This window comes from Rhinoderma darwinii, chromosome 1 (genome assembly GCF_050947455.1).
Source record: "Rhinoderma darwinii isolate aRhiDar2 chromosome 1, aRhiDar2.hap1, whole genome shotgun sequence".
NCBI classification, from domain to species: domain Eukaryota; kingdom Metazoa; phylum Chordata; class Amphibia; order Anura; family Rhinodermatidae; genus Rhinoderma; species Rhinoderma darwinii.
In genome coordinates, this window is record NC_134687.1 from 343,640,051 (window position 1) to 343,928,408 (window position 288,358).

The window sequence follows — 288,358 nt, forward strand, 5'->3', positions numbered from 1 at the left end:
AGCCCTCTTTCCCGCTGGACAACAGGAGAAAATAATTGTCCTGTTACTATAACTGTTTAAAAAACAAAACAAAAAAACTGTTTTACACTTACCTGTTATGGATGCGGCGATGGAGCTCACGATGGCCAGGATCCGGGATGCAGCGATGCAGCACGGTGCTGGCTGGCTTGATCAGCTGTTTGCCGGGGCTCTTCCTCCGGTTCCAGCGGCTGGAGTGGAGAGCGGGCGTTCCAGGCCTCCGGAGAGGCCTTCCTCAGAGGTAACGCCTCAGTCTCGTCGGCGCCGAGGGAGCCCCTCCAGGGACCCTCCTCCTCCTTCAGGTCCGGAGCTGCACCCTGGCGACGGTCTGTGGAGGTCTGGGATGAATCCCATTAGGCGGGCGAGACTGGAGAAGACAGGAGGGGGGGGGGCCGCGGCGGCCATCTTCCTCCCTCCTGTCTTCAACTACAAGACCGGAAGTGGAGGCGGGACCAGATGCGTGCGCAGGACCGGAAGTGATGGCTTTCTCCGGCGCCGAGGTTCCAGGTGCCGGAGGAGCTCTGCAAAAAGACATACGGACACCAGGCCCGACCCGCAGGAAGAGGCGGGCGGGCTCCAGATGGGGAGCGAGATCGCCTCCTGCTGGAGTAGGGAGGCGTGCGGCAGTAGCGACCGGAAGTACCCGGGCAGCATATGGGAGTGACGCCGGGCCCCATCCGGACGGGGGGGGGGGCAACGGTCAGCTGTCCATTCAGCACCAGGAGAGAGGTTCGTTTATGACAGCCCTGCAGTCAGACTGGGAAGACAGGGCTGTCATTCCGATTATGCCACGCCAGCAGCGGGTGGCAGGACCATGGACGGGCGGCGTTCCGCTGGGCCTGGGACGTCAGCTACCGGAAGGTCGGGGAGCTACGGGGAGCGTGGGGTGCAGGAGCACCACTCCCCAGGACCGTCAAGATCGATGCCATGCTCATCCGGAGTGGTGGACGCGTCCGCTGGGAGGTCACCTCAGGGACGACCGGGTGAGTCTACCATGGATGTGGTGCCGGGGATGTATGGGGGGGATGTGGGGGGAATGTTGTCTATGTCACAAATGCATTTGTTGTTTAGAGGGATGCAGGAATATTTTGCGAGAGTTTTGCCAGGTGTAGAGCAGTCGCCAGCGAGGGTAGGGGGCGCTGCTAGCGAGGCGAGTGCTGGTGCGGCAGGGAGTGCGGTTGCTAGCGAGGCGAGTTCTAGTGCGGCTGCGGCAGGGGTTGCGGTTGCTAGTGAAGTGGCGCCGGTTGCGGGTGCTGTAGTGGCGGTGGAAAAAGCGGTTGATGCGGCGGCTAGTACGTCTAAGAAAGTGGTGGAGGATGTGCGTTTGGCTGACGCTGCTAAAGGGGAAGTATATGTGTGTTTTGAGGGCCCGCTGGGGGCGCATTTGAAGGTTGAGATTAGGGAAAAAATCTGGAAAGATGAATATGTGGAGATTTTTTCTTTATTGCCTTTGGAGAAGTTTAATTTGGACCGGTGGAAACCGGATGAAAGTAAGAAGGAGGAGGAGGAGCGGCGGCGTTATCGCTTGATTCCTCGGACTTTCGCGAATTGGCTGCAGGCCTTCGCTATTTTGGCTAGTGTGGTGGGTGAGAAGGTGCCGGAGAACTGTTCAGCGTTGTTTTGTTATATGGATTCAGTAGGGGACGCATATCGTGTATACGGTGTTAATGCGTGGTTGCGTTTTGGCGAACAGTTTAGTCAGCGGAAGTCGGTGCGCCCGTCGTTGCGATGGGATCACAAGGATATCAGTTTGTGGATGCGTCTGATGTCTGCTCCAAAACAGGGGCATCAGCCCTTTCGGGATGCGGCCGGCGGGCAGGGGTCAGAAGCGGGTCGGTCAGCTTCCTCAGGAAAGTGGTGTTGCTGGCAGTACAACGAGGGGCATTGCAAGTTTGGCCCAGACTGCAGGTATAAGCACGAGTGCTCTGGTTGCGGAGGCGTCCATGCTTTGTCCAGATGCTTCAAGAATCATAAGGGCAGGCAGGGAGATGCTGAGCAGAAGAGGGGCGACGCCGGCGAGGGTGGAAAGGATGCTCCCGTTTTTAAGGGAGTATCCAAATAAGAAAGTGGCAGAGTTGATGTTTTTCAGATGGTTTTCGGATTCCTTGTACGTCGACTGGACGTGATGGGGTGGTCCGTAATTTGTTGTCTGCTTTGGCGCGGCCTGATCTGGTTACGGATAAGCTGCTGAAGGAGGTGGCTTTGGGCCGCATGGCTGGTCCGTTTTCCTCCCCGCCTGTTCCTAGTTTGCGGGTTTCCCCGTTAGGTTTGGTTCCTAAAAAGGAGGTGAATAAATTCCGCCTTATTCATCACTTCTCTTATCCGGAAGGCGAGTCGGTAAATGACGCCATTGATCCGGCCCTGTGCGCGGTCAGTTACACTTCCTTTGATGCGGCGGTAGTTTGGGTTCGCAAGTACGGAAAGGGCTCACTGCTAGCGAAAACTGACATTGAGGCCACTTTTCGTTTATTGCCGGTGCATCCGGATAGTTTTTGTTTGCTGGGATGTTATTGGCAGGAGGAATATTTTGTAGATTGTTGCCTCCTGATGGGCTGCTCCATTTCATGCGCTTATTTTGAGATGTTTAGCACGTTTTTGGAGTGGGTGGTTCGTCGGGAGGCGCAGGTGCAATCTGCCCTGCATTATCTGGATGATTTCCTGTTTATCGGGCCGCCGGGTACCTATATGTGTGCAGGATTGCTACATACTATGGAGCGAGTGGCAAAGGATTTTGGGGTACTTCTGGCGCCTGACAAAACTCAGGGACCCACGACGGTCATCAAGTTTTTGGGGATCATGATTGATTCAGATAACATGGAGTGTCGCTGGCCTGATGATAAGTTGCTGGAGTTGAGAGAGTTGGTGGCGAGTGCGCTGCGCAGGAAGAAGATCCAGTTGCGGGACTTGCAGTCGTTGTTGGGTCATTTGAATTTCGCTTGTAGGATTATGCCCATCGGGCGGGTGTTTTGCAGGCGATTGGCAAGTGCTACCGCAGTGGTGCATTCTCATCATCATTTTATTAGGTTGTCGGCGGAATTGAAAGCTGATTTGTTGGGGTGGGGGGAGTTTTTGCAGAGCTACAATGGGTGGTCGGTGCTCATGTATCAGCCAGTGTCATGTGTGGATTTGGAGCTGTATACTGATGCATCAGGTGCATGTGGATTTGGGGCTTATTTCCAGGGGCAGTGGTGTGCAGGAGTTTGGCCAAATGCACGGCATGAATGCGGTTTCGTCAGAAATTTGGCTCTGCTGGAACTGTTCCCGATTGTGGTGGCTGCGGAGTTGTGGGGGGATTGTCTGCGGGACCAGAGAGTTCGTTTTGTATGTGACAATCTGGGTGTGGTTCAGGCAGTTAATGCGCAGACAGCTAATTCTCCGCCAGTCGTGCGACTATTGCGACATTTAGTTTTGAGAGGTTTGATGTTGAATGCACATTTTATGGCAGTGCATATTCCTGGGGTGCTTAATTCTGTGGCTGATTCCCTTTCTCGTCAACAGTGGGACAGGTTTCGTCTGCTGGCGCCAGGGGCGGAGTCTCATGGCCTGCCTTGTCCAGAGCATCTGTGGAAGGTGGTGTGACAATGGCGATGTTGCTCGTGGAAAGGTCTGTTAGTGCGGTTACGTGGCAGAGGTACAGTGCGGTATGGCAGGTATGGGAGACTTTGTTGGAAAATGCGCAGGCAGGTATATTAGATCGGTCGGCGTGTTTGTTGTATTATATAGGAAATGCATACAGTGAGGGGGCGTCTGCAGCAGCGGTTGCTCGGAGTTTGTTGACATTGGCGTTTTGGTTCAAGAAAAAAGGTGAAGAGGACGTGACTAAGTCCTTTTTGGTTCGGCAGGCAATGAAGGGTTTCAGGAGGGGTTCCGCAGTTAGGGACCATAGGAAGCCGGTGTCATTTGAGATTTTGGTAGCAATTTGTGATTTATTGCGGGATGTTTGTGTTTCAGCGTTTGAAGCGCGGTTATTTACACTGGCCTTTTCTTTGGCGTTCTTTGGGGCGTTCCGGATATCGGAGTTGGTGTCGGCTAGTAAGAGTGTGGCAGGGGGTTTATTGTACGTGGATGTTGAATTGGATGGCTCCTGCTTATCTTGTTTGCTTCGTAGATCAAAGACAGATCAGGAGGGGAGAGGTTTTGTGGTGCATTTGTATGAGTTACCAGGGTCGCAGGTGTGCCCGGTTCACTGTTTTCGGGAGTTTGTTGCAGTGAGGCCTGGGGGGCCGACATCCTTGTTGGTTCATGCAGATGGTTTGTCTTTGTCAAAATTCCAGTTTTCACAGGTGTTCAAAAAATTTATCCTGTTGTCTGGCAGAGGTGGAGCAGGTTTTAGCTCTCACTCTTTTAGAATTGGCGCAGCTACGGAAGCAGCTCGGTGGGGTTTATCCCCAGTGATGGTTAAGAAGATCGTTAGGTGGGAGTCAGACCGATATAGATTGTATGTGCGGCCTCACTTGCTTTGAGGCAGTGGTGATAAATTGTGCTGGAGGAGGATATGGAGTTGTTACATTGCTGTCTTGTGTTGTTTTAGGTGCAGGTCCCTGCTTGATATGGATCATTGGGCACTCCTACGTGCACTGGGGAGGTGTGCGTGCTGATGTTTGTCCGGCTGGACGGCAGTTGGGCCTGGATCATTCAGAAGTTCAGGTCAGATGGTTGGGTCTGCGGGGCATGCTGTGGTGCAGGTTGTTGCCAGAGCTCCAGTTTTATGCAGGTTTGGACAGGGCGCCTGATATTCTGGTAGTGCACCTTGGTGGCAACGACTTAGGTATACGGTCGTCCAGGGATTTGGTGAAGATTGATCTGTTGCGGTTGTGGTCGTCTTTTCCTGGATTTCTGATCGTCTGGTCGGATATTGTGGCTCGCAAGGTGTGGCGTCAGGCCCGTTCAGTCCACAGTCTAAATAAAGCAAGAGCGAAGGTGAATACCCATTTGTAAGAATGCTCGCTTCCGATCATTGTCTCATTTACACATGGCAGCGATCATTCGACAAATAATTGGATTTTTTATGTAACCTAAAAAATAATTGTCGTTAACAGCACATCTTACCATGTAAACAGGGGATGTGCTGCCGATCATGATGCAATAGAATGGGGACCAAATGATCTTGAACATCAAGGCAAAACCAACAAGTGGCCAAACAATAACAAGATATAACCAGGGCGAATGAAGAGGAAAAAAAGGGGGGGGGGGCATAAAAGTGGGATAGAAGAAAGGGAACCATCCTAGCGGAATCCAATCAGAGATATAAGGAGAGGAGGAAAAATACATTTGAGGAAATGTTGGAGAGATGAGTCACAGTTGTGAATCGGTATAAACCAACCAGGGTCGTCAGACCTTCTCAAATTTGATTTTTCATTAATAATAAACTTGCCAGTTCCAGCTTTAGCTGCATTTATCAAAATGGTAGGTGTTTACCAGCCATGGGTTATGGTCTGTTTAGCCACAAGTGTACTTTATCTTTTAAGGTGATGTAGCTAAAGGAAGAGAGCATATTTAGTCATAACCTGGAAAGACCTTGTCACGGACACAGGGTATGTGTCACGGACACAGGGTATGTGGACCCACTAGGCCGCTCCGCCGTGACCAGGTCACAGTCTATACGAAAGTCAATGGCAGACAGTAACGCTTGGGTACCTGAAATAGTCCGGACGGTGGCTGTGGCTTCAGCACGGATGGAGGCTGGTGCGGCAGGTCGCGCCAGACGTGGCGGGCAATATCCGATGAAGCAGAAGACACTGGACGTGGCAGAAGACACTGGATGTGGCAGAAGACACTGGACGTGGCAGAAGTCACTGGACGTGGCAAACGACACTGGACGTGGCAAACCACACTGGACGTGGCAAACGACACTGGACGTGGCAGACGACACTGGACGTGGCAGACAACACTGGACGTGGCAGAAGACACTACTCCAATGCAGGTAGGCACAGGAACTAGAACAATACGGAATACAGGAACGGGTAACAGGGCACGGGTAACAGCTGGAACGGGAAACACTAAGGGACCATTTGCGAGACAGACTGGGATAGACTAACAATGCTCAGGCAAGGATCAGAAGGCCTGGGGCCTTCTTATAGACCAGGAAATCAGGGCAGCAGGACACAGCAGGACGGAGCGGAAGTGAGCGGAAGTGAGCGCTGGCGTCTCCTAGGAAGGAGACAGGGACCAGCGCTCACGGATCCATCGCCGCGGGCGTCGGGGGGTGAGTAGACCCGACGACCCACGGCCATGGACGTTACAGACCTCTTTAACAAGGTGCGTACCACTTTTCAAGCTAGAGTCTAAATCGCTTCGAATGTTTCCAACTTTTTTCGTTTTAATTCATCATTCTCAATTGTTTAAGTTTCCAACACATACATAGGCCACTACTTAAAGACTTGAAGAGTTTAGTCACGAATAAAACCTTTTTTATTGTCTCCCTTCTGTTATAAAACGTTATATAGCCAATGAGGTACTAGTATTTTAATTGGTGGTTGCCTGTACTTTGTTTAACAAAAGATTCAATCAGGACCAGTCACTTTATTGTTCTTGAGCGCTACCTTTCTCGAGGAATAACCATCTGTGCTTTAATCTTTTTCGTGTACCGTTGTGCGACATCAGAAGAATGGAACCTATTATTTAGAAATCCTTTACTCAGCTTGGGTCATGTTTTTAACAGCAAATACATTGTTCTATAAGTAACACAAGCTAAAGATTTGAATTGAGCTTTGATTCTGTAGTTGATTTTTCTAAGCAAGTCTTTATGGCCGTCTCTAAAGTAAAAGGTTTCTAAGGCAACCTTTTTAAATGCTTTCTTTATGTCTTAGGGACCCAACAGTTTGAGTTAACATTCGGATAGTTTGTTTCTTTTTTGCTGGTGACAAATCAATGACTATTTTGCATAATGTATCTAGCCTATTCATTGCAAACACATACATTTTTAAATGTCTGGTAAGCTCTATAATGGCTTCCACCACCAATCACTATAGCACCTTTTTATTTTATACAATGACTATGAAAACATGGCCAAAATGCATGACTGTGAATAAGCCAATCTAATGGAAGAGATCTATCTATCTGTCACATTGGGTTCGTGGACCCACTTGGTCGTACCGCCTTGACGGTATAGCAGCTGGCCAACAGGGCGCAGGTCACAGTCTATAGTTCGTATAGGGTACCTGTGGCAACTCGAACAGTAGCAAGGCAGGCTTGGCTGAGACTAGGCAGCAGGCAGACGTCAGGCGTGGTGTAGCAGGACAGGCGTGGTATGCAGCACAGCACAGCTACAGCTCAGCATGGCACTTGACCAGGATAGCACGGGATACAGGATACAGGTACAGGAAACACTGGGAACTGGAAGACACTAGGAGACCATTTGCGTTGACAAACTTTGGGTATGACAACAATGCTCAGGCATGGGGGGAAGGGGCTGGGTCCTTCTTATAGTCCAGGGTACTCATGGGCTAATTATACATTAAAGTCCAGTGCACGCGCTGCCCCTTTAAGAGCGGGAATGAGCGTGCGCGCGCACCCTACGGGACCCAGTCGAGGTGAGCGGAAGTGAGCGCTGGCGTCTCCTGAGGAGGAGACTGGGGCCAGCGCTTGCAGACTCATGGCTGCGGCTGTCAGGTGGTGAGTCAACCTGATGGCCCACGGCCATGGACATGACACTATCTATCTATCTATCTATCTATCTATCTATCTATCTATCTATCTATCTATCTATCTATCTATCTATCTATCTATCTATCTATCTATCTATGTATATCATCTATTTATTGTTAGATATGTACATTTTTGGCAGTTCTGTCTATACACAATTATAAAACAGTTTCATGAGCTACAAGGTACAATGTATGGGTAACGTCTGTGGTCGCTGACCACGAACTCCTTCAATCCGGACGACGCCCTTCTCTCCAGAGATGTCTGCACATGCGGCCGTCCTGTTCCATAGTGACCCCCAGGGTGCACTCACGAGCTCAGTCCAGACTAGGAGCCAGGTTGCACACAGGTGAGAGATTGAGCTGATTGCTCCCAGAGCACCCTGGCCTATAAGAAGGGCTGTGCCCATCCCTCCAATGTCTGAGCCTTGTTGTCATTATCCTAGTATGTCTATGCAAATGGTCTCCTAAGTGTTTTTTCAGTTCCCAGTGTTCCCCGTTCCTGCTACCTGTAACCTGAATCCCGTGCTATCCTGGTCAAGTGCCGTGTTGAGCCGAAGTCGTGCTGTGCTGTGTACCACACCTGTCCTGCTGTGCCACGCCTGGCGCCTGCCTGCTGCTTAGTCCCAGCCGAGCCTGTCTTGCTACTGTCTGAGCTACCAGAGGTACACAATATGAACTATAGACTGTGACCTGTGTCCTATTGGCCAGCTGCCATAACGTCTAGGCGGTATGGCCCAGTGGGTCCACATACCCAAGGTGACAGTATGTACTGAATGACAAAACCTTTTTACCTTTTTTTTAATTATAATCATAGTAGTATAGATTATTTAAAGGGCCCCTAGAAAACAAGTAGACAACCTATATGTGAACAAAAAAGGGGACATGGTAGCCAAAGAATCATATGCAAAAAAAAAAGGAAATTATTTATTAAATTTAAGTTACAATGCATAATGTCACAATACAAGACTGTTAATAAGAAGAACCATACACAGAGAGATTACAAGACTAGGTAAGATGGTAAATACCTGGTGGTCTACGGAAACAACCCACTATCAGTCGCCAATTAAATATCCCTACAAGAAACTAGACACTATAAGAGGGTAATACCAGTTATAACATACCCAAAAATAATGTAGTAAAGAAAAGTTATAAATATATATGGGTGTGTCAAAATTCTAAAATAGTAAGCTAAATACCTACTACATCTAAATAGGCAAACACCAGATAAATATAGTAAATACAAAAAATATATTTGTCTACAGACCATGCAAACACCTGCACAAAATGATAGTGAGATGGCATGCAGGAAGCACAAGCAGACAACCACAAGGTACTATGCAAGAATACAAACTGAAAAAAGTATAAGCATAACCTGAGACATGGTGGGGAGTGGAACTGGCAACATAAGGTGTTGGCAAGAAAAACGGCTCGATGCACGCTTCGCCCTACAGACCGGCTTCAACAGGAGGCTAACTAAGAATAAAAATCTAGGGGTTATATAGAAATGTATGTAATGGCTCCCACCTGTGGTAAACACACAAATCGGCACTCAGCACACATGTTGGAGAACACCCACATCCCAGTGTGGCGACGTCGTGACGCAATGTAATGATGTTGGACTTGAGTCACCAAGGAAACACTGACGCCAAGTGGCACTTCGGGACGCGATGCCTACAGCGCATGTGAACCGCTGGTCAGATGCCAACTATCAAAAAGAATGTATATGAGAGGCAACCAAGTGTGGGCTGCCATAGAGACACCGCATGTTGGAGATGACAACAAAATATTAACCCCTTAGTGACCAGCCCATTTTAGGCCCTAATGACCAAGCTATTTTATTCGTTTTTCTATAGTCGCATTCAAAGAGCTATAACGTTTTTATTTTTTCGTCTACATAGCTGTATGAGGACTTGTTTGTTGCGGGATTAGTTGTGCTTTTTAATAGCACCATTTTTGGGTACATATAATTTTTATATTAACTTTTATTAACCTTTTTGGGGGGGATTATAAAAAAAAACTGAAATTCCGCCATTGTTCTATGCGTTTTTAAATTGACGCCGTTCACTATGCGACGTAAATAACATGTTACCTTTATGGGTCGGTACGATTACGGCGATACCACATATGTAGAGGTTTTTTTATGTTTTACGACTTTTGCACAATAAAAACACTTTTGAACTAAAATTATTTGCTTTTGCATTGTTGCTTTCCAAGAGCCGTAATTTTTTTATTTTTCCATCAATGTAGTGATTTTTTGGGCTTGTTTTCTGCGGGACAAGACGTAGTTTTGAATGGTACTGTTTTGGGGTGCATCGTACTTATTGATTCATTTTTATTATGACTTTTTGGGGGGGCAATGGAAAAAAATTGCAATTTCGCCATGGTTTTTTGCGTTTTTTTTTCGGTGTTCACTTTGCGGTTTAAATTACATATTAACTTTATTAATGGAGTCATTATGGTCGCGGCGATACCACATATGTGTTCTTTTTTTTTTTTTTTTACACTTTTACTAAATAAAACCACTTTGTATGGAAAAAAATGGTTTTATTTATTTTTTTACTGTACTTTTTAGTAATAATCTTTATTTCACTTTGATGACTTATTTTATTAGTCCCACTAGGGGACTTTACTGTGCGATATTCCGATCACTGCTATAATGCTCTGGTATACTTCGTATACCAGAGCATTATTGCCTGTCAGTGTAAATCTGACAGGCAATCTGTTAAGACGTGCCTCCGGCGCGTCCTAACAGGCATATGTCCAAGGCAGACCTGGGGGCTTTTATCAGGCCCCCGGCTGCCATGACACCCCATCGGAGACCCGCGATTGCATTCGCGGGCCGCCGATGGGTGACAGAGGGAGCTCACTCCCTCTGTAAACAAAGTTAAATGCCGCGGTCGCTATTGACGGCGGCATTTAACGGGTTAAACGGCCGCGATCGAAGTAAACTTCGATCGCGGGCGTTGGAGCAGGAGCTCAGCTGTTATCAGACAGCAGAGCCCCGGCTCCTGCCTGCACGGGAGACCCGTGCAGGACTTAGACTAGGCTGACGTGAAAAGGCGTCAGCCTAGCCTAAAGCCCATTAGTGACCGACGTAAAAAGGCGTATTAGTGGTCACTAAGGGGTTAAACTAATATAAGGAAGACCTAAGTGTTAGGGGGTACACATAATAATAATAATAATAATTATATATATATATATATATATATCTATATATATCTAAGTGCTAATGAAATCTAGCACATCATCAGTTAGAACAAATCATGATAAATACGTGACTAAAAATAATAACATTTTTTAATAAAAAATAAATAATATTCCTTCAAGCCTTTTGAAAAAATTTAATTGAAAGAAAGATAAAAACATAATCATTGTACTAAACATCAACAAATCGTAGTATAGTCAAATTAGATGTAATAAATACATAAAAAGAAAAATCTGAAAAACATCAAAATACATTGCAATATAAAAGGTGAAGAATAAAGATAAAAAACAAGCGATAGTGAAGGGTCAATACATGTGAAACCACGGATAAGCAGTGTACCCAAAATGGACCATAAGGCTCTGTTCACATCTGCTTCCAGCAAAACGACAGGTCCGGTGCACAAAAGAGACAAACGGAAACCATGGGCACCGGATCCGTCACCATTGTAATCAATGGTGATGGGAAACTGTGTCAGTTTGTGTCTGTTCAGGGTTCCGGTCTGACGGAAAGCTCAGACAGAACATCAGAACGGGACCCCAACACAGATGTCAACAAAGTCTAAAAGGAGTGAAAAAAAAGTAAAAAAAAAAGTCTAAACACAAAACAAACAGACAAAAATGTGTGAAAGTGCTAAGAAGTTTTTTTTTATTGATCATAAAATGTTTGTGCTATAAGTATGTGTATAGTGTATGTGCTTTATTAATACTAATAAATAAATAAATAAAATTTGCACTAAATCTACAAAGTCTGTATGTAGTATATAATCACTACAATAATACAAAGTAAGGCTATGTTCACACGGGGTCTTTTGCCGAGTTTATTGACGCGGAAACCGCGTCGCAAAACTCGGCAGAAACGGCCCGAGAACGCCTCCCATTGATTTCAATGGGAGGCGTCGGCGTCTTTTTCCCGCGAGCAGTAAAACTGCCTCGCGGGAAAAAGAAGCGACATGCCCTATCTTCGGGCGCTTCCGCCTCCGACCTCCCATTGACTTCAATGGGAGGCAGGAGAAAGCGTGTTTTCTGCCCGCGGCGCTCAATGGCCGCGGGCGAAAAACGGCGCGATCATTGCTATTCACACGGAGTATTTTGGGGGAGGAATATCTGCCTCAAAATTCCGTTTGGAGCTTTGAGGCAGATATTCCTCCCCCAAAATACTCCGTGTGAACATAGCCTAAATTAGACTAACCCTCACCTAAATATCAAGTGATCACAGAAAGTTCATGACAATATATGCAATACACAATATGACCTCATAGCATATATAATAATTACAATAATAAGGGACAAAGAATAAGCTAACAAAATATCCAGACTAACACATGTTTTTTTTAGACCATTTCACTCAAAAATATTACCCCAAACACATAAGAGAGAGAACAATACTAAGAAATAATCCAATGTGACTATACCCCCTTATCGGAGGGAACAAAAAAGTCCATCGAGACATTACAAGATGATCCTCCCATCATTAAGTCCAGTCATTGAACTAGACAATGCGGAACTAGTATGTTCATCCAATCGTGGATCTCACCAGAACAATCCAGCATGTAAAATAAAGACCACTCAAACTCTAAAAAAAATAAGAAAATATATATAATTAATTAGAAAACACAAAAAACAAAAATAACCCCTTAGATAAATAAAATTTGCGCTAGTTGTATGTGACAGAAAGAGCTTGACCCTAGTAGCCTCAGTGGTGCCACTGTATTGAGCAAAGTAATGCATTTAATTTCCTTCCTCAACAAACGTCTTCTCCCCTCCAACCCAGGTTGACTATCTATCCCGCGTACCCTAAAACCCCTAGAGTTACAGGAGTGATATTCACGGAAATGGCGGGGAATAGGCTGCAACCTGTCCACCTCTTGTATTTTGCTGACATGTTCAACACTTATACCTTAAGAGGCCTACTGGTCATCCTGATGTAAATCATGTCGCATAGACAGGTTGCAAAATATACCACCGCCTCCGTGTTACATGCGATATTATACACAATCTTGTAGTCCCTATCTTTTCTAGAATTATAGAAGTTGAAGGAACGCGGGATATAGCTACAGGAGGCACAATTGTCACAGTTAAATGAACCGCATGGGGGACCCTGACTCCCGAAGCGGTTCGGAAGGGTACTAGGGACATAATGACTAGATGTAAGTAAATATCTTAGGTTTATATACCTCCTCTTCCTGTAATGGGGGTATCCGGGCAAAACTCCAGCCAGATCATGATCCATGAGCAGCACACGCCAATGTTTTTGTAGAATGTTACAGACTTTCATCCACTGAGGGTTGAAAGTAGTAATAAACCTCACATTCTGATCTGGGATGCTTATACCCTCTTTTAATGTCTCTCTGGCTGTAGCCACGATTACAAAACCGCGCTGTAATGTCGGATGCTTGACGTTCAAAATTACTGTCATTGGAGAAGATGCGCTGTGCCCTCAAAAATTGACCAACTTTTTAATCTTTGGATAATGTGAGGAACTGGCATAGAGGAGGGCAATTGTCAAAGTGTTGTTCCTAAAAATGTCAGTGGAGATGACACCCTGACCATTGTGAAAGTGATTAGAATATGTTTATAAAATTACATTTTGCGTGGACTCCATCTTGTATGGCGGCATCCATTTTGGATATGTGGAATCCATCTTGTGGCCTGTAGGAGCCATTTTGAGATTAATAAGTCATGGTTGCTTTAAAGCTAATATATCTATGTCAGTATTTGCAACGACTTGGTGGTGATGGGGTAGTGCGAGGCGGTATAGGGAAACTGTGGCTGGGCCTTCAAGCACTCCCTGCGGAGACGTTACAGGGAAATGGAGGGGGTCTGCACTGTAAAGTGAATGTTGATGGCAGTAGTTGTAGTTTCCCCCTGGGGCACACCCTGTTGTACAGCCTCCCGGTCTGATGGTATTTGAGGTGCCCTTGTTGGTAATGTGGGTGCAGATTGAATACACGGGAGACGGTTGAATAACTTGTAAATAGTAACTTACGGTCCTTTACTTCAGGTTTGGTAGGGTACAGATGCAATGCCTGCAGACTGGCAGACAAGGCAGGATTCCTTCTGAATTTCCTCCTTTGACACTCTCATGAGCTGGATTCGCTCTCTGTGGTAATTACACATCTGGTTTAGGGTATGTGCACACACACTAATTACGTCCGTAATTGACGGACGTATTTCGGCCGCAAGTCCCGGACCGAACACAGTGCAAGGAGCCGGGCTCCTAGCATCATACTTATGTACGACGCTAGGAGTCCCTGCCTTGCTGCAGGACAACTGTCCCGTAGTATAATCATGTTTACAGTACGGGACAGTTGTCCTGCAGCGAGGCAGGGACTCCTAGCATCATACATAAGTATGATGCTAGGAGCCCGGCTCCCTGCACTGTGTTCGGTCCGGGACTTGCGGCCGAAATACGTCCGTCAATTACGGACGTAATTAGTGTGTGTGCACATACCCTTAGTTGTGTGTGTTGCTGCAGGTTTGATCCAAAATTCCTAAACTGGATTTTCTCCTCAGAGCTGCAGGGTTTCTTCCTACACAGGATCTACAACTCACTCCAACCATTTTTCGGTTCTCTCCCAACTAACTAATTTAAAAAAAACAGGGATACGCCTTGACTCCTTTTCTGTAGCCCAGCCTTAACCCCTTCCCGCCACAGCCCTTTTTCCGATTTTCATTTTAGTTTTTTCCTCCCCACATTCCAAAAGCCATAACGTCTTTATTTTTCCGTCGATATAGTACTATATGGGCTTGATTTTTGCGGGACAAGTTGTAGTTTTTCGTAGCACCATTTATTTTGCCATATAATGTACTAGGAAACGGGAAAAAAATTATTTGTGTGGTAGAAAATGAAAAAAACAGCGATTCCTCCATGTTTTTTTGCGCGCCGTTTTTACGGAAATCACTGTGCAATTAAAATAACATGTTAACTTTATTCTGCGGGTCAATATGACTACAGGGATACCAAATATGTATAGTTTTTTTCTATATTTTACTACTTTTACAAGTAAAAACCTAAGTGTAAAAAAGAAAATTTATTTTGTGTCGCCAAATTCCGAGAGCCATAACTTTTTTATATTTCCGTCGATTAAGTGGTATGAGGGCTTATTTTTTGCGGGATAAGCTGTAGTTTTTAATAATACCATCTTGGGGTACATGCAATGGTTTGATCACTTTTTATTGAATTTTTTGTGGGAGATTAGGTGACCAAAAAATAGAGATTCTGGCGTTTACAATTTTTTTTTTACGGCGTTTACAATTTTTATGTTTTGGTTTTTTTTGTTTGTTTTTTTTACTATGCTCTAGGGGGAAAATGGGAAAAGGGTTTTTTTTTAACTTTTAATATATATATTTTTTTTTACACAAAAAAAAAACTTTATTTAACTCATTTTTACTTTTTTTATTAGTCCCCCTAGGGGACTTCAACCAGCGATCATTAGATCGCTTGCACGATATACTGCAATACTAATGTATTGCAGTATATCGTGATTCTGACAGGCATCTATTAAGCCCAGGGCTTAATAGGTGCACAAAGAGGGCGGACCTGGGGGCCTTCAATAAGTCCCCAGGCAGCCATAGCAACCATCGCCCCCCCCCCACGATTGCGTTGCAGGGGGCGCGATGAGCTGTTAGAAGGGGTCACCCCCCCTCTTTCTAACTATTTAAATGCTGCGGTCGCTCTCGAGCGCGATGCCGCTCATTACTCTGAAGTGTCGGTTGTAACATACAGCCGACACCGGCATCATATGGAGCGGGTTCACTCCGTGAGCCCGCTCCATACTTCCTCTCCCTGACTTTGGCGTATGGATACGTCAAATATCGGGAAGGGGTTAAAGGAACAGTTTTAAACACATATTTTTCCATACAATGTCAGAAAACACAGTACATTGCTGCAGTGTATCTGGGACACTGCATACACCCTCTTTTTGAATAAAGCCGTCCTAGGCATATGTGGACCTGTAAGACATGAGACATTCACAAATATACGGCAAACATTTCTAAGTCCTTTAAATCTTTAAGGCACAAAGGTGTAGGGTATTGTGGCGACGACTCTTCTAGAAGTGGAACAGGGTCGTAGATAAATCAATCAACGTAACTGGGGTAGTGTTCATAGTCAGTTTAGTTCCACTAAACTGGAAACATGGGTGCTTAGGTCCATCTGGGACGTAGCAGAGGCAAATGTTCTTGATCTCTCTTAAGCTTTAGTCAGCCAATTGAATGGTTGAACACTGACTAACAAACGCAGTACGAGAGTTCCATAACAGTTCACTCTTGATACCTGGCAGGCATCTTACCTCTGGTAGCTCTCTCGAATCTTCTCAGGGGCTCTTCTGTCACAACCTCATGGTCCATGGATTCTTCTGGACGAGGTCTGGAAGCTGTTAATGAAGTTGGTGGGATTGTATTCACTTTAGGAACAACACTGGGGATGAACACGGACAACCATGGCTTGAGGAACCAATCAAAAGGACTGAACATTGGCTCATCTTTTGAGGGCTGAGAGTCCTTAGTTGGAGGAGATTCCTCTGTGGGCTGTGGGGCTTATCCAGCTGTAGGAAGTTCTTCAGTCGACTGTGGTGCGATGTACAACTTGAGGATCTCGGCCCTCTCGTTCAATCTTGTAGACATCAGTACCTGGATATGGGATAGACTTTACTCTGTAGGGTTATTTCTCCCACCTGCTGTCTAACTTGCTAGTGCTATGGTTGTTTTTTAGCCATACACGGTCTCCAACTTGGAATGGCTTTGCTTGGGCATTCTTGTCAAAGTCTGCCTGTTGCTTTTGACGAACATCTTCTATCCGACTTTCCACAATCTCGTAACGCTTCAGCCTGGCGACGTTGGTGGTCATTCACCCACTCAATCTTTGGTAGGGGATTGATGGTGTCGGGCACCTCGACATTCAAGGCTGATGGTAACTTTCCTTGTCGGCCAAACAGGAGATGGTAGGGTGTGTACCCTGTGGAACAATGGATGGTGTTATTGTACAGGTACAGCAGTTCTGGCAGTAGATTTGGCCAATCAGCTCTTTTCTGGGATGGAACAGTTCTTAGCATCTGAATGAGCGTCTGGTTCATCTTCTCACATAGGCCATTTCCTTGTGGATAGTAAGCGGTGGTTCTCAGCTTCTGGCAGCCATGTAGGGAACACATTTCGTGGAACAGTTGGGACTCGAATGCAGCTCCACAATCAGTTGGAATCTTGTCTGGGCAGCCATAAGGAAGCACGAAATTCTTCCAAACTATGGCAGCAGTTGTCTTGGCCGTCAGGTCTTTCACAGGCAAGGCAACAATAAACCTGGTGTAATGGTCAATGGTTGTAATGGCATAAGCATACCCTGAGTGACTTGGTTCCAGCTTGACATGGTTAATGGCTAGGAGTTCCAGGGGTTTATGGCTGATGATAGGATGGAGTGGGGCTTTCTGGTCTGAAGGCTGTTCTTTACTCTGGGCACAAGTAGGACATTCTCGGCACCACTTCTCTATGTCACTTCTCACACCAGTCCAGTAAAATCGTCTGCGGATGGTAGCTTCAGTTTTCTGAACCCCAAAGTATCCTGATCTGTCATGATAGGCTTCCAACACTGTTTTGGCATCTCGCCGGGATACTAAAATTTGATGCAGACGTTCACCTGTAATGGGATCTAGAGCGTTCATCTGTACCAGCCCTCTTGAAACGGAGGCGATTCTTTAGTTTCCATAGACAAATCAATTCTAGATCAGCTTTACCGCTGCATATTTGGTCAGGAGTCTTGTGCTGAAGAAGAGAAGTCTGGAGTTCTCTGAGATTTAGACTTTCTCTTTGGATCTTGACCCATTGTCTTGGATCTTTGGAATGATCAGGAAACTCTGGCCTAGAGTGATCTTCTTTTCATTCTCTGGCGATCAGCATATTTTGTCCAGCAAACTATTAGTAATTTTTGCTGTTAGGAAAGATATAAGCCCGATTTTCCTTGAATTCTTGTGAGTCTTTTACAAATTGAGAGTGCTATCGTTCTCGAGGTAGCCAAGGACGGGGAGCAGCGTTTCAGGAGGGAGGCATGGAACACGTTGTGTATTTGAAAAGATGGGGTAACTCCAGCCGGAAGGAGACAGGGTTAAGGACCTCAATGACCGTGTTCGGCCCTATATACCGGGGAGCACATTTTTTGGACGGAACTTTAAGGCGCAAATTTGACTGTGCACAGTTCCCGATGAACGACATCTACCTCGGGATTGTTGGAACCACCAGGTGAAACGGAGGACAAACGTGGATTAAATCCAAAATTACAGAAAAAGGGGGAGACCCCTGACCAGTTACTGACCCGGTTATTAAGGGAAAATTCGGCGAGGGGAATGAAGGAGACCAAATCATATTGACAGTCGGAGATAAAACACCTTAAATATTGTTCTAGAGACTGATCAGTCCTCTCGGTTTGGCCATAAGTTTCAGGATGGAAGGCCGAGGAGAAGGACAGATCAATCTACAACTTCTTACAGAAAGCCCTCCAAAATAATGAAACAAATTGTACCCCTCTGTCAGAAACAATATTAACAGGAATCTCATGTAGACGCAGGATGTGTTTGACAAACAAGGTAGCTAACGTCTTGGAATTGGGTAGTTTCTTGAGGGGCACAAAGTGGCACATCTTACTGAAGCGGTCTACTACAACCCACACCACCGTCTTGCCTTGGGATGGAGGCAGATCGGTGATAAAATCCATGGAGATATGGGTCCAAGGTCTCTGGAGAATGGGCAAAGAACATAGTTAGCCCGCTGGTCGGGACCTGGGAGTCTTGGACCTAGCACAAATTTCACAAACGGCGACGTAGGCCTTAACGTCTTTAAGCAACCCAGTCCACCAATAGGTTCTAGAAATGAGGTGCTTGGTACCCAGGATGCCTGGATGGCCAGATAGTGCAGAGTCATGATTCTCCCTAAGTACCCTTAGCCGGAATTGCAGGGGAACAAATAGCTTGTTCTCAGGAAGGATTTGAAGAAAAGCTGCAGCACTCAGATATCCAAAAAAGTGTTGGTCTTTATTCACCAAACATTAAAAACTACAACGTTTCAACCCCTGTTGGGTCTTTCTCAAGCATAGTGATAGTAAATCAGTGCACTCTTTATATAACACATGTTAAATGACATCAATTCCTGAACATATTAGATAGCAACAATAGTTAAATAACCCTTAAAAATGTATTATCATGACTTCAAATATCTCCCACATCATCAAAGTGAAATACAATTGTAAAACATGAACAGATCGCCAGTCAAATACCTATATATCAGTCGATTAAGATACATCTTATTTTGTCAGCGTCTTATGGTTCTCCATTGCGCAAGACAGCAAATCCTGATAACCTCAACGTCCGGCGTCTGCCGTTACCATGGTTTCGCATCACAATCTCATTCAAGAGCATGCATGCGCATGCGCTTTGAGGTAGTTACCCAATCGTAACATCATAACCACGGAACCAGTTGTTATAGTAACAACCAGACGCTAACAAAACATAGATGTGCTGAAAAAAGGGGATTCTGCGTGTCTCATCAAAGAAATGATAGTTAAAGTACATTAATTCTGCACCATATTAAACAGATGTCCAAAAATAGAATCATTAATATCAGTTGCAATACAAAATGGACAGAAACGCTTATAACACTCTTGCACCCATAATTCTTTCTTTCTTAATAAGACAGGAAGAAAATCCCCAAACAGACAGCAATTCAAAAGACTGACAGGATTTCTTCAAAGCTTTCTTCACGGATAATTCAAAAAGTGATTCCCATAAAGTGAAAGTGGCCTAAAAATAAAAACAAGCAAGTAACATTAAAAGGAATTTACAATAATATTACAATCACATGACTCCTGGTCAGGCACTCTATCTTATATCTATTACCGATGACGATGTGGCCAGTGCCACATCTAGGGACACAATCTTAACAAATGCCCGTTGTCCTGAACTCCCTGTTTAACCCTTTGGGTTCCAGGGTGTCCAGTTCATAAATCCATTTTAATTCAAGTTTTTTAAGGGTCTTTTCCCTATCACCTCCTCTTCTCATTGGAGCAACCCCATCAATTATTCTAAATCGCAATTGTGAAATATTATGTCCGAATTTGATGAAGTGCTCTGGAATCTGTAAATCTACCTTTTTACTCCTTATGGTATACTTATGTTGATTAATTCATGTCCTACATTCTTGAGTGGTTTCTCCCACGTATAGGAGTCCACATGGACATTGAATGGCATATATGATAAAACTGGAAACACATGTAAAGAATTGTTTAATCCCATATGTTTTCCCTGTCCTTGGATGTACCATGGTGTTACCCCGCATCATACTGTTACAATTTCAGCATCCAAGGCAGGGAAAGCATCCCTTCTTTTGGGGCTTAGTCCTGATCTGCGACCCAATGTCCGCACGTACAAGGCGGTCTTTAAGATTGGGGGGTCTACGAAAAGACATAATAGGAGGGTCCTGGAATACAATATTCTTATATGGTGCAGAATAAATGTACTTTAACTATCATTTCTTTGATGAGACACGCAGAATCCCCTTTTTTCAACACATCTATGTTTTGTTAGCGTCTGGTTGTTACTATAACAATGGGTTCCGTGGTTATGATGTTACGATTGGGTAACTTCCTCAAAGCGCATGCGCATGCGCGCTCTTGAATGAGATCGCGATGCGAAACCATAGTAACGGCAGACGCCGGACGTTGAGGTTATCAGGATTTCCTGTCTTGCGCAATGGAGAACCATAAGACGCTGACAAAATAAGATCTATCTTAATCGACTGATATATAGGTATTTGACTGGCGATCTGTTCATGTTTTACAATTGTATTTCACTTTGATGATGTGGGAGATATTTGAAGTCATGATAATACATTTTTAAGGGTTATTTTACTATTGTTGATATCTAATATGTTCAGGAAGTGATGTCATTTAACATGTGTTATATAAAGAGTGCACTGATTTACTATCACTATGCTTGACAAAGACCCAACAGGGGTTGAAACATTGTAGTTTTTAATGTTTGGTGAATAAAGACCAACACTTTTTTAGATATCTGAGTGCTGCAGCTTTTCTTCAAATCCATTGTGTGCAAGTTGTCCCGTTGGACCTGGGACAGTTGTGCTGCGTGCACTATCCCTGACCAGGGATTATCTACTTTGTTTTCCTCAAAAGGAACCCCTTTGGCTGTGCTGCTGATTTCTTTAAATTGTTCTCAGGAAGGTTCTCGGGAGCTGAACCTTGATCAGCCGCAATTTCGGAGACTAAGTCAGATTCAATAGAGGATATGATTATACCTGGGGGCAAAACACAAGCAGGATCCTCCTCCGGAGGAGGGCTGGCCATGAAGCTACGCGACAGCGCATCATCTTTAATATTTTTAGACCCAGCCCTATAGGTGACCACAAAGTTGAATCTAGTAAAAAAACAACGCCCATCGAGCTTGTCTCGGGTTTAACCTCCGGGCAGATTCTAGAAAAAACAGATTCTTGTGGTCGGTAAGGACAGTTACCTGGTGCCTAGCCCCCTCCAGGAAGTGGCGCCACTCTTCAAATGCCCATTTAATGGCTAAGAGTTCATGGTTGCCAACGTCGTAGTTACTCTCAGTGTAGGAGAACTTCCTGGAGAAGTAGGCACAGGGACGGAGATAGGTGAGAGACCTAGTATCCTGGGACAAGACAGCACCCACTCCCACCTCGAAGGCGTCAACCTCCACGATGAATGGCTCCATCTGGTTAGGCTGAATCAGCACTGGGGCAGAGATAAAGCACCTCTTAAGGACCTCAAAAGCCTGGACCGCCTCCAGAGGCCAGTGGAGGAGATCGGCACCTTTGCGAGTAAGGTCCGTAAGAGGCTTAGCGATGACCGAGTAGTTAGCAATAAATCTCCTGTAACAATTAGCAAACCCCAGGAAGCACTATAAAGCCTTCAGGGAGGCAGGTCGGACCCATTTAGCCACAGCCTGAACCTTGGCAGGGTCCATGCGGAATTCGTTAGGAGTGAGGATTTGACCCAAAAATGGTATCTCCTGCACCCCAAACACACATTTTTCAGTTTTAGCAAAGAGTTTGTTTTCCCGAACGGGCCTGGAGCACCTTCCTGACTTGCTCAATGTGGGAGGACCAGTCCTTGGAAAACACAAGTATATCATCAAGGTACACTACAAGAAATACCCCCAGGTAGTCTCTTAAAATCTCATTTATGAAATTCTTGAAGACCGCAGGAGCATTACACAACCCAAAGGGCGTGACGAGGTATTCGAAATGACCTTCGGGCGTGTTAAACGCAGTCTTCCACTCATCCCCCTCTCTGATCCGGATAAGGTTATAAGCCCCCTGAAGATCGAACTTAGAGAACCATTGGGCCCCCTGAACCTGATTGAAGAGATCAGGAATCAAAAGAAGGGGATATTGGTTCCTTACAGTGATTTTATTTAAACTTCGGTAATCGATGCACGGCCTAAGACTACCATCCTTCTTCCCCACGAAGAAGAAGCCAGCACCTACCGGAGAAGTAGAGGGGCGAATGTAACCCTTGGCCAAACTTCCCTGGATATATTCTCTCATGGCTTCACGTTCAGGACAAGAGAGATTAAATATCCTTCCCTTAGAGAACTTAGCTCCTGGTACCAAGTCGATAGCGCAATCGTACTCTCTGTGAGGAGGTAACTCTTCGGAGGCTTTTTTAGAAAAGACATCCGCGAAGTCCTGAATAAACTCAGGTAGAGTGATCACCTCCTCAGCGAGAGAAACCAAATTAATAGAAAAACATGACGTCATACATTCATTACCCCATTTAGTAAGATCACCAGTATTCCAGTTAAAAGTGGGATTATGCGTCTGCAACCAAGGGAGGCCTAAAATCAAATCGGACGATAACCCCTGCATCACTAACACAGAACACTGCTCCAAATGAATGGAGCCAACAATGAGTTGAAAAACAGGGGTATGCTGCGTAAAATAACCATTAGCAAGCGGAGTGGAGTCAATACCCACTACCGGGACAGGTTTAGGCAAATCAATTAGTGGAATAGCTAGAGACATAGCAAATTCCACAGACATAATATTAGCAGCAGACCCTGAATCCACAAAGGCACTGCCGGTGGCAGAACTACCATCAAAAGAGACCTGAAAGGGAAGCAAGATTTTATTAGGCTTCATGTTAACGGGAAATACCTGTGCGCCCAAGCGACCTCCTCGATGGTCACTTAGGCGTGGAAGTCTTTCCGGCTGATTATTCTTGCGCCTGGGACAGGAGTTCAATTGGTGCTTGTCATCTCCACAGTAGAAGCAGAGACCATTCTTCCTTCGGAAATCTCTAAGTTGCTGGGGAGACACGGAGGCCCCGAGTTGCATCTGTTCATCCGAGTTCTCCGTGGAAGAACGAAGCAGCGGAACCTCTGGAGCCATCATAGGGGAGCCAGAGGTGAAGGCACCAGAATGTTCAAGTCGTCGTTCCCTGAGACATCGGTCAAGACGTACCGCTAAAGCCATAGCCTGATCTAGAGAGTCAGACGTGGGATAGCTAACTAACTGGTCTTTAAGGGCGTTCGACAGACCCAATCTAAACTGGCACCTCAAGGCAGGGTCATTCCACCGAGAAGCTACACACCACTTCCTAAAGTCAGAACAGTACTCTTCAAAGGGTCTCTTACCCTGACGTAAGGTCACCAGCTGACTCTCGGCAAAGGCAGTCTTGTCAGTCTCGTCATAGATGAGCCCGAGAGCAGAAAAAAAAGGTCAACAGAAGAAAGTTCAGGGGCGTCAGGAGCCAATGAGAAGGCCCATTCCTGGGGGCCGTCCTGGAGCAGGGACCTAATTATACCCACTCGCTGGCTCTCAGAACCTGAGGAGTGGGGTCTTAATCGGAAATAGAGTCTACAACTTTCCCGAAAGGAGAAAAAAGTTTTCCGGTCCCCTGAGAACCGGTCAGGCAACTTGAGGTGTGGTTCAAGAGGTGGGGTGGAGGGCACTACCTGGGTAGCATCACGCTGGTTGCACCTCTGAGCCAGGTCTTGGACCTGTAGGGAGAGACCCTGCATTTGCTGAGCCAGGGCCTGAAGTGGGTCCATAGTGTGTCAGGGACCAGGGTAGAAAAGGTATATGGCCTGTGATTATGTAATGGTTCGGGATGGAGAGATGACAGGTGAGCCCTAATCTACCCGCAACTCTGTCCCTGCCTACTTGCACGGCCTGTCCTAAGTGACGGCGTACAACTGGGGGACGGAACCTACGCTCAGTAAGTGCAAAGACAGACAACACAAGCAAGCAAGGGGGAGTAAGGGCAGTTGCCCACGGAAAACCGTGAGCAACAGGTAGTGGTGAACGAGCCAAATCAAACCAGGAGAGTACGTAGTAGCAAAACAGAGCAGGAGAATAGTAGGCAAGCCAGGGTCAAAAAGTTACAGCGGTTAGTCAGGTAAATAGCAGGAATAGCAGAGCCAGGAAACAAGAGAATCACAGGCAAGGAACATGCTGCAAGTGAGGGTATAAATAGACCAGGGGTGGGAGCTAGAGCCATCAGGCCAGGCTGTGATAGGTTCTCCATCTCCTCAGCCTGCAAGCCTGAGTGGTAACAGATCGTGTCACTGTAGCAGACCTTGGAGCTGATGAAGGCTGATTAACCCCGGGCATCGACACAGAACCTGTGTCAGGCAAACCCTTTACAAAAACTGTCTTCAATTTTAACAGCTTAGAATAGACTAGATGCGCCACATTTACCACAGTGGCTCATGCTGGATGATAAAATTGGTGCATCTATAGATACTTCTGTTTAACCTTATACGACTTCTAAGTTGGTATACTTTAGTACACTTATTTTGCGTACAATTTTTAGAGCAATTTGATACATCTTAGCCTTCTCGTCTTAGCCACGCTTCCTTGCTGGGCAACTTCCAAACATTTATTCTGTTTGGAGCATTTCATTGAAAAAATTGATTTAAAATGTTTAGCGCCCTAAAAAAGTGCAATATAGGTCAGAATTCTAGTGTAACACCAATACTAAATCTGTCCCAGTGTTGTGCATTTGTGCTAAAAAGTTCCACTTTTGTCTCATCTGTCTATAAAACATTTTCCCAGAAGCATTGCGGAACATCCATGTGCTCTTGGGCAAACTTGAGACTGGCAGCAATATTGTCTTTGGACAGTAGCGGCTTCCTTCGTGGCGTTTTTCCATGAACACCATTCCTGTTTAGTGTCTTCATCAGCTCTTTTACTATCTATCTATCTATCTATCTATCTATCTATCTATCTATCTATCTATCTATCTATCTATCTATCTATCTATCTGTCTGTCTGTCTGTCTGTCTGTCTGTCTGTCTGTCTGTCTGTCTGTCTGTCTGTCTATCTATCTATCTATCATCTATTATCTTAATCTATTTATCTCTCCATATTTATGTGGGACATTAACCTTTATTAACAATTTAAAGATTTATAAGAGTTATTTATGGTTGTCCGATCTCCAAATAACAGAAATGCTTAACAGTTAATTAGAAAAAAAAGAATTAGTGAACTTTGAACAAGTCAAGTTGGTCATTGCTACAGCCTTATAAGCATTGGATCAGCGTTTCCTCTTCTCATTTGAATGCTCAACGTTTAAACGAAATTAATCTAACATTACTAAACAATTACTTCTTCGTTTTCGTTACTTAAGAGCTACAGCAGAATAGTGTAATTTTTTTTGTAATAAAAAATACAGACAATAGATATACCTAAATCTTTGTTAAGTTCCCTTCAGATTAAGTGGTTGCCAAGTCATTGCTCAGTAGCATTAGTGTTCTGGTCTTAAGAGCTACATGGTTTCGATTCTTAGTTCATTGTTGATCATTTTTACCATTTACATTGATCAATAATTTTTTTTATTTCTTTTAATTGCTTGCATCTGAACAATATTGGCTTTATGTAAATTTCCTCTGATTTATAGGAGACTTACCAGAAGGAAAAAACAAACTTTAGTGTACATTTCAAATGTGAAAACAACTTTTTATACAGTGAAGGAAATAAGTATTTGATCCCTTGCTGATTTTGTAAGTTTGCCCACTGTCAAAGACATGAACAGTCTAGAATTTTTAGGCTAGGTTAATTTTATCAGTGAGAGATAGATTATATAAAAAAAAAAAACAGAAAATCACATAGTCAAAATTATATATATTTATTTGCATTGTGCACAGAGAAATAAGTATTTGATCCCTTTGGCAAACAAGATTTAATACTTGGTGGCAAAACCCTTGTTGGCAAGCACAGCAGTCAGACGTTTTTTGTAGTTGATGATGAGGTTTGCACACATGTTAGATGGAATTTTGGCCCACTCCTCTTTGCAGATCATCTGTAAATCGTTAAGATTTCGAGGCTGTCGCTTGGCAACTCGGATCTTCAGCTCCCTCCATAAGTTTTCGATGGGATTAAGGTCTGGAAACTGGCTAGGCCACTCCATGACCTTAATGTGCTTCTTTTTGAGCCACTCGTTTGTTGCCTTGGCTGTATGTTTCGGGTCATTGTCGTGCTGGAAGACCCAGCCACGAGCCATTTTTGATGTCCTGGTGGAGGGAAGGAGGTTGTCACTCAGGATTTGACGGTACATGGCTCCATCCATTCTCCCATTGATGCGGTGAAGTAGTCCTGTGCCCTTAGCAGAGAAACACCCCCAAAACATAATGTTTCCACCTCCATGCTTGACAGTGGGGATGGTGTTCTTTGGGTCATAGGCAGCATTTCTCTTCCTCCAAACACGGCGAGTTGAGTTAATGCCAAAGAGCTCAATTTTAGTCTCATCTGACCACAGCACCTTCTCCCAATCACTCTCAGAATCATCCAGATGTTCATTTGCAAACTTCAGACGGGCCTGTACATGTGCCTTTTTGAGCAGGGGGACCTTGCAGGCACTGCAGGATTTTAATCCATTACGGCGTAATGTGTTATCAATGGTTTTCTTGGTGACTGTGGTCCCAGCTGCCTTGAGATCATTAACAAGTTCCCCTCGTGTAGTTTTTGGCTGAGCTCTCACCTTCCTCAGGATCAAGGATACCCCACGAGGTGAGAATTTGCATTGAGCCCCGGATCGATGTCGATTGACAGTCATTTTGTATGTCTTCCATTTTCTTACTATTGCACCAACAGTTGTCTCCTTCTCACCCAGCGTCTTACTTATGGTTTTGTAGCCCATTCCAGCCTTGTGCAGGTCTATGATCTTGTCCCTGACATCTTGCCCATGTTGTAGAGGTTAGAGTCAGAGTGATTAATTGAGTCTGTGGACAGGAGTCTTTTATACAGGTGACCATTTAAGACAGCTGTCTTTAATGCAGGCACCAAGTTGATTTGGAGCGTGTAATTGGTCTGGAGGAGGCTGAACTCTTAATGGTTGGTAGGGGATCAAATACTTATTTCTCTGTGCACAATTCAAATAAATATATATCATTTTGACTATGTGATTTTCTGTTTTTTTTAAAATATATAATCTATCTCTCACTGGTAAAATTAACCTAGCCTAAAAATTCTAGACTGTTCATGACTTTGACAGTGGGCAAACTTACAAAATCAGCAAGGGATCAAATACTTATTTCCTTCACTGTATTTTACTTCTATATCTATCTATCTATCTATCTATCTATCTATCTATCTATCTATCTATCTATCTATCTATCTATCTATCTATCTATCTATCTATCTATCTATCTATCTCTATCTAGATATATGTATATATATCTATATAAAATATATGATTTCCTGAAGTTAGAGGCCAAAAATCTCAGGCTGCACTACTGAGAGGTTCAGACAGCTGTTAGGTGCAGTGTTCTCACGATGACTTTGTAATCTATGGATATCCCTATATGAACACATATAACTACCATTTGAACTGTATTTGATGATTTGGATCGACACAACTTCTACATAACAACATTGTACCAGAAATCAGAATCTCCTAGTAGTGCAGTCTCATGTTTTAGGCCTGTAATTTCAAGTAATCAGCATAGAAGTAAAATATTGAATGGTTTATTAAGGGCATTTTGTTTTAGAATTTTTCTCTAATAGGCATCCATTTTCCCAAGATGTTATACAGTCTTATTCTTACATATATGTAGACTGTGTATTGCTTTGAGGCTTTTGGTCTAATATTGTAACAGTTAAGGAAACTTAATTTTCAATTTTTTTGTTTTGTTAAAGAATGAAAGTACGTTAAAGGAAATTAATAGTGTGATTGGAGGCCTTACATATGTCTGAATCCTTTAAGTACAACAGGTCCAAAAACATTATAGAAAAGCTGATGCAAACTGACACAATCTTATGAATCAGTTATTGTCTGGGTTAGGAAATTACTTATCATAAATAGCTGGTTAAATTAAAAATAAACAGCTTTGTAATATACTTTATTAGCTATTGAGCTTTGTTGGACCAATAGAAGGCTCTGCAAGGGAGAAATAAAATAAAATAAATCACTTGGTTGCTGCATTGTATTATGGCTGTGTAGTCACGACTTCCACTCTAATTGCGTTGTAATGGCTGGAAAGGGGTGGTCCAGACTACACAGCCAGACTACTGGTTATTTCAACTCTAAAGTAAAGCATCTTCTAATAAACCAAAGCCCAAAAGCTAATGAAAGTATATTTGTAAGTTCACCACCTGCTAGATACAGTAACACAAGTATTTTTTTTAGCATTAACTTATACTTTAAGACCATCTAATGGAATGTAATGAAAGTGATTGGGTTAACCAACAGCAGCACATTTTAAATGGGGCTTTTAAAATGTTATAAACAGAAATTTACATTACATTTACATACACACTGTTAACAAAACAAAGAAAAAAACTTTATCTTATTTAATATAGTACTAAGATTGTATTTCTATATATGCAGACCAATTTTCACAGACATTTGTGTCTATTGATATTCATAATTCTGGTGATACAGGGTTTGTTGCTACATTCCCTTCTAGATTTTCACTCTGTTATTACCTGGAGCAGAAAGTCATATCAGCGTTTTGTTTTTTTATAAAACAATTCTAGTCACACAACAGACTACTGATGCTCCCTGTTTATTGCTGATAATGGCCTGAGGGAAGAAGAATGCATTTCCCATCCGGCCGAGGTACATCCATTAGAACCTTTGACCTTCATTATATTGAAATTCTGTTAAGCAACATCTTTAGATGTGCTCTCGCCTGCAGGTGATGTTAAACATGGGCTTTCCCTAGGAAGCAAAGATAAGAAAGATAGTAAATGTTATGGCCAACAATTAGGAATATATAAAGGTGTGTCATTATGGAGAAAACTAAGTGGGGAATAAGTAGATGTATTATAAATATAGAAAATCCACAGCACACTGGATCGCTAACTTCATTTTTGTTTTTTATTGACATTTTTCTTTGTGCTCTATCTTTTTTATTTTATTTATCTGTTTGGATTACATGGCTATGTATCATATATTTTTTTCATATCAATACATTGAAGAGAGGTCCAGGATGGAGCAATATGTGACTTTACTATATCTGGATCTTCATATTTATTGTTATTTATGGATTGTGTAACCTCAAATGTAATGTTCTACTTGTGATAAATTAAACTTTATCTGAATTTGCATTGAATAATTAACCAGTGTGCTATGGATTTTCTGTGTTTTGACTTGTATCTTCCTTTTTTATTGAGCACCATTATTGTTTACCGAATGTGGACAATAGAGATGAGCAAATAGATTCTGCACCAATCGATTTTGGTCCGAATTTCCCAAAAGTTTGTAAACTATTGGGGTTTGTGGTGAATGAATCACAGCAAAATGGTGGCCGCCGGTGAGTGCCGGCCGCCATTTTACAGATTATTTAAAGGATCACATCACCTCATATGGGCTTCCCTATAATGTCTTGCAAGCAGTTTTTCCAAAATGCACTGCGGTTATCCCTCCCTCTAGCACAGCTAATCATGAGGGTTATATTAATAATATTGTAATTTTGGTTCCAGCACAAATGTCGTGAAGATGATCTCTCATATAACAAATTTAAGAGATTTTCTTCAAATTCCTACAAACTGATAACCAAGGATTTCGAATGTAAATGTTAGAAAACAGATCTCCTATCTTCATTGCACCACATTAGTAAAATACTATTGAGTTCAGAGGATCCTTCGAGGCCTCAGATCTCATCTCGGTCTAACTTTCTTTAGATAGAATACTCTGAAAATTGAGAATATTCAGAATACTATAACGGCTATGAAAGAACACCGAATGAATGCTCTTTTTGTGATTTTATAAGGATAAAACAAAATCTGAATCAGAGACCAAAATTCTGAAAAAAACTGTACAATTCTCTAGTTTAGACCATTAGGGTATCTAGTATCTACCCTCCACAAAAAAACAACGAGTTGAAGCAGCACTCAAAAACTGCTTTAATCCCCCAGTGTTCACAGCCACATTTCACCTTCTCATTGAAGGCATTGCTGTGAACACTGGGGGATTAAAGCAGTTTTTGAATCTATTTGGAGTGCTGCTTCAACTCATTGGAGCTATTTTGTGGATGTTTAAGGGACATAGTCAAATAACCTGAGTTTAGTCATACAAGCCTTTTTTACAGTGCAGCTCCTAATTTTGGGATGGTATCTAACTTCAATATCCTAAAAGCTTCCCTGTTCATAATAAGTCCGCTCTAAACCTCTCCTCTCTTTGTTTTTTGAACTTTTAAAAGCCAAAAAAGTAAAAACCTTTCAGATCTTTATTTTAGGTATCTATAAAATGTTTGGCAGAACCCAATGTATTAGATGCTTTTTTTAGGATATGTGCGCATTGTGTTCCGGGATTCTGGTTCTCAACCTTACTGCATATTGTGCAGAAAATGGCATAGATAACAGGATGGTTAAAGGGCGATTTTTCTGCATCCAAGAAATCTGTGTTGGAATCTGACGTGTCCGGTTCTGATGAGGTAAAGCCCACATGTAAGTACTGTTGAGTTTTAGCATAGTGGAATGACTTGCTTTTAGCTTCTTTCAGAATAGATCTTGAAGTGGAAGCACATTTGTTGCGTTTCCAATTGTACACCGCATCACTTCTATAACCTTCCATATCTCGATGGTGTTTAGCTTTTTTAGTCTGCATGATAATGGCTTCCAATTTTGACAGCTTATAGTATCTACTTTGATGCAAATAAAGGAATTTCCATAGAAAGTCTACCATTCTATACAAGGATGATCATTTAAAAATAATATTAGATAAAACATGTCAAGGCATGGCCAGAAGAGTCAAAAGTTTGGGTGATATATTATCCATGAGTTATTTAGATAGTTCGTATCAGAAGAAAACATGTCTGTCCCAGGATGACTTTTTTTTTTAGAGCTAGGTACACTATGTATCAGTATTCTGGAAAAGTAATACCTTTGAGTCCTCATGTGGTAAATTAAATTTCTAGATTAATTCCTTTATTAATTGTAACACTAATCAAGTTATCTATGCCATATTCGGCACAATATGTAATTGATTTTATATTGGATGCACCCCTAGAATGGTAAATACAAGAATATCGAAAAACATTTGGGACATAGGCAAAATTTTTTTTTTATCAATATACATAATGGAGATCTGGAAGTTTTCTGCTGTTTTTGGCTTTGAAAAGGTTAAAAATCCTAAAAGAGGAGTGGATTGGAGCAGACTCTTTTGAATAGGGCAGATTTTAAGGCATTTCTGTGGGTCGGACATGGACTTAAAGGAAAGCTCCTTGCAATAAGTGGCACTAGAAATATTGTTTTCCTTCTCCTGGAGGAGACCTAACTTGCATACTTTCCCTTCCTTAAAGCATTGCCTGTAAGACTCCATACCAGCTGTGTCTCTTTTATGAGAACCAGTACCCCTCATGTCCTTAAGAAGACGCGTCTCTATAGTACCACTTATTGTCCAATGCGTAGGGCCATCATCAGGGCAATACAGCAGGTACTGTTTTCAGGGGACCAAGAAATCAAGGGGCCCAAACTCACCTCTGAGCTGCCACCCACCAGTTATTGTATGGGAGCTACAAATCTTCACTTATAGAATGACATGACCCTATTTAATAGGCATTATCATGCGAACCTGGTACTCAAAATGGTGCTCATCATTTCACATAAGTGTAAGTGCACAGACTTCAATTAGTATTCTGTTACCTCTCCCAATGGATCTACTAAATATATGGTATGGGTCTTAGAGGCTGCATAGATCATATTATTCCCCTTAATTTCAAAATCAGTGGGGCACTGCGCTTGAGAAGATTTTCTGACTTACCCTCCGATGGCCGCGGCCATGGACACGTGAGTTCCCTGCAGCGTCTTCCTCTTGTGAGACGCTGGCACTCACTTCCCGGATCTGAGACTGTCTCCGGCAGGGCGCTCACGCACGCTTGTGCACGACCTTAAAGGGCCAGTGAGCACACAATTGCATGAAATCTGCAATCAAGTCCAGAGTGCTGCTGAAATATAAAAAGGGCTCTGCCCTCTTGATCAGTGCCTGAGCATTGTTGTGTACCTAAAATTTGTCTTGCAAATGGTCTCCCAGTGTTTTCCAGTTCCCAGTGTTACCCGTTCCTGCTGCCTGTACCCTGTATCCTGTGCTACCGTGCCTCTGTGCTGTCTAGAGTCGAAGTCAAGTTGTGTCTTCTGCTACATCTACTGCGCCACACCCCGCCGGGTGCACATCTACTGCCGAAGCCCTATCTTCAGCCTGAATCACTGCTAGTGTCTGCATTGCCTCAGGTACCCTTTCTGGACTATAGACTTTGTACTGTACCTGTTTGGCCAGCTGCTATCCCGCTATGCGGTATGGACCAGTGGGTCCACACCCTGTGCCGTATATATATATATATATATATACAGTGAAGGAAATAAGTATTTGATCCCTTGATGATTTTGTAAGTTTGCCTACTGTCAAAGACATGAACAGTCTAGAATTTTTAGGCTAGGTTAATTTTACCAGTGAGAGATAGATTATATAAAAAAAAAAAACAGAAAATCACATAGTCAAAATTATATATATTTATTTGCATTGTGCTCAGAGAAATAAGTATTTGATCCCCTACCAACCATTAAGAGTTCAGCCTCCTCCAGACCAGTTACACGCTCCAAATCAACTTGGTGCCTGCATTAAAGACAGCTGTCTTAAATGGTCACCTGTATAAAAGACTCCTGTCCACAGACTCAATTAATCAGTCTGACTCTATCCTCTACAACATGGGCAAGACCAAAGAGCTTTCTAAGGATGTCAGGGACAAGATCATAGACCTGCACAAAGCTGGAATGGGCTACAAAACCATAAGTAAGAAGCTGGGTGAGAAGGAGACAACTGTTGGTGCAATAGTAAGAAAATGGAAGACATACAAAATGACTGTCAATCAACATCGATCTGGGGCTCCATGCAAAATCTCACCTCGTGGGGTATCCTTGATCCTGAGGAAGGTGAGAGCTCAGCCGAAAACTACATGGGGGGATCTTGTTAATGATCTCAAGGCAGCTGGGACCACAGTCACCAAGAAAACCATTGGTAGCACATTACGCCGTAATGGATTAAAATCCTGCAGTGCCCGCAAGGTCCCCCTGCTCAAGAAGGCACATGTACAGGCCCGGCTGAAGTTTGCAAATGAACATCTGGATGATTCTGAGAGTGATTGGGAGAAGGTGCTGTGGTCAGATGAGACCAAAATTGAGCTCTTTGGCATTAACTCAACTCGCCGTGTTTGGAGGAAGAGAAATGCTGCCTATGACCCAAAGAACACCGTCCCCGCTGTCAAGCATGGAGGTGGAAACATTATGTTTTGGGGGTGTTTCTCTGCTAAGGGCACAGGACTACTTCACCGTATCAATTGGAGAATGGATGGAGCCATGTACCGTCAAATCCTGAGTGACAACCTCCTTCCCTCCACCAGGACATTAAAAATGGCTCGTGGCTGGGTCTTCCAGCACGACAATGACCCGAAACATACAGCCAAGGCAACAAAGGAGTGGCTCAAAAAGAAGCACATTAAGGTCATGGAGTTGCCTAGCCAGTCTCCAGACCTTAATCCCATCGAAAACTTATGGAGGGAGCTGAAGATCCGGGTTGCCAAGCGACAGCCTCGAAATCTTAATGATTTACAGATGATCTGCAAAGAGGAGTGGGCCAAAATTCCATCTAACATGTGTGCAAACCTCATCATCAACTACAAAAAACGTCTGACTGCTGTGCTTGCCAACAAGGGTTTTGCCACCAAGTATTAAATCTTGTTTGCCAAAGGGATCAAATACTTATTTCTCTGTGCACAATGCAAATAAATATATATAATTTTGACTATGTGATTTTCTGTTTTTCTTTTTATATAATCCATCTCTCACTGGTAAAATTAACCTAGCCTAAAAAATTCTAGACTGTTCATGTCTTTAACAGTGGGCAAACTTACAAAATCAGCAAGGGATCAAATACTTATTTCCTTCACTGTATATATATATATATATATATATATATATATATATACACTACCGTTCAAAAGTTTAGGGTCACTTAGAAATTTCCTTATTTTTGCAAGAAAAGCACAATTTTTTTCAATGAAGATAACATTAAATGAATCAGAAATACACTCTATACATTGTTAATGTGCTAAATGACTATTCTAGCTGCAAATGCCTGGTTTTTAATGCAATATCTACATAGGTGTATAGAGGCCCATTTCCAGCAACCATCACTCCAGTGTTCTAATGGTACATTGTGTTTGCTAACTGTGTTAGAAGGCTAATGGATGATTAGAAAACACTTGAAAACCCTTGTGCAATTATGTTAGCACCGCTGTAAACAGTTTTGCTGTTTAAAGGAGCTATAAAACTGACCTTCCTTTGAGCTAGTTGAGAATCTGGAGCATTACATTTGTGGGTTCGATTAAACTCTCAAAATGGCTAGAAAAAGAGAGCTTTCATGTGAAACTCGACAGTCTTTTCTTGTTCTTAGAAATGAAGGCTATTCCATGCGAGAAATTTCCAAAAAACCACTCCCTTCAGAGGACATCACACACAGGCTCTAACCAGACTAGAAAGAGAAGTGGGAGGCCCCGCTGCACAAATGAGCAGCAAGACAAGTACATTAGAGTATCTAGTTTGAGAAATAGACGCCTCACAGGTCCTCAACTGGCAGCTTCATTAAATAGTACCCGCAAAACGCCAGTGTCAACGTCTACAGTGAAGAGGCGACTCCGGGATGCTGGCCTTCAGGGCAGAGTGGCAAAGAAAAAGCCATATCTGAGACTGACTAATTAAAGGAAAAGATTAATATGGGCAAAAACACACAGACATTGGACAGAGGAAGATTGGAAAAAAGTGTTATGGACAGACGAATCGAAGTTTGAGGTGTTTGGATCACACAGAAGAACATTTGTGAGACGCAGAACAACTGAAAAGATGCTGGAAGAGTGCCTTACGCCATCTGTCAAGCATGGTGGAGGTAATGTGATAGTCTGGGGTTGCTTTGGTGCTGGTAAAGTGGGAGATTTGTACAAGGTAATAGGGATTTTGAATAAGGAAGGCTATCACTCCATTTTGCAACGCCATGAAATACCCTGTGGACAACGCTTGATTGGAGTCAATTTCATCCTACAACAGGACAATGACCCAAAGCACACCTCCAAATTATGCAAGAACTATTTAGGGAAGAAGCAGGCAGCTGGTATTCTATCTGTAATGGAGTGGCCAGCGCAGTCACCAGATCTCAACCCCATAGAGCTGTTGTGGGAGTAGCTTGACCGTATGGTACGCAAGAAGTGCCCATCAAGCCAATCCAACTTGTGGGAGGGCCTTCTGGAAGCATGGGGTGAAATTTCTCCCGATTACCTCAGCAAATTAACAGCTAGAATGCCAAAGGTCTGCAATGCTGTAATTGCTGCAAATGGAGCATTCTTTGACGAAAGCAAAGTTTGAAGGAGAAAATTATTATTTCAAATAAAAATCATTATTTATTTTTTTATATGTATATATATATATGTTGTAGCATAAACGAGGCAGTTGCATCTGCCAAAACGTCGCTCACTTGAGGTGAATAAATCCACCCTGTTTCATCTATTCTGAAGTCCTGGTGTCGTTACTTTTTTCTTTGGTCGTTTTATATTGAAATTTGGGAACTGATTCATCCCCTGGAAACGAGCACATGGCCTAATCTATGGTATGTTTGAGTGCTTTGTTCATCTGCTTTTGGACTGTTTGTTGAATTGGAACACCCACTGTGACATGATGTCTACTGAAGATGATGTGGATTTCGGTGTGATTGCAAGTTTTTACCTACACCAGAGAAGACGCTGACCGTATACTCCAGGGCCTATCTGGAGATGTTACCTTTCTTAGTTTGCCCACTGAGGAAAATATGAGGAGAAAATGAGAGGCAGACTCCAAAAGGCTGATTTCTCTTGAATTGCATTTATCAACCCTTGGTGAATACTATAGATGCCTCCGCATTCCACGTGGTATGCGCTCTCATTTGAGACCCAATCTCTTCCCATCAAATGTGTTATTCAAGGAAAGGTTTGAAGCCATATCCAACAAATATTCTCAAGATCTCCTGTTATTAAATATTGAATTCCTCCAGAAGGAAATTGATCTTGTAAAAATACGGGTAGGTGGAAGAGATGCTTAACTGACAGAGATGGTGCCTATGCAAGAGTTACAAATCTTGAAAGATAAGGTGACCACTTACCTACAGAAAGTGAAATTGAAAAAACAAAACGCCAAAAATGGCAGCGAGACCTGGATGACTATGCCACAGGGAAAATTTACTGTTGGCAGGGAGAGGAGTCTGACCTTAGGGGTCCCAGAAGAAATGAAAGAGGGCCCAGAAGATGCCCCAAGGGAGCTGAACACTATATTACAGATTCTGAACTTTCTAATGATCAGTTTACCATTCCATTTTTAGGGGGTACTATGGACACTCCAACTTTAGAAGAAGGCGATCCTGCAGGGGCGGAAGGAAACATAGGAGGAAGAGCGAATTACAACAGAACAGAGGGATCCACTTTGTTTGGATGCATATATTTCACAGGCAATCCTGTTTCCCAGAGTGGATCTTAATGTGTCCAAGGTATTTAAAGGGAGCAATATAAGGACACTTTGATAAGCAAAAAAATTGTGCAATAAGTAAATGCTTCAGAAAACACAGATTTGATGATACTCATCTATCGATGTTGTCCGTTCGGCTCAGGACAGATCGTAACACAGCTTCTTTATTTAGCAGCTGATAGGCAATTACTGCATAGCTATGTTCGTCCAAGCATGCAATCAGATCCTCCTCTTAAATAGCTTTCACGTCCTTGAAAGATAATCCTTCTATTGATGGTAGCAAGGCACCAGGATTGTAAATATATTCCCCAACGTAGGAAGCATGGTTTCTGGAGACCAGGGAGGCAAACAGTGTGATCTGGTTCTCAGCGTGCTGTAGCAATCTAACACGCTGAGGAGTCGTAGTGTGATGACATGAATACTGGGAAGACCAGTACTGGGAATTCTGCAAAACTCGAAAAAGACACTGAGTCCGATCCTGGACTCAATGCCCATGCGCATTTGGCACATTCTTATTGGCTACACTGATACGGCCCTTACATTGGCTAATTCCTATGTCAATCTGGGGATGTGGAGGCTCGTCCTCATAATCGAGACTCCATTGGTTCCTACACAGGTGAACACTGTGGATTACGAAATGGAAGTCTTTAAAGGAAGTAACAATTCGTACACGCGCTTACTAGCCCCGTTTTGATCCCCTGAGGACGCTGTGTTGACAGCGAAACATGTCGGGGGGGCTAAATTTATTGTTTTAAACAGCCCTACTTGTCTAGCAAATCCAGCACGCGAATCTAATTTTGAATTTAACCTTGCATCTGTCCCAGCACGGCAGTCTGCAGCTGTCTAGCTGTCATATCTGTCACTGGACAAATTCTAGCACTCTGTGCTCTGTCTGGCAATACATGCAGACGGAGTGCAATCTGAGCGTGTGTGGCAGCAATATCGGCTATAACTTTTAACTGTTTGTATTTATTGTTTATGTCCACCTGGACATTCTTAGTGGCAAAATTAATAAAAGTTACTTTTTAAATAATATCAGTCAGCAGTTGGGAAATTGGCTTTCAGTGTGCCTCGGTACACTTAGTCCTTTTTGTAGTGTGATGACGTCACTCACAACTACGAAGTAAGGTGTAGCTAACGCGTTTCATCCCCATTGGGACTTCCTCAGAGCCGCTGGCTCTCACTCCCAGCATCAGGTATTTTATAGAGATCATTTAAAGGTATATTACCTATTTATATTTCAATATATTCAATTCTTTAAACAGATACTTTTTTGGCTGTAGATCCATGGAGTAACAAAAACCTCCATATATATTTATAGTACATCATGTATATTTGTTACAACAATGAAAATATCTTAATAGAAACCTTCCATACTTTATAAAGATTAATATCTGTCAAATTTAGTAATAAACAAAAATTCACATAGAAAATCAGAACCTAATCGAAAGGTAAGTTCCATGAGTGGACTGAGGGAGGTATCCTCCTCTAAACAAAAAGAGAAAAAGGGGCGAGAAGAAAAGGAGAAAAAAAGAGAAGAAGAAAAGGAAGGAAAGAAAAAAGGAAGACAAAAAACAAAGAAAACGCAAGAAAAAATAAATAAAAATTATAAAAATTATATGGTCCTATTAAATGGAGAGGATTGAGTAACCTCATGCATAGGCAGGTTATAAATTAGGAAATAGTGTTGCTAATCAGGGAACAGGTCAGGGGATAAATGTCCATCAGACCTGTAGTTCATTGACCATACAATATAATCAACAAAATTATTTAAGGATAGAATAAGAGAAGGGCTATAGAGTAAAGGGGTCCAAAAGGGTAGGCAATCCCATGGGGCACTGGTAACACAGCCGACCCAAAAGAGGTCCTATCCTCGAGGACCCATAAATAGTCCAAACCGCGAAAGTATGTCAAAAGGGGCAGGGAAGCCGTCAGGGACTCAAAAGAGCCACAGACAAGGTCCCCACCACCTATGACATACATGGAGCATAAAAATGTTCCTCTCATGCAAAAAATCTGATAAATTAAGGGACTAAAGAAACATGTTAAATTTAATTTCGTTATTTAAACCATTTGGAGACAACGTGCCCAAAGTATAAATCCACATTGTTTCCTTCTGTAATAATATTTTATTTCTGTCTCCTCCTCTTCTATCCTCCGGTAATTGGTAGATTCCCATAAATTTTAGACCCTTTGGTGACTGCTGATGGTATGACTTTAAATGGACTGCCAAAGAATTTTGCATATCCCCTCTCCTTTTGTCAGAGATGTGCTCAGCAATACGAGTATGAAGTTCACTTTTTGTTTTACCAATGTATATTTTTCCACATGGACAAGTAATTGAATATATAACCATTTTGGAGCGACAGTTGATAAATGTATACACTTTATACTCTTTCTTGTGTTTTGCATCCATGAATATGTCAGTTTTTGAAACATATTTGCAACATGAGCATGAGCCACATTGATACATCCCTTTGGGACAATTTTTCAACCAAAGTTTATTTTCATTAGTTCTTCTTTTGAACTCTGACTTGACTAGAAGATCTTTTAAGGTGGGTGCTTTTCTGGGAACCATACTAGGGGAACTACCAACTAACAGACCAATCCTTTTATCTAGGGTTAGGTGAGGCCAATTTTTTATCATTAGATTTCTTAGATCGTACTCTATCATCTCTTTTTAGGTCCTTATTTCTATCCAATGTTTCTCCCCTATCCATTTTTAAAGCTCTTTTGTATCCTCGTTTAATCATTTTTTTAGGGTAGCCCCTCCTCTGAAAGCGTGTAGTTAGTTCTACTGCTTCACGCTTGAAGTCACTAAAACTAGAACAGTTTCTTCGAATTCGCAGAAACTGTCCTGTTGGAATTCCCCTTATCTGGGAAGGGTGGTGGTGGCTGTCAGCCTCTAAAAGTGTATTACTTGCCGTGGGTTTCCGAAAAGTAGATGTAATCAATTTGTTTTGTTCTCTACAAATGTTTAAATCAAGAAAACTAATCATAGACTCACTGTAAGTGAAAGTAAGATGTATATTCAAATCGTTACAATTTAGTTGTTTCACAAAGTTTTCAAGTGTCTCTGGTGGTCCTTTCCAACATAATAATACATCATCCATATAACGGAGCCAGCAAGCCGCATATTTGATGTAGAGGGGATTATTATATACCACAAATTCCTCCCACCAACCCAGATGCAAACAGGCATACGATGGGACAAGAAGACCCCATTGCAGTCCCCTGCATCTGACGGTATTGTCGTCCATCAAAGGAAAAGCAATTATTGTTAAGTACAAAATCCAATATTTCCAAAATAAATTCATTCTGGTGGGCCAAATCTCTCCCTCTTCTTGCCCAAAAATATGCAACCACCTTCAATCACGCTTCATGGGGAATCGACGTACATAGAGACTCTACATCTAATCCAACTAGGAGGAAATCCTCCTCAAAATGTATATTGTCAATTTTGCTCAGGAGGTCCCCTGAATCCAAAACAAATGAGGGAAGTTTACATACAAAAGGTTTTAATTTTTCATCCACATACTTTCCAAGGTGATCCGTAGGGCTATCACAACCTGAAATAATTGGTCTTCCAGGTGGAAAATCTCTATTTTTATGCACCATGGGAAGCATGTAAATTGTAGGGGTATGGGGTTCCCTCACCTCCAACTAATCAAGTTCATGCTTATTAATCAAACCCTCATCCAGAGCAAAAAACAATTTCCTGTTCAATGTGTGGCTTATACTGTCTATGGGGTTTTCAGTTAAAAGACAATAGCTAGTAGTCTTAAGATGTTTTTTTTTTACTTCGCTGACATAGTATTCCTCCCTGAGGAGGAGAACATTCCCACCTTTGTTACTGGGTTTAATCACCACATTGTTCAAATTTCGTAGTTCATTCAACGATTTACGTTCTTCTTTGGTAAAGTTGTCCTCACTCAGGAAGAAAAACCAGTCAACAAGGTCTAAATCTCTACTCATTGCTTCAATGAAAGCTTGAATATACAGTATCTAGTTGTATAGATACTAGGCATAGTTGTACTTTTCTTCCGCAATTGAATAAATGTAGGAAAAGTATCCAAAGGCTTCATATTACACACCATAGAATTTTCAGAAGTAAAGATATCCTCAATTTGACCTTCTTCCCATAGTTGTTCCAAGTCAGCCAAGAAAGGTAGATCTGCAGTGTCTATGATGATTTCCTGATCTATTCTCCCTTTCTGAGTAGAAGATTGTTCCATCTGTTCAATCTTTTTCTCTTTATCTCCATGCCATAACCTTAGGAGTACTTTCCTGGCAAATAATTGTAAATCTTTATAAATTTCAAACTGGTTTCCTGGAGTGACCGGTGAGAAACCCAATCCTCGATTTAATAAACTAATATGGCTAGGGGAAAGAGAAAAATCAGAAAGGTTGATTTATCATCAGTTATCTGCCTCTGCGTTGTCTCGTATTTGGCCTTCCTTTTCTGTCTGCTAATTTGTCCTCTCCTGTTCGTTCTCTTTCCTGAACCCCTAAAAAAGACACTTTATTTTGTAAATTATCCTTTTTTGTATGTCTCCCCATTCCACCAAGACTGGAGAAGTCACTAGTCATATCCCCATCTGTTGAACCATAAGTATCTTTTTTGGGGAACAATCTACGTCTATTTTGTCCCTCTCTTTTAACTGAAAAAGAAAATATTTGATTTTGTTCAAAGTCATGTAGATCTCTTTCATATTTTTTTCTTTTACGAGTAGATATCACTTTGAGTTCAAATTCAACCTCTTTTTTGAGGTTATTATTTTTATAAAATTCTGGGTGAGAACGAAATTCATCACATTTTTGAACACTAATATAAATTTCAGAGGCAAGTGATCCCAAAAGGGCCTTTTCCTCTTCAATAATTATCTCCATTCGATTTTTCGAATGATTTAAACATTCATAATCCCATTTTTGGATGAATTCCTCTCTTTTCAGATGTGAAGCTGGGGAAATACGGCTACGTAAACCTCTGGGAGTAAAATTGGATTTTTTGCATGCTTCCAAACTTTGAATATCCCATTTACGTCGGAGATGGCTAAAAATAAATTTTCTTTCATTTTTTAAAAGGCCAAATAGTTCTCTATTAGTCATCTACATTTTTATTAATCTCACAATTGAAAAAGGCCGAGCTATGTGCATCTACCTCCGCATCCAAACAATAAGCCATATCAGAAGAAAAAAAAATAAAAGGGGGGAGGGAAAAACCTAGAGAGAAAGAAACAGGGAGTACGGGGGGATAACTCGCTCACCGCAGAGGAAACAATAGATAATAATAACACCTTGCGGATATAAAGAAAAAAACACAAGAGGGTACACCCCTCAGAAAAGGATATTATAATGAATATATCCAAATAGGAACCTCTGACTAGTGTAACGAAATAAATAGTACACGGTGCCGTCCCAGAAATATACGACTATAAGAAACAAAAAAAGAAAAAATGTTCCAGGACATATCCAGCACTCATCAGAGTAGAAAAATATTTATTAATGTAAATATATGAAGTGAGGTAAAAAAAACCTTCAACATCAAAAGTGCAAAATCAATTAATACAATTAAAAATACCACCTGGCCAGGTGTATATATGGTACCAGAATCAATTATAGGTAATAGACATGCAATTCCTGCAGAGATTACCTAAAAACACACATGTATTAAAAAAATAAATAAATGCATGTGTGTGTATCATTAGAGAAGTACTGATGTACAGGCTAGACATATAGGGTTAAAAATTGTGACAGCAAGTCAAGAAGACAGGCTATCCTCTCGGCTTGACCAAAATTTGCCAAGAGGGGTTATCCAAAAAACATCCTGGAAACGAACATAAGAAAGGTGCAGATGTTGGATAGACAGATCCTGTTACATGGGAATTTAACTAAGATAAAAAAAAGACACGTTTACCCTTTGTTTCAACTTTCTCTGGAATTAGTTCATAAATTAGTGAGATTTTGATGAAGGATTGGAGTGTACTAGGTAAGGGATTCCCTAAAACTGAGGAATTCCAAGAGAACCCTATGATGGCCTATAGAGGGGGCAAAACAATTAAAAATAGTGTGGTTAAGGCTGACATTGGGTCCAATAGTAAAAAACAAACTTTTCTGGCTCCACCGAAACGAGGTTGCTACCCATATTTGCAACAATATGATCAAAGGTAGTACCTTTAATCATCCTCAAACTGGTGGACTAATGAATATCAGAGGTTTCTTTACATGTCAGACATAATTTATCTACTAAGCTGTCCGTGTGGCCTCTACTATGTGGGTGAGACGACAACAGAGGTGACCCTTAGGATGAGAAATCATAGATCCAATATAAATACAAGGAGAAGGGATTTACCGGTGTCAAGACATTTTTTGGAGAATAAACATGGGGTCTCACAACTAAAAAATAGAATCATTGATTCTGTACCCCCAATGAGATGTTGCAGTGATAGAGAACTGGCCCTTAAAAGAAAGGAGTTGGAGTGGATCTTTAGACTAGAGACTATGACTCCCAAGGGGCTAAATGTGGAATATCCACATGGCCCACACATCTAAAAAACAGTGGGGGTAACTTGCCTTGGTCCCTGCTGTGGTTGGTGGTTTTATTCGAAGGGGTAGTTAATTTTTATACATGTACGACTTTGGGTCTAATCTGGACCCTACTCATACATCTTTTTATCTATATTGTATTTCCTTGAAATGTTGTATACTAATTCTCTTTCTTTCTGTATTCTTTTAGATACACATTGTTGTTGTGAAGCAATTTGATGGCTGTTGGAAGGCAGCAGAGACCTATCCCTTGTTTAGGTCATGATGTGTCAAAGCAAAGATAGATATTTTTCTGATCCTTTAGTGATATTCTATAATATAGAAATTTAATAAAAAGTGTGTATGAAATATGCAATCTAGTTCCTGTTCTTTTTCAAACCATGGTCCATAAAGTTGTCATATGCAAAGCTCACTACTGCTCTATTATATTAACTGTCTATGTTGACAGTATTTTCACTCCCTGAGATTATGGGTATGGGTACATAAAAATCACTAGTTGTGATGAGGTTAGTACCAGGTATTTGAAAGTTTAATAATAGCAGATAGTTACCATTAGTGCATTTATATGTGAAACCATTTAGTTCACATGTGATTCAGACATTTATATGGAGATGGAGTTGTCAGATTTTTGCATCCATGGTGTTTCTGTAGCTCTTATCTAGTCTAGTGCGGCACATGGACTCTTCCTATTATATGTTTTTTCATTTTCTGAACAAAAACATTTGAACTGGATTCGTTCCGTAGTCCGTGCATGCTCAGTACGCTTGGAACGCAGGTTCTGCGTATGCGCATGCACGATAATGATTCCCCTGCTATGTGCGCTCCACTTGGCCCTACTTCCAGTTTGGACGCCATCTTTGAACATGCGCAGTGGATGTGCGCGAACGCTATGCTTTGAACACATGTGAGACCAGGAACTGTACCATGCTTTTTCAAGATCTGTATGTATCTACATATTTCTCTTTTAGATTGGCCTCTGCCTGCTTCTAATTTAGCCTAATTGCTATTTAAGTCACTGTTTGTCACTTGATATGATATGTATTGATATTTTGTGTATTTTGTATACATATCTATGAGAATTATTATGCACTTTATACAACTATCCCTTGATGGAGAATCTTATCTATATTTATATGATTGTTTTTACAATATGTACACTAACGATGTATTCACTAATTGGTGACTGTACTTCCCATTTAAACCTGACACCGTGTGCAATGTGTTGTAGCTTGAGAAAGGCGGTTGCATCTGCCGAAACGTCGCTCACTTGAGGTGAATAAATCCACCCTATTTCATCTATCCTGAAGTCCTGCTGCCGTTACTTTGTTCTATTGTCGTTATATATCTATATATATATATATATATATATATATATATATATATACATATATGTATGTGTATATATATATATATATATATATATATATATATATACACACATATATATAAAATATAGAAATATTTCAGCCTGTACACATAGACATAATTTAAACAAAACAAATGTAAACAAGTACATTTGTTTTGTTCATTCACCTTAATTGGAGCTGAACTGTCTTCTATATTTGCAATGCTTTAAACAGAAAAGTTTTAAGAAAACTGCGATAGATCTATAAAATAAAATAAAGATATTTCATACAAAATCATTCTCACTTTGGTGGCAAGAAACGGCTTCATGAATTTGACAGCGTTTAGATATACTGGGAAATAATTGATAGCAGAAAACAAGGCATCCATTTGAGTTAATATGCATAAACCAATTTTCTTCACTAGAGACGTGTTACACACATTTGTGTTTTACCCTAAAATCTCAACAATTAAATTTTTTCCTGCTTATTTTTCTATTTCTAAAAATGTAGTTCTTATATTGCCTTCTGCCTTTCAGTTAAGCGTTTTGAATGTTAGACTAAAATGTATGTTGCTATACTTCTTGTCAGTCCTTGTCTGTGTCCTATTTTTGCTTTTCCACTGAGTGTTCTTCAGCGCATAAATGCAAACATTTCAAAGAGAAGAGTAGGTATGACAAGATGAAAGGAAGAGATGTTCTCTGACAAACATCTAGACAACCAGTTAGAGAAGCTTCATTTTCGTTCCAAGTTTTTTTCTTAGGTTGGAAAAAGTTTGTTGTGGAAGATGTCATTTTTAGTTTTGTCAGACTTGAAATTTTGTTACTTACAAGAAGGAATAAAAAAAAATTGCCATTAAAGCATATCTACTGTAAGTGATTCCCACATATTGAAAGAAATTATAATATTCATGTTGACTGTGTAAGTGATATCAGCTCCAGCGTTTTAAAAGAATTTTTCTAAAAGGCATTGGATGAATTTAGGAGTATAATATCACATTAAGTAAAACCTATGTATGATAATGTCATAACTATACAACATGCAATAAGAAGAAGATGGTAATTGATTTATTGTTAAAGGAACATGCCTTGCAAAATGTGTTATGCCTAGTAAAGGGTATCAGGGTATGACGCAGCATTCAAAAAGAAGAATCAAAGTACACCAAAGAATGTCAGTGTCATGCAACATAGATTCATGATCTGCATTAGGCATAACATAGAGTATCAGATTTATCTGCAATGTTCCTTTAAAAGAATGCCCCTAACACAGAAGAATGTAATTTGTGTTGTAGCTTAAAATTATACTACATTATGCTGCATGTTTATTACACTATTATTTCTAAAACTGTCTCATTGCTGGGGCATGAAACTTTTAACACCATATCATTTTTAGGTTTAACATTCTGTGTTGATTAATTTCATAATATATCTTTATATTTTATGTAGTAAGGTCCTAATCTCCATACTCTTTTTATCATTGAACTATATTGCTGTGTAAAGTAAAGCAGGTGGTTTTTGGGTGGTTCTTTGTTTTAGAAAAATGGAGCTGTGAACGCACTAAAGATTTATTATGAACTTAATGACCACAGAATATTCAACCTATTTATTCACTTTAGGTTCTATTCACTTTAAGGCTTGTAAGTTTGACTTGATTATTTTTTCACTGCTCTGATAAATGTAGAAGGTAAAATGTTCTAGAGTATTTGAAATCTAAAATTGTAAATCTAATTTAGTCTTGATCAAATATATGGGGCTTGAAAATAGAAATACAATCCTGACATTATTTATTGGCAGCTATAGGATTTTAAAGGGAGTGTCTTATCTATATTTTTTTTTTTACTAATTAAAACTATATACTGAATCATTTTTTTCTTATTTTTTTATTCTGATTACATATTTTTTTTCTCCTATTTTATTTACATTATGGGGCAGTCATCTTTCGTGTGATGTTGCTCTGATCTATGAAAAGCAGTTCAGAGATTTATTTTACTGCAGACACATAAAGTTGAGTTCGCTCAGTCAGAAAATGGCCTAATGACTTTTATAGGAGAGTATTGTGGGCATGCTCTGTGACATATGCAGAGCTCATTGTGTAGGGAGGGGGAGGAGGTGAGCTCCGTCAATCACCTATTGTACTGTTGTGATCCCTTGTTATCTACCACCAGCTTTAAAATAGAGCTGTTGCCTTTCATAATAATTCCTTCTCTGATGATAATCAGATGGTTGCTGAAAGTGGACAAGGATCTTATGCTAGTGTGCAATTGTATATAGTGCCACACGACTGCCTCACTGACCCCTATACTTCTTCTCATTTTGGTCTGGTGCTGCTCTGCTGTTGCAATATTATCTCCACATTATTTTACAGACATTTCAATGTACTGCTAAAATTGAATGTCAATGCTTGTAAGCTCATAGTTTATATTTTGGATTACATTTTTAATCGTAATTAGCAGTAAGTATTTTGTGCAGGTTCCTCTTATTTGTTTTTTTCTTGGGCATGATTGATAATTTATGCAATTTTTTAGAGCAAATATATTTAGAGCTAATTCTATTATCATAAAATGTAGCACATTAAAATGTAGCACATTATTAACTTGCACATATTTTATTACTAGTAAAAATAAATAGAACTCAGATTTTCAGCTTTTCAGGCAATTATCTCCTGGGCTTTAGGAAAAATTTAACACATTGATGTTTTGTGGTTGAAACATGACTTTTAACATGACTTTTAGTTCAGTGCAAATAAATCTGGAAGAAACTTGAAGTGCTGTGGAAAAGTATTTGCTTCCCAATAAAGCATTTCTAATATTTAAAGGGTAACTGAACTTTCAAAAAACATCTGACATGTCATAGTGACATGTCAGAAGTTTTGATCGGTGGGGGTCCGAGCACTGAGATCCCCACTGATCGCTAAAACGAAATGGCAGAATTGCTCTGGTGAACACTGAGCCGCTTAGTTTGTGATATCATAGCCCGTACACCAATTGCTTGGCTTTCCGAGAAAAGCTGTTCAGAAACTAAGTGGCTCAGCGCTCACCCAAGCAATGTCATTTTGACATGTCAGAAGTTTTTAGAAAGTTTGATTACCCTTTTAAGCAAAATTCAATATAGGAAAAAGGGGACATAAGTTTTTTAATTACTATTGAATTTATTTGTTTGGCATCCATATCACCAATGTGGAAAATAAACTGCACATTTAAACTTAAAGGGGAATTCATGTAAGAATAAGTTACCCCACTGTGACCCCCACTGATCACGAGAACAGGGGTCCCATATTCCCCATTTGAATGGAACATCAGGTCGCTCATGTGCACTACCACTCCATTCATTCTGTATGGGAGTGCCGGAGATAGTCGAGTACAGCATTCGGCTATTTCCGGCGCTCCCATAGAGAATGAATGGAGCTTCAGTGCGCATGAGCGACCTGCCGCTCCATTCAAAAGGGGGTACGGGCTCCCCATACTTGTGGTCGGTGGGGGTCCCAGCTGTCAGACACCCATCGATCAGCAAGTTACCCCCTCTCATACGGATAGGGGGTAACTTGTTCTAACCGGACTACACCTTTAATAACAGGTTCTTTAAAGCATAAGTTCAGTGAAAAAGCAGCATGTAATATAATAGATATAGCATGTCATGTCACATGATTACAGACAATTTTCTGTGTGACCCCCCTCCAAATAATGTCCTTCTATCTATATCTGTTAATCAAATCCCATTACTTCAGATCTCAGTGACTACACTGGCTTCCAGTAGTGGGCTTAGTTAGGATGACATTGACTTGACTGACTTGACCTAGGGAATGGAATGTAGATAAGGAAGGGTGGTAATATGCATAGAGCTAAAGGTTTGGTTGGATTGGGAAAGAGACGTTTTTGTGGTTGGGTTAGATGATTTCGTTTAGATCAGAAAATATTCAGTATGAAAAAATATAACAGTATATAATGTATATCTGGTTATATGAAATGTCCCATGCATTTATTAGATGTAAACAGATGTAAGAGAAATACAGTAATGTGTTTGGTCTTTTTTTGTAGCTATTTATTTTGTACTCTCAAAAACTTCCCTGGGGCAGTCATATTAGAGGCACATACTTCCTTCCTGTATTGTCTGTATAAATAGCGCAGAAAGGTGAGTGTTTATGGCAGCTGCAATAAATGGGAGTTAGTAGACAGAGAAGTGTCATAGATTATTTCAATAAAGCCCTTATTTACCAGAAATATGAGTTAATAGACAAAGTGCCTAAAAATAGTTTTTATTAAGAGTGACTATATAGTACAGACTAAACCATAAACGATTAAAATAACATGTGGTCTGACAGTAGAGTAGAAAATATTGAGAGTATAGCAGCATCCATTGTCGGATAAGTGCCTCTAATAGCGTAGCGCTAGATGCTATAAATCCCCAGTTTACAGCTGCACACTGGTTGGAGATACTGTCAGAAAACCAAACTATTTAACATAAGAAGAGTCCCCCCGACATGTTTCATCACAACGTGGTGTCCTTAGAGGTATGGGGCTAATACCTTGGTCTGTGTTTTTTGCTCTGTATAGATTATTTCAGTCGCGATGAGGTGATGGAGTACAATCTCCTCCTCTAGAGGCCAGAGAGTAATAGGGCAGATCGAGCCTTATCTGTGTTTATAGTGTACTCCTGCATTATCTAAGCCTCCAGCAGTACAATAGAGCTGTCATTAAACGATCCCCCTTCTCCTGATTCTGTCCCAGTCTATACAGCTAAGCAGAAAATTGAGCAGCAAGAAACAGGAATGTCAGCATATTATGTGTACTGCAGAGGCTAGTTTGCAAACTTCAGTATTTTAAGATTTTGTTTATATTTTGTCACATAAAAACAAAAACACCAAAATTTTTAAGAAATATGTTTATGAAAAAACCTGATTTATTTAATACTTTATTTTCTGATGAGACATTTTCTTTAAGTATATACATATATTTATATATATGTACATATATCTATATATATATATATATATATATATATATACATATATATATATATATATAGATATATATATATATATATATATAGATATATATATATATATATACAGTGAAGGAAATAAGTATTTGATCCCTTGCTGATTTTGTAAGTTTGCCCACTGTCAAAGACATGAACAGTCTAGAATTTTTAGGCTAGGTTAATTTTACCAGTGAGAGATAGATTATCTAAAAAAAAAAACAGAAAATCACATTGTCAAAATTATATATATTTATTTGCATTGTGCACAGAGAAATAAGTATTTGATCCCCTACAAACCATTAAGAGTTCAGCCTCCTCCAGATCAGTTACACGCTCCAAATCAACTTGGTGCCTGCATTAAAGACAGCTGTCTTAAATGGTCACCTGTATAAAAGACTCCTGTCCACAGACTCAATTAATCAGTCTGACTCTAACCTCTACAAAATGGGCAAGACCAAAGAGCTTTCTAAGGATGTCAGGGACAAGATCATAGACCTGCACAAGGCTGGAATGGGCTACAAAACCATAAGTAAGACACTGGGTGAGAAGGAGACAACTGTTGGTGCAATAGTAAGAAAATGGAAGACATACAAAATGACTGTCAATCGACATCGATCTGGGGCTCCATGCAAAATCTCACCTCGTGGGGTATCCTTGATCCTGAGGAAGGTGAGAGCTCAGCCGAAAACTACACGGGGGGAACTTGTTAATGATCTCAAGGCAGCTGGGACCACAGTCACCAAGAAAACCATTGGTAACACATTACGCCGTAATGGATTAAAATCCTGCAGTGCCCGCAAGGTCCCCCTGCTCAAGAAGGCACATGTACAGGCCCGTCTGAAGTTTGCAAATGAACATTTGGATGATTCTGAGAGTGATTGGGAGAAGGTGCTGTGGTCAGATGAGACTAAAATTGAGCTCTTTGGCATTAACTCAACTCGCCGTGTTTGGAGGAAGAGAAATGCTGCCTATGACCCAAAGAACACCGTCCCCACTGTCAAGCATGGAGGTGGAAACATTATGTTTTGGGGGTGTTTCTCTGCTAAGGGCACAGGACTACTTCACCGCATCAATGGGAGAATGGATGGAGCCATGTACCGTCAAATCCTGAGTGACAACCTCCTTCCCTCCACCAGGACATTAAAAATGGCTCGTGGCTGGGTCTTCCAGCACGACAATGACCCAAAACATACAGCCAAGGCAACAAAGGAGTGGCTTAAAAAGAAGCACATTAAGGTCATGGAGTGGCCTAGCCAGTCTCCAGACCTTAATCCCATCGAAAACTTATGGAGGGAGCTGAAGATCCGAGTTGCCAAGCGACATCCTCGAAATCTTAATGATTTACAGATGATCTGCAAAGAGGAGTGGGCCAAAATTCCATCTAATATGTGTGCAAACCTCATCATCAACTACAAAAAACGTCTGACTGCTGTGCTTGCCAACAAGGGTTTTGCCACCAAGTATTAAGTCTTGTTTGCCAAAGGGATCACATACTTATTTCTCTGTGCAAAATGCAAACAAATATATATAATTTTGACAATGTGATTTTCTTTTTTTTTTTTTTTTTTTTATATAATCTATCTCTCACTGGTAAAATTAACCTAGCCTAAAAATTCTAGACTGTTCATGTCTTTGACAGTGGGCAAACTTACAAAATCAGCAAGGGATCAAATACTTATTTCCTTCACTGTATATATATATATATATATATATATATTTTTATATATATATATATATATATATATATATATATATATATATATATATATATATAGATAGATAGATAGAGAGAGAGAGAGCTATTCTGTTAAGGAATATTTTGTTAAATCAACAATTCTCTATACAATATTTTAGCTGATATATACAATAAAAGTATAAGTAAAATATACTAAATTATACATATAAAATCCGTTTTAAAAAAAAAAATGTCAAGTACATAATGATTTCACTTTTTAAACAAATCCTCACTTTGTGCCTAACCCAAAGTCATTATATTCAAATTTGTACTCAAGTTACATTTAGAATAGTCATTGCAAAACCCATTATTAAGACAAACCAACAGGATATGATGTTCCCAATCTCGTCACTCAGAATAGCTTTTGAATTAGGGGAAACGGCAAATTCAGCAGAAAAAGAATATCGAAGTTTATTACAATTTGGAATATATCACAATATACATATGTTTGTTCCTGTAGAGCATGTTAAGTATTCAGTCAGCAAATATGAAAGCAAATAATATTCTAACTTGCATGGTAAAGTATTTAGTAATTAAAAATGATTCATTTTTACAACTAGTATTTTGCATTGTGGCTGACATCAGTGTGGGATGAAGTACTTGAATTAATGTTCAAAGCAATATTGATTTAAATTTGGATAGTCCGACTAATGTTACATAGCAATCACCTCACTAAACATGGAGACATTGATAAGGTAGATTTAATGCTTAAAATAAGAACCCTATTACTATTGTAGGCATATTGCATAATTAAAGAGCTCTTGGTGAGTTTAACGCTTACAGAATACAATTTTAAAAATTAGATACAAATTATTAAGTGTCAATGTTTTCCTGAATGTTTGTATAGTTTGAGCCAACCTTGTTGACACAAAGTCTGTCACAAAATTCTTACAGATTGCTGGAAGACATTTGCTGGATTTGGTCTGTGCAGATATTGAGTTATAGCTGTCACCAGCAAATATGTTGTTATTTCTGAAGGGAAGGTTACATAGGTTACATCTGAAAACTATTTTACTTCATGAGTCATCCTGGTAAAATGGCATTATTCCAAAAATACAGGTTGACTCAATACAGAAATGGAATCTCGATATTATCTCAAATATATAGGTTTGTAAAAGAGTCTGGGGGTAATTTATTAATACTAGAGTTTCATAAGCCAGTTGTCACGAACACCACTCACTGCACACGTGACTTAGATGCAACTGTCAAGGGGTACTCCGGCTTTCCAATCTCACTGTTATACACACCTATTGCAACAGGCTAACAATAAATTAAGCACACCCCAAGACCACTAATACTTGCCGTATTAGGCTGGCTCCTGGTAACGCACAAGTTCATACAGGCACACACTGAATCTGAATAGCATTAAAGGAACAGTGTCATCACAAATTATTTTTTTATATGTTAAAGATGTTAGTGCTTTATTAAAAACGTTTATATTTATTTGTGTGTTTGTGTTTTACTTTTTCTTATTTTTACACTTTTTCTTCCCTATGGGGGCTGCCATTTTTTGTTCCATTTCTGTATGTGTCGATTAACGACACATACAGACATGGAATACGGCAGCCACAGTCCCATAGGGACTGCGAACGGCTCCCGTCCCATTCACTTGTGTGTACGGCGTCTGTGTGGGAACTGCGCATGCGCCGCTCCCACACAGTCCAATTTGAAATTGGCGCCGTCCGGCGCCATTTTCCTGTGGACCGGAAGTCGCGGCCGGACAGTAATATTACTACTTCCGGTCGCGGCTTCCGGACTTGTGCACTTGGACCAGCGGCAGCAGACTGAGCGGACGGGTCGGAGGGAGCCGCGGCGGCAGGAGCAGGTAAGAGATTTCAATGTATGTTCGTGTTTGTGTGTGTTTACTACTGTATGTAAACCTACTACACTGTGTGTTAGCTCAAAAAATGGCGACACACAGTGTAGGAGGTTACACCGTTCAAACCCCTCGTTTATCCCGGCACTAGCCAGGATAAAGGAGGGGGGGATGCTGAGAGCTCACTAGAGCGAGGGCTTTTTACCCAATTTTGCAATGCTGCAATTTTGGGAATAGCTCCATCTAGTGACCAGAAATGGGAAATATTATAAATTAGAATGAATTTATAATATTTCCTGACTCGTGAAAAAAATAAAAAAAATTTGAACAATGTTTAATCACCCACACACTAAATGTTTAATTTAAAAAAAAACAAACATGTTTTTCTGGCAACACATTCCCTTTAAACAGGTTACGCTTTTCCTCTTCAAAATTGTGAAAAGGTTTAGCGCAGCAGGGAACAAATGTAATAATTGTAAGATTTAATATACAAAAGTACAGTGCTTAAAAAGTAAAGAAATCATTTATTAAAAATAACATACATAAAAGCAAAACCGCTACAAAACAGTAGTTGCGGACAGCAGCAACTTATCGCCTTACAAACGAAAGGATGGGGCATGTTGAAATCCAACTGCTCTTTTATTAGCTCCCCGAATTCTGCATTCGATGGTTGGCCGCTCCCACCAAAATCGCTGCGTTCGGAAAAAACAAAAATAAAAAACCCTATGTCACGGTCACAGGGTACGTGGACCCACTAGGCCACTCCGCCGTAGTGGAGAGGCAGCTGACCAGGTCACAGTCTATATGAAAATCAATAGTAGATAGTAACGCTTGGGTACCTGAACTAGTCCAGACGGTGGCTGTGGCTTCAGCACGGATGGAGGCCAATGCAGCAGGTAGCGCCATACGTGGCGGGCAGTATCCGATGTGGCAGAAGACACTGGACGTGGCAGAAGACACTGGACGTGGCAGAAGACACTGGACGTGGCAGATGACAGCAGGTGCTGTAGGCACGACTCCAACACTGGTATGCACAGGAACAAGAACAGTACGGGACACAAGAACAGGAAACAGGGCACGGGTAACAACTGGAACGGGAAACACTAAAGGACCATTTGCAAGACAGAGTGGGATAAACTAACAATGCTCAGGCAAGGATCAGAAGGCCTGGGGCCTTCTTATAGACCAGGAAATCATGGCATTTGATGATGATGACGATTTCCTTTGTGCGCGCGCTGGCCCTTTAAGGCCGGGCATGAGCGTGCGCGCGCACCCTACGGGAAACAGCAGAACGGTGTGGAAGTGAGCGCTGGCGTCTCCTAGGAAGGCGATGGGGACCAGCGCTCACGGATCCATCGCTGCGGGCGTCGGGTGGTGAGTAAACCCGACGGGCCATGGCCATGGACGCTACAATATCCCCCTTCTTACGCCCCCTCTTCTTGGAGCGAGAGAGGAACTTTTTAATAAGAGCAGGAGCACTAAGGTTCTCTTCTGGCTCCCAGGACCTCTCCTCAGGACCAAACCCTCTCCAGTCCACCAAAAAGAAAGTCCTTCCTCCTACCCTTTTGCAGTCCAGGATCTCCTTTACCTCGAATACATCAGAAGGTCCGCTGGGGGCAACTGTGGAACTAGAAGTCTTGCTGTAGCGGTTCAGGACCATTGGCTTCAGGAGGGACACATGAAAGGAGTTGGGTATTCTGAGGGTAGGAGGCAGCCGCAGCTTATAGGAGACAGGGTTGATTTGTTGCAGAACCTCGAACCTTTGTTGCAGAACCTCGAAAGGACCAAGGAAACTGGGAGCAAACTTATATGAGGGTACATTCAAGCGAATGTTTCGAGAGGACAGCCAGACTTTAGAACCTGGAAGATACTGAGGCGGCTCTCTTCTCCTAGTATCTGCCGTTCGCTTCATGCGATCTACTGCCAGCAAAATAGAGGACCGGGTCTATTGCCAGATTTGCACGAAATCCCCATATGCAGAGTCAGCAGCGGGTACTTGAGATGTGGTCGACACTGGATGTTGACCGTATACAATGTGAAATGGAGTGGAAGTGGTGGACTCACTTGTGTGGTTGTTGTATGAGAACTCGGCTCATGGAAGAAGCTGTAACCAGTTATCGTGCTGTGAAGAGATGAAGTGGCAACGGGTATTTGTTCTTGACCGTGATATGGTTGAGACCGCGGTAGTCAATGCAGGGTCGAAGAGATCCATCTCTCTTCTTAACGAAGAAGAAGCCTCTCTTAGTCGCAGAAGAACTTGACGAACGTGCCTCCGATGGGTCATCAGATCTTGGGAGAAGATTAGAATATCATCGAGATAAACTACAACACACGTATAGAGGAGATCTCGGAAGATGTCAATAACGAACTCCTGAAATACTGCGGGAGCGTTACACAGTCCGAAGGGCATCACTCGGTATTCGTAGTGCCCATCGCGAGTGTTAAATGCCGTCTTCCATTCATCACCCCGGCGAATCCGGATTAGATTATAGGCCCCCGCAGATCTAGCTTGGAAAAAATTTTGGCTCCTCGTATGCGATCAAACAGCTCGGAAATGAATGGCAACGGGTATTTGTTCTTGACCGTGATCTGATTGAGACCACGGTAGTCAATGCAGGTTCGGAGAGATCCATCTTTCTTTTTAACTAAGAAGAATCTTAACCCGGCCGGGGAGGAAGATTTTCGAATAAAACCCCTCTCCAAATTCTCCTTGATTTAGGCTGACATAGATAAAGTCTCTGGCAAGGAGAGAGGATATACTCGTCCACGGGGAAGAGAAGCATTAGTAATTAGTTCAATGGGACAGTCATAATTCCAATGTGGAGGCAACGTCTCAGCCTCTCGTTTGCAGAAGACATCCGCAAAACTGGCATACTGAGATGGTAGAGCGGAGAGTGACTGAGGCAGAGGGGGCATAACAGGACGGACTTGTGACAGGCAATGGCTATGGCATCTGGAACCCCATTGAAGAACTTGTCTGGAACTCCAGTCAAGAACCGGGGCGTGTAAGCGGAGCTATGGCAGACCCAGCAGGATAGGATTGATAGCCTTAGGTAGTACCAGGAAGGTAATCTGTTCTGAGTGAAGAGCTCCGACCCGTAGTGTCAATGGCCCCGTGATGAGCATAATCGGATCGGGCAATGGTAGACCATTCACAGAGGCAACAGCCAGGGGTCTCTCCAGACGGGCTGTGGGTAGACGTAAACGATCCACTAGATCCTGCTGGATGAAATTAGCAGCCGCTCCAGAGTCAAGATAGGTGGAGGAAGGATGTGACGTCTCTCCGGGGACGATGGCCACAGGAATCGATAATCTGGAAGAGGTTTTAACGTTTGGAGACGTTCCACCTAGAGTTGCCTCTCCAACCAACCCTAGGTACAGGAGTTTCCCGGTTTCTGTGGGCATTGGCGCACAATATGACCTTTAAGGTCACAATACATACATAGTCCAGAGGAGTGTCTGCGCTGTTTCTCCTGTGCAAATAACTGGACTCTGTCTACCTGCATGGGTTCTTTAGGTAGCGCACTAGGGGAAGGCAATAGTGGTCTCTGGACCGAGGGTGCTGGTCTGTGGACCCGGCTCTCCTGTCGAACCTCTTGAGTGCGCTCCCGGATTCTCATATCAACCCGGGTGGCTAACAGGATGAGGGCATCCAAGGTAGAAGGAAGGTCGCGGGCTGCTAGTTCGTCCTTGATGTGAGAGGACAGACCCTGCCAGAAGGTCACCACCAGTGCCTCATTGTTCCATGCCAGCTTGGCTGCTAGGTCATGGAAGGAGATAGCATATGCCCCTACAGTGGAGCCCTCTTGCTTGAGGGTCAACAGAGTGGCTGCGGCAGAGGATGTTCGACCCGGCTCCTCGAACACGGCACGAAAGGATTGCAGGAACAAGGCTAGGTCTGAGGATACTGGTCCTTGTTGCTCCAAGATTGGGTTTGCCCATGCGAGGGCCTTGCCAGCGAGGAGGGAGATAATAAACGCCACTTTGGCCTCCTCGGAGGGGAAGAGATGAGCCCGTAGCCTAAAATGAACTGTGCATTGGTTAATAAATCCTATACATGCTATGGGATCACCGTCGTAGCGAGGAGGAAGAAGCAGAGGAACTGTGGATCCGGAACAAACAAGGGGAGCAACGGGCAGTGGCACAGCAACAGCTTCAGCAGGAAGAACCGGAGGTGGAACAGTGAGGAGATCCAGACGGACCAGGATAGAATTCACAGCCTCAAGGAGTTGATCTTGACGTTTGCGTAGGTCATGCACGGATGGAGGCCGGTGCAGCAGGTAGTGCCAGACGTGGTGGGCAGTATCCGATGTGGCAGAAGACACTGGACATGGCAGAAGACACTGGACGTGGCAGAAGACACTGGACGTGGCAGAAGACACTGGACGTGGAGACGACAGCAGGTGCAGTAGGCACGACTCCAACACTGGTATGCACAGGAACAAGAACAGTATGGGACACAGGAACAGGAAACAGGTCACGGGTAACAACTGGAACTGGAAACACTAAGGGACCATTTGCAAGACAGACTGGGATAAACTAATAACGCTTAGGCCTGGGGCCTTCTTATAGACCAGGAAATCATGGCAGTTGATGATGATGGCGCGCACCCTACAGGACACAGCAGAACAGAGCGGAAGTGAGCGCTGGCATCTCCTAGGAAGGAGATGGGGACCAGCGCTTACGGATCCATGGCTGTGGGCGTCGGGATGTGAGTAAACTCGACGGCCCGCGGCCATGGACGCTATACCTTACAATACAATACATTTGTTTCAACCGTAGCTTCCCTAAATCAAAGAAATTTGAAACTACCAATTACATAACAACTAGTACACCAAACTAGAGTCCATCTAGTTAATTAACCCCTTCCCTCCGCAGCCAATTTTTGTTTTTTCATATACTTTTTTTTCCTCCCCACTTTCCAAAATCAATAGCTTTTTATTTTTCCGTCTACATAGCTGAAGGACGGTTAGCTTTTTGCGGGACGAGTTGTAGTTTTACATGGCACCATTTATTGTACCATATAATGTACTGGGAGACATGAAAAAATTTCTTTGTGGGCCGAAATGGGCAAAAAGCAACTATTCCGACATAGTATTTTGGGTTTTGCTTTTAAGTTGTTCTTTATGTGGTAAAAACATCACGTTAACTTTATTCTACGGGTTGTTATTACGGCATTATCAAATTGATATAGTTTTTTTGTGTTTCACCACTTTAAAGAGGCTCTGTCACCAAATTATAAGTGCCCTATCTCCTTCATAATGTGATTGGCGCTGTAATGTAGATAACAGCAGTGGTTTTTATTTGGAAAAACTATCATTTTTGAGCAAGTTATGAGCAATTTTAGATTTATGCTAATGACAACTGGGTGTGTTTTTACTTTTTACCAACTGGGCGTTGTACAGAGGAGTGTATAACGCTGACCAATCAGTGGCCAATCACCGTCATACACTTCTCATTGTTCCAGCCCAGAATGATTGTGCAGTGAAAGAAGCTGGGCTGGAACAATGAGAAGTTATGATGCTGATTGGTAGCTGATTGGTCAGAGTCATACACTTCTCTTCACAACGCCCTGTTGGTAAAAAGTAAAAACATGCCCAGTTGGTCATTAAGAAACTAATTAGCATAAATCTAAAATTGCTCATAACTTGCTCAAAAATGATAGTTTTTCAAAATAAAAGCCACTGTTGTTATCTACATTACAGCGCCGATCAGATTAGGTAGAAGATAGGGCATAATCTGGTGACAGAGCCTCTTTAACACAGGAAAAAACTTTGTTAAAAAAAAAATAGTTTTGTGTCGCCACTTTATCAGAGCCTTATTTTTTTTATATCTTTAACGATTGAGTGGTATGAAGGCTTATTATTTGCGGGATGAGTTGTAATTTTTATTGGTACTATTTTGGGGTGCATGCAACTTTTTAATCACTTTTTATTGCATTTTATGGGGGAGCTAAGATGTCAAAAAACATCTTTTTTTTGTACAGCGTTCACCATGTGGGTTAAATAACATTATATTGTAATAGGAGCATAACTATGGCAGACCTGGGGGCCTTCATTAGGACCCCAGGCTGCCATGACAACCATTGCCACTCCGCGATTGTGTCGTGGGTGGGGGGTGATGGGCTATCGAAGTGGGTCGCCCCCTCTTTCTAACGGCTTAGATGTCTCGATCACTATTGACAATGGCATCTAAGGGGAGAAACAGCGGAATCAAAGTCTTTTTAATTCCAGATTCTGAGTTATTTGTTTAATAAGCTGTAAAAAAAAACTGACATCTGGTCTGGATTGCAGTGTTAAAACTTTATGAATTGATCTGTATGTCACTTCCAAGGACTACTATTGGCCACACTTTAGGGCAGGGGTCTCAAACTTGGCCAGGTAAATGGGCTGCAGATAGAAAAAATGTTAAGTTGATGGGCGGCACTACTTTCAAATTTGATACAATACAATTTATTGTTAAACAAATAGTTATTTTAACTAATATAACAATACTACATCGCTATAATAATACTATATTACTATAACAATACCACATTACCATAATAAGAGCGCTAGGTTTAAACCTTCCCGGAAATTTGCGAGTTTCCTCCACATAAATGCAGTTTGGCTGCTCAGTTGGCAGCGTTTGGCAGACACAAGAATGTGAATATTGGACAGCCCATTTTTAGATAGTGCCACAGTGCCCTCTGTAGATAATTCCACAGTGCCCTCTGTGGATAATGCCACAGTGCCCTCTGTAGATATTGCCGCAGTGCCCTCAGTAGATAATGCCACAATGCCCTCTGTAGATAATGCCACAGCGCCCTCTGTAGATAGTGCCACAGTGTTCTCTGTAGATAATGCCACAGTGCCCTCTGTAGATAGTGCCACAACCCCCCTATATAATGCCACAGTGCCCCACAGACCCACTCGCAGGTAGTGCCACACAGACCCCCTCCCTGGTAGTGCCACACAGCCCCCTCCCTGGTAGTGCCACACCGGCCCCCTCCCAGATAGTGCCAAACAGCCCCCCCCCCTTGGTAGTGCCACACAGCCCCCCCCCCTTGGTAGTGCCACACAGCCCCCCTCCCTGGTTGTGCCACAAGGCCTCTTTCTGGTAGTACCACACAGCCCCCCCTCCCTGCAGGTAGCGCCTTTGGGGATTCTTCTAGGAGTGGAATTCCCAGCCAGAGCATTGCCAACACTCTGGCCAGGGATTCCTCTCGAGGAGGATCCCCCGACGTCACTGTCCATATATGGACAGTGACGTCAGGGGCTTCTCCTGGAGCGGAATCCTCGGCCAGAGCGTCGGCAAAGCTCTGGCCGGGGTTTCCGCTCCCAGAGAAGCCCCTTACATGACTGTCCATATATGGACAGTCATGTCAGGGGCTTCCTCTAGGAGAGGAATCCACGGCCAGAGCATTGGAAAAACTCTGGCTGTGGATTCCGCTTCAGGAGGAGCCCCTGACGTCACTACCCATATATAGACAGTGGCGTCAGGTAATTCTCCGGGAGCGGAATCCCGGGCCATAGCGTCGGCAATGCTCTTGCTGGGGATTCGATTCCTAGAGGGAGCCTTCAAAGGCGCTATCTACAGGGAGGGAGGCTGTGTGGCACTCCCGGAGAGGTGGGCTATGTGGCCCTACCAGGGAGGTTGAGCTTCCGCTTCTAGACAGGGAATCCCCGGCAAGAGTGTCGGCAATGCACTGGCCGGGGATTCCACTCCTGGAGAAACCATGATGGCTGCTTCAGCTCCTGCTTCAGCTCCTGGCGGCCAAGTAGGCCCCCCAAGCGTTGTGGGCCCCCGACACTTACCAATGTTCACACCGGCCCTGCATTATGTACAGGAGGGGGGGCACTATCTACAGGGGAATGTGTGCAGCATTTTTTATCTCCATCCGAAGATGACAGACATATGGGCCACATGCGGGCCATGTGTTTGAGACCCCTGCTTTAGATTATATAACAGGCAAGCATTATGTGACTTTGTTAGATCTGGATATATTACTGGATTATATAATGTTGCATTGTATTATATAATATTATGATATGAAACTTTATATAGTTAATTGAATGTTCCAGAAGATCAATATGCCGATATTAGGAAGCAATTACCCAGTGGCGGATTAAGTAGATCATAGGCCATGGGCTGTTCCCTAAACTTGGTGCCCCCTTCTCCACCACTGTGTTGCCGTGCCGTGTCTATAGTGAACACCGCCTTTCTGTGCGAGCATTGACAAATGGGTGTAATGATTCCCCTTGTCAAAGGGCTGTGTCCCTACATACTGCCAGACTCCAACCGTCTCTGACAGCATTACAGCTGACAGCATTACACTGTGTACACAAAGACTTTATGTGGAATACAAGGATGTCTTATAACAGACATGTCAGGAGAGGGGACAGATCCTCTCTAAATCCAGTGACTTACAGGTGATGTCTTCTCTGATGGGAGTCATTCTCTTTTCTTTTCTTCTCCATCTGACACAGACTGTTATGGCGACTTCTCCTGATGAATGTAGATGTAATGACGGGGTAGGGAGACAGACAGGTGAGCCTTAATCTACCCGCCACTCAGTCCCGGCCTACTTGCACGACCCATCCTAGGCGACGGCGTACAACTGGGCGACGGTCCCTACGCTCAATATGTGCACGACAGACAAACAGACAAGGGTACACAGAAGCTAAGGGAAAAAGGGGCAGTTGCCCACGGCAACACCGTGAGCAACAAGAGTAATGAACGAGCCGAGTCAAACCAGGAGTGTATGAGGTACCAAACGCAGAGCAGGAGCGTAGTCAGTAAAGCCAGGGTCAATATGAAGCAGAGGTCAATAGTAATAGCTGGAACAGCAGAGCCAGGAAACAAGAGAGAATCACAGGCAAAGACAAGAAGCAAATGAAGGTATACATAGACCGAGGGCGGGAGCTAGAACCGTCTGGCCAGGCTGTGATAGGTTCTCCCACTCCTCAGCCTACCAACCTGAGTGGTAGCAGATCGAGTCACTCTATCATACCTAGGAGCAGATGCAGACTGATTAACCACGGGCGTCGACACAGAAGCTGTGTCTGGCAGATCCTTTACAGTACCCCCCCTTTTATGAGGGGCCACTGGACCCTTCCTAGGTGGACCTAGCTTATTGGGGAACCGAAGATGGAACCTCCTGAGCAATACCCCAGAGTGAACATCCCGGGCGGGAACCCAAGTCCTCTCCTCAGGCCCGTATCCTCTCCAATGGACCAGGTACTGGAGGGAACCTTGGACCATCCTGCTGTCCACAATCTTGGCCACCTCGAAGTCTACCCTTTCAGGGGTGAGAACAGGGACCGGAGGTTTCCTCGAGGTAACCAGGGACGGTGAGCAGCGTTTCAGGAGGGAGGCATGAAACACGTCGTGTATTTGAAAAGACGGGGGTAACTCCAGCTGGAAGGAGACAGGGTTAAGGACCTCAATGACCTTGTACGGCCCTATAAACCGGGGAGAATTTTTTTTGGACGGAACCTTAAGGCTCAAATTTTTGGAAGACAGCCACACCAGATCCCCGACCACAAACAAGGGGTTAGCAGAACGTCTTCTATCTGCCTGAGTATTTTGTATGCTCTGGGACGCCTCTAGGTTCTTCTGAACCTGGGCCCAGACTGTGCACAGTTCCCGATGAACGACATCTATCTCGGGACTGTTGGAACCAGCAGGTGAAACGGATGATAACCGTGGATTAAACCCAAAATTACAGAAAAAGGGGGAGACCCCTGACGAGTTACTGACCCGGTTATTAAGGGAAATGAAGGGGAATGAAGGAGACCCAATCATATTGACAGTCAGAGATAAAACACCTTAAATATTGTTCTAGAGACTGATTAGTCCTCTCAGCTTGGCCATTAGTTTCAGGATGGAAGACAGAAAGCTCTCCAAAACAATGAAACAAATTGTACCCCTCTGTCAGAAAGAATATTGACAGGAACCCCATGGAGACGCAGGATGTGTTTGACAAACAAGGTAGCTAACGTCTTGGCATTGGGTAGTTTCTTGAGGGGCACAAAGTGGCACATCTTACTAAAGCGGTCTACTACAACCCACACCACCGACTTGCCTTGAGATGGAAGCAGATCGGTGATAAAATCCATAGAGATATGGGTCCAAGGTCTCTGGGGAATGGGCAAAGAACATAGTAAGCCCACTGGTCGGGACCTGGGAGTCTTGGACCTAGCACAAATTTCACAAGCGGCGACGTAGGCCTTAACGTCTTTAGGCAACCCAGGCCACCAATAGTTTCTAGCAATGAGGTGCTTGGTACCCAGGATGCCTGGATGGCCAGATAGTGCAGAGTCATGATTTTCCCTGAGTACCCTTAGCCGGAATTGCATGGGAACAAACAGCTTGCTCTCAGGAAGGTTCCCGGGAGCTGAATCTTGATCAGCCGCAATTTCGGAGACTAAGCCAGAATCAATAGAGGATATTATTATACCTGGGGGAAAAACACAAGCAGGATCTTCCTCCGAAGGAGGGCTGGCCTTGAAGCTATGCGACAGTGCATCAGCTTTAATATTTTTAGACCCAGCCCTATAGGTGACCACAAAGTTGAATCTAGTAAAAAACAACGCCCATCGTGCTTGTATCGGGTTTATCCTCCGGGCAGACTCTAGGAAGACCAGATTCTTGTGGTCGGTAAGGACCGTTACCTGGTGCCTAGCCCCCTCCAAGAAGTGGCGCCACTCTTCAAATGCCCATTTAATGGCTCGCGGTTAGAGTTCGCGGTTGCCCACGTCATAGTTACTGTCAATGGGCGAGAACTTCCTGGAGAAGTAGGCACAGGGACAGAGATGGGTGAGGGACCTGGTACCCTGGGACAAGACAGCACCCACTCCCACCTCGGAGGCATCAACCTCCACGACGAATGGCTCCATTTGGTTAGGCTGAATCAGCACTGGGGCAGAGTTAAAGCACTTCTTAAGGATTTCAAAAGCCTGGACCGCCTCCGGAGGCCAGTGGAAGAGATCAGCACCTTTGCGAGTAAGATCTGTAAGAGGCTTAGTGATGACCGAGAAGTTAGCAATAAATCTCCTGTAACAATTAGCAAACCCCAGGAAGCAGTGTAACGCCTTCAGGGAGGCAGGTTGGACCCATTCAGCCACAGCCTGAACCTTGGCAGGGTCCACGCGGAATTCATTAGGAGTGAGGATTTGACCCAAATATGGTATCTCCTGCACCCGAAACATACATTTTTCGGATTTAGCAAAGAGTTTGTTTTCCCGAAAGGCCTCGAGCACCTTCCTGACATGCTCAATGTGGGAGGACCAGTCCTTGGAAAACACAAGTATGTCATCAAGGTACACTACAAGAAATACCCCCAGGTAGTCTCCTAAAATCTCATTTATGAAATTCTGGAAGACCACGGGATCATTACACAACCCAAAGGGCATGACGAGGTATTCGAAATGACCTTCGGGCGTGTTAAACGCAGTCTTCCACTCATCCCCTTCTCTGACTCAGATAAGGTTATAAGCCCCCCGAAGATCAAACTTAGAGAACCATTGGGCCCCCTGAACTTGATTGAAGAGATCAGGAATCAAAGAAAGGGGATACTGGTTCCTTACAGTGACCTTATTCAAGTTTCGGTAATCAATGCACGGCCTAAGACCACCATCCTTCTTCCCTGCGAAGAAGAAGCCAGCAGCTACCGGAGAAGTAGAGGGGCGAATGTAACCCTTGGCCAGGCTTTCCTGGATATATTCTCTCATGGCCTCACGTTCGGGACAAGAGAGATTAAATATCCTACCCTTAGGGAGCTTAGCTCCTGGTACCAAATCGATTGCACAATCGTATACTCTATGAGGAGGTAACACTTCGGAGACCTTTTTAGAAAAAAACATCAGCGAAGTCCTGAATAAACTCAGGTAGAGTGATCACCTCCTCAGGGACAGAAATAAAATTAACAGAAAAACAGGACGTCATGCATTCATTACCCCATTTAGTAAGATCCCCAGTATTCCAGTTAAACGTGGGATTATGCATCTGCAACCAGGGAAGGCCTAAAACCAAATTGGACGATAATCACTGCATCACCAGTACAGAACACTGCTCCAAAGGAATGGAGCCAACAATGAGTTCAAAAACAGGGGTATGCTGCGTAAAATAACCATTAGCAAGTGGAGTGGAGTCGATACCCACTACCGGGACAGATTAAGTTAAATCAATCAATGGCATAGCTAGAGACATAGCAAATTCCACAGACATAATATTAGAAGAAGACCCTGAATCCATGAAGGCCCTGCCGGTGGCAGACCTACCCTCAAAAGAGACCTGAAAGGGAAGCAAGATCTTATTAGGTTTCATATTTACGGGAAATACCTGTGCGCCCAAGCGACCTCCCCGATTGTCACTTAGGCGCGGAAGTTTTCCGTCTGCTTATTCTTACGCCTAGGACAGTTGTTCACTTGATGCTTGTCATCCCCACAGTAGAAGCAGAGACCATTCTTCCTGCGGAGCTCTCTACGTTGTTGGGGAGTCACGGAGGCCCCGAGTTGGATTGGTTCATCCGAGTTTTCCGTGGAAGAACGAAGCAACGGAACCTCGGGAGCCATCATGGGGGAGCCAGAGGAGAAAGCACAAAAACGTTCAAGTCGTCGTTCCCTGAGACGTCGGTCAAGACGTACCGCTAAAGCCATAACCTGATCTAGAGAGTCAGAAGAGGGATAGCTAACTAACAGGTCTTTCAGGGCGTTCGACAGACCCAATCTAAACTGGCACCTCAAGGCAGGGTCATTCCAGCGAGAAGCTACACACCACTTCCTAAAGTCAAGACAGTACTCTTCAACGGGTCTCTTATCCAGACGTAAGGTCACCAGCTGACTCTCGGCAAAGGCAGTCTTGTCAGTCTCATCATAGATGAGCCCGAGAGCTGAAAAAAAACGGTCATCAGAGGAAAGTTCAGGGGCGTCAGGAGCCAAGGAGAAGGCCCATTCTTCCATTCTTGGGGGCCGTCCTGGAGCCGGGAGACAATTATACCCACTCGCTGGCTTTCAGAACCTAAGGAGTGGGACCTTAGACGGAAATAGAGTCTAAAACTTTCCCGAAAGGAGAAAAAAGTCAGGGGTTCAAGATGTGAGGTGGAGAGCACTAGATGGTTAGCATCACGCTGGTCGCACCTCTGAGCCAGGGCTTGTTCCTGTAGGGAGAGACCCTGCATTTGCTGAGCCAGGGTCTCAAGGGGGTTCATAGTAGTAGGAACCAGGGTAGAAAAGATATATGGCCTGTGATTATGTAATGACGGGGTAGGGAGACAGACAGGTGAGCTCTAATCTACCCGCCACTCAGTCCCTGCCTACTTGCATGACCCGTCCTAGGTCGACGGCGTACAACTGGGCGACGGTCCCTACGCTCAATATGTGCACGACAGACAAACAGACAAGGGTACACAGAAGCTAAGGGAAATGGGGCAGTTGCCCACGGCAACACCGTGAGCAACAAGAGTAGCGAACAAGCCGAGTCAAACCGGGCGTGTACGAGGTACCAAACGCAGAGCAGGAGCGTAGTCAGTAAAGCCAGGGTCAATATGAAGCAGAGGTCAATAGTAATAGCTGGAACAGCAGAGCCAGGAAACGAGAGAATCACAGGCAAAGACAAGAAGCAAATGAAGGTATACATAGACCGAGGGTGGGAGCTAGAACCGTCTGGCCAGGCTGTGATAGGTTCTCCCACTCCTCAGCCTACCAGCCTGAGTGGTAGCAGATCGAGTCAATCTATCAGACCTAGGAGCAGATGCAGACTGATTAACCACGGGCGTCGACACAGAAGCTGTGTCTGGCAGATCCTTTACAGTAGAGTTTCATCATGAGACACCTTTGCCCCTTTCTTCTGCAGCAATTTTCAGCCTCTATAGAAACACAATAATTCAGACACCAAACCCCCTAAATTGTTCCATACCCCAGGTAAGAAAACTAAGAAAATTCAGACCCCAGGCCCATACATTAAAGGGGTTGTCCAGGCACGGATCAGTTTTTCATACTGATGACTTATCCACAGGATAGGTCATCAACATATAATCGGTGCGGGTCGGCACCGATAAGCTGTTCTGGCTGCCTTCGGGCATCATATGTTAAGCAGTGTTCAGTAACAGAAGCAAAAGTCTCCATACACTGCATATTGACCGTGCTGCAGAACTGCAGCTCTGCTCCTATTCACTTGAATAGGAGCACAGCTGCAGTACTGCTGTCACGAAGGGTCTGTGGAGCCACTGGGCCGTACCGCCTTGGCGGTAAGGCAGCTGGCCAACAGGGAGCAGGTGAAAGTCTATAGTTCGTATAGGTACCTGTGGCAGCTCAGACAGCAGCAGGGCAGGCTCGGCTGGGACTAGGCAGCAGGTAGTCATCAGGCGAGGTGAAGCAGGTCAGACATGGATATAGTACGACACGACTTTGGCACAGCACAGTGTTAGACCAGGATAGTATGGAATGCAGGGAACAGGAACAGGTACTGATACAGGAACAGGAAACACATTAGGAGGCCATCACAAAGACAAACTAGGAAACATCAACAACGCTCAGGCATAGAAGCAGGGGGCTGGACCCCCTCTTATATTCCAGGGTACTCACTGGTCAAAGTACATCAAAAGGTCCGGTGCATGTGCTACCCCTTTAAGAGGGGGCACAAGCACCCTACGGTATCCGGCTCAGGTGAGTGGACGCGAGCGCTGGCGTCTCCTGAGGAGGGGGCTGGGGCCAGCGCTTGCCGACTCGTGGCTGCGGCTGTCAGGAGGGTATTGGAGCTGACAGCCCGCTGCCACGGACATTACAGTATCCCCCCTCTTACGCCCCCTCCTCTTGGGACTAGAGCGAGAGAGAAACTTCTTCAGAAGAGCAGGAGCATTGAGGTTCTCCTCTGGCTCCCAAGACCTTTCTGCAGGTCCAGACCCCCTCCAATCGACCAAATAAAAGGTCTTTCCTCTCACTTTTTTGGTGTCCAGGATCTCCTGAACCTCAAAGGTGTCTGAAGGGCCGCTGGAGACAACCACAGTGCAAGGATTCTTGGTTTAGTGGTTCGGGATCACCGGCTTCAGGAGGCAGACATGGAAGGAGTTGGGAATCATGAGGTTAGGAGGCAGTCGAAGCTTATAGATGACAGGGTTGATGTGCTGTAGGATCTTGAAGGGTCCGAGGAACCTGGGAGCCAATTTGCATGATGCACCCTTAGTCGGATATTCCTGGAAGACAGCCAGACCCTCGTGCCAGGAAGACACTGAGGAGGTTCTCTTCTTCTTGTGTCAGCCTTCCGTTTCATGCGGTCGACTGCCATCAGGATGGAGGATCGAGTCTGCTGCCAGATCTGTAGGAAGTCTCTAAAGGTGGAGTTAGCCGTGGGAACCTTGGAAGTATCGGGCACCGGGAGTGGAGTTCGTGGGTGCTGGCCGTAAACAATGAAGAACGGCGTATTCCTTGTGGACTCACCGGTGTGATTATTGTAGGAGAATTCTGCCCATGGGAGAAACTGCACCCAGTCATCATGCTGCTTGGAAATGAAGATCTGATTGATCCTCTCGACCTGACCATTGGACTGAGGATGGTAGGCTGATGAAAAGTCCAATTTCACACCGAGGAGTCCACAGAGGGCTCTCCAGAACTTCGATGTAAACTGAACCCACCGATCAGACACAATATGCTGCGGCAAGCCGTGCAGGCGGAAGATGTGCTGGATGAAAAGCTTGGCCAGCTGAGGAGCAGAAGGAAGACCACCACCCAGACAGCACTGCATCCAGCAGAGAGAGGCAGATCTGTAACAAAGTCCATAGCTATATGCTGCCAGGGAGCATTGGGCACAGGCAATGGCTGGAGCAGACCAGTAGGTCTGGAGTGAGCGGCCTTTTTGGCTGCACATACAGAACAGGAAGAAACGAAGTCCATAATGTCCTTGGGCAGCGTGGGCCACCAGAAATGACGAGCAATCAGATCCTGTGTCTTACGGACCCCCGCGTGACCTGCCAGTCTAGTGGAGTGTCCCCAGCGGAGGATTCTTCCACGATCAGCCCGGCGCACAAAAGTCCTCCCTGGAGGAATGTCCCCAACTTGCAGGGGATTAACAGAGATAATGGAAGATGGATAAATAATATTCTGTGGACTCTCCAAGGTGTCTTCCATCTCAAAAAACCTGGACAAGGCATCGGCCCTCACATTCTTGTCGGCCGGGCGATAATGGAGCTCAAACTGGAACCTTGTAAAGAACAGTTACCACCTGGCCTGACGAGGGTTCAGCCGTTGGGCCGTCTGGAGGTAGGTCAGATTCTTGTGGTCTGTAAAAATCAGGATCGGATAAGCTGCGCCCTCTAGTAGATGTCTCCATTCTTCCAGGGCCAATTTGATGGCTAGTAACTCCCGATCCCCCATCGAGTAGTTGCGTTCTGTGGAAGAGAAGAGCTTAGAAAAATATACACATACCCTTGACTTGCTCTTTTGACCTCTCTGGAACAAGAGTGCACCAGCACCGACAGAGGATGCGTCCACATACAACGAGACCTGCAGAGAGACATCCGGATGATGGAGGATAGAGGCTGACATGAAGGCACTCTTCAGGCTATTGAATGGGACTCTGCCTAGGGAGTACACACCTTGGCGTTCATACCTTTCTTAGTAAGGTTAGGGATGGGAGAAGTCAGTGAGGAGAAGTTTGGAAAAACTGCCTGTAAAAATTAGTGAATCCCAGCCTTGAGGGCGTGGCCATTCCAGTACAGACTTTACCTTCTTGGGATCCATCTCGAGACCTCAATTCAAGACGATGTAGCCCAGGAAGGGTAGAGCATCTTTGTCAAACACGCACTTCTCCAGCTTGGCGTACAGACGATTCTCCCTTAACTGTAGCAGAACTTGACGTGTCTCTGGTGCATTATAGGATCTGGAGAAAAAATCAAGATGTCATCAAGGTAGACTACTACACAAACATAGAGGAGGTCACGGAAAATGTCATTCACAAACTCCTGGAAGACCGCGGGAGCATTACACAGGCCGAAGGGCATTACTAGATACTCATAGTGTCCATCACGGGTGTTAAATGCAGTCTTCCATTCATCACCCTGGCGAATCCGGACTAGGTTGTAAGCCCCACACAGGTCTAGTTTAGAAAAATCTTGGCACCACGTATACGATCAAACAGCTCAGAGATCAGTGGCAACGGATATTTATTCTTCACCGTGATCTGGTTGAGACCTCGGTAGTCGATTCAAGAACGAAGAGAGCCATCTTTCTTTTTGACGAAGAAGAACCCGGCTCCTGCCAGGGTGGAAGACTTGCATATGAAGCCCCTCTCCAAGTTCTCTTTCACATAGGCGGACATGGACATAGTCTCTGGCAAGGAGAGAGGATATACCCTACCACGGGTTAGGGATGCACCAGGAATCAGCTCGATAGGGCAGTCATATGCCCGATGTGGAGGCAATGTCTCCGCCTCCCTCTTGCTGAAGACGTCCGAAAATGCAGCATAATAACTCGGTAATCCTGCCAATGACCGAGGCAGCGAAGGCTGAGCCGACCGAACCTGCACCAGGCAACGACCTTGACACTCAGGACCCCACTGGAGAACCTCTACAGAATTCCAGTCCAGAACTGGGGCATGCAGTCGGAGCCAAGGCAGGCCCAGCAACATAGGGTTAACAGCTTTGGATAGCACATAGAAAGGCAGAAGTTCGAAGTGAAGGGCTCCCACTTGGAGCCTCAGCGGCTTGGTCACAGCTATAACTGGGTCTGGCAGAGGTAGTCCATTTACTGAAGCAACTGTCAACGGGTTCTCCAGAGGGGTGGTGGGTAATTGCAGAAGGTCCACCAGGTCTCTACGAATGAAATTACCAGCGGATTCAGAGTCTAGATACTCAGAGACCTGATGCGTTTTCTCGCCGGACACTATGGTCACAGGTATGGACAATCTCTAGACGGAAGTCCATTCTTACCCAAGGTTGTCATTCCTAGCAACCCTAGGTTTTGGGATATTTGGGGACACAGGCACACATGATGGCCACCGATGCCGCAATAAAGACAGAGTCCAGATGTGCATCTGCGTTGTCTCTCCTAGGTGGATAATTTACACTGGTCCATTATCACAGACTCCTTAGGAGGATCGACATCTGAGGACAGCAGGAGTTGCTGCCAAACTAGGAAGGACTCCCTCCCGTCGAACTTCTTGGAGGCGTTCTCGGATCCGTATATCAATCCGGGCAGACAGAAGGATGAGGTCGTCCAGGGTAGACGGCAGATATCGAGCGGCAAGTTTGTCCTTAATTCTAGAAGCCAGTCCATGCCAGAATGCAACCACCAGAGCTTCATTGTTCCATAACAGCTTTCCCGCCAGAATGCGGAAGTGGATGGCGTACTCACTCACGGAGGTGTCTCCTTGGCGCAGGTTAATTAAAGATGCTGCTGCAGATGAGTGACAGGGAAACAGTGTTATCCCAAGTATTGACCTAGTGTTTGTACAATGATAAGATGTCAGCAGTTCTCCAGATGTTATCCCAAAGTTAGTTTGTTTAATAACAATATTCAGAAAGTGTTGTGGGAATATTAAATACTGAGGTTAAGTTTTATGTAAAGTTCTGGATCAGCCTTAGCATTGGACTATTGGAGGCGTCAGTATTATGTTTGTGTAAATGATAACTTCTCAGTGCATTTAGATTCCCATTTGAAAATATTTTTGTTGTGAAAGGAAAATTTTAGAGCAGAGAATTCTGTGCAGTGTATATGTGCATGTATAGATATATATTTATATATATATATATATATATATATATATATATATATATAAAAAGAGAATCAGTTTGTATGTATCAGTTTTAGTTACTGCCCAGTGTGAACGTTTAACATAAATATGTAATTGTTAATGTTTTTATTCAAATTAATTATCTGATTAAGATCAATTACTGATTATGCGATGAAAAGCTTGTTCTCCACAGAGAGAGTCCAACTGGGAGCGGAAGGCGTGAGAACCAGATTCTGACAGAATGTGGACGGATAAAGGAAGGTAAACCGGTAGCACCCAAGGCACTCTTGATGGCCCTTGCATTGATGGTGTATGACCTCACATATGCCCCAAGACTGCAAGGATCCATGTGGTAAGATCTAATTGGTATGTCGCAGGCTTTACAGCTGATGCTGCTAAACTCTGTTAGAGCTGTTTGATTTGCCTACAGAACAGTCCTGGCAGACCGGTGCCAACCTTATCATACCCGCTTCCCACGAAGAGAACCGACCTTGAGAGGCCTTCCCAAGTAGAACGAACCAGAGTAGGGGGAGGAAAAATTTATTTGAGACACTTGTCAGATAAACATGTGGAATCTGTGTATATTTCTGTGAATAGGAGATGTTCCAGGTAATCAGCTGAGATCAAGGTACAAATCCTGCTGGAAAGTGTAACCACCAAGTTCAAATACAATGTACCCAGTAATTTCACATCTTCTAGGTACCCTGTCCAGTGGAACAGAGAAGTTTTTCTTACATAAAGGTGTTTGTTTGATGTCGTTTAAGGGCCTGTCATTATTATTGTATGTACTTAGAACAACGTTTATAATGTATGCGGATGATGTTATCACCAGATTAGTATTTATTTTAACAATTGACAATGGTTGGGGTGTCCCCGGCAAGTGCCAGTAAACATGAACTAAAAGACTTTTAATATGATGAACTCCATCACTCAGATGTGGCAGGCACAGCCTGAGCCAGTAGAACGCGTTTATAATGAACTGACGGCAGTGTTACAATTCTAAGCAGCCGGCCAGACAAGTAACTTACCGGAGGAAGAGGACAGATGCGGAGGGTTTGTGGTAGTCACAATAAAACTCCACTACTCCGTCTACGTGGGATCTCACCCCAGGCTCACAGTATGAGGTGCTATGTACAGCCCGGTGACGTATACTAAAAGTGTCGGTGTCTGACAGATGAGAAGGACCAAACCAAGTCCTGATGACATCAGCAAAGTAAAGTAAAGACCAAAGACCTGAGTGAATCCGTCAGCAGTATAAATTGTTTTAATAAGTAAGTGACCAGGTGGAGGATAGTAATAAATCCTCCACTGGACACCAATGTGCAGTCTCACTCGACAGAAGACAAAAGAAGGAGAAGAGGACGATGATGTACAGGACTTGCAATGAACTGATCGGACCCAAAATCTGAGGGTGATAGCATGAGATTGGTGATAGCATTATATTATTAGTTGAGGCCCTATTGTTTATATTGTCTGAGGTTTATAATTATAATGTGTGTAAATATGCCACGGTACTGCAAATTACGATCTGATGAGTTTTATGTGGAGGTGTGAGGTGAAGGTCACTGGTTGTTGTCACTCATATGTAAGAAGTACAAGGCAGCAATGACAGGCCGGAGGTTATGTTACCCGGGTGTCTTTAGGTTTGGGGAAGATGCTGCCCATGACCTGTTATATCTGCAGGGGTAAAAGTCCCATTAGGACAGTAAGTGACAGTGCGACAATTATTACCATTAATAAAATGTAGACTGGATTAATTATATATATTACAACCAGCAGTGTTTTGTAGATTATACCAAGACAACCATCCTGTATCCTGAGGAGAATAGGGAAAGTTAGGACCACTCCGAAACCTTGGAAGTCCAGGTACAAAGGGGGATTACTCATAAGGAGTAGCTCGTCTCAAGCTGGTGAAGAAATCCAAAGCCCCTACCCGCCTGGTTCGAGTGGTCAGTGGTACGTTGCTAGGCAAGACTCAGGGATAGAGTAATAATATTTTTAGGGGGGACTGTCAGGGATCATTACCTTGCATATTGTTTGCAAAAATATTATCCTTACATATATATATATATATATACATATATATATATATATATATATATATATATATATATATATATATATCAGCATATTTCACAAAGAAATCGAATCTATGGAACAATGGAGGCTGTATGAGTGGCACGCCTATGGAAGACACTGCCCCTGGAATGCAAGAGGAGTGTACAGATGGACGTACAGCTGAGGAGCCAATCGGGCTTAAGCACGTCCCACATCTCTAGGGAGGAGATTGTGTTTCTTTGTTCAATAAAGTTTAGTTCTTACTTCCTACTTAACTGAGGGAAGATGTGTACCAACATTTGTCTGTCTGGTGTACTTTTTCCATGCATGCCCTCAGATTCCAACATACTGAGGTGGTTATTCGGTGTGAAATAACAGGGAAAAGGAAGTTTTACCCTGACAGTCCAAGGCAGATGGAAGATCTCGAGCAGCAAGATCGTCCTTTATCTCGGCCAGGTCAGAAGGAAGCTACCAATGCCTCATTGTTCCAGGACAGTTCTTCTGTATCCTGAACTGGATGGTGTATTCGCCAACGGAGCCGTCCTCCTGGTAAAGGTTAAAGATAGCAGTGGCTGCCGACGAGACTGGTCCAGGCTCCTCAAATGCAGTACGGAATAACCTCACAAACCCCTGGAAGTCTAGCATCTCAGGTCCCTGTCGTTCCCAGATTGGGTTCGCCCACGCCAGGGCCTTGCCGGCAAGTAAAGACATAATAAAGCCGATACTTTCTCCGTCCAAAGGAAATGCTCGGGCCTGCAGGGTGAAGTGGATATGGCATTGGTTCAGAAATCCCCTGTACGTACTTGCATCTCCATGGAAACGAGGTGGCAATGACAGCGAGAACCGAGGATCCAAACCGGCACTGCCAGGAGGTGTAGCAGAAGGATCGGAGGAGCTTGAAGGAAGCAGAGAAGGAAGCAGCTAGCGCCCCTAGCTGCTGCGCCATGGAGTCTACTGCCACAAGAATTTGATCCTGTCAAGCTCGCAGATCCTGCAGCTCCGCCTGCATGGCTTGGGAGGGTGACATGCCCTTGAATTGACCAGGGGGTCCATGGCCTGAGCTTACTGTCACGGCATGGGGTGTGTACCCACTGGGCTGCACCGCGAAGCGGGATAGCAGCTGGCCAAGCAGGTACAGTACAAACTCTATAGTCCAGAAAGGGTACCTGAGGCAATGTAGACAGTAGCGGTGATTCAGGCTGAAGATAAGGCTCCGGCAGTAGACGTACAGCTGACACCCGCAGCTGATGTCGCAGACTCAGCTTCTATGCCTGCGCCATCTTCCTTTTGCGGACGGAAGCCTTTTAGGCCCCGCCTCTGGGTGGGACATAGCAAGCTTCCGTACTTGGCAGACAGGAGGCTATTGTTAGGCCAATCAAGCACAGTGATACTTGTGGTTATTAAACCAGGTATTGGTACTTTGGCAGTATGGGCAGCTGCCAAGTCCTGATGGAAAATGAAATCAGCATCTCCATAAAGCTTGTCAGCAGAGGGAAGCATGAAGTGCTCGAAAACTTCCTGGTAGATGGCTGCGCTGACTCTGGACTCTGGACTTGATATAACACAGTGGACCAACACCAGCACATGACATGGCTCCACAAACCATCACTGACTGTGGAAACTTCACACTGGACCGCAAGCATCTTGGATTGATACTTCTCCACTCTTCCTCCAGACTTTGGGACCTTGATTTTCCAATGAAATGCAAAATTTACTTTCAGCTGAAAACAGGACTTTGGACACTGAGCAGACCAGTCCTTTTAAAGACTTAGGAAACCTTTGCAGGTGTTTTGTGTTGATTAGCTGATTAGAGTGTCACACCATGAGTCTACAATCTTAAACTTTTACCCAATATTCAAATTTTCGGAGAGACTAAATTTTGGGTTTTCATTAACTGTTAGCTGTAATCATCAACATTAAAAAAAAAAAAAAAAAATGCTGGAAATAGATCACTCTGTGTGTAATGATTCTAATTGAATTACTGAAATAAATAAACTTTTTGAAGATATTCTAATTCATTGAAAAAGACTAGTATGCTCACATAAAAAAAACGTGTCGCGTAAAAAAAAGAGCATCAGGTCAATTCTTTGGCATGTAAAACGAGCTGAAAATGTGCCAAATGTTCCCATAGTCAATCAGCGCCAAAAAGCGCCCTTATGGCGGTGTTGATCAGATGTGCTGCATCCTCAAACTAGACGGTCCTACAGCTTCGATGAGTCTCTATTTCTTATCTCTGTAGGCTCACGGTTACTCCCCCTGTAAAATTTTGTTTGGGGAAGTCGATTGTAGCAGAGAAAACAGTGCAGGGTGCATCGCAGTTAGAGGAGGAAATGTCCCCTGATCAAAGACGTTCCATATTCTGGGTGGTGTAAGTGCTGAGAGGGCACGGATCCGAATATGAAACCGGTGTTACGGTTGGTGGGTATGTGTGGACCCACTAGGCCGCACCGCCGTAGCGGGAAGGCAGCTGGCCAAACAACAGAGCAGCCTAGAAATACAAAGTCCCGCCGCACTAGTGTACCTGGGTAGTCCAGACAGTGGCCGCAGCTCTGGCATGGATGGAGGTGGGTGCAGCAGGTAACGCCAGACGTGGCGGATGACAGCAGGTGCCGCGGGTTGCGCCAGACGTGGCGAATCACTCCGGACGTGGAAGATTATACTGGACGTGGCAGATGACACAGGACATGGCAAACGACAGCAGGTGCAGCAGACACGACTCCAACACTAGTAGGTACAGGAACAAGAACACAGCATGGGATACAGGAACAGATATCAGGGCACGGGTAATAACTGGAACGGGAAACACTAAGGGACTATTTGCAAGACAGACTTGGGATAAACGAACAACGCTCAGGCAAGGATCAGAAGGGCAGGCACCCTCTTATAGTCCAGGAAATCATGTGAGTTGATGATGAGAATTGATTTCATGTGCGTGCGCTGGCCCTTTAAGAGCGGGCACAAGCCTGCGCGCGCACCCTACGGGACACAGCGGACTGGAGCAGAAGTGAGCGCTGGCGTCTCCTAAGAAGGAGATGGGGACCAGCACTCACGGATCCATGGCTGCGGGCGTCGGGAGGTGAGTAGACCCAACTGCCCGCGGCCATGGAAGCTACAGTATCCCCCCTCTTACGCCCCCTCTTCTTGGGGCCAGAGCGAGAGAGGAACTTCTTAACAACCGCAGGGGCATCGAGGTTCTCCTCCGGCTAGCAGGACCTCTCCTCAGGACCAAACCCTCTCCAGTCCACCAAATAGAAAGTCCTTCCGCCTACTCTTTTGCAGTCCAGGATCTCTCTCACCTCGAACACATCAGTAGAACTTGACGGACATGCCTCCAATGAGTCGTCGGATCTGGGGAGAAAATCAAAATATCATCGAGTTAAACTACAACACAGGTATAGACGAGATCTCGGAAGATATCGTTAACGAAGTCCTGGAAGACCGCGGGAGTGTTACACAGTCCGAATGGTATCACCAGCTATTCATAGTGCCTGTCTTGAATGTTGAACGACGTCTTCCACTCGTCCCCTTGACGGATTCAGGTCAAATTATAAGCCCCACGCAAGTCTAGCTTAGAAAAAATTCTGGCTCCTTGTATAGGGTCAAACAGTTCAGATATAAGTGGCAACGGGTATTTGTTCTTGACCGTGATCTGGTTTAGACCACGGTAGTCAATGCAGGGTCGAAGGGATCCGTCTTTCTTTTTAACGAAGAAGAAGCTGGCCCCGGCCAGGGAGGAAGACCTTCATATGAAACCCCTCTTCAAATTCTCCTTGATATAGGCCAATATGGATAGAGACTCTGGCAAGGAGAGAGGATATACCCTTCCACATGGAAGAGAGGCATTAGGAACCAGTTCAATGGGCAGTAATAAGTCCAATGTGGAGGCAGCGTCTCAGCCTTCCTTTTGCTGAAGACATCTGCAAATTGAGCAAAATGGGGGGGCAGTCCCACCAATGACTAAGGCAGAGAAGGCTGGACAGGATGAAACTGCAACAGACAACGACCAAGGCACTTGGAGCCCCATTGGAGAACCTCTCCAGAACTCCAGTCCAGGACTGGGGCCTGCAGTCGAAGCCAAGGTAGGCCCAGCAGAAGAGACTTGATGGCCTTGGGCAAAACAAGGAAAGAAATGAGCTCAGAATGAAGGACTCCAACCTGGAGCCTCAACGGCTTGGTTTTAGAAACGATCGGGTCAGGCAGAGGCAGTCCATTCACTGAGGCAACAGCCAAAGATGTCTCCAGGGGAACTGTGGGCAACTGGAGATGATCCACTAGCTCCTTTTGGATTAAGTTTTCCGCGAACCTGGAGTCTAGATAGGCAGAAACCCGATGCGTCCTCTCACCGGATACTAGGGTCACATGAATAGTCAACTTGGAACAGAATGCTTTATTTGGTACCGTTCCACCTAGGCTTGTCTCTCCAACCAATCCTAGGCACTGGGGTCTCCCTGGCCTCTGGGGACACAGACGCACAATATGGCCTCCGAGGCCGCAATACAGACAAAGTCCAGAAGTGCATCTGCGTTGTCTCTCCTGGGTAGAAAATTTGACACGGTTCATCTGCATAAGATCCTATGGTAGGATGACTGAGGAGGATGGTGAAGATTGCGGGGAAGTAGAATCCAGCCTAGGAAGTTCTCTCTCCCGGAGAACCTCTTGGGAACGCTCCCGGATCCCCATGTCAACCCAGGTGGCAAAATTGTCCAGGGAAGATGGCAGATCGCAAGCGGCCAGCTCGTCCTTAATCCCCGAAGACAGTCCCTGCCAAAATGTGGCCACCAAAGCCTCGTTGTTCAAGGTTAATTCAGCAGCCAGGGTACGGAACTGAATGGCATACTCGCCCACAAAGAGGTCTCCCTGGTGTAGGGTCAGCATAGATGCAGCAGCAGAAGAAACTCTCCCAGGTTCCTCAAAGATCGAGTGGAAAGTCCGTAAGAAGCACTGCAAGTCACGGGTCTCTGGTCCCTGATGTTCCCACAGAGGATTTGCCAATGCCAGGGCTTTGCCAGAAAGGAGAGCGATGATGAAGGCGATCCTGACGTAATTAGAACAGAAGGCCCTGGCATGTAGTCTGAAGTGGATCTGGCACTGATTCCAAAATCCCCTGCAGGTCCTCGGGTCTCCGTCATAGCGTGAAGGTAGCGGCAAGAAGCACAGGAAATCGGCACTGGTACAGACAGGAAGTGTAGCAGGAGGAGCAGCAGGAATGGGAGCGGTGACGACTGTGGTTGGAGCAACCAGCTGATGGGCAATGGTGTTCACCGACAGGAGGAGTTGGTCTTGCCGTGACAGGAGATCCAGCGAGGTCCATGGCCTGAGTGTACTGTCACGGTTTGTGGGTATGTGAACCCACTAGGCTGTAGCGGGGAGGCAGCTGGCCAAACAGAGCACCCTACAAATACAAAGTCCCGCACTATGGTACCTGGGTAGTCCAGACAGTGGCCACAGCTCTGGCATGGATGGAGGTGGGTGCAGCAGGTAACGCCAGATGTTGTGGATGACAGCAGGTGCCGCAGGTTGCACCAGATGTGACGAATCACTCCGGACGTGGAAGATTAAAATGGACATGGCAGATGACACAGGACGTGGCAAACGACAGAAGGTGCAGTAGACACGACTCCAACACTAGTAGGCACAGGAACAAGAACACAGCACGGGATACAGGAACAGGTAACAGGGCACGGGTAACAACTGGAACGGGAAACACTAAGGGACCATTTGCAAGACAGACTTGGGATAAACAGAAGGGCAGGGGCCCTCTTATAGTCCAGGAAATCATGTGAGTTAATGATGATGATTGTTTTCATGTGCGCGCGCTGGCCTTTTAATAGCGGGCACGAGCGTGCGCGTGCACCTTACAGGACACAGCGGACCGGAGCGGAGCAGAAGTGAGCACTTGCGTCTCCTAGGAAGGAGATGGGGACCAGCGCTCACGGATCTATGGATGCGGGCGTCGGGAGGTGGGTGGACCCGACGGCCCGCGGCCATGGATGCTACATCCAGGAGTATACAGCGCCAGCAGTGTCACGTGACCAGGTTCCAGAATGAGAAAATGGGGTTTATATGTGCTATGAATTCAATAAGATATTTTTTTAAAGATTGGATAACCCCTTTAGAGCCCCTATTAGATATCATAAAGAGAAAAAGGGGGTCCGTATATGATGAAACAGCCTGGGTCCTTAGAAAAGACCCCAGTTCTGCTCTGTCATGTAGGCTGTTGTTCGGTCATACTTTAGACAAATTAGCATTATTTTTGTCAAATGTAAAGGTCATGTGGAGATGTGCTGCCAACTAGCGACCATTTTATTGGCCACATAAACTAGCTGATCAGTTGATGAAAGAGAGTTTGCTTGTTCATCGTCTGATCGTTGCCCTGTTTACACAGGGCAATGATCGGGAATAAGAGTTCATATTAACATTTGTTTGCCTGATCATTGGCCCGTGTAAAAGGGCCTTTACTGTCATCTCTTCAAGTGACCCCAATGGTGTGATACATGGACTTTTGTTCATATTATCTTCTACCTTACTAATCTGAGAGGATATATGTAACATTTGGGAGGGGGTCTTTTTTTCTACTAAACGGTTGAAATGATAAGGTAAGCAGTTGCTTATCAAATCATTCCCTGCGTCTATGCAGGCTAATTGTTGACTTAGATGTTTACGGGCATCTAGGTCACAGAGATTTCTTCCGTTTTGATGATTTTGTGAAGATATCTACGTAAAAGGGTCTTTATTGTCATCTCTTCCAGTGACCCCAATGGTGTGATACATGGACTTTTGTTCATATTATCCTCTACCTTATTAATCTGAGTGGATATAAGGGGGGTCTTTTTTTCTACTAAAGGGGTGAGATGATAGGGTAAGCCCCCTGCATCTAAACAGGCTAATTGTTAACTTAAAGAGGCTCTGTCACTAGTTTAGTAATGCCCCATCTCCTAGCGTATCTAATAGGCGCTGTCACACTGATAATGCTAGTGAAAATTGTGTCACAAAAAGTTTATTATTTTAAAAGTTATGAGCTTTTTTCTAAATATGCAAATGAGGCTATACTAGACAAGTGGGTGTCAACACCAGCGATTTTCCTGAGGTGGAGCTACGTCACAGCCTCTGACGCTGTCCTATCAGCATTAAGCTCCTTCACACAGTGTGAGAGACTGAGGCTGGAGGGAAGGGGAATCACTTCAAATAGCGATATCTCCGGCTGTGGATCACCTAGAACAGTGGTTCTGGTGGCATATGAAAAATGAGATTCTAATCTTTCATATGGCACCAAGATCTAGCTGTGAAACAACCAGAAGTATCACTAGGTGAAAACACAGTCGGGAATTGAAGCTGTATACTATATGATCACAATGTGTTCCTGGGCTGGAAAGAGGAGAACTGTATGGCTGATTGGACAGCGTCATACAGAAAACATTACACCGCCCAGAGTGAAAAGAAAGAGTCACCTCCCATTTGGGAATTATAGCCAAATTAGCATATTTAGAAAAATGCACATAACTTTGCAAATAATAAAAGTTTTTGAAAAAAATTACAGAAATGCACCTATTAGATTAGTTAGGAGATAGGGAATTAATAAACTAGCGACAGATCCTCTTTAAATGTTTACTGGAATCTAGGTCGCAGAGATTTCTTCAGTTTTGATGATCTTGTGAAGATATCTTGACACAGGCAAACAAGGAATGTATAAACTCTGTACATCTTGAACTATTTAGGAGGTGCTGTGCATCTAAAGGTCCTTTTACTTGATTCGACGTGGGCTGTGCAAACGAAAACCAATCAACAAGATAGTTTGTTGATCGGCGCTTGTTTGCTCCTTTCACAAGGAGCTATGTATGGGGACGAGCGCTAGTTACTGTGATCGCTCGTCCCCATACATTTCTATCATGTCGGTAACACATATCACTGTTTACACAGGGAGACGTTCTGCCGACAACGATAATATTTTCGGCTTCTTAAACAATACAATCAGCCGATGAACAAGTGTTTGCCTCATAATTGGCCTGTGTAAAAGGGCCTTAAGGCTTTGATTGGGTAACAAACATGACTTGTTATGCATTTTATTTTTTCAAAACCCTATGATTGTATGCAAGATAGCATGAACATGCCCATGAGTGTTCAGTGCTCAGTGGCATTTTCACAATGTGCCAGGTGTCTACGTTCAGAAAATATGGGGGATGAGGGTACAATATTATTATTTTATAGTTCCTCTTTTATTTGTCAAAACTGTGAACATTGTCCCGAAATGCTTGGCATCAAAAGGGTGAAAAATGTAGGTTAAAATATATAGAATATAGAGTATAGTACAACTTATCCTGAAAAAATAAGGCCTCATACAACTTTGTTGACTTGAAAATATAAAAATGTTATAAATTCCAGAATGGCGTAATGGAAAAATTGTTTGTGTGGTGCTTAAGACCAAAATTGCCTTTGTTCGGAAGGGGTTGAAGCAGTTGTTTTATTTCATATGAAGCTGTTTCTGATGCACACTTTTGATGAGCAACAGAGGAGGTTTAAATAAGGACATCAATATGGTAGAAAATTGTATATCAGCATCAAAAAATTGTCAGCCATTATCAAGTCTGCCCTTGGACTAGGCTGTTCACAAGAATCTTGAATCTTCAAAGATGTGATAAGCCCCTTTAGAGAGATGAGTTATAGATGTTTTATCTACTTTAATTTACTGTATTATTTTCCAGAGTGTAAATAAATTCTCCAGTAAACACTAGCCATTTTTTTTTTTTTTACAATATTTTTGTATAGTTGCTGGAACAATATCTGTTCGAGTAATTTAGCAAGACAGAAATAAGTCATTGTTTATAATTATACTGATGTGTTCTCAGGCATTGATTCTGGTAATTTCAGTCTGCTAAATTTTCAGATAGCAGAGAAAATAAAGATTGGAGAAGAAAATCAATCTGTAGGAAATAAATTATATGTATGACTATTTTTCAACAAGTAAAGTTAACCTGTTGCATAGAAGACTAGACAGACTAGAGGAGTGCATGTGGCAAGGAGTTCATGAATTATTTCATTCCTTATTCTGCCTTATACAATGTCTGTGCTACCGTTTTGTTTTTTTTAATCTTAATGACTACCAGAAGTCTATTATTAATTGTGACGTTTTGTTCTTAAATAATATTCATAGGGGTGTATTTGGTGCCTCTATTTCGAATACATAAACTGTGGGCATTTTCTGCAAGAAACTTTACTTATCGCTTCTGTAGTGCACTCCCAGTTAGTAAAGTCAGAGAAACAAAGTTTAGATTCTATGCAAACATATAAAAGTTTTATAATTTTTTTGTGAATTATGCAAAATATGGGCAAAATCAGACGGGTGCTCTTTAACATGCGTCACAGATTTTGGATTAAATGTGTTTTCTGGGACTATCCTAAGGATAGGTCATCAATATTAGATGGGTGGGGGTCCAACCCCCGGAAACCCCTACCAGTCTTCTGATTGAAGGGGCCGTGGCGAGGACTGCAACATCTTCATTGCTTACCAGGCACAGTTCCGCACATTCAGTAGTGGCTGTGACTGGTACTGCAGCTCAGCCCGATTCACTTGAATAGAACTGAGCTGTAAAGAGCTGCAGTACCAGGCACAACCACTACCAAATGTATGGCACTGTGCCGGTAAGCAATGAAGAGAGTTGCAAATATGTTAGGACTCACATCTAGAGTCATAGGAAAGATATGGGGATAATAATGCCATATGGGGTGTTAAGATTATAGAGGTTTTACAGATAGCATTGATGCCTTTTTCAACTAATGTCCAAAATGAGATTATCAAAGGACATTTCCAAAATATATGCAGAAGTGTACCTTCTTGCTTCCCACATCTCCAACATAAATTTGACGTGCATAAGCTTATTTTTAAATAATCAACAAAAATGTATTATGAGCACTTATCATACCACCAGATATAACTATCAGTAATCAAAACTCCAAAAATATATCTGATGCACAAATAATATCAAGTAGACAGCAAAAATAACAAATATGAATCTTTATTATCCCAATAGGGAAAACATTATGGGTTATGTGTAGTATATATATCTACCTAGCTGATCATTCTAGATATCTGATCTTCAGGTGGAACTTTACTAGGATTATACATTTCTCAATATTGCAACATTGTATGGCTATTTGTATGGGATACGGTGGACATTCCTATCCAGGGTGTTTTTAACTTTTTGTTTTTTAAACGTTTGTATTTTGTGGGTAATGTTTTCCCTATTGGGATAATAAAGATTCATATTTGTTATTTTTGCTGTCTACTTGATATTATTTGTGCATCAGATATATTTTTGGAGTTTTTATTTTTAAATAAAACTTGTGGTTTTTTTTGTACTATCGCGTTAACAGCTTAAATTAATTCTCTTAGATTTGGAAAATCCATGAGAGAAATGTATTAATTTCAGATGTACAGAAAATATATTGCAATTCTTTTTACCATGAGCTCAGATATTTTGGATTTGAGTCTTTCAACTGTGAGAGTAGAAATCTTGTCATGAAAAGTTGAAAAGGTGCAAGGTCTATTTTCTTATAACAAGATGTTTTAACTAAGGCACATGTTTTGAGAAAATTGTGAGTTTGTCATTAACAAGGAGATATTGTTTCCATTATTGTTGGGATTATTACGTGCTGTGGGAGAAAATGGCACAATTTATCAATAACTATTATCGTAGGTCTAACTATAAATGGTAGATAATGCATACTTCGTGATAAGTTTGTCCCATTTTAAAATGGTAACCCTGGTGAACAGGCTATGTACTGTATGGATTTTGGACTTGCGCATGCGCATCCACAATAAATGGATCGATAGTTCAGGTCTTATATGAAAGGATGAATGAACGTGATTGGGTAATTTTAAATATCTGCTTAAGTGTATAGACTTGTAATATAAGGCAATACCTGGGAGGGTGAGGCCTCTCTGTTTTTGTTTCTAAATATGCATATTGAATAATATTCTGTGGTGTTTTGTGCCCAAAGAAATGTGGAAAAGATCTTTTTGATCTTAATAAAGAATTTTGCCTTGACCTGTATCAGGTGCTTTTGCAGTATAAGGCTATGTTCACACGGAGTATTTTGCCGAGTTTTTTGACGCGGAAACCGCGTCGCAAAACTCGGCAAAAACGGCACGAAAACGCCTCCCATTGATTTCAATGGGAGGCGTCGGCGTCTTTTTCCCGCGAGCAGTAAAACTGCCTCGCGGGAAAAAGAAGCGGCATGCCCTATCTTCGGGCGCTTCCGCCTCTGACCTCCCATTGACTTCAATGGGAGGAAGAAAGCGTATTTCGCGCTGTTTTATGCCTGCGGCGCTCAATGGCCGCGGGCGAAAAACGGCGCGAAAATCGCCGCGAAAATCGGTGTGCAGGGAGAGGAATATCTGCCTCAAACTTCCAAACAGAATTTTGAGGCAGATATTCCTCCTGCAAAATACCCCGTGTGAACATAGCCTAAAGAGGATTTTAGGTAAAATATTTATGATTAATATATTTGTATGACCAATCCATGAGACCATGAATTTCTTGAAGCGTTTGAGTAATTTTTTTCTTGTATTGGATGGGATAAGTTAGTGAAAGTTAAAGGACAAAGTTTGTTTCAATTGTTCGGAATTTGGATTCCTAAGAACTTTATAGATCGGTGGGGGGGGGCCATTTTTGTGTCATTGCGAGCAGCTTTACCTTCTTGCTGATTGTGTGGTTGTCCTCCAGGAGCAAAAATGTAGGTAATAAATAGATAAGACTGTTGCTATTATATCTATAAAAGGATATCAGTGCATTTATTTATTTATTTAATCATTCAGTTATTTAGAGTTATTATTATTTAATTATCCTCTGAATCGACATAGCAGGAAAATAGTTTTAACTAGATGGACTTAAACTGACCAGCATATCTGTATGAGCTTGTTAAACATCCCATTCCAAAACCATGGGTGTCAATATGAGGTTGAGCACCCTTTTGTGACTATAACAGCCTCCACTCTTCTGGGGGGCTTTCCACAAGGTTTTGGACTGTATCTGTGGGAATTTGTTGCCATTCGGTCAAAAGAGCATTTGTGAGGTCAGGCACTGAGGTTGGACGAGAAAGTTTGTCTAACAATCCATGTTCCAATTCCTCCCAAAGCCGTTTGATGGGGTTAATATCAATGCTATGTACAGGACACTCAAGTTCCTCCTCACTAAAGTCATTAAATCATGTCTTCATGCACCTTGCTTTGTAAACCGGGGCACAGTCATGCGAGAAAAGGAAAGGACCTTCCCCAAACATTACCCATTACTGGAAATAAGGGGCCTTGCCCAAACCCAGAAAATAAGCCTCAGACCATTATCCCACCTCCACCAACTTTTACAGTAAAAACCACACATTCCGGTAGGCAACATTTTACTGATATCCATCAAACCCAGATTCATCTATAAGATTGCCAGATAGTGAAATGGGATTCATCACTTCAGAGAACATGTTGCCACTTCCCCAGAGTCCAGTGCCGGCATTCTTTACACCACTCAAGATGGTGATTGGTATTGCGCATGGTGATCTTATGCTTGTGTGTAATGTCTCAACCATAGAAACCCATTTCATTAAACTCCTGTAGTACAGTTCTTGTGCTGATGTCACGTCCAGAGACAGTTTGGAACTCTCTAGTGAAAGATGTAACAGAGGATAGGTGATTTTTGTGCCATGTGCTTCAATACTTGGTGGCTCCACTTTGTGACTTTGCATGGTCTTCCTCGAGGGCAAATTCTAGGCTTTTTGCTGCCTGAGGCAAAAATTGAAATAGCACCCCCTACTGCTCTTGATTGACATCCCCCATGCTGTTCTACATCTCTACCAGCCTTCTCCAACTCTTGCAGATGCGGCGTTGCCTTGTACAACCCTGGCATGCATGCTGCAGCGATGAAGCCGGGCAGAATACACCTCACTGCACGGTGCGTGCCCATGGAGTACAAGGCAATCGCGCATCCCAGAAAGTTGGAGGAGACTGGTAGTGAAGAACAGTCAGGGGATCTCAATCAAGCATGGAAAGATGGGTTTGGAGTCAGGACTGTGTGACTCTTCAGGATAGCGGCACCACCCCATGACCCTTTATAGTGTAATTAGCATACAGCATGTGCCATTTTAAAAGTTGATTTTATAGATTTTGCTGCATCTAAAAAAAACATGCAGGGGAATGTTTGGAAATATTGTCAGGTCATGTATTACTGCATGGTGGCAATTAAAGGGGTTAAAACTACCTGACAGGTTCCCATTAAATATACAACGAATTGCAAAAATTCCATCTGCCCTGCAATTTTGTTATTATAAATATATCCTATATAATTACAGGTCCAGAACCAAGCTCTGAAATATATACAGCACCAGAACTAAGCTCAGTGTAACGATCTAGGGGTATGTGGATCCACTAGGCCGCTTTGCCGTAGTGGAATGGCAGCTGACCAAGTCACAGTCTATGAAAAGTCTATACAAAAAGTTTGTAGCACAAGGGTACCTGATATAGTCCAGATAGTGGCAGTGACTCTGGCATGGATGGGGCTAGATGTGGCAGGTTTGTGCCAGACGTGGTGGATGATACCAGGCAGGGCCGCCATCAGGGCAGTACTAGTGCTACTCCCGTCAGGGGCCCGGCCACATGGCTGAAGAAAAGGGGCCCCCTCGCAACCCACGCAGGCCCCCCTCGCAACGCTAGTGGCCCCCTCTCAACGCTCGCAGCCCCCCCTGCAGACCTGTTGTAACTTCACGAACTGGACATGGAAGATGCAGCATGTAAGCAGAAGCTCCATGTGGAGATCCCGCCCCCCAGCCAGCTCCTTCTCTACACAGCTGACTGGACCTGCAGGCTGGTGAGTGTTTCCCCCCTCTGCATCCTGTTTCCCATTCCTCCTGACCCCACTTGTAGAATATATAAAATATTTAAAAATGTTTGTTTTTTGTTTTTGTTAGCGGCAAAAATGGCGCAGTTTTGCTGCGATTATATAAAAATTGTGGCAATACCGCGTGATTTGTGCCGCAATTACGAAAATTGCATAAAAAAAAGGATACAAAACATGAAAAAATAGTGCTGTTAGGCTATATTCTCACATTGCGGTCAAATCACGCAAAAAAAATGGGATTTGACCGCACTGTGTAACTAGAAATCGGCCTTATTCAGACAGCCGTGTTTGGTTCGTGATATACAGCGCGTGTATCGGCCATATTTCCCAAGCCGACCACAATTCATGGAGCCAGACTCCTAGCATTACAGTTATCAATGCTGCTAGGAGTCCTTGCCACTCCGCGGGCACACTGCCCCATACTGTAATGATGCTTTCAGTACGGGACTGGGGACAATATTCCACCGGAAGGGAGGGACTCCTACGATTATAGATAACTGTGATGCTAGAAACCCGGCTCCCTGAACTGTGGTCGGTCCGGGAAATATGGCCGATATACGGTCCGTATATCACAGACCAAACATGGACATCTGAATAAGACCGCTTGTCTCCTATTTTTGGTATGGATTGCGCACTGAAAATTCACTACAAATTACAATATAAGGCTATATTCAGACGAACGTGTGTGAAATCAGCCGTGAATAATGGCCATTTTTCACGGCCAAGTTGTACCCGTGCGGGACCCGTTTTCACAGATCCCTCATACACCTAAGTCTAATGAGGGATCCGTGAAGATGCACAAAAATAGGACATGTCCTATTTTTTTACAGGCCCTTCACACGGTCCGTTAAAGCAACGGCCATGTGAATAAACCCATAGAAATACATGCATCCATGTTACGGCCATTAAAAAAAATGTCCCTCACAAGGACGATTAACACGTTAGTCTGAATAAGCCCTAACTCATGTGAATGGGGTTTGTCAAAACCTCATGCATGTGCAGCAGAAAAAAAATCTGCATGGAATTTAGGACGTGCTGCTGATTTATAACCCCTTAAAGCAATATCACCTAACTGTACGTGATAAGGGTTAAGTATTAAGGGTTAAGTATATATGGGGAAGTATAGAGCGAGCTCACGGGCATGAGGTACACATCCGACACCTCACTGCAACTTTGATTCCGCACGTTTAACACCTTAAATGCCGCGGTCAATCGCGACCGTGGCATTTAAAGAGTTAGACTGAGGGGGCGCCCCCTGAAACAAGCCACCCCCCCCCATGTGGCACGATCGGCTGTTATCAACGGTTGTTATAGCAGCCTGGGGGCCTAATGAAAGCTCCCAGGTCTGCCATCTTTGTTCTCCTTTGAAGCTCTGCCTCCGGCACAGCTTCAAAGGAGGCTGTCAGAATCACAATATACTGCAATACATTAGTATTGCAGTATATCATGCAAGCGATCCAACGATCACTGCTTCAAGTCCCCTAGGGGGACTAATAAAAAAAAGTAAAAAACAGTTAAATAAAGGTTTTTTTATGTTCCAAAAAAAAAAATTAAGTATTAAAAGTTAAAAAAAAAACCTTTTCACATTTTTTCCCTAAATCAATGTTAAAAAAAATAAAAGTTAACATAACTGGTATCGCCACGTCTAACGCTCCATGACCTACTATTAGGTCATGCTAACTATAGCGTTCGTGCTCAGTGACCTAATAGTAGGTCATGGAGTAAACACGGCGCCGTTCGCGCGGGGCGCGTTCATGAGCTGTGACAGCTGCTGTTTCAGACAGCAGACTATCACAGCTCAATGTGCCGGGATCGATCGCGGAGGTTCCCCGCCGATTAACCCCTTAGAAGCCGCGTTCAATAGTGAGCGCGGCTTCTTAAGGGTTAAGCCACAATCGACGGCCTGATCCGTAATAGCGGCAGGCGATCGTGACTATGGCAATCAGAATCCTAACAATGGACTCTGGCTACGCCATCAACGGAAGCCTAGTGGGTCCTGACGAAGTCAGGACCCACTATGCTTGCTGTCAGTGAGTAGCTGACAGCTCTAATACACTGCACTACGCATGTAGTGCAGTGTATTAGAATTGCGATCAGGGCCTCCTGCCCTCAAGTCCCCTAGTGGGACAAAGTAATAAAGTAAAAAATTTAAAAAAAAAAGTTGTGTAAATATAAGAAAATAAAAGTTTTAAAAGTGATAACAGTAAAAATTCACTGTAGTATCGATATATGATGTCGTTCATAAACATTCATTAAATAGTAGATTCACCGCCTGAAAGAACGATTAAAATAATTTTATTATCAATTTGTTAAAAATGGCTCAACCAGCCATATATCAAGACCTTGATACATTGAAATTTTTGGCAAGAGTATAGCGAATCAATATATCATAAATAGGGAGAGTTAGTCCTGGGTGTTAGAAATATACCATTACCCTGGACACTTCCCTTTTCGCCTAGCACTTGCTTATGCCTGTTTTCTTGGAAGTAGTGGCTGGTTGAGCCATTTTTAACAAATTGATAATAAAATTATTTTAATCGTTCTTTCAGGCGGTGAATCTACTATTTAATGATAACAGTAAAAATCCCCCTTTTCCCTTATTAGTCCTTTATTATTAATAAATATAAATAAATAAACAAATAAACTATACATAATTGGTATCGCCGCGTCCATAACGGCCTGAACTACAAAATGATGTTGTTATTTATCCCGCACGGTGAACGCCGTAAAAGAAAATAATAATAAATCATACCAGAATCACAATTGTTTGGTCACTTCACCTCCCAAAAAATTGAATAAAAAGAGATTAAAATGTTGCATGTACCTAAAAATGGGGCTGATCGAAACTACAGTTCATTACGCAAAAAATAAGTCCTCGCACGGCTTTATTGATTGAAAAATAAAAAAGTTCTGGCTCTTAGAATATGGTAACACAAAAAGTGAATGATTTTTTACAAAACTTATTTTATTGTGCAAACGCCATAAGACATTAAAAAAAACTATAAACATATGGTATCGCCGTAATCTTATCGCCCTGCAGAATAAAGCGAATATGTCATTTATAACGCACGGTGAACGCTGTAAAAAAAATCGAATAAAAAAACAATAGTAGAATTGCTGTTTTTTAGTCACCACGCCACCTAAAAATAGAATAAAAACTGATCAAAAAGCCGCATGCACCCCAAGAAAACTACAATGAATTCCTCAAGGGGTCTAGTTTCCAAAATGGGGTCACTTTTGGGGGTTTTCCCACTGTTTTGGCACCACAAGACCTCTTCAAACCGGACATGGTGCCTAATAAAAAGGAGGGCTCAAAATCCACTAGGTGCGCCTTTGCTACTGAGGCCGGTGCTTCAGTCCACTACCGCACTAGGGCCACATGTGGGATATTTCTCAAAACTGCAGAATCTGGGCAAGTTGCGTTTCTCTGATAAAACTTTTTGTGTTATAAAAAAAATGGTATAAAGAGGATATTCTGACAAAAAAAAATATGTAAATGACACCTCTACTTTGCTCTAAATTCCGGTGAAACACCTAAAGGGTTCAGAAACTTTCTAAATGCTGTTGTGAATACTTTGAGGGGTCTAGTTTCTAAAATGGGGTGTTTGATAGGGGTTTCTAATATATAGGCCCCTCAAAGCAACTTCAGAACTGAACTGTAACCTAAAAAAATAAATAAATGAGGCAATACTTCGCTTCTTACATTATACTGATAATGAGCCGTGCCCACCCCGAGATGACCCCAGTTTTGACCGTTTGTATAAACAGAGACCCCTATTAGACCGTTTCAGTGCCCGGTTTTCCCAAACATACACCCCCGAGAAGTGTATTTCTATTGATGAGTCCTTGGTAGATTTTAAAGGGAGGGTTCAATTCCGCGAGTACCTGCCGGGTAAGAGGGCAAGGTATGGCGTGAAGATGTATAAGCTGTGTGAGAGTGCATCAGGGTATACCTACAGGTTTAGGATATATGAAGGGAAGGACACCAGTATTCAGCCCCCAGAATGCCCCCCCTTACTGGAGATAATGCAAAAATTGTGTGGGATTTGGTACAGCCACTGCTGGACCAGGGTCACCACCTCTACCTGGATAATTTTTATACCAGCGTCCCGCTCCTCAACTGCCTCGCTTCCAGAAGTCCTGCGGCATGCGGCACTGCTAGAATAAATCTGAGAGGCCTCCCTAAGACTCTGCAGGGCAAACACTCAGAAGGGGTGAGAGCCGGGCACAATCTAGCAGCAACATATTGTGTGTCAAGTACAAGGACAAGAGATATGTCCTTGTATTGACAACAATACATGGCCACACCAGTACCCATGTACCAATAGGAGGTACCAGTACAGAGAACCCCAAACCAGACTGCATCCTGGACTACAATAGGTACATGGGAGGGGTGGACTTGTCAGATCAAGTCCTGAAGCCCTGCAGCGCCATGCGGTGTGGTATAAGAAACTGGCCGTGCACATCATACAGATGGCATTGTACAATGCGTACGTGCTACGTCGATGTACAGGCCAGAGGGGAACTTTCCTGGAATTTCAAGAGGTGATTATCAAGAACCTAATCTTTAGGGACCAAGAAGGGGGGACACCCAGTACTTCTGGAAGCGAGGCCACACGCATCGTACCAGGGCAACACTTTCCAGGAGAAGTTCCCCAAACTGGCAAGAAAGGAAAAAGTCAAAAGAGGTACAAAGTCTACTATAAGAGGGGGATAAGGAAGGACACAATATATCAATGTGACACGTGTCCCGAAAAACCAGAGCTCTGTATGAAAGAGTGTTTTAAAATTTATCATACATTCCTTGGTTTATAATTTACCCCAATTTTACTTACCCTGATGTACTCCGCACAGCTTATCCCCCCTCGTCTTTCCCCTCTGGGCCCTGCTGTGTGCCCAGGCAGCTGATAACATCCACATGTAGGGTATTGTCGTACCCAGGAGAACCCACTTTACAGTTTATGGGGTGTATGTCTCCGGTCAAAATGCTCACTACACCTCTAGATGAATGCCTTAAGGGTGTAGTTTTTAAAACGGGGTCACTTCTTGCGGGTTTCAACTGTACTGGTACCTTAGGGGCTTCTGCATACATGACTTCGCACCAGAAAATCCCCAGTAGGCCAAATGGTGGTCCTTTCCTTCTGAGCCCTCCCATGGGCCCAAACCGCAATTTATCACCACAAATGGGGTATTGCGGCATTCAGAACAAATTGCACAACAGAATGGAGTATTTTGTTTCTTGTGAAAATAAGACATTTTCAGCCAAAACTACATATTATGGGAAAAAAATTAATTTTGTTTTCATTCCCAGCCCAATTCAAATATGTTCTGTGAAAAAACTATGGGGTCAAAATGGTCACAACCAGGGGCGTAACTAGGAAAGACTGGGCCCCATAGCAAACTTTTGACTGGGCCCCCCCCTCCCCTGGGTGTCACACAACCCCCCCCCCTTATAGAGAGTGCCTTTTTTACAGCCCCCCTGTAGATAACGCCATACAACCCCCCTGTAGATAACGCCATACAGCCCCCTCTGTAGATAACGCCATACAGCCCCCTCTATAGATAACGCCATACAACCCCCTGTAGATAACGCCATACAGCCCCCTCTGTAGATAACGCCATACAGCCCCCTCTATAGATAACGCCATACAGTCCCCCCTGTAGATAACGCCATACAACCCCCCCTGTAGATAACACCATACAGCCCCCTCTGTAGATAACGCCATACAGCCCCCTGTAGATAACGCCATACAACCCCCCCTGTAGATAACGCCAAACAGCCCCCTCTGTAGATAACGCCATACATCCCCCCCTGTGGAGAACGCCATACAGTCCCCTCTGTAGAGAACGCCATACAGCCCCCTGTAGATAACGCCATACAGACCCCTGTAGATAACGCCATACAGACCCCCCTGTAGATAACACCATTCAGCCCCCTGTAGATAACGTCATACAGCCCTCCCCTGTAGATAACGCCATACAGCCCCCCCTGTAGATAACGCCATACAGCCCCCTCTGTAGATATCTACAAGGGGTTCTGTATGGCGTTATCTACAGGGGGGTTGTATGGCGTTATCTACAGAGGGGGACTGTATGGCGTTATCTACAGGGGGGCTGTATGGCGTTATCTACAGGGGGGACTGTATGGCGTTATCTACAGGGGGGGACTGTATGGCATTATCTACAGGGGGGACTGTATGGCGTTATCTACAGGGGGGACTGTATGGCGTTATCTACAGAGGGGGCTGTATGGCGTTATCTACAGTGGGGGCTGTATGGCGTTATCTACAGGGGGGTCTGTATGGCGTTATCTACAGGGGGGGTCTGTATGGCGTTATCTACAGGGGGGGTCTGTATGGCGTTATCTACAGGGGGGGTCTGTATGGCGTTATCTACAGGGGGGGTCTGTATGGCGTTATCTACAGGGGGGTCTGTATGGCGTTATCTACAGGGGGGGTCTGTATGGCGTTATCTACAGGGGGTCTGTATGGCGTTCCCTAGAGGGGGCTGTATGGCGTTCCCTACAGGGGGGGCTGTATGGCGTTCCCTACAGCCCCCCTGTAGGTAACGCCATACAGCCCCCCCCCTGTAGAGAACGCCATACAGAGCCCCCCCCTTGTAGGGAACGCCATACAGCGCCCACCCTGTAGGGAACGCCATACAGCGCCCCCTGTAGGGAATGCCATACAGCGCGCCCCCCTGTAGGGAATGCCATACAGAGTCCCCCCCTGTGGGGAACACCATACAGCGCCCCCCTGTAGGGAACGCCATACTGCGCCCCCCCTGTAGGGAACGCCATACAGCGCCCCCCCTGTAGGGAACGCCATACAGCGTGCGTTCCGCCCCTGTTGGGAACGCCATACAGCCGCCCCCCTCTGTAGGGAACGCCATACAGCGCCCCCCCTGTAGGGAACGCCATACAGCGTCCCCCCTCCCAAAAAAATGCGACCTACAGCGTGTCCGACAAAAGACATGTATCCCCTATCCACAGGATAGGGGATACATGTGTGATCGCTGGCAGCGATAGGGAGAACGGGGGACCGAAAGTCCCCCAAGTTCTCCATGACTAACCTCTGACTTCCGGAGTCTGCGCAGCTCACTAAAAATGAAAGGAGCGCTGGTTACGTATGCGCACAAGCGCGACCGGCGCTCCATTCATTTCTACGGAGCTGCCGACACAGACCCCGGAAGTCCGAGGTTTGTGATGGAGAACTTCAGGGGACTTTCAGTCCCCCGTTCTCCCTATCGCTGCCAGCAATCACACATGTATTCCCTATCCTGTGGATAGGGGATACATGTCTTTTGTTTAATGGCAGAGCGGGGAGATACCTCCCTGCTCTGCCGTAGTGTTCAGTGGCGTCCCGCTGTAGCAGCAATAGCGGCTGCTACCGGAGCCTCCGGCCACTGTGGGGGCCCGTGCCGGCAGGCGACACGGCCCCCCCATGTCGCGGGCCCCGTAGCAGCCGCTACTGCTGCTACGGCGGTAGTTACGCCACTGGTCACAACACCCATAAATGAATTCCTTGAGGGGTGTAGTTTCCAAAATGGGGTCATTTCTGATAGGTTTCCATTGCTTTGATACCTCTGGGGCTCTGCAAATGCGACATGGCACCCGAAAACCAATCCAGCAAAATCTGGACTCCAAAGAACAAATAGCGCTCCTTTCCTTCTGAGCCCTCCCATGGGCCCAAACCGCAGTTAATCACCACAAATGGGGTATTGCCGCACTCAGGACAAATTGGGCAACAAAATGGAGTATTTTATTTCTTGTGAAAATAAGAATTTTTGAGCTAAAACGACATATTATTGGAAAAAATATATATTTTTTTAATTCCCAGCCCAATTCAAATAAGTTCTGTGAAGAAACTATGGGGTCTATATGGTCACATTACCCATAAATGAATTCCTTGAGTGGTGTCGTTTCCAAAATGGGGTCACTTCTGGTGGGTTTCCATTGCTTTGATACCTCTGGGGCTCTGCAAATGCGACATGGCACGAGAAAACCAAACCAGCAACATCTGCACTCCAAAGAACACACAGCGCTCCTTCCCTTCTGAGGCCTCCCATGGGCCCAAATGGCAGTTTATCACCACAAATGGGATATTGCCGCACTAAGGACAAATTGGGCAAACAAAATGGGGTATTTTGTTCCCTGTGAAAATAAGAAATTTTGATCACAAATGACATCTTATTGGACAAAATGAATTTTTTTTCATTTTACAGCCCAATTCAAATAGGTGCTGTGAAAAAACTGTGCAGTCAAAATTGTAGCAACAACCATATTTGAATTCCTTGAGGGGTGTAGTTTCCAAAATGGGGTCACCTATGGTGGGTTTCCATTGCTTTCATACCTCTGGGGCTCTGCAAATACGACATGGCACCCGAAAACCAATCCAGCTAATCTGGACTCCAACAAACACACAGCGCTCCTTTCCTTCTGAGCCCTCCCATGGGCCCAAACGGCAGTTTATCACCACAAATGGGGTATTGCCGCACTAATGACAAATTGGGCAACAAAATGAGGTATTTTGTTCCCTGTGAAAATAAGAAATTTTGATCACAAATGACATCTTATTGGAAAAAATGAAATTTTTTAATTTCACAGCCCAATTCAAATAGGTGCTGTGAAAAAACTGGTAACAACAACCATAAATGAATTCCTTGAGGGGTGTAGTTTCCAAAATGGGGTCACTATTGGGGGATTCCTACTGTTTTGGCACCTCAACACCTTTTCAAACCTGGCATGCTGCCTAAAATATATTCTAATAAAAAAGAGGCCTCAAAATGCACTAGGTGCTTCCTTGCTTCTAGGGCTTGTGTTTTATTCCACGAGCGCACTAGGGCCACCTGAGGGAAATTTCTAGAAACTGCAGAATCTGGACAATACATATTTTGTAGTGTTTCTCTGGTAAAACCTTCTGTGTTGCAGAAAAAAATTTAATAAAATTGAAATTCAGCAAGAAAAATGAAATTTGCAAATTTCACCTCCACTTTGCTTTAATTCCTGTTAAAAAGCTTTCAAAATGCTGTTTTGAATACTTTGAGGGGTCTAGTTTTTAAAATGGGGTGTTTTATCAGGGTTTCTAATACATAGTCCCCTCAAAGCCACTTCAGAACTGAAGAGGTACCTTAAAAAAAAGGCTTTTGAAATTTTCTTAAAAATATGAGAAATTGCTGTTTATGTTCTAAGCCTTGTAACGTCCAAGAAAAATAAAAGAATGTTCAAAAAATGATGCCAATCTAAAGTAGACATATGGGAAATGTGAATTAGTAACTATTTTGGGTGGTATAACCGTCTGTTTTACAAGCAGATGCATTTAAATTCTGAAAAATTCAGTTTTTTCAAAATTTTCTCTAAATTTTGCAATTTTTCACCAATTTTTCTAGCAATTTTGAGAGTTTAATCGAACCCACAAATGTAGTGCTCCAGATTCTCAACTAGCTCAAAGGAAGGTCAGTTTTATAGCTCCTCTAAACAGCAAAACTGTTTACAGCGGTGCTAACATAATTGCACAAGGGTTTTCAAGTGTTTTCTAATCATCCATTAGCCTTCTAACACAGTTAGCAAACACAATGTACCATTAGAACACTGGAGTGATGGTTGCTGGAAATGGGCCTCTATACACCTATGTAGATATTGCATTAAAAACCAGACGTTTGCAGCTAGAATAGTCATTTAGCACATTAACAACGTATAGAGTGTATTTCTGATTAATTTAATGTTATCTTCATTGAAAAAAACTGTGCTTTTCTTGCAAAAATAAGGAAATTTCTAAGTTACCCTAAACTTTTGAACGGTAGTGTATGTATGTATATACATATATATATATATATATATATATATATATATATATATATATATATATATATAAAAGAATACTTTCAAAAATAGAGGTGTTAATAGTTTATTTTTTTTATTAATTAACAAAATGCAAAGTGAATGAACAGAAGAGAAATCTAAATCAAATCAATATTTGGTGTGACCATCCTTTGCCTTCAAAACAGCATCAACTTTAAAATGTTTCCATCAATGTAGCTTTATGTGGGCTTGTTTACTGTGGTATGAGTCATATTTTTTATTAACTATGAATTTTTTTAGGTAGGGAATGGGAAAAAAAAGCAATTCTGCTGCTGATTTTTGCACTTTTTTTTTTACACCGTTCATCATGTGGTTTAAGTAATGTGTTGCATTTATTATGCAGGTCTTTATGATTGCGGCGATACCATATATGTAGATATTTTTAAGCTCTTCCTAAATAAAACCACATTTGATGGAAAAAAGATTTTAGTTTATTTTTACTGTGAACATTTTTTTTTCCTGATAAATTTTATTAAACTGTTAATAACTATTTTTTTAATCCCACTAGAGGACTTCAAAATGCAAACTTCTAAATGCTTATATAATGCTTTGGTATACTCAGTATACCAAAAGCATTATTGCCTATCAGTGTAAAATTTAAAGGGAATTTATTAGGCCAGAGCTACTCCTAGACTTTTAGTAGTACTACTTATTGATTTTAACTATTGAGTGACAGCTGCAATCCACAAGATTGTATGCAACTCATGGTATTCGCACTGCTGTTTTAGCTCAATAGCTGAAGTCCATCAGTAGCACTACAAAAAGCCTCGGTTTAGCCCAGGCCTTAGGCAGGCCTGGGGGCTTTTGTTAGGTGCCTGGTTGCCATGCAACCCACTGAAACCCTGCGATTGTGTCACAGGGCACCGATGAGGTGACAGAAGTGCGCCCTTTCCCTCAGTAGCCACTTAGATACCGCGGTCGCCATGTACCGCGGCATCTAAGGGCTTAAATGTCCGGGATCAGAAGTAATTATTTTCCGTTGCAGCGGGATGTCGGCTGTATATTACAGCTTCTTAGCCCATGCCTTCCACTGGATGTACTATTACGATCTAATAGACCACAATTCGGACGTAATAGTATGCTCATTTGCGCAAACGGGTTGAGATATTTTAACTACTCTCTCGGAAAAGTGTATTGTTTATTAGATATTCTGTTATAAAAATTAATTTGATCAAATCCACAATTCCCGCTATTAGTGATAGACCCTTACAAAATGATAATCTCCTTTTAACTGTCTCCTTGTTCATTAAATAGCTGTGGACATGTATTTCGATGTCCCCATTATATTTTTTTAACACTTAACATGACCCATTGATTAAAAAAATTATTAATTAAAGCAAATAGTTGGATAAGTTTTCCTCTATCAATGGCAGCTAGATTATTTTGCTACCTCAGATACTATTTACATAACTACCCAATTTGGATTCTGATTTCTGTTTTCATTACACTTTAACTGACTCTATTATTAGAGAACTTTAATGGAGGGTCAAGAATTTAAGGATCCTGTTGGAGCTGCTAAGATTGCCAGCAGACCAAGCGGGGATTGGCTTGTACAGATTTAAAAAAAACTAGTATATTGTTTCCCAATTGCAATACCCACTTGCACATCCCTTAAATAGTTTGTTGTTTAAACATACATTTCTATATTATTAAACATACAATAGTTATATGAATTTAGAGGGGAATATAAATGGAAATGTTAAACAAGTTTTATGTTGCAACAAATATGGGGGTAAATAACAAAAATACATAATGTTGAAGACTATTTATCATGTACACCTATAGGGATTATATCTATAAATGCCACTTAAACAATAGATTGTCTATGTTTTTAGTGGAATCCCGGTTCTACATGTATCAAAAATAGTTTGTAGTATTATTTTTACGTATTATTTAGATCTTAAAATGAGTTTAATTTACTGAAGCACCCTTTTTTTTTTAGCATTTACAATGCAGAAATATATTACAGCCAAGAGCCAATCCTGACTAATTGATTATAAACGTACCATTATTTGATTTTCTTTTTTTTCTTGTGGCAATAAAAACGGTTCTATAGCCAAAATGATAACTATGCAAAATATTCATAAATATTTGTCTATGAGTTTTGATAAGTGTACTACTCATTTGAATAATCTAAGTGATGAAATTTGGACAAATGCTTTAGGCAATTTACAAGAAAATGTGTAAAATTAAATCACTCATACCAAGTTTCCCAGCATCATATCTTTAATTTGACATATTTTTCACCAAAGTCACTCTATAGGGTAGGACTTAAAGTTAATTCTGTCTGTCATAGATGCAAGAAACTTAATTCACATATGATACACATGTTATGACAATGCCCCAAGCTGGTTTGGTATTTGAGGAATATTTAAAATATTCTGTATATATTATTTATATCCCATATGAAATCAGTAAATACATCCTGGGTTCAGATATGTGTACAATAGGCTATACAAATGTCAAAATAGTGACTCTGTTTATGGCTCAAAAAACATATTATTTTAAACTGAAAATATGTTAAATCACTAGCGATTTATGCTTGGAGAAGGCATAGGGCCTGTTCACATCAGTGTCAGGCTTCCGTTTATGGGTTACGTTCCACCTTTCCGTCGGAGCAAACGGAAGCTATGGTTTCTGTTTTGGCTTTCCATTCATCGGTTCCTCCGATGGAAAGGTCAAACGGAACTGATGAACAGAAGCCCCACGCTGATGTGAACACAGCCTTATCAATATGTTATCAGTTTCTGGAAAAAAATCCTAGAATAGCAAAACTATCATGAACACTGGTGTCCTTGGAAAATTTACTATCAGAAATTCTGTTGTGTTTTCCTTTTGTTTTTTTTCTCTCCTATTTCTCTTTCTTCCTCCTCTCTTCTTCTTGGGTGTTAGCAGTGGTGTAGCTATAGGGGGTCGCAGCAGTCACAGTTGTGACCTGGCCCTAAATCCTGGGGGGGGCATGTGGCCCTTTGCACCTTGTCTGTCCACAGACTCAGTTTCTGTAGCAACTGGGTCCTATGTAGTAAACTTATACTACAGTAACAGTAAACTTACCCTCCTCGCTCCTGAGCCAGGTCCTTTTTGGGCACAGTGCTGGGTCCTGACACCATTCAGCGTAAGGATGTTGAATGTGCGGCTTACATAACATTGTGACGCTGAATGGTGTCAGGATCCAGTGCTGAGAAGGCCTGATTTAGGAGCGGCCAAGGTAAGTACAAGGATTACTTGTATTTACTGCTAGGGCCCTGTATCTAAACCTATCATGTGTGACACTGACTGCTAGGGCCTTGTATCTAAGTGTAACAGGTGTGATACTGTCTGCTGGGGCCATGTATCTAAGCCTTTAAAGTGTGATACTAACTTCTGGGGCCATGTATTTCTACTTATCATGCGTGATCATATCTGCTGGGGCCATGTTTCATAGCCTATCATGTGTGATACTGAATGCAGAGGAGCCCGTTATCTAAGGCCATCATGTGTGATACTGTCTGCTGGGGCCCTGTATCTAAGCCTATCACGTGTGATACTGTCTGCTGGGGCCTTGAATCTAAGCCTATGATGTGATACTGTCTGCTGAGCCAATGTATCTAACCCTATAATGTGTGTGTGATACTGTCTGTTAATCCGCAATATCTAAGCCTATCATGTGTGGCACTGTTTGTTTAGCCGCAGTATCCAAGCCTACGGGGTGATACTGTCTACTGAGTTGCTGTATCTAATACTATCATGTGTGATACTGTCTTTTGAGCTGCTATATCTAATCCTATCATGTATGCTATAGATATGCTGTCTCTGATATACATAGGGGTGCCTAAGTAGGTAAATAGGGGGAGATTTTTCATACAGTCAAATTACAATTTCGTGAGGCAATTTTGAATGAAGAAACACAAGGAGATGGCATTATTAGAAAAATAACTTGGTCCGATGAAGCCAACATCAAACTTTCCGGTGCTGTTAATAGGCACAACTCTGTTTTATTACTCAACAGAAAACCCCCTTGCAACAATTGAACAGTTGAATCAACCTGGGGTTACAGTTTGGGCGGCCCTTTCATGTAAGGGGGTAATTGGACCTATCTTCTACAATACAACGGTTACCTCAGACCTGTACCTTAACATGCTCCAAGAAAATATAATACCACAATTGTAGTTGGAGCATGAAAATGTAGACTTCTATTTTCACCAAGACGGAGCCCCTCCTCACTATGCTTTAGCGGGACATAATTTTCTTGACTAAATATTACCCAATAGGTGGATAGGCAGACACAGTCCGGTTGATCCGCCACAACGATCACAAGACTTTACCCTGATGGACTTTTTCTTTTAGGGAGTTATCAAAGATAAGGTATATTCAAGAAAACCACGCACGGTTGATAACATGATTGAGTTCATAAAAGAAGCATGACAAGAAATCAATGCCAATAAAGAACTTTGTGCCAAAGTGTGAGGCTGGGTTCACACGACCTATTTTCAGGCGTAAACGAGGCGTATTATGCCTCGTTTTACGCCTGAAAATAGGGCTACAATACGTCGGCAAACATCTGCCCATTCATTTGAATTGGTTTGCCGACGTATTGTGCAGACGACCTGTAATTTACGCATCGTCGTTTGACAGCTGTCAAACGACGATGCGTAAATAGACTGCCTCGGCAAAGAAGTGCAGGGCACTTCTTTGCCACGTAATTTGAGCTGTTCTTCATTGAACACAATGAAGCACAGCTCAAGATTTACGAGAGTCTCAGACGGCTCGCAAAATGCGAGGAGGAGCATTTACGTGTGAAACGAGGCAGCTGTTAACAGTCTGTCTTTTCACACGTAAATGCCTCTCATCGTGTGAACATACCCTGAGAGTAAAAACTAGATTACAGAAATGTGTAAATAGTGAGGGCCACCAATGTGAGCATAGAAGAGAATGTACTTAATTGTTTTGTTATTCTAGAAATTACCATTTAAACTGTATACCTACTTATGCACCCCCCTGTATATATATATATTTTTTTTAATAAAAAAAATATTGGGGAGGGCAAACAAATTTTGAAACTTGTGCCCCTGATCCTTTAAGATCCTAGTTTCTAGTGCTACATCGATAGGTCACTTAAGAGACCCAGTGATGCAGCTGAAAGTTTCGGGGCAGGCCGCAGCCGCCGGTGATAAAGAGAATTTGGGGGGCCCAAGAAGATTTTTTGCACCAGGGCCCATGAGCCTTTAGCTATGCCCCTAGGTGTTAGGGTCTAGGGCGAATGGGCATTTGTTATATACTATGGATTGGAACACTTAACTTAATTTTTTAATTTTTATGAAAGATTTTTTATAAAGAAAGACTTACGCATGAGTATCAAAAGAAATTAATATTGCAATCCAAAAAATAACTGAATTCCTAAAGTCAAGTCAGGGAAATAAAGCCAGAAAAACTGCTTATTGCCAGATAAACTGATTATCAAGGGTATGATACATAAACAGGTCCAATGATTAATAAATAAATACAAATATTACATATATATTTAAATGACCTGGATGAAATTTCTGTGTGGTAATTTCCAAGACTTCAACAGCTCACTTGGGACTTTTTAGGCTTTATTCGCATGGGTAAATTTGCTGTGGAGAAATCCACATCAAATCCACATCGAAAATGTTCACCATACTTGTGCATATTTTCATGCAAATGTGCAATTTTTTAATTTTTATATTTTTTATGGCAAGGGTGAAATACTTTCTGCAGCAGAATAGAGCATGCTGTAAATATGAAAATTTTCTTTTCAATGTGTGAATGGATTTTTTAACCATTCACTTGATTTGCCCTGTAATTTGCTGTGATTTTCAGTGCGGCATCTGCAGCAAACCCACACTAAGGAAAAAAAATATTAAAATGTTTTAATTAACTCAAAATTCTTAAATTTTTTACCTTAAATTATATAGAAAAATTATTATAGTGCAGTAATTTGCAAAATAATAATTTTTATATATAACTTGTTTAGAGTCTGAGGCTATACTACTGAGACATTCTGATGACAACATCAGTTGCAGCAAAGTATAAATACAGTATGTGATGTATTTGGTGATTTGGATCCACACAAGACCTCCATGACAGCACTGCACCTGACAGAAATCAGATGGGGACATGTCAATTCAGCTCACACATTGGACCAATTGAAGCGATTATACTTCAGTATAGTAGTAAAAAAAAACAACAAAAAACCAAAAGACTAGCCAAAGGGAAACTTCCATGAGCATGCCGTTATGCCGCTTGGGTTTAGTTGTTTCAAACTTGTCCAAAAGGACCCTCGGGGAAAATCGAGTAAAATAAATGACAACTTAATGAGAGAAGTCTGGTGGCATCAGGCACATGTGCATTGCGTACATGAAGCCGAGTACAGTACACCTCGCTTCACTGTGCATACGCAGTGTACTGTCCTCCGCTTCATGTATGCAATGTGCATGCGTCAGATGCGGTTCCGTACTTATCTCAATAAGTTGTAAGTTACTTTTCCCAACATGGCTGTTTTTGACGTGGGCAGATTAGAACAATAAAAGCCAGCTGCATAAAGACTAGTAACTCCAAACCTAGTAGGAGGTTCCATTTAACATTGTATAATATACACTAGAAAAGAAGAACCTTGTTTTACTTTTATGATTAATATCAGAAAAACATTTATACTGTCAAACTACGAAAATTATTTCGTAAACATTACATTTTTGTAAATGCATTTAGTAGTTCAGTTAAACAGAGAAGGGCTGAAGATTTAAATTGTGAGATGACATTCATGTGAAGAACAAAGACAATATTTTTCCTACGTGGCAGGAGCTGTGGAATGTGAACCTCTTCTGGAATGCAAAGAAAGCAAGTCTTTGTTCCTTCTTCTCCTGCTCTTCTAAGCCACAAGGTACACAGTAAATAATGAGAGTGCAACTGAATTTTAATTCCTATTAACGAAATAAAAATACAGTGGAATGGTCTTGCACATAATCATGTGGTGATGTTATGAGTTTATAAAAATAGTGTATTCAAATGCAGCATTATTACAGAAATTCAAAGGTAACCATGTTATGAATATGTGGAGTCATATTTTGGGGAATGTTAACTTAAAAGTATTGTGGCACCTATATTTTTTATCCTAATTACAACCCGATTGTGAAACATAATCCTTTTTCTAATCTGTTTCTTATTTTGTTTACAGCATTTAGAGCTATGCTTTACAGCAGCCACATGGACCATAGGAACCTGTGAACAGGATGGACACCATTGACTTCTATGGGAGAGTTTTCTAGGCATGCTCTGTGACCAGTGTAGAGGTCATTGTGCAAGAAGGTATTGAAGGAGATCTGTGTCTATCAACTATTGTAAATTGTTGATCCTGTGTTATCTTTAACCCGTTAGTGACCGGCCCATCGCGTTTCTACGTCGGTCACTAACGGGCCTTATTCCGATGCCATAGACTTTTTACGTCGCGGCATCGGAATAAGTAAACAGAGCAGGGAGCTGTCAAATCTCCCTGCTCTCAGCTGCTAGAGGCAGCTGAGGGCTGGAAGCGTCCCTGCTCTGCCGTGTGAGATCGATATTAGTATCGATCTCACACGTTTAACCCCTCAGATGCGGTGCTCAATAGCGAGCACCGCATCTGAGTGGTTTTGGAGAGAGGGAGGGAGCTCCCTCTCTCTCCCACCGACACCCGGCGATACGATCGCCGAGTGTCTGTGTCTCTAATGGCAGCCGGGGGTCTAATAAAGGTCCCCAGGTCTGCCTGGAGTGAATGCCTGCTAGATCATGCCGCAGGCATGACCTAGCAGATGCCTGTTCGTGTTAAACGGCCAGGCAGTAATACACTGCAATACAAAAGTATTGCAGTGTATTATAATAGCGATCGCAGAATCGCATATTATAGTCCCCTAATGGGACTACTAAAAAAGTGAAAAAAAAGTTTAATAAAGTTAATTTAAAAAAAAATGTGAAAAAAAATGAAAAACCCAGCTTTTCCCCTTACAAACTGCTTTACTATTAAAAAAACAAAATAAAGTTAAAAAGTTACACATATTTGGTATCGCCGCGTCCGTAACGACCCCGACTATAAATCTTTTACATTATTTAACCCGCACGGTGAACGGCGTAAAAAATTTAATAAAAAACTATGGAAAAATTGCTGTTTTCTGTGAATACTGACTTTAAAAAAATGTGATAAAAAGTGATCAAAAAGTCGCATCTACTCCAAAATGGTACCAATAAAAACTACAAGTCGTCCCGCAAAAAAAAAAGCCCTCATACAACCGCATCGGCGAAACAATAAAAATGTTACGGCTCTTCAAATATGGAGACACAAAAACAAATCATTTAGAAAAAAAAGCGTTTTTACTGTGCAAAAGTAGTAAAACATACAAAAACTATACAAATTTGGTATCGTTGCAATCGTAACAACCCGCTGAATAAAGTTATTGTGTTATTTATACCACACGGTAAACGGCGTAGATTTAGGACGCAAAAAAGAGTGTCGAAATTTCAGATTTTTTTCTATTCCCCCCCAAAAAAAAGTTAATAAAAGTTAATAAATAAATAATATGTCCCCCAAAATGGTGCTATTAAAAAATACAACTCGTCCCGCAAAAAACAAGACCTTATACAGCTATGTCGACGCAAAAATAAAAACTTTATAGCTCTTGGAATGCGACGATTGAAAAACGTAAAAAATAGCCTGGTCATTAAGGTCCAAAATAGGCTGGTCATTAAGGGGTTAAAGAGGTGTTACCTTTCATTGTAATCCTGCCTGTGATGATAATGCTGAATAGTGATCTCTACAGAACAGGAAGGGTCAATTTATTGTGAGGCTCAGTGGCCAGAGTGAAAACGACAAGATTTTAGGATTATTTTTTAAATATATATAGTGACATGGAAAATAACAAAAAAAGGCACCAATATATTCTTAACCCCTTAACGACCGGCGTATAGTGTTTTTACGTCGGCCGTTCAGGGTAGTTCTTCTGAAGTGTCAGCTTTTCACGTCGGCACTTCAGAAGAACTTTCCCCGCATCGTGCGGGGTGCTGCTGAAAATCAGGCTGCTGGTAACAGCCTCGGGCTTCAGGGCAACGACCGGAGACCACTAGCAGTGGTCTCCGATCGTATTTAACCCCTCAGATGCGGCACTCAATAGCAAGTCCGCATCTGAGTGGTTTGGGAGGGCCGCATCAGAGCGGTTTTCGTGGGGATCTCCTGAAGACCGGGCTGTTAGTAACAGCCTCGGGCTTCAGGGCAACCATTGGAGACTACTAGCAGTGGTCTCCGATCGTATTTAACCCCTCAGATGCGGCACTCAATAACAAGTGCCGGCCGCATCTGAGTGGTTTGGGAGGGAGGGGACCGCATCGGAGCGGTTTTCGCGGGGATCTCCTGAAGACCGGGCTGCGGGTAACAGCCTCAGGCTTCAGGGCAATGATCGGAGACCTCTAGCAGTGGTCTCCGATCAGTTTTAACCCCTCAGATGCGGCGCTCAATAGCAAGCGCCACATCTGAGTGGTTTGGGAGGGAGGGGGCCGCATCGGAGCGGTTTTCCCGGTCATCGGGTAATCTGCCTCTGAAGCCAAGGCTGTTAGCAACAGCCTTGGCTTCAGAGTGACGATTGGAGACCAATAACAGTGGTCTCCGTTCATGTGATCACTGTGAGAACCATTCACAGTGATCACAAAATGAAAAACAAAGTATTTTTCCTACCTGTCTCTCTGTCTCTCCTCACACTTGTTACTCTGTATGAGAAGAGACAGGGAGAGAATTTTACTGTGACACCAAAGACACAAAATTACAAAAACTCGAATATATAAACTTTATATAAACTTCAATTGTATACCTAGGCTAGGGTTATCCTTAGGGCACGTTCACACGTGGCAGAGTTTTTCAGCTGCAAATGTTGGTGCAGATTTGGGGCATTTACGCAACGAATCTGCACCAACATTTGCATATTTGACAGGTAGTTCAAACGTTGCAGAAAACACAGCGGACATATTTCAGTTTTTGCATTGCAAAGGCAGAAATACGCAGTGAAATTCCGCTTCTTCTCCGCAACAGACAGTGCATGCTGTGGACAGAAAATTCTGCATCGCAGCCTATGGTCCGCAGCGGAGTTTTCCGCAACGTCTGCTCTAATTTTCCTAAAAATGTATAGAAACAAATGTAAAAACCGCGTCCGAGGTAGAAATGTTGTCTACCAATGATAGCGACGACAGTGATACGCTTTCTGCAAATGCAAGTTTCGCTGCAGAGTCCACAAGCACAGGGCATGTCACAGAAGTACCACAAAACACGGCCCACTCTATTCCCCCAGAATATATTGAGTGGGTACCCACAGAGTCATTTTCCCCTAATATCCCAGAATTTATTGCCACACCAGGGATAAATATTAATGTGGAAAATTTTACAGCCCTCGATTTTTTTAAAATATTCATTACAGATTAACTGTTGGAGCTGGTTGTCAACCAAACCAATCTGTATGCTCACCAATTCTTTGCTGAAAAGCCAACGTCCTCCTATGCAAAGCAGTGGCACCCCACAAATGCTGGCAAACGTAAAAAAAATTTGGGGCTCATCCTCAACATGGAGTTAGTGAAAAAGCCCTCAATCCGATCATATTGGGCAACCTGCCCTACACATGCCACACCTGTTTTTCCAGCCGTTATGACCAGAAGCAGATATGAAGTGCTAATGCGCTTCCTTCATTTTAACGACAATCACCAGCCCCCTCCCCTGTAGTGATCCAGGCCGTGACCGCCTGTATAAAATAAGGCCCCTGATAAAAATTTTGGAGGAGTCATTTATGCCGGTGTACAACCCCGAAGAAAACCTAGCGGTGGATGAATCGCTGATGAGTTACCAAGGCAGGCTCTCATTCCGCCAGTACATCCCCTCAAAGAGAGCAAAATATGGGTTTAAAATCTACAAGCTCTGTGAGAGCGGTACAGGCTACACATCTGCCTTTAGAATCTATGAAGGCAAAGACCGTGATATTACCCACATTATTAACTCATTTACTTTCACACTGTTTTTGTAGGGAGAACCAAAAGGGAGGGTTGCTTATTGGAGAATGTTTCACTGTAAAAATGCAGCAATACTGTATTTTCTGGAAAAACTATTTTTTATTTCTTTCCACCTATTAAAAATACTCACTATACCCCTAGATGAATATTAGCAGGACATTTATACTTGTCAAAATGACCTGCAGTACCACGGCAAATACAGCGTGGTTCCCTAAAATCAGCTCTGGCGTAAAAAGGCCTCCAAAAGCCAAAATGGACTCCTTCTATGATATGCCCTATAACGGGTCCATATAATAGATTAGACACACATATTTGGTATCACGGAGAAATAGCAGAATGTGGAAAGGTGTCACTTTTACCAATATGTCAAATGGTGTTCCGAAATGGCCTAAGAAAAGTGACACTTTTGTAAAAAAAAATGCAATTTACATTTTTTTGGCCCAAGTTTGGACAAATTCTATAAAAAGTTTGAAGGGTTAAAACAGAAATTGAACCGCTAGAAATAGAACTTGGGGTGTGTATTTTTGTGTATCATGGTCATTTTTGGTAAATTCTGACAGTCTGCCACTCCAGTACTATGGCAAATGCAGCCTGGTGCACTAAAATTAACTCTGGTGTGACAGGCCTCCAAAAGCCAAAATGGACTCCTTCTATGATATGCCGTATAACGGGGCCATATAATAGATTAGACACACATATTTGGTATCACCGTACATGAGAGAAATAGCAGAATGTGGAAAGGTGTCACTTTTATCAGTATGTCATATGGTGTTTCGAAATGGCTTAAGAAAATTGAAACTATAACGGGTCCATACAGTAAGGTTTAAAACACCTTCGGTATTAAGGGGTTAAAAGCTATGTATGACATAAAAGCTTGATTTAAACATTCGGTAATTTTCTAATTACATATCCCCTTTAACCTGCTAACGCCGAAGGACGGATATATCCGTCCTCTGCAGCTGCTAGTTTGCGCAGGTGGATGGATATATCCGTCCTGTGATGGCGCGGGTACTGTCACTGTACCCACGCGATCAGCGGCAGGAGCACGGCTGTTATACACAGCTTGGCTCCTGCTGCAACTGCCGGAATCGAAGCGCGCTCCGATTCCGTCAGTTTAACCCATTAAATGCCACTGTCAATAGCGACAGCGACATCTAATGTGTTTGACAGAGGGAGGGAGCTCCCTCTGTCACCCCATCGGCGCCCCCGCAAAGAAATCGCGGGTCGCCGTCGGGTTTCCATGGCAGCCGGGAGCCTAACAAAGACCCCCAGGTCTGTCTTACAGCAAATGCCTGTTAGGCCATGCTGGAGGCATAGCCTATTAGATTGCCTGTCAGTTTTACACTGACAGGCAATAATGCTTTGAGATACTAAGTATACCAAAGCATTATATATGCGATCAACAGATCGCATAGTGAAGTCCCCTGGTGGGACAAAAAAAAAATGTAAAACAGTTAAATAAAGTTTGTGAAAAAAATAAAATAATAATTTACAGTCAAAATCAAATAAAACCACATTTTTTTTCCCAAAAAGTGATTTTATTTAGTAAAAGTGACAAAACAAATAACACATGCACATATATGGTATTCCCGCGATCGTAACGACTTGAACAATAAAATGAACACATTAATTAAACCGCCGGATGAACGGCGTCCAAAAAAAAACGCAAAAAACAACGGCAAAATTCTCTCTTTTCTCCCATTCCCCCCATAAAAAATTTACTAAAAGTTAATTTATAGGTCCTATGTACCCCAAAATAGTACTAATGAAAACTACACATTGGCCTGCAAAAATAAAGCCCACATGTGGCCACATTGACGGAAAAATAAAAAAGTTACGGCTCTTGGAACGCGGCGATGCAAAAACAAGTAACTTTTTTCTAAAAGGGTTTTTATTGTGCAAATGTAGGAAAACATATAAAACCTTTACGTATTTGATATCCCTGTAATCGTGCCGGCCAATAGAATAAAGTTAACATGTTATTACGCTGCATAGTAAACGGCGTAAATTTATAACGTGAAAATCAATGCTGGAATAGCTGCTTATTTTCAATTCTCTCCTAAAATAAAGTTAATAAAAGTTAATCTATATATTATAAGCATCTAAAATTTGTACAATTACAAAATACAACTTGTCCCGCAAAAAACAAGCCCTTATACGGCTATGTCGACGGTATAAAAAAAAAGTTACGACTCTTGGAATGCGACCGTGAAAAAACAAAAATTAACCCTTGGTCATTAACGCGCAAAATGGCCTGGTCATTAAGGGGTAAGTGTTCAGATAAAGGTAATTAATGAACTAAAAGAAAACAAAATCACAAAAAAACAAACCTAAAATTATTGGATGTATCTGAATGTCATTTACTGTCTAGTGATAGATGTATGTTCACCAGTCTTCCAGACAGTATATGAGTATACATTATTTTATTTATTCTTTTGAACATAAAAATGTACAATGTCCCAGACTCTATAGCTCATCAGAATGTATGTCAAAATATGAATTTTGACATACAGTATTACACAAAATCAAATATATTAAAGTGAATTATGTTATGAGCCTCCAATGTTCCTTCAGGGTTAGTTGTCTGGACAATATTTCTCTTCGGGAGGATTAACACGAGCGTGTGCGTTTTTGGTAGTTTTGGTACTTAAAGAGGCTCTGTCACCAGATTTTGCAACCCCTATCTGCTATTGCAGCAGATAGGCGCTGCAATGTAGATTACAGTAACATTTTTATTTTTAAAAAATGAGCATTTTTGGCCAAGTTATGACCATTTTCGTATTTATGCAAATGAGGCTTGCAAAAGTACAACTGGGCGTGTTTACAGTAAAAGTACAACTGGGCGTGTATTATGTGCGTACATCGGGGCGTGTTTACTACTTTTACTAGCTGGGCGTTCTGATGAGAAGTATCATCCACTTCTCTTCAGAACGCCCAGCTTCTGGCAGTGCAGATCTGTGACGTCACTCACAGGTCCTGCATCGTGTCGGCACCAGAGGCTACAGTTGATTCTGCAGCAGCATCAGCATTTGCAGGTAAGTAGCTACATCGATTTACCTGCTAACGCCGATGCTGCTGCAGAATCATCTGTAGCCTCTGGTGCCGATGTGTCCTCGCTCGTCTGACACGATGCAGGACCTGTGAGTGACATCACAGATCTGCACTGCCAGAAGCTGGGCGTTGTGAAGAGAAGTGGATGATACTTCTCATCACAACGCCCAGCTAGTAAAAGTAGTAAACACGCCCCGATGTACGCACATAATACACGCCCAGTTGTACTTTTACTTTTCAACACGCCCAGTTGTACTTTTGCAAGCCTCATTTGCATAAATACGAAAATGGTCATAACTTGGCCAAAAATGCTCGTTTTTTAAAAATAAAAACGTTACTGTAATCTACATTGCAGCGCCTATCTGCTGCAATAGGAGATAGGGGTTGCAAAATCTGGTGACAGAGCCTCTTTAACAGAACTTAACAGCTCCGTGTGTCATGATCATATGGTGCGCGGCTGCGTGCTTTTCGCGCAGCCGCCATCATTATGACACTTCGTTTGGATGTTTGTAAACAGAAAAGCACCCCGTGCTTTTCAATCATACTTTTGACTGCTGTTGCGTGAATCACGCGCGTCCCACGGAAGTGCTTCCGTGAGGTGCGCGTGATATTCACACAGCCATTGACTTCAATGGGTGCGTGATGCGCGAAAAACGCAGAAGTATTAGACCTGTCGTGAGTTTTACGCAGCGGACTCACGCTGCGCAAAAATCATTGACAGTCTGCACTGCCCCATAGACTAATATAGGTCCGTGCGAGGCGCGTGAAAATCGCGCGCGTTGCACGGACGTATATAACGTTCGTGTAAATCCGCCCTTCAGCGGTGAACAATCAGTGTAATGAATGAAAACACCTAGGACTGCTGCTTCCTGACAACATAGAACTGAGGAACTGACTGCCTGCAGTAATGGCTAAAAAGGGATAGAATTATATCTTAAGAGGAGTGCTAGTACATGGACAATTCCTACAAACTGTAGTACAGTGTAACCATGTCACTGTCATAATCTTGATCCTAGCCCTACCAATAATACATGTGAAAATTCATCTATGCTTTAACACCTCCAGGCAGGGCCGCCATCAGGAATTTCAGGGCCCCCTACAGCGAAATTTTCTGGGTCCCCCTACCGTGGCACCGCCTGTTAATGGTATTCCGTCCAGCACTATATCATGGTACCCAGGGCCGCCATCAGGGGGGGTATTAGGGGTACTGATGTGAGAGGCCCGGCCAAACCTAATTGAAAGGGGGGCCCGGCAAACTGCCGCGACTTGCCTTTGGTAGAAAAAAAACAGGCCCCTGCAATGGGGCCCGTTTTTTTCACCAAAAGAATGTCATGAGCTGCAGGCCCCCCTTTCAATTAGGTTTGGCCGGGCCTCTCACATTAGTACCCCTAATACCCCCCTGATATCGGCCCTGGGTGGCATGGGGGCCGTAAAACACCGCAGCCCGTGCGACCGATCGCGCGCACCCGCAAACTCCCGCGCATGCGCACCGGCGACCGCCTGGAACCGCGCACCGAATTTTGAGGCAGATTTTGACCTGCCCACACTATCTTGCCGCGTTTGTTGCCCGCGGCGATTGAGGACAGCAGACAGAAAACGCAGCGAAAAATGCATTTTCTGCCTCCCATTGATTTCGATGGGAGGTCAGAGGCGGAACCGCGGCAAGAAAGGACGTGCTGCTTTTTCTTTTTTCCGCGACTGGCTCCCATTGATTTCAGATTAAATCAATGGGAGGCGGTTTTGGAAGTTGTTTGGTGCTGATTCTGACGCAGTGTCCGAGTCAATATCAAGGCCCAAAAACTCTGTGAACTGGGCCTTATTGTTAGGGCTTATTCAGACGAACGTGTAATACATCCGTGCAACGTGCGTGATTTTCACGCGCCTCGCACGGACCTGTGTTAGTCTATGGGGTCGTGCAGACTGTCAGTGATTTTCACGCAGCGTGTGTCCGTGTGTCCGCTGCGTAAAACTGACGACATGTCCGATATTTGTGCATTGTTCGCGCATCACGCACCCATTGAAGTCAATGGGTGCGTGAAAATCACGGCCAGCACATGGAAGCACTTCCGCAGCCGTATGAACTATGAATGAAAACAGAAAAGCACCACGTGCTACAAACATACAAACAGAGTGTCATAATGATGGCGGCTGCGCGAAAATCATGCTGCCGCACATCATACGCTGCTGACACACGGAGCTGTTATGGACCTTTTGCATGCGCAAAATGCCACGTTTTTGCGCGCGCAAAAAGCACACCCTCGTGTAAATCCGGCCTTAGGGTAGGAACACTGCAGATTTTATGCAACACATTTTATTGTAGAGAATCCGCAGCGTATTACAGTCGCAGCAGAGGGGATGAGATTAGAACAAATCTCATCCGCACGCTGCAAAAATAATGGACCTGCAGTGTGACTTTTGGCTTTTTAAGCCGCAGCGTGTCAATGTATTCTGTGGAATCGCTGCTCCTCTGTTGCGGAAATGCTGCGGTTCTGCCGCAAAAATCACAAATGAGAAAAAAAAAAAGGCACTTTTTTAAATTTATAAAAAAGTTTAGACTTACCCCGGCCGTAGTTTAGGTGACGCGATCCTCTATTCTTAGCGCAGCTCGGCCTCCTGTCATGACGTTTCATCCCATGTGACTGCTGCAGCGGTCACATGGTCTACAGCGTCATCCCAGGAGGTGGGGCTACGTTCAGAAGAGAGAGATGCGTCAATTAAACTACGGCCGGGGCAAGTCTAAAATTTTTTTTCCCTGTAGGATTCCCGCAGCGGACATGCCTCCCGAAACCTGCGCCACTATTTGGTGCGGTTTTGCTGGCAGAATTCCCTGCGGCTACCGGGGCGGATAAGCTGTGTAGTTTTACTCAGCATATCCGCCTAGTGTGTCCCTTATGATGTCGCTCCTGGAGCTGCTGCCGCTCTCTAAGGGTATGTGCACACACACTAAATACGTCCGTAATTGACGGACGTATTTCGGCCGCAAGTCCCGGACCGAACACATCATACTTATGTACGACGCTAGGAGTCCCTGCCTCGCTGCAGGACAACTCTCCCGTACTGTAATCATGTTTTCAGTACGGGAGAGTTGTCCTGCAGCGAGGCAGGGACTCCTAGCGTCGTACATAAGTTTGATGCTTGGAGCCCGGCTCCCTGCAGTGTGTTCGGTCCGGGACTTGCGGGCGAAATACGTCCGTCAATTACGGACGTAAATAGTGTGTGTGCACATACCCTCAATAGGCAGTTGGTCCAGTAGAATTTGAAATAATTTTTTTTTGTGAACCAGCTTAAAAAAACCACAAAACTTTTGTGTTAGGGCCTGTTCACATCACCGTTCGCTTCCGCTCCGGGGTTCCTGTAGGGGAAAAAAAGTTTAGACTTGCCCCGGCTGTAGTTTAAGTGACGCATCTCTCTCTTCTGAACGTAGCCCCGCCTCCTGGGAGGACGCTGTAGACCATGTGACCGCTGCAGCAGTCACATGGGATGAAACGTCATGACAGGAGGCCGGGCTGCGCTAAGAATAGAGGATCGCGTCACCTAAACTACGGCCGGGGCAAGTCTAGACTTTATCAATGTAAAAAAGTACCTTTTTTTTTTCTCATGTGTGATTTTTGCGGCAGAACCGCAGCATTTCCGCAACAGAGGAGCAGCGATTCCACAGCATATATTGACACGCTGCGGCTTAAAAAGCCACACTGCAGGTCCATTATTTTTGCAGCGTGTGAATGAGATTTGTTCACATCTCATCCACTCTGCTGCGACTGTAATACGCTGCGGATTATCCACAATAAAATGTGTTGCATAAAATCCGCAATGTTCATGCCTAGTGTGTTCCTACCCTAAGGCCGGATTTACACAAGCGTGTGCTTTTTGCACGCGCAAAAAACGTGGTATTTTGCGCATGCAAAAGGTCCATAACAGCTCCGTGTGGCAGCAGCGTATGATGCGCGGCTGCGTGATTTTCGCGCAACCGCCATCATTATGACACTCTGTTTGTATGTTTGTAGCACGTGGTGCTTTTCTGTTTTCATTCATAGTTTATACGGCTGCGGAAGTGTTGGGCGTGATTTTCACGCACCCATTGACTTCAATGGGTGCGTGATGCGCGAACAATGCACAAATATCGGACATGTCGTGAGTTTTACGCAGTGGACACACGGACACACGCTGCGTGAAAATCACTGACAGTCTGCACGACCCCATAGACTAACACAGGTCCGTGCGAGGCGCGTGAAAATCACGTGCGTTGCACGGATGTATTACACGTTCGTCTGAATAAGCCCTAACAATAAGGCCCAGTTCACAGAGTTTTTGGGCCTTGATATTGACTCGGACACTGCGTCAGAATCAGCACCAAACAACTTCCAAAACTGCCTCCCATTGATTTAATCTGAAATCAATGGGAGCCAGTCGCGGAAAAAAGAAAAAGCAGCACGTCCTTTCTTGCCGCGGTTCCGCCTCTGACCTCCCATCGAAATCAATGGGGGGCAGAAAATGAATTTTTCGCTGCGTTTTTTTGTCTGCTGTCCTCAATCGCCGCGGGCAAAAAACGCAGCAAAAAAACGCGGCAAGATAGTGTGGGCAGGTCAAAATCTGCCTCAAAATTCTTTAAGGAATTTTGAGGCAGATTTTTTTTTGCCTGCAAAATACTGTGTGAACAGGGCCATACATGATCAGCACTTTGAGATAATTTACTCACTGTGTCTGAAGAGCTGCTCCCACTCCAGTCCTCTTCCGGCGATGTCTTCCAGGCGAGGTCTTCGGTCCAGACGTCCAGTCCTTCACCTCCAGCCAGGCTCCAGGTAAGTTTTGTCCATGTGTTTCCATGGGTGCGCCGCGCGGGCGATCGCGGGCGGTCGCGGGTGCGCGCGCGCGGTCTCGAGTGCGGGCGTTCGTGGGTGCGCGCTCGCGAGTGCGCACGCGCGGGAGCTTCGTTGTGCGCGCGATCGGGTGCGCGGGCGGACTGTTTGACGGCCCCCCATGACGAGGGGAGGGGAGGGGGCCCGCAGCAGCAGCAGCTCACGACATTCTTTTGGTGAAAAAAACGGGCCCCATTGCAGGGGCCCGTTTTTTCCTACCAAAAGAATGTTGCGGCAGTTGCCGGGCCCCCCTTTCAATTAGGTTTGGCCGAGCCCCTCACACCAGTACCCCTAATACCCCCCTGATGGCGGCCCTGCCTCCAGGACTGAGCCTGTTTTGGCCTTGATGACTAAGCCGATTTTCTCAAATCTGAAATGTGTTATTTTATGTGGTAATAAAGTGGGAATGCTTTTACCTATCTAAGTGATTCTGATCAGGGTGCAGGCCTCCAGGGATCCGACTTGTAAATCCACAAATGTAGACAAAAAATGGAAAAAGAGGCAGCACTCCAAAGATCGTATCAAATGAAATAAATGTATTCACCCATCAGTGAAAAAAGGGTACAACGTTTTAGCTGCTCAATGCAGCCTTTGTCAAGCGATATAAAACAGACAGTTCAGTGCATTTATACAACCCACAATGGGAGGAGCATCATCAAAATTTACATCTAATAAAAAGTTAAAGTTTTATAAGTGCATAATCGACTGATCATACATAATCCATAGTGTCAGTGTCAATAAAAGCGACCTCACAATTCTCTGAATCATAATCAAAAATGTTTATCAAACAGCTGTAGGATTTCAGGTGTATGGAAGCAATACATATATAACCAATGACACTCACCCCAAACGAAGGAACATAGCACTCATTTTTATTATTGACCTTTTATTATTTTTATTCTGTAGGTTGGTTTACATCTAATTGGAATTGGATTACTTCGCTGAACGCTGGCCCAAGCCTATGGATACATTTGCGCTGAGGGTTACATTTGTGTACTCATATGTTCATCATTATTGATTTCATCAGGTTGTTATAGGTCTGGCCTTGTGATATCATTATATCTGTTTAAATTTGTCCACCTTTCTCTTTTGGATCAATAGAACCCTGTATGATCTTAGCATTATTTTTATGGCGTGAGTTTCTCATTGCTATATCTTGCTAAGATATTAGACTTTTGCCTTGTTTGGGCAACACAAGTCGTGTCAATAAAATCCATTGAAGGTGACTTAGACTTAGGTCATCTTCATGTGCTTCTCTTTGATGTCTTCATTTTCCTACGGCTCTCATGTACGCATGCGCAGCCTATTATACATTTGGTTGCTAGCCGTCCCGATAGACGTGAAGGGCATGACCAGACGTGGCGGAATTGCTCTGGAATTCCGCTGCGGACAGTCCGTTGCGGAAATCCGCAGCGTACACGTTCCTCCATTGCTTTCCACAGCTTTTTAGTGAGGTTCGTTTACACGTTGCGGAAAACTCTGCTACGGACCATATGCTGCGGTGCGGAATTTGGTGTCTGCAGCATACACTGGTTGTTGCTGACGTGTACCGGACTTGTTGCGGACTCATTGCGGAATTTCTACATTGACTTCAATGGAGAGTCAAAATTCCGCAATGAAGTCCGCAGATGTTATGTGTGCTGCGCTCCGTATTGGTTTTATGAACATGACATTCCTTCATTCTGGCTGGACCTATGTATTTCGAGGTCTACAGCCAGGCCCCATGCACACTAACGTAAAAACACCCGTAATCACGGGCCGTTATTACGGCATGGGCAGGCCCATAGAAGTCAATGGGGCTCCCGTAATTACGGGTGACTATGTGTGTGCACCCGTAATTACGGAAGCGTTGCTAGGCGACGTCAGGAGATAGTCACTGTCCAGGGTGCTGAAAGAGTTAAACAATCGGCAGTAACTGTTTCAGCACCCTGGACAGTGACTTCCGATCACAATATACATCAACCTGTAAAAAAAATAGAAGTTCATACTTACCAAGAACTCCCTGCTTCTTCCTCCAGTCCGGCCTCCCGGGATGACGTTAAGAGATAAAACACCTTAAGTATAGTTCTAGAGCAGGGGTCTCAAGCACGCGGCCCGCGGGCCGCATGCGGCCCCTGGGGCTGTCATCTGTGGCCCGCGGGACACAGAGCCGCTAGTATCGGCTCTGCTCCTAGACTCTGGAATTCCCTGACATCGCTGTCCACATATGAACAGCGATGTCTCCCCAGAGCCGGAGTCCCGGGCAGAGCACTAGTACAGGCTCTGCTCCGGGACTCTGTGGAATTCCCTGACATCGCTGCCCATATATGGACAGTGTGTCAGGGTCTTCCACAGAGCGGAGTCCCGGGCAGAGCGCTAGTATCGGCTCTGCTCCGGGACTCTGTGGAATTCCCTGACATCGCTGCCCATATATGGACAGTGTGTCAGGGTCTTCCCCAGAGCGGAGTCCCGGGCAGAGCGCTAGTATCAGCTCTGCTCCGGGACTCTGTGGAATTCCCTGACATCGCTGCCCATATATGGACAGTGTGTCATGGTCTTCCCCAGAGCGGAGTCCAGGGCAGAGCGCTAGTATCGGCTCTGCTCCGGGACTCTGTGGAATTCCCTGACATCGCTGCCCATATATGGACAGTGTGTCAGGGTCTTCCCCAGAGCGGAGTCCTGGGCAGAGCGCTAGTATCGACTCTGCTCCGGGACTCTGTGGAATTCCCTGACATCGCTGCCCATATATGGACAGTGTGTCAGGGTCTTCCCCAGAGCGGAGTCCCGGGCAGAGCGCTAGTATAGGCTCTGCTCTGGGGAAGCCTCTGACATCGCTGTCCATACATCGACAATGATGTCAGGGGCTTCCCCAGAGCAGGAGTCCCAGTGATGTCAGGAGCACAGCTGGAGTCCCAGGAAGAGCCTACTAGCGCTCTGCCCGCGAGTCCAGCTCTGGGGTTGCCCCTGACATCTCTGTCCATATATGGACAGTGATGTCAGGAGCAGAGCTGGAATCCCAGGCTGCACTCACAACTCTACTTTTATATCATGTACTTTACTCCAGTCACATCCAGAGCTGCAGTCACCACTCTACTGTAACATTTTATACTCCAGTCACATTCAGAGCTGCACTCACAACTCTACTGTAACATGATGTACTATACTCCAGAAACATCCACAGCTACACTCACAACTCTACTGCAAGATCAGTAGATGCAGATGCAAACATCTTATCTTATACTCCAAACAAATGCAGAGCTCCAGTCACAACTCTACTATTATATAATGTGCTATACTCCAGTCACATCCAGAGCTGCAGTCACAACTGTACAGTAACATCAGGTCCCATACTCCAAACAAATCCAGAGCTGCAGTCACAAATCTACTGTAGTTCGAGTGCTAGAAGCGGCTCTGCTTCGGGACTCCAGCTCTGGGCAAGACCCTGACATCACTGTGGTAGCATCTGCGGAGGGCACTGTGACCTTATCTAGGGGTGTGTTGTATTATCTACAGAGGGCACAGCGGCAGCATCCACAGAGGGCACAGCGGCAGCATCCACAGAGGGCACAGCGGCAGCATCCACAGAGGGCACAGCGGCAGCATCCACAGAGGGCACAGCGGCAGCATCCACCGAGGGCACAGCGGCAGCATTCACCGAGGGCACTGCGGCAGCATCCACCAAGGGCACTGCGGCAGCATCCACTGAGGGCAATGTGGCACTATCTAAAAAGGGGCTGCCCAATCTTGACATGTGTGTCTGCCAAACGCTGCCAACTGAGCCTTCGGACTGCATTTAGCGATACTTAAACTGGAAAGCTGGATTGTTGAAATAAGCACGTGGAGAAATATCTCAAATTTTAAACCTAGCGGTATTAGTATAGTAATGTAGTAATGTAGTAATGTAGTATTATTATTATAGTAATATAGTGTTATTGTAGTTCAAGTAACTGATTAATAATAATTTTGTATTGTATCAAATTTGAAAGTAATGCGGCCCGTCAACTTCCCATTTTTTCTATATGCAGCCCACTTACCCGGCTGAGTTTGAGACCCCTGTTCTAGAGACTGATTAGTTTGGCCATTAGTTTCAGGATGGAAGGCTGAGGAAAAGGACAGATTAATCTCCAGCTTCTTACAGAAAGCTCTCCAAAACAATGAAACAAATTGTTCCCCTCTGTCAGAAACAATATTGGCCGGAACCCCATGGAGACGCAGGATGTGTTGACAAACAAGGTAGCTAACGTCTTGGCATTGGGTAGTTTCTTGAGGGGTACAAAGTGGCACATCTTACTGAAGCGATCTACTACAACCCACACCACCGACTTGCCTTGGGATGGAGGCAGATGGCTGATAAAATCCATGGAGATATGGGTCCAAGGTCTCTGGGGAATGGGCAAAGAACATAGTAAGCCCGCAGGTCGGGACCTGGGAGTCTTGCACCTAGCACAAATTTCACAAGCGGCGACGTAGGCCTTAACGTCTTGAAGCAACCCAGGCCACCAATAGGTTCTGGAAATGAGGTGCTTGGTACCCAGGATGCATGGATGGCCAGATAGCGCGGAGTCATGATTCTCCCTGAGCAACCTTAGCCGAAATTGCAGGGGAACAAACAGCTTGTTCTCAGGAAAGTTCTCGGGAGCAGAACCTTGATCAGCCGCAATTTCGGAGGCTATGTCAGAATCCACAGGGGATATGATTATACCTGGGGGCAAAATACAAGTGGGATCCTCCTCAGGAAGAGGGCTGGCCACGAAGCTATGCGACAGAGTATCAGCTTTGATATTTTTTGACCCAGCCCTATAGGTAACCACAAAGTTGAATCTCGTAAAAAACAACGCCCATCGAGCTTGTCTCGGGTTTAGCCTCTGGGCAGATTCTAGGAACACCAGATTCTTGTGGTCAGTAAGAACCGTTACCTGGTGCCTAGCTCCCATCGAGGATGTGGCGCCACTCTTCAAATTCCCATTTAATGGCTAAGAGTTCGCGGTTGCCAACGTCATAGTTTCTCTCAGTGGAGGAGAACTTCCTGGAGAAGTAGGCACAGGGACGGAGATGGGTGAGAGACCTAGTACCCTGGGACAAGACAGCACCCACTCCCACCTCCGAGGCGTCAACCTCCACGATGAATGGCTCCATTTGGTTAGGCAAAATCAGCACTGGGACAGAGACAAAGCACCTCTTAAGGATCTCAAAAGCCTGGACCGCCTCCGGAGGCCAGTGGAGGAGATCAGCACCTTTACGAGTGAGGTCCGTAAGAGGCTTAGCAATGACCGAGAAGTTAGCAATAAATCTCCTGTAAAAATTAGCAAACCCCAGGAAACACTGTAAGGCCTTCAGGGAGGCAGGGCGGACCCATTCTGCCACAGCCTGAACCTTGGCAGGGTCCATGCGGAATTCGTTAGGAGTGAGGATTTGACCCAAAAATTGTATCTCCTGCACTCCAAACACACATTTTTCGGTTTTTGCAAAGAGTTTGTTTTTCCGAAGGGCCTGGAGCACCTGCCTGACATGCTCAATGTGGGAGGACCAGTCCTTGGAAAACACAAGTGTATCATCAAGGTACACTACAAGAAATACCCCCAGATAGTCTCTTAAAATCTCATTTATGAAATTCTGGAAGACTGCGGGAGCATTACACAACCCAAAGGGCATGACGAGATATTTGAAATGACCTTCGGGTGTATTAAACGCAGTCTTCCACTCAACCCCCTCTCTGATCCGGATAAGGTTATAAGCCCCCGAAGATGGAACTTAGAGAACCATTGGGCCCCCTGAACCTGATTGAAGAGATCAGGAATCAAAGGAAGGGGATATTGGTTCCTTACAGTGATCTTATTTAAACTTCGTTAATCGATGCATGGCCTAAGACCACCATCCTTCTTCCCCACGAAGAAGAAGCCAGCCCCTACCGGAGAAGTAGAGGGCGAATGTAACCCTTGGCCAGGCTTTCCTGGATATATTCTCTCATGGCTTCACGTTCAGGACAAGAAAGATTAAATATCCTTCCTTTAGGGAACTTAGCTCCTGGCACCAAGTCGATTGCGCAATCGTACTCTATATGAGGAGGTAACTCTTCGGAGGCCTTGTTAGAAAAGACATCCGCGAAGTCCTGAATAAACTCAGGTAGAGTGATCACCTCCTCAGCGAGAGAAACCAAATTAATAGAAAAACATGACGTCATGCATTCATTACCCCATTTAGTAAGATCACCAGTATTCCAGTTAAAAGTGGGATTATGCGTCTGCAACCAAGCGAGACCTAAAATCATATCGGACGATAACCCCTGCATCATTAACACAGAACACTGCTCCAAATGAATGGAGCCAACAATGAGTTCAAAAACAGGGGTATGCTGCATAAAATAACCATTAGCAAGCGGAGTGGAGTCAATACCCACTACCGGGACAGGTTTAGTCAAATCAATTAGTGGCATAGCTAGAGACATGGCAAATTCTACAGACGTAATATTAGCGGCAGACCCTGAATCCACGAAGGCACTGCCGGTGGCAGACTTTCCATCAAAAGAGACCTGAAAGGGAAGCAAGATTTTATTAGAATTCATGTTAACGGGAAATACCTGTGCGCCCAAGCGACCTCCCCGATGGTCACTTAGGCGCGGAAGTTTTCCGGCTGCTTATTCTTGCACCTGAGACAGGAGTTCAATTGATGCTTGCCATCCCCACAGTAGAAGCAGAGACCATTCTTCCTGCGGAAATCCCTATGTTGTTGGGGAGACACGGAGGCCCCGAGTTGCATCTGTTCATCCGAGTTCCCCGTGGAAGAACGAAGCAGCGGAACCTCTGGAGCCATCATAGGGGAGCCAGAGGTGAAGGCACCAGAACGTTCAAGTCGTCGTTCCCTGAGACGTCGGTCAAGATGTACCGCTAAAGCCATAACCTGATCTAGAGAGTCAGAGGTGGGATAGCTAACTAACTGGTCTTTAAGGGCGTTCGATAGACACAATCTAAACTGGCACCTCAAGGCAGGGTCATTCACACCACTTCCTAAAGTCAGAACAGTACTCCTCAACGGGTCTCTTACCCTGACGTAAGGTCACCAGCTGACTCTCGGCAAAGGCAGTCTTGTCAGTCTCGTCATAGATGAGCCCGAGAGCAGAAAAATAAAAGGTCAACAGAAGAAAGTTCAGGGGCGTAAGGAGCCAAGGAGAAGGCCCATTCCTGGGGGCTGTCCTGGAGCAGGGACCTAATTATACCCACTCGCTGGCTCTCAGAACCTGAGAAGTGGGGTCTTAATTGGAAATAGAGTCTACAACTCTCCTGAAAAGAGAAAAAAGTCCTCCGGTCCCCTGAGAACCAGTCAGGCAACTTGAGGTTGGGTTCAAGAGGTGAGGTGAAGGGTACTACCTGGGTAGCATCACGCTGGTTGAACCTCTGAGCCAGGTCTTGGACCTGTAGGGAGAGACCCTGCATTTGCTGAGCCAGGGCCTCAAGGGGATCCATAGTAGAGTCAGGGACCAGGGTAGAAAAGGTATATGGCCTGTGATTATGTAATGAATCTGGGTAGGGAGACGACAGGTGAGCCCTAATCTAACCGCAACTCAGTCCCTGCTTACATGCGTGGCCCGTCCTAAGTGACGGCGTATAACTGGGCAACGGTCCCTACGCTCTGCAAGTGCAAGACAGACAACACAAGGCAAGGACACACAGAAGCAAAGGGGAAGTAGGGGCAGTTGCCCACGGAAAGCCGTGAGCAACAGGCAGTGGTGAACGAGCCGAATCAAACCAGGAGAGTACGTAGTAGCAAAACAGAGCAGGAGAATAGTCAGGCAAGCCAGGGTCAAAAGGTTACAGTGGTCAATCAGGTAAATAGCAGGAATAGCAGAGCCAGGAAACCAGAGAATCACAGGCAAGGAACATGCTGCAAGTGAGGGTATAAATAGACCAAGGGCGGGAGCTAGAACCGTCAGGCCAGGCTGTGATAGGTTCTCAAGCCTGAGTGGTAACAGATCGCGTCACTCTAGCAGACCTTGGAGCTGATGAAGGCTGATTAACCCCGGGCGTCGACACAGAACCTGTGTCAGGCAAACCCTTTACATATAGTTAGCATTTTGGCCCCACTGGTTTTTTGCTGAATTTAGTGGAATTAGGCGGTGAAAATAAAAATCTACTTTTTTTCGGAAAAAACATAGAAAGGAATAAAGGCAAAAAAGCCCCCTTTCTTTTTCCATCAATAGAGAGGTGTAAGGGTTTATTTTTTGTGGGAGGAGTTGTAGTTTCTATTGACACTATTTAAAGTACCATATAATGTACTGGTAAACTGAAAGAAAATTATTTGCGAGCTGAAATTGGAAAAAAAACTGTGATTACTCCATAGTTTGTTGTGTTTCGTTTTTACTGCTTTCACGGTGTGGTAAAAATTACAACTTAAATTTATTCTGTGGCTCAATACGCTTATTACGGTGATTCCAAATTGACATAGATTTTTTTATATTTTACTACTTCTACAAAGAAAAATCTATTTGTTAAAAAAATTTGTTTTGTTTCACCACATTTCAAGAGCCTTAACTTTTCTATTTTTTTGTAGATTAAGCAGTGTGAGGGCTTATTTTTTGCGGGATGAGCTGTAGTTTTTATTGGTACATACAACTTTTTGATCTTTTTTTTTTATTATTTTTTTTAATGCTAAGATGACCAAATAACAGCGATTTTGGCATTCTAAATACTTTATTTTTTACGGCGTTCCCTGTGAGAGTTAAATAATGGTATATTTTAATAGTTCAGACTTTTATGGACGCAACGATACCAATTTTGTTTATTTTTTTTATTTTTTACATTACTTTAGAGGAAAAATGGGAAAAGGGGGGGTTTTTGGACTTAAAAATTTTTTTTTTCACTACTTATAACTTTAACTTTTTTTACACATTTTATTAGCCCCACTAGGGGACTTAAACCAGCGATCATTAGATCACTGGTACAATACACTGCAATACTAATGTATTGCAGTATATTGTCATTTTTACAGGCTTCTGTGACGCGATCGCGATCGCTGTTCCTGTCCGTTCATCCCGGGTGTCAGCAGACACCCTGCAGCGTATGGAGCGGGCTCTATACATCACCTCAGCGCAAATGTGTTAATGCGAGGCGGATGGTGCGAAGTGAAAATTGACATTTTTTACTGATATGCCATTTTATTGCACAATATGTTGTGCCCAGTATGTGCCACTGAAGACAAATACCTCATAAAATGTGAAGCGGGTGCTCCCGGGTATGGCTATGCCATATATGTGGATGTAAACTGCGTTTGGGCACGCTGTAGGGCTCAGAAGGGAGGGAGCGCCATTTGGCTTTTGGAGCGCAGATTTTTGCTTGGTAGTAGTTCTGTGTGGGTTTTACTGGCGTTTCAGTTTATAATGTGGGCGCAAACGTAAACTGTGCGTAGTACATCAGGGCATAATAATAGGGTATTGAAACGGTGTAAATAAATAAAAATCTGCAGATATGTGGCCAGTTTTGCACTGAAATGCCCAATCTTATCCACTTTTGGAATGCTCTACACATCTTGTGTCACCATATTCTAAGCGCCAGAACTTTGTAATGTTTTTTTCAACGGAGCTGTGTGAGGGCTTATTTGTTGCGGGACAATCTTCATTGGTACCAGTTTTCATTGGTACCATTTTGGCAAGCAAGGTGACCAAAAACCATCAATTCTGACAATGTTTTTCATTCTTTATTTTTTATTTTTTACAGTGTTGGGCTATAAATGAAAATGTTACTTTATTCTGCAGGTCAATACGATTATGGTGATAACAAATATATATAGTTTTTTTATATTTTACAGCATTTGCACAATAAAATCAATTTTTTATAAAATTATTTATTTTTTGTGTCACCTTATTATGTCATTTTTTATTTTTCCGTCAAAAAAACTGTGTAAGGGCTTTTATTTTGTGGGACGGGTTGTAGTTTTTATTGGCACTATTTTGAGGTACATGCGACATTGTGATCACTTTTAACTCTATATTTTGGGATGGGTGGTGACCAAAAAATTGTGATTCTGGCATTGTTTTTTGTTTTTTGCAGTGTTTACCTTGCGGGAAAAATAACATTATAGTATTATAGTTTGGGTCGTTACGAACGCGGTGATTACAAATATGTGTACTTTTTTAACATTTTCATTTTTTTCCTATAGTAATACACTTTTTATAGGAAAAAAGCAGTTTTTGTAACATACAACTTTTATTTTTCCACTATTTTACAACATTTTCTTTTCTTTTTTTGTCCCACTAGGGGACTTGAACACCAGAAGCACTGATCGCTCCTATAATACATTACACTATCTATGTTGTGTAATGTATTATAAAAGTCAGTGTAAGGGGGGGTTTACTCGAGCGTGTGTGTTTTTGCGCACGCAAAAAACGTGGCGTTTTGCGTGCGCAAAAGGCATTTAACAGCTCCGTGTGTCATCACAAAGTATGTGCGGCTGCGTGATTTTCGCGCAGCCGCCATCATTATGACACTCCGTTTGGATGTTTGTAAACAGAAAAGCATGTGGTGCTTTTCTATTTGCAAACATACTTTTGACTGCTGTTGCGCGAATCACGCGCGTCCCATGGAAGTGCTTCCGTGTGGTGCGCGTGATTTTCACGCACCCATTGACTTCAATGGGTGCGTGATGCGCGAAAAACAAAGAAATATAGGACCTGTCGTGAGTTTTACGCAGCGGACTCACGCTGCGCAAAAAATCACTGACAGTCTGCACTGCCCCATAGACTAATATAGGTCCGTGCGACACGCGTGAAAATCACACGCGTTGCACGGACGTATATATCACGTTCGTGTAAATCCGCCCTAACGTTGACAGTCACACTAACAAGAAGTCTATCAGGTCTGCCATACATGGCAGACCCGTAGGCCGTTGTCTGGCCATTGTCTGGCCTCTGGTTGCCATGCCAACCATTGGCACCCCCTGCGATCACATCGTGGGGGGTGCCGATGTACTACATATTCTTTAAATGCGGCATCGATCAACAAATTGCCAAAATCAGTGGCAAAGGACCACTAGCCGCCAACAGTGGAGACCGGGGCAGACACTCTGTACAGTTAGCCACCGCTGCGGTGTTGCACCGCACGGCGGTTAACTGTTAGAGTGCAGACGTAACTGCACGAGAAAGTTACTGCTCGCCTGAATGTCACTGACAGTGTTCACCGGGAACGACTCAGTGACTTCCAGTCGCTCTGACAGGAAGCCTATCAGGACCAGCCTCCGTTTGGTCCTGATAGTCTTCTATACATGGCAGATCCAGAGGCCATTATCTGACCTCCTGCTGCAGTGCCAACCATCATCGGTTCCGATGTGTTACAAACCCCTTAAATGCGGCGATCGCAATCAATCGCCGCATTTAAGGGGTTAATTCCCAAAATCATCTGCAAAGGACCGCTGGCAGGCAACACAGAGACCAGGGAGGACACTCTGTACAGTTAACTGCTGCTGCGTTGTCGCACGCCCGGCGGCAAACTGTTAAGGTGCAGAAGTAACTGCACGTCAAGATGCGCAAAGTTACTGCTCGCCTGAACGTGCAGTTACATCAAGGTGCGGGAAGGGGTTAAGTAGAAAATAAAATGGGGAAAGCAGATATTGGCAGCATAGAAGTCCCTAGGAGTGAATTTATGCAGAACATAAAAATGGGGATGTTCCATTGTTTACATTGCACACAATCTTTTTTTTCCAATAAGACGTAGGTTTAGATTAAAATTTTTTATTTACTCGACAATTAAAAGGAGAAAAAACACCCCAACATTTGTAAAGCAATTTCTCCTATATGTGGTCATAAACTGCTGTTTGGGCACATGGTAGGGCTCAGAAGAGAAGGAGCGCCATTTGGCTTTTGGAGTGCAGATTTTGCAGGATTGGTTTTGCAAAGCCTCTGTGGGACCAAAACAGTGGAAACCCCCCAGAGGTGATCTCATTTTGGAAACCACACCCCTCAAGGTATTCATCTAGGTGTGTAGTGAGCATGTTAACTCCGCAGGTGTTTTCCAGAAATTAGTGTACACTCCATGTTGCAGAGTGAAAATGGCAAATTCTCCATAGATATGCCAATATGTGGTGCCAGTGGCGTAACTATAGGGGTTGCAGCAGTCACAATTGCGCCTTGTCCCCGAAGCCAGGGTGCCCGCGGCCCCCCGCACCACATTAATAAAAAGTTACTATAGTAACTGGGGCTTACGTAATAAACTACACGGGCCCCTGTTACTATAGTAACTGGCAGTACTTAACCTCCTCGTTCCGGACCACAGCGGAGGTCCTGACGTCACAAAGCTGTGCGCAGCGCATGACATCACGATGCTGTGCGCCGCGCACAACTTCCCGACCCAGGATGGAGTCAGGACCTCCGCTGCGGCCGAAGAGGAGGGTACGTTTCATATCACTGTCTGCTGGAGCTGCTAGGTCGGGGTCCGACTCCCGGGACCCCTGCCAATCAGCTGTTTTAAAGGGAGTGCAGCTTTCGTACGAGCGCTACTTCTCCTTTATTCCGGTCACTTGCTCACACTGTGAATCGCTGACACGGACGTGTCGGCGATAAACAGTGTGAGCAAGCAAGGGAAATGAAGGAGAAGTCGCGTTAGTACGAGAGCTGCAAAACAGCTGATTGGCGGGGGTCCTGGGAGTCTGACCCTGACCCATCAGCTATTAATGGCCTATCCTGAGGATGGGCCATCAATGTTTAGGGACAGGACAACCCTTTTAACCCTACCATGTGGTAGGCTTAGATACAGGTCCCATCAGACAGGATCACATATTGTGTGATGCAGTCTGCTGGGCCCTGTATCTCAGCCAACCACATGGTAGGCTTAGATGCAGGGTCCCAGCACACAGTAATCTTATACTGTATAAGATTACTGTCTGCTGGACCCTGTATCTAAGCCTACCTTGTGGTAGGCTTAGATACAGAGTCAAACAAGCAGTATCACACATGCACATGGGCCCTGTATCTAAGCCTACCACGTGTTTTACCAATGTTTTTTTTTGTGTTTGTGGTTTTTTTACAGGTTCGGTTGTTGGACTACATCGGATTCGCGGACAACTTCGATGATGGCTATTTTTATTATCAATAAAATGGTTAATGAGAGTTGCGTGTGGGTTTTTTATTTCAAAAAAATATTTTTCTATGTCTTTTTATTTTTTTGAAACTTTATTTCTACCTCCATGGCTATGGCCGCTGGCTGATTGACAGGGCCTTATGTACTAGACAGACCCCATAAATCACCCCATTTAAAAACTGCACCCCTCAAAGTATTTAAAACAGCATTCAGAAAATTTCTTAACCCTTTAGGTGTTTCACAGGACTTTATTTCTACCTCCATGGTAATGGCCGCTGGCTGATTGACAGGGCCTTATGTACTAGACAGACCCCATAAATCACCCCATTTAAAAACTGCACCCCTCAAAGTATTCAAAACAGCATTCAGAAAATTTCTTAACCCTTTAGGTGTTTCACAGGACTTAAAGAGGCTCTGTCACCAGATTTTGCAACCCCTATCTGCTATTGCAGCAGATAGGCGCTGCAATGTAGATTACACTAACGTTTTTATTTTTAAAAAACGAGCATTTTTGGCCAAGTTATGACCATTTTTGTATTTATGTAAATGAGGCTTGCAAAAGTCCAACTGGGCGTGTTTAAAGTAAAAGTCCAACTGGGCGTGTATTATGTGTGTTACATCGGGGCGTTTAAATTCTTTATTTTTTACGGCGTTCACCCTGCGAGTTAAATAATAATATATTGTAATAGTTCGGACTTTTTTTTACGGATGCAGCTATACCAATTATTTTTTACATTACTTTAGAGGAAAAATGGGAACGTTTTTTTTTTGTACTTTAAATATATTATATCTTTTTTTCACTAATAATAACTTTATTTACCTTTAATTTTTTTACACATATTATTAGTCCCCCTAGGGGACTTGAACCAGTGATCACTAGATCGCTGGTACAATACACTGCAATACTAATATATTGCAGTATAATGTCATTTTTACAGGCTCCTGTAACAGTGCGATCGCTGTTACTGTCTGTTTGGTCTTGGTTGTCAGCTATAATACACAGCTGACACCTGCAGCGTATGGAGCGGGCTCAGCGCATCAACCCGCTCCATATATAATCCCCCGCACCACGACATGCTATTAGGTCGTGGTGCGCGAAGGGGTTAATACGCAGCAGATGGTGCAAAGTGAAAATTAAAAGTTTCCACTAATATGCCATTTTAGTGCACAATATGTGTGCCGAGTTTGTGCCACTGAAGACAAATACCTCATACAATGTTATGTGGGTTCTCCCGGGTATAAAATGTCATCTATGCGGACGTAAGCTGGTGTTTGAGCACGCTCTAGGGCTCAGAAGAAAGGGAGTGCCATTTGGCTTTTGGAGCGCAGATTTAGCTTGGTAATAGTTCTGTTTAGAGTTTTGCTGGTATTTCAGTTAATAATGTGGGGTCATATGTAAGCTTTGCGGAGTACATCAGGGTATAATAAGAGGGTATAATAATGCAGTAAATAAATAATAATTCATAGATATGTGGCCAGTGTCGCACTGATAAATGGCACCCAATCTTATCTGCTTGTGGAACGCTCTGCACAATTTCTGTCGCTATATTCTGAGAACCAGAACTTATTTATTTTTTCTCCACCGGAGCTGTGTGAGGGCTTATTTGTCGCGGGACAATCTTTAGTTTTATTGGTACAATATTAGATTACATATAATTTTTTGATCACTTTTTATTCGATTTTTTTTGGGCAAGCAAGGTGACCAAAAATCATAAATTCTGACAAAGTTTTTTGTCCTTTTTCTTTCCACTGTTCCCCCTGGGCTATAAATGACATTTTATTTTATTCTGCGGGTCGATACGACTAGGTGTGGTACCATATGTATATCATTTTTATTATGTTTTTGTGGCGTTTGCGCAATAAAATCACTTTTCCGTAAAATACTAAATTTTTTGTGTCACCATATTCTGAGAGCCATAACTTTTTTATTTTTCAGTCAAAAAAGCGGTGTAAGGGCTTGTTTCTCGCGGGACGGGTTGTAGTATTTAATGGTACTATTTTGGGGTACATGCGACTTTTTGATCACTTTTTATTCTATATTTTGGCAGTGGTGGTGACCAAAAAATAGTGATTCCGCCATTGTTTTTTTATTATTTTTTTTGCGGTGTTCACCGTGTGGGAAAAATAATATTATATTTTTATATTTTGAGTTGTTACAAACGCGGTGATACCAAATATGTGTTCTTTAACGTTATTATTTTTCCTATAATAAAAGACTTATAGGGAAAAAAAGCATTTTTTGTTTTTGGAACTTATAACTTGTTTTTAAGCTTTTATAAAACATTTTTATTACCATTTTTTTTTACTTTTTCTTTTTTTTACTTGAGGACCTGCAGCACTGATAGCTGCTGTAATACATTACACTACCCAGGTAGTGTAACGTATTATAAACGGTCAGTGTGATGCTGAGAGTTACACTGACAGAAAGCTTATGAGGACTCCGTGTAATCATCTGATCTTTCTCCGCTTCAGTGTTCTGACTCCATTTAAAACCTGCGAGGGTTTTTGCATACCTTGTTTTATTCATGTCTATGTGTGTTTTTAATTAATAAAGTATTTTTTGTATTTTTTAATACTTGGTCGTGATCTTTTTTGGGTTGGTACATAAAGAATGAATGGAGCGACAGTGCATGCTATGAATAGGGGGTAACTTGTTGTAACCGGAATACCCCTTTAACGGCGGGGATCTGAGCTAACTTCGGTCCCTGCCTTTACAGCAGGGTGTCAGCTATAACAGACAGCTGACACCCACGGCTCATAGCAAGGACTTAGTATCTGAGCCTGTGTCATCCATTTGTTGTATGGATACAGCATTTTGCGGGAAACACTGGCTTTCCATGACGTATCCATACGAAAAATGTCGGGAAGGGGTTAAAGAGGTATTCCCATCTCTCTTTCTAGAAATTTTCTCCCCCAAACAAATTTTCTATTCAAAATAAGCATGTCATTCTCCTCGTTCCCAGGGTTTTTCTGATTTAGTGGATGGCACTCAGCCCTTTCTGCATGAATCCAGCAAGTGGTGATGTTATAGACATCACAGCGCTGCCTGCATGTGTGTGCACGCTCCCGATGCTGCTGATTTGTATACAATGACATGCATCATTGGGAATACAATTCTGTGCCCCTAATGTTCTAATAGAAATGGTAAGCAAGGTGTTCCATTCCCGCCTTGTTACCATCCCTTGTTGCAGCGTCTGTTTACCTCTGTACCCAGTTCAGTGTGACAAACCATACTGAGATATGTGCAAGTAATAATCAGTGGTGGAGTGAGCTTCCCAGTCGGCAGCCGTTTCAGCTTATCTCTGCACGTTTCTGCCAAGACTAGAGGTCCTTTTACATGGGCCAATTATCGGGCAAACGAGGGTTCACAAAACGCTCGGTCCTGATCATTGCACTGTGTAAACGTGGCAACGATCAGCCGATGAACGAGCAAACGCTCGTTCATTGGCTGATTGTATAATTTATGATGCAGAATATACTATCGTTAAACAAAGAAGTTGGTGTTTGCACGACACTATATGTAAAAAGGGTGCTTGGAGTGCTGACTCAACAAATGTGTAACAATTACACATAAAGAAGAGGAAAGACAAATGCTACTAGAGTCGCACATACAAAACAATTTAAGAAACTTTATTACAATATACATGAAAAAGTACAAACAATAAGTTCTGCAGTACTCAAATTAAAATTGTAATAGGGCAACAGTGGGGGTCCCTTTGGAATTTATTTAGGCCAGGGACATGTGCTCTCCTTTCTTCATTTTTAATTGTTTTTAGATGTTTTATCCCTTTTGAGTACTACTGTGCTTATTGCTCGTATTTTTTCATGTATATTGTAATAAAGTTACTTAAATTGTTTTGGATGTGTGAGTCTAGTAGCATTTGTCTTTCCTCTACTTTTTGTGAAAATATTATCATTGCCAGCTGCACATCTCTTTGTGAAACATGGAGACAGGCTGCCCACATAATAGAAATGAATGAGCATGAGCAATCATAGTAAGGATCGCTTGTCCCCATACATAGCTCCTTGTGAAAGGAGCAAATGAACGCCAATCAATCAGCTGTCTCGTTGATCAGTGTCCGTTGTTACGGCCAAGATTGGCCAATATAAAAGGACCATAATGTACCAGGGGTGTCACAATGAGCTCACTCCAAAGTTCACACTTTTATCTCCATATTTTCATATAGAGATAACAGTGCTTCAGAGAATGGACATTGTAAGAGCCCTTGTAAGACTCCTGCACATGCCTGAGAGCTGTCCTTTTCACTTCTATGGAGCAGCAGAACGGTGGTGAGCATGACTCGACTGGCCACTCACGACTGGATGTTCTCCAATCTGCACACAGGATCCTTGGAGCTCAGCCGGAGTGACCACTGGGTTCATAGTCACCTCTCTTACCACGGCACTCCTCCCCCAATTACTTAGTTAGGTGGGGAGGCCAGCTCCTGGTTGTTCAAAACTTCTTCCATTTAAGAATTCTGGAGGCCACTGTGCTCTTGGGAACTTTCAGTGCAGTAGAATTTTTTTTGTACCTTTGTCCAGATTTGTATTTCCACACAATCCTGTCCCTGACCTCTACTGGCAGTCCTTTCCTCTTCATGTCTTGGTTTTTGCTCTAATATGCATCGTCAGTTGTGAGACTTGATATAGACAGGGGTGTGTCTTTCCAAATCATGTCCAGTCAAATGACAGGTGGACTCCAATTGAGGTGTAGAAATATTTCAAAGATGGTCTAGAGAGATGGGAGGCCCCCAGAGATAAATTTCAAGTGTCTTATCAAAGGGTCTGAATAGTTACAGTGAAGGAAATAAGTATTTGATCCCTTGCTGATTTTGTAAGTTTGCCCACTGTCAAAGTCATGAACAGTCTAGAATTTTTAGGCTAGGTTAATTTTACCAGTGAGAGATAGATTATATTTAAAAAAACCCAGAAAATCACATAGTCAAAATTATATATATTTATTTGCATTGTGCACAGAGAAATAAGTATTTGATCCCCTACCAACGATTAAGAGTTCAGCCTCCTCCAGACCAGTTACACGCTCCAAATCAACTTGGTGCCTGTATTAAAGACAGCTGTCTTAAATGATCACCTGTATAAAAGACTCCTGTCCACAGACTCAATTAATCAGTCTGACTCTAACCTCTACAACATGGGCAAGACCAAAGAGCTTTCTAAGGATGTCAGGGACAAGATCATAGACCTGCACAAGGCTGGAATGGGCTACAAAACCATAAGTAAGACGCTGGGTGAGAAGGAGACAACTGTTGGTGCAATAGCAAGAAAATGGAAGACATACAAAATGACTGTCAATAGACATCGATCTGGGGCTCCATGCAAAATCTCACCTCGTGGGGTATCCTTGATCCTGAGGAAGGTGAGAGCTCAGCCGAAAACTACACGGGGGGTACTTGTTAATGATCTCAAGGCAGCTGGGACCACAGTCACCCAAAAAATCATTGGTAACACATTACGCCGTAATGGATTAAAATCCTGCAGTGCCCGCAAGGTCCCCCGGCTCAAGAAGGCACATGTACAGGCCCATCTGAAGTTTGCAAATGAACATCTGGATGATTCTGAGAGTGATTGGGAGAAGGTGCTGTGGTCAGATGAGACTAAAATTGAGCTCTTTGGCATTAACTCAACTCGCCGTGTTTGGAGGAAGAGAAATGCTGCATATGACCCAAAGAACACCGTCCCCACTGTCAAGCATGGAGGTGGAAACATTATGTTTTGGGGGTGTTTCTCTGCTAAGGGCACAGGACTACTACACGGCATCAATGGGAGAATGGATGGAGCCATGTACCGTCAAATCCTGAGTGACAACCTCCTTCCCTCCACCAGGACATTAAAAATGGCTCGTGGCTGGGTCTTCCAGCACGACAATGACCCGAAACATACAGCCAAGGCAACAAAGGAGTGGCTCAAAAAGAAGCACATTAAGGTCATGGAGTGGCCTAGCCAGTCTCCAGACCTTAATCCCATCGAAAACTTATGGAGGGAGCTGAAGATCCGAGTTGCCAAGCGACAGCCTCGAAATCTTAATGATTTACTGATGATCTGCAAAGAGGAGTGGGCCAAAATTCCATCTAACATGTGTGCAAACCTCATCATCAACTACAAAAGACGTCTGACTGCTGTGCTTGCCAACAAGGGGTTTGCCACCAAGTATTAAGTCTTGTTTGCCAAAGGGATCAAATACTTATTTCTCTGTGCACAATGCAAATAAATATATATAATTTTGACTATGTGATTTTCTGTTTTTTTTTTTTATATATAATCTATCTCTCACTGGTAAAATTAACCTAGCCTAAAAATTCTAGACTGTTCATGTCTTTGACAGTGGGCAAACTTACAAAATCAGCAAGGGATCAAATACTTATTTCCTTCACTGTATATCTATGCGAAATGTAAGTTTTCCCTTTTTAATAAATTTGCAAAAATTTCTACAATTCTGTTTTCACCTTGTCATTATGGGGTATTGACGACAGAATGATGGGGAAAAACTTGAATTTTTATTAAGGCCTCAACATAAAATGTGAAAAAAGTGAAAGGGTCTGAAGACTTTCTGAATGCACTGTAAAACTATGTTCACACGCTTAACAAAAAATGGCTGAAAATACGGAGCTGTTTCAAGGGAAAACAGCCTCTGATTTTCAGACGTTTTTTAAGCAACTTGCGTTTTTTGCACCTTTTTTTACGGCCGTTTTTGGAGCTGTTTTTCTACTGAGTCAATGAAAAACGGCTCCAGAAACGGCTGAAGAAGTGACATGCACTTCTTTGCACAAGGGTTTTTTCTTTACGCAGCCGTTTTTTAAAAACAGCCACGTAAAAAACGCACCGTGGGAATGGAGCCCCCCGCATTTTTAGCCATTTTTCGAGGCGTTTACGGCACGAAAAACGTCTCTGAAAATAGATTGTGTGAACATACCCTAACACTTATGTGAAACTGTATAGGAAAGATCATGTTTATGTGTGGTTCAAAGAAAAAAATTGTCCCTGTATATGATCATAGGGAAAAGTGAACCAAGTGAGTTATAAAGCCAATTCAGTTTCCTGTTATGGTTTTTGCTGTATTGGCAATTTCATGGTTATTGCAATAGTTCATTTTCAAAACGATTGAATTCTTTCATTCATGGAAGTAATTTCTGGGAAGAGCAGCAATAAGTTATGTCCTGCCTTTCAACAATAATTTAAAGGGACACTAAATCTAGAAATGACAGTAAACACTTTTCCATTTATCAGTCTAAAATTACTTCTGCAAGATCCTGAAACTTGTAGATATCTTGCAGAGAAACAAAAGACTTTCAGACCTTGGTTTTCGCCACTTATTTGGGGGGCTGGTGTGTTGGGAGGGCGATCTTTGCTAAAAGAATCAATTGCAATTATAGCAGCAGCAGGAGGTTTCTACTAACTTCCAGGTCTAAATTGCGCCCCTTTTCCTGAACCTATTGTCATATTTTAAGCACATGTTTAGCCTTTACTACCATTTTATACATACATTTTCTATGTAAAAGTTAAAGGGGTTGGCCAGGAATACATTTTATTTCTAGTTTAACTTCATGTGACATGTACAATTAACTTTCTATTTTTATATTTTGCACTGTTACTTACTTCTAATGAGCAGTCATGTGACCACACCTAGATTAAATTTTTTATTTCCTGTGACTTTTTGTGTCTTTCTTCAGCCAGCACTTCCGGCTGAGCAGGGCACAGCGCGTTATAGGCAGTGGGCTGGGCGGATGTTTCATGAGCTTTTCAGAGCTCCATCTCTGATCACACTGCCTGTAAACATAGTTGATGACTGTCACGAAGCGGGTTAGTGGACCCACTAGGCCGTACCGCCGTAGCGGGAAGGCAGCTGGACAAACCGCAGGAAACCCCAGAAATACAATGTCCCGCACAAAGGTACCTGAATAGTCCAGATGGTGGCCGCAGCTCTGGCACAGATGAGATGGGTGCAGCGGATGGCGCCAAACGTGGCGGATGACACAGGAGCTGCAAGTTGCGCCAGACGTGGCGGATTCCTCCGGATGTGGCAGATGACACAGGACGTGGCATATTCCTCTGGACGTGGCAGATGACACAGGACGTGGCAGATTCCTCTGGACGTGGCAGATGACACAGGACGTGGCAGATTCCTCTGGACGTGGCAGATGACACAGGACGTGGCAGATGACACAGGACGTGGCACGACTTGATACTAAGGCAAAGCACGGAAACAGGAACGGGGAGCAAGGCACGGGTAACAACAGGAACGGGGAAACACTAAGGGACCATTTGCAAGACAGACTGGGGAAACTAACAACGCTCAGGCAAGGATTAGAAGGCCAGAGGCCTTCTTATAGACCAGGAAATCGTGGCAGTTGAAGGTGATGACGCTGTTAGGGATCTGCCAGGTACTTCATCTAGGTATACTCCTGGGATTAATCAATCCACACCTGAGGCCAGACCTGTTCGACTGACACCATCGCCCACCAACCAGGGTGGCAGGCTCAGGAGTGGGAGAGCCTATCGCGGCCTGGTCTGTCGGAGTTAGCTCCGCCCCCTGTCCTTTATTACCTGCCCTGTTCTCTCCCTCAGTGCTTGTAATTCTTTTGGATTCCTGGCCCCACTGCTGCTTGCTCCAGCCTGCTTCTGCCGTGCTTCTGCCTTGCTGCAGTTCTGCTTGACCTGCTTTGCTTTGCCCCTGGCTTGCTTCTGTCTCCGTGCCCGCTCGGGTGTACTCACTTCGTCCTGGTCCTGACTGTTCGTTCGCCGCTCCGTTTCCTCGTGGCGTTCCGTGGCTACTGCCCCTTCCCTTGCGTGTTCCCTGTTTGTTTTCCTGTGCACTTAGACAGCGTAGGGACCGCCGCCCAGTTGTACCTCGTCGCCTAGGGCGGGTCGTTGCAAGTAGGCAGGGACAGGGCGGTGGGTAGATTAGGGCTCACTTTCCCTTCACCTCCTTCCTGCCATTACATAATTACAAGCCCTTACCTAGTCTACCATTTCTCCTACGCTGACGCTATCATGGACCCCCTTGAGACCCTGACCCAGCAGATGCAGGGCCTCTCCCTACAGGTCCAGGCCCTGGCCCAAAGGGTCAATCAGGGTGACGCTGCTTTAGTAGTACCCCTCACCTCACCTCTAGAACCCGACCTCAAGTTACCTGACCGGTTTTCAGGGGACCGTAAGACGTTTCTCTCCTTCCGGGAGAGTTGCAGACTGTATTTCCGCCTAAAGCCCCACTCCTCAGGTTCCGAGAACCAGCGGGTGGGTATCATCATATCCCGACTCCAGGAAGGGCCCCAAGAGTGGGCCTTCTCCTTGGCTCCTGACGCCCCTGAACTTTCCTCTGTTGATCGTTTTTTCTCTGCCCTCGGACTCATTTACGACGAGACTGACAGGACTGCTTTAGCCGAGAGTCAGCTGGTGACCTTACGTCAGGGTAGGAGACCGGTTGAGGAATACTGTTCTGATTTTAGGAAGTGGTGCGTAGCTTCTCAGTGGAACGATCCGGCCCTAAGGTGCCAGTTTAGGTTAGGATTATCTGACGCCCTGAAGGATCTGCTGGTTAGCTACCCCTCGTCTGACTCCCTTGACCAGGTTATGGCCCTAGCAGTACGACTTGACCGACGTCTCAGGGAACGTCAGCTAGAACGCTTCAGTGTGCTCCCCTCTGACTTTTCTGCGATCCCCCCCGAGGTCCCGTCTCCTCGCCTCTCCACGGAGGACTCGGAGGTACCTATGCAACTCGGGGCCTCCATGTCCCCTCGACAACTTAGGGAGTTTCGCAGAATGAATGGTCTCTGCTTCTACTGTGGGGACGACAAGCATCTACTGAACACCTGTCCCAGGCGCAAGAATAAGAAGCCGGAAAACTTCCGCGCCTAAGTGATCATCGGGGAGGTCACTTGGGCGCACAGGTATTTCCCGTAAATGTGAAACGCAATAAGATTTTGCTTCCCTTTCAGGTCTCGTTTGCTGGCCGGTCTGCCACGGGCAGTGCTTTCGTGGATTCTGGCTCATCTGCTAATATCATGTCTGTGGAATTTGCTATGTCTCTAAAGATGCCTTGTATTGATTTACCTTATCCTATCCCTGTAGTAGGTATCGACTCAACTCCCCTTGCTAATGGTTATTTTACTCAGCATACTCCTGTTTTTGAACTCCTGGTTGGCTCCATGCATTTGGAGCAGTGCTCTGTACTGGTGATGCAGGGATTATCGTCTGATCTGGTTTTAGGCCTTCCCTGGTTGCAGTTGCATAATCCCACGTTTGATTGGAATACTGGGGATCTCACCAAATGGGGTAATGAATGTCTTATGTCATGTCTTTCTGTTAACTCTATTTCTCCCCGGGAGGAGGTAAACACGCTTCCTGAGTTTGTTCAGGACTTCGCCGATGTGTTTTCTAAGGAGGCCTCCGAGGTGTTGCCCCCCCATAGAGATTACGATTGCGCTATCGATTTGGTGCCTGGTGCCAAGCTTCCTAAGGGTAGGATATTTAATCTTTCATGTCCTGAACGTGAAGCTATGAGGGTGTATATCCAAGAATGCCTGGCCAAGGGTTTCATTCGCCCCTCGACTTCTCCTGTAGGTGCTGGCTTCTTCTTCGTGGGGAAGAAGGATGGTGGTCTTAGGCCGTGCATTGATTATCGTAACCTGAATAAGGTCATCGTAAGGAACCAGTACCCACTTCCTTTGATTCCGGATCTTTTTAATCAGGTTCAGGGAGCCCAATGGTTTTCTAAGTTCGATCTACGGGGGGCATATAACCTTATCCGCATCAAAGAGGGGGATGAGTGGAAAACTGCGTTCAACACACCCGAGGGTCATTTCGAATACCTGGTCATGCCCTTTGGGTTGTGTAATGCCCCTGCTGTCTTCCAGAATTTTATTAATGAAATCCTGAGAGAGTACCTGGGTAATTTTCTTGTTGTGTACCTTGATGACATACTGGTGTTTTCCAAGGACTGGTCCTCCCACGTGGAGCATGTCAGGAAGGTGCTCCAGGTCCTTCGGGAGAATAATCTGTTTGCTAAGACTGAAAAATGTGTCTTTGGGGTACAGGAGATACCATTTTTAGGGCAAATCCTCACTCCTCATGAATTCCGCATGGACCCTGCCAAGGTTCAAGCTGTGGCGGAATGGGTCCAACCTGCCTCCCTTAAGGCGTTACAGTGTTTTTTAGGGTTCGCCAACTATTACAGGAGATTTATTGCCAACTTCTCGGTCGTCGCTAAGCCTCTTACGGACCTTATAAGATCATTGAAGTCCTCAACCCTGTATCCTTCCGTCTGGAGCTCCCCCCATCCTTTCGCATACATGACGTCTTCCATGCCTCCCTCCTTAAACGCTGCTCCCCGTCCTGGTCCCCCTCGAGGATACCTCCTGTTCCCGTTCTCACCCCTGAGGGGGTGGAATTCGAGGTGGCCAAGATTATGGACAGTAGGATGGTCCAGGGCTCCCTCCAGTACCTGGTCCATTGGAGAGGATACGGGCCGGAGGAGAGGACTTGGGTACCTGCCCGTGATGTTCACGCTGGGGTATTGATCAGGAGGTTCCACCTTCTCTTCCCCACTAAACCGGGTCCCCTTAGTAAGGGTCCGGTGGCCCCTCATAAAAGGGGGAGTACTGTTAGGGATCTGCCAGGTACTTCATCTAGGTATACTCTTGGGATTAATCAATCCACACCTGAGGCCAGACCTGTTCGACTGACACCATCTCCCACCAACCAGGGTGGCAGGCTCAGGAGTGGGAGAGCCTATCGCGGCCTGGTCTGTCGGAGTTAGCTCCGCCCCCTGTCCTTTATTACCTGCCCTGTTCTCTCCCTCAGTGCTTGTAATTCTTTTGGATTCCTGGCCCCACTGCTGCTTGCTCCAGCCTGCTTCTGCCGTGCTTCTGCCTTGCTGCAGTTCTGCTTGACCTGCTTTGCTTTGCCCCTGGCTTGCTTCTGTCTCCGTGCCCGCTCGGGTGTACTCACTTCGTCCTGGTCCTGACTGTTCGTTCGCCGCTCCGTTTCCTCGTGGCGTTCCGTGGCTACTGCCCCTTCCCTTGCGTGTTCCCTGTTTGTTTTCCTGTGCACTTAGACAGCGTAGGGACCGCCGCCCAGTTGTACCTCGTCGCCTAGGGCGGGTCGTTGCAAGTAGGCAGGGACAGGGCGGTGGGTAGATTAGGGCTCACTTTCCCTTCACCTCCTTCCTGCCATTACATACGCTTTCCTTATTGCGCGCACTGGCCCTTTAAGGCCGGGCACGAGCGTGCGCGCGCACCCTACGGGACACAGCCGAACGAAGCGGAAGTGAGCGCTGGCGTCTCCTAGGAGGGAGACGGGGACCAGCGCTCACAGATCCATGGCTGCGGGCGTCGGGAGGTGAGTGAACCCAACGGCCCGAGGCCATGGACGCTACAATGACGCGCTGTGCCTCTGCTCAGCCAGTGCTGGCTGAGCAAAGAAACTGAATATTGTCTCTCTTAGTACCTGCCCCCTCCTCCTCCTTTCTCGTCGTCCACGCCTCCTCCTACTTCTACTCTCTCAGCTTTCCTGCACTGCCTGGCCACTCGTCTCTCCTAGTACACACTATCACATCGTCCTTGCCCCGTCCTCCTTCTTCTTTGTCCACTGCCACCTCAATGCACGCAGCATTCACTTTTAGTTTACGCCTCAATGCCCGCCCCATTTACTTAATTTTCATGTTATTCCGCAATGGTCGCGCGCCGCGCTCCCCGAAGTTATATACAGGGATGATGAGGATTACATAAATACAGGGATGATGATGGGGGTTATACACAGGGATGATGGTAGTTATATACAGGAATGCTGGGAATTATACCAGCCCACTATCATCCCAGTATATAACCCCCATCATCCCTGTATATAACCCCTATCATCCCTGTATATACCAGCCTGCCATCTTCCCTGTATATAACCCCCATCATTCCTGTATATAACCCCATCATCCCTGTATATTCCAGCTTGCCATCATCCCGGTATATAACCCTATCATTCCTGTATATAGCCCCCATCATCGCTGTATATATGTAATTCTCATCATTCCTATATATACCATCGGGGAGGGCGGCGCGTTTAGGCCAAGTTTACACAGAGTGTTTTGGCACTGATTTTGACACGGAAACCACGTCGGAATTAGTGCCAAAAAACGACCAAAACTGCCTCCCATTGATTTCAATGGGAGATAGAGTCTTTTTTTGCGGGCGGCTTTTAGACGCTTGCGGGATAAAAAAGAGGCATGTTCTTTCTTGCCGCGGTCCTGCCTCTAACCTACTAATTAAAATCAATGGGAGGCAGAAAATGTGTTTTCGCTGCGTTTTTTGCCCACGTTCCTCAATGGCCACGGGCAAAAAAGGCTGCTAAAACCGAGGCAAGAAAGCGCAGGCAGGTCAAAATCTGCAAATTTTTTCTGTCTGCAAAATACTCAGTGTGAACAGGGCCTTAGGACAGTGTGCAGGGAGGTAGCTGGGTGATTGTATTTAGAGCAGGGAGGGACGTAGCAGCATGTAAATAGCTGAGAAGCTGTGGAGGATGAAGGTGTGTAAGCTGTCTTCTCAGATACAGCAAGGGATCATGGGCATGGTGGGTTACAAGAAAGGACACAGCCAGGAACAGAAGCCAGGGATGTAAACAAACGTAGCGTAGCGTAACAAAGAGTAGCAGTGACGATTGAGATAAAATATAAACTGGTTAGAGGGTATGTAGGGGGTTTTAGGAAAGGCAAACCAAGGCTGGGGGACACTTTTTAGAAAATTATATTTTCCTGGTCAAGTAATTTCCTTTAAGTAATTTTTTTTTGTAAATACTTTACTCATTTTGTATGGCCCTCGACTTAAAGCCTGTATTATAGACAAAATGTAAGGGGTAAAATTTGGTTGATAAATTCATTCCTTATTTGTAAAAAACAACAAAATTTAGGGAAAATTTGCAAAACTTTGTATTTTTCTAAAATTAAATGTATCTGCTTGTAAGACAGATAGTTATACCTCACAAAATAATTACTAATTAACATTTCCCATATGTCTATTTTATGTTGGCATTGTTTTTTGAACATCCTTTTATTTTTCTAGGACGTTACAAGGCTTATATGTTTAGAAGCAATTTCAAGAAAATGTCATAAGCCTATCTTTTTAGGCACCAGTTCAGTTCTGAAGTGGCTTTGAGGGGCCTATATATTAGAAACCCCTATAAATCACCCCATTTTAAAAACTGCACCCCTCAAAGTACTCAAACCAGCTTTTAGAAAGTTTCTTAACACTTTAAGCCTTTCACAGGAATTAAAGCAAAGTGGAGCTGAAATGTACAAATTTAATTTTTTTTTTTTTTGCAAAACTTCGATTTTAATCCATTTTTCTCTGTAACACTGAATGATTTACCAGGTAAACATAACTCAATATTTATTAGCCAGATTATGCAGTTTTTAGAAATATCCCACATTTGGCCCTGGTGTGCTACTTGACTCAAACACAGGCCTCAGAAGCAAAAGAGCACCTAGTGGATTTTAGGGCCATCTTTTCATTACATTATATTTTAGGCACCATGTCAAGTTTGAAGAGGTATTGTGGTGCCAAAACAAAGGAAACACCCCAAAAAAACCCATTTTGGAAATTGCACCCCACAAGGAATACATCTAGAGGTGTAGTGAGCATTTTAACCCCACAGATTTTGAGCAGTGAACATTTTCTCAACAAATAAAGGAGAAAAAGCACCCCAACATTTGTAAATCAACTTCTCCAGAGTATGGAAATACAACATATGTGGTCATAAACTGCTGTTTTGGCACACGGCACGACTCAGAAGGGAAGGAGAGCCATTTGGCTTTTGAGCACAGATTTTGCTGGAATATTTCTTGGGCGCCATGTTGTGTTTGCATAGCCCCTGTGGTACCAGTACAGTGGAAACCCCCAAGAAGTGACCCCATTCGAAAACTACACCATCAAGGCATTTGTCTAGGGGTGTAGTGAGCATTTTGACCCCACAGAAGTTTTTCAGAATTTGATGCAAATCATGAAAATTGCTAATTTCTCGCAATTATGCAATTTCAGTGTTCAATATGTTGTGCCCAGCTTGTGTTATCTGAGATACTACCACCATAAATTGTTAGGCAGGTTCTCCCAGGTATGGCAACACCCCAAATGTGACCCCATTTTTAAAACTACTTCACTCAACGAATTTTTCTAGGGGTGTAGTGAGCATTTGGGCTCCACAGGTGTTTCCAATAAAATGTTGCTTTAGCCCCAAATTTTTCTAAAAGTAACACATTTTTAATCCAGGGAGGTGTGATAGATGCGGAAGCAGTCTTTTATGCAGAGTCCAGGTTTGGACGGACAAGTGTCACACTGATATATGGTATCCTTTTGTATACCCCTTTTTGTGCAGACATGGCACCTTTTTTGTGCCCTGCCTTTTTTTCCTGTAGCAGGCACTTCCCTAGGAAAGTGCTGCCCAGGAACAATTCTGGAAACATTGCTTGGAGGAACAGAAGTCCCCCCCCCCCATCTCTTCTCCAAACAAAAGAAGTTTAATATATTTTTCTTGATACTCCAAGTATCTACTCAGGTGGCCAGCTTTCCTGTAAACTAAAAATTCTGTTTTGTTCCAAATAAATTTTTGGGCATAAATGTTGGTTTGGTCCACCATAAGCTGGATAAAATAATCACAAAAAACTATTTAAGAAAACCCTATTACAGACAGCCATTTCGTCTGCACAAGAATTGCTGCCACAGCAGTAAATTCTTGGATTTGGGAGTGTAATTGGTTGGGGATAACGAATCAAAGCTGGCAGTTCCAGGGTCAGGCAGAACCTGGGCACTAACCTTCCTGTGTCTGCGAGGAGGTTCCTCACTGTGACTGGAGGAAGGAGAGAATGAGATTCTGAATTCTGGTTCTTCATCGCTCGCTGTGTCTGTGTCAGAGTCGATCATGGCATACGCCTCTTCAGCGGTGTAAAGACTCACTGCCATTTTATAAATGTGTGTGTGTATATACAGGGGTGGAATTAAAATTTTTTACAACAGGTTCCCTGTTTTTCGGACAAAGACATACGCGCTGCGGGGGGGGGGGGGGGGGTCACAGTGTTTTGCGGTGTATCGCGCCATTGAAAATGATTCTAATAATAAAATAAAACAATTACGATATTCCAAATACCCCCTACATTAAATTGGACTCTAAATAAAGAAATTCCCTGTCCAGAATTCTTTAGTGTGGAATGCCACACTATGTATATAATTACATAAGCGTACAGACCTACCCACACATTATATTAAACTCACCCATTACGTATAGGCCTATATGCGCACATTCAATATCCTAAGCGTGCTCAGCCCATTTAGTTAGGCTGTGGACAAGAGAAGGGTGGAGGACAGTGCGGCGTGCGCAATAAGCCGCGACAACTCTCCAGGCTAATGCACAGATACGGTGCCAGGAGCAAGCTCAGTACATATATACAGCACTAGAACCAAGCTCAGTACATAAATACAACACCAGAACCAAGCTCAGTACATAAATACAACACCAGAACCAAGCTCAGTACATAAATACAACACCAGAACCAAGCTCAGTACATAAATACAACACCAGAACAAAGCTCAGTACATATATACAACACCAGAACCAAGCTCAGTGCATACAGCACCAGAACAAAGCTCAGTACATAAATACACCACCAGAACAAGCTCAGTACATAAATACAGCACCAGAACCAAGCTCAGTACATAAATACAGCATCAGAGCCAAGATTAGTACATATATACAGCACCAGAACCAAGCTCAGTACATATATACAACACCAAAACCAAGCTTAGTACCTAAATACAAACCCAGAACCAAGTTCAGTACATATATACCGCACCAGAACCAAGTGTAATATCCGTGGCTGCGGGCTGTCAGCTCCATTCCCCTCCTGACAGCTGAAGCCATGAATCGGCAAGCGCTCGCGTCCACTTACCTCAGCCGGATCCCGAAGTGTGCGCGCGCACTCTCGTGCCCGCTCTTAAAGTGGCAGCGCGCGCACCGGACATTGTGGATGAACTTTGACCCATGAGTACCCAGGACTATAAATGGAGACCAGCGCCCTAGTTCTATGCGTGAGCGTTGTTGTATTCCCTAGTTTGTCTATGTGATGGCCTCCTAGTGTGTTACCTGTTCCAGTCCCTGTTCCTGTACCTGTTCCAGTTCCTGTTCCTGTTCCTAGCATTCCATACCTTCCTGATCTAGCACTGAGCTGTGCCAAAGTCGTGCCGTGCTGCATCCACATCTCACCTGCTTCACCTCGCCTGACGTCTGCCTGCTACCTAGACTCAGCCGAGCCTGCTCTGCTGCTGTCTGAGCTGCCACAGGTATGTATAGAACTATAGACTCTCACCTGCTCCCTGTTGGCCAGCTGCCTTACCGCCAAGGCTGTATGGCCAAGTGGGTCCGTAGACCCTTCGTGACACTCAGTACATATGTACAACACCAGAACCAAGCTCAGTACATAAATACAACACCAGAACAAAGCTCAGTACATATATACAACACCAGAACCAAGCTCAGTGCATACAGCACCAGAACAAAGCTCAGTACATAAATACACCACCAGAACAAGCTCAGTACATAAATACAGCACCAGAACCAAGCTCAGTACATAAATACAGCATCAGAGCCAAGATTAGTACATATATACAGCACCAGAACCAAGCTCAGTACATATATACAACACCAAAACCAAGCTTAGTACCTAAATACAAACCCAGAACCAAGTTCAGTACATATATACAGCACCAGAACCAAGTGTAATATCCGTGGCTGCGGGCTGTCAGCTCCATTCCCCTCCTGACAGCTGAAGCCATGAATCGGCAAGCGCTCGCGTCCACTTACCTCAGCCGGATCCCGAACTTACCTCAGCACCAGAACAAAGCTCAGTATATATATACAACACCAGAACAAAGCTCAAAACATATATACAACACCAGAACAAAGCTCAGTATATATACTAGTCCTTCTAAAAGAATTAGAATATCATCAAAAGTTAATTGATTTCAGTAATTCAATTCATTGTTGGGAGGTTCTCTTCTCCTTGTGTCAGCCTTCCGTTTCATTCGGTCGACTGCCATTAGGATGGAGGATGGAGTCTGCTGCCAGATCTGCAGAAAGTCTCTAAACTTGGAGTCAGCTGGTACCTCGGAAGTATCGGGCACCGGGAGAGGAATTCGTGGATGCTGTCCGTAGACAATGAAGAACAGTGTATTCCTTGTGCACTCGCTGGTATGATTATTGTATGAGAACTCTGCCCATGGGAGAAACTGCACCCAGTCATCATGTTGCTTGGAAATGAAGTGGCGTAGGTAGTTCTCCAAAATCTGATTAATGCTCTCGACCTGACCATTGGACTTAGGATGGTAGGCTGATGAAAAGTCCAGCAGGTCTGGAGTGAGTGGCCTTATTGGCATCACATACAGAACAGGCAGAAACTAAGTCCATAATGTCCATGGGCAGCATGGGCCACCAGAAATGACGAGCAATCAGATCCCGGGTCTTACGGTTCCCTGCGTGACCTGCCAGTTTAGAAGAGTGTCCCCAGCGGAGGATCCTTCCTCGGTCAACCAGGCGCACAAACGTCCTCCCTGGAGGAGTGTCCCCAACTTGCAGGGGATTGACAGAGATAATGCAAGACGGATCAATAATATTCTGTGGAGTCTCCAAGGTGTCCTCCGTCTCGAAAGACCTGGACAAGGCATCGGCCCTCACATTCTTGTCAGCCGGGCGATAATGGAGCTCGAACTGAAACCTAGTAAAGAATAGTGACCACCTGGCCTGACGAGGGTTCAGCCGTTGGGCCGTGTGGAGGTAGGTCAGATTCTTCTGGTCTGTAAAAATCAGGATCTGCTGAGCTGCGCCCTCTAATAGATGTCTCCATTCTTCCAGAGCCAATTTGATGGCTAGCAACTCCCAATCCCCAATCGAGTAGTTTCATTCTGCGGAAGAGTAGAGCTTGGAGAAACATCCACATACCCTTGACTTGCCCTTGGGACCTCTCTGGCACAAGAGTGTACCAGCACTGACAGAGGATGCGTCCACCTCCAACGAGAACTGCAGAGAGATATCCGGATGATGGCAGATAGAGGCTGACGTGAAGGCACTCTGCAGGCTATTGAATGCGGACTCTGCCTCGGGAGCCCACACCTTGGCGTTCATATCTTTCTTAGTAAGGATAGAGATAGGAGAAGTCAGTGAGGAGAAATTCGGAATAAACTGCCTGTAAAAATTAGCGAATCCCAGAAAGCGCTGTATGGCCCTCAAGCCTTGATGACGTGGCCATTCCAGAACAGACTTTACCTTTACAGGATCCATCTTCGAGACCTCGATTCGAGACAATGTAGCCCAGGAAGGGTAGTGCATCTCTGTCAAAAACACACTTCTCCAGCTTGGCGTACAGACGCTTCTCCCTTAATTGTAGCAGGACTTGACGGACATGTCTCTGGTGCGTTATAGGATCTGGAGAAAAAATCAAGATGTCATCGAGGTAAACTACTACACAAACATAGAGGAGGTCACGGAAAATGTCATTCAGAAACTCCTGGAAGACCACGGGAGCATTACACAGGCCGAAGGGCATTATTAGATACTCATAGTGTCCATCACGGGTATTAAATGCAGTCTTCCATTCATCACCCTGGCGAATCCGGAATAGGTTGTAAGCCCCACGCAGGTCTAGTTTAGAAAAAATCTTGGCACCACGTATACGATCAAACAGTTCAGAGATCAGTAGCAATGGATATTTATTCTATACCGTGATCTGGTTGAGACCTCTATAGTCAATACAAGGACGAAGAGAGCCATCTCTCTTTTTGACAAAGAAGAACCCGGCTCCTGCCGGGGAGGAAGACTTCCGTATGAAGCCCCTCTCCAAGTTCACCTTCACATAGGCGGACATGACATAGTCTCTGGCAAGGAGAGAGGATATACCCTACCACGGGGAAGGGATGCACCAGGAATCAGTTCAATAGGGCAGTCATACGCCTGATGTGGAGGCAATGTCTCCACCTCCCTCTTGCTGAAGACGTCCGAAAATGCAGCATAATGACCCGGCAATCCTGCCAATGACCGAGGTAGCGAAGGCTGAGCCGAATGAATCTGCACCAGACAACGACCTTGACACTCAGGGCTCCACTGGAGAACCTCTCCAGAATTCCAGTCCAGGACTGGGGCATGCAGTCTGAGCCAAGGCAGGCCCAGCAACACAGGGTTAACAGCTTTGGACAGGACATAGAAGGACAGAAGTTCGGAGTGAAGGGCTCCCACTTGGAACCTCAGCGGCTTGGTCACAGCTATAACAGGATCTGGCAGAGGTAGTACATTCACTGAGGCAACTGTCAATGGGCTCTCCAGAGGGGTAGTGGGCAATTGTAGAAGGTCCACCAGATCTCTGCGGATGAAATTAGCAGAGTCCAGATACGCAGAGACCTGATGCGTTTTCTCGCCGGACACTATAGTCACAGGTATGGACAATTTAGGTGGAAGTCCATCTTTACCCAAGGTTGTCACTCCTAGCAACCCTAGGTTTTAGGATCTTTTGGGACACAGGCGCACAAGATGGCCATCGAGACCGCAATAAAGACAGATTACAGATGTGCGTCTGCGTTGCTTCTCCTGGATGGATAACTTATGCTGGTCCATTATCACAGACCCTTTAGGAGGATCTACATCTGAGAACAGCAGGGGTTGCTGCAAAGTAGGAACCAAACTGGTGAGGGCTCTCTCCCGTTGAACCACTTGGAGGCGTTCCCGGATCCGTATATCAATCCGGGCCGACAGAAGGATGAGGTCGTCCAGGGTAGACGGCAGATCTCGGGTGGCAAGTTCGTCCTTAATTCTGGAAGCCAGTCCATGCTAGAATGCCGCCACCAAAGCCTCATTGTTCTATAACAGTTCTCCAGCCAGGGTGCGCAAGTGGATGGTGTTCTCACTCACGGAGGTGTCTCCTTGGCGTAGGTCAATCAAAGATGCTGCTGCAGATGAGACTCGTCCAAGCTCCTCAAACACCATGCGAACCTCCCAACAATGCAAACGAGCTAAAGGCCGCTATCGAAGCACCACAGCAGTGCCACTGGCTGATCGCCCCCATGTCACAACATTGTTGCAGTAATTCATGCAGAGTTGGAGCCCCGACCAAGTTTTGAGGGCAGATACTGCACATGCTTTTCAGTAGGATGACATTTCGGTATTAAAAATTATTTTTGAAATTGGGCTTATATAATATTCCGATTTTCTGAGACATAAAATTTTGGGTTTTCATTAACTGTTACCATAATTATCAACATTAAATGAAAAAAAAATGCTGGAAATAGATCCCTCCGTGTGTAATGAATCTATAGAATATATGAGAGACACTTTTTGAATTGAATTACTGAAATAAATTAACTTTTTGATATTCTAAATCATTGAGAAGGACTAGTATACAGCACCAGAACCAAGCTCAGTATATTATATACATATATATAGTGTGTGTTTTGAGCTTGGTTGTTCTGATATATATGTACTGAGCCTGGTTCTGGGGCTGTATTCATGTACTGAGCTTGGTTCTGGAGTTGTATATATGTTCTGAGCTTGGTTCTGTTGCTGTATATATGCACTAAGTTTGTTTCTGGTGTTGTATATGTGTATGAGCTTGGTTCTGATGTTGTATATATGTACTGAGCTTGGCTCTGATGTTGTATATATGCACTGAGCTTTGTTGTGGTGCTGTATTTATGTACTGAGCTTTGTTGTGGTGCTGTATATATGCACTGAGCTTGGTTCTAGAGTTGTATATATGTTCTGAGCTTCTCTTTGGTGCTGTATAGATGTATTGAGCTTGGTTGTTATGATGACTATAACTCCAGAACCAAGCTCAGTACATATATACAGCACCAGTACAAATACAGCTTAGTACAGAGGTAATTTGCAAATTTAGTTTAACCCCTGCCATATAAGTTTGTACGGAATAAAACTACAGCTCCCGATATAGCCAAAACGATGGTAAGGTTATGCTGGGAGTTGCCGTTTCACAAAAAAGAATGCTACTATCCGTCATCTCGCTGTAGATCATACAGTGACTACAGTACAGAGCAGTCACAGGGAGAATAAACATTTACATTTAGTGACTCACCGGTGACGACTTCTCAAATTGGTTTTTTTTTCTTTACTTTTCCATCTGGTCCAGATCTCTATGATGCCTCCTGGCCATGACCCATTTCTGCGGAAATGGGTCAATTTGCTCAATCAGATGTCTTCGGAAGCTCACTTTTTCAACATTTCTGCACCTGTAAACGAAGAGCAAATTCTTATGGTGCCACACTCTATGCCACTAAATATAATAGTATCATACACTGTGTCCCCGAATATAATAGTGCTACACACTGTGCCCCTGAATATAATAGTACCATACACTGTACCCCTGATTATAATAGTACCATACACTGTACCCCTGATTATAATAGTACCATACACTATGCCCATGAATAAAATTGTGTCAAACACTGTAAAGTGCCCCCTGTAGATAGTGCCCCTCATAGAGCCCCCTGTAGATAGTGCTTCTCACAGAGCCCTCTGTAGATAGTGCCCCTCATAGAGCCCCCTGTATATTGTGCCTCTCACAGAGCCCCCTGTAGATAGTGCCCCTCATAGAGCCCTCTGTAGATAGTGCTCATAGTAGAGCCCTCTATAGATAGTTCTCCCCATACAGCCCTCTGTAGATAGTGCTCCCCATAGAGCCTTCTGTAGGCAGTAGCGTTCCCTGTAGATAAAAATAAACACACTTTCAAACATTTACATAGCCTTTAAATGCAATGTGATCGGTAGATCTGTACAGATCCACCAATCACAGTGATCGCCGGCTTGGACCGCTATGATGGGTGTCACGGACACTGGGTTTGTTGACCCACTAGGCCGCTCCGCCGTAGCGGGGAGGCAGCTGACCAGATCACAGTCTATGTGAAAGTAAGATAGCAGACAGTAATGCTTAGGTACCTGAAATAGTCTGGACGGTGACTGTGGCTTCAGCACGGATGGAGGCAGGTGCGGAAAGTGGAGCCAGACATGGCGGGCAGTATCCGATGAGCAGATAGCACTTGACGTGGCAGACGGCACTTGACGTGGCAGACGGCACTTGACGTGGCAGATGGCACTTGAACACGGGTAGGCACAGGAACAATGCGCAATACAGGAACGGTAACAGGGCACGGGTAACAGCTGGAACGGGAGACACTAAGGGACCATTTGCGAGACAGACAGGGAAAGACTAACAACGTTCAGGCAAGGATCAGAAGGGCTGGGGCATTCTTATAGGGCAGGGAATCACGTGGGTTAATGATCATAGTTTTAATGTGCGCGCACTGGCCCTTTAAGAGCGGGCGCGAGCGTGCACGCGCACCCTACGGGACCCGGCCGGAGCGGAAGTGAGCGCTGGCATTTCCTAGGAGGGAGACGGAGGCCAGCGCTCACAGATCCATGGCTGCGGGCGTCGGGAGGTGAGTGAACCCGACGGCCCGCGGCCATGGGCGCTACAGTATCCCCCCTCTTACACCCCCTCTTCTTGTGGCCAGAGTGAGAGAGGAACTTTTTAATAATAGCAGGAGCACTGAGGTTCTCTTCTGGCTCCCAGGACCTCTCCTCAGGACCAAACCCTCTCCAGTCCGCCAGATAGAAAGTCCTTCCTCCTACCCTCTTGCGGTCCAGGATCTCCTTTACCTCGAATACATCAGAAGGACCGCTGGAAGCAACTGTGGAACTAGAGGTCTTGCTGTAGCGGTTCAGGACCACTGGTTTCAGGAGGGACACATGGAAGGAGTTAGGGATTCTGAGGGTAGGGGGCAGCCGCAGCTTATAGGAAACAGGGTTAATTTGTTGCAGGATCTCGAAGGGACCAAGGAACCTGGGAGCAAACTTGTATGAAGGCACCCTCAGGCGAATGTTTCGAGAGGACAGCCAGACTTTAGTCCCAGGAAGATACTGAGGCGGCTCTCTTCTTTTGGTATCTGCCTTACGCTTCATGCGATCTACCGCCTGCAAAATAGAGGACCGGGTCTGTTGCCAGATTTGCAGGAAGTCCCCATATGCAGAGTCAGCAGCGGGTACCTGAGATGAAGTCGACACTGGAAGAGGAACTCTGGGATGTTGACTGTACACGATGTGAAACAGAGTGGAGGTGGTGGACTCACTTGTGTGGTTATTATATGAAAACTCCGCCCATGGTAGAAGCTGTACCCAGTTATCGTGCTGTGAAGAGATGAAGTGGCGGAGGTAATTTTCCATGATCTGGTTGATCCTCTCAACTTGCCCATTGGACTGGGGGTGATAGGCAGAGGAAAAGTCCAAACTCACATCCAGGAGTTTACAGAGGGCTCTCCAGAACTTGGAGGTAAACTGAACCCCCCGGTCGGACACAATGTGAAGAGGCAAGCCATGCAAGCGGAAGATGTGCTGAATGAAGAAGCTTGCCAGTCGAGGAGCAGAGGGTAGGCCGGTTAGCGGGATAAAATGTGCCATCTTAGAGAACCGGTCCACCACCAACCAGATGGTGTTGCATCCTGCTGAGAGAGGAAGGTCCGTGACGAAGTCCATAGCGATGTGCTGCCAGGGGGCACTGGGTACAGGCAGGGGTTGAAGCAGGCCGGCAGGCTTGCTGTGAGCCACCTTGTTAGAGGCACACACCGTGCAAGCAGAGACAAAGTCCAGAACATCTTTAGGTAGCGTGGGCCACCAGAAGTGACGAGCGACCAGGTCTTGTGTTTTACGGACACCAGCGTGCCCAGCCAGTTTAGAACTGTGTCCCCAGCGGAGAATTCTTTTTCTGTCAGCCAACCGAACAAAAGTTCTCCCTGGAGGGATATTTCTAAGCTGCAGAGGATTGGCAGTGACAACGCAGGATGGGTCTATGATCGTGTGAAGGGACTCCACCGTGTCTTCCGTTTCGAAAGATCTGGACAGGGCATCGGCCCTCACGTTCTTGTCCGCGGGACGGTAGTGGAGCAGAAATTGGAAACGGGTGAAGAACAGTGACCACCTGGCTTGACGAGGATTCAGTCTTTGAGCGGACTGAAGGTAAGTGAGAGTCTTGTGGTCGGTGAAGATCAGGATGGGGTGAGCAGCTCCCTCCAGAAGATGTCTCCACTCCTCCAGGGCCAATTTGATAGCCAGTAGCTCCCAATCTCCAATGGAATAATTGCGCTCAGCAGAGGAAAACAGTCTTGAGTAGTAGCCACACACTACTGCCTTTCCTTTGGAGCTCCTCTGGAACAGAAGTGCGCCTGCACCAACAGAGGAAGCGTCCACTTCCAGTGAGAACTGCCGAGATACGTCAGGGTGATGGAGGATCGAAGCTGAAGTGAAGGCTTTCTTGAGGCTAATGAATGCGGACTCTGCCTCCGGAGTCCACACCTTGGCGTTCACACCCTTCTTGGTAAGGGTAGAGATGGGGGCCGTCAGAGAAGAAAAGTTCGGAATAAACTGCCGGTAGAAATTGGCGAAACCCAGGAACCGCTGTATGGCCCTTAGGCCTTGAGGACGTGGCCATTCCAGGACAGACTTTAACTTCTCAGGGTCCATCTTAAGGCCTTGATCCGAGATTACGTAGCCCAGGAAGGGCAGAGACCTCTTTTCAAATGTGCATTTCTCGAACTTGGCATACAAGCGATTCTCTCTTAGTCGCAGAAGAACTTGACGAACGTGCCTCCGATGGGTCATCAGATCTTGGGAGAAGATTAGAATATCATCGAGATAAACTACAACACACGTATAGAGGAGATCTCGGAAGATGTCAATAACGAACTCCTGAAATACTGCGGGAGCGTTACACAGTCCGAAGGGCATCACTCGGTATTCGTAGTGCCCATCGCGAGTGTTAAATGCCGTCTTCCATTCATCACCCCGGCGAATCCGGATTAGATTATAGGCCCCCGCAGATCTAGCTTGGAAAAAATTTTGGCTCCTCGTATGCTATCAAACAGCTCGGAAATGAATGGCAACGGGTATTTGTTCTTGACCGTGATCTGATTGAGACCACGGTAGTCAATGCAGGTTCGGAGAGATCCATCTTTCTTTTTAACTAAGAAGAATCTTAACCCGGCCGGGGAGGAAGATTTTCGAATAAAACCGCTCTCCAAGTTCTCCTTGATATAGGCTGACATTGATAAAGTCTCTGGCAAGGAGAGAGGATATACTCGTCCACGGGGAAGAGAAGCATTGGGAACCAGTTCAATGGGACAGTCATAACTCCGATGTGGAGGCAACGTCTCAGCCTCTCGTTTGCAGAAGACATCCGCAAAACTGGCATACTGAGAAGGTAGATTGGAGAGTGACTGAGGCAGAGGGGGCACAACAGGACGGACTTGTGACAGGCAATGGCTATGGCATCTGGAACCCCATTGAAGAACTTCTCCAGAACTCCAGTCGAGTGTCGGGGCGTGTAGACGGAGCCATGGCAGACCCAGCAGGATAGGATTGATAGCCTTGGGTAGTACCAGGAAGGAGATCTGTTCTGAGTGAAGAGCTCAGACCCGTAATGTCACCGGCTCAGTGATGAGCATGATTGGATCAGGCAGCGTTAGACCATTCACAGAGGCAACTGCCAGGGGTCTCTCCAGACGGACTGTGGGTAGTTGAAACCGATCCACTAGATCTTGGTGGATAAAATTAGCAGCCGCTCCAGAGTCAAGATAGGCGGAGGAAGGATGTGATGCCTGTCCGGTGACGATGGCCACGGGTATCGATAATTTGGAAGAGGTTTTAACGTTTGGAGACATTCCACCTAGAGTTGCCTCTCCAACCAACCCTAGGTACTGTAGTTTCCCGGTTTCTGTGGGCATTGACGCACAAAATGACCCTTGAGGCTGCAATACATGCAAAGTCCAGAGGAGCGTCTGCGCTGCTTCTCCTGTTCAGATAACCGGACTCTGTCTACCTGCATGGGTTCCTCAGGTAGCGCACTAGGAGCGGACAATTGTGGTCTCTGGGCAGGGGGTGCTGGTCTGTGGACCCGGCTCTCCTGACGAACCTCTTGAGAGCGCTCCCGGATTCTCATATCAACCCGGGTGGCTAACAGGATGAGGGCATCCAAGGTAGAAGGAAGGTCGCGGGCTGCCAGTTCGTCCTTGATGTGAGAGGACAGTCCCTGCCAGAAGGTCGCCACCAGTGCCTCATTGTTCCATGCCAGCTCGGCTGCTAGGGTACGGAAGGAGATCGCTTACTCCCCTACTGTGGAGCCTTCTTGCTTGAGTGGCTGCGGCAGAGGATGTTCGACCCGGCTCCTCGAACACGGCACGAAAGGACTGCAGGAACAAGGCTAGGTCCGCGGATACAGGACCTTGTTGCTCCAAGATTGGGTTTGCCCATGCGAGGGCCTTGCCAGCGAGGAGGGAGATGATGAACGCTACTTTGGCCTCCTCGGAGGGGAAGAGATGAGGCCGTAGCCTAAAATGCACCATGCATTGATTGAGAAATCCTCTGCATGCTCTGGGGTCATCGTCATAGCGAGGAGGAAGAGGCAGAGGAACTGAGGATCCGGAACAAACAGGGGGAGCAACAGGCAGTGGCACGGCAACAGCTTCTGGAGGAAGAACCGGGGGTGGAACAGCGAGTAGATACAGGCGGACCTGAATAGAATTCACCGCCTCAAGGAGTTGATCCTGACGAGTGCGTAGGTCATGCATCTCTGTCTGAATCTTCTGTACTGGGGTCTTGGGCTGGCCAGCGGGTTCCATGGCCTGAGCGTACTGTCACGGACACTGGGTTTGTGGACCCACTAGGCCGCTCCGCTGTAGCGGGGAGGCAGCTGACCAGGTCACAGTCTATGTGAAAGTAAGATAGCAGACAGTAATGCTTAGGTACCTGAAATAGTCTGGACGGTGACTGTGGCTTCAGCACGGATGGAGGCAGGTGCGGAAAGTGGCGCCAGACGTGGCGGGCAGTATCCGATAAGCAGATAGCACTTGACATGGCAGATGGCACTTGACGTGGCAGAAGGCACTTGACGTGGCAGACGGCACTTGACGTGGCAGACGGCACTTGACATGGCAGACGGCACTTGACGTGGCAGACGACACTTGACGTGCCAGACGACACTTGACGTGGCAGACGACACTTGACGTGGCAGACGGCACTTGAACACGGGTAGGCACAGGAACAATGCGGAATACAGGAACGGTAACAGGGCACGGGTAACAGCTGGAACGGGAGACACTAAGGGACCATTTGCGAGACAGACAGGGAAAGACTAACAATGCTCAGGCAAGGATCAGAAGGGCTGGGGCATTCTTATAGGGCAGGGAATCACGTGGGTTAATGATCATAGTTTTCATGTGCGCGCGCTGGCCCTTTAAGAGCGGGCGCGAGCGTGCGCGCGCACCCTACGGGACCTGGCCGGAGCGGAAGTGAGCGCTGGCATCTCCTAGGAGGGAGACGGAGGCCAGCGCTCACAGATCCATGGCTGCGGGCGTCGGGAGGTGAGTGAACACGACGACCCGCGGCCATGGGCGCTACAATGGGTCCATTGCCGGTGACAGGGGAGTGTCAACTGTCGGGAACAGCTGATCTCCTGGACGCACAGTTGCATCCTCTTGCGGGTAGGGGATAAACACTAAATAATCCCACTACAAGGATTATTATAAGTGTTCTTTACCATTGGATTTATCTTATACTAATTTTGAGATCCCGTAAAATATTCCAGAGTTCTATTTACAAGGAAGAATAGGAGAAGACCAGTTACTCACTTACTTCTCCAGCTAAACAGAAAAAAAGGTTAGAATTTAATTATGTCATATCATGAAAAATAATTATAAAATATTCTATAAACACCATAACACCATCTCTTCCTTCATCCTATTATGAATTTGTTGAAAAAAATAGCGCAGGATGCTGTGCTATTTTTTCCTGTAAAATGACGGACACCACGAAGGAGAACTATGCAACCCTATATAAGTCAATGGGGTCCGTCAGGGACTGTTGTTTCCTGTCATGTGACGGATCCGTTACAGCATTGAATAACGTTGTTCTGCTCCTATGATGTAACAAAGAAATTGAATTCTTAGCGTAGTTGTGAACCTAGTCTAAATGACAAACAGCCTATTTCCTCATCCTACATTATCATGGAGGCATTTACTCTATCTTCCACTTCTTCCCCTCTCCTGAGTTTAGAAAATGAGAACAATAGTTTAGGGAAAAGGACACTTGTAGAAACCTCCCCTTACTGCAAGCAACCCCTTTTTTTAAGCCCAATTCTCCCAATAAATCAGCTGAAAATACATGGATAAAACTGAGGTGCGAAAGTCACCGTTTCTTTGCTAGATATTTGCAAGATTGTTTAAGGAGCCCACAGAAGCCAAAGCATACTGACAATAGGCAAGAATTTGCTTTTAGTTTTTGCTTTTGCATTTCTAGGTTCAGTGTTCCTTTAACAAAGTTTGATTAACTGAACAACAGCTATTTGTTTGTGTCTTTGCTCCTCTATCAGCTTAAGATGCCCTCCTAGGGCATATGGAAAGTGGTTGTTCATGAAAGACAACCCCCTTATAGAAATAAGACTTAACGTAGTATAAAAAATCTTTATCATTAAGGAATGCTAAAATTGTGGGTGTGGGATATTTTGGACCAGACACTGCTTAGCCATTTTTATTATGTTAGTTGAACTGCTATAAGTTTTTTACTCTTTGGACTATCAACATGATAGTTGCGGTTTTCTTCTTTAAATTATTTTGATACTTCGGTCTTGTTAATGTTGATATATTTCATGTTTTATTTATGATAATAGTGGTAAAACTAGCCCTGCAGCGTCGATTGGTCCCTCAAAGATCAAAAAAGTAAGTGTGTGTGCGTGCGCGCGTGTTATTTACAGCCCCAGTTATAGAAGAAATCTACCTCTTCTTAGTGATAGTTGGCTGTGCTTGGTCTGGTAAGGCACAACAGCTGCCTTTTAGTCACTGGGAACAACAGAGGCAAAGGCACTGTCTGCTCTTGTGCCTTCACTAAAAAAAGGTCCTGTACAAGGATGATTATCACAGAAGATGAACGAATCGATATTGCACGAATCAAATTCTGTCCGAATTTCCCAAAAGTTTTGGATTTTAAGAAATTCTAAACTTTTGGGGTTCACTCCGCACGAATCACCGCAAAACGTTGGCCGCTGGTGGGCTTCCCTATAATGCCTTATAAACAGCCTTCCAAATGTGGTTATTTACCTATAAATGTTGCTGTTACTATGACATTACTAATGCCGGCATTGAAAGGGGTTGTATACTAGAAGACATTAGAGAGTCATACACAAGCTTTCAGTGCAATCCGGGGCACTTACAATTTATTTCGGACTGAATAGAATTGTCACCAAAACTAATTTTGGGAAATTCACTCATCTCCAAGTCCGGATTCACACGAGCGTATGTCAGCAGTATTTCCCAGACCGAGCACACTTCAGTCCCTGCCTCGCTGTGGGAAAACTGTCCCATACTGTAATCATGTTTTCAGTACGGGACAGATTTCCCGTAGCGAGGCAGAGACTCCTAGCGTCATAGTTAACTATGACGCTAGGGGCCCGGCTCCCTGAAGTGTGTTCGGTCCGTGAAATACTGCCGACATACGGTCCGTATATCACGGACCGAACATGCTCGTGTGAATCCGTCCTAATTATCACCCATCTCAGAGGCTGCATCTAAAGCTGAAGGAGGGTGATAAATTTAACCCCTTAAGGACACAGCCTGTTTTCGCCTAATGGACCAAAGCATTTTTTCAAATTTGACGTGTCACTTTATGTGGTAATAACTTTGGAATGCTTCTATTTTTATTTTTTCAAGTGATTCTGATACTTGTGGCACATTGTACTTTAAGCTAGTACTAAAATTAGGTCGATACATTCAGTGTTTTTTTGTGAAAAACACCAACATTTTTCTAAATTTAAATGTATCTGCTTGTAAGACCGAATTCAGACGAACGTAGATTGTGTCCATATGATGGCCGTTCAAACAATGGAGGGTCCGTTGAAAAATAGAACATGTCCTATTTTGTTCAGTTTTCATGGATCCCTGCATAGACTCAAGTCTATGGGGATCCGTGAAAACGGACACCCGCACAGGGGAACCTTGGACATGAAAAACGTGTGAATCTGGCCTAAGACAGATAGTAATACAACACAAAATACTTACTAGTTAACATTTACCATATGTCTACTTTATGTTGGCATTGTTTTTTAACATTCTTTTATTTTTTTAGGACAGTACAAGACTTAGACCTTTAACAGCAATTTATCAAATTTTCAAGAAAATTTCCAAACTCTATTTTTTCAGGGACGAGTTTAGTTTTGAAGTGGCTTTGAGGGCCCTATATCTTAGGAACCCCCATAAATCACCTCATTTTAAAAACTGCACCTCTCAAAGTATTCAGAACAGCATTTAATTTTTTTAAACCATTTTGGCGCTTCACAGGAATTACAGTAATATGGAGGTGAAATTTACAAATATAATTTTTTTTGCAGAAAATCTGGTTTAATCCGTTTTTTTCTGTAACACAGAAGGTTTTACCAGAGAAACGCAACTAAAAATGTATTGCCCATAGTCTGTAGTTTTTAAAAATATTCCACGTGTGGCCCTAGTGTGGTAATGGACTGAAGCACAGGCCTCAGAAGCAAAGGAACACCTAATAGATTTTGGGGTCTCCTTTTGATTAGAATATATTTTAGGCACAATCTTGTGGTGCCAAAACAGTGGTAACATCTCCAAAAAGACACGATTTGGCAAACTAAACCCCTCAAGGAATTGATAGAGGGGTATAGTGAGCATTTTGACGCAACTAGTTTTTCGCTGAATTTAGTGGAATTAGGTCTTTAAAATTAAAATCTAAATTTTTTCCAATAAAACGATTTTTATAGGAGCTAAAGGAGAAAAAGCACCCCAATATCTGTAAAGCAATTTCTCCCGGGTACAATAATACCCCATATATTGTCATAAATGGCTGTTTGGACACATGGCATGACTCAGAGTGGAAGGAGCGCTATTTGACTTTTGGAGCTCAAATTTAGCTGGAATAGTTTGCGGAGGCAATGTCGCATTTGCAAAGCCCCTGAGGGGACAAAACAGTGGTAACCCCAACAAGTGACCCCATTTTGGAAAATACACCACTCAACACACACCAGTCAGGACTTAGAAGGGAATGAGCGCTATTTGACATTCAGATTTTGCTGGATTGGTGCTCGGGTGCCATGTCACGGTTGCAAAGCCCCTGAAGGACCAAAACAGTGGAATCATATCTAAAGTGACTGCATTTAGGAAACTACACCCCTCAATGAACTCATTTAGCGGTATGGTTAGCACTTTGACTTCACAGGTTTTTTGCAGAAATTATTGGAATAGGCCGTGAAAATGAAAATCGACATTTTTTTCCGATAAAATGTAGGTTTAGCTAATTGTTTTTCATTTCCATAAGGGCTAAAGGAGAAAAATCACCACAACATTTGTAGAGCAAATTCTCCTGAGCACGAAAATACCCCATATGTGGTTATAAACTGCTATTTGGATACACGGTAGAGCTTAGAAGGGAAGGAGTCATAATTGGCATTCAGATGTTGCTGGATTGGTTTGCGGCGCCATGTCACAATTGCAAAGCCCCTGAGGGACCAAAACAGTGGAAACACCCCAAAAGTGACCCCATTTAGGAAACTACACCCCTCAAGGAACCTATCTAAGGGTATAGTTAGCATTTTGACACTACAGGTTTTTTGCAGAAATTATTGGAAGTAGGCCATGAAAATGAACATCTAAATTTGTTCCAATAAAATGTAGTTTTAGCTCAGATTTTTTCATTTTCACAATTGTTAAAAGAGAAAAATCACCCTAACATTTTTAAAACAATTTTTTCTGAACACGGCAGTACCCCATATGTGGTAATAAACTGCTGTTTGGACATATGGCAGGACTTAGAAGGGAAGGAGCGCTATTTGACATTCAGATTTAGCTGGATTGGTTTGCGGAGCTATGTCGCATTTGCAAAGCCCCTTAGAGACCAAAACAGTGGAAACACCCAAAAAGTGACCCTACTTGGGAACCTATACCCCTCAAGGAACATATCTAGGGATATATTGAGCATTTTGTCCCCACAGATGTTTTTGCTCAATTTATTTGAATTAGGCGTATTTACTGGTATTTCAATATATTATCTGGGGGCATATGTAAGCTGTGAAAAGTAAATCCTAGTATAATAAAAGGGTACATAAATAATAAAATGAATAATCCGTAGATGTGTTGTATGCCTTGAAGCAATTCTGTATGCACAGGCCAGGTTTTTCAGGGCAGGTGTCGCACTTATAAGTGCTGTCCTTTCTTATCCCCCTTTTGGAGCACTTTTTTGGGATCTAACCTTCTTTGCAACTTGGGGAACGATAACGGGAAAGTGTTGCCCTGGTACAATACGGGCGTCCTCGCTGTCAGCAGATGTGCTTTGGCTCTCAACTTCCTGGTTATCAAACACAAGTGCCTTGATAATCTCCTCATGAAAATTAAGGAATGACCGTCTCCAGCCTGCTTATTGGAATAGCACATAAGCGTTATACAATTCCATCTGTACCATGTGCACGGCCACTTTTTTGTACCACACCCTTGTTTTTCGCATGGCATTATACGGCTTCAGCACTGGATCTGAGAGATCCACCCCTCCTATGTACTTTTTGGCGCTGATTTTAACACGGAAACCGCATCGGATTTCAATGGGAGGCGTAGGTGTTTTTTTCCCACGAGCGGTAAAAAACGCTTGCAGGAATAAGAAGCGGCATACCCTATCTTCGGGTGTTTCCGTCTCTGACCTCCCATTGACATCAGTAGGAGTCAGAGAAAGGGCACATTCAGACGTGGCGGAATTTTTCCGATGCAAATGTTGGTGGAGATTTGGGGAAATTACGCAACGAATCTGCACCAACATTTGCATGTTTGACAGGTAATTCAGACGTTGCAGAAAACAGATTTCAGTTTTTGCATTTCAAAGGCTGAAATACGCAGTGAAATTCCGCTTCTTCTCCGCAACAGACAGTGCATGCTGCAGACTGAAAATTCTGCACTTCAGCCTATGGTCCGCAGCGGAGTTTTCCGCAACGTCTGAACTAACTTGCCTAAAAATGCATAGAAACAAATGTAAAAAAACGGCCACTGGAGAATTCCACTGTGGACTGTCTGCAGCGGAATTCCACAGCAATTCTGCCACGTGTGAATGTGCCCAAAGCGTTTTTCGCTGCATTTTTTTCCCACGGCGCTCAATGGCCGTGGCCTAAAAATGCGGCAAAAAATGCAGCAGACAGCGTGCACGCAGGTCAAAATCTGGCTCAAAATTCCTGAAGAAATTTCGAGGCACATTTTTCTGCTTGCAAAAAACTCTGTGTGAACTCTGAGGGTATGTTCACACGACCTATTTTCGGCCGTTTTTCGGGCCGAAAAAGAGCTAAAAGTGCGGTGGCTGAATGTCTCCAAACATCTGCCCATTGATTTCAATGGGAAAAACAGTGTTGCGTTCCCACGTGGCGTTTTTAAAAAAGGCTGCGTAAAAAAACGCCTCGTAAAAAGAAGTGCATGTCACTTCTTGAGCCCTTTTTCTTTGGGTTAATAGAAAAACAGCACCAAAAACGGCCAGAAAAAACGCATCGAAAAACACTTGATGCTTTAAAAACGGCTGAAAATCAGGGGCTGTTTTCCCTTGAAAACAGCTCCGTATCTATAGCTGTTATTTGTTAAGCTTGTGAACATAGCCTCAGTCCATCTTTTTTTTCTTCTCCACCTCTACTGACTTTGTTCACTATGTGGGTATGTTCACACGGCTTATTTCCGGCCGTTTTTCGGGCCGTAAACGGACAAAAAATCGGAAGCAGAACGCCTCCAAACATCTGTAGATTGATTTCAATGGGAAAACACCATTCTCTTCCGACGGGCCGTTTTGAAAAACGGCCGCAAAAAAAGAAGTGCATGTCACTTCTTCAGCCGTTTTTTGGAGCTGTTTTTCATAGGCTCTATAGAAAAACAGCTCCAAAAACGTCCGTAAAAAACGCAGCGAAAATCGCGAGTGGCTTACAAAACGTCTGAAAATCAGAAGCTGTTTTCCCTTGAAACAGCTCCGTATTTTCAGCCGTTTTTGACTCAGCGTGTGGACATACCCTGAGGGTATGTTCAGATGGCTTATTTCCAGATGTTTTTCGGGCCGTAAATGCCCCAAAAAATGACTGAAACCTGAACGCCTCCAAACATCTGCCCAGTGGGAAAAACGGTGGTTGGTTCCGACGGGGCGTTTTTTTACGTGCCAGTTTTTAAAAACAGCCCATAAAAAAAGACCTCGTAAACAGAAGTGCATGTTACTTCTTGAGCCGTTTTTGGAGCTGTTTTTCATTGGGTCAAAAGAAAAACAGCTGCAAAAAAACGCATAAAAGAACACTTGATGCGTAAAAATGGCTGAAAATCCCTTGAAAACAGCTCCGTATTTTACGGCCGTTTTTCGTTTTGCCATGTGAACATACCCTGAATGTTCTTTACGGTCCCTGATCAGCTACTCCTTTGCCTCATGATTCCGTACCTTGCCTTTAGGTGCATAACATCTGTTATGCTATGTCTACTATGGAAGACTATTCTGGGATAGCAACATCGGAATTCCCTCTGTCAGGGAATTTAGGGTAAAGAACAAACACTCCCAAGCCTAGACTTCAAGAGGACCAATGGTGGGAAGGTCATCCATGCTTTTAATGAAAAAAAAATAAAATGTTTCCCACCACAAAAATAAATAATCATCTAAATATAGGCAATAACTAAAAAAAAAAAGTCTACACAGGGTGCGTGCACAATACGTAAATGAGCCGCCTCACCGCCGGAGTCAGCCCTGAACTTCCAGGAGAGGCTGGACTGCAGCACGAAAGGCTTAAGGGGAAGCCTCCATGACTGCTATAGGAGGGAAGGGGTTAATTAATTTTGTCAGGAAGGGGTTAGTGCAGGGGAGGGCAAGGAGGAGTTGGGGAAGGGAGGAGTTTTCGGCATTGAGCCGGAAGCAGCGGGAAGAACAAGTAAAGTGGTAGGCTCCCACTGCCCCTGCTTTTACCTGACTCATGACGTCCGCCGACAGGATGGTGGAGCAGCTCCGTGCTGCAGCTGCGTTTCATGGTCCGGGGTGGCTAGAGGAGACTGTAGCGGCGGTGGCCAGGATACCACAGGCTGGCCCCTCTTCACGCCGAGCCCGGTGCTCTGTGTTCACTGCTGGGCCAGACATGCTCCCCTCCCCCGGCCCCCTCTCTATTTCTGGTGGCATGGCGGCGGGAGGAGAATCATTAAATGATGCTCCTGCTATAATGGAGGAGCGTGCACCATCGGGAGCGGCGTTTGCTCAGGCACGGTCACCCCGCCGCTCCCGGCGTTCTCGCCCACCAGAGAGGCTTAGCCCAGAGGTGGCCCCGCGTGTCCGGCGTCGCAGGAGGAGCCCTTCTAAGGAGGCTGCAGGCCAGGCACCTGGGACGGCTGTCTCCTGCGGCCTGGCAGGAATCCTCAGCCGCAACGGGGCTCCGCAGTCCATAGGGAGTCGCAGGTCGGGCTCCCAGTCACGCCACCTCCTTCTGATGCCGTTCCCGGGGTGATGTCCACGGCCGCCCCTCATGGTGATGTTCCGGACAGGGGGCTGGCTTCCTCGAGGTCGTCAGGGAGGACGCCAAGATCGTCAGCAGCGGTGAGGCAACAGGTCCGGTCGGAAGTCTGGGTCCCTTCTGTCGGGCGGCAGGTTGCCGGCCCATCTGCCAGTACGCCGGTGTCGTCGTAGATGTCGGTGTGATTGCCAGTCGTCAGCGCTAGAGGAGTTGGAAGATGGCGAGTTGGACGTCTCTCAGCGTGGTCAGGATTTTCTGGCTGGCGGGGGCACAGTGCCTGGTGAGTATGTAAATCCTTCTTTATCGTATCCAGAAATTTTTATGTCGGGTGTTGTGGGTGGGGGGTCTGTGAGCACGGATGCATCGGCCGTCATTAGTGGCGCTGCAGGGCGTGACAGTTTAACGGATTTAGTGGGTTGTTTGCGGGAGTTAATCGGGCAGTTAGATAGGGCATCGGCGCCTTTAGTGCTGGCGGGGTCCCCGGTTGGAGTCTGGGAAGGTTCTCGTCCAGCTGGGGAGGCGATATCATTGCGTCCCGTTGTCCGGGGAAGTATTAGGGGCGTCCAGGGAGGCGGTTGTGGTGTCAGTACAAACCGAGGCGCAAAAGGATGGGGATAGAATTCGGCTCAATGATCGTGCTCGTGGCGAGGTTTACATTTGTTTTGAGGGCCCGTTAGGAGCTCACCTTAAACAGCAGGTCCGCGAGCGGATTTGGAAAGACGAGTATGTTGAGATCTTCTCTCTTCTGCAGCTTGCAAAGTTCAATTTGGATAAAGGCAAGTGGGATGAGAGTAAGAAGGAGGAGGAGGAACGTCGGCGGTATAGGCTAATCCTGCAGACGTTCGTCAATTGGTTGCAAATTTTTGCAATTTTGGCTAGTGTGATCGGGGAAAAGGCGCCTGAATATTGCTCAGCATTATTCTGCTATTTAGATGCTATCGGTGAAGCTCATAGGGCATATGGTGGTCAAGCGTGGTTGCGTTACGACGAGCAGTTTCGCCAGCGCAAGACTGTTCCGCCGGCGATTCGGTGGGATCAAAAGGATATTGCCTTGTGGTTAAGGGTGACAGCTCCAGTTAAGCAGTCCTTTCCCGGGAGCGTCGGGCACGGAGGTCAGTCTAGCCAGGCCGGGTAGGGCTCTGGGTCAAAACTTGGTTTTTGCTGGCAATTCAATGATGGCCAGTGTAAGTTCGGGGCTACATGTAAATGTAAACACGTGTGTTCGGAATGCAATGGATCCTCGCATGGGGCTGCAAAATTTATGCGGAAGGGGAAGCGGTCGGGTAATCAGTCCACCTCGACTGGTCAAGGGGGTGTCGCCGGTGAGGGTGGAAAAGATGGCCCCGTATCTAAATGAATACCCAGATAGGATTGCGGCCAAGTTAATTTATGAGGGGTTTTGTTTTGGTTTTGTTAGTCCCCCTCCTCCTCATGAGGTTCCGGTTACACGGCGCAATCTTAAGTCGGCTTATCTGCACTCTGAGGTGGTTTCGGCAAAACTTTTTAAAGAAGTTTCGTTAGGTCGAATGGCGGGCCCTTTCGTTGATCCGCTGATAGAGAATTTAATTGTAACCCCCTTGGGAATAGTGCCAAAGCGCGAGCCCCTAAAATTTCATTTGATTCAACATTTGTCTTTTCCCAAGGGGTCGTCGGTGAATGACGGGATTGATCATGATTTATGCTCGGTAGTTTACACATCCTTTGACAAAGCAGTGGTGTTAGTTCGGAGGGCGGGGGCTGGCACGTTGTTAGCAAAACTGATATCGAGGCGGCTTTTCGATTGCTGCCAGTTCATCCCGAGAGTCAACGATTGTTGGGATGTTTTTGGAATTGTGGGTTTTACGTTGATCAGTGCCTTCCTATGGGGTGCTCCCTTTCTTGCGCATACTTCGAGGCGTTTAGTAGCTTCGTGGAGTGGGTAACAAGGGCGTAGCCGCGGTTGATTCTTTGATACATTACCTCAACGATTTTTTGTGTGTCGGTCTCAGTGGTTCGCCTATTTGTGGTAATTTATTGTATTCTTTGCAAAAAGTTGTGAGGGAATTTGGGATTCCACTAGCACCTGAAAAAACTGAGGGCCTTGTCACTAATATCTGTTTTTTAGGGATTGAGATTGATTCGGTTGCTATGGAGTGTAGGTTTCCCGAGGATAAGTTAACTTCGTTGCGTCAGGAGGTGTGACGGGCCTGTCATTTACAGACAATCACATTGCGCGATCTTCAGTCTCTGCTGGGGAAGCTGAGCTTTGCATGTCGGATTATGCCAATGGGTAGAGTTTTTAGTAGATGTTTGGCAGCAGCGACAGCGGACGTACGGGCGCCACATCATTTTGTAAGGATAGGGGTGGAACATCGGGCCGATCTCCAGGTATGGGACGATTTTCTCGGGCAATATAATGGTAGATCCCGATGGATGTCTCCGCTGCAGGACACGAGTGAGCTGGACCTTTTTTCTGACGCGGCAGGGTCAGGCGGTTTTGGCGCATATGGGGGAGGTCAATGGTGTGCGGGGAGTTGGCTGTCTAGCTGGGTGGTCAATGGTCTTACGCGCAACCTGGCCCTGCTCGAACTGTTCCCTATCATGGTTGCGTTAACCATTTGGGGGGACAGGCTCAGGGATAAAAAGGTTTGCTTTCATTGTGATAACATGGGGGTGGTGTTAGCGATTAATAACATATCAGCGTCTTCTCCACCCGTGGTTCAGTTGTTGCGACACTTAGTACTAGTTTGCTTGTCATTAAATATGTGGGTGGTTGCAGTGCATGTGCCGGGTGTTCACAATTGTATCGCTGACGCTCTTTCTCGCTCGCAGTGAGATCGTTTCCGTCAATTGGCGCTGGGAGCGGATCAGCTCGGTTTGGCTTGTCCGGAGCATCTCTGGGATCTGGTTTCGGTTCCGCGGAACGGTTGATTCAAAGGTCTTTGGCGAGCGCGACGTGGAGCGCTTATTCTGCTTGTTGGAGGCAGTGGGAGGAGTGGGTAAGAGGTTTGGGTAACGTCAGCACGGATCAAGACAGGTTGGTGGCATTATTGTATTGGTTGGGGGACGCTTTGGAGGCGGGGTTTTCCCTGGCTAAGGTTAATCGTTTGATCTCTGCCTTGGCTTTTGGTTTTAAATTGCGGGGTTTAGTGTATGTGTCCAAGGATTTTTTGGTAGGGCAAGCTTTGAAAGGTTTGCGTTGGGGCACTGCTGAAGCAGATCAGAGGCGACCCGTGTCTTTTACTCTCCTCTGTTCCTTGGGCACACTGTGGTGTCTGTTTGTAATTCGCCTTTTGAAGTTAAGCTGTTTTGTTTAGCTTTTTCTCTAGCGTTCTTTGGAGCACTTAGAATTGGTGAGTTGGTTTCTCCTAGTACAGCGCGGGCAGGGGGATTGAGACAGGAAGATGTGGGTCTGTACGGGGACAGACTCTAATTGTTTCTGCGGTGGTCCAAGACGGATCAATTGGGACGGGGGAAGCGCGTAGTTTTGTTTGCCCTCCCGGGGTCGGCGATGTGTCCGGTTGATTGCATGTTTGCTTTTAAGCCACGGGTAGGGGGGCCTGAGTTGCTATTGCTCCGTCATGAAAATGGATAGTTTTTGTCTAGATATCAATTTTGTGCGGTATTTAAATAATGCTTAGCTGACTCGGTTCGGGCTCTTACTCTTCTCACTCATTTCGGATCGGCGTGGCGACTGAGGCTGGGTGTTGGGGGCTTGATGATGAGGGCGTGCGTCGCATTGGGCGTTGGGAGTCCAACAGGTTTCGCACTTATGTTCGCCCTCATTTGTTATAATATTGTATTGTTAATTTGTTTGTTTGTTTGTGGGTTGTGCTGTTGTGGTCGTGGTGGATCGGCTTACGTGTGTGCGTGCTTGTCCTTTTTTCATTTCAGATCAGCACTCTTGCTTGGTATGGCTGTTAGGACACTCTTACGTGCATTGGGGGGCTCTGAGGGCGGATGTCCGCCCCGATGGCCGTCAGCTACGCATTCAGCGGCATGACACGGTCTTACATTGGCTGGGATTCAGAGGTATGTTATTGAGCCGGGTACTGACCGAGTTTCAGACATACTCTCAGTTCGATAGGGTTCCGGAGGTCCTGGTGTTACACGTGGGCGGGAATGATTTGGGGGTGTGCCCCTTTCGGGAGTTGGTGTGGGATATAAAACACGATATGTTGTGTTTATGGGCATCTTATCCATGCCTAGTCTTAGTTTGGTCTGACATAGTCTCGAGGAGGCAGTGGCGGTTGGCAAGGTCAGTGGCGAGGGTTAACAAAGCCCGCATTAAAGTGAACCAGGCGGTGTCACGTTTCGTGGCCAAGAACGGGGGCATTTGTGTGCGTCACTGGGATTTGGAGTCAGCAGAAAGTAATTACTGGAGGAGTGATGGAGTGCATCTGACCGAGGTTGGGATGGATTTGTGGAGTCTGGCCCTAGCAGAAGGAATTGGAAGGACGGTGGTGGTTTGGAGGTACTCACATGCTTAAGGTGGTCAAGGCCTGTTTCGCTGTGGCGGGGGGAGTCCTTGAGGTTGGTCAGTACGAACTGGTGGGGGGGTCGCATCGGGGGTATGTGTCCCCCAGAAAGGTATATTATTTGGAAGACTTCATAGGGTGTTATCCCTTTGAAGTGGTCTTCTGGTGGTTGGAGCCATCTGCAGAGGTGAGCGGTGCCTCCGAGCTGGTTTACGGCTGGAGGTAAATAGTTGGTGGTCGTTTGCAGATGGCTAACTCAAGGTAAAAAAATGGGAAAATGGCTTCAATGTCTTCCCCTGCTCTAATTAGTGTTAATGTTGTTGTTGTTATTACTGATACTGACCCATGTTGGGTCATTTGAATTATAGGATATAAGTACTTATCCGAATGTTTCGGATTAAATTGCATTTTTCTAACCAATGTAAATTAATAAACGGCTGCTGTGGCCATTTCACATCCAACCTCGGTTGTCACGTGTCTTCTTTGGTAGGGGGGGTGAGAAAAAGGCAAGTACTTAGGCAAGTCATGTATGGTTGGTTCCATCAAGCCCAGTGCACCTTTCCATAAACACCAGCGGCATACAGTGTCAGAAAGTTAAATTTTGCTAGTTATTGCGAGATCTCATGTTTTTGCACTATATGCTGCTGAAGTTTATGAACTATAGCTGTATATACCTATCTAAATAGGTGAAGGTGTATAATGCTATATTAGTGTAATACAGTGTTGCCTAGATAAGGTAGGATAGCAACAAAATACACAGAGATAAGTGTGTGCAGTGTCTATAGAGTATATAGTGTCTATAATGTAAGTCTATATAGTGTGTGCGTGTAGTGTGTGTGTGGTTTGAATATATAGTGTGTGGTGTTAGTGTGAATTGTAAATAGGGTGTTCAGTTTCAATTTTTTTGTGTGTGAAATTATTTTCCACCCATAGAGCCCTCTGCAGTAAGTCAGATGCTCAGAAACCACCCCCCCTTGCAGTATAATCTCCCCCATAGAGCCCTCAGGAGTTATTATACTGCAAGGGTGGCTCAGAGCGTCTGATTGATAGCTGAGGGTTCTATAGGGGGCTAACTCCTTCCCCCCCCAGAGCCATAAGCGTCAGACGCTTAGACCCTCCCATAGGGAGGGTCAGTCAGATGCACTGGGGAGGGGTGTCTGACTGCTTAAAGGGTAACTAACTAAACTTTTTTTTTAAATTACAAGTCATAGTGACATGTCAAATGTTCTAATCGGTGGGGGTCTGGGCACTGAGACCCCACCAATCACTGAAACAAAGTGGCAGAAGCGCCCAGGTGAGTGCTGTGCCACTTTGTTTCTGATCGTCTTTCCTCTGATAGCCGAGCAAGCGATGTATGGGCACAACAGAAAGTCTATGAGTCCGTACACCGCGCCCATGAAAGACAATCAGAAATTAAGTGGAACAGCGCTCACCCGAGCACTCCTGCTGCTTTGTTTTAGTGATTGGTGGTGGTCTCAATGCTGGGACCCCAATCGATCAAAACTTCTGACATATCACTCTCACTATGACACGCCAAATGTTTTTTAAAAGTTTAGTTAACCCTTGGGGACTGAATTTATTGGTTTGAGTTAATGTATGGGCCTGGGGTCTTAATTTGCTTAGGGGTCTGTGGTATAAAACAATTTAGGGTGTTTCATTTCTGAATTTTTATGTTGCAATAGACGCTGAAAATGGCTACAGAATCAAGGGGAAAAGATTTCTCATCAGAAAACTCTGCAGTCATCAGGAGAAGTCGCCATAACGTTCTGTGTCAGATGGAGAAGAAAAGAGAACGACCCATCAGTGAAGACAGCACCTGTGAGTCATTGCATTTATAGATATGTCACCTCTCCTGACATGTCTGTTATCGGAAATCCTTGTATTCCACATAAAGTCTTTGTGTGCCCAGGACTAATATACAAATGCGTGTTACCATTCTCCTTGTCAGGAGGATGTGTCCCTACACAGTGTGATACTGTCAGCGATGCTTGGAGACTGTCAGTATGTAGGGACACAGCCCTTTGACAAGGGGAATCGTAGCACTCATTTGTCAATGCTCACACAGAAAGGTGGTGTTTAATACAGTATAGACACAGTGTGGCAGGGCGGTGTTGGAGAAGGGGGCCCAAGCTTGTGGAACAGCCCAGGGCCCATGGTCTACTTAATCCGCCACTGCACCCATGATCCAGGAAGATACAAGAAGCTGCTATGGGGAGGGATTACAGAGATCACAGAGAGCTATACTGAAAAAAGCAAAAACAAAACACATGAAAGTGCATTAGATGTCGCTATATTACCACTAGGGAGACTTTGAAAAAAAAAAACATTGTAGTAAGACAACCCCTTTTTAATATCACCCATATCCAACTTGGGAAACCTCATGGGGAGAGACAGGTTGTTGTCCTTACAGGACATTAGGGGTATGTTCACACAGGTCGGATACGGTGCATAAAGGTACACAGTGTATCTGACCTACAACCTGCAGGGAATTCCAGTCGAAAAACCGCACCCAATTGTGGTGCAGATTTTTGGCCAGAATCACTGCTGCGGAAAACAACTGAAAAAAAAGCCAATACTTACCTTCACTTTGTCTGTGATTGGCTGCAGCAGTCACATTGGATGAAACGTCATCCTAGGAGGCCGAGTTGCTTGGAGAACAACTGGGGGAACAAGGAGCTGTCGCTATGACAATGCCCGGGGGTAAGTTTATGCAGGTTTTCTCAGCTGATTTTTTCTGCAACGTGTGGATGGGATTTGTTCATATGTCATCCACTTTGCTTCTACTGTAATACGCTGCTGATTTTTCGCAAGGAAATTCGCTGCAGAAAATCTGCAGCTTATCCATCCAGTGTGAATATACCCTAATACAATATTTTTAGAGACTTTCCCCAAAGGCCCCCTAAATACAGTATGAACAACTTAAATGACATTTCACAGTACTGAAGGTTATCCACTTTTTAGTGAAATGATACAGTTCTCTAACATACATGTGTATATTCCTTCAGGAATTTTGAGGCAGATTTTTACCTGCCTGCATGATCCTCCCACGGCCATTGAGTGCCGCGGAAAAAAAACTCAGCGAAAAACAGTTCTCTGCCTCCCATTGATTTTAATGGGAGGTCAGAGACGGAACTATGGGTAGAAAGAGTATGTTGCTTTCTTTTCCCAGCGAGCAGCTAAAAGCGCGTGCGGGAGAAAACCACCTCTACCTTTCATTAAAATAGATGGTGGGTAGTTTCGGGCGTTTTTTGGCGCTGATTCCGATGCGGTTACCGAGTCACAACAAGCGCCAAAAAACTCAGTGTGAACTGGCCCTAAGACTGCCATAAAAAAACTCCATTCTTCATTTTTCGCAGCCAAGAGTCAAGGAGGCTTGGCACAGCCTGATAGCATGGGTGCTTTTGGGCCCCTGGGTTGCTCCCTCTGCAGGAGCGCTGCTGCAGTGGCGGTGGCTGCCATGTGGTGCTGCAACCGATAGAGTAGGGACCCACTTTGAAAAAGTGGTCGCTGTGATGTGGCAAGCGGGCGTATACAGTTTGATCAAAATGTTAACAAAGAACCTCATGTTCATGTTTATAAATGATGCCTAGCGGCTCAGATCAACGTACACATTGTGGATTGTGTGGTCTATGTCTATTTTCTCATAATGCTTTTGATATAACATCATTACGGCCTGCTGGGGTCCTGTAGTCCTGTATCTAAGCCTGCCTTGTGGTAGGCTTAGATACAGGGTCCATGTTCATATATCAAGTCCAGAGTCAACGCAGCCGTCTACCAGGAAATTTTAGAGCACTTCATGCTTCCCCTGCTGACAAGCTTTATGGAGATGCTGATTTCATTTTCCAGCAGGATTTGGTACCTGCCCACACTGCCAATAGTACCTGGTTTAATAACCACAGTATCACTGTGCTTGATTGGCCAGCAAACTCGCCCGACCTAAAACCCATAGAGAATCTATGGGGTATTGTCAAGAGGAAGATGAGACACCAGACCCAACAATGAAGACGAGCGGAAGGCCGCTATCAAAGCAACCTGGGCTTCCATAACACCTCAGCAGTGCCACAGGCTGATCGCCTCCATGCCATGCCGCATTGATGCAGTAATTCATGCAAAAGGAGCCTGACCAAGTATTGAGGGCATATACTGTACATGCTTTTCATTAGGCCAAAATTTCAGTATTAAAAATCATTTTTGAAATTGGGCTTATATAATATTCTAATTTTCTTAGAGACAAAATTTTGGGTTTTCATTAACTGTTAGCCATAATCATCAACATTAAAAGAAAAAAAATGCTTGAAATAGATCACTCTGTGTGTAATGAATCTATATAATATATGAGTTTCACTTTTTGAATTGAATTACTGAAATAAATTAACTTTTTGATGATATTCTGATTCATTGAGAAGGACTAGTGTATATATATATATATATATATATATATATATATATATGTGTGTGTACACATTCACACACACACACACACACACACACACATATACATACACACACTCACATTTTTTTGGGGGGCTGAACATATGTTAGTACAAGGATGCAGGGAAGTAGCTAAAGGCTCATGGGCCCGGGTGCGAGAATTCAGCTTGGGCCCCCCTATACCTACCCAACACAACCATCATCAGACCCCTGCGCGCGCCTATGCTCAGACACTTTGCCCAACAGCCCCCATAGTATAATGCCCCCACACAGTATAATGCTCCCATAGCTGCCCCACACAGTATAATGCCCCATACAGTATAATGCCCCCATAACAGCCCCATACCGTATAATGCTCTCCATATCAGCCCCCACAGTATAATGCCCCACATAGCTGCCCCATACGGTATAATGCCCCCATACAGTATAATGCCCCCATATGAACTTCCCATACAATATAATGCCCCCATATGAGCTCCCCATACAGTATAATGCCCCTCCATATCAGTTCCCCATACAGTATAATGCCCCCCATATAGTATAATGCCCCCTATATCATCTCCCCATACAGTATAGTGCCCCCCATAGCAGCCCCCATACAGTATAATGCCCCTTATATCAGCTCCCCATACAGTATAATGCTCCTCCATATCAGCCCCCCATACAGTATAATGCACCTCCATATCAGCTCCCATACAGTATAATGCCTCCATATCAGCTCCCCATACAGTATAATGCCCCATATCAGCTCCCCATACAGTATAATGCCCCCCATATGAGCTCCCCATACAGTATAATACCCCCCATATCAGCCCCCCATACAGTATAATTCCCCCAAATCAGCCACCATGCAGTATAATGCTCCCCCATCTTATCAGCCCCCATGCAGTATAATGCCCCCCCATACAGTATAATGCCCCCATATGTGCATAATAGAAAAATAGCATAATTACTTACCTATCCCCGTTCCTTCGCCTGTGTGCTATGAGTGACTCGGCGCAGACAGGCGTGATGATGTCGCTACATCCCGCCTGTCTGCGTCGAGCTGCTCAGGGCACAGTGAATGCTGAAGCAAGGAGACATCAGCTCCTTGATCCAGCATTGAATGGAATCGGGACCTCGGTGAGTGACTCGAGACCCCCCGGAGGTCTTCACATGACCCCCCAGGGAAACGCGACTCACAGTTTGTAATGTATTGTGTTGTATTGTGCAGTTTGTGGTGGAGAGTGTAATGACGGGGGTAGGGAAACGGACAAGTGAGCCCTAATCTACCCGCCACTCTGTCCCTGCCTACTTGCAACGACCCGCCCTAGGCGACGGGGTACAACTTGGCGGCGGTCCCTACGCTCAGTAAGTGCACGAGATAAACAGACAAGGGAACACAAAGCAAAGGGAAAGGGGCAGTTGCCCACGGCAACACCGTGAGCAACAAGAGTGGTGAACGAGCCGAGTCAAACCAGGAGTGCACGAGGTACCAAACGCAGAGCAGGAGAGTAGTCAGAAAGCCAGGGTCAGTATGGAGCAGGATCAAATGGATAGAAGCTGTAGCTGGGCCAGGAAACCACACGAGAAGAATCACAGGCAAAGGAGGAACAGGAAAGGCAGGTATAAATAGACAGAGGGCGGGAGCTAGCTCCGTCTGGCCAGGCTGCGATAGGCTCTCCCACTCCTAAGCCTGCCATCCTGAGTGGTGGAAGATGGAGTCAGTCTCAGAGACATAGACTCAGGTGCAGACTGATTACCTATGGGAGTATCCACAGAAGTTGTGCCTGGCAGATCCTTTACAGTACCCCCCTTTTATGAGGGGCCACCGGACCCTTTCTAAGTGGACCTGGTTTATTGGAGAAACGAAGGTGGAACTTCCTGACCAATACCCCAGCGTGAACATCCCGGACGGGTACCCAAGTCCTCTCCTCAGGCCCGTATCCTCTCCAATGGACAAGATACTGGAGGGAGCCTTGGACCATCTTGCTGTCCACAATCTTGGCCACCTCGAACTCCACCCCCTCAGGGGTGAGAACGGGAACAGGAGGTTTCCTCGAGGGAGCCAAGGACGGGGAGCAGCGTTTAAGGAGGGAGGCATGAAACACGTCATATATTCGAAAAGATGGGGGCAACTCCAGTCGGAAGGAGACAGGATTGAGGACTTCAATGACCTTATATGGCCCAATAAACCGGGGGGGCAAACTTCTTGGACGGGACCTTAAGGCGCAAGTTTCTAGACGATAACCACACCAGATCCCCGACCATAAACAAGGGGTTAGCAGAACGTCTTCTATCAGCCTGAGTTTTTTGTACGCTCTGGGACGCCTCTAGGTTCTTCTGAACCTGGGCCCAGACTGTGCACAGTTCCCGATGAACGACCTCTACCTCGGGATTGTTGGAACTACCAGGTGAAACGGAGGAGAGCCGTGGATTAACCCCAAAATTACAGAAAAATGGGGAGACCCCTGACGAGTTACTGACCCGGTTATAAAGGGAAAATTCGGCGAGGGGAATGAATGAGACCCAATCATATTGACAGTCAGAGCTAAAACACCTTAAATATTGTTCTAGAGATTGATTAGTCCTCTCAGTTTGGCCATTAGTTTCAGGATGGAAGGCAGAGGAGAAGGACAGATCAATCTCCAACTTTTTACAGAAGGCTCTCCAAAACAAAGAAACAAATTGTACCCCTCTGTCCGAAACAATATTGACAGGGACCCCATGGAGACGCAGGATGTGTTTGACAAACAGAGTAGCTAACGTCTTGGCGTTGGGTAGTTTCTTGAGAGGCAAAAAGTGGCACATCTTACTGAAGCGGTCTACTACCACCCACACCACCGACTTGCCTTGAGATGGAGGCAAATCTGTGATAAAATCCATGGAGATATGGGTCCAAGGTCTCTGGGGAATGGGCAAAGAACGTAGTAAGCCCGCTGGTCGGGACCTGGGAGTCTTGGACCTAGCACAAACCTCACAAGCGGCGAGGTAGGCCTTAACGTCTTTAGGCAACCCAGGCCACCAATAGTTTCTGGCAATGAGGTGTTTGGTACCCAGGATGCCTGTATGACCAGATAGTGCGGAGTCATCATTTTCCCTAAGTACCCTTAGCCGGAATTGCAGGGGAACAAACAGCTTGTCCTCAGGAAGGTTCCCGGGAGCTGAACCTTGATCAGCCGCAATTTCAGAGACTAAATCAGAATCAATAGAAGAAATGATTATACCAGGAGGCAAAATACAAGCAGGATCTTCCACCAAAGGAGGGCTGGCCATGAAGCTACGCGACAGTGCATCGGCCTTAATATTTTTAGACCCAGCCCTATAGGTAACCAAAAAGTTGAATCTGGTAAAAATAGCGCCCATCGAGCTTGTCTCGGGTTTAGCCTCCGGGCAGATTCTAGGAAAACCAGATTCTTGTGATCGGTAAGGACCGTTACCTGGTGCCTAGCCCCCTCCAGGAAGTGGCGCCACTCTTCAAATGCCCATTTAATGGCTAAGTGTTCGCGGTTGCCAATATCATAGTTACTCTCAGTGGGCGAAAACTTCCTGGAGAAGTAGGCACAGGGACGGAGATGGGTGAGGGACCTGGTACCCTGGGACAAGACAGCCCCCACTCCCACCTCGGATGAGTCAACTTCCACGATAAATGGCTCCATTTGGTTGGGCTGAACCAGCACCGGGGCCGAGATAAAGCATTTTTTAAGGACCTCAAAAGCCTGGACAGCCTCAGGAGGCCAGTGGAGGAGATCAGCACCTTTGTGAGTGAGGTCCGTAAGAGGCTTAGCGATGACCGAGAAGTTAGCAATAAATCTCCTGTAATAATTAGCGAACCCCAAGAAACACTGTAACGCCTTCAGGGAGGCAGGTTGGACCCATTCCGCCACAGCCTGGACCTTGGCGGGGTCCATGCGGAATTCATGAGGAGTGAGGATTTGACCCAAAAATGGTATCTCCTGTACCCCAAACACACATTTTTCGGTTTTCGCAAACAGTTTGTTTTCCCGAAGGACCTGGAGCACCTTCCTGACATGCTCAATGTGGGAGGACCAGTCCTTGGAAAACACCAGTATGTCATCAAGGTACACTACAAGAAATACCCCCAGGTAATCTCTCAAAATCTCATTTATGAAATTCTGGAAGACCACAGGAGCATTACACAACCCAAAGGGCATGACGAGGTATTCAAAATGACCTTCGAGCGTGTTAAACGCAGTCTTCCACTCATCCCCCTCTTTGATGCGGATAAGGTTATACGTCCCCCGTAGATCAAACTTAGAGAACCATTGGGCCCCCTGAACCTGATTAAAGAGATCAGGAATCAAAGGAAGGGGATACTGGTTCCTTACAGTGACCTTATTCAAGTTACGGTAGTCAATGCATGGCCTAAGACCACCATCCTTCTTCCCTACGAAGAAGAAGCCAGCACCAAAAGAGACCTGAAAGAGAAGCAAGATTTTATTACGTTTCATATTTACGCGAAATACCTGTGCGCCCAAGTGACCTCCCCGATGATCACTTAGGCTGCTTATTCTTACGCCTAGGACAGGTGTTCACTTGATGCTTGTCATCCCCACAATAGAAGCAGAGACCATTCTTCCTGCGGAACTCTCTACGTTGTCGGGGGGACACGGAGGCCCCGAGTTGCATAGGTACCTCCGAGTCTTCCGTGGAAGAGCGAAGCAACGGGACCTCGGGAGGCATCATGGGGGAGTCAGAGGGGAAAACACAGAAACGTTCAAGCTGTCGTTCTCTGAGACGTCGGTCAAGTCGTACCGCTAAAGCCATAACCTGAGCTAGGGAGTCAGAAGAGGGATGGCTAACTAGCAGGTCCTTCAGGGCGTTCGACAGACCCAACCTAAACTGGCACCTTAAGGTAGGGTCATTCCACCGAGAAGCTACGCACCACTTCCTAAAGTCAGAACAATACTCCTCAACAGGTCTCTTACCCTGACGTAAGGTCACCAGCTGACTCTCGGCAAAGGCAGTCCTGTCAGTCTCGTCATAAATGAGTCCGAGAGCAGAAAATAAATGATCAACGGAGGAAAGTTCAGGGGCGTCAGGAGCCAAGGAGAAGGCCCACTCTTGGGGCCCTTCCTGGAGCCGGGACATAATTATACCCACCCGGTGGCTCTCAGAACCTGAGGAATGAGGCTTTAAGCGAAAGTAGAGCCTACAACTCTCTCGAAAGGAGAGAAAAGTCCTCCGGTCCCCTGAGAACCGGTCAGGCAACTTGAGGTGGGGTTCAAGAGGTGAGGTGAGGGGCACTACCATGGTAGCGTCAGGCTGGTTGACCCTCTGAGCCAGGGCCTGGACCTGTAGGGAGAGACCCTGCATTTGCTGGGCCAGGGTCTCAAGGGGGTCCATAGTAGTGTCAGGGAGCAGGGTAGACTAGGTATACGGGCTTGTGATTATGTAATGACGGGGGTAGGGAAACGGACAAGTGAGCCCTAATCTACCCGCCACTCTGTCCCTGCCTACTTGCAACGACCCGCCCTAGGCGACGGGGTACAACTTGGCGGCGGTCCCTACGCTCAGTAAGTGCTCGAGACAAACAGACAAGGGAACACAAAGCAAAGGGAAAGGGGCAGTTGCCCACGGCAACACCGTGAGCAACAAGAGTGGTGAACGAGCCGAGTCAAACCAGGAGTGCACGAGGTACCAAACGCAGAGCAGGAGAGTAGTCAGAAAGCCAGGGTCAGTATGGAGCAGGATCAAATGGATAGAAGCTGTAGCTGGGCCAGGAAACCACACGAGAAGAATCACAAGCAAAGGAGGAACAGGAAAGGCAGGTATAAATAAAGAAGGCGGGAGCTAGCTCCGTCTGGCCAGGCTGCGATAGGCTCTCCCACTCCTAAGCCTGCCATCCTGAGTGGTGGAAGATGGAGTCAGTCTCAGAGACATAGACTCAGGTGCAGACTGATTACCTATGGGAGTATCCACAGAAGTTGTGCCTGGCAGATCCTTTACAGAGAGAGGAGGGGGGACTGTAATTTAACAGGCCCCCCCTCTCCACCGCAAACATCCCAATACAACACATTACAAGACAACACAACACATTACATTACAAGACAACACAATACAACACAACACATTACAATACAGACTCTGCAGCTCACCTGGAGTCCTCCGCCCCGACTCTTCCACTGCACTGGCTGGAAGACGTGTCACGTGACAACACGGTCACATGGTACACTAAATGTACCATGTGACTGTAACCAGGAAGTGTCGGCTTCACGGCACAGAAAATTTATTTGCATGCTGTATGGCAACGGGGGCCCGTGGGCCCCCCAGGCTTAGGGTCCCGGTCGCAACTGCTGCGACCCCTATAGATACGCCACTGCAAGGATACTTACTGGTGGGGCCCTGTATCTAAGTATCATGTGTGATACTGTCTGTTGGTGCCATTTATCTAAGCCTATCATTTGTGATACTGTCTGCTGGGGCACTGTATCTAAGTCTATCATGTGTGATACCGACTGCTGGGGCACTGTATTATAAGTCTATCATGTGTAATACTGTCTGCTGGGCAATGTATCTAAGCCAATCATGTTTGATACTGTCTGCTGGGGCCATGTATCTAAGCCTATCATGTATGATACTGTCTGCTGAGACAAGGTGGGTATGTGGGACTACCTACAGGGGACTGCATGGCACTGTCTACAAGGGGGACGTATGGCGGGGGACTGTGTGTGAAACAATACAGGGGGGTTGTAACACTATATACAGGGGGCATTGTGTGGGGAACGCTCTACAGATGTCTTTGATAAGAGCCCCGAGACAACTTTGCTTGGGTCCCCAGACATGCCAAATTTACCCCTGAGGGTTAGTACATGGATACTTACTGCTGAGGCGCTGTATCTAAGGCTACATTCACACGAGCGTGACAGATTTACGTGCATTAAAATCGTGCGTAAATCTGGTCGTGTGCGTTGCGTTTTGCATCAGTGTGCTTTGCGTGTGGCATATGTTTTTCACGCACTCGCAAGCACTTTTTTTTCAGTGTAATTGATGCATGAAACATGCACACGGATGTCATCCGAGTGCTGTCCGTGGTTTTCAAGCACCCATTGACTTCAATGGGCGACTAGGTGCGTGAAAACGCACTAATATAGGACATGCAGTGAGTTTCAGGCAACGGACACTCGCTGTGTGAAAACTCATGCATGTGTGAATAGCCCCATTGTAATCAATGGGTCTGTGTGCTGTGCGTTGTTTCAACGCACAACACACGGACGACAATCACGCTCATCTGAATGAGCCCTAAGTATATCATATGTGATGCTGACTGCTGGGGCCATGCATCTAAGCCTATCATGTGTGATACTGTGTGCTGGGGCCATGTATCTAAGCCTATCATGTATGATACTGTCTGCTGGGGCCCTGTATCTAAGCCTATCATGTGTGATACTGTCTGCTGAGACAATGCATCCAATTCTATCCAGTGGTGTAGCTATAGGAGCCTTAGTCTTATAGATATGCTATCTCCAATATGTATGTAAAAATGTATTTCTTTTTACATACATACGGATGTAGCCTTCTTTAACTTGATTCTGATAACTTGCTGCAGCGTGATATCACACAACAAAAGCCCTTGAAACATCAAGATAAGAGATCTAGCCATTGTTTATTTAATGCATTAAAAGTCATGGTAAAGATGTCTACATCTGTATGGGGGGGGGGGGTAAATATAGGTTTCGGGGCTTGTTCCCCTGATCTTCTAAGACCCTAGCAACGCCCCTAGTCTACAGAATTTAAATTCCAGTTATTACATTATTTTAGATTAATGAATTTCTTAGTGATTTTAAACTACACAGTATATCCTTTATTATTATTTTATTTATGTCTCCTGATGGATTATTTCTGGTTGTCTTTACCACCCTGGACTGATGTTACCTGCAGCATGACTGTGTGCACCTGACTCCTTTATAGGAGAAGATAAGTAGCATATGGCTAAGGCCCCATGCACATGACCGTGCCCGCAATCACGGCCCGCAATTGCGGGCACGGCCGGCCGCTGACTGACAGCCGCATTTTCGGGCCGTGCTCCCATACAAAGTATGGGAGCACGGCCCGCAAAATGCAAAAGAACGGACATGTTCCATAATTCCCGGAACATTTCCACGGCACTGACACCCTTCCGTAGTGCTACGGAAAGGTGTCAGTGTTCAATGAAAGTGAATGGCTCCGTTTTTGCGGACCGCAATTGCGGTCCGCAAAAACGGAGATTTTTTGCTGTCGTGTGCATGGGGCCTAACACATAAATTGATGGTAATAGGTTAGGCCCCATGCACACGACCGTATTTTCATCTGTTTGTAAATACTGTCCGTAAATACGGATCCGTAGTCATCCGCAATTCGTCCATATATACGGAAGGGTGTCCGTAAATACGGTCCGTATTGCATCCGTATTTAATCTGTATATACGGATCCGTAAAAAAAGAGGGAGGCTGCAAATGTTGTCACCAACATGTTGCATAGCAACGCATCCGTAAATACGGGCAGTTTACGGATGCACATGGGAGAGTCAGTGCCGTAATTACTGACAAGAATAAAACAGGTTCTATAATTTTTTCAGCTTGGACACCCATCAGTAAATATACTAAAAGGTGTCCATGGGCCAATAAAAATGAATGGGTCCGTAATTACGTAATTAGCCTTTACAATGTACAGTTAGAGAACCCATAGAGACATCAAGTGGTAGCCAATCCATATTCAAGTGTCGTTTCCCTTTAATAAATTGACAACCAACTGGCAGAAAGTTTTGCCACCTGGTTGCTAAGGTCATCGTCATAGCAAGTCATGTGATGTCATAGAGGAATGCCTACTGGTTACTGTCTCTTCCCCAGTTTTCTCAGTGACTTTTTTGTCAGTTGGTTGGTTGGTTGGTTAGTTGGTCGATTGCTCTGACTTATTACTGATGAAAATGCCTTGGCTCATCAGATTTCTTTCTAGTTCCTTGACTGCTATATGTCAGGAATATGTTGAGATGAAGCTTACACGTCTGATAAACAACAGCGAATATCGTGTAAGCTCAACAAGACACAAGCAAAATTACAAGCTCCTCAAAAATGAACTGATTGATGTTTTGAGGGATATAGCTGTACAAGATGAGAAGGTGAGAACGATCCTGGAATTGCTGGGAGGACCCTGGAATACTGTAACAAGTATCTAGAGGAATCATCACCAGTCTACTAATCCTTCCTATATTCCATCTACTTAAACATTAATGCTCATAATGACTGTGGAGAACTTGAACTCCAATAACAACTGAAAAGTGGCCTGTGCAAGCTCGATGAATCCTTATTAGAACAGACTGCGATCTGTCCAAAAATAGCTATGAGAGCGGCTCTTCTTGCCACTGACATTTCCAAGGAAGGAGACCCGATATTCTACCACTACAGACCTTCCCCTTCTTCCTTGTAGTACTAATGTCTCCTGACAGTCTAGCAAATAAAGATTCTCAACACACATACTATTTGCAGAAGTGTAATACAGAATCCATTGAAGTAAAGTGGTGGTGAGTAAAAAGTGTCTTATTGATTATGGGGCGGTTGGGGGGGATTAAAGTGACAGATTTATTACATAGTGACCGTTTTATACTAAATAATGTGCTTGTCCTCTTCTTACCAGGATACACTTTGATCCCAGATGGAAGCTTAGATTTTCTGAAAGGTTTACTTTCTACTCACCTCCTTGGAAGATCTGGAAATCTTAATTCTGAATTGGGAATTTACTGAATAAAAAAAGAAAAGGACATCAATACTGGAAGACATGGTGGAAACACGGCATTTCTTGACTCTCTAATGGATACATTGCTATGTTACTCTGGACTTAAGGATATCCAACCTGGAAAACCTTTATAGGAAGAGAGAGACAGGTTGTTAACCTCACAGGACATTACTATAAACCTAAAAAGACTTTCCTCAAAGTCCTTCTATAAATACAGTATGTATAACTTGAATGGAATTGCGCAGAACTAAAGGTGTTCCTGCAAAAAGACTACAAATTGTGTCAAACAGAAATATTAAAAGATACAAAATCTATTTCTTCACCAGTTCCATGATAAACTTTGTTGGTCGCCCCTCCTGCGATAATGGACACAGGCCTGGACAATACGTTCTCTTTCTCTCTGCATTTCTATGGACGAAGCTGCTAAATAGATATAACACTGCAAGCCTGAATATAGATCAGCTCTTGGGTTGTACTCACCACGTTACCTGTTATAGCGCTCCTTAACATAGGAATTTATGAAAAGAAAAAAGTATTGTCATTAATATATTGTATTGTCATTTTTACCATCTTTGTGGGAGTAATTGTGTAATATTTCACATTACGATGTCTGGAGTTTTACTATGACAATATGGAGTATATATTTATTAATATTCTTTGCTTCTCAGAGAAATCACAGAGCTTTAAATGGAAATAAGCAGAAATTGGGACATCCCAAACCATATTAGTCTGGGGCATAACCATAGAGGGGGCAGAGGTTGTAGTTGCATTTTACCCTGGTGCCTGATAGGGCCCAACTCCTGATGGGAAGTGAAACTTGGGGGCCTTGTTACGGATTTTGCATTGGGGACCAGGATTTTTAAGTTGCACTTCTGCTTGGCAATAAAGAAAAATACATTTCACTTTAATAACTATATGTTTACTATTACACTGACAGATATGTCTTCTATCAATCCACAAAACGAAAAGGTTCCACAGCACTGGACTGCAAATGGGTGCACGCCTCGATAAGACCTCGTCCGCGGTCCTGGATATCAAGCAGACAAAGAATGGACAGAGGCAGCACTTCCAAAAAGAGCAAGAGCTATTTATTCACCCATGCGACGTTTCAGTCCAACTGGACTTTTCTCAAGCATAAAAACACACATCAAGTCATAAGTATATAAAGGCTTGCAAAGCCCAATTGAAATTAAACAGTGATTAAGACAAAATACCATATAAAATTGTTAATACAAAAGCAAAATACAATATTGAAAGATAAATATGAATGTCAGTGTACATGTGAATATACAAAGTGATAAATAAGGGACTGGTACAGAAAAAGACAGTCCTAAGTACATTAAAGTGTTAATGACATAATGACTCACCCAGATGTATATAATAAAAACATGCAAAGTTCTCAATAGCAGAAAACCGAAACAAGGGCTCGTTCCTCTAGGTCTCAGCTGTCCAGTGTGTGTACAATTGTATTGCACACCTGTGTAATGGGACTATCATTACTGCTTGCAATGCATAGCGAAATCCCGCGAGATCGCGGGTGGCTAATCCCGCGCATGCGCACTCGATAGTGCGGCGGCCATCTTGGCCAAAATTCACTATCTTAATTTCGCGCATGCGCAGTATGAATTCCAGTACGCGGCGGCCATTTTACTGACTGGAAGAGGCTATCCCGTCCAGGAACGAAAAAAATGGAACAACAGGTCAAAAATGTTTCAAACAGAGGATTCTATTAGAAATGAATACTTACTATAGGATTACTGATATAGCCATATATTTTTAGTTATATATATTTAATAGGTATGCATCCGGATACATAGTCCGAAAATGTTTGAATGGGGGAGTTAATCCGCAGCGAAACAAATTATCTAAAGTAAGTACTTATGCTATGTAATGTTATTATATATATGCAATAAATATAAATCCATCTAAATGTATAAATATTGGAGGCGTAACGCCTCAAGGTGTAAAATAAAATATATCATAATATCATAATGTGTATAAACCTGTGGATGCTCCCCTAAATATAATGTTAGCCCACTGCTGTAATAGCTATCCCTAAAACGATGTCAAAGACTATTTATACGTAAACAGAGAGATAGGGTTGAATCTGTCGCTAGGGATCAGTTATTGACATCACAAAGTAAAAATACACCAAATAGAGTAGCATTTGTCTCTACTTTTTGTGATATTAGCTATAGGATTTCTAACATTATACGTAAGGAATGGCATATCCTCGGTAATTTATCAGGTGAGGTTCCCAAATTTAGCAATCCCCCTATGATGGCTTTTAGGCGTCAAAAAAATCTTAGGGATCAATTGGTACACGCGGATGTGGGGTCTTCGCAATTGAGTCGCCAATTAACTTTGGCCCGCAAAAAATTGGGATGCTTCCCATGTTTGAATTGTGTGAACTGCAACATCATGGTGAAGGGCAATATTTTTAGACACCCGACGAATGGGAAAACATTCCATATTAAACAATTTCTAACTTGTGCATCAACATTTGTTGTATATGTATTGCAGTGTCCATGTAAGTTGCTATACGTGAGTGAAACCACACAGGAATGTCGCTTGCGTATTAATAAGCATAGATCCACTATTAAAACCAACAAACTTGATCTTCCAGTCCCAGCACATTTTTCTTCAGCGGGACACAGGGTCAGCGATCTGAGATATTGGATCGTTGACCATGTGCCCCTACATAGGAGGGGCGGCGATAGAATTGTCAAATTAAAACGTAAAGAACTGGAATGGATCCATAGATTGGATTCTTTACATCCAAGGGGGTTGAATGTCGATTTTAAAGTTGGGGTGGTTCTCAACTAAATGGGTATAGTGATTGTGTTCTCTCTCTGTTGTGCCATGCATGGTCTTTCACTGTCGTCTGTCATTATGCATGTATCTGTAAACACATTCAATATGACGACATGGTCATCGCAATATAAAATAATGAATTTTGTTTTTATTAATATATTCATAAATTTTTAAATTTTTGTAATTTTTTCAGATTCCGATATTGGGCTTGATTTTTTCCTCTGGGTTCTGGAGTCCTTATAGAACTGTTTTCATCATCCATATGCGGCCATTTACATCAGGTCAATTTGGTCTGTTTCTTTGTTTCAATAAAGGGGGCAGTATAATATAAATAGTCTTTGACATCTTTTTAGGGATAGCTATTACAGCAGTGGGCTAACATTATATTTAGGGGAGCATCCACAGGTTTATACACATTATGATATTATGATATATTTTATTTTACACCTTGAGGCGTTACGCCTCCAATATTTATACATTTAGATGGATTTATATTCATTGCATATATATAATAACATTACATAGCATAAGTACTTACTTTAGTTAATGTGTTTCGCTGCGGATTAACTCCCCCATTCAAACATTTTCGGACTATGTATCCGGATGCATACCTATTAAATATATATAACTAACAATATATGGCCATATCAGTAATCCTATAGTAAGTATTCATTGCTAATAGAATCCTCTGTTTGAAACATTTTTGACCTGTTGTTCCATTTTTTTCGTTCCTGGACGGGATATCTTCTTCCAGTCAGTAAAATGGCCACCGCGTACTGGAATTCATACTGCGCATGCACGAAATTAAGATAATGAATTTTGGCCAAGATGGCCGCCGCACTATCGAGTGCGCATGCGCGGGATTAGCCACCCGCGATCTCGCGGGATTTCGCTATGCATTACAAGCAGTAATGATAGTCCCATTACACAGGTGTGCAATACAATTGTACACACACTGGACAGCTGATACCTAGAGGAACGAGCCCTTCTTTCGGTTTTCTGCTATTGACAACTTTGAATGTTCTTATTATATACATCTGGGTGAGTCATTATGTCATTAACACTTTAATGTACTTAGGACTGTCTTTTTCTGTACCAGTCCCTTATTTATCACTTTGTATATTCACATGTACACTGACATTCATATTTATCTTTCAATATTGTATTTTGCTTTTGTATTAACAATTTTATATTGTATTTTGTCTTAATCACTGTTTAATTTCAATTGGGCTTTGCAAGCCTTTATATACTTATTACTTGATGTGTGTTTTTATGCTTGAGAAAAGTCCAGTTGGACTGAAACGTCGCATGGGTGAATAAATAGCTCTTGCTCTTTTTGGAAGTGCTGCCTCTGTCCATTCTTTGTCTGCTTTCTATCAATCCACATCACTAATATTGTTTGATGATGTTTAAAGATGTCTCCACCAAAAACTGGAAGATTAAATGATTATATAATATAATAATACTATAAAAAAATAATAGGCAGAAAAAAAATCTAATAATCCTACACACTCAGACTGTCGGGGTGCTGGATTACTGAAATTTCCAAACTACCAGATGTCACACATACATGTACTTAGAAAAAATAAAAATAAATATAAGGCAGAAAAAAGAGAAGATGGCAGCACTTAAATGACTAAATCCACTCATTTTACCCACTGCAACATTTTAGCTCCAAATAGAAACATTTCTCAAGATAGAAAAAAATATCCTTTTTGGAACTGAAACATTGCAGTGGGTAAAATACATAGATCTATTAATTTTAATTTCTTCATTTGGACTGCTGCCTTCACTTTTTTATGTCTTATATTTTGGGTACTGTCCGAACCATGACTCTAAAAGGCATATACCAAATCCCTGAGCGCATTAAAAAAGTGCTTCTATTTTCTGGAGTTTACATACCTGTATATATACACTTGTGGGCATTGGTGTAGGAATGTGTACCTTAAGTGAAAAGTGTCAAGGGATATATGGCATTGTAGAATTATAGCTATTGGCCTATATAACAATGAGTGGCCAGATAACAGTGTGCCCAGATGGAGAAGTGTGAACATATAACATGCAGAGACCTCATGACATTGGTGCTGACGTTTTATACATTTGTGCACTTACATTAACATTCATTTTTGCTGTTTTTTGTTTATTTTTTGAACCATACTCCTCCTATATTCAGGAGCAGCGGTGTATAGTACTATTATATTCAGAAGCGCAGTGTATATTACTATTATATTCAGGGGTACAGTGTATAGTACTATTATATTCAGGGGTAGAGTGTATAGTACTATTATATTCAGGAGCACGGTGTATAGTACTATTATATTCAGGAGCACAGTGTATAGTACTATTATATTCAGAAGCGCAGTGTATAGTACTATTATATTCAGGAGTACAGTGTATAGTACTATTATATTCAGGAGTACAGTGTATAGTACTATTATATTCAGGAGTACAGTGTATAGTACTATTATATTCAGGAGCATAGTGTATAGTACTATTATATTCAGGGGTACAGTGTAAAGTACTATTATATTCAGGAGTACAGTGTATAGTACTATTATATTCAGAAGCGCAGTGTATATTACTATTATATTCAGGGGTACAGTGTATAGTACTATTATATTCAGGGGTACAGTGTATAGTACTATTATATTCAGGAGTACAGTGTATAGTACTATTATATTCAGGAGCATAGTGTATAGTACTATTATATTCAGGAGCACAGTGTATAGTACTATTATATTCAGGAGCACAGTGTACAGTACTATTATATTCAGGAGTACAGTGTATAGTACTATTATATTCAGGAGCACAGTGTATAGTACTATTATATTCAGGAGCGCAGTGTATAGTACTATTATATTCAGGAGCACAGTGTATAGTACTATTATATTCAGGAGCACGGTGTATAGTACTATTATATTCAGGGGTACAGTGTATAGTACTATTATATTCAGGGGTAGAGTGTATAGTACTATTATATTCAGGAGCACGGTGTATAGTACTATTATATTCAGGAGCACAGTGTATAGTACTATTATATTCAGGAGTACAGTGTATAGTACTATTATATTCAGGGGTACAGTGTATAGTACTATTATATTCAGGGGTAGAGTGTATAGTACTATTATATTCAGGAGCACGGTGTATAGTACTATTATATTCAGGAGCACGGTGTATAGTACTATTATATTCAGGAGCACGGTGTATAGTACTATTATATTCAGGAGCACGGTGTATAGTACTATTATATTCAGGAGCACGGTGTATAGTACTATTATATTCAGGAGCACAGTGTATAGTACTATTATATTCAGGAGCACAGTGTATAGTACTATTATATTCAGGAGCACAGTGTATAGTACTATTATATTCAGGAGCACAGTGTATAGTACTATTATATTCAGAAGCGCAGTGTATATTACTATTATATTCAGGGGTACAGTGTATAGTACTATTATATTCAGGGGTACAGTGTATAGTACTATTATATTCAGGAGTACAGTGTATAGTACTATTATATTCAGGAGCATAGTGTATAGTACTATTATATTCAGGAGCACAGTGTATAGTACTATTATATTCAGGAGCACAGTGTACAGTACTATTATATTCAGGAGTACAGTGTATAGTACTATTATATTCAGGGGTACAGTGTATAGTACTATTATATTCAGGGGTAGAGTGTATAGTACTATTATATTCAGAAGCGCAGTGTATATTACTATTATATTCAGGGGTACAGTTTATAGTACTATTATATTCAGGGGTACAGTGTATAGTACTATTATATTCAGGAGTACAGTGTATAGTACTATTATATTCAGGAGCATAGTGTATAGTACTATTATATTCAGGAGCACAGTGTATAGTACTATTATATTCAGGAGCACAGTGTACAGTACTATTATATTCAGGAGTACAGTGTATAGTACTATTATATTCAGGAGCACAGTGTATAGTACTATTATATTCAGGAGCGCAGTGTATAGTACTATTATATTCAGGAGCACAGTGTATAGTACTATTATATTCAGGAGCACGGTGTATAGTACTATTATATTCAGGGGTACAGTGTATAGTACTATTATATTCAGGGGTAGAGTGTATAGTACTATTATATTCAGGAGCACGGTGTATAGTACTATTATATTCAGGAGCACAGTGTATAGTACTATTATATTCAGGAGTACAGTGTATAGTACTATTATATTCAGGGGTACAGTGTATAGTACTATTATATTCAGGGGTAGAGTGTATAGTACTATTATATTCAGGAGCACGGTGTATAGTACTATTATATTCAGGAGCACAGTGTATAGTACTATTATATTCAGAAGCGCAGTGTATATTACTATTATATTCAGGGGTACAGTGTATAGTACTATTATATTCAGGGGTACAGTGTATAGTACTATTATATTCAGGAGTACAGTGTATAGTACTATTATATTCAGGAGCATAGTGTATAGTACTATTATATTCAGGAGCACAGTGTATAGTACTATTATATTCAGGAGCACAGTGTACAGTACTATTATATTCAGGAGTACAGTGTATAGTACTATTATATTCAGGGGTACAGTGTATAGTACTATTATATTCAGGGGTAGAGTGTATAGTACTATTATATTCAGGAGCACGGTGTATAGTACTATTATATTCAGGAGCACAGTGTATAGTACTATTATATTCAGAAGCGCAGTGTATATTACTATTATATTCAGGGGTACAGTGTATAGTACTATTATATTCAGGGGTGCAGTGTATAGTACTATTATATTCAGGAGTACAGTGTATAGTACTATTATATTCAGGAGCATAGTGTATAGTACTATTATATTCAGGAGCACAGTGTATAGTACTATTATATTCAGGAGCACAGTGTACAGTACTATTATATTCAGGAGTACAGTGTATAGTACTATTATATTCAGGAGCACAGTGTATAGTACTATTATATTCAGGAGCACAGTGTATAGTACTATTATATTCAGGAGCACGGTGTATAGTACTATTATATTCAGGAGCACAGTGTATAGTACTATTATATTCAGGAGCACGGTGTATAGTACTATTATATTCAGGAGCACAGTGTATAGTACTATTATATTCAGGGGTACAGTGTATAGTACTATTATATTCAGGGGTAGAGTGTATAGTACTATTATATTCAGGAGCACGGTGTATAGTACTATTATATTCAGGAGCACAGTGTATAGTACTATTATATTCAGAAGCGCAGTGTATATTACTATTATATTCAGGGGTACAGTGTATAGTACTATTATATTCAGGGGTACAGTGTATAGTACTATTATATTCAGGAGTACAGTGTATAGTACTATTATATTCAGGAGCATAGTGTATAGTACTATTATATTCAGGAGCACAGTGTATAGTACTATTATATTCAGGAGCACAGTGTACAGTACTATTATATTCAGGAGTACAGTGTATAGTACTATTATATTCAGGAGCACAGTGTATAGTACTATTATATTCAGGAGCACAGTGTATAGTACTATTATATTCAGGAGCACAGTGTATAGTACTATTATATTCAGGAGCGCAGTGTATAGTACTATTATATTCAGGGGTACAGTGTATAGTACTATTATATTCAGGAGCACAGTGTATAGTACTATTATATTCAGGAGCACAGTGTATACTACTATTATATTCAGGAGCACAGTGTATAGTACTATTATATTCAGGAGCACAGTGTATAGTACTATTATATTCAGGAGCACGGTGTATAGTACGATTATATTCAGGAGCACAGTGTATAATACTATTATATTCAGGAGCACAGTGTATTGTACTATTATATTCAGGGGTACAGTGTATAGTACTATTATATTAAGGAGTGCAGTGTATAATACTATTATATTCAGGAGTGCAGTGTATAGTACTATTATATTCAGGAGCGCAGTGTATAGTACTATTATATTCAGGAGCACAGTGTATAGTACTATTATATTCAGGGGCGCAGTTTATAGTACTATTATATTCAAGAGTACAGTGTATAGTACTATTATATTCAGGAGTACAGTGTATAGTACTATTATATTCAGGAGTACAGTGTATAGTACTATTATATTCAGGAGTACAGTGTATAGTACTATTATATTCAGGGGCGCAGTTTATAGTACTATTATATTCAGGAGTACAGTGTATAGTACTATTATATTCAGGAGTACAGTGTATAGTACTATTATTTTCAGGAGCACAGTGTATAGTACTATTATATTCATTGTATGATACTATTATATTTGGAAGCATAGAGTGTGGCATCATGATAATTTTATCTTCGTTTACAGGTGCGGCAATGTTGGAAAAGTGAGGAGCCGAAGACATCTGAGCTGTGAACTGCATAAATGGGCCGTGCCCGAGAGAAGTCATCATAGAGGTCTGGACCAGATGGAAAAGTAAAGAGAAAAAGAATGAAAAAGAATCTGAGACATCACCTTTGAGTCACTCAATGTAAATGTTTATTCTCCCTGTGACTGATCAGTACTGTAGTCACTGTATGATCTGCAGCGAGATGACGGATGGTAGCATTCTTTTTTGTTAAACAGCAACTCCCAGCATATCCTAACCATTGTTCAGGCTATACTGGCAGTTGTCGTTTTATGTCGTACAAATTCATACAGCAGGGGTTAAACTGAATTTGCAAATGATCTCTGTACTGAACTGTATTTGTTCTGGTGCTGTATATATTTATACTGAGCTTGGTTCTGGAGTTAAATATATGTACTGAGCTTGGTTCTGGCATTATATATATGTACTGAGCTTGGTTCTGGGAGTGTATATATGTACTGAGCTTGGTTCTGGGGATGTATATATGTACTGAGCTTGGTTCTAGTGCTGTATATATGTACTGAGCTTGGTTCTGGTGCTGTATTTATGTACTGAGCTTGGTTCTGGGCTGTATATATGTACTGAGCTTGGTTCTGGTGTTGTATATATGTACTGAGCTTGGTTCTGGTCTGTATATATGTGCTGAGCTTGGTTCTGGGTCTATATATATTTAGCTTCTCTTAAGGTAAAAGTATATGTTAAATCTACTTTTACCTTAAGAGACGGTAAATATATACAGTAAAAACTAAACCCAAAAAACCATGGAGGAATCTCAGTTTTTTTCCAATTCACCCATTATATGGTACTTTACATGGTGCCAATAAACACTATAACTCCTCCTGCAAAAAAATAATCCTTCACATACCAGTCCATTGATGTAAAAATAAAAAAGTTATAAAGCTCCTGACCACTTCAGTGTCTCAAAGTATTCTGCTTTCTTTCTTCTATATGGCTCATTCTGCTTTTACAGCTAAATTAAAACTGTGCCAGATCTGTGGCCGCCTAAACAGAAATCTGCAAATATATACGGTACAGTGTCTTCGGAGTTCGGGGGGTGGGGGGGGTGGGGGGCAGACCTGAAAATGTGCCCGGGGCCCATGGTACCCTTAATCCGCCCCTGATTGGTTCCCATTCATTTCAGCTGCCATAAAGCACACACACTGCTCTACTGACTACACAGAAAGTACAGAAAGGAAGTGTGTGTCTGCAATACAGCACGCCAGGGAAAGACTTTTTATGTAAAGAAACAAAAAAGGAAATAAGCTACATTTTAAGAAAACACTAAACACATTGGGGGTTCACATCAGCGTTGGCTTTCCGTTCAGGGGTTACGTTGGAGGTTTCCTTTGTGGAACCCCTCAACAGAAAGTCAAACGGAAACCTTAGCTTCCGTTTGCATCACCATTGATGTCAATGGTGACGGAAACATTGCTAATGGTTTCCATTGGTCACCGTTCCGGCAGGTTTCAGTTTTTTAGACTTTAAAAACGTATACGCCCGGCGGATAGCACAAACGCGATGTGAATGGGGCCTAAGCGTAGCAAACGTAGCAAATTTTTTTGCAAATTGCACATTTTGTAATGTCTTTTCTATACCAGGATACTGGTGTAGAACTAGTAATGAATTTCCCCCATTTTTTATCATCTATATACTTAAAGAGGCTCTATAACTAGTTTATCAATGCCCTATCACCTCACTGATCTAATAGGCGCTTTGCTGCTGAAAATGACAGTGTGATTTGTTTAAAAATTGTTTTATTATTTTGCAATGTTAAATACCTTTGTGTCAAAAAAGACAAAAGTATAGAAGGTATGATACCTTTATTGGCTAACCATAAAAGTTCTATATGCGGCTTTCAGAGCACAGAGGCCCCTTCTTCAGGCAGTTTACAAATGAATGACTTAGAAAAAAGCACAACATTAAGATGTTACACAAAGACAATTAGTACATGAAGTGATACATCATTAAGATAAGCCGGGGCAATAAAACTGGGGTTATAGGGGTGATGACTTAGGAGTTAAGGCATCTGGAGTCAGTGCCTAAACTCCTAAGTCATCACCCCTATAACCCCAGAGTCACCTCCTATTTGGCTATTAAGGCCATATTAGCATATTTAGAAAAATGCTCTTAACTTTGCAAATAATAAATGGTTTTTAAAACAAATCACACTGTAATTATCAGCAGCAAAGCGCCTATTAGATTAGTTAGGAGATAGGGAATTAATAAACTGGTGACAGAGTCTCTTTAAATCTAATTAATGAAAAAAAATGAATACATGACACATTCCATTTAAAGCTCTACATCTGCTTCAGACATTTGATGAAAACTAATCACAAGGAAAAAATGGCGTGATAGTGAATTTTTGATTGAAATCAGTTTCTGAAAAAGAAAAGTGGTGTAACATGTCTTACAAATGGTGAAAGTCATTTTGGGGCATATACAATAGATGTGAAAAAAAGAGTCTCAAAGGGACATGGCTAAAGAACTTGCAGTTTCTGCACCATATTTATTCTTAACCCCTTCCCCCTGCTTGCATTCTGGGCCCTAATGTCCAAGCCATTTTTTACATTTTTCCATTGTCACATTCGAAGAGCTATAACTTTTTTATTTTTGCGTCGGCATAGTTGTATAAGGTCTTGTTTTTTGCGGGACGACTTGCAGTTTTTATTGGTACCATTTGAGAGTAGATGCGACTTTTGATCACTTTTTATCAAATTTTTTTTAAAGGGAATGTGTTGCCAGAAAAACATGTTGTTTTTTTTTTTAATTAAACATTTAGTGTGTAGGTGATTAAACATTGTTCAAATTTTTTTTATTTTTTTCACGAGTCAGGAAATATTATAAATTAATTCTAATTTATAATATTTCCCATTTCTGGTCACTAGATGGAGCTATTCCCAAAATTGCAGCATTGCAAAATTGGGTAAAAAGCCCTCGCTCTAGTGAGCTCTCAGCTTCCCCCCCTCCTTTATCCTGGCTAGTGCCGGGATAAACGAGGGGTTTGAATGGTGTAACCTCCTACACTGTGTGTCGCCATTTTTTGAGCTAACACACAGTGTAGTAGGTTTACATACAGTAGTAAACACACACAAACACGAACATACATTGAAATCTCTTACCTGCTCCTGCCGCCGCGGCTACCTCCGGCCCGTCCGCTCCGTCTGCTGCCGCTGGTCCAAGTGCACAAGTCCGGAAGTCGCGACCGGAAGTAGTAATATTACTGTCCGGCCGCGACTTCCGGTCCACAGTAAAATGGCGCCGGACATGCGCAGTTCCCACACAGACGCCGTACACACAAGTGAATGGGACGGGAGCCGTTCGCAGTCCCTATGGGACTGTGGCTGCCGTATTCCATGACTGTATGTGTCGTTAATCGACACATACAGAAATGGAACAAAAAATGGCAGCCCCCATAGGGAAGAAAAAGTGTAAAAATAAGAAAAAGTAAAACACAAACACACAAATAAATATAAACGTTTTTAATAAAGCACTAACATCTTTAACATATAAAAAAATAATTTGTGATGACACTGTTCCTTTAAGTCAGGATTAACAGAAAACAGCAATTTTCCATTGTTTTTTATTTTATTTTATTTTATTTTTTACGGCGTTCAGAGTGCGGGTTAAATAATGTAACAGCTTTATAGTCGGGGTCGTTACGGACGCGGCGATACCATATTTTTTTTTCACTTTTTTTTAAAATTAACTTTATTAAACTTTTTTTACTTTTATACTAGTCCCACTTGGGGACTTCACTATCCTCCGATCGCTATTATAATACACTGCAATACTTTTGTATTGCAGTGTATTACTGCCTGTGCGTTTAAAACGGACAGGCATCTGCTAGGTCATGCCTGCGGCATGATCTAGCAGGCATTCGCTCCAGGCAGACCTGGGGGCCTTTATTAGACCCCCGGCTGCCATAGAAGACACAGACACTCTGCAATTTTATCGCCGGGTGTCGGTGGGATGAGAGGGAGCTCCCTCCCTCTCTCCAAAACCACTCAGATGCGGTGCACGCTATTGTGCACCGCATCTGAAGGGTTAAACGGGTGAGATCGATACTAATATCGATCTCACCCGGCAGAGCAGGGACGCCCCCAGCCCTCAGCTGCCTCTGGCAGCTGAGAGCAGGGAGATTTGACGGCTCCCTGCTCTGTTTACTTTATTCTACAGCGGCGCCGTGGAATAGCGGCGCTGTAGAATAAAGCCCATTAATGACCGCCGTGAAAAGGCTAATCGGCGGTCATTAAGGGGTTAACTTATGACAGTTTGTGTACGAGAACAACAGCCATGTGACCTAAGAAAGAGAAGTGTGTCTAATATGCCACCTGTTGTACCAAGTCTATTATGTAGTGTGTGCCATTTTAAGAAATTTGGCACAATTATTAAAGGCTATGTACACCTTTGAAAACGTGTTTTTTTTTTCTTTCTATAAAAATGTGTATTAGTGTGATTGGTGCAACTTTCAAAATACTTTTTATTAAAAATTATTTTTGCATTTTTACTAGCGCTGAATCCTGTATCTGTCAGGAACGAGGGACCCGCATGATCGATCTGCTATCGTAACTTAGATGTGACAGATTACACGTGGATCCTGTGTATCAGAGACACGCAGGAACCGCTGTCACTGAACACGTCAGTCCCGCAGACCTGACAGATTCAGGTCTTAGCGCACAATACAGCTGCTCTGTATAGATGATACAAAGCAGCTGTATCTCAAAAAGTAAAAATAATTTTTAATAAAAAGTATTTTGAAAGTTGTACTAATCACACTGATTTATATTCACATATTTATTTAAAAAAAAAAAAAAAAAGTAAACCTTTAAATGAAAAGACTCAATCTCACTACTGACAAATGTGTCCATTTCTAATAGTATTGTAACCTACAATCAATTTGCAGCCTGTTTCTTAATGTTTCTCTTGATTTCCATTACTCAGGAACAATCACATGCTTGATGTTACTTTTCTAGCCCAGTCATAGTGCCACTACCCGCTTCTATGTGGCTTTCCGTTGGCCTTGTGTCTGCCCCTAGCCCTTCTCCTAAATGTTACTGGCTATGATCTATTGCTCTGTTCCTGGTACCTGTCCCCGCACTTCTCCCAGGTTGTGACTTCCGATCCTGACTCTTTGCTATGTTGCTGACTTTGTCTCAGTGATACCATTGCTAACCTGACCTCTGACTATGTTTCAACCTTCCCTTTGCCAATTGGTTCCTGTAGCACTATTACCACCAATTGGAGACTGTCCTGGGGACCGTGACCTGGGTAGTACCATGCATCAAAGACCCTATCTCTGTCAGTGGGTTATGGGTGAAGACAAGGTCTCTGTTAGACTTTGCAGGTTAGCCTGCATCAATCCTACCTCATCCTAGTGCAATAGCGGACCCATTAACTGTCCACATTTCACTCTTTTTCTATGATCAAACACTGAGCCATCAGACCTTTTAATCACTGTCGGTAGATGTGGAGGAAATTGTGCTTTGTTTGAATGGTGACAGCCCAATTTTTGGTGAATTTTTCAAACTGTGCCAGTTATTTGCAATTTGCATTATTCCTTAGGTGGACTGTGTTAACCATTGCCATTTACAGCTGATATGTGTGAGTAAAACAGTCTCTGCTTAGAGTGGTGAAACTCTGCTGTCATTTTGGAGAAAGGCCAGGCTTGATGTCCACAACACATTTTTAAATATCTGAATTTATTTCAAGTACAAAGATCAGCCTGCAAGATGTCCTCTGTCTAGCTGAATGTGAGATTGTTGATGTTTTAATGGTAAGACAAGGATTGCGACTTTTATCTAATTCATTCTAATATGCTTCTTCTTGTCTTGAACTTCTATAGGAAACAAATAATTCTTGGAACAAAGAGGTTTTACTATCCAGAAAACCACTTGGGTAATCCTAGAAAGAATTCCTTCTCGTAAGAAAGAAGCATCTCTTGTACTATAGATCTTGAAGAATCAATCCTTAAGACATTAGTTGAATTCAAAGGCAACTTGGCAGTTTGCCAGTGACTACAATGGTTCATTGTTTGTATGGTCACATTTGCTGTGCTGTTAAGGATGAAAAAAAATATTTCTTCTGGAAAGGCTAACACAAAGAAAATAACAATATATACTTTGTTTAACCTTTGCTTTGTTAATTAAGTTCAATAGTCCAATGTTAATAAAATACCACAATAGCTCATGGTGTCCCTTTCTACCTTTTATTATTAGAAAATGCAGAGTTGTGCTGAGGATATATCTGCTGCAAGGTCTTTGCTTCTTAACAGACCGTTTTTGTTTTTTTTGATAGGCGAAGTACCAAGAAATTGATGTCTGTATGAATTCTCAACAGTGATCAAAGTCTAATGTGTACAAAGATGTCATTATCTGGGGACTGTAATAAAAGCAGATTGCATCAGACTTTTTCCTAGCAGAAGATGAAACTTTCTTCATACTAAACAAACTGATTTTTCTTGTCAACAATATATTCGAATACAAAGGACAGGAAATGATAACGATTATTAGGGTAGTATCACCAACCTACAGATTGTAAAAAATAGACTTTAAGAACAACTGACAGTGATTTCCACGTCCACTTCATTGTTTACACAGGAACAGTGCGAAACATACAGTAAGGCCTCATGCACACGACCGCATTGGTTTTGCAGTCCGCAAAACCACGGGTCCATAGTGGTCCGCTAGACCGAAAAGAACCATTGTTGTGCATCCATGTGTCATCATGACTCACAGATCCACAACAGTATTGGTGAATCCGCAAATCTGGACCTTAAAATTACTTGTCCTGAGTTTTTGCGGTCCGGATTTCCGGCCCCCGCACCAATCTGTGTAAATCACGGGAAAAAAATGGGTCCGCAATTTATCTGCAAAAATGTGGATAAATTGCGTCCGCAAAAGCAAGGTTGTGTACATGAGGTCTTAGGCTGTGCCTAAAACCGCAGCTTAGTCACATTAATTTAGTAAAAGGTGTTAAAAAAATATTAAACCCTATAGTCACAAAAAAAAAAAGCAAAAATCATTTTAATAAACTATAATAATAAATCAAGTTATAACCATTTCGCCAGTACATGCAAGAAATAGCAAACATTGTTCAGGTCATTAACACCAATCGATTCAATTTTATCCTATAATTTAAAAAATGTCTCAATTTCAGGTGATGTATATTTTTCATTGTACAATGCATGGCTCATTGAGAGCAATTCAACTTCCCAGCTACTGAAACTGTTTAGTATGAATATGCAAAGTAAGATATGAATGTCTATGTTCTGTAGACTTGTCTGTAACATTGCGGCCCTGAGGATTTGGTTTCTTTTTACATTTATTTAGATTTGTTAAAAAAATATATTTCAGCACAGCATTTCAGTGATACTCTGGAAAGGAGAATTTTTGGTTTTAACATCTAAAAATGTGTTTGACAGCAATGGATGCTTCAAAAAATTGACAGCAAAATATTTGGGAAAACTGCATGTACATTCTACATATATATATACATATATATATATCACACAAGAAAATGGCAACAGCACACTAATGCCACCTACGTATAAAAAAATTGGATAGCACTCCTGGTAGAGATGTTGAGGTGCTGTGAGGGTTCGGGTTTGGCAGACACACATGCAGAGCGTCTGGTAGACGCCTCGTTCCACAGTTCCACAGCTCCATTCAGTTTAAGCGATTTTGAAAAAGGCCAGAGTTGGCCGAAACGTCATTTACAATCGCTTGACAGCAATCACTGAGATTTACAATCGCTTGTCAGCAATCACTGAAGATTTACAATCGCTTGTTAGCAATTACTGAAATTTTGTGAAGATTTATTTCAGTGAAGAACAAACTGAAAATTAAATAATACAAGAATTAAACTAATCTTATTCATTCATACGTTTGAGTGCTTGGGTTATTTGCTGAATGACTAATGCCACATAAACCGCTAAATGTAAATAAGTATGCATTACTGCTAAATCTACTTACAATAGGGAGGTTCTTAGCGCGCATTTTGTTCAAATTGTGTGAGCGCACCTGCCACGACAAGGCGACCTCTATGAGGTGGGAACCTACGCTGCACATTCACCCAGAACTGGGACTAAACCTACATATTCTTGGGGATGGTATGAACCAGTAATAAACTAATTCAAATCACCCAGGGCAGAATGGGAGGAGTGCAAAATAAAAAAATGAAGGCAGTCACTAACCCCGCATATATGAATCACATAAACAACACAAAAGTTTGAACAGCACATTCCAACAAAATGAAACAAAACGTGTATACAGGTGCAAGACCGCCTGTGACTGCAAATTTATACAGCACACAAGAAAATGGCGACAGCATGCTGCGAACACTAATGCCACCTAAGCCGCCAAATAAAAAGAAATATGCAGTACTTCTAAATCTACTTACAATAGGGAGGTTCTTACACACACACACACACACACACACACACACACACACACACACACACACACACATATATATATAAAAAATTGTGGAAGATTAGCATCAAGAGGGGTAGGCAGAACATGTTCAGAACAAATAGAGACCATAAAAATGGCTTGCCTATGTTTATTTTAACATAACAGAAAATAAATCCTGTTTGACTGAGCATTAACTAAACAAGCAAATAGTCCTAACTATATCAGGGCCACTCTAAGTGGCACTGGAGACACCGCAGTGTCACTTGTCAAGTTAGTATAGATCTGCCCCACAAACACAGCCCCACAAACACTGGGAACGCAGCTTGCTTTACACACATACTTAACTAGCAGCCTAGTCCTAATAACCGAAATAGACTAGGAATTAAGGCCCAAAAAGCCAACTTTGGAAAGTCTGAGCTTTCCACTAAAGGCCAAACATTCCCTGAACCCTAAGACACATATGACAGAATTCTAGGGGAAACATATTTTCTATATATATATACACTACCGTTCAAAAGTTTGGGGTCACCCAGACAATTTTGTGTTTTCCATGAAAACTCACACTTATATTTATCAAATGAGTTGCAAAATGACTAGAAAATATAGTCAAGACATTGACAAGGTTAGAAATAATGATTTTTATTAGAAATAATAATTTTCTCCTTCAAATTTTGCTTTCGTGAAAGAATGCTCCATTTGAAGCAATTACAGCATTGAAGACCTTTGGCATTCTAGCTGTTAATTTGCTGAGGTAATTAAGAGAAATGTCACCCCATGCTTCCAGAAGCCCCTCCCACATGTTGGATTGGCTTGATGGGCACTTCTTGCGTACGATACGGTCAAGCTGCTCCCACAACAGCTCTATGGGGTTGAGATCTGGTGACTGCGCTGGCCACTCCATGACAGATAGAATACCAGCTGCCTGCTTCTTCCCTAAATAGTTCTTGCATAATTTGGAGGTGTGCTTTGTGTCATTGTCCTGTTGTAGGATAAAATTGTCTCCAATCAAGCGCTGTCCACAGGGTATGGCATGGGGTTGCAAAATGGAGTGATAGCCTTCCTTATTCAAAATCCCTTTTACCTTGTACAAATCTCCCACTTTACCAGCACCAAAGCAATCCCAGACCATCACATTACCTCCACCATGCTTGACAGATGGTGTCAGGCACTCTTCCAGCATCTTTTCAGTTGTTCTGCGTCTCACAAAAGTTCTTCTGTGTGATCCAAACACCTCAAACTTCGATTCGTCTGTCCATAACACTTTTTTGCAATCTTCCTCTATCCAATGTCTGTGTGCTTTTGCCCATATTAATCTTTTCCTTTTATTAGCCAGTCTCAGATATGGCTTTTTCTTTGCCAATCTGCCTTGAAGGCCAGCATCCCGGAGTCGCCTCTTCACTGTAGACATTGACACTGGTGTTTTGCGGGTACTATTTAATGAAGCTGCCAGTTGAGGACCTGTGAGGCGTCTATTTCTCAAACTAGAGACTCTAATGTACTTGTCTTGTTGCTCAGTTATGCAGCGAGGCCTCCCACTTATCTTTCTACTCTGGTTAGAGCCTGTCTGTGCTGTCCTCTGAAGGGAGTAGTACACACCGTTGTAGGAAATCTTCAGTTTCTTGGCAATTTCTTGCATGGAATAGCCTTCATTTCTAAGAACAAGAATAGACTGTCGAGTTTCACATGAAAGCTCTCTTTTTCTAGCCATTTTGAGAGTTTAATCAAACCCACAAATGTAATGGTCCAGATTCTCAACTAGCTCAAAGGAAGGTCAGTTTTATAGCTCCTCTAAACAGAAAAACTGTTTACAGCGGTGCTAACATAATTGCACAAGCGTTTTCAAGTGTTTTCTAATCATCCATTAGCCTTCTAACACAGTTAGCAAACACAATGTACCATTAGAACACTGGAGTGATGGTTGCTGGAAATGGGCCTCTATACACCCATGTAGATATTGCATTAAAAACCAGACGTTTGCAGCTAGAATAGTCATTTAGCACATTAACAATGTATAGAGTGTATTTCTGATTAATTTGATGTTATCTTCATTGAAAAAAAACTGTGCTTCTATTTCAAAAATAAGGAAATTTCTAAGTGACCCTAAACTTTTGAACGGTAGTGTATATATATATATATATATATATATATATATATATATATATATATATATATATATATGGCAAGCGGACAGGCGGTTCAACTGTCAGAGGCGACAGTTAGGCACTCAGAAGGAGATCTATGTGAGCGCTGTCAGCAATAGAAACACAAGTGTAAAAAGCTAAAATACTAACATTGACACTAATGGGACCAGTATTAAATATAAAATAGATACTGGAGCAGAAATAAATATTAGAGTTAAACCAAAACTCAAAAGTAAAACATCTGTACTTAAGGGGAGATTCACACGAACGTTGCGTTTTTGCGCGCGCAAACAACGCAGCGTTTTGCGAGCGCAAAAACCATTTGACAGCTGCGTGTGTCATGCGTGTCTGATGCGCGGCTGCGTGATTTTCGCGCAGCCGGCATCATAGAGATGAGGCTTGTCAACGCCCGTCACTGTCCAAGGTGCTGAAAGAGCTAAATCTTTCAGCACCCTCGACAGTGAATGCCGAACACAACAGCGAAAAACCTGTAAAAAAAAAAGATAAAGTTCCTACTTACCGAGAACTTCTCGGCCGTTGCCTTGGTGACGCGTCCTTGGTGACGCGTCCTTGGTGACGCGCCTCTCTTGACATCGGGCCCCACCTCCCTGGATGACGCAGCAGTCCAAGTGACCGCTGCAGCCTGTGATTGGCTGCAGCCTGTGCTTGGCCTGTGATTGGCTGGAGCTGTCACTTGAACTGAAGTGTCATCCCGGGAGGTCGGACTGCAGGAAGGAGACAGGAGTAATCGGTAAGTTAGAACTTCGTTTTTTTTTTACAGGTTAATGTATTTAGGGATCGCAAGTCACTGTCCATGGTGCTGAAACAGTTTAACTCTTTCAGCACCATGGACAGTGACTATCTCCTGACGTCGCGTACCGATAATTTTTTTGCCGGGATCGGCCAAAACGAGTTTGGCCGAACCCGGTGAAGTTCGGTACGCTTGTCCGGCTTCGCTCATCGCAAAGACACTCCGTTTGGATGTTCGGAAACAGAAAAGCACGTGGTGCTTTTCTGTTTTCATTCATCCTTTTCACTGCTGTTGCGCGAATCACGCTCGTCCCACGGAAGTGCTTCCGTGTGGTGCGCGTGATTTTCACGCACCCATTGACTTCAATGGGTGCGTGATGCGCGAAATACACAGAGTTATTGAACCTGTCGCGCATTTTGCGCAGCAGACAAACGCTGCGCAAAAAGCACGGACTGTCTGTACTGCCCCATAGACTTGTATTGGTCCATGCGTGCCGCGTGAAAACCACGCGGCCCGCACGGACCGAATACACGCTCGTGTGAATCCCCCCTAAGGCTTACAATGAGTCTGAGATCCAATCAGTGGGAAAATGGACCCTTACCTACAAGGAAAGGCACGCCAGCATCAATTTGCAGTAGTGTATGGAAATTTCCCTCTTAGGTGCACAAACGTGTGAAAAGCTGGGACTGATACACCCATTTTTTTTTTTTAGTAGAAGAATCCCAAATAACATATGTTGATGTACTACTGAGTGAATTTAACCCTTTCATGCCGACAATCTGTATATTCACGTCCTATTCGCACATACCTCGTGCAGCCAGGGCGTGAATATACAGATCACTGTTCCAGCCGGCATAGCGCTGTGAAAAGCGCTCGGACGCCGGCTGTGTCAGTGTCTGCGGCTCCCCAGCAATCTGTTCTCTGACAGCCGAACCAATTGGTTCGGCTGCAGAGAATATGATCACCGGTATTATTCGCTTCCTGACCGCCCCCACAGTAAATTCACGTCGGCGCTTGCTGGGCTCTGTGCAGCGCCGACGAGAATTCACAGTGTGTGTTAAAAGCGCAATCCGCGTGTATCAGAGTAGTGCTGACACCCAGATCGCGCTGTTATCCCCTGCCTCTGGTCCCGGAGACATGACCGGGACCTGATTGGTTCAGGTCCCGATCATGTGATCGCAGGGAAAGTTTGTTGTAGCAACAAACTGGAACGTTTTTGCTACAACCGATTGCGGGTGCTGCCGTCAGTTGCATGGCATTAGGGAATTGCAGGATTAGGGAACATGTTGGAGATGTTACAAATGAAAGAGATACTTCCATATCAAAACATGTGCATGCAAAACATCAAGGCAGGGCAGAATGTTTACAATTTCAGGCAATTGAATTGGTACATCCTCCTAAACGGGGAGGGGATTGGGATAACCTCATTCTGCGTAAAGAGGCCCAATGGATTTACAGACTGGCTTGCGTACATCCTGAAGGTTTAAACGAGCAAACAAATTATACCTGTTTTATTTATTATACTATCCATATCAAGTCATAGGGCTTTTTGGTCCTCTGGGTGGGGGTATGGTAATGCATTCCTAGTCCCAGTGTAGTCACTTGTAATATATCAATCAATAAGTAGCAGGTATGGCAATTGAGTCCAGGAGTGTGTCAAATGTTTTAAGTGAGGTTTACAATTACGTCGTTCTTCTATCCATATATTATGTATTTTCAGGGTAGGTGCTCCTATCGTGGTAGTCCAATTGCGGCCCTGAGCTGATCCGCAACATATATCCAACCTTATAGTGTTATACTCCATCCTTGAATAGCATGAGGCTTTGTGTAGTAAATAGATACTTCTACAGCTTCCCATTGAGTCTGCATGCTCTGTGTTGTTTACATTGTTACTTGTCAGCTGACAGCCGGGAGTCACATGGTTTAGCATCATGGATGTGCTGGGCCAGTGTGATTGGCTGTTTGATGTATGCTGCCGGAGCCAGGGGGCGGAGTATTCAGTTCATAGTGACTCAGAGTCCCAGAGTGAAGCATGCCGCTGACATCTATGCGTGCATGCTTCCGTGTTGTGCAGTAGAATATCTGCTGCTGAAGATATATCGCTGGCATCCTGGCCAGACTGACAGACCCCTGATGATAAGTATAGAAACGCGTAGGGTCGGGTGAAGTGAGGGAATTTTGCGTAGGGGGCAGTGGCATTGTTGTGCATCTGTACATTGGGAGAATCTGGTGCGGTTAACGCAGGCTCCTGTGTGAACGAGGGTCCAAACCACTGCTTTACCAATGTTATACGCTGATTCCATATTTTGATATCTCTGTTTACATACCCAGTCATTAAGGGTTCGCAAACGAACTAGGACTGGGAGTATTCTGTTTAATACGTTTTTAATTACACGGTTGGGCTTTTCACAGTGGTGATTGTACCCCTGTTTTTAGATAGCTATGAAATAAAAATTATACATTTTACTCATTTATCACTTCAGTGAATTTCCAAATGTTCATATTTGTGGGAGCACAATATATATCGTTAAAATACAGTGAATTATTACGAATTAGTACAGTTCATTATACAATTTAATATATCTGGGTATGGCAGCCTTTGCACTCTCTGACCTAAATACAGAAGGATGGATGAGTGAGGCAAAAAGCGTCTTCTCTGAGTGTGAACTGGCGTATACAACGCAGGGTGTGTCCCTTAAATCCACTTTTAAAAACCTCACTAGATTACACAAGGATTATACAAGAAGTTGGTGGGAAATCCAGAGTCTAGAGAACTATCTTAAGAACAAAATAGTGCCTAGAGGCCTCAGAGTCCCTATTACCCCAGCCCCCAGATTAAAGGGAATGTGTTGCCAGAAAAACATGTTGTTTTTTTTTTAATTAATCATTTAGTGTGTAGGTGATTAAACATTGTTCAAATTTTTTTTATTTTTTTCACGAGTCAGGAAATATTATAAATTAGATTCTAATTTATAATATTTCCCATTGCTGGTCACTAGATTGAGCTATTCCCAAAATTGCAGCATTGCAAAATTGGGTAAAAAGCCCTCGCTCTAGTGAGCTCTCAGCATCCCCCCCTCCTTTATCCTGGCTAGTGCCGGGATAAACGAGGGGTTTGAACGGTCTAACCTCCTACACTGTGTGTCGCCATTTTTTGAGCTAACACACAGTGTAGTAGGTTTACATACAGTAGTAAACGTACACAAACACGAACATACATTGAAATCTCTTACCTGCTCCTGCCGCCGCGGCTCCCTCCGGCCCGTCCGCTCCGTCTGCTGCCGCTGGTCCAAGTAAACAAGTCCGGAAGCCGCGACCGGAAGTAGTAATCTTACTGTCCGGCCGCGACTTCCGGTCCACAGGAAAATGGCGCCGGACGGCGCCAATTTCAAATTGGACTGTGTGGGAGGGGCGCATGAGCAGTACCCACACAGACGGCGTACACAGAAGTGGATGGGACGGGAGCCGTTCGCAGTCCCTATGGGACTGTGGCTGCCGTATTCCATGTCTGTATGTGTCGTTAATCGACACATACAGAAATGGAACAAAAAATTTCAGCCCCCATAGGGAAGAAAAAGTGTAAAAATAAGAAAAAGTAAAACACAAACACACAAATAAATATAAACGTTTTTAATAAAGCACTAACATCTTTAACATATGAAAAAAAAATTTGTGATGACACTGTTCCTTTAAAGACACCTAACATTAAAGAGAGGTGTGAGCAGGAGATTACAGGGAGTTCACTGAGACTTATGCAAATTTTGGTTGAGGAAGAGATTATTCAGTTTGATCACATCAGTGTGGAACTGAAAAAAGAGATTGAGACAGTCAAGACTCTGGTTGATACCCCAGGTTTTGATAAAAAGGATAAAACCTTGCAACAATCCTTAGAGAGGTTTACTTGTCATCTAAAAGAGGGTAAGCACTTCCAGTTCCAGAGAGATCTGCAGGAATTTAGGGAGAAAAAAGCTTATGATTTTGTTAATCAGCAACAACAACAACATCAGCAGGGAAATAGGGGTCAAAGAGAATCTGACCCCTCTACATCTGAGAGTGAAACAACAGACTCTGAAAGAGTAGGCCCATTCTCTGGGACTGGTGGTGGTAGACAAAAATTTAGGGGAGGTGCCAGAGGTAGGAATAGAGGCCGAGCCAGAGCTTCTTCCAACAGTGGCAGTAATAATTTTTTATCCAACAATCCCCCCATTTCCCGCTACATGCTGAGGGGACAAAAGGATTTATAAAGGGAATAGGAACGGATAAGTTACAAATAATTAATTTATCGGAACATATTCTGAGTCCATCTGAGATCATGCTTTTAGAGAAGGGACTTTCATTTGTCCCCACAGTAAAATTTGATTCATTTACCTGGATCAAGGATTTGAATTTGTTTGCTCGTAAATTAAAATGGATTAAGTTTTTCAAACATTACAACAGGAAAAAATGTCTGGAAATGGGTCTAGAGGAATCTGATTTAGAAGGACTAGAAGCACTGGAAGGGTTACTTGAAGAATCAGGTAGAACCCCAGGACTGGGTCCTTTTACTAATCTAAGAACTAGAAGTAGGAAGTTGCCGCCATTGGGAGATTTTACCAACGTAGATCTGTTCGTAGATTTGGTGGGTGAAGAGATCAAAGCTTTGAGTCAGGATATGAGGGGCATTGATAACAATCTGTCTTGGTCTGAACGTGTAGCTCTTACCACTTTGGAAAAAAGACGTAATATCATTCTAAAAGCATCCGATAAGGGTGGGAACATTGTGGTCATGAGTCGAGAAGACTATAAGAAAATGTGTGAGGACATTTTGCTTAATCCTGACTGTTACACCATTCTAAAAGATAACCCCACAGCAGTGTTCAAGAAGGAGCTTTTAGGTATACTGCGGGATGCAAAGAGCAGGTCTTTGATCAGTGCTAGCGAATTCAACTTTCTATTTCCTCAATTTCCTATTATGGCATGCTTTTATAGCCTGCCAAAAATCCACAAGGGCTATCCTCCCCTACGTGGTAGACCCATTGTATCAGGTATTAATAATCTTACCCAGAATGTGAGTACATATATAGACCAGGTGCTGCGTCCGTTTGTGCTTGGTCTCACATCATATGTACGTGATACCATGGATGTTTTATAACAAATTGAGGGTATCACTTTGGAACAAAATACATTTCTGGCGAGTTTGGATGTGGAGGCTTTGTATTCCTCCATTCCACATAGACTTGGCTGTGAAGCAGTGGAATACTTTCTAAAATCTAGGGGCACTCAATATGTGGCTCATAACCAGCTTGTTTTGCAATTATTACACTTTGTGTTAGAAAGGAATGTTTTTATCTTTGAAGACCGTATTTTTCATCAGCAACGTGGTACAGCAATGGGGAGTCCCACTGCTCCCACTTATGCAAACTTGTTTCTTGGTTGGTGGGAAGAGACAGTTGTCTTTGGGGATAAATTTGTCAAATGGACTTCATCAATAGGTATCTGGATTAGATATATTGATGACGTGTTGTTGCTCTGGAATTCCACAGTGGAGGAATTCAATAATTTTGTGGCAGCCCTTAATACAAACGATCTAGGGCTCAGGTTCACATGTGAAATCAGTGATCAGGAATTATCTTTTTTAGATCTTAAGATAATTAAAACTAAGGAACGCACAATACGTACTAAAGTACACCGAAAGGAGACAGCAACCAATAGTTTCCTACAATGGAACAGTTGTCACCCCTATCCCCTCAAACGTGGGATTCCCAGAGGCCAATTCATGAGAGTACGCCGAAATTGTAGTTCAATGGACGATTTTGAGTCACAGGCACATGACCTCACAAACAGATTGAAGGAGAGGGGCTTCCCTAAGGGGGTAATTAGAAAGGCCTATGAGGGAGCGAGGGATGCAGATAGGCAGAGCCTTTTAGTCCCTAGACAACGTCAAGAGGAAAGGGTCACTAGGCTCATAGGTACTTTTGACTCCAAACAATCTGAGATCATGGAAATCCTCAAGAGGTATTGGCGTATCCTAGGAGCCGATGCAGACTTGGCGGATCAGATAACACAATGGCCTTCAGTCACGTTCCGTAGAGGTAAAAACATCAGGGATAGGGTGATGCAGAGCTGTTTTGATCCAATAATCCAAAAGGGTACTTGGTTAGACAGGCAGATACCGGGTACACACAGATGTGGTAGTTGTAGAGCCTGTGATTTCATTCAAAGTGGAAAAAAATTCAAAAGTGTTACCACCAAGGTTGAGTATGATATCCGAGATTTTGTGAACTGCAAAACGGCTGGAGTTGTCTATTTAATCACATGTCCGTGCCCACTGAATTACGTGGGCAAGACGATACGGCAGTTTCGGCGCCGGATTAGGGAACATGTTGGAGATGTTACAAATGAAAGAGATACTTCCATATCAAAACATGTGCATGCAAAACATCAAGGCAGGGCAGAATGTTTAAAATTTCAGGCAATTGAATTGGTACGTCCTCCTAAACGGGGAGCGGATTGGGATAACCTCATTCTGCGTAAAGAGGCCCAATGGATTTACAGACTGGCTTGCGTACATCCTGAAGGTTTAAATGAGCAAACAAATTATACCTGTTTTATTTAATATACTATCCATATCAAGTCATAGGGCTTTTTTGGTCCTCTGGGTGGGGGTATGGTAATGCATTCCTAGTCCCAGTGTAGTCACTTGTAATATATCACTCAATAAGTAGCAGGTATGGCAATTGAGTCCAGGAGTGTGTCAAATGTTTTAAGTGAGGTTTACAATTACGTCGTTCTTCTATCCATATATTATGTATTTTCAGGGTAGGTGCTCCTATCGTGGTAGTCCAATTGCGGCCCTGAGCTGATCCGCAACATATATCCAACCTTATAGTGTTATACTCCATCCTTGAATAGCATGAGGCTTTGTGTAGTAAATAGATACTTCTACAGCCTCCCATTGAGTCCGCATGCTCTGTGTTGTTTACATTGTTACTTCCGGGTATGTCAGCTGACAGCCGGGAGTCACATGGTTTAGCATCATGGATGTGCTGGGCCAGTGTGATTGGCTGTTTGATGTATGCTGCCGGAGCCATGGGGCGGAGTATTCAGTTCATAGTGACTCAGAGTCCCAGAGTGAAGCATGCCGCTGACATCTATGCGTGCATGCTTCCGTGTTGTGCAGTAGAATATCTGCTGCTGAAGATATATCGCTGGCATCCTGGCCAGACTGACAGACCCCTGATGATAAGTATAGAAACGCGTAGGGTCGGGTGAAGTGAGGGAATTTTGCGTAGGGGGCAGTGGCATTGTTGTGCATCTGTACATTGGGAGAATCTGGTGCGGTTAACGCAGGCTCCTGTGTGAACGAGGGTCCAAACCACTGCTTTACCAATGTTATACGCTGATTCCATATTTTGATATCTCTGTTTACATACCCAGTCATTAAGGGTTCGCAAACGAACTAGGACTGGGAGTATTCTGTTTAATAAGTTTTTAATTACACGGTTGGGCTTTTCACAGTGGTGATTGTACCCCTGTTTTTAGATAGCTATGAAATAAAAATTATACATTTTACTCATTTATCACTTCAGTGAATTTCCAAATGTTCATATTTGTGGGAGCACAATATATATCGTTAAAATACAGTGAATTATTACGAATTAGTACAGTTCATTATACAATTTAATATATCTGGGTATGGCAGCCTTTGCACTCTCTGACCTAAATACAGAAGGATGGATGAGTGAGGCAAAAAGCGTCTTCTCTGAGTGTGAACTGGCGTATACAACGCAGGGTGTGTCCCTTAAATCCACTTTTAAAAACCTCACTAGATTACACAAGGATTATACAAGAAATTGGTGGGAAATCCAGAGTCTAGAGAACTATCTTAAGAACAAAATAGTGCCTAGAGGCCTCAGAGTCCCTATTACCCCAGCCCCCAGATTAAAGACACCTAACATTAAAGAGAGGTGGGAGCAGGAGATTACAGGGAGTTTACTGAGACTTATGCAAATTTTGGTTGAGGAAGAGATTATTCAGTTTGATCACATCAGTGTGGAACTGAAAAAAGAGATTGAGACAGTCAAGACTCTGGTTGATACCCCAGGTTTTGATAAAAAGGATAAAACCTTGCAACAATCCTTAGAGAGGTTTACTTGTCATCTAAAAGAGGGTAAGCACTTCCAGTTCCAGAGAGATCTGCAGGAATTTAGGGAGAAAAAAGCTTATGATTTTGTTAATCAGCAACAACAACAACATCAGCAGGGAAATAGGGGTCAAAGAGAATCTGACCCCTCTACATCTGAGAGTGAAACAACAGACTCTGAAAGAGTAGGCCCATTCTCTGGGACTGGTGGTGGTAGACAAAAATTTAGGGGAGGTGCCAGAGGTAGGAATAAAGGCCGAGCCAGAGCTTCTTCCAACAGTGGCAGTAATAATTTTTTATCCAACAATCCCCCCATTTCCCGCTACATGCTGAGGGGACAAAAGGATTTATAAAGGGAATAGGAACGGATAAGTTACAAATAATTAATTTATCGGAACATATTCTGAGTCCATCTGAGATCATGCTTTTAGAGAAGGGACTTTCATTTGTCCCAACAGTAAAATTTGATTCATTTACCTGGATCAAGGATTTGAATTTGTTTGCTCGTAAATTAAAATGGATTAAGTTTTTCAAACATTACAACAGGAAAAAATGTCTGGAAATGGGTCTAGAGGAATCTGATTTAGAAGGACTAGAAGCACTGGAAGGGTTACTTGAAGAATCAGGTAGAACCCCAGGACTGGGTCCTTTTACTAATCTAAGAACTAGAAGTAGGAAGTTGCCGCCATTGGGAGATTTTACCAACGTAGATCTGTTCGTAGATTTGGTGGGTGAAGAGATCAAAGCTTTGAGTCAGGATATGAGGGGCATTGATAACAATCTGTCTTGGTCTGAACGTGTAGCTCTTACCACTTTGGAAAAAAGACGTAATATCATTCTAAAAGCATCCGATAAGGGTGGGAACATTGTGGTCATGAGTCGAGAAGACTATAAGAAAATGTGTGAGGACATTTTGCTCAATCCTGACTGTTACACCATTCTAAAAGATAACCCCACAGCAGTGTTCAAGAAGGAGCTTTTAGGTATACTGCGGGATGCAAAGAGCAGGTCTTTGATCAGTGCTAGCGAATTCAACTTTCTATTTCCTCAATTTCCTATTATGGCATGCTTTTATAGCCTGCCAAAAATCCACAAAGGCTATCCTCCCCTACGTGGTAGACCCATTGTATCAGGTATTAATAATCTTACCCAGAATGTGAGTACATATATAGACCAGGTGCTGCGTCCGTTTGTGCTAGGTCTCACATCATATGTACGTGATACCATGGATGTTTTAAAACAAATTGAGGGTATCACTTTGGAACAAAATACATTTCTGGCGAGTTTGGATGTGGAGGCTTTGTATTCCTCCATTCCACATAGACTTGGCTGTGAAGCAGTGGAATACTTTCTAAAATCTAGGGGCACTCAATATGTGGCTCATAACCAGCTTGTTTTGCAATTATTACACTTTGTGTTAGAAAGGAATGTTTTTATCTTTGAAGACCGTATTTTTCATCAGCAACGTGGTACAGCAATGGGGAGTCCCACTGCTCCCACTTATGCAAACTTGTTTCTTGGTTGGTGGGAAGAGACAGTTGTCTTTGGGGATAAATTTGTCAAATGGACTTCATCAATAGGTATCTGGATTAGATATATTGATGACGTGTTGTTGCTCTGGAATTCCACAGTGGAGGAATTCAATAATTTTGTGGCAGCCCTTAATACAAACGATCTAGGGCTCAGGTTCACATGTGAAATCAGTGATCAGAAATTATCTTTTTTAGATCTTAAGATAATTAAAACTAAGGAACGCACAATACGTACTAAAGTACACCGAAAGGAGACAGCAACCAATAGTTTCCTACAATGGAACAGTTGTCACCCCTATCCCCTCAAACGTGGGATTCCCAGAGGCCAATTCATGAGAGTACGCCGAAATTGTAGTTCAATGGACGATTTTGAGTCACAGGCACATGACCTCACAAACAGATTGAAGGAGAGGGGCTTCCCTAAGGGGGTAATTAGAAAGGCCTATGAGGGAGCGAGGGATGCAGATAGGCAGAGCCTTTTAGTCCCTAGACAACGTCAAGAGGAAAGGGTCACTAGGCTCATAGGTACTTTTGACTCCAAACAATCTGAGATCATGGAAATCCTCAAGAGGTATTGGCGTATCCTAGGAGCCGATGCAGACTTGGCGGATCAGATAACACAATGGCCTTCAGTCACGTTCCGTAGAGGTAAAAACATCAGGGATAGGGTGATGCAGAGCTGTTTTGACCCAATAATCCAAAAGGGTACTTGGTTAGACAGGCAGATACCGGGTACACACAGATGTGGTAGTTGTAGAGCCTGTGATTTCATTCAAAGTGGAAAAAAATTCAAAAGTGTTACCACCAAGGTTGAGTATGATATCCGAGATTTTGTGAACTGCAAAACGGCTGGAGTTGTCTATTTAATCACATGTCCGTGCCCACTGAATTACGTGGGCAAGACGATACGGCAGTTTCGGCGCCGGATTAGGGAACATGTTGGAGATGTTACAAATGAAAGAGATACTTCCATATCAAAACATGTGCATGCAAAACATCAAGGCAGGGCAGAATGTTTACAATTTCAGGCAATTGAATTGGTACGTCCTCCTAAACGGGGAGCGGATTGGGATAACCTCATTCTGCGTAAAGAGGCCCAATGGATTTACAGACTGGCTTGCGTACATCCTGAAGGTTTAAATGAGCAAATAAATTATACCTGTTTTATTTAATATACTATCCATATCAAGTCATAGGGCTTTTTTGGTCCTCTGGGTGGGGGTATGGTAATGCATTCCTAGTCCCAGTGTAGTCACTTGTAATATATCAATCAATAAGTAGCAGGTATGGCAATTGAGTCCAGGAGTGTGTCAAATGTTTTAAGTGAGGTTTACAATTACGTCGTTCTTCTATCCATATATTATGTATTTTCAGGGTAGGTGCTCCTATCGTGGTAGTCCAATTGCGGCCCTGAGCTGATCCGCAACATATATCCAACCTTATAGTGTTATACTCCATCCTTGAATAGCATGAGGCTTTGTGTAGTAAATAGATACTTCTACAGCCTCCCATTGAGTCCGCATGCTCTGTGTTGTTTACATTGTTACTTCCGGGTATGTCAGCTGACAGCCGGGAGTCACATGGTTTAGCATCATGGATGTGCTGGGCCAGTGTGATTGGCTGTTTGATGTATGCTGCCGGAGCCAGGGGGCGGAGTATTCAGTTCATAGTGACTCAGAGTCCCAGAGTGAAGCATGCCGCTGACATCTATGCGTGCATGCTTCCGTGTTGTGCAGTAGAATATCTGCTGCTGAAGATATATCGCTGGCATCCTGGCCAGACTGACAGACCCCTGATGATAAGTATAGAAACGCGTAGGGTCGGGTGAAGTGAGGGAATTTTGCGTAGGGGGCAGTGGCATTGTTGTGCATCTGTACATTGGGAGAATCTGGTGCGGTTAACGCGGGCTCCTGTGTGAACGAGGGTCCAAACCACTGCTTTACCAATGTTATACGCTGATTCCATATTTTGATATCTCTGTTTACATACCCAGTCATTAAGGGTTCGCAAACGAACTAGGACTGGGAGTATTCTGTTTAATACGTTTTTAATTACACGGTTGGGCTTTTCACAGTGGTGATTGTACCCCTGTTTTTAGATAGCTATGAAATAAAAATTATACATTTTACTCATTTATCACTTCAGTGAATTTCCAAATGTTCATATTTGTGGGAGCACAATATATATCGTTAAAATACAGTGAATTATTACGAATTAGTACAGTTCATTATACAATTTAATATATCTGGGTATGGCAGCCTTTGCACTCTCTGACCTAAATACAGAAGGATGGATGAGTGAGGCAAAAAGCGTCTTCTCTGAGTGTGAACTGGCGTATACAACGCAGGGTGTGTCCCTTAAATCCACTTTTAAAAACCTCACTAGATTACACAAGGATTATACAAGAAATTGGTGGGAAATCCAGAGTCTAGAGAACTATCTTAAGAACAAAATAGTGCCTAGAGGCCTCAGAGTCCCTATTACCCCAGCCCCCAGATTAAAGACACCTAACATTAAAGAGAGGTGGGAGCAGGAGATTACAGGGAGTTTACTGAGACTTATGCAAATTTTGGTTGAGGAAGAGATTATTCAGTTTGATCACATCAGTGTGGAACTGAAAAAAGAGATTGAGACAGTCAAGACTCTGGTTGATACCCCAGGTTTTGATAAAAAGGATAAAACCTTGCAACAATCCTTAGAGAGGTTTACTTGTCATCTAAAAGAGGGTAAGCACTTCCAGTTCCAGAGAGATCTGCAGGAATTTAGGGAGAAAAAAGCTTATGATTTTGTTAATCAGCAACAACAACAACATCAGCAGGGAAATAGGGGTCAAAGAGAATCTGACCCCTCTACATCTGAGAGTGAAACAACAGACTCTGAAAGAGTAGGCCCATTCTCTGGGACTGGTGGTGGTAGACAAAAATTTAGGGGAGGTGCCAGAGGTAGGAATAAAGGCCGAGCCAGAGCTTCTTCCAACAGTGGCAGTAATAATTTTTTATCCAACAATCCCCCCATTTCCCGCTACATGCTGAGGGGACAAAAGGATTTATAAAGGGAATAGGAACGGATAAGTTACAAATAATTAATTTATCGGAACATATTCTGAGTCCATCTGAGATCATGCTTTTAGAGAAGGGACTTTCATTTGTCCCCACAGTAAAATTTGATTCATTTACCTGGATCAAGGATTTGAATTTGTTTGCTCGTAAATTAAAATGGATTAAGTTTTTCAAACATTACAACAGGAAAAAATGTCTGGAAATGGGTCTAGAGGAATCTGATTTAGAAGGACTAGAAGCACTGGAAGGGTTACTTGAAGAATCATATAGAACCCCAGGACTGGGTCCTTTTACTAATCTAAGAACTAGAAGTAGGAAGTTGCCGCCATTGGGAGATTTTACCAACGTAGATCTGTTCGTAGATTTGGTGGGTGAAGAGATCAAAGCTTTGAGTCAGGATATGAGGGGCATTGATAACAATCTGTCTTGGTCTGAACGTGTAGCTCTTACCACTTTGGAAAAAAGACGTAATATCATTCTAAAAGCATCCGATAAGGGTGGGAACATTGTGGTCATGAGTCGAGAAGACTATAAGAAAATGTGTGAGGACATTTTGCTCAATCCTGACTGTTACACCATTCTAAAAGATAACCCCACAGCAGTGTTCAAGAAGGAGCTTTTAGGTATACTGCGGGATGCAAAGAGCAGGTCTTTGATCAGTGCTAGCGAATTCAACTTTCTATTTCCTCAATTTCCTATTATGGCATGCTTTTATAGCCTGCCAAAAATCCACAAGGGCTATCCTCCCCTACGTGGTAGACCCATTGTATCAGGTATTAATAATCTTACCCAGAATGTGAGTACATATATAGACCAGGTGCTGCGTCCGTTTGTGCTAGGTCTCACATCATATGTACGTGATACCATGGATGTTTTAAAACAAATTGAGGGTATCACTTTGGAACAAAATACATTTCTGGCGAGTTTGGATGTGGAGGCTTTGTATTCCTCCATTCCACATAGACTTGGCTGTGAAGCAGTGGAATACTTTCTAAAATCTAGGGGCACTCAATATGTGGCTCATAACCAGCTTGTTTTGCAATTATTACACTTTGTGTTAGAAAGGAATGTTTTTATCTTTGAAGACCGTATTTTTCATCAGCAACGTGGTACAGCAATGGGGAGTCCCACTGCTCCCACTTATGCAAACTTGTTTCTTGGTTGGTGGGAAGAGACAGTTGTCTTTGGGGATAAATTTGTCAAATGGACTTCATCCATAGGTATCTGGATTAGATATATTGATGACGTGTTGTTGCTCTGGAATTCCACAGTGGAGGAATTCAATAATTTTGTGGCAGCCCTTAATACAAACGATCTAGGGCTCAGGTTCACATGTGAAATCAGTGATCAGGAATTATCTTTTTTAGATCTTAAGATAATTAAAACTAAGGAAGGCACAATACGTACTAAAGTACACTGAAAGGAGACAGCAACCAATAGTTTCCTACAATGGAACAGTTGTCACCCCTATCCCCTCAAACGTGGGATTCCCAGAGGCCAATTCATGAGAGTACGCCGAAATTGTAGTTCAATGGACGATTTTGAGTCACAGGCACATGACCTCACAAACAGATTGAAGGAGAGGGGCTTCCCTAAGGGGGTAATTAGAAAGGCCTATGAGGGAGCGAGGGATGCAGATAGGCAGAGCCTTTTAGTCCCTAGACAACGTCAAGAGGAAAGGGTCACTAGGCTCATAGGTACTTTTGACTCCAAACAATCTGAGATCATGGGAATCCTCAAGAGGTATTGGCGTATCCTAGGAGCCGATGCAGACTTGGCGGATCAGATAACACAATGGCCTTCAGTCACGTTCCGTAGAGGTAAAAACATCAGGGATAGGGTGATGCAGAGCTGTTTTGATCCAATAATCCAAAAGGGTACTTGGTTAGACAGGCAGATACCGGGTACACACAAATGTGGTAGTTGTAGAGCCTGTGATTTCATTCAAAGTGGAAAAAAATTCAAAAGTGTTACCACCAAGGTTGAGTATGATATCCGAGATTTTGTGAACTGCAAAACGGCTGGAGTTGTCTATTTAATCACATGTCCGTGCCCACTGAATTACGTGGGCAAGACGATACGGCAGTTTCGGCGCCGGATTAGGGAACATGTTGGAGATGTTACAAATGAAAGAGATACTTCCATATCAAAACATGTGCATGCAAAACATCAAGGCAGGGCAGAATGTTTATAATTTCAGGCAATTGAATTGGTACGTCCTCCTAAACGGGGAGGGGATTGGGATAACCTCATTCTGCGTAAAGAGGCCCAATGGATTTACAGACTGGCTTGCGTACATCCTGAAGGTTTAAACGAGCAAACAAATTATACCTGTTTTATTTAATATACTATCCATATCAAGTCATAGGGCTTTTTTGGTCCTATGGGTGGGGGTATGGTAATGCATTCCTAGTCCCAGTGTAGTCACTTGTAATATATCAATCAATAAGTAGCAGGTATGGCAATTGAGTCCAGGAGTGTGTCAAATGTTTTAAGTGAGGTTTACAATTACGTCGTTCTTCTATCCATATATTATGTATTTTCAGGGTAGGTGCTCCTATCGTGGTAGTCCAATTGCGGCCCTGAGCTGATCCGCAACATATATCCAACCTTATAGTATTATACTCCATCCTTGAATAGCATGAGGCTTTGTGTAGTAAATAGATACTTCTACAGCCTCCCATTGAGTCCGCATGCTCTGTGTTGTTTACATTGTTACTTCCGGGTATGTCAGCTGACAGCCGGGAGTCACATGGTTTAGCATCATGGATGTGCTGGGCCAGTGTGATTGGCTGTTTGATGTATGCTGCCGGAGCCAGGGGCGGAGTATTCAGTTCATAGTGACTCAGAGTCCCAGAGTGAAGCATGCCGCTGACATCTATGCGTGCATGCTTCCGTGTTGTGCAGTAGAATATCTGCTGCTGAAGATATATCGCTGGCATCCTGGCGAGACTGACAGACCCCTGATGATAAGTATAGAAACGCGTAGGGTCGGGTGAAGTGAGGGAATTTTGCGTAGGGGGCAGTGGCATTGTTGTGCATCTGTACATTGGGAGAATCTGGTGCGGTTAACGCAGGCTCCTGTGTGAACGAGGGTCCAAACCACTGCTTTACCAATGTTATACGCTGATTCCATATTTTGATATCTCTGTTTACATACCCAGTCATTAAGGGTTCGCAAACGAACTAGGACTGGGAGTATTCTGTTTAATACGTTTTTAATTACACGGTTGGGCTTTTCACAGTGGTGATTGTACCCCTGTTTTTAGATAGCTATGAAATAAAAATTATACATTTTACTCATTTATCACTTCAGTGAATTTCCAAATGTTCATATTTGTGGGAGCACAATATATATCGTTAAAATACAGTGAATTATTGTGAAATGGTACATGCAAATATGTTTACAATCTTAGATGCAGCAAATGTATTTAGGAAAATTCGCCTTAGTAAGCGAAGCGAAAGCTATGTGCCTTTAATACACCGTTTGAAAGAGACTAGTTTAAAGGGGTTTTTACAGAATCATAAATTATCATCTATCCAATGGATAATTTATATTGTTCTAATGGCTGGGCGCCTCACCACTGGGACCCCCACTGATCGTGAGAATGGGGGTCCAGAACGCCCAGATCCTCCTCACTGCACCCCCCACAATAAGAAAAAGCTTGAATGAAGCGGCGGTAGTGCATGCTCCCGCCGCCTCATTCAATGTTTATGAGAATGACTGAAACAGCCAAGTGCTGTACTCGGCTGTTTCTGTCATTTCCATAGACTTTGAATGGAGCGGCAGGGTGCAAGCTTGACCGCCGCTCCATTCAATGTCGTCCTTACTGCGGTCCAGCAGTGAGGAGGAATGGAGAGTTTGGGACCCTCATTCTCATGATCAGTGTGGCCCCTAGCTTTCAGAAATGTATCACCTATCCTGTCTATAGGTGATCATTTATGATTTGGGGAAAACCCCTTTCAGCATATTTCTTTTGGATTATATTCTGCTCATGAGGTGTTTTATGGAACAACGCGACAACTTTTAGAAGGGGTGTAAGGAGTTAAAGTCCACATAGATAACATTTTGATTTGGGGTGCCACAGATGCTGAGCATGACAAAAGATTAAAACAATATCCAAAAGAATAGTAGAAGCAAAAGCAGCCATGTGGTCTGCTGGAAATATTAAAACGAGTCTTACAGATTGCAGAAGAAAATGGCCTGAAACTGAATAAAAATAAGTGTCAGTTTAAGAAAACAGAAATGTTGTATCTTTGTGAAATAATTTCTGATAGTTGAGTAAAGCTAGATCCAGTTAAGGTTCTAGCAGTTAGAAGGATGGCGATTCCACAGAACAAAAACGAACTGCAGAGATTTATGGGCATGTTAAAGGACATGAACAAATACACACCAAATGTATCAGATAAGAGTGTATATATAAGGAACCTGTTACTAAAACATTCTGAATAGAAATGGGCAGAGATGCATGAAAATGAGTTCAACGTGCTAAAAGGCATTCTCTACAGTGCACCAACTCTTCAATACTTTGACATATAACGGCCTACAAATATTTCAACAGATGCATCCAAAGATGGAATATGTGCAGTTCTCCTCCACAGCATGGCATAGAATAGAAGCTGGTGGAATATGCTTCATGCCCAATACCACATACAGAACGCTAATATGCACAAATAGAAATAGAAACTCTAGGCATTACCTTTGGTTGTAAATCTTTTCCCAACTTTGTGTTTGGAACAAAATGTATTATTGAAACAAGTTTGGAAATCCATATTTACAATATGATGGCCAGGAAAGCGGTGTATGAGGAAATGTCTAAAAAGTTTAAAATAAACACAGCCTCTGATGTTCATTTACGCCTCATGCACACGACCGTATTTTTTCACACCCGTAAATACTGGCGTAAATACGGGTCCGGTGTCACACGTATTCCACCCGTTTTGCACCAGTATTTACGAACCCGTGCTCGTAAATATGGGTCCGGTGTCACACGTATTCCACCCGTATTTACGAGCACGTTTTTGGCAGCAAAATAGCACTGCACTAATCGGCAGCCCCTTCTCTCTATCAGTGCAGGATAGAGAGAAGGGACAGCCTTTTCTGTAATAAAAGTTAAAGAAATTCATACTTACCCGGCCGTTGTCTTGGTGACGCGTCCCTCTCTTCACATCCAGCCCGACATCCCTGGATGACGCGGCAGTCCATGTGACCGCTGCAGCCTGTGATTGACCTGTGATTGGCTGCAGCGGTCACATGGCCTGAAACGTCATCCAGGACGTCGGCCCGGATGTCGAGAGGGACGCGTCACCAAGGCAACGGGCGGGAGACCGGACTGGAGGAAGCAGGAAGTTGTCGGTAAGTATGAACGTCTTTTATTTTTATTTTTTACAGGATAGGGGATACATGTCTTGTTTATGGCAGAGCGGGGAGATACCTCCCCGCTCTGCCATAGTTTTCATTGTAGTCCCGGCGGTAGTTACGCCACTGGGCTGTGGCCTGCAGACCGGGTAGTCCCCTGACCTCGCCTCACCTCGCAACGCTCCCGTAATCACGGGTGAACACACGCAGCCACCCATGATTACGGGAGCCCCATAGACTTCTATGGGATGCCCGTGCCGTTATTACGGCATGAAATAGGGCATGTTCTATCTTTTTTAACGGCACGGGTACCTTCCCGTGAGCAAACGGGAAGGTACCCGTGGCTAACAGAAGCCTATGAGCCCGTTATTGCGGGTCGTAATAACGACCCGCAATAACGGGTGTTTTTACGGTCGTGTGCGAGGAAGGAATTTCTTCCATGTTGTCCACTAAGCCAAAAAAGGTCATCATTACAAAAGGACACACTAGCCACATGAAGGCCATCTTTGTATTCAAATCCTTGTGAAACCTGTGCCCCAGCATTGCCTAAGGAGCCCTTAATGTAAAGAGAAATGCCATGTGGACCCTGGGAAATAATTGGAGTTGATATATTTAGTTTGAATAGAAAGAAACACCTGGCAATACATGACGCATATGCAAGTTATACAGAAGTTCTAAAACTGAAATACAACACATCATTTGAGGTGTGCGAAGTACGTAAGAGACATTTTTACAGATGTGGAATACCAACTGAAGGGAGAGCAGACAATGGACCTCAATTTACCGGAAGAGGATTTATTGTTTTTCCAGAAGAGTTTGGATTTAAACACATGACTTCAAGTCCTAGATTTCCATAGGGTAATGGGCTTGCAGAATGTGGTATAGAAATTCTTAAGAAATTGCGGATAAAAGCCGCTCATTCAGGTCAGGAACCTGAGTTGGCTCTCATAAAGTACAGAGCAACAGCAATAGAAAGAGGCAAATCTCCAGATTAATTATTCCTGGGAAGACAGGTAAAAACAAAATTGCCTGCGATGGAACTTAAATGTTACCACAATTCTGATGCTCTGAGTAAATAGTACAAACAAATGAAACAAAACAGACGTGAGAGACATAAGAGAAACTATGACAAATGCACAAAAAACCTTAAGAATAGGAAATGAAGTCAGAATTTGGAATGGATCAGTTTAGCATGAAAAAGCACAGGTGCTTCGACCAATATCACCTCGATCTTATGTGGTCAAAGCAAACAATTGAAAAATATTTAGGAGGAATAGAAGGCATTTACATAAAAGTGCAAAAGTACAAAATATGATACAGTTAGATCAGTAGCAATGTAGTCAGTCAACAAAAGATGAAGACTATGACATTATTGACATGGAGTAGCACTTACCTGTGGATGCTTACTGGACAAACGACAAATAAGAAAAGTTACTAGTCACTTCAAACGTGTATACAGACAACGCTGACAACCAGTCCAACGTTTCAGATACTTCATCTTCCAGAATGGATTTACAAAATGTATTAGGCAGCTAACAGGAATCAAGCCCACCTCAGACTGTACAAACACCTCATGGACGAATTGTGAAAAAGACAGCAAGACTCATTGAACATTGCTAAAATGGCATTTCATTTTAACTCTGTAGCACAAGCTTTGACAATTTAACTGTTGCTGTATCACTATGCTATTAATATAATTAGATTTATTATTTTCGCAAAGCTTCCCTGGTATAGTGTTTTTTTTTATTATTTGAAACTTATTTACTATTTATTTTTGTTACTTACAGTGGTACTTGGAAGTTTGTGAACCCTTACGAATTTTCTATATTTTTTGCATAAATTTGACCTAAAACGACATCAGATTTTCAAGTCTTAAAAGAAAAGAAAAAGAACCAACTCAAACACATCAGTCAAAACTAATTGACTTGGTCGTTTGTTTGTTTATTTATTGAAGAAAATTATCCAATATCACATATCAGTGAGTGGTAAAGGTATGTGAACCTTTGCTTTCAGTATCTGGTGTTACCACTGGCGTAGCTATAGGGGTCGCAGCGGTCGCAATTGCGACCGGGCCCCGAAGCCAGGGGGGCCCACGGCCCCCCGCACCACATCAATAAAAAGTTATATAGTAACTCGGCCCGCGGGCCCCTGTTACTATAGTAACATACTTTACTTACCTTCCTGGTTCCGGATCGCCGCGCACAGCATCGAGACGACAGAACTCCCGCCGCGGCCGAAGAGGAAGGTAAGGTTAGCCCTGACTGGCGGGGTCCGACTCCCGGGACCCGCCAATCAGCTGTTTCGAAGGGGCCGCAGCACTCGTACGAGAGCTGCTCCCCTTCATTTCGGTCACACTGTGAATCCGTGTCGGCGATTCACAGTGTGGGCGAGTAGTGAAATGAAGGGGAAGCAGCTCTCGTACGAGTGCTGCGGCCCCTTCAAAACAGCTGATTTTCGGGTCCCGAGAGACACATCAGCTATTGATGGCCTGTCCTGTGGATAGGCCATCAATGCTTAGGGACTGCACAACCCCTAAGCCTACGATGTAGCAGGCTTAGGGGGCCCATGAGACAGGATCACAGATTGTGTGATCCTGTCTGCTGGGCCCTGTATCTAAGCCAATCACATGGTAGGCTTAGATACATGGCCCATGCGTGATCCTGTCTGCTGGGCCCTGTATCTAAGCCAATCACATGGTAGGCTTAGATACATGGCCCATGTGTGAGCCTGTCTGATGGGCCCTGTATATAAGCCTACCACACTGTAGGTTTAGATACAGGGCCCCAGCACACAGTAATCTTATACTGTATAAGATTACTGTCTGCTGGACCTTGTATCTAAGCCTACGTTGTGGTAGGCTTAGATACAGGGTCCCACAGACAGTATCACACATGGGCCCTGTATCTAAGCCTAACACACGTGTTACTAATCATTTTTTGTGTGTTTTCTTACAGGTTCGGTCGTTGGACTACGTCGGATTCCAGGACCACTTCGATGACAGCTTTTTTTTTATTATCAATAAAATGGTTAATGAGGGCTGTGTGGGTTTTTTTTTAATTTCAATAAAATATTTTTTCTATGTCTTTGTGTTTTTTTAAACTATATTACTACCGCCTTAGTAATGGCCGCCGGCTGATTGACAGCATCCATTGCTAAGGCGGGGCTTAGTGTTAGCCGGTGCAGAGGCTAACACTAACCCCCTTTATTACCCCGGTACCCACCGCCACCAGGGGTGCTGGGTACGATCCAGTACCTGACCATCTGTAGTGATGGTCGGCCACTGGGGTGGCCGCAGGCTGGTATTATCAGGAGGGGAAAGGCCAAAAACAGTGGCCCTTCCTACCCTGGTAATGCTAGGCGGCTGCTGCTGCTTTATTGTATCTGGCTGGTTATGAAAAATGGGGGGGACCCCACGTCATTTAAAAAAAAAAAAAAAAATAATAATTGGAAAGAACGATGTGGGGTCCCCCTCAATTTTCATAACCAGCCAGATACAACACAGCAGCAGCAGGCAGCATTACAAGGGTGGGAAGGGCCACTGTTTTTGGCCTTCCCCAGCCTAATACTACCAGCCTGCGGCCACCCCGGTGCCTGCCCGTCACTACAGATGGTCGGGTACTGGTTCGTACCCGGCTCTTCCCAGTACTCCTGGTGGCGGTGGGTACCGGGGTTATGTTGGGGGTTAGTGTTAGTCTCTGCACTGGCTAACATTAAGCCTCGCCTTAGTAATGGAGGTTGTCAATCAGCCAGCGGCCATTACTAAGGCGGTGATAATAAAGTTTAAAAAGATACAAGCACATAGAAAAAATATTTTATTGAAATAAAAAAACACAACCCTCATTAACCATTTTATTTAGAATAAAAAAAACGCCGTCATTGAAGTCCTCGAATCCGAAGTCCAACAACCGAACCTGTAAAAAAACACAAACACACAAAAATAATCAGTAACACATAAAGAAGCAAAATTATTATTCTTACCTATCCTGGGTCCAGCGCTGGAGACGCAATGTCAGCGAGCTGGGCCCTGTATCTAATCCAATCATGTGTGATACTGTCTGCTGAGCCACTGTATCTAATCCAATCATGTGTGATACTGTCTGCTGAGCTGTGTATCTAATCCAATCATGTGTGATACTGTCTGCTGAGCTGTGTATCTAATCCAATCATGTGTGATACTGTCTGCTGGGCCCTGTATCTAATCGTATCTTGTGTGATACTGCCTTCTGAGCCACTGTATCTAATCCTATCATGTGTGGTACTGTCTGCTGAGCCACTGTATCTAATCCTATCATGTGTGATACTGTCTGCTGAGCCACTGTATCTAATCCTATCATGTGTGATACTGTCTGCTGGGCCACTGTATCTAATCCTATCATGTGTGATACTGCCTTCTGAGCCACTGTATCTAATCCTATCATGTGTGATACTGTCTGCTGAGTCACTGTATCTAATCCTATCCATAGTTTATAGGGTCGTAGTGCTATAGATATGCTATGCTGTCTCCTATACACACATTTTTTTGGGCGGACACATATGTATTGGGGCTATTTCCCTGACATTTTAAGCCCTGAGGGTATGTTCACACGGCAGCGTCTGTTACGGCTGAAATTACGGTGCTGTTTTCAGGAGAAACCAGCACCGTAATTTCAGCCGTAATGGCATGTGCAGGCGTCTTTCCCTGCGTCCATTACGGACGTAATTGGAGCTGTTTTTCTATGGAGTCCATGGAAAACGGCTCCATTTACGTCTGAAGAAGTGACAGGCACTTCTTTGACGCGGGTGTCTGTTTTACGCGCCGCCTTTTGACAGCGGCGCGTAAAAAAAAAATGACCGTCGGCACAGAACATCGTAAGACCCATTTAAATGAATGGGCAGATGTTTGCCAACGCTTTTGAGCCGCATTTTCGACGTAATTCAATGCTAAAACGCCCGAATTATGTCCGTAAATACTGTGTGTGAACCCAGCCTTAGTGACGCCCCGGCTGCTAGTGCTGCATTGTTGGGTCACTTAGGAGACCCAGCGATGCAGCTGAAGTTTGAGAAGCATGAGAAGTTTGCGGGGGGGGGGGGGGGGGCCCAGTAAGAATTTTTGCATCGGGGCCCATGAGCCTTTAGCTACACCCCTGGGTGTTACCCTTGTGCAGCAATAACTGCATCTAAACATTTCTGGTAATTGTTGATTAGTCCTGCACATCGGCTTGGAAGAATTTTAGACTATTACGTACAAAACAGCTCCAACTCTGTTATGTTGATGAGTTTCCTCCGATGAACTGCTCGCTTCAGCTCCTTCCACAACATTTCTATTGGATTAAGGTCAGGGCTCTGACTTGGCCATTAACTCCATTCTTCTTTAACATTTCTTTGGTAGAACGACTTGTGTGCTTATTGTCGTTGTCATGCTGCATGACCCACGTTCTCTTGAGATTCAGCTCACGGACAGATGTCCTGACATTTTTCTTTCGAAAATTCTGGTATAATTCAGAATTCATTGTTCCATCAAGGATGGCAAACCCTTTGGCCCAGATGCAGCAAAACAGGCCAAAACCTTGATACTACCACCACCGTGTTTCACAGAGGGTATGACGTTTTTATGCTTTCTCCAAACAAAAAGCTTCTAATTTAAACCAAAAAGCTCTATTTTGTTCTCATCCGTCCACAGAACATTGTTCCAATAGCCTTCTGGCTTGTCCAGGTGATCTTTAGCAAACTGCAGTCAGGCAGTAATGTTCTTTTTGGAGAGCAGCGGATTTCTCCTTGCTATCCTACCATGCACACCATTGTTGTTCAGTGTCCTCCTGATGGTGGACTCATGAACATTAACATTAGCTAATGTGAGAAAGGCCTTTAGTTGCTTAGAGGTTACCTTTGGTTCCTTTGTGAACCCGCAGACTATTATAGGCCTTGCTCTTGTTGTGATCTTTGTTGGTCGACCACTCCTGAGGAGGGTAATAATGGTCTTGAATTTCCTCCATTTGTACAGAATCTGTCTGACTGTGGATTGGTGGAGTCCAAAATCTTTAGAGATGTTTTTGTAATCTTTTCCAGCCTGATGAGTATCAACAACGCTTCTTCTTTGGTCCCCAGAAACCGTCATTGTTCGTGCCATGATAGGCTTCCACAAACATGTGTTGTGAAGATCAGACATTGATAGATACCGGCCGAGTCCTGTCAGTGATCCGAGGAAAGATAGAACATCTCCTATCTTTCCTCTGATCAGAGACTCGGATCATTTTTCACGGACCCGATTTAAAGTGAATGGGTCCGTGAAGACTATCGGGTGCCACTCGAATGCCGTCAAAACGGCCCGAGTGGCACAACGGTCATGTGCATGAGGCGTTAGATAGAACTGGTCGCCCACTCACACCTGATTGTCATCCCATTGATTGAAAATACGGGACTCTAATTTCACCTTTAAATTATCTGCTAATCCTAAAGTTTCACATAGTTTTACCACTCACAGATATGTGATACCGGATCATTTTCTTTAATAAATAAATTACCAACTCTAATATTTTTGACTGATGTGTTTGATTTGGTTCTCTTTATCTACTTTTAGAACTTGTGTGAAAATCTGATGTAGTTTTAGGTCAAATTTATGCAGAAATATAGAAAATTCTGAAGGGTTCACAAACTTTCAAACACCACTGTATATAGCACCAACATTTTTTGCAGCACTGTACAGAAATTGACCTCATTCACTGTCCCCAGTAGGATTCACAATCGAAATTCCCTATCAGTATGTTTTTGGAGTGTGGGAGGAAACCCACACAAGCCCAGGGAGAACATACAAACTCCATGCAGATGTTATCCTTGGTGGAAATTGAACCCAAGACTTATTTTAAGCTATCTGGACTTGTGCAGATCTTCAGTCAATTTCAGAAAAATCCACAACAATAGGATTTGCTTGCAGACCTCCTCTACCCTATTGAATGTAATGGGGAAAATCCGCAACAACTCTGTGCACTTTCCGCAGCAGAAATTGGCATGCAGCAGATTTAAAAATTCAGTCCGCATTGTTAAAATCTCATCTACTATTCTGCTACTGTATTCCGCTGTGAATTTTCCGTCCGCAAATCCGGGGAGAATATCTGCAGCAAATACAATACGAGTGAACAAAGCCTTAGGCCTTATTCACACGGTGTGTATTTGATGCAGATTTTGCATGTATTTTCAAGCAGAAACCAGGAACAGAACCTAAACAGAAGAAATATATTAAGGGAAGGCCTTACAGGTCTGCTCTCCTGGATCCAATTCTGTTCTTTGGCTTAAAAAATTGCACTGTGTGACAGTCCTTACTCCCTGTAATGTGCACAACAATAACAAATGACCATGCAAAATGCCCCAGGAAACATTTTACATATATATATTTTTTTTGTTTACACAAGAGTGAATGTATGCACCATCAGACACATCATTGGGATTATCTGTCATTTTTTTTTTTTTTTAAACGGCAAATATCAAATAGACATTAAACAATATCCAGGAAGACCATGAAATACACTTGAGTATTGTTTGTAAATTACAATGCATCCAAAAACGAAAAGTTTAATTGCAAGTATTCCAATAAAAGTCACATGTTCAGTTGTAAAACGCTTCAGGAAAATTTGAATCATTGAATTATGCTTAGTGCAGGACCTGAAGACTTCTAGCCTGGGTATTCTTTGAATCTTTGAGTTGTGCAATGTCTCCTCAGTCCCTGCTTTAGATAAAAGGTTAGATTCACATGCGCTACATTCTGTTACAGAAATTTAGATTCAAATGCACCAGAATTTGTTACAGAACTTTCCCCGACTAAAAATCTGTTTCATTCATCTAAATGGAATTTGCAATGTGCCTGCTGCAGAAACAACCCCATTCAGATGAATGGATCAGATTTTCATTCACAGAAATTTCTGCAACAAAATCTGCCCCGTGTTGCTGTGCATCAATTTTTTCTTTTAGAGTATAAGAATCTAAGCGTGTAGTTATATTTTCATCTAGAAAATTTGCCAAGAGGGTAAGCCTCACCACCTCTTACTAATGTGACTTTTTGTAATGTGACTGTTATTCCCCTTGTTAATGTTTATATGTAGTCTAATGATTGTAATATTCACCCCCAGATGATGCTGCCACACAGAAAAGGGCCAGGAGGAAGTGAGGTAAGAGAGTTATAGAGGAAATGCAGTGTGTGTGTGTGAGGCCTGAAAGAACTGCTGTATTTGTGTTGAGCAGCAGACACGTATGCAGCCGCCTTGAGAAGTTGGCAGGTGATCTATAGGCAAGGCCTGTAAGCCGCCAAAGAAGAGCCAGTGGTCTTGGGGACCGTAACCATGTGAGAGAGGATGGGATAGCCTGAGAGGTGTGGGCTGTGTGGTTCTGTACAACAGACCGTGTGTAGTCACCATGAGACCTTCCGGTGGACAGATGAGCAGGCTCTGAGAGACTTTAGGAGCCATCACTAAAGTAAAAGTAGACTGAGTGTGCCAGCCCAAGTTGGGTTGTAATAGACTAAGAGAGAGCCTGGTTGCCCTGTGGCCTACTGGAGGGGCCTATTTCTCTAATTGTGGCAGAGTGAGCGGACTGTGGGCAAGAGGTACTGCAACAAGTTGAAGTGAGTTATTCCTCCTCCTCCTGGCAGAAAGACTTAATTGTACAGAAAGGTGCATTCCCATTATATTGTTAATGTGTTCAAGCAACTACAAGCAAATGATTATTGATAGAAATGTGCAGAATACACTGCTAACTCTACAGTTATTTGCAAGAAATGAAAGCCATGTGTTAAAACGGTTGAGAGCAGCTGCAGAGTCTGCAGTCACTTTGGTACAGGCCGACATGGTGGGAACTCCTGTGGAGGATGAGATCCCTGACCCCGATTTGAGGACTGCTCTGGATATCGAACTGGTTCAAATAAAGTCTGTTGAAACTACAACCCTCTGTGATTATTACTAATTTGCAGGACAAGTTACATGATTTGTCTTATTTCTGCATATACATTTTTTTGTTATGGGTAGATATAAAAAAACATTCACAGTTTATAAAGCACAGATATTTTCCTTTAGCGAACTTATCCTTAAACTTACCTCTGTTATGATCAAATCTGTGTTTCATGGAAATCCTGCAGACTGAGCATTATTTTACTATATGTTAGAAAGTTTCAGGCTGCAATAAATGTTAGAAGACAAAATCTTCTACTATTTAAGTAGTAATTCATAAAAAAAACTGTATTTAAAGGCTTTTAGTGCTTCCCCCATAGCGATGATCACTCACATAACAATTATTCATGCAAATAGTAGAAATCTCATTATATATTTTTTCTTTTTTATTGACCAACAAAACAAAAAAAAACATAACAGCTCTTAGTGAAATAACAAGAGTTGCTTGGCATCTTTAGTCCAATTTACCATTACAACATTCCCAAAAGTGAAGCTGTAATACATCATTCTAAGTTTAGTTTTAAGCATTTGGCAAATACAGTTGTAGCAGTAGAGGCAAAAAGGGAACAATGAAAAGCAGTTATCCATGTTGGATATTATAATGTGATAGGGAATGATAAGCAGCTTGACCTTTGAAAAGGTTGATGTTAAGGCCCTTTTACATGGGCCAATGATCGTGTGTAAACAGGGCAACGATGAGCCGATGAACGAGCACACGTTTGTTCATCGGTTGATCGTATCGTTTATGCAGCAGAAAATATTATCGCTGTTGGCAGCACAGCTCCCTGTATAAACAGGGAGATGTGCTGCCGACATGATGGAAATGCATGGGGACCAGCATTTGTAGTACCGATCGTACGTCCCCATAATAGCTCATTGATCGGCGCTCGTTTGCTCCTTTCACAAGGAGCTATGTATGGGGACAATCGATTGGTACTACGAATGCTGGTCCCCATGCATTTCCATCATGTCGGCAGCACATCTCCCTGTTTACACAGGGAGATATGCTGCCAACAACGATCTCATTGACTGGCTCTCATTTTTACGGTCAAAATTGAAAAAGGATCCTCACTCTGGGAAAGTGAAAATGGGAGAACAGCAGATCAGCTTGAGTCTTACAAGGCTTTTTTCTTTAGGTATATAGATGATTAATAATTGTACAGGGGCCACAATGCCCTGCTTATGTGGTGTTGTTTTAGCCCTTGCAGAATGGTCATTGGTTGTACCTTTTTTCCATCTGCAGAAAAGGTAAACTTTGCTGCACTACTTGTGTATACTTTTTTCTGTCTTATAATATTTGTCTTGCTATATGGAAATTCTTTGCCTTGTTTCTTGTATTCCATTATTGATATTCAGCAATAATTGAAATTCTTTGAGGACATTGACATACATACTCCAAATAAATTCATATTGCCAATACAAATAAAGAATTGGGTATACGTTGACAATCCATAAACCCAAGTCTTTAAACACTGGACTTAAGCAACCATTATATAGGCCTATAATTGCTCTGTTTGGTTAATTACTGTAAAAAGTGCAGTAATAAAGTCTGAATCTACATTTGAATTGTTTTGTACAGTGAGCTGTACAAGAAAACATATCCTTACACATTTTTTTAATTGAATTGCAAAATTATAAATGGAAATTGTGTTAATTGTAAAATATATACATGAAGTCAACTGTAACTTTAATAAATTCATGATTCCTGTAGAGAGTTCACACATTATATACATTCTCTATGGTTGCTTCTATTTAAATACAGTAATTAATAGCAAATCCGACAATAAGCAAGATACAGTTGAAAATTTGCAGTAACTTTATGAAACCTTGAGGTTTATTCACTTTATTATTTGCTAAAGCCTCATTCACACTATGCATATGAAAATGGTGTGCTTCTTCTGACTTTTTGTCTTTTTTTTTGATCTTGGCAAAACCACAGGAAAACCTGAGTATATTCACATTTTGGTTTTGCAATCAGGACATACCACATTAGAAGAACTCATACGAAGCTGTTCAAATATTAAAACAAAAGGTTCACATCTTGTCAAAAAAGTTTACATAGGATTGCTTTAAACATAGTCAAATAAACTACTGTCATTGTTATATATAGAAGAAGAATCTGGCATCTTCCAATGGACAGACATGTAAACAGATACCTGTGGACTGCATTCTATGCACCATAACTTTTGTATAGAATTGTTCTCCATGAAAATTATTATCTTTTTTCCCTTGATATCCTTCACCAGAGTGGACTAAATCAATCTAGGCACCTCAGGTAAAGATGTTAACTTTTCTTAAATTGCTCATGTTACCAATTTCATACAATCTTGTGCCATCCAGTAAAAAAAAAAACTATACGTTAACTTAAACCTTTTTTTTGACATGAGAGTCTATGGGTGACGGGCAGACGGCCGACGGATGGCTTCTGTTAGAGGCATCCGTCACAGCCATCCAGTAAAAAAAAGTAAAAAGTAAAACGTTAAACTTATCCAATTATCCAACAGTCTATAATTGCATGTATAATTAAGGTTAACATTCCATGTCGGTCTAGTGTGTGAACAGACAAAAATGTATGAGAACAGAGAAGCAAACAATTTCCATACTAATTGAATGCATATTCTCAACTACAGCGCTAAGATTTTATACAACATCCATTCAGTGTTCTTTTTTTTTTTTTTACTATTAACTTATGTCTGGCAGATGAAATTCTTATAAAGTCTTATAAAATGTTGAATGAATGTATGAAAATCCCACCGTTTTAAGAAGAGCCATTATCAATAGCTATCTGAAACTAGATGAAAGATGAAACATTTTGAATCATAATGCGTTAAGATATATTATTCTGCTACCTGAATTATCTTTTGCTAAGACTTTTTATGTAAGCATACTATTTATGTCAGAATGACCATTAATTTATTTGTACACTAGATAATTTAACTTAAAGAATGTGCTTCTGAAATTTTTCTGTACAGTACACATGTAATGTTAATAGGTTAATTTCAGTAATTGTGAGAAACAATGGCAAACATGTGTAATGGAAAGTTTATTAAAAATAGCAATTTAACGCCATCGATGCTCCAGTTACAGCCTACACCAGCCACCGAAGCACCATTTACAGCATGACCAAACCACGAATTACATCCTGAGTTATACAGCAAAAAAAAAACATATTCTGTGAGGTATACTTTTTTTTACATGGGAGTCTATGTGTGACAGATGCCACTATATGACATCCGTTATAGGTATGCGTTAAACTTATGCATATGGACAGTGACGTTGGGGGCTCCTCCAGGAGCGGAATCCCCGGCCAGTGCATTGCTGATGTTCTGGCTGGTGATTTCAGCATCTTAAAGCTCCTAATGTCATTGTTTTTATATGGACACTGACATCAGGGGTTTTTCCAGGACCGGAGTCCCCGACCAGTGCACTTGTGATGCTCTTTCCGGGGACTCCGCCATTGTAGCTCCTGACATCAGTGGCAGATTATAATATGGGCGTTTCGGGCGGCCGCCCGGGGCCCAGGGCTGCCAGGGGGCCCATCGCAACCCGAAACGCACATCATTTTAAACCGCTTAAGCTCGGACTCACTAATGGCCGTTCAGAAGAAGCGCCGCTAATGGCCGTTGAGAGGGAGGGGCGGGCGGACTGCAACAGAGGGCAGCACAGTGCTGATGAGGAGGGGGATGGATATCAACATCTGGATAGGATTAGCAGACGTGCGTCTGCTAGTCGTGGTAGAACACGCCCCTCTGACGCTTCACGTACCGCCAGTGAGGAACAGACGAGAAGGGCGGTGGTCGAGCAACGAGGAGGTTAGTGTTCATGTTCGTCTCCATCTTCATTTACATCTAAGTGACTGTGGAGGACTCCATGAAGGGGGGAATAACCCCCCATCCCATCCCCCATAGAGCCCTCAGTATTTCAGTATATATTATACAGCAGGGAGGGTTGAGCGTGTAACTCACTGCAGAGTGTCTATGGAGGGACAATAATTTCCCTCCATAGACACTCAGCAGTGAGTTACACGCTCAACCCTCCCTGCTGTATAATAAATACTGAAATACTGAGGGCTCTATGGGGGATGGGATGGGGGGTTATTCCCCCCTTCATGGAGTCCTCCGCAGTCACTTAGATGGTTAGAACCCCCCCCCCCCATTCAGTATAATCCCCCCTTCCCATAGAGCCCTCACTAGTTACTAATATATTACAAGGGTAAGTCAAATTGTCTGACTTCTGGGGGCTGTATAGGGGGGTCTGAGCGATGGGCTCTATGGGGGGGGGGGCTACCCCCCCCACAGAGATGTCAGAATCAGACACTCAGACCTCCCTATAGAGCCCCCAGAAGTCAGACAAACTCACCTCCCCTTGCAATATAATCCCCCCCATACAGCCCTCAGTTTTCCCATAAGAAAAATGTATGACATATCCACCATCCGTAAGTCCCATAAAACTGAATGATGGTTACGGAAGCAGTGTCTCTCGCCGACTCCTTCTGATCACTAAAAGTAAGCGGCGGAAGCACTCGTGTGAGCGCTGAGCCGCTTGGTTTCTGTTTCCGGAAAGCTGAGCAGCTTATGTACAGGCTCATAGAAAGTCACCGCTACTTTGGCTTTCCGGAAAAAGCCAAACAGAAATGAAGTGGCTCTTCGCTCACATGAGCGCTTCTGCCACTTAGTCTCAGCACCCGGACCCCCACCCATCAAAAGTTCTGACATGTCACTATGACATGTTAGAAGTTTGTTAAAAATTGACTTACCCTTTAGGCTCATTTACACGCAAAATCTGCAGCGTTTTCCGTGCGCAAACAGCACTTAACAGCTGCGTGTGTCATCAGTGTATGATGCGCGGCTGCGAGATTTTATCACGCTCATCTCCTGAAATAATCTGTGCTGCTGTGAACTCTGCTCTTACCGTTACGTGGTGACTTGCCAATCATGAAGGTGTTATTGAGGACAGTAGTGGAGGAGAGGTAACAGACTGAGGGCTACGTAATGGTAAGAGCAGAGTTCACAGCAGCACTGAATCTGCACGCTCATCTCCTGAAATACTCTGTGCTGCCTTAAACTCTGTGGACAGGTCAGGATCCTGTTTCTTTTAAATGCTGCACTGTAGCGCAGCCTTATATAGTGGATCGAGCGGGTTCCCTAGCAACATTTAAAAGAAACAGGATCCTGACCTGTCCACAGAGTTTAAGGCAGCACAGAGTATTTCAGGAGATGAGCACGGCCGGCCACGGGCAGCCGGTCGTTTTTATGAGCCGTGCTCCCATTATGCACACGACCGTAAAAACACCCGTTATTGCGGGTCGTAATTACGACCCGCAATAACGGGCTCATAGACTTCTGTTACCCACGGGTACCTTCCCGTTTTCTATTTTTCTATTTTACGGGCCGTGCTGCTATACTTTATAATGACAGCACGGCTCGCAAAAGCGGCCGGCTGCCCGTGGCCGGCCGTGCTCATAATTACGAGTCGTAATTACGAGCACGGCCCGTAAAATAAAAAAATAGAACATGTTCTATCTTTTTAACGGCACGGGCACCTTCACGTGAGAAAACGGGAAGGTACCCGTGGCTAACAGAAGTCTATGGGCCCGCTATTTCGGGTGTTTTTACGGTCGTGTGCATGAGGCCCCGTAATGACGGGTGGCTACATGTGTGCACCCGTCATTACGGCAGCGTTGCTAGGCGACGTCAGTAAATAGTCACTGTCCAGGGTGCTGAAAGAGTTAACTGATCAGCAGTAACTGTTTCAACTCCCTGGACAGTGACTACCGATCACAATATAGAGTACCTGTAAAAAAAAAAAGACGTTCATACTTACCGAGAACTTTCTGCTTCTTCCTCCAGTCCGGTCTCCTGGCCGTTGCCTTGGTGACGCGTACCTCTCGACATCCGGCCCGACATTCCTGGATGACGATACAGCCCATGTGACCGCTGCAGCCAATCACAGGCTGCCGCGGCCTCTGCAGCCAATCACAGGCTGCAGAGGCCTCTGCAGCCAATCACAGGCTGCGGCGTCAGAAAAGAAGGTCGGACTGGAGGAAGAAGAGGGACTCGTCACCAAGACAACGACAGGGTACGTAAGAAATGCTTTTTATTTTATTTTTAATCAGCAGCCTCTTTTCTCTATCAGTGATTGATAGAGACAAGTGGCTGCCGATATGTATAATATTTTTGACCGGGTTCGGTCAAAACGGGTTCGGCCAAACCCGGTGAAGTTCGGATTCGCTGCGAACCGAACTTTTCCCAAAGTTCGGACCGAAACCGGGTTCGGTTGTCCCGGTTTGCTCATCTCTAATTATGACAATCCGTTTGGATGTTTGTAAACAGAAAAGCACGTGGTGCTTTTCTGTTTACTTTCAGAGTTTGACAGCTGTTGCGCGAATCACGCAGTTCGCACGGAAGAGCTTCCGTGTGACCTGCGTGATTTTCACGCAATCATTGACTTCAATGGGTGCGTGATGCGCGAACAGCGCACAAATATCGGACATGTCGTGATTTTTTTTCAGCGGACTCAGGCTGAGCAAAATTCAACGCAACTGTCTGCACTGCCCCATAGAGCAATATAGGTGCGTACGACACGCGTGAAAAGCACGCGCGTTGCACAGACGTATATCACACTCGTGTAAACGAGGCCTTAAAAAGAGGTGTTACAATTTGATGTGTTAAAGGCTGTGTAAACCTTTCACAATTTTTTTTTTTTTTTTAAATGGTTTATGGTGTTTGGTGCAACCTTTCTAAATAATTATTAAAAATAATTTTTACTTTTTGAGATACAGCTGCTTTGTATCCTGTTATACAGAGCCGCTGTATCTAGCACTGAAACCTGTTTTGTCAGGACAGCGGGTCTGATAGTTTCAGTGTCACTGGCTCCTGCGGGTCTCTGACACGAAGGATCGAGCTGCAATCGATCACATCTACGTTATTGGATCGTGCGTGTCAGAGTTTCTATTATTTTTCATACTACTAATTTTTTTTTTTTTGCAGGTTCCGTTGGACCATTTGGACTACGTTGTAGATTCGTTGGACTACTTCGATGTACATTTTTTTAAATAAAATGGTCAAAGAGGGTTGTGTAGGGGAGTTTTTATCTCAATAAAAAAAATTTTTCTCATGTCTCTGTGATTTTCAACACTTTATTACCACCTTAGTAATGGCTGCTGTGTAATAGACAGTGTCCACTACTAAGGCTAGGGCTTAGTGTTAGCCAGTAAAAAGGCTAGCACTAACCCCCCATTATTACCCCGGTACCCACCGCGACCAGGGGTACTGGGAAGAGTCAGATACAACCTAGTACCCGACCCTCTGTAGTGAGGGATGGGTACTGAGGCCGCCGCAGACTGGTATTCCCACCCTGGTAATGCTGCCTGCTACGGCTATGTTGTATCTGGCTGGTTATAAAAAATGGGAGGGGACCCCATGTTGTTTTTTTTAATGTTTTTTTTAAATCAACATGGGGTCCCCCCCATTTTTCATAATCAGCCATATACAACACAACAGATGCAGCCTAGCATTACCAGGGTGGGAAGGCCCATGGTTTTTAGCCCTTCCGGGCATGATAATGCTAACCTGCAGTACCCAGCTGTCGCTTCAGATGGTTAGGTACTGGATCGTACCCGGCTCTTCTCAGTACCCCGGGTAGCGGGCTAATAATGGGGAGTTATTGCTAACCTTTTAACCGGCTAATACTAAGCCCCGTCTTAGTAATGGATGTTGTTATTCAGACAACGGCCATTACTGAGGTAATAAAGTATTAAAAATACACCGAGACATAAGAAAACAGTTTTTATTGAAATAAAAACTCCCCCACACAACCCTCTCACCATATCATTTAAGAAGAAAAAACTAAAGTAAATCATCAAAGTAGTCCAACAAGTCTAGGCTGTAGTCCAAACGGTCCAGCGGAACCTACCTGAAAAGAAAAAAAAAATTAGTACAAAAAATAAAAAAACTTATACTCACCTAGAGCAGTCTTCTGTCCTTTTTTCTCCCCTGTGCTGCAATAGAAACTAGAGGTCAATAAAAAATAATTCCCCCTCATGTAATGCTGCTACCTGTAAACTAAAAGTCATCCACCAGAGGTAAAAATGTTTCCCCATGGCTGAGTACAAGTAAGTCTAATTCCTAGGTGACACTTTCTTTTACTCCGCTATCGAGAAATATTATTTCCTGTCGGATGATTTTTCCGTTGACAGGTAGCAGAGTTCTACACGGGCGGAGTTGCTGTTCCACATTTAATAAAATATGAACAGAGAGTATTCACTATCATTTTTCTAATTGTTTAAAAGCTCAAAAAGCCTTTTACGGATGTGTAATGAATTTCATGTTTTGTTTTTTATAGTGGACACAGGCACCGACCAGAAGTATTTGCAGCATCAAGTGCTTCCAGTCCAGATACCAATATCAACCTATCAGGACTTGGTCCTCCACATGAAAAGGTAGGCACTCTTCCCCTATTACTCCACTTTAGACACTGCACTATTCTCACATTTATTCTGTAAACTATTATTTAAATTCTATGATACTTACGCAGTGGGGCACTATGTGATGTGATGGCAGTTTAAGACTTAACCCGTTAGTGACCGGCCCATAGTGTTTCTACGTCGGTCACTAACGGGCCTTATTCCGATGCAATAGGCTTTTTACGTCGCTGCATCGGAATAAGTAAACCGAGCAGGGAGCTGTGAAATCTGCCAGAGGGCTGGGGGCGTCCCTGCTCGAACGTGTGAGATCGATATTAGTATTGATCTCACCCGTTTAACCCTTCAGATGCGGCGCTCAATAGCGTGCACCGCATGAGTGGTTTTGGAGAGAGGGGGGGAGCTCCCTCTCATCCCACTGACACCCGGTGATAAGATCACCGAGTGTCTGTGTCTCCGATGGCAGCCGGGGGCCTAATAAAGGCCCCCAGGTCTTCCTGTAGTGAATGCCTGCTAGGTCATACCGGAGGCCTAGCACACGGACAGGCATAATACACTGCAATACAGAAGTATCGCAGTGTATTATAAATGCGATCGGACGATCGCACAGTGAAGTCCCTTAGTGGGATTAATAAAAAAGTAACAAAAGAAGTTTAATAAAAAAATGAAAAAAACACTTTTTCCCCTTACAAACTTCTTTATTATTAACAAACAAAATAAAGCAAAAAAGTTACACATATTTGGTATCGCCACATCCGCAACGACCCCAACTACAAACTTATTACATCATTTAACCCGCACAGTGAACGTCGTAAAAAATAAAATAAAAAGCCATGCAAAAATTGCTGTTTTCTTTGAATCCAGCCTTAAAAAAATGTAATAAAAAGTGATCAAAAAGTCGCATCTACTCCAAAATGGTACCGATAAAAACTACAAGCCGTCCTGCAAAAAAAAAAAAAGCCCTCATACAACTGCATCGGCGGAAAAATAAAAACGTTACGGCTCTTCAAATATGGAGACACAAAAACATTTTTGAAAAAAAAAAAGTGTTTTCACTGTGTAAAAGTAGTAAAACATACAAAATCTATACAAATATTGTGTCATTGCAATTGCTACAACCCGCTGAATAAAGTTATTGTGTTATTTATACCACACGGTAAACGGCGTAAATTTAGGACGCAGAAAAGTGTGGCGAAATTGCTGTTTTTTTTCTATTCCTCCCCAAAAAAAGTTAATAAAAGTTAATGAATTAATTCTATGTACCCCAAAATGGTGCTATTAAAAATTACAACTTGTCCTGCAAAAAACAAGACCTTATACAGCTATGTCGATGCAAAAAAGAAAAGGTTTCAGCTCTTTGAATGAGACGATGAAAAAACGTAACAAATAGCTTGGCCATTAAGGTCTAAAATAGGCTGGTTATTAAGGGGTTAAAGAGTTGCTCCACTACATAAAATATATGAACAGCTTTTTGTTGGTTATGTGTCCTTCCTTACTTTTGTTTAGCCTGTTTTGAGATATCCTCAGATATATGGCATGAGATGAGCAGCTTTTCAAACATTGTTTTCTATTTGTTTTTACTCTAATCTGGTCATCTCATACCACATATGTAGGGATATCTCAAAACAAGCAGAAATGTAAGGAAGGACACATCTATATGTGCATGGCACAATACATATTTACGCAATTTCCACCATCATATTTTAATAGATGCAGTCAACTCATAAATCGGGCGCTCAAAAACGGAGAGTGCAACAGTTTAGAGAACAACAACAAAAAGAAGAGATTGCTAAAATTCCAAAGTTGGACACATTCTTTAAAAAGAAAACCCAACCTGGAACAGACCAAGAGCCTAGCAGCAGTTTACCGTCTACTTCAGCATCTGACCCAACTAATGTTTCCACTGAATCAGGGTCAGTTAATGCCGAGTTAGATATTCAGGCAGATGATCCCGTGGAAAGTATTGAAGAGTTGGGTGCACATGTTGAAATTGTGCAATTTCCTTCGGATGTTGGACTGTGGGGCGAAAATATTTCCAAAGAAGTGCTGGAATACTGGGTTTCAAGGGGAAGCAAGGTTTGCCAAAATGTTGATGCTGACTTTAAAAACTCAGGAGTATTCTCAAGTGAAGGATATTATCGTTACTGCAACAAATCATACTTCACCCATGTTAACCCAAAAACTAAAGAAATCTCAAAGAGAAATTGGTTATGTTATTCCCCAACTAATGGAAAATTATTTTGCTTTGCTTGCAAACTGATCGCCAGTAAACGTGGCCCTTTTACTCATGGATTTAATGACTGGAAGCACGCAGAGGATAGAATCTTCAATCATGAATGTAGTGATATCCACAAACAATCTGTCTTATCAATAGTGGCAAGAGGTCAAATCTCTGGACGAATTGACAGCCAGATAATTTCCCAATTGGAGGGTGAAACGTTGTACTGGCGCAAGGTACTTAAGAGATGTCTCATTGTTATCCAGTACCTTGCTGAACGGGGCCTTCCACTGAGAGGCAAAGATGAAATTATTGGCTCCCCTCACAATGGAAATTACTTAGGCATCTTAGAAACTATGGCAAATGTTGATGAGTTTCTAGACGAACATATCAAACAATATGCCAACAAAGGAAAAGGCCACACGTCGTATCTTTCCTCCACTATCTGTGAAGAACTAATACAAATTTTGGGATTCAAAATTCTGAGTATAATTGGGCAAGAATTGAAGAAAGCAAAGTTTTATTCGATTTCTGTGGATTCCACGCCTGATATCACTCACTCTGATCAATTAACTTTCATTGTTAGATATGTTTTACCAACTGGGCCTGTGGAGAGGTTTTTACAATTTTTACCAGTGCTTGGTCACTCTGGCAAAAACATTGCACAACTAATTTTGGATTTTTTGGACGAACAGAAAATCAACATTAAAGATTGTCGAGGGCAATCCTATGATAATGCAGCGAACATGAGTGGCAAGTACAACGGTGTACAAACAATCATTAGGGAGCAGTGCCCTTATGCAACATTTATACCATGTGCTGCACACTCTCTTAACCTGGTAGGTAAAAACAGTGCAGAATGTAACCCAGTTGTCTACAGATTTTTTAACAATCTTGAGCAACTGTATGTTTTTTTTTCATCCTCAACTTCCAGATAGAGAATGCTGGTAGAAAAACAGAAAGCTTTAGGCCTGCCAGTTGTTAAGCATCTTTCTGGTACTAGATGGTCTGCGAGACATGATGCTGTATTAGCACTTTACAAGGGCTATGAGTCTATATGCAGTCTGTTAGAATGCATGTCCTCTGATCCTGACTACAGCTCATGCAGAAATGAAGCCTGCTCTTTGCTGGACACTTTCTGTCAACTGGATTCCACTATCCTTGTTGTTCTTTGGAATACCATTTTAGAAAGATTTCATACTACAAACCTGTCACTCCAAGAAGCTGGTTTGAATTTGAACACCGTCGTTGCATTATTGCAATCTCTTTCAAGTTTTGTACAGAGCCAGAGAGAAGAATTTGAGCACTATGAACAGGACGCCATCAAGTTGTGTGGCCATAATGAGTATAATGATGCTCAGAAACGTTTTCGACCACGTAATCCACGCTATGATGACGGACAAGGGGAAAGCACTGTGTTAACACCCAGGGAAAAATTTAGATGTGAAGTCTTTACCACAGTCATTGATCACTTATACAGTGGTTTACAGCGACGACTGGAGGCTTATAGTGATGTGTGCTCCAAGTTTGGATTTTTAGCCAACCTGTCTACACTGTCCACTTCAGAAATTAAAAAAAGCTGCTGCAAACCTGGTCCAGTCATATCCAGAAGACCTCATGCCAGGTGTTACAGAAACTGATCCAATTTGCAAGTTTTCTTTCTACTTCCAAGTCACAAACAATGACATCCTGTGATGATAAAATACCGGAACGCCAAATGTTCTTATTTCTTCATCAAAATGGCCTCACCCAACCCTTTTTCAACACAGAGATAATTCTGAGAATATATCTATGTATGATGGTTTCAAACTGCACAGGTGAGAGATCTTTCTCAAAATTAAAACGGATTAAAAATGAACTGAGGAGTCAAATGGGGCAAGAGAGACTCAATCATCTTTCTTTAATGAGCATTGAACATGATCTGTTAAGGACCCTGGACCTCTCAGAAATCATCAATGATTTTAGCAACAGGAAGGCCCGTAAAGCAACTCTATAATAAATTTTGGACTAAGGCTTTAATCCATTGAGAATTGTTTGTCTGGGCTCACACATTGCACTTTTCATAACTGTTAATTACTGTGAAGTGAACTACCTCATTATTTATGTTTTCATATTTTTCAAAATTGTTAGATTCAAATGTATAATTTTCTTGTCCTTATTTGCACTTCTATACGATACTCTTATGTTGCCTTATGTTTATTTTTCTGTATGATGTAATACAGTATATACCACTTTATTTGTTTTATATTTCTCTAAGTTATAAATGTTAAATTATTATTTATTCTAATTAATATTTATATCTTTGACCATAATTGCACTTACATATGGTACTTTGTGTTGCCTTAGGTTTATTTTTCTGTATGACATAATAAAGTAAATGCCACTTTATATTCAATAGTTTTCTGAAAATCTCTAAAAAAAATAACTACGGTTTTACATTTGAAAACAAATATTATTAGCATTGTTTGATTTAAAGTTTAAATAAAAGTTCAAAGAAGAAAAGCGTTTTTCATGAGTCTCGCATGGGGAAAGGGGGTTGCATTGCGTTTGCGTGTGAGGGGGGCCCAAGTTGTATCAACAGCCCAGGGCCCATGGTACACTTAATCTGCCACTGCCTGACATCAGCTGGGGGCTTTAGGCAACGTATCCCACTGTATACGTGAATGTTTCAGCTTTTCCAACGGAGGTATACATCAGGAGTCCTCCCAAAGTCTACCACTGACGGAAGACTATAAACGTAATGTGAACAGGGCAAAGTCTCTAATGAATTTGAAAGTATAATTGAATTAAGTCCTCCAACTCATCTGGAGTTTCTACGAACTTCTTTCACTGGGTAGAAGCTGTGTGGCCAAAATGTACAGCTCAAAACCGTGGCATTTTGCCGTAAAACGTGCACGGTTTTGCAGACTTCTAATTAGCTGCAAACTGAAGTTGCCCTAATAATAATCTGCAATATCACTATCCGTGAAATCCATCGAATCTTTGCCACTAAATTCTTTTTAGCCTTTTTAAGTTGATTAGTGTTCAAAAAAGAAAACAAAATTCACTATGTTCCATTGTTTTCAATAAAAAAACAAAAAACGAAAACTGCAAGGGGGGTGATAGGTAAAGTATTTTTTTGAGGAATACATTTTACTTCAACATAATCAGGAACCTGAAGTTTTGAAAAGAAATGTATTGCTAGAGAGACAAGTAGCTTGTTTTTGGTGGAAACGTTTGACCACATCCTTAAACACTGATAGTTTGACAGATTATGCGTTTCCTGTATCTCCTATTCTGCGTAGTGTACAGTATATTGCATTAATTTCATCATTTTTTAAGAGACCATCTATTTCACTCTATATAGAAGAAAAACAGTATTTAAAAAAAATAATAATATATATATATATATATATATATATATATATATATATATACACTACCGTTCAAAAGTTTAGGGTCACTTAGAAATTTCCTTATTTTTGAAAGAAGAGCACAGTTTTTTTCAATGAAGATAACATTAAATTACTCAGAAATACACTCTATACATTGTTAATGTGCTAAATGACTATTCTAGCTGCAAACGTCTGGTTTTTAATGCAATATCTACATAGGTGTATAGAGGCCCATTTCCAGCAACCATCACTCCAGTGTTCTAATGGTACATTGTGTTTGCTAACTGTGTTAGAAGGCTAATGGATGATTAGAAAATACTTGAAAACCCTTGTGCAATTATGTTAGCACCGCTGTAAACAGTTTTGCTGTTTAGAGGAGCTATAAAACTGACCTTCCTTTGAGCTAGTTGAGAATCTGGAGCATTATATTTGTGGGTTCGATTAAACTCTCAAAATGGCTAGAAAAAGAGAGCTTTCATGTGAAACTCGACAGTCTATTCTTGTTCTTAGAAATGAAGGCTATTCAATGCGAGAAATTGCCAAGAAACTGAAAATTTCCTACAACGGTGTGTACTACTCCCTTCAGGGGACAGCACACACAGGCTCTAACCAAAGTAGAAAGAGAGTGGGAGGCCCCGCTGCACAACTGAGCAACAAGACAAGTACATTAGAGTATCTAGTTTGAGAAATAGACGCCTCACAGGTCCTCAACTGGCAGCTTCATTAAATAGTACCCGCAAAACTCCAGTGTCACCGACTACAGTGAAGAGGCGACTCCGGGATGCTGGCCTTCAGGGCAGAGTGGCACAGAAAAAGCCATATCTGAGACTGGCTAATAAAAGGAAAAGATTAATATGGGCAAAAGCACACAGACATTGGATAGAGGAAGATTTCAAAAAAGTGTTATGGACAGACGAATCGAAGTTTGAGGTGTTTGGATCACACAGAAGAACATTTGTGAGACGCAGAACAACTGAAAAGATGCTGGAAGAGTGCCTGACGCCATCTGTCAAGCATGGTGGAGGTAATGTGATGGTCTGGGGTTGCTTTGGTGCTGGTAAAGTGGGAGATTTGTACAAGGTAAAAGGGATTTTGAATAAGGAAGGCTATCACTCCATTTTGCAACGCCATGCCATACCCTGTGGACAGCGCTTGATTGGAGCCAATTTCATCCTACAACAGGACAATGACCCAAAGCACACCTCCAAATTATGCAAGAACTATTTAGGGAAGAAGCAGGCAGCTGGTATTCTATCTGTAATGGAGTGGCCAGCGCAGTCACCAGATCTCAACCCCATAGAGCTGTTGTGGGAGCAGCTTGACCGTATGGTACGCAAGAAGTGCCCATCAAGCCAATCCAACTTGTGGGAGGGCCTTTTGGAAGCATGGGGTGAAATTTCTCCCGATTACCTCAGCAAATTAACAGCTAGAATGCCAAAGGTCTGCAATGCTGTAATTGCTGCAAATGGAGCATTCTTTGACGAAAGCAAAGTTTGAAGGAGAAAATTATTATTTGAAATAAAAATCATTATTTCTAACCTTGTCAATGTCTTGACTATATTTTCTAGTCATTTTGCAACTCATTTGATAAATATAAGTGTGAGTTTTCATGGAAAACACAAAATTGTCTGGGTGACCCCAAACTTTTGAACGGTAGTATATATATATATATATATATACATATATATATATATATATATATATATATATATACTGTAGTGTTTTTCTGGAATCTGTCGAAGTGGCATATAAGAACACCATTTATAACAGAGCTATCCACTGTGCTTTATTGTAAGCCACATTTTCCTGACAACAGTGACAGCTACATTACCACTATAACAGTGACAGCTACATTACCACTATAACAGTGACAGCTACATTACCACTATAACAGTGACAGCTACATTGCCACTAAAACAGGGACAGCTAAATTGCTCCATAACAATGCCAGCAATGGATCCCCTATAACAATGCCAATAGTACTCCCACAACACTGGTTTATCCTGTATTAGGGGAAATGTTACATATGGCCAGTCAGCTACTGCTGTTTATGTGATGATTTTTTTTTTTTTGCTACAAACCAGAAGAGGATAAGTTCTTTGGAAGAGTAAAAGTTAATGATGTAGGGTAGATAAACACAGCTCACTACTCTTAATTTTTCATTATTAATTAAAAAAAGAAAGAACAACAAAATAGCTCCCAATTTGGAATTTTTCAGAATTTTTGTATCCACTCACATGAACCACCCTCCCTCCCCCACCTTTGCCATGGGGTTGTTCCCATCTCTAGTAATTTAGCCTACATACATCAGAAGACTACACACATCAGAAGACTACCCTTTATTATTTCTGGCATTAATCATTATCTATTTTGGCTAAATAACACCTTCATGGTATCACATGGTTTGGCTTCCACAAGCTGTCTGAAAGAAGATCAACTAAAATTTTTATATAAAATGTAACGCTAATCGAATGGGTTGTTTTTGCTACTTACAATAGTGAATAGTGCACACTGTTTCTCTGTTCTTTTTTTTTATATAACAAAATAACATGTGACTAGAATTAAGGACAGTTATCTACTTCATCTAAAATATTACTCTTAAGAGTCTCGAAGGCTGAGATCTGGGGTGGTCTTTTGCAGGGAACTAATGATCCACTAACATTCAACATACATCAATCCTTAAACATTTGAAGTAATGTATAGTATCCAGATAAGCAGTTACCAGCCAGAGCCTGACATAAGGATACAAGAAAGGAAGTCCCCATTCTTGCAAGGAGCCAAAAGATGGGACCATACGGAGTGAGCACTCGCAGAATAAGTGAGGAGTCACCAGGGGGTTGAATAACACCATATCGAAGTGAAACACTTTGGTGCATTATAGAAGGATTGAGGTAGTATACAATACCATAGCTCCAGAACACTTATATGAGAAATTAAAGACATTTATGCAAGTTCTAGAGCAATAACACATGTTTATTGTTATCATTTTACTGTTCAAAGTTATATGCAACTTCTGCCCAAGTAAAAGCAAGAAGAATCAGTCTATCCGTCTCCTTTATTACACATATTACACAGATATCAATAAGAGCTCTTTTAATTTCATTATTCTAGAGACCTTATAGAAAGTCCTAATGTACTTGTATTTAGTCCTAGCATGTATTGCCCACACCATACCAGATTACCCACTCAGGTGTTTCAGGGGTTGCTTAGAGTCATTTGTGTTGTCTGAAATTAGAAGTTTTTTTGATTTTTATTACAGAAACACTGTCCCTCCGTGGCTGTGTCTTGTATTGCAGTTTCATTTGAATGGGCATGGGTCCATTCAAATTGGTCATACACAGCCCAGGTGCTGTTTCTGTAAAATAAAAAAATAATTATTATTATTTCAGATCTCAGGCTTCCCCTTTAAAAACTGGAAAATTAACACCATCCTGAAATGTAATATTACTGTATGTCATGGCCGGGAAGGAAGGATATGGAGCAGGCTCACAGGCTAGGCCCATTCCATACCCAGCAGGTGTTGGCTGGTAACTCCTATCACGCCCGTGTAACCACTTAGATGCTATGGTCAATAGCGACTATCCGTCATCCGATCGTCTCCTCTTGACATGTTTGATGTTTGCTAGCTGTCAATGATTGTCATAACAGCCTGAGGGACTAATAAAGGCAACCAGGTCTACCATCTTGGTGCTCCTAATAAGTCCTACCTCTAGGAGTTGGTAAAAATTAAAATGTACTGCAATAAGTATTGCAGTATATTATGCCAGCGATTTAATACTCGCTTGTTCAAGTCTCCTAGGGGGACTAAGAAATAATAAAAAAAAATTGTTGAATAAAGTTTTTAGTAATATACAGAAAAAAAATGAATGTTAAAAAAAAACATTTTCCCATTTTGCCCCTAAATTAGTGTAAGAAATAAAAAATATACATAATTGGTATAGCCACTTTCATAAAAGTCGGAGCAATTACAATATAACAACATTTAACTCGCAATATGAACACTGTCAAAAAATAAAACAAATAAATAACCTTAGGTCCCCCAAAATAATGGACTAAATAGTGATCAAAAAGTCATATGAACCCAAAGTGGTACCAATAAAAACTACATCTTGCCCCTGCAAAAAACAAGCCCAATAAAAAAAGTTGTGGCTCTCAGAATTAGGTAACACTATTTTTTTTTTAACAAATAGTTTTTTTTTAAAAAAATTGAAAATATAACAAAACTACATAGTCGAGTTACATTATTATGACCACCTCCTACTTTCGATATCAGCAGCGCGTAGCCCATGAAGGAAGTGATGTGGGCTGGCTTGGTGGGTATATAAGGTGTGCGTTAGGCTGTCTGAACACATGTTACTCGTTGTTGCCATGGGTAAATGTGGCGATTTATCAGGGTTTCAAAAAGGGATGATTGGCTTTTGGGCCAAGCGTGCCAGTATTTCTCAAACAGCACAGATTGTGAACTATTCGCATGCTGCTGTGGTGAAAGTGTATAGTGAGAGGACTAATGGCACCATTGGGAATAACTGACGTGGAAACTGCAGAGCACCACGTGCCATTGATATAAGAGGTGAACATCGGCTACGAAAGTGCGTGAGGGCCGAACGACAAGCTCACAGTGAAAATCAACCAGGGGGCTACCAGACGTGTGTCTAAAACAACAGTTCAGCGAACCCTACTTCGTATGGGGCTCCGAAGCAGACGGATGGTCATTGTTCCTGTGCTAACAAAGGTAAATTGGGAAAAAAGGCTTCTACTTGAATGGCAGTATCGGAATTAGACCACCAATGATTGGCAAAGGGTTGCCTTCTTCGATGAGTCTGCTTCATTGAACGGATGGATGTTGGCGTGTCAGAAATATCATACAACAAACACCCTGCAACCATTGCTTGAAGAACACAATCTGGTGACGGCAGCGTTATGGTCTGGGAAATGTTTTCATGGCATTCTCTGGGCCCACTCATGCATGTGGGAGGCACTCTGTACCGACTTGGGTATGAATCCATCGTTGCAGTTCACGTCCACCCATACATGCTGCTTGTCATCCCTGGGCAGATGGAATCTTCCAGCAAGACAATGCAATATCTCTAGAAATATCCGACAGTGGTTAGAAGAGCACGACCAAGATATCCAAGTACTTCACTGGCCGCATAATTCGCCAGACTGGAACCCAATAGAGAATCTGTGGGACCACCTCGATCATCTTGTTCGCTTTATGGATCCTCCCCCACGCATCCTCCAGCAAATGTGGGATGCGTGGCAGTCAGCATGGCTCCAGAAACCTGAGACAACCTACCAGCACCTTCTTATTAAGTCTAGCTGCTGTCCGTGCTGCAAACGGCGGTTACTCTGGATATTAGCTGGTGGTCATAATAATTTGACTCGACTGTGTATATAAATTTGGTATCATTGTAATCGTATCGGCTTGGAGAATAAAACATGTTGTTTTAACTGCACCCAAAGCACATGCCCCCACCCCCATAGCTCCATCCTGGTTATATGCAATTCTTCTTTAATGTTTCACTTTAATTAGATTATTTTTTTTATAACTTTTTAGTATTTTGCTAAAGCATGATATATATGGATGGGGCAATCTCATTAGAGAACAACATTTTTATAATTGTCCTCAAGGAATTTGATTTGGGCCTCCTACAATGTCCTGGTGAATATTCAACAAACCATCAAAAAAATGGTCAGCTATAAACCATTGTTCTTCATAAAATGGGCAATTTATATACCACTTGTATATACTGTATTTACTGCTATCTATTGGGTAATTTATTTCACAATATTTTTTTTACCACATAGTACGATTTATCCAAAGCACTGCCTCTTCATATTACTGTACATGGTCTGCCAGGATTCTGAATTTGTGCTTTGCAATATATAGTGGATACTAGTGTCTGTGATGTATAATCGTTATAGAATGGTTTATTTAATTTATAATGTGATCCTCTATTTAGTTCCAATTTAGGCATACTGTTGCGGTAATACTAAGGCCCCATTCACACGAACGTGTTTTTGCAGCCGCAATTCCCCCGAAAATCCACGGGAGAATTGCGGCCCCATTCATTTCTATGGGGCCATGCACACGACCGCACCGCAGAAAGAACGGAGCTGTCTTATTACGGCCGTGTTCTGCGGTCCGGGCTCATTGAAAATAATGGCAGCGGCCATGTGCATGTCCCGCGATTTCCGGCCGACCCGAAAATCACGGCCGTGCACACGGCTACGGTCGTGTGCATGAGGCCTAAAGCTTGTTTGTAGGAGTGCCTTTTTGATGTTGAGTTTAATGGGGGAAAGGCCTATTTTGCTGAACTGATTTGTCCCTCCAATGTACAGTATAACAATATCTGTTGTGTAATGCTATGACGAATTGAAAATTATATGACGTAGTTACATAGTTACATAGTACGGTTGAAAAAAGACACATGTCCATCAAGTTCAACCAAGGGATGGGAAAAGGGAAGGGATGAAACAAAAATTCTACACATTGACATAGGAGCTAATATTTTTTCGTTCTAGGAAATTATCTAAGCCTTTTTTAACTGGTTGCCGACACAGGACGAGTATGCTCGTCCTGAGCAGCGAGCACTTCGCGCATTAGGACGAGCATACTCGTCCTGTGTGACAGCCGTCTGTGCCGTCTCTGTGTGTGCGATCGAGAGCGGGGCAACGGCTGTAATACACAGCCACGGCCCCGCTCTGACAGCGGAGAGGAGAGAAACATCTTCTCTCCGCTGTTAACCCTTTGAACGCCGCGATGACAGCTGATCGCGGCGTTCAAGGAGAGGGGACTGCACATTGATCGCGTCACAGAAAATAACTGTGACGCGATCAAAGTCCACAACTCGTATGGCCAGACAGCCCAGGGTCCAGTGAAGGACCCCAGGGCTGTCTGAACATATTTTCTGTTGTTAGGGCATACTGAGGTCTGCCCTAACAACTGCCTGTGTACGATCAGTAACAGGCTAATGTACTGGCATATAGATCTATGCCAGTACATTACAGTTACAAAATCAAAATCAAAATGATAAATCCCTTTATGGGATTAAAAAAAAAAGTTAAATGAATGTAAAAAAAAAATAATGGTAAATAAATAAATAAAAAGTAAATAAAATACACAGAAATACACATTTTTTATAATAAATCAACTTTTTAAAATATAAGTCCCAAAACATAAAATAATATAGACATATTTGGTATCGCCACGACCGTAACAACCTGTACAACAAATGTATAACATTATTTATGATGATCGGTGTATGGTGTAAAAAAAATAAATATTAAAACTGCTGCACAACTGCTTTTTTTCTGCATTTTAATCTAATTAAAAATTTATAGAAATTAAACGATAATGTATTTGTACCAAAAAATGGTACGTACATAAAGTACAACTCGTCCCGCAAAAAACAAAGTCTCATACAACTACGTCGTACAAAAAATAAAAGCGTTATGAGCGTCGGGATGCAAAGAGGGAAATTTAAAAAAAATTGCTCTGTCCTCAAGGCTAAAATTGGCCGTGTCCTTAAGGGGTTAAAGCCATCTACTGTAAATACTGTGACCAGCTCCTGTGGTTGGTTATTCCATAGATACACGGTTCTCACAGTAAAGAAGGCTTGTCGCCTCTGCAGATTGAACCTTTTTTTCTCCAGACGGAGAGAGTGCCTCCTTGTTTTTTGAGGGGGTTTTACATGGAACAGGATTTCACCATATTTTTTGTATGTGCGATTCATATATTTATATAAATTAATTAAATTAAATGTCCCCCCTTAGTCGCCTCTTTTCAAGGCTAAATAGGTTTAATTATTTTAATCTATCCTCATAACTTAGATTCTCCATGACCCTTATTAGTTTAGTTGCTCTTCTTTGTATTTTTTTCCAACTCGACGGCATCCTTTCTATGAACTAGAGCCCAGAACTGAACTGCATTTTCTAGATGAGGCCTCACTAATGCTTTGTAAAGTGGTAATATTATATCCCTGTCCCGTGAGTCCATGCCTCTTTTAATACACGACAATATCTTGCTGGCCTTAGAAGCAGCTGATTGACATTACATGCTTGTAGCGTCCATTTTCGCGGACCGTCGGGATTGCTCACCCGCCGGTGGCCGCAGCCATGGCTCTATGAGCGCTAGCCCTCATCTCCTTCCCGGGGGGTGCCAGCGCTCACTTCTGCTCCGGTATGCTGTGTCCCGTAGGGTGTGCGCGCACGCTCATGCTCGGCCTTAAAGGGCCAGCGCACATAGGAATAATCATCATCAATTAGCCCATTATTCCCCTGGATTATAAGAAAGGTCCTGCCCCTTTGCTCATTGCCTGAGCATTGTTAGTATTCCAATGTCAGTCTTGCAAATGGTTGCTTAGTGTTATCCTGTTCCCGTTGTCACCTGTATCCTGTGCTGTGTCCTTGTTCCTGAGCCCGTTATTGTTTAGACTCGTGTTCTACTGCACCTGCTGCCATCTGCCACGTCCTGTGTCATCTGCCACGTCCAGTGTTATCTACAACATCCAGTGTTATCCGCCACGTCTGGCGCAACCTGCTACACCTGCTGTCATCCGTGCTAAAGCCTCATTCACTGTCTGGACTATTCAGGTACCCTTGTGCTGGACTTTGTATTGCTTGGGTGCTCTGTTGTTTGGCCAGCCGCCTTCTCGCTATGGCGGTGCGGCCTAGTGGGTCCACATACCCACAGACCGTGACAATGCTGTTATTTAGTTTATGATCTACAAGTACACCCAGATCCTTCTTATCAAGTGACTCTCCCAGTATAGCGCCCTCTTGGACATATGATGCATGCAGATTGTTGTTACACAGATGCATAACTTTACATTTATCTACATTAAACTTAATTTGCCAAGTGGATGCCCAAACACTTAGTGTGTCCAAACCAGCTTGCAATTTACGAACATCTTCTATAGACTGAACAATACTACATAGCTTGGTGTCATCTGCAAAAATAAAAATAGTGCTATTAATCCCATCCTCTATATCATTAATAAATAAGTTCAATAATAGTGGTCCCAGCACGGTACACCACTTATAACTGGGGACAATTCAGAGTAGGAATCATTGACCACAACCCTCTGGATACGGTCCTTGAGCCAATTCTCAATCCAATTACAAACTATACTTTCTAAACCTATTATCCTTAATTTACCCATTAGACGTCTATGAGGGAAAAGTCCAAACACACTATATCCACAGCGGCCCCACTGTCTAGGCTTCTACTTCACTTCTTCATAAAAGCAAATCAGGTTGGTTTGAGTAAAACCGTGTTGGCTGTCACTTATAATACAATTTTTTGTCAGATAATCCTCCTGTATATAGTCCCTCAATAGCCCCTCAAACATTTTCACCACGATGGATGTTAAGCTTACTGGTCTATAATTACCCGAGGAAGACCTAGAGTCCTTTTTGAAAATAGGCACCACATTTGCCCTGCGCCAGTTCCTTTGCACTATACCAGTCACTAGAGAATCTCTGAATATTATGAAGAGGGGGACAGAAATAAATGAACTAAGCTCTTTAAGAACTCTAGGGTTATTATTTAACTTAGCTTGGACCATATCTACATTCAGCCAATTCAGTATATTAATTGATGTATTAACAGCACTGGCACCGGCTACATCAGCCGCTCTTTCTTCTGTTGTATATACAGATCTAAAGAACCCATATAGTAACTCTGCCTTCTCTTTATCCCCTGTAACCAACTCCCCATTACCACTATTTAGGGGTCCTTGGCTTTTTTTGCAGTTATATACTGGAAATAATTTTTGGGATTTGTTTTACTATCCTTGGCCACCTGCCTTTCATTTTGTGTTTTTGCTGATCTTATTAGTTCTTTGCAGATTTTATTAAGCACTTTATAATTTAGAAAGGCTACAGATGTACCTTCAGATTTGTATTTTTCAAATGCCCTTTTTTTGTCATATATTGGCATTTTTACAGAAGGTGTAAGCCATGTGGGGTTTAATTTTAGTAGTTTATACTTGTTACCAATAGGAATACATTTTGCACTATAATTATACAAAGAAGATTTTAAAATCTCCCATTTATCATTTGTACCGTTATTTGACATTAGTTCTTCCCAGTCTATATCCTGAATTGCAGCCCTCATCCTGGGGAAATTGGCCTTCTTAAAATTATTTTTCAGACTATAAGACGCAGTTTTTAGCAAGAATAAATCTTGCTAAGAAGTCCCTGCGTCTTATAGTTCGCAGTGAAGGGACCCGGCATCGCTGGGCGCCATGACCGCTTCATTACTTAACCCCTTCCCGACCTATGGCGTGCCAGCACATCATGGAGCTGGAGGGGGGTGATGTATGGAGCGGGCTCACGCACAGAGCCCGCTCCATACACTGCAGGTGTCAGCTTCTGACCCGCTGCTATAACGGCCAGGAACAGCAATTTTGCTGCTCCTGGCAGTTTAAAGGGCTTGTGCCATAAAACACATGTATCCCCTATCCACAGGATAGGGGATACATGTGTGATCGTTAAGGAGAACGGGACCAAAAGTTAACAGGAGCGCTGCATGAGAAGCTGTGACTTCCACGTTCTGTGTCCAGCAGCTTCATAGAAATCAATGGGATTCTTCTGCGCATGCGCGAGCGGCTCTCCATTAATCTCTATGGAGCTGCGGAACAGATAAGCCGGACACAGAACCCGGAAGTCCAGGCTTCTCATGTAGCGCTTTGGGTGACTTTCACTCCCCTGTTCTCCTTATCGCTGGGACCCCCAGCGATCTCACATGTAGCCCCTATACTGTGGATAGGGGATACATGTGTTTTATGGCAAACCGCTTTAACTAGTTAAATGCCGTGGTCAATATTAACCATGGCATTTATAGGGGTTTTTCTATGTAGGACATTTATGACATATCCACAAGATATCAGAAAAAAGGAGATTTTTGAAGCAGCACTAGTCCCGAGTATGGTGCGGTGCACGCTGTCAAGCCAGGCAAACCAACTCCAGCACGATGTATATCCAAAGAAGTAGTAGGACAACAGCACACAAGTCTTCAAATCATCAAAGTGGTTTTATTGTCAAGACATCCACAAACGACAAGCAACGTTTCGACCCATAGTGAGTGAAGGGTCTTTGTCAAGCCTTTGTCAGGCCTTTGTCAGGCTTGACAAAGACCCTTCACTCACTATGGGTCGAAACGTTGCTTGTCGTTTGTGGATGTCTTGACAATAAAACCACTTTGATGATTTGAAGACTTGTGTGCTGTTGTCCTACTACTTCTTTGGATATCCACAAGATATGTCATAAATGTCAGATAGATGCAGGTCCCACCTCTGGGACCCACACCTATCTCTAGAACGGGGCCCCCTAAACCCTGTTCTAGCTTTCTGTGCTCTGCCGGCCACTTGATTACATGTGGAGTTACTAAAACAGCGTACCTCGCGGAGCTACGCTGTTTCCGTAACTCCCATAGAACTGAACAGTAGTTACGGAAACAGCGCAGCTCGCATGCTACGCTGCTTCCGTAACTGCCATTCACTACTATGGGAGTTAGGGAAACAGCGTAGTTACGCTGTTTCAGTAACTCCACATGTAACCAAGTGGCTTCTGGTTCAAGTCCCCTAGGGGAATTAATAAAATGTGTAAAAAAATAAATAAATGTTAGATAAATTTTTAGGAGTGTAAAAAAAAACAACTTTTCCCATTTTTCCACAAGCACAATGTAAAAAATAATAATTTTGTCCCGCAACAAAATAAGAACTCACACCGCTCAATCGATAAAAAAAAATATAAAAAAAGTTTTGGCTCTCAGAATGTGGTGAAACAGAACAAATTATTTTTTAACAAATAATTTTTTTCCTATTTTCTGTCTAAAACCTGGGTGCGTCTTATGGTCAGGTGCGTCTTATAGTCCGAAAAATACAGTAGGTGTTTTTGCCCTCCCAGCCTGTGTTTGTTATTTACAGTATAGGTAAAATGTAACTATATTGTGATCGCTGTTACCGAGGTTTTCACAAACATTGACGTTCCCAACAAGCTCTGTATTATTAGAAATGACCAGATCCAACAGAGCTTCACCTCTAGTCGGGTCTTCCACAAACTGGCCCATAAAATTTTCCTGTAACAGGTTGAGGAAATTTCTCCCCTTTGCAGTTGAAGCCGAACCATGACACCAATTAATATTCCGGTAATTAAAATCTCCCATTATCACTACAGTACCAACCTCTGCTACCGGTTCCCTTTGTTTATATAGCTGATTTTTCATCTCACTTATATTGGGGTGTCCAAAGATTACACTAAAGAGTATTTTTTTCAGTGTTTTACCTCTCTTTGTAATTCCACCCACAAGGTTTCAATCTCCTCACAATCTTCACCCACTATTGTTTCGTTCACACTCACCTTCATATACCTTCTCACATACAGACATACACCACCGCCTTTCCTATTTGTCCTGTGTTTTCGAAACAGTGTAAAACCCTGTAGATTTACAGCCCAGTCGTGTGAAGAGTCCAGCCATGTTTCAGCAACACCTACTATATCTATATGTTCCTCCAGTACCAAGGCCTCAAGCTCTCCCATTTTGCTTGCTAGACTTCTGCCATTTGTGAACATACACTTTAACTTGCATTTCAAATTGCCATGTTTGGTATCAGAAATGTGATTATTTGACATTATTTGGGCATTTTTATTTTCATTACTGTTTCTCCTTATCCTGTTGTCTAATCCTCTCCCCACAGTCTATTTCTCCCCCCACCAATATAGTCTGACCCCTCTCTAACCTGACTAATATTTCTTTTCTACATTGACCTCCCTCCTCAGCCCTAGTTTAAATACTCCGCCACCCCAGCTAGAATTCTCTCCCCCAGCACAGCGGATCCCCTTCCGTTTAGGTGCAAATTATCTGCAGAATACAGTTTGTACCCCAATGAAAAGTCAACCCAGTGCTATAGGACCCCAAAGCCTTCTCCTCTACTCTAAGACTTAAGCCATGCATTTAATATTTATGAATATTAATGTTAGGAAGCGTCTGTGTCTTTAAGATCGGCATGACTACTTATCTAGCTTCTGGAGCAGTTCTGTTTACTTCCTGAGCCTATCCCACTTCTTTGTCTTCTTCCTGTCAGGTGTAGGGTGGGGTATTTATACCTGGCCTCCTCCCTCTTTCTTTGCTTGTGAATTTTTCTCCTTTCTTATGTGTGGTGATCAAGCTCTCACTTACCATGTGCCCTAGACTTCTGGACTTCTTGGAAACTGACCTCGGCTTGTCTCTCGTTAACCCTTTGTTTACCGATTTTGATTATCTGCTCCCGGCTGGTTTTGACCTCTGCTGTACCTGATTTCCGCTCGCTCTGTTTTTATTTGCATGCTTACTCCCGACAGTCTCCAGCAGCCTTTTGGGAATTGGCAACCAGTGATTCCATAACAGTTAATGAAAGAATGCATCTAGGTAATAAATATACTATTTTATCTGAGAAATGTATAGATAATACCGGTTGCCGGTTGCTGCAATGGCAACCGGAGGCTTAATACTATCCTCCCGGTCTGCCAGCAATGGAAGCCTCCTATGCCCCGCTTGGAGGCGGGGCCTAAAAGGCTTCTGGTACCATCAGCAAGATAGCGCCGTCTCAGCTTCCGGCTCAGAAGCTGAGCAGACGTCATCAGCAGTGGGTGTCCGAAGTATGTTACAGCGGACACCCCGCTTTAACGGAAGTAACTGGAGCTAGCCTCGATTCCTGCCATTAACCCCTTAGATGCAGCGATCGAAATCGATCGCTGCATCTTAGTGGTTTGTAGCAAATCAGCAGCCCTGCCAAGCGATGGCAAGGCTGCCGACTGCTACTATGGCAATAGGAGGCCTAACAATGACTTCTGGACTTCTTGGAAACTGACCTTGGCTTGTCTCTCGTTAACCCTTTGTTTACCGATTTTGATTATCTGCTCCCGGCTGGTTTTGACCTCTGCTGTACCTGATTTCCGCTCGCTCTGTTTTGGACTTTCTGTTTACCCAATGGCTGTCTGGTTATCCTGCTCAGGTATAGCCTGCATTGCACCCCTTATCCAACACTGAACTTTGTTAGAACAACCTGGGTTCTGGGCAGCAAATCCATCCTGCATTGCAGTGGGCTCTGGCGAATACCTCAGAGTGGCCTTAGATTCTGTCGATCAGAGTTGTGACGAATTTGGGGTTGCGGTTTTATTTGCATGCTTACTCCCGACAGTCTCCAGCAGCCTTTTGGGAATTGGCAACCAGTGATTCCATAACAGTTAATGAAAGAATGCATCTAGGTAATAAATATACTATTTTATCTGAGAAATGTATAGATAATTAGAACTTTTTACAAAGAAAATCATTAATCAAGCACAAGTGAATATATGAGAAATTGTATTATTGTAAGTATTATTTAGAAACTTTCTTCTTTAACCCCTTCCCAACATATATATACACGGCGCTGTCGGGCAGGGGTTCCCGCAAAGCGCAGTACCATTACATCACAGTGATAGTGCGGGTTCAGGAGCTGAGGCTGCACCATCACTGCCGGGTGCCAGCTATATGTTACAGCTAGCACCCTGATGTAATGGCCAGGACCGGAGCTAGCTTCTGATCCGGCTGATTAAACCCTCAGATGCTGCATTCAATAGAGATCGTAGCATGTGAGGGTTTTTTTGCCACCGGCACCCCATCAACGTGATCGCTGGGTTGCCGGTTGCTGCAATGGCAACCGGAGGCTTAATACTATCCTCCCGGTCTGCCAGCAATGGAAGCCTCCTATGCCCCGCTTGGAGGCGGGGCCTAAAAGGCTTCTGGTACCATCAGCAAGATAGCGCCGTCTCAGCTTCCGGCTCAGAAGCTGAGCAGACGTCATCAGCAGTGGGTGTCCGAAGTATGTTACAGCGGACACCCCGCTTTAACGGAAGTAACTGGAGCTAGCCTCGATTCCTGCCATTAACCCCTTAGATGCAGCGATCGAAATCGATCGCTGCATCTTAGTGGTTTGTAGCAAATCAGCAGCCCTGCCAAGCGATGGCAAGGCTGCCGACTGCTACTATGGCAATAGGAGGCCTAACAATGGCCTCCTGTCTGCCATTACGGAAGCCGATTAGGCACCGACCGAAGGTGAAGCCTGATCGGCTTGCTGTCAGTGAACAACTGACAGTTCAAATACATTGCACTACATAGTTAGACACAAGAGTCTCACAGGACACATAAATAAAAGGGTGGGATGCAAAAAGTCTCAACAACCCACTACATTTATCAGAGATAAGGACTCCAAAAAATGGTATATATTTAAACTAGAGAAAAAAGAGTCCAGAGATATCAAGTATTAAGAAAATAGAAAATCTTTATTAATCAAAACATGAGAATCTAAAACAAGTCAGATACTGGATCAAAAATGAATGTACATTTAATTAAGTACAAACAGTAAATGGCATGAGAAGTCACTTATTTATTATATCCCGTATCAGGGATGCATCCATATAGGTGGTTATATGTCAGTACAGAAAAAAGGGGGGGGGGGGAAGGAAGGTGAAGAGCTTTAAATAAGGGCTTACACCTAATAAACAGTGCAATAACTATATGTAAGACCAGACAAAAACCGCAATGGTGTGCTTACCCATGCTCAGTAGCGTAGTAGTATGACCCAGCGGATAAAGTTGCGCCCCGACGCGTGTTTCGAGTGTAGCTTCTTCAAGATTTATCTTGATGTATCTTCTTTGTCCGACGCCAAGGTTGAAGGACCTGTGGGTGACGTCACGCTGTGTGTCTGCAGTGAAAGAAGCTGGGTGGTAACGATGAGAAGTGTATGATGCTGATTTGTCAGCGTCATACACTTCTATTCACAATGCCCAGTTGGTAAAAACACAATACACGCCCAGTGGGTAAAAACACAATACACGCTCAGTTGGTAAAACGAGAAAACACGCCCAGTTGTCCATTGAAAAGCTAATTTGCATAAATATAAAATTGCTCCTAAATTGGGAAAAAATTATCGTTTTTAAAAACAAAAAACTATGCTGTTATCTACATTGCAGCGCCGATCACATTCAATAGGAGATAGGGATTTGATAATCTGGTGACAGAGCCTCTTTAAGTTATACAAAGAAGAATAATATGTTCTAAAGGCTTCAGCAATAAGTGGATGTTATGTCCAGCAGATGTGGATGTTACCGTTCTACCAGATCTAGTTTTAATCTGGGATTTTGTTTAATCTCCAGGTATACTGGTGACAAGGCATAGAGGTAGAGGTAAGTTTAACCCGGTAAGGACGCAGCCTAGTTTTGGCCTTAAGGCTCAGAGCCTATTTTTAGAATCTGACATATTTCACTTTATGTGGTAATAATGTCGGAATGCTTAAACCTATCCAAGCGATTCTGAGACTATTTTCTCGTGACACATTGGGCTTCATGTTCGTGGTAAAATTTGGTCGATATATTCAGTGTTTATTGGTGAAAAAATGCAAAATGTAGAGAAAATTTATAAAAAATAGAATTTTTCAGAATTTAAATGCATCTGCTTGTAAAAGAGACGGTTATACCACCCAAAATAGTTACTAGTTCACATTTCCCATATGTCTACTTTAGATTGGCATCGTTTTTTGAACATTCTTTTATTTTTCTTGGACTTTACAAGGCTAAGAACATAAACAGCAATTTCTCATATTTTTAAGAAAATGTCAAAAGCCTTTTTTTTAAGGTACCTGTTCAGTTCTGAAGTGGCTTTGAGGGGCCTGTGTATTAGAAACCCTGATAAAGCACCCCATTTTAAAAACTAGACCCCTCAAGGTATTCAAAACAGCATTTAGAAAGTTTTTAACCCTTCAGGCATTTCACAGGAATTAAAGCAAAATGGAGGTGAAATTTGCATTTCATTTTTCTTGCTGAATTTCAATTTTATTCAATTTTTTTTCTGTAACACAGAAGGTTTTACCAGAGAAATACTACTAAATATGTATTGTCCAGATTCTGCAGTTTTTAGAAATGTCCCACTTGTGGCTCTAGTGCGCTCGTGGACTAAAGCACAAGCCCCATAAGCAAAGAAGCACCTAGTGCATTTTGAGGCCTCTTTTTTATTATAATATATTTTAGGCAGCATGCCAGGTTTGAAGAGGTGTTTAGGTGCCAAAAAAGTAGGAATCCCCAATAGTGACCCCATTTTGGAAACTACACCCCTCAAAGAAATAATTTATGGTTGTTGTTATCAATTTTGACCGCACCTATTTGAATTGGGCTGTGAAATTTAAAAAAATGTAATTTTTTCCAATAAGATGTCATTTGTGATCAAAATTTCTTCTTTTCACAGGGAACAAAATACCACATTTTGTTGCCCAATTTGTCCTTAGTGCGGCAATACGCCATTTGTGGTGATAAACTGCTGTTTGGGCCCATGGGAGGGCTCAGAAGGAAAGGAGCGTTATGTGTTTGTTGGACTCCAGATTTTGCTGGATTGGTTTTCGAGTGCCATGTCGCATTTGCAGAGCCCCAGACAGTGGCGTAGCTATAGGGGTCACAGCGGTCGCAATTGCGACCGGGCCCTTTGTCCAGGGGGGCCCGCAGCCCCCCACACCACATCAATGGGCCTATGTAATAAACTACACGGGCCCCTTGTTACTATAGTAACTGACAGTACTTACCCTCCTCTTCCTGGAGTGCATCAGAGGTTCTGACGTCAGAGCGCTGTGCGCAGCGCATAACGTCACGATGCTATGCGCTGCGCACAGCATCCCGACACTTGATGGAGTGAGGACCTGCGGCCGAAGAGGAGGTAAGTTTAATGTTAGTGTCTTGGAGATGGGTTGGTGTCAGACACCCGGGACCCCCGCAAATTAGCTGTTTTGAAGGGGTTGCAGCCGCTCGTACGAGCGCTGCTTCCCCTTCATTCCGGTCACTATCTCACACAGAATCGCCGACACGGACGTGTCAGCGATTCACAGTGTGAGCAAGTGAGGGAAATGAAGGGGAAGCAGCACTCGTACGACCGGCTGCAACCCCTTCAAAACAGCTAATTGGCGTGGGGCCCGGGTGTCTGACACCAACCCATCAGCTATTGATGGCCTATTCTGAAGATAGGCCATCAATGTTTAGGGACTGGACAACCTTTAAAGCCTACCGTGTGTTAGGCTTAGATACAGGGCCCCAGCTTATACAGGGCCCCAGCTTGAGCCCTGTATCTAGGGCTCATGTGCATGTGTGATACTGTTTGTTGGACCCTGTATCTAGGGCCCTGTATCTAAGGCCCTGTTCACATCACCGCTGCCCTTCCATTGAGGGGTTCTGTCTGGTTAACCCCTCAACGTAAAGGCAAACGGAAACCTTAGCTTTCGTTTGCATCACCATTGATCTCAATGGTGTTCTGTTGTTTTGGCAGAATCAATAGCGCAGTCGATAATGCAAAACAACGGAATCCTGTCACAACGGTGACAAACGGAAATCTTTAGCAACGTTTCTGTCACCATTGAGAAAAATGGTGAGGGAAACTGAAGTGGAGGTTTCAGTTTGCCTTTCTGTTGAGGGGTTAACCCGACGGAACCCATCAACGGAAGGGCAGCGGTGATGTGAACAGGCCCTTACTAATGTTTTTTTTTGTGTTTTTTTTACAGGTTCGATCGTTGGACTACGTCGGATTCGAGGACTACTTCAATGACTGCTTTTTTATTCTCAATAAAATGGTTAATGAGGGTTGTGTGGGGGTGTTTTATTTCAATAAATCTATTTTTTCTATGTCTTTGTATTTTTTTTTTTACTTTATCGCTGCCAACTTACTAATGGCTGCTGACAGATTGACAGCGTCCATTACTAAGGCGGGGCTTAGTGTTAACCGGTGAAAAGGCTAACACTAACCCCCATTATTACCCTCGTACCCACCGCCACCAGGGGTTCCAGGAAGAGCCAGGTACGTTCCAGTACCCGACCATCTGTAGTGATGGTCGGGCACTGGGGTGACCGCAGGCTGGTATTATTAAGCTGGGAAAGGCCAAAAACAGTGGCCCTTCCCACCCTGGTAATGCTAGCCTGCTGCTGCTGTTTTGTATCTGGCTGGTTATGAAAAATGGGGGGGACCCCACGTCATTTTTTTAAATAAATAATTGGACAGCACGATGTTGGGTTCCACCATTTGTATAACGAGCCAGATACAACACAGCAGCAGCAGGCTAGCATTACCAGGGTGGGAAGGGCCACTGTTTTTGGCATTTCCCAGCCTAATAATACCAGACTGCGGCCGCCCCAGTGCCCCTCTGTACTAGTATTGGTATTGTACTGGTATTACTAGGGTGGTAGTTATAAAGTTTAAACAAATACAAAGACATAGATAAAATATTTTATTGAAATAAAAATTCCACACAACCCTCATTATCCATTTTATTGAGAATAAAAAAAAACGCAGTTATCAAAGTAGTCCTCGAATCTGAAGTAGTCCTCAAATCTGAAGTAGTCCAACAATCGACCTTGTAAAAAAACAAAACACAGAAAAATAATTAGTATCACGTCAAAAAGGAAAATAATTATTATTCTTACCTTTCCTGGGTCCAGCGCTGCAGCTGCAATGTCAGCAAGCTGGGCCCTATATCTAATCCAATCATGTGTGATACTGTTTGCTGAGCCATTGTATGTAATCCTATCATGTGTGATACTGTCTGTTGAGTCACTGTATCTAATCCTATCATGTGTGATACTTTCTGCTGGGCCCTATATCTAATCCTATCATGTGTGATACTGTCTGCTGGGCCCTATATCTAATCCTATCATGTGTGATACTGTTTGTTGAGCCACTGTATCTAATCCTATAATGTGTGCTACTGTCTGCTAAGCCAATGTATCTAATCTTATCCATAGCTTTAGGGTCGTAGTGCTGTAGATATGCTGTCTCATATATATATATGCACATATTCATACACACACATATTTTTTTTGTGGGAGGGCACATATGCAGGGGCGTAGCTAGGGGGGGGGGCAGGCGGGGCATTTGTATAACGAGCCAGATACAACACAGCAGCAGCAGGCTAACATTACCAGGGTGGGAAGGGCCACTGTTTTTGGCATTTCCCAGCCTAATAATACCAGACTGCGGCCGCCCCAGTGCCCCTCTGTACTAGTATTGATATTGTACTGGTATTACTAGGGTGGTAGTTATAAAGTTTAAACAAATACAAAGACATAGATAAAATATTTTATTGAAATAAAAATTCCACACAACCCTCATTATCCATTTTATTGAGAATAAAAAAAAACGCAGTTATCAAAGTAGTCCTCGAATCTGAACTAGTCCTCAAATCTGAAGTAGTCCAACAATCAACCTTGTAAAAAAACAAAACACAGAAAAATAATTAGTATCACGTCAAAAAGGAAAATAATTATTATTCTTACCTTTCCTGGGTCCAGCGCTGCAGCTGCAATGTCAGCAAGCTGGGCCCTATATCTAATCCAATCATGTGTGATACTGTTTGCTGAGCCATTGTATGTAATCCTATCATGTGTGATACTGTCTGTTGAGTCACTGTATCTAATCCTATCATGTGTGATACTTTCTGCTGGGCCCTATATCTAATCCTATCATGTGTGATACTGTCTGCTGGGCCCTATATCTAATCCTATCATGTGTGATACTGTTTGTTGAGCCACTGTATCTAATCCTATAATGTGTGCTACTGTCTGCTAAGCCAATGTATCTAATCTTATCCATAGCTTTAGGGTCGTAGTGCTGTAGATATGCTGTCTCATATATATATATGCACATATTCATACACACACATATTTTTTTTGTGGGAGGGCACATATGCAGGGGCGTAGCTAGGGGGGGGCAGGCGGGGCATGTGCCCCGGGCGCAACTTAGAGGGGGCGCCAGCGCCACCTCCTCCTGCACTATAATTGTACCTGTGTCTATAGGACACAGGTACAATTAGAAGCAATGAATGACCGGGCACGTTCCGTGCCCGGCTACTCAGCGCATTTGTACCAGTGAAGCGACTGGTACCTTTTGTACCAGTGAAGCTTCCGTCAATGAAAGGCGCTGATTGACAGGGAAAGTCATCCTGCCCAGCCAATCAGACGCTTCGTTCAACCCCCAGGAGACCTGCGCAGAAGAGAGCAGGTCTCCATTGCTGCCGGCTGGCGTGGGAACGGGATTAAGGTAAGTTTGAATAGTTTTTTTTTATATTTAATTGTAATATAAAAGTGTGTGGCTGTATCTACATGGGGGGCTTTATCTACAAGGGGGACTTTATCTACGGGGGAGACTTTATCTACAGAGGGGGGACTTTGTCTACATGAGGGGCCTTTATCTACGGGGGGACTTTATCTATGGGGGTCTTTATCTACACTCGGGGGGCTTTATCTACGGGGGGTGTCTATCTACAGGGGGGGCTATATTCTGGGGTGGGCTATCTATGGAGCACATATACAGGGGTGGGCTATAGCTATAGGGGGGCTATATACAGGGGTGGGCGATCTATGGAGCACTATATACAGGGGTGGGCTATATCTACAGGGGGCTATATAGTATATAGCCCCCCTGTAAATATAGCCCACCCCTGTACATAGTGCTAAATAGATTGCCCACCTCTGTATATAGCCCCCTGTAGATATAGCCCACCCCTGTATATAGTCCCCCTGTAGATATAGCCCACCCCTGTATATGGTATCCCACAAATAGCTCCCCCTATAGTGCTCCACAGAAAGCCCACCCCTGTATATAGCCCCCCTGTACATATAGTTCACCCCTGTATATAGTACTCCACAGTTAGCCCACCCCTGATGTGGGCAATCTGTGGAGCACTATATACAGTGGTGGACTATCTAGTGGAACACTATATACAGGGGTGGACTATATATACAAGGGGGCTATATACAAGGGTGGGCTATCTGTGAAACACTATATAAAAGGGTAGACTATATGTGGACCACTATATACAGGGGTGGGCTATATCTACAGGGGGCTATATACAGGGATGGGCTTTCTGTGGAGCACTATAGGGGGAGCTATTTGTGGGATAATATATACAGGGATGGGCTATATCTACAGGGGGCTATATACAGGGGTGGATGATCTATGGAGCACTATATACAGGGGTGGGCTATATCTACAGGGGGGCTATATACAGGGGTGGACTATATGTGGAGCACTATATACAGGGGTGGACTATATGTGGAGCACTAAATACAGGGGTGGGCTATATCTACAGGGGGGCTATATACAGGGGTTGGCTATCTGTGGAGCACTATATACAGGGGTCGGCTATATCTACAGGGGGCTATATACAGGGTTGGGCTATATCTACAGGGGTGCTATATACAGGGGTGGATGATCTATGGAGCACTATATACAGGGGTGGGCTATATCTACAGGGGGGCTATATACAGGGGTGAACTATATGTGGAGCACTATATACAGGTGTGGACTATATGTGGAGCACTATATACAGGGGTGGGTTATATCTACAGGGGGGCTATATACAGGGGTGGGCTATCTGTGGAGCATCATATACAGGGGTGGGCTATATCTACAGTGGGGCTATATACAGGGGTGGGCTATCTGTGGAGCACTATATACAGGGGTGGGCTATATCTACAGGGGGGCTATATACAGGGGTGGGCTATCTGTGGAGCACTATATACAGACGTGGGCTATATCTACAGGGGGCTATATACAGGGGTGGGCTATCTGTAGAGCACTATAGGGGGAGTTATTTGTGGGACACTATATACAGGGGTGGGCTATATGGGGGCACTATCTACAGGGGGCTCTATGGGGGCACTATCTACAGTGGGCTCTATGGCAGACACTATCTACAGGGGCACAGTGTGTGTGTGTGTGTGTGTGTGTGTGTGTGTGTGTGTGTGGGACACGGTGTATGGTGCTATTATAATTAGAGGTGCAGTGTATGGCACTATTATATTTAGGGGCGTAGTGTGTGGTATAATGATAACTTTATCTTTGTTTATAGGTGTAGAAATGTTGGAAAAGTGAGAAGCTGAAGACATCTGAGCGGCAAACTGCAGAAATGGTCTGTGACCGGGAGAAGTCATCATAGAGGTCTGGACCGGATGGAGAAAAAGAACTAGAATCTGAGACGTCACCAGTGAGTCACTTAATGTAAATGTTTATTCTGCCTCAAATCAGTAATGTAGTCACTGTATGACTGCAGTGAGATGATGGGTGGTATGATTATGATAGGATTTATTTTTTGTGAAATAGCAACTCCCAGCATATCCTTACCATTGTTCGGACCATGCTGGGAGCTTTAGTTTTACGCCGTAGAACTGTAGTTATGTACTGATTTTGGTTCTAGTTCTGTAGTTATGCAATGAGCTTAGTTCTGGTGCTGTATATATGTACTGAGCTTGGTTCTGGTGCTGTATATATGTACTGAGCTTTTTTCTGCTGCTGTATATATGTACTGAGCTTGGTTCTGGTGTTGTGTATAGAACTATATTGCTTGTAAAATGTACAAATGTTTTTATGCTCGCGTTACATAAAAATAAATGTGGAAAAGAAATGACACGTCATTGATTTGTAGAGAAAACAAACACTGCGAGGGGGAAGGAGCTGTCGGGAAAGAGGTTGGGGAGGGGGCGCCAAACTGAATCTTTGCCCCGGGTGCTGGAGAACCTAGCTATTGTATTGGGGCTATTCCCCCTGATGCTTTAAGTCCTTAGTGATGCCCTGGCTGCTAGTGCTGCATTGTTGGATCACTTAGGAGACCGAGCGATGCAGCTGAAAGATGCGGCCCATCGGCCATGAGAAGTTTGGGGGGGGGGGGCCCAAGAGGAACCTTTGCATCGGTGCCCATGAGCCTTTAGCTATGCCCCTGGCCCCAGAGGTATCAAAGCAATGGAAACCCACCAGAAGTGACCCCATTTTGGAAACTACACCCCTCAAGGAATTAATTTATGGTTGTTGTTACCATTTTGACCGCACAGTTTTTTCACAGCACCTATTTGAATTGGGCTGTGAAATGAAAAAACTGTCATTTTTTTCCAATAAGATGTCATTTTTTATCAAAATTTCTTATTTTCACAGGGAACAAAATACCCCATTTTGTTGCCCAATTTCTCCTGAGTGCAGCAATATCCAATTTGTGGCGAAAAACTGCAGAAGGGAAGGAGCGCTGTGTGTTCTTTGGAGTGCAGATTTTGCTAGATTGATTTTCGGGTGCCATGTCGCATTTGCAGAGCCCCAGAGGTATCAAAACAATGGAAACCCACCAGAAGTGACCCCATTTTGGAAACTACACCCCTCAAGGAATTCATTTATAGGTGTTGCGACCATTTTGACACCATAGTTTTTTCACAGAACTTATTTGAATTGGGCTGGGAATTAAAACAAAATAAATTTTTTCCAATAATATGTAGTTTGGCTGAAAATGTCTTACTTTCACAAGAAATGAAATACCCCATTCTGTTGCCCAATTTGTCCTGAGTGCGGCAATACCCCATTTGTGGTGATAACTGCCGTTTGGGCCCATGGGAGGGCTCAGAGGGAAAGGACCACCATTTGGCCTACTGGGGATTTTCTGATGCGAAGTCATGTATGCAGAAGCCCCTGAGGTACCAGTACAGTTGAAACCCCCAAGAAGTGACCCCGTTTTAAAAACGACACCCTTAAGGTATTCATCTAGAGGTGTAGTGAGCATTTTGACCAGAGACATACACCCCAGAAAACTGTAATGTGGGTATACATACCCACCATCAATACCCACCATCAATGTGGCTGTTATCAGCTGCCTGGGAACACAACAGGGCTCAGAAGGGAAAGATGAGGGGGATAAGCTGTGCGGAGTGCATCAGGGTAAGTAAAACTGGGGTAGATTAAAAATCAAGGGATGTATGATACATTTTAAAACACTTTCATACAGAGCCTTAGTTTTTCAGGACACGTGTCACATTGATATATTGTGTCCTCACTTATCCCCCTCTTATAGCAGACTTTACACCTCTTTTGACTTTTTCCCTTCTTGCCAGTTTGGGGAACTTCTCCTGGAAAGTGTTGCCCTGGTACGATGTGTGTGGCCTCGGTTCCAGAAGTACTGGGTGTTCCCCTTCTTGGTCCCTAAAAATTAGTTTCTTGATAACCACCTCTTGAAATTACAGGAAAGTTCCCGTCTGGCATCTGTACATTGACGTAGCACATACGCATTGTACAATGCCATCGGTATGATGTGCACGGCAAGCTTCTTATACTACACCGCATGGCGCTGTAGGGTTTCAGGGCTTGATCTGACAAGTCCACCCCTCCCATGTACCTATTGTAGTCCAGCATGCAGTCTGGTTTGGGGGTCTCTGTACTGGTACCTCGTACAGGAACATGGGTACTAGTGTGGCCATATATTGTCAATACATGGACATCTCTCTTGTCCTTGTACTTGACACACAATATGTTGCTGCTAGAATGTGCCCTGCTCTCACCCCTTCTTGTTTGCCCAAGCAGTGATTTAGGGAGGCCTCTCAGATTTCTTCTAGCAGTGCCGTAGTACTTCTGGAAGCGAGGCAGTTGCAGAGTGGGATGCTAGTATAAAAATTATCCAGGTAGAGGTGGTAACCGTGATCCAACAGTGGGTGCACCAAATCCAACACAATTTTTGCATTAACTCCCAGTAAGGGGGGGGGGCATTCTGTTGGCTGAATACTGGTGTCCTTCCCTTCATATATCATAAATTTGTAGGTCTAGCCTGATGCACTCTCGCACAGCTTATACATCTTCACGCCATACCTTGCCTTCTTACCCGGCAGGTACTGGCAGAATTGAAGCCTCCCTTTAAAATGTGCCAAGGACTAATCAATAGAAATACAATTTTTGGGGGTGTATGCTTGGGAAAACCGGGCACTGAAACGGTTTAATAGGGGTCTCCATTTATACAAACGGTCAAAACTGGGGTTATCTCGGGGTGGGCACGGCTCATTATCAGTATAATGAAAGAAGCGAAGTATTGCCTAATTTATTTATTTTTTTAGGTTCCAGTTCAGTTCTGAAGTTGCTTTGAGGGGCCTATATATTAGAAACCCCAATGAAACACCACATTTTAGAAACTAGACCCCTCAAAGTATTCACAACAGCATTTAGAAAGTTTATTAACCCTTTAGCTGTTTCACGGGAATTTAGAGCAAAGTAGAGGTGAAATTTACATTTTTATTTTTTTTTGTCAGAAAGTCCTTTTTATACCATTTTTTTTTATAACACAAAAGGTTTTACCAGAGAAACGCAACTCAATACTTATTGCCCAGATTCTGCAGTTTTGAGAAATATCCCACATGTGGCCCATGTGCGGTAATGGACTGAAGCACCGGCCTCCGAAGCAAAGGCCACCTAGTGGATTTTGAGGCCTCCTTTTTATTATGCACCATGTCCGGTTTGAAGAGGTCTTGTGGTGCCAAAACAGTGGAAACCCCCCAAAAGTGACCCCATTTTGGAAACTAGACACCTTGAGGAATTCATTGTAGTTTTCATGGGGTGCATGCGGCTTTTTGATCAGTTTTTATTCTATTTTTAAGTGGTGTGGTGACTAAAAAACTGAAATTCTACTATTGTTTTTTTATTCTATTTTTTTTACAGCGTTCACCGTGCGCTATAAATGACATATTCACTTTATTCTGCGGGGCTATACGATAATGGCGATACCATATGTTTATGTTTTTTTTATGTCTTATGGTGTTTGCACAATAAAATACTTTTTGTAAAAAATCATTTACTTTTTGTATTACCTTATTCTAAGAGCCATAACTTTTTTATTTTTCCATCAATAAAGCCGTGCGAGGACTTTTTTTTTTGCGTAGTTTTGATCATTACCATTTTTAGGTACATGCGACTTTTTGATCTCTTTTTATTCCATTTTTTGGGAGGTGAAGTGACCAAAGAATTGTGATTCTGGTAAGATTTATTATTATTTTCTTTTACGGCGTTCAACGCGCGGGATAAATAATGAAATACTTTTGTAGTTCAGGCCATTACGGACGCGGCGATACCAATTATGTATTGTTTATGTGCTTGTTTATATATTTTTATTATTAATAAAGGACTGATAAGGGAAAAAGGGGGATTTTTACTTTTATTACTTTTAAAACTTTTATTTTCTTATTTTTACACATCTTTTTTTTACTTTTTTTTTTACTTTATTATTTTGTCCCACTAGGGGACTTGAGGGCAGGAGGCCCTGATTGCAATTCTAATACACTGCACTACATGCGTAGTGCAGTGTATTAGAGCTGTTAGCTACTCACTGACAGCAAGCATAGTGGGTCCTGACTTTGTCAGGACCCACTAGGCTTCCATCGATGGCATAGCCGGATGCCATTGTTAGGTGTCCGGTGGCCATAGTCACCATCGCCGGCCGCTATCGTGTAGCAGGCCGGCGATGGTAGCTTAACCCCTAAAAAGCCGCGATCGCTATTGAACACAGCGATCGGTCCACGCTATAGGAGCTGTGGCAACCGCTTTACAAGACAGCAGCTGTCACAGCTCCTGCATGTGTCGGGAAGACGGCCGAAATGGGCGTTACTCCCACGACGTAATATTCCGTCGCTGAGCGCGAACGGGGCGGTCAGCGTGACGGAATATTACGTCGCTGAGCGTGTATGGGTTAAATGCAAGGGAAACAGGGGCATGATCAGACAATGTAACTTGACCAATGGAGGCATGAGTAATACATGAAAGGAAATTTTCTTGTACAAAAATATAGTCTAATCTCTGCCAGGAGGAATGTACGGAGGAATAAAATGAGAAATCTCGGTCGTTTGGATTCTGTAACCTCCAATAGTCAACCAAATGAAGGTCAGAAAGGGACCTTTTAATATGGGAAAGAGCTCTATAGGATAATGCTGACTTCTTAGAAGAAGAATCCAGGAGTGGATCCAAAATGACATTTAAATCACCCCCTACTATCAATATGCCTTCTTGGAAAAGTGTCAAAGTCTGTAATGTGGAACGTAACCAACCTGCTTGACCTTTATTAGGTGCATACAAATTGCCTAGTGTGACAAGAGTATTCGCAATCTTATATATTTTATGAATGCCAATACTAACACCCCTTGATGCAGAACCTGGAGTGCAACTATGAAACCCCGCCGAATATTGAGAACAAGAGAGATTAGGAGAATGACCAGTGCGAAAATGTGTCTCCTAAAAAAAGACAATATCAGACTTCTCCCTTCCAAGAAGAGAAACAATCTGACATCGCTTGGAAGGATTATTCAAACCCTTCACATTAAATGATGAGATCTTCATTTGTGCCGAGGATTGTTTAGATGCCATGTATAAAATATACCATAAGAAAAACAATTATGCCTGATGTATCATAGGAACACAATAAAACAAAAGTAACTAAATAAGTAAAATATCTACATAAGACATTCCCCTTACAAAATACGAAAGGGAACATCCCAGAAAACATTCAATCCAGCAAATAACCTGAAATCTTAAGGTTAGGAAGAAATGAATGAGAGGGGAGGGAGGATGAAAAGATCCTGATCGGAACATGAATCACATTGCAAATAAATCACCTACATTTTCAACAGACTGAAATAATATAGAATTGTTTTTGGTGACTGAACAGAAAATAGAAATAAAATAAAATAAAATAAAATTGCTGTTACTGTAGAAATCCAAGCGATAACCTTTGTCTACCCTACCTGGCACGAAGGGCAGCGCAAAGGAATCACTAAACATGTTAGAGAATAAGCAAGCAATAACTGAAAATTTATCAGTAAGAGTATACAATATATCAGAACCTATATTGACGTTACAGGACTCACGATTTGTGGGTGAATTAAGCAAAAACCATAATGTACATAAGGTCAAGACAAATATGCAGAAGAACAAGACAAAGCAGATCCAATAACTGCCTCTTAAAGGCAAGTGAAGCGCAACAGTAGAGAAGAGAAATCAGGGTGGATTCAATGAATTTTGGCTTTAGGCGATTTGCTCTTGCTATTGATGGAATGCCAATTCTCCGGATCCGGCAAGGCAGGCAGAGTGTCAATATCTTCTAAGCGTATCCAAGAGGGGACATCAATCGGATCGAGCTGTAACCGAACCCAAGCTAAATCCGAAGGTGCTCGTATGGTAATTTGTCTCCCATCTTTCAGGACAGCCAGACCAAACGGGAACAACCAGCGGTAAGACATGCCATTAGACTTTAAAAGATCCAAGAGGGGTTTCATCTTTCTCCTTTTCATGAGAGTAGAGGCAGCCAAATCCTGGAACAGTTTAATATGAAAACCCACAAACAAGATTGGAGACGTATCTCTCGCTGACGCCAGTATATCAGCCGTATCCACATAACTGAGCAGCCCACAGATCACATCCCGTGGAGTTTCATCCGGTTTAGGTTTTGGGCGCAAAGCTCGATGGACACGTTCAATGATCACCCGGGAGGCCCGGTCTTCTCCCAGAAGACCAGTGAAAACAGATTGCGCAATTCGCTTCAGAGAATCTGGGGCATAGGATTCGGGTATACCTTTGAACCGTATGTTCTTGCGGCGACTTCTATTCTCTTGATCCTCCAAAAGAACAAAAGCATTATTTAAATGTTGTCGGTGATGAATAATGTTGTCCCCCAGGGCTTTGGAATAATGTAGCGCCATGTTCTGTGCTTCCTCCAAGTTTTCAACTCTGTTACCAATATGTTTGATGTCAGCCCGTATATCTTTCAATTCTTTAACAAGAGGAGTCATTGTTTGTGCAAGTGCTTTGTTAAAAAAGATCTAGTTATCGGAGCACCTTCTGCAACTCCCAGTTCCCTCTTATCATCATCCTCACTCCGTTCAGAGTCATAATCAGATACAGCGCGAGGAGCCAGCGCCATCTTAGCTGAAGCTGAGGAAGAAGCCACTGACCTGTTTTTCCAAAGTTTATCAAGATCCCCCGGAGATCTTTGGGCTTTGGGTGTGCCAGGAGTCTCCTTGATCTTATCTTTATGTGTCTTGACCATAATTAGATAGTCACAATCGGCGAAATTGCTGTTTGCAGAGGTGATTTGTAGGAGCTTTATCAGCAACCATCCATCTGCCGCGCGGTCAGGCTCCGCTCCCCCAGGAGAACCTTTTTAACAATTTTTGGGGTCTGTCTCCAGTGGCACAAGCTCGGCACAACATATTTCCCACTGAACTGTCACAACTAGGGAAAAATTTAAATTTTTTACTTTACACCATCCGCAGCGCAATCATTTATGGAAAAGGCCTGTGGAGTAAAAATGCTCACTACACCCCTTAATAAATGTCTTGAGGGGTGTAGTTTCCAAAATGGGGTCACTTCTCAGGGGTTTCTTTTACTATTTCACATCAGAGCCTCTGCAATTGTGAACCAATACTGTGTAAGTTGCCAAATTAGGCCTCAACATTGCATGCTACTCTTTCACTCCTGAGCCCAGTCGGGACTTTGCAAATGGGACATATTGCCCAGAAACCAATACAGCAAAATCTCTACTCCAAAGACCAAATGGCGCTCCTTACATTCTGAGCCCTATTGTGTGCCCAAACAGCAGTTCATGACCACATATAGGGTATTGCCGTACTCTGAAGAAATTGCTTTACAAATGCTGTGGTTCTTTTTTTCCTTAATTTATTGAGAAAATGGAAAATTTTGAGCTAAAGCTACGTCTTATTGAAGAAAAAGGATTGTTTTTATTTTCACTGCCCAATTCTAAAAAAAATCTATGAAACCGCTATGGGGTCAAAATGCTCACTATACCCCTAGATAATTTCCTCAAGGGGTGTAGTTTCCTAAATGTAGTCACTTTTTGGGAGTTTACACTGTACTGGTACCTTAGGGGACTTTGCAAATGCGACATTGCCTCCGCAAACCATTCCTGATAAATTTGAGCTCCAAAAGCCAAATGGTGCTCTTTCCCTTCTAAGCCCTGCCGTGTGTCAAAACAGCCATTTAGGACCATATGTGGGGTATTGTTTTACTTGGGAGAAATTGCTTTACAAATGTTGTGGTGCTTTTTCTCCTTCAGTCTTTGTGGAAATGAGAAAAAATTAGCTAAACCTACATTTTCTTTGAAAGAATGAAGATTTTAATTTTCACGGCCTACTTCCAATAATTTCTGCAATAAACCTGTGGGTTAAAAATGCTCACTATACACCTAGATAATTTCCTTGAGTGGTCTAGTTTCTCAAATTGGGTCACTTTTGGGGGATTTCCACTGTTTTGTCTCCGCAAGAGCCCTTCAAACTTGACATGGTGCCTAAAATATTTTTTAATAAAAAGGAGGCCCAAAATCCACTAGGTGCTTATTTGCTTCTGAAGCCTGTGCTTCAGTCGATTAGCACACTAGGACCACATGTGGGATATTTATAAAAACAGCAGAATCTGGCCAAAAGATATTGAGTTGCATTTCTCTGGTAAATCTTTCTGTGTTATAAAAAACTTTCTAAATGCTGTTTTGAATACATTGAGGGGTGAAGTTTTTAAAATGGAGTGACTTATTGGGGGTTTCTAATATATAAGGCCCTAAAAGCCACTTCACAACTGAACTGGCCCCTGTAAAAAAAAGCCTTTTAAAATTTTCTTGAAAATGTGAGAAATTGCTGCTAAAGTTCTAAGCCTTATAATATACTAGAAAAATAAAAGGATGTTAAAAAAATGATGGCAATCTAAAGTAGACATATGGGGATGTTAATTAGCAACTATTTTGTGTGGTTCAACTGCCTGTCTTACAAGCAGATACATTAAAATTTAGAAAAATGTTAATTTTTGAAATTTTTTGCTAAATTTTGGTGTTTTTTTACAATTATTTACTCAATGTATCAATCAAATTTTGACAGTAACATAAAGTCCAATGTGTCACAAGAAAACAATCTCAGAATCACTTGGATATGTAAAAGCATTCCGAAGTTATTATCACATAAAGTTTAACATGTCAGATTTGAAAAATTAGGCTCTGTCAGGAAGGTCAAAAGTGGCCAAAGCGGGAAGGGGTTAATACCCTTAGATTGCAAGTTATCATTTTGAAAAGGGTCTATTTCTACGTATGGTTCTAAAATGGCTTCAAATTTAACTCTTGTATTATTCTTTGCACACGTTCAGATTGTATATTCTGCAAGTGCAGAAGACTTAAATCTTGTATTGTTCTGCCCGGGGTCGCTGACCGCCGGCACGTTATACTTACAGCCGCGATCGCTGAGAACTTGCCGGCGTCTCTCTCCTCGAAGACGCCACCATGCATGGCTGCACTGTTTCTGTTTCCTCTAAAGTGGAATTATTGAATATTACAAGATACATGTCACGGCTATGGGGTATGTGGACCCACTAGGCCGCTCCGCCGTAGCGGAGGAGCAGCTGGCCAAACAACAGTCATACCCCATAGCTGTGACAGTACGCTCAGGCCAGTAGGAAGAGGGCAGAGTCCTTTTTATAGTCCAGGGTACATAGGGATTGGGTAGGGAACATTTCACATGTGTGCGCGCTGGCCCTAAAAGGCCTAAGATTGCTTCATTAATACCAATAATGGATCATACCTTTTGTTTGCTTAGTTACTCAGGCCTGCTCCTCCGGATGTAGTTACTCTATTGCACAGCCCCAGCAGCGGAAATGCGCATCACACATGACGTTACTGCGCTACACTCTATCCCCTGGTCTACTTGGCACTATCTACAGGGGACACTGACGCTATCTACAAGGAGAGGGGATATGTGGCACTATCTACAGGGGGTGTGCCACTATCTACAGGAAGCACTGGCACTACGTACAAGGGAGGGGGTGTGTGGCACTATCTACAGTGGTGTGTGTGACATTATCTACAGAGGGCACTGTGTGGCAGTTTCTACAGAGGACCCTGTGTGGCACTATCTACAGGGGGGTTGTATGGCACTATCTACAGGGGGCACTCTCTACACATGTCTTTTATTAGGGCCACCAGACATAACTTTGCTTGGGCCTCCAAAAATGCCAAATCTGCCCCTAAGGGTAAGTACAAGGATACTGACTTCTGGGATCCTGTACCTAAGCCTATCATGTGTGATACTGTCTGCTAAACCACTGTATCTAATACTATTGTGTGATACTGTCTGCTGAGATTCTGTACCTAATCTTAGCATGTGTGATATTGTTTGCTGAGACAATGTGTTACATTTTTTCAAGTGGTGTAGCTATAGGGGATGCAGTCTTATACACCGTGTTCCAAATTATTATGCACATTGGATTTAAGTGTCATAAACATTTTAATTATTAGTTTTTGAATGAAACTCATGGATGGTATTGTGTCTTAGGGCTCTTTGGATCATTGTAATCAATTTCAGACACCTGTGATAATTAGTTTGCCAGGTGTGCCCAATCAAAGGAAAACTACTTAAGAAGGATGTTCCACATTATTAAGCAGGCCACAGGTTTCGAGCAATATGGGAAAGAAAAAGGATCTCTCTGCTGCTGAAAAGCGTGAAATAGTGCAATACCTTGGACAAGGTATGAAAACATTGCATATTTCAAGAAAACTTAGGCGTGATCATCGTACTGTGAAAAGATTTGTGGCTGATTCAGAGCACAGACGGGTACGTTCAGATAAAGGCATAATGAGGAAGGTTTCTGGCAGACAAATTAATAGGATTAGGAGAGCAGCTGCTAAAATGTCATTGCAAAGCAGCAAACAGGTATTTGAAGCCGCTGGTGCCTCTGGAGTCCCGAGAGCCTCAAGGTGTAGGATCCTCCAGAGGTTTGCAAGTGTGCATAAAGCTATTATTCGGCCACCCCTAAACAATGCTCACAAGCGAAACGGTTGCAGTGGGCTCAGAAATACATGAAGACTAATTTTCAAACCGTGTTGTTTACTGATGAGTGCCGTGCAACCCTGGATGGTCCAGATGGATGGAGTAGTGGATGGTTGGTGAATGGCTACCATCTCCCAACAAGGCTGCGACATCAGCAAGGAGGTGGCGGAGTCATGTTTTGGGCTGGAATCATGGAGAGAGAGCTGGTAGGCCCCTTTAGGGTCCCTGACAGTGTGAAAATGACCTCTGCAAAGTACGTAGAGTTTATGACTGACCACTTTCTTCCGTGGTACAAAAAGAAGTACCGTGCCTTCCGTAGCAAAATTATCTTCATGCATGACAATGCACCATCTCATGCTGCAAAGAATCCCTCTGTGTCATTGGCTGCTAAGGGCATAAAATGAGAGAAACTCATGGTGTGGCCCCCATGTTCCCCTGACCTCAACCCTATTGAGAACCTTTGGAGCATCCTCAAGCAAAATATCTATGAGGGTGGGAGGCAGTTCACATCAAAACAGAAGCTCTGGGAGGCTATTCTAACATCCTGCAAAGATATTCAAGCAGAAACTGTCCAAATACTCACAAATTCAATGGATGCAAGAATTGTGAAGGTGATATCAAAGAAGGAGTCCTATGTTAACATGTAACTTGGCCTGTTAAGTTTTTTTTTATTCAAAGAGCTTTTGATTTCTGTAAATATGACCTCCTGATGCTGCAAATTCAACAAATTACCATTTTAGTTCTCTTTACAACCTTTAAAATGTTTTGATCTCTGTTGTGCATAATAATTTGAAACAGTGCATTTTGAGTTTTTTACTTCTAAAAAATAATCTGTTATCATTAGGAGATTTGTTCAACAAAATTCACATTATACTCCAACGGTTGATGGCTTGAAGATTATACTAACTGTCATTTGCATCGACTATTTAGGAAAATCAGCGAAAAATAACATTTGCATAATTATTTGGAATGCAGTGTAGATATGCTATCTCCGAAATAAATATATACACCATATATGTATATATATATATATTATTTTCAATTTATTTTGGGGTAGGGCAAACATATGTCTTGAAGCTTGAGCCTCTGATCTTTTAAGACCTTAGCAACGCTCCTGGGGCGCCGTCACTGACAAAGCACAGGCTGCTCGATGCTTCCACATACAGTATTTATGTATACTGTTTATAGTGATAGTTATATAGATATAAGACACATTGGCTCAGCAGCAAATAACACAAGTGATAAAATTATAAACAGCGGCTTAGCAGACAGTATCACACATAATAGGATAAGATACAGCATAGGGCTGGGTGATTATGACCTAAACCAAAATCACGATTAATTGAACATATAATCTCGATTAATGATTAATAAACTATTTAGACCAGACCCATTTTTGCATGCCACACCATTTATTTGCATGTCACACCATTGAATTAATATAGATCCCCTGAGCCTGCTGTATACTACTGTATATAATATAACCCCAACACTGCCCCTCACACAGTATAATGCCCCCATAGCTGCCCCCACACAATATAATGCCCCACATCTGCCCCCACGCAGTATAATACCCCCATACAGCTCTAATAGTGCCTAATAAAAATAATAAATTACATACTCACCTAACCCCGTTCCAATGACGAGTGGAGTAGGACCCTCTGCTCCTCCGGTCTGTGTGGCTCAGCGCATATTTTCAGATTTAGCTGGACTACTGCCATATACCGGCGTACCTATTATCATGATCTGCGGGTATGTGGACGCGGGATAGCAGCTGGCCAAACAGGGTACAAAGTCAATGTCTATAGTTCGGATAAAGGTACCTGTGGCAATTCAGACTGTAGCGATGGTTTAGGCTCTGATGGAACTCAGGCAGCAGCCAGACAACAGGTGCGGTGAAACAAAGCGGGTGTAGTAAGCGACACACCACGACTCCAACTCTGTACAGCACAGGAACACGGTAGCACGGGATACAGGATACAGGTATCAGGAACGGGAACACTGGGAACTGGAAAACACTCAAGGGACCATTTGCAAAGACTAACACGGGTAGGTACAAACAACGCTCAGCCAAAGAAGGAAGGGGCAGGGCCCTTCTTATAGTCCAGGGTGATCTGGGAGCAATCAGCTCAATCTCACACATGTGTGCGCTCTGGCTCTTTAAGACTGGACTGAGCTCGCACGCACACACCCTAGTGGTCAATGCGGGACAGGACGGCCGCATGTGCTGGCATCTCTGGAGAGAAAAGCGTCGGCAGGATGAGAGGAGTTCGTGGTCAGCGACTGCAGACGTTACACCTATTGGTCCATGGTGTCCGCAATACTCGCGCCATTTACTTATTTTTTCGCTTAAATGCCCACCCCATTTACTTTTTTAGACTCAATGCTCACGCACCATGGTACAGTGACCCACTGGTATATACATGGATGATGGGGGTTATATACAGTGATGATGGCAGGCTGGTATATACAGGAATGATGGGGGTTATATACAGGGATAATGGGGGTTATATATAGGGATTTTGGTGTGCTAGTATAGACAGGGATGATGGGGGGGTCACTATATATAACCCCCATCATCCCTGTATATTAACCCCATCAACCCTGTATATTACCCCATCATCACTGCATATAACTCCCATCACCTCTATATATATACCAGCCAGCCATCATCCCTGTACGTAACCCCATTATCTCTGTATATAACCTCCATCATCCCTGTATATAACCTCCATCATCCCTATATATACTTGACATCCATCATCCCTTTATATAACCCCCATCATTCCTGTATATCCCCATCATCCCTGTATACAGGGTTGAAGGGTAATATACAGGGATGATGGGGGTTATATACAGGAATGATAGGGGTTATATACAGGGGTGATGTGGGTTATAGACAGGGATTATGGGGTAATATACAGGGACCTCCATCATCCCTGTATATACCAGTCTGCCATCATTCCTGTACATTAACCCATCAACCCTGTATATAACCCCCATCATCCATGTATTTACAATTGGGACGGGCACTAAAGTAAATGGGGCGGGCATTGAGGACACCGTGGGCCAATTGGATGCCTGAAATGCCGGTATATGGCAGATGTCCAGTGGACTCAAAAATAATGCTTGCCGAGCCGCTCACTGCTCGGCACATACAGGCGTGAGGCAGTGACGTCATCACGCCTGTCACAGTGAATAGTAGAGTAGGGAACTGACAGCTGCCTGCTCTACAATAGGATTCAACTGGATCTGCTATTCAATACTTGTTATGGCCCCCTCTGCTGCTATTTTGATTCCCTCTCAGAATACCCACCCAATGTGTTCAGTGCATGTAAGAAGAAACCAAGAGTGTACAAGAGGACCTGGGCGGTGGGACTGAGCTAGTGGGCAGGTGTGTCCACCGGGAGAGGGAATTAAAAGAACACCAGGGGTGCCATTAAAAGTAAGTAACAACAATATCTAAACAAAGGAGCATTTTTCTTTTTAAATAATCCAGTTGAAAAATTGTTGTGTTTTGCATGATCTAACAGAAAACTGTGTGTTTAAACGTTTTACAACCCTTTTAAACATGACATTATAATATGATAGCAATATTATCTTATATGAAATCTTTGTTTGAAACGTTTTACCTTTATTAAATATATTTTATATTACTTTGTGTAATTTAAATTTACTTAGTTTAACCAATTTAATACAGCCCAAGAAAACAATCCGGAATTCTAATATCAGTAAACATCTGCAATAGAGCTCAACTCCCAAAGCTGCTACTGTGTTCATTCTAGAATCCAAGCTGGACACAGCTGCTTTACAGTGACTCCAACTATTCATTGGCAAATTTCACAGTTTAATTTTCTTTTCATACTTGAAAGTTCAACACTTACAGAAAGTTCACAATGGATTCCAACAATATTCTTATTTTTACTAGAACATTCAGTAAAAGACTCCTGCAGAATAATCAAGAGCTTGCTGACAGAGACAAATATGGAAATCAATAAGTCAGACAAAAGCAAATAATTTAATTAAAAAGTAGAAAATAGTGAAAATAGAGCAAAGAGTTCATTAACATACATAGTGCAGATTATTATATTGGAGCGTTAAATCAATAAATCTGCTGATGAGGAAAAGATGGAGGAGAGAAAATTTCACGGTTTAATTTCATTTTCATGTTTGAAAAGTTCAACATATAAAGGAAGTTCCAAAAATATTCTTAATTTTTAGTAGAACATTCAATAAAAGGTGATGGAAAATCATGAGGTCACTACATTAGACGGAGAATTTAATAACTAGAAAATAGTAATTAAAGGGGTTTTCTCACCACAACTTTTTAGGGCATAGGGACATTATAGGTGGCAGGGTGGACAGTCCGTCTAGTGAACCCGACACATTCATGCATAACATGGATGACCATTTATTTTAATGTCTAGCATGAAATGCTGCATTTCCCATGCAGCAATCAGCAGATCCTCGTGTCGTCTTCTTTTTAAAGATGGGTGGTCTTTAATATTAATAAAAGTCATGACAGAAGTTAATATAGAAATAAATGTATATTATACTTATTTATCATTATTATAAAATCAGAAATGAATGCAGATAAGACCAAAATTCTGAAGCACAAATATACCTATAAAAAAAAATTTGAAAAAAAGAAAACATGATAAAGAAAGAAAAACTACAAAAATCTAAAAATGCAAATAACACAAATAAAATTATAATGCTTGTTACAAGAATAGAACTGAAATAGCAGGGGAATATCAATTAATTAGCAGGCGATTATATTTGTTAAAAAGCAGCTTAACTACGGGGCCTTCGTGGTTAAAATAAGCATTGGTTTATAACGTTAACCTGTTTTCCCTTAATCCTAACAGCAGCACAATAATGGGGTAATTCTGACCCTGTGAACTACTAGGACAGATGGATTTTTTTAATTTAATCAAATTAAGCACTAATTAACTACAGAAATTTGACTCTCTAAAAGAATGTCTAGCCCCTCCCACCTTTGTGTTTATTTAAAGTAGTAGCATCAGTTAGGGCGGGAAGCTTGTGGTGCTGTTAGGACTAAGGGAAAACAGGTTAACGTTAGAAAGCAATGCTTTCATTACGTCCTACAAGCAGCACAATAATGGGGATTTAGCAAGAAGTAACCCCATAGGGAGGGCCCTCTTGTCTGGTGGAACTCAAAATTGACCACTCAAACGTCGTCCACTCAAACTCAGAGAACCAAAAATTCATCCTATAATGGTTGATAAATATTAAGTGCAAGCTCCACGCTGTACAGCAAATCTGATTCAGCTGGATCAGACTTTATTTAGGCCAAGAGGTGGGTATTGCTCTAATAGAGTGGGCTCTAGAAAAATTAGGTGAATCAGAGTTCTAACAATGTAAGGCTTCGTTCACTTCTGCACCAGGGTCCCATTCCGACGTTCCGTCTGAGCTTTCTGTCGGAACGGGACCCTGACTGACACAAACAGAAACCAAAGGTTTCCGTTTCCATCACCATTGATTTCAATGGTGACGGATACGGTGCCAATGGTTTCCGTTTGCCTCCGTTGTGCAAGGGTTCCGTCGTTTTGACAGAATCAATAGCGTAGTCAATCATCCTGATTGACTTTGTTAAGGGTTATGGAGCCTCTAAAGCTCCTACTATAAGGCCCGAAATGGGCCATGAAAACGAGCGCCCATCAACGAGACAGCGCTTATGCCGACAGCACAACTTCCTGTTTACACAGGGAGATGTGCTGCTAACAACGATAATTTTTAATGCTGCATAAAAGCGCAGATCAGCCGATGAACGAATGTTTGCTCTGTCATCGTCTGATCATTGCCCTGTTTACAAAGGGCAATGAATGGGAACAAGCGTTCATATGAACACTCGGTTGCCCGATCATTAGCCCGTATAATAGGGCCTTTAATCCCCCTCTGTGGAACCTTTGTTTGCCTTAGTATTGACTTCTGGGGCATGAGAGGAAGTTTTGCCACATTTAAAAGGTCTATCCCTACCTCAAAGGACTGTGGTAATGATTGCTACTTCTTGTCACAGAAGCTCTCCATGATCTTAATCAGCTCGGAGCCAAAGAGTCTACTTGACTCATACTTTAGCTCACAGAGGTTATACTTGGAAGCGTTAACTGCGATCCTGAGTTTAACCTAATGAGAATGTCTACCAGCGTTAGATAGGACCATAGTCTTGTGTGATAACTTTACCTGTTGGGAGCTAGTATCACCCAGATAGTCCGGGGCCCAACTGATGATATCATCATGTGTAACTCCGGCATCTATATCTACTTGGATCTGAAGGATCCACTTTATTGAGCCTTGGAGATTTCCAGAAGTCAATGAAACCAGGGGTTCCTAGCCAGTCTTTCATGCCGATACTTGTCAGGCCCAAAACTGAGTAATGTCGGTGATCAGGCACATTTAGCTTAGCTAAGAGGAGATTCCATGGCCAGGATATAGAATAAGGCAATGTTCTTGAGCCAGGTATGAGCTGAACCTACAATCTTGTAATTTGTAGCCAGACGCATAATCCATTGTGCCACTAGCCCTGCTCAGCACAGTAGGACCTTCAAAACACACACTTCCTACTTAGAATGTTTCCGCTTCTGCCAAAATATTTTTTTTTCATATCTACTTTGAAGGCCCTAGGCCCCCTAGAGATGGACACTTGGACTTCCCCCTGGTCAACATACTGGTCCCACAACAGGATGGACTTCAACAATTTCTGTGTTCTTTCCACGGTAAAGAATATTCTCCAACTTTTTCCTCCCCTTCCAAAGGGAATTCTCCATAAGAATGATATATTGACTGGGTCGTTGCCCATGGCAATGCTTAGACTTTCCTGATAGAAGAAAGACTGACTCTTTCATCTCAGCATGGATTTTTGGACAGAGTCTAACTCATATCAGATTATCTTGCAAAGATGGTTTACCAGCAAGCTCACAAGGGCGACAATCTTGGCACCTAGAAATTCATAGCTGACAGACAGGGTGATATCACAATCCTTGCAGCTACAGTGATTTCAATTGGAGCTTGTTTTTCTTCCTCCCAACCTCGTTCGCCAGAACCTGCTGAAGACATCTAAAAAATAAATTGATAAGAATTTTATACCAAGAAAGAAAAAAATTAATTTCTGGTTTTACAGTGACTAAGTATAAAATTAAGTGATAGCTGTGCTCAATGAGGCAGTGCAACACTATGCCCAGTTTAAAATGTGGGAATTGGAGCCAAAGAGAGATGAAGCTTCGTCTACTGCACCTCCAACTAAAGGAACCTAGTTCCCAAACAGAAAATGTTTAAAAGAATTGGATGCATTCATAATACAAAAGAAGAGGCTTCCTCTTCATACAAATACAAATTTTCTAAGGAATACTCTTATGTGAGAAACGCCTAAAAATCAGGGCGCCCCCGCCCCAACATGTGGAACATCCCAAAGGACGTTAAATCGGACTGCCTAGATGGAGGGAACGGTTAATTTGTATTAGTGCAACAACAAGATAAAACATTCAATAGCAGGCTGCAAGTTCAATCTAGGAAGTCCAGCATACTAAATTAAAACAGAAACATAATGCAAAGCAAACAAGCACCGCAAACCATCTAGCCAAGTCCACAGTGGACAGGAAAAAAAAAAACAAGGTGGGAGAGGCTAGACATGCTTTTAGAGGGTTAGGAGACTGTAATTAATTAGTGTTTAATTTGATTAAATTAAAAATTTCATCTGTCCTACTAGTACACAGGGGCAGAATTACCCCATTATTGTGGGACATAAGGGAGACTTATTATAGCCAGTTGATAATACCACTAGTGGTGGTCGCACCATAGATTGGAATCAGCCACCGTTATTTATATACGTGTATATGAAATAGCTGGATCATTATTATGTTTCAAATTTCCAAACAGTTGAATTCCTATATATGTAATTTAATAGCAGTTCAATTGCAGTCACTGTGGAATAGGCATGATGAATAAAAGTCAGTACACAACTAAGTGCAACTGTGTTCACTTGTACTTTCCTCAATCTAATTGTGTATAAGGGAAATGATGGTTGGCATGGTGGATTTCAACATGCAATATCCTTTGTTCTGTTGGGAGATAAGCCACTTTCAGAAGTGCCCCGCATATTCCTTACCCGCCAGTAAATCGTATTAACGCATGTGCCGTGTTGTCTTGCAGGCATGCTTGTTGAGTGGGTCTGTGCATGGTGGATCTCAGCTGTTCACCTCACCCCACAGGTGGTCCATGACGTAAATGCAATATTGGTTTGCCAAAGAACCAAGATGAGTTGCGTGCTTGTATCAGAAGATATT